The sequence below is a fragment of the Perognathus longimembris genome, chromosome 20, assembly GCF_023159225.1.
Source record: "Perognathus longimembris pacificus isolate PPM17 chromosome 20, ASM2315922v1, whole genome shotgun sequence".
Taxonomy (NCBI): domain Eukaryota; kingdom Metazoa; phylum Chordata; class Mammalia; order Rodentia; family Heteromyidae; genus Perognathus; species Perognathus longimembris.
In genome coordinates this window covers 20,409,271-20,668,748 of record NC_063180.1, presented here as the reverse complement: position 1 = coordinate 20,668,748, position 259,478 = coordinate 20,409,271, and the positions used below count along the sequence as shown (strand labels likewise).

Sequence of the window (259,478 nt, the reverse complement as noted above, 5' to 3'; positions counted from 1 at the left end):
TGGGTGTTGATTGGCTCTGAGATGATCAAACGACCAATCCAAGCCAATCAGAGCTTGCCTTGGAACTTTTTCTGGCCATCGGCCCTGAGGATCTGCTGGGCCATTCTGAGTAGCAGGATTTGAAATCAAGGATCCATGATCGCTAGACAGTTCCTTTACCACTTGGGCTAGCCCTACAGGATTATCTGTAATTGGAAAAAGGGTAAAACAAAAGGACTCCTTGGGCTGGGAATATGGCCTAGTGGCAAGAGTGCTTACCTTGTATACATTAAGCCTTGGGTTCAATTCCCCAGCACCACATATATAGAAAACGGACAGAAGTGGCACTATGGCTCAAGTGGCAGAGTGCTAACCTTGAGCAAAAAGCCAGGAACAGTGCTCAGGCTCTAAGTCCAAGCTCCAGGACTGGCCAAAAAAAAAAAAAAAAGGGACTCCAATTAAAGCTACAGTAATGGGTCAGGGGCTGGTGGCTCACGCCTGTATTCCTAACTACTCAGGAGGCTGAGATGTGAGAATTGAAGTTCAAAGCCAGCCTGGGCAGGAAAAATACATGAGACTCTGATTTCCAACTAACCACCAGAAAAGTGGAAGTGGCACTGTGGCTCAAGTAGTAGAGCACTAGCCTTGAGCTGAAGAGCTCAGGGACACCACCTAGGACCAGACAAGCCCCATGATTGACCCCCTGCCCCTCGCTCCTCCCAAAAAAGGAAATACAGTGACAGGTTGGGAACCTGGCTTAGCAGCAGAATGCTTGCCTAGCATGAAGCTCTGGATTTGATTCCTCAGTAGCACATGAACAGAAAAAGCTGGAAACGGCGCTGTGGCTCAAGTGGTAAGAGTGCTAGCCTTGAGCAAAAGAAGCTCAGGGACAATGCCCAGGCCCCAAGTTCAAGCCCCAGGACTGGCTAAATAAATAAATGAATCTAAAGTGACACAAGGGTGATGAGATAACTTGAGGCCTGGATCCAACCATGCCTGAAGACTTAGGCAACATTAACCAATTCATACCTCTTTGCTTAAGCAGTATAGGTGGATTGCTAGGACTAAGGTATTTATTGAGACAGAGTCTTGCCTAAACTGGCCTTGAACTCCCAATCCTCCTGTGTTAGCCTCCCAAGTATTGAGATTACAGACATGTGCTACCATACCCAGCCTCTAACATTGCTAACTACACACACAAAGACACACAGACATACACACACACACCCTCCACACACAGACATGCTGAAATCATTTCTCTGAAGTTATGCCATGCCCTTCTGTCAGGGCATACCCAAGGCCTAGACACCAGCATTTCTTTGTATTCTGGGGCTCCCCAGGTCGGAGGTCTCTGCCGACGGTCTCTCACAGACAAGGACTCCTGTGTCTCGCGTCCTGCTCTGGGCCTGACGTGGAGCCGGCACCAGTCAATGACTGTTTATTGAATACATGGAGTAGAGGCTTTGAGTCCAGTGTAACGCGGAGGGCGAGAGCGCGGGCACGAGTGGGGGGCCTCGCAGAGGAGGCCCATCTCAGCTCTATCCCCTTCCCCCCTCACCCCTCCCATCGCAGATGGAGATGAGGTTCAGCTCCCCCGTGGGAGGGCAGGGAAGGAAAACCCCAGGGCCTTGGGGGGACTCTCCTACGTTTATTGGGCGACAGGCTGCAGGTGAGGGGCTGACAGGAGAGGGGTTAATAACTTAAAAACCGAGGTGACAGCGGCAGCTCCCCGAGACCTCTGCAGAGGGAGGGGGTATTTACAGGGGTTTGTACAAAGTGCCCACGCCAGCCTGGGGCAGGAAGGGGGTTCGAGCATGAGGGCTGGGGAGGGGAGGGAATCTGCCTCTAGGACCCCTGCTCCCAGCCCCTCCCCCAAGTTCCCCAGTCCCTAAGTAGGCTCAGCAGCTTCCCCCCTGCCCAAGGCCTCATTTTTGAGTTGTTGGGAACAATGAAGTTTCCTCAATTTCCCTTCCTGCCACCCCCAAAGTCTCCTCAGTGCCCCATGGCTGGGCGAGGGAGGGACAGAGCTGGCTGGAGGCTCCAGGAGGGGGTGCCAGCTCCCCCACGAGCCCCTCATCCCTGTCTCGGGCCATGTGGCCCCCAGCAGAGCTCCCCAGTAGAATCCAGCAACACCGAGGTGATGACAAAGGGGGCGGTGCCCCCCTCCCACGGCCCCGGCCCCTCCTGGGGAAGGGAAGGGGGTGAAGGAGAGGCCAAGGAGGGGTGGCTCAGAGCTCGAGGTCGTTGGAGATGCGAGTGACGAGGGTGCGGAAGGCCAGGGCGGTGCCCGCCACCCGGCGGAAGAGAACGCCCCGCAGGCCCGGCCGGGGCAGCTGGCAGACCTCCACCTCGAAGTGGGACAGGGGCTCGGGCCCGCCCGCACCCCCGTGCAGGCAGGCCAGCAGGAAGGGCTGCGGCTGGCGGCAGCGGCAGCGGGCGGCTGCCGTGGCCTGGCGCAGAGCTGCCATCAGGGCCTCGGGCGGGCGCGAGCTGGTCAGCTTTACACTCCAGGGGAATCGGAGCAGCCGGGGGGCGGTTTCCGCTTGATCCCAAGGTAGATGGCAACTGGGGAGAGCGGGGGTGGGGGGGATGGGAGAGGTCAGGGGGACGTGTGAGGGGGCCGATGCCCAGCCGCCCAGCTTTGCCAGGCCAGGGCTCCGAGCCTACATTCTCCTCCTCCTCCTCCTTGGCCGTACTAAGAGACTGAAGCCAGGGTCCGGAGCCCATTCAAATTGAGTTTTCAGACAGGGTCTTGGGCTTTTGCCCTGGTCCACCTTGAACCTCGACCTGTCCATCTCTACCTCCCTAGTAGTTGGGGTTAGAGGCATGCACAGCCACGCCCGGCTCTTGTTCTACATTCTGGCATGCAGGCCCCAGTGAGGGGTACAACTCCCATCAAGGAGGCTGTAAGCTGTGTAGGCAAATGGCCGAGCGAGGGGTCCTGGGGTATCTCAGGAAGTGGTACGATCTGGGGGTGTCAGGGGCATCAGGGGAGGGGCTGAGGTGGCTGGGGCAGGGTCCCCACTCACCTTGTGACCTCAGGTCCCCCGATTCTCTCAGGTTCGTCTGTGACCCTAGGAAACGGGCAGGAGCAGCAGAGTGTGAACCTGGATGCAGGCTGCCCACTGCCCCGCCCACTGCCCCACCCACTGCCAGCAGGAACATCCAGCCAACCCCGTCCCAGCTCAGAGGCTCCCGTTGGCATGGCTGGGCTGGGAAGACGTGAGCCAGGACGGGTTTCCCTCCAGGCCCAGAAGTGGGGGCTCCCTCTGAAGTGGTTAGTGCAGGTAGGAGGAGAGATACTGAAGAAGAAAAGAGAAGCAGGGGAAGGGGCAGCAGAAGCAGCACCTCCAGCCAGGCCCTCTCCCTCCCACCAGGATCTGCTTGTCTTCTTTGTCTTCTCAGTTCCGAGTCTGGAACTCAGTACTCAAACTCAGTACCTGATGCTTTCGCTCACTGGCTGGTACTCTACCCACTGAGCCATGCCTCCAAACCCTCTGTGTGTCCTGCTAGTACTTGTCACTACCCGGTAGTCTAGAGACCTTCCTTGCTGTCTGGGTGCCTTTCTAGAAGCGTGGTTCTGCCAGAGCTGGAATTTTGCACATTTTCTGCTAGGCACACAGTAGGTGCTCAATCACATGTCTATGTACATTCACAAAGCATCCTCAGCCCTGAGGGCCCCCTCAGTCCCCACAAGCACCCTGGCAGGAAGAAAAGCCAGGCCCAAAGAGGTTGAGAGATTTCCTTGAGGTCACTCAGCACAGTTGATAAATGGGGACCCCCAAAGCAAGGTCTGGACGCCAGACTTGGAGCCATTCTCTCTCTTGTCTTTTAAAAATAAATATTTTTGCCAGCAAGGCCAGCACTGTACCACTTAAGCCACAGCGCCACTTCCAGCCTTTTCTGTTTATATGGTACTGAGGAATCGAACCCAGGGCTTCATGCATCTCTACCACTAAGCCACATTCCCAGCCCACCTCTCTTAAGTGGGTAATAAACACCAGCCCCCACATACACACCATGTACTCCTGCTCCCATCCCCAGAGCCCCTCCCGATGGCCATGCTCGCCGATGGACAGACATGCAGACAGGGAAGTAGGGCCAGCAAGGGCTGGACTTACTGATCTTGGATCCCTGGGGCAGAGAAGCGCCCGAGACACAGCGGTTAGAGTTCTGCCGTTTAGAGGGATCGAGTGTAACCCTGCAGTGTGAGGAGGTGGTGAGGGGTACCAGAGGAGGAGGAGGGGGAGGAGAAGGAAGAAGAGGAAGTGGAGGAGGAAGAGATGTGAGGGTGCAGAGCAGAGTGGAAGATAGGTTAGGCCCCCCTCCCCCCTCCCCCCTAGTTTCCAGGCAGCTCACCTTCGGGTCAGTTTGGAGGTCAGCTTGGTAAAGAGGTTGGTGGTGGGACGCGGTCGCCCAGAGGGCAGGGGTGAAGCCTCGTGGGCCAGCGTGGGGGAGGCAGGAGGACCGTTCTGCACACCCCCGCCACTCCCGCCCCCTGCCCGCCGGTCCCGGACCTGGCCGCCATGGAAGGTGCTACGGATGGTGGAGCCCCGTGCCAGGCGGCTCCGTTCCCCAGATGGAGGAGCCAGGCTGTGACTGGAGGGGGAGGCAGGGGGCACCCGTGGGGTGCCCGAGCTGTAGGCACAAAGGGACAAGTTAGGGTGGGGAGTCTGAGGCCAGCGCCTAGTCCCATTGCTTCTTCCCTGCCCTGCCCTGAGTCCTCAAACCCTAACAGCTTGGAGCTCAGAAGTACGGCTGCCTTGTCCAGGGGTCCAGGCTGTGCCCTACAGAATCCGGCCCTATGTCGCTGACTCTCGCTTTCTCAGTTGCTTCTCCAAGCTTTAACCCCTCCCTCTGTCGGAACTCTCCTCTCTCCACGCTGAACAGATTTCCATAAATTTTGAATGACTGTATCTGCCCAGCAAACTTCAAGAAACAGATTGATCTGGCAAAGATTTTGCTCTGTGAACTCTTGTCATTCAAACTCAGGCAAGGAGGAGATGAAATAATCAAAGGCCTCCAACTTCTACCTGCTTACCTTCCAGTACAGAATTCCAATTCCCATCTTCCTGGGACCCTCAGAACTAGCCTGCACCTCCACAGAAACTCTCACTGTGGTAGAGGCTGCAGCCTCTGTCCCAGAGCCCACCCTCCTTGTTCTATCATGTAAAAACCCCTAAGAAAAGGAGCCTGCATATATAGACTATATTTCCCAGCATTCATTGCGGCACATTGGTCATGTGACCACCCTGACCAATAGGATGTAAGCAGCAGTGGGTACCTCCCCTGGGGCCATGCCTTTCAAGAATGCTGTTCACTCTCTCTGCTCTATTCCCCACTTCTTTGCTAGTTGGGAAGCTGGCAGCTGGCATGGCTGCCTGAGACTCAGAACTGGAGCTAGCAAAATTGACCAGTATCCTCAGAAAGTCCTGAGCACTGTCTACTTTTTGATGGTTCCATCCCAGAAGGTTAAATCTCCATCTTTTCTTTTTATTGGTTGTGGGACTTGAACTCAGGGTCTAGGTGCTGTCGCTGAGCCTCTCTGTGCTCAAGGCTAGTGCTCTACCACTTGAGCCACAGCACCACTTTGGTGGTTTTTTTTTTTTGTTTTTTTGTTTTGGCCAGTCCTGGGGCTTGGACTCAGGGCCTGAGCACTGTCCCTGGCTTCTTTTTGCTCAAGGCTAGCACTCTACCACTTGAGCCACAGCGCCACCTCTGGCCGTTTTCTGTATATGTGGTGCTGGGGAATTGAACCCAGGGCCTCATGTAAAGGAAGCAAGCACTCTTGCCACTAGGCCATATCCCCAGCCCCCACTTTGGTTTTTGAGCGTTAATTGGCAATAAGTTTCATAGAAACTTTTCTGCCCAGGCTGGCTTTGAACCATGATCCTCATCTCAGACTCCCAAGTAGCTAAGATTACAGGTGTGAGCCACCGGTGCCTGGCTACATCTTCTTCTTTTATTTTTTTTTAAGCCACTGTTCCTACTTCACGACAATCCAGTTATAATCTAACTGATCTACTGTCTTGACCAGAACTGGAAGGCCATATATTATGGTTGTCAGAATACAGATCCTGGAGTCAGTCTGAAATCTTGTGCTCCTCAAACTACCTACCAGCTGTGGGTATCCTTGGACAAGTTACTTAACCTCCCTGTGCCTCATTTTCTCAGATGCAAAATGGAGACTGTAGGACCTACACAATGTGGTCAAAAGCATCAGGTCAGCTACTAGACAGAGCCTGGTGACACTCAGCTGCAGCTTGAAGAGTATTAACAGTTATTATTAATTTTTGCCAGTCCTGGGGCTTGAACTCAGGGTGGGAACACTGTCCCTGGCTTCTTTTTGCTCAAGGATAGCACTCTACTACTTGAGCCACAGCGCCACTTCCATTTTTTTCTGTATATCTGGTGCTAAGGAATGGAACCCAGGGCTTCATGCAAGCACTCCACCACTAGGCCACATTCCCAGCCTAACAGTTATTATTTTTACTTGGGTCACTAAATAAAAAAATAAATGATGGGGGCTGGGAATGTGGCTTAGTGGTAGAGTGCTCGCCTAGCATGCATGAAGACCTGGGTTCCATTCCTCAGTACCCCACACACAGAAAAAGCCAGAAGTAACACTCTGGCTCAAGTGGCAAGCCAGGAACAGTGCTCCCACCCTGAGTTCAAGCCCCAGGACTGGCAATTAAAAAAAAAAAAAAGATGGATCAGATCTTGACCTCTTTGGAGCTTAGGGACTAAAGTTAGCATTTGGCAGAGGAAAAAGCAGGCTCAGAGATCTCTCCAAGTCACCTCACTAACAGTGCAGAGGCAAGGCTCAAAGAGTCCTATCTGTCACCCGCCCGTCACCCCGACACCCACTGGCATGCACCCCTAAGGACAGTTACCAGCCTTGTCCCTGGGCACCCTGCGTGGGCAGGAGTGTGGCTGCACTGGATGCCACCTCCTTCCCAGCAGAGCTGAGAGCCCACCCCAGAGCCAGGCCTCCAGCCAGCACCCAGTGGCCAGATGAGGCTCGGGAGCTGGAACAAATCTGGGCTCCTCTTGAGTTCTAAAAATGGATCATTCAAAAACTCGCTGGGTTCCCAGGCTGGTGGGCGGACTGCTTCCCTGGTTCATTGAGTGTGTGCATCTGCAGGCAGCGGACGGAGGAAGGGCCGCCCTCCTCCCCGCCCCGTCCCCAGGATGCCCCTCACCCGTACCTGTTTTCCTTGCCATTTGGCAACAGGGACGGGCGCTCAGCCCCAGGGCGCTCAGTGCACACGTAGGTGTTCCTGCGGGTCATCATGCTGGGGGGGAGGTTGTTCTGCGGGAGAGGGGCCAAGCAGGGACACTGAAGAGCCAGGGAAGGCGGGCGTCGGCTCTCCCCCAGAGCCTGCTCTCCCCCTTCTGCTCCCAGAATCCATACCCCTGAAAGTGGCCCGCGCTTGGCCTCCCAGCAGCCTAAGGGCAGGTCACGTGACCCAACCCTGGCCAATCAGAGGAAACATGGAGTCTGAAGCTCCAGGACAACTCCTCTGCTCAGGGCACCCCCTCTGCCTCACGTCCCCACTCTCTCCTACCCTGCCAGGCTCCCACAGAGCTGGAATCCCCATGAAACCACTGAGTTCTTTCTGCTGAGGCCACAGGGCGCACTCCTGCGTCTCCCATGCAGCATGCTGGCACGCTGGCATCCAGCACGTGACTAGGCAAACACCAGGTACTCAATAGATGCACTAATGGCTCTCAGAGTGTCTGGGTGACCGGTGGACTGGAACGGTGCGGGGTCAGAGCACCGTGCCCTGGCTGTGGGGCTGTGCCCCACCCTGGCCACTCACAGGGGTGCTCGTGCTGTCCTTCCGCCGCTCAGGGATCTCGGCCTTGTTGGGGTTGTGGGCACTGCTGACCATGGGGCTGGAGGGGGGCAGCCCTCGGCTCCCACTGCCTGCCGCACTGCAGCTGGCCTTCCGGCCGGGCAGCCGTTCCTCCTTCAGCTCTGCCTCCCCTGTGCTGGTCGGGCTGCGCTTAGGGTGCAGGGGGGCAGGGGATGGGCCGCCTGGTGGGGAGAAGGGGTGCCATTAGAGTTGGGGTCACCTGAGAAGCTGTAGCACTGCTGATGGCATATAATCTCTGCACAAGAGCACTGAGGGCATCTTACAATGCCACCATTGGCTGCCCCTCGTGATGGCGCAAGGAGAGCCTGGACTATAAAAGTGAGGTGTAAATGAGCTGAGAGATCAAGAAGGGACCAGGAAAGGGGCGCTGGTGGCTCACACTTGCAATTTTAGTTACTCAGAAGGCTGAGATCTGAGGATTGCGGCTGAAAGCCAGCCCTGCAGGAAAGACTCTTAGCTCCAATAACCACCAGAAAACCAGAAGTGGTGCTGTGGATCAAGTGACAGAGTGCTAGCCTTGAGCAAAAAAGCTTGGGGACAGTGCCCAGGCCCTGAGTTCAAGCCCTAGGACCAACCAAAAAAAAAAAAAAAAAAAAAAGGGATCAGGAGAGAAATACAAGGAAATCATCAGAGTCCGCATCTGATCTGGGCCTGGTTGCTTTTGCAGGCTTATGCTCTTGCAGTACATGCTTCTGCATTGCAGGCAGAGTGCCACGGGGACCCCCCCTAGCAGTGGCGGGCTCCGGCCCGGTGGACACTCACAAAAGTCGCTGTGCCTGCGCTGGCGGTGGTAAGTGGATGAGGAGCTCCGCTGCCCCTTGCTGTGGCTGCTGCTTTTGCTGGAGCTGGTTCCATTGGTGGTATCGCTGGGCGCCCGCACCCGTGCCAGGGCCAGCCCAGGGGCACCCCGGTCCCCACCCTCCTGCAAGAACATGACAGAGGAGGGGGCCTTAGCCCACCTCTGCTCCCTCCTCCCCACACAGCCAGCCCCCTGCCCCCCAGCACTGCACCCTCTGACCTCAGTCTTCCTGCCCAGCAGGAGGTAGGTGGCGGTCACTTCATTGTACTTCTGGCTGGTCAAGGCCTCTTTGATTTCTTCCCGGGTGTAGCCCATGCCCACCATCACCTCTGGGGGAGGGCAGAGAAGGTCAGTCCCCAGCCCTGCCCTCCCTAGTATCTGCTCTTTGTTCTGTTTAGTATGTATTCATTCTCTCTTCTGCTATCAGTACTGATTGGGAAAAACATTTCTGCCCACTGGGGCCACCTAGCTCCCCCCTGTCCAGCTTCTATACCTTAGGAGCAGGCAAATGATGCGGGCCTGGCCAATCAGCCCATTCCATCTCCAAAGCCACACAGATTGGCTCAGAACAGACACAGGGCAACTCAGAGTGCTTGACCACGCCCCCCCATGGCACACTAATGGGTTTAAGGAGAGCCAATGGCAACCAGCCTAGGGCATCATAGGGACACTAAGGGGCTTCTCTTCCAGAATGTGTGGTCCAGGCTCCCTAGCACCCGCCTCCTATGGCTAGAGCCACCATGCAAAGTCCCAACTGTCAGGAATCCTGGATCAAGCTATACCTGAGGCTGATTATTCTGGCCTTGGTCAAAAAGTGAATGATTCGATTATCATTATTTGGTTAGATACAACTTGAAACTGCTGATAATGGCAATATTTGACCTGCACAATGGTGATCTCATGTGGCTCAGCCTACATTGTTATTATTATTATTAGTTTGGGTTTTCTGTTACTTGCCACCACAGAAGTCCTGACCAATGTGGCCAGGGGCCCATGGTAGCCTCAGTTTCCTCCACTGGACAATGGAGGGATCTTGGCTGGTTTCTTAGGGGTTCCTTCTGAGCTAACCCTTTGGGGCTCACAAATTTTAGGATTCCTAGCAGAGGGATCAAGTCAAAAGAACAAATAAGATAATCCAGGCACCAGTGGCTCATGTCTGTCATCCCAGCTACTCAGGAGGCTGAGATCTGAGGATCATGGTTCAAAACCAGCCCAAGCAGGAAAGTCTGTGAGACTCTTATCTCCAATAACCTACTCAAGAAAAGGCTGGATGTGGTACTGTAGCTCTAGTAGTAGAGCACTAGCCTTGAGCAAGAGAAGTTCAGGGACAGAGCCCAGACCCTGAGTTAAAGCTCCAAGATCCCTGCCCCCGCCCCCCCCCAAAAGATATGTATCAAGGGGAGGCAGATATCTGATGACCTGTGTTCAAATTCTCCTCAAGTTGATGTGCAATTTTCTTCTTCCTTTCTTTTTTATTATTAATGATCTCTTTTGGAGACAGGGTCTTGCTATATGGCTGGCTTCAAGCTCAAGAACCTCATACCTCAGGCTCCCTCAGACAGGGGTAACAGATTTGCACCACCATGCCCACCTCTTCCTAGCCTAACCCTCCTAGCAGGCTCTGGAGGTGCTGGCTTGTATGTGCTTACGTAGATCAACTCGCTCCATCTGCAGGACGGCCATATGGGCAGGTTTTACAATGAGGACCTCGGAGCCCAGCGAGGGAAACCACTGGCCCAGGGTAACACTGCCCGATAACACAGCTGCAGCACAGGAACCAGACAGGATTCCTAGCTGCCCAGTGCCTGACCACCGGGACTAGGGCCTGATGGCTCCTGTCCTGGCTTTGAACCTCACCAATCCGTTTGGTGTCCCCAAAGTCCTCCTCGGGCTCCGTGTATGGCTTCAGCTCCTCGCCCTCGTAGCCAATGTTCATCCATTTGTCTTTCATGATTTGCTGTGCAGATTGGGGGTGGGGGACAGGCGTCAGAGGGAACCAGAAACAGCCCAGCCCCTCCCCCCACCTCCAAGGCCTTAACCAGCACTCCCAAATCAAATGGAGGGCCTGCTGAGCGCTTTGCATGCTGTGCCCACAGCCCGTGGGAGCTTCCTGATGCCGCATCTGGGCCCCTGGCACCCTGTGATAACTCTAGGCGCTCATTAGCTAATTACTTAGCGTGGCGGAGAGTGGGTGAGGCTGGCAGGGGTGGCGTTGAGACGGCCTGGGAGCCACTTCCGGGGGCCACCCGTCAGCCCTGGTGGTGGCTGTGTGGGGAGGGAACCCAGAGTCTGGGGGAGCTAGGGCATGGGAGGGGCAGGCGAGGGGATGGGGCTCACCTCAAGGGTGCAGCGTTTAGCAGGGTTCAGCACCAAGAACCTCCGCAGGATGCTCTCACAGTCTGTGGACATGTAGAAGGGGACGCGGTACTTGCCTCTGAGCACGCGCTCCCGAAGCTCCTGCGGGAGACAAAGACAGCACCGCCCCGCCCCGTGAGGCTGGGCCCCCCCACCCCCGACCTCAGCCCCTCAATTCCAAAGCTGGCCACATTATGGAGGCTCTCTTGGCTTTTAAAGACAGGCTCTCCTTCACCAAGCTGCCCTTAAACTCTTACACCTGCTTCTATCTCCCACAGACTGGGATTGCTCCTAGCATCCCCATCTTATCTTACAGGTGTGTGTGTGGGGGTGCAGGTTCAGAAAGGGACTTGTCCAAGGTCATCTGGAGGCTGGAGGGGAACCAGGATGGCACATGATCGGGGTCTGGGGCAGGCATGGCCCTAGCCTGACCCTGAAGAGATCTCTTCGTGTCACACTTAGTGCTCAGAAAAACTAGTCCATGGCAGGCTTCTTCCCCGGCTCCAGGTGTTCAGAGAGAACCTCCAATTGTAGCTACAAATATTTGTGTGTGTGTGTGTGTGTGTGTGTGCGCGCGCGCACGCGCGCAATAATCTTGGGGCTTGAATTCAGGGCCTGGGTGCTGTCCTTGAGCGTTTTAAATTTTATTACTTATTTTTTGCTTGAGGCTAATGCTCTACCACTTAGTTTATAGCTCCACTTCCAGCTTTTTGGTGGATCACTGGAGTCTCACAGACTTTTCTGCCAGGGCTGGCTGCAAACTGATTCTCAGATCTCAGCCTTGTGAGTAGTTAGGAGGATGGGCGTGAGCCACCAGCGCCCGGCAAGATGGGGATCTTCACGGTCCTTGCTGACCAGGACCAAGACGGAAGCTCAGAGGGCTCAGCTGCCTGGCCCAGGCCTTGTGAAGAAGGGGTCCCTCCCCCTCCTATCTTTCAGATCTTCTTGGGCCACTGGTTCTGATTTCAAACTTCCTGGGTACACTGAGCAGAATGGAGCTCCCCGCTTTAGGATTCCCTCAAAGGGCCACCAGGATCTGCCCTGGAGGGGGCACCGGGCCACTGGGCCAAGGGACAATCTCCTCAGCAAAACAAGCAGGCCTATAGACGCCCGTGCCGGGATCTATTCTGGCATCTGGAAGCCAAGAGATTGCCGGCTGGGAAAAAAACAGCAACCAAGCGTATTCCTGAGGTGGCTGATGACATCAGTGGTAAGGACAGCAGGGTGACGGCCAGGACAGGACAGGGTCACACTTCCTGTGTGTGACTACCCACAGGAAGACGCCCCTACTCTGAAGAGGTGACCTGAGGTAGCCTTTAGGAACAAAGGGTCACAGTGTCTTGTGTCTGTCAATAACAATGATGAGGGCTGGGCATGGTAGCTCACACTTGTAATTTCAGCCACTCAGGAGATAAGATTGGGATGATGGAAGTTTGAAGCCAGTCAAGGCAAAATGTTATTAGCAAGACCCCCATCTTAACCAGTGAACTGAGCAACATGTCTCATCCTGTGATTCCAGGTATTCAGAGGCATTAAGTAGGAGAATTTCAGTTTAAAGGTAGCCTCGGTAAAAATGTGAGATCCTACCTGAAAAATAAGTAGAGCAAAAAACAGAAGCCTAGAGATGTGGCTCAAATGTTGTTAACCTGGACATTGGTGGCTCACACTTGTAATCTTAGCTACTCAGGTGGCTGAGATCTGAGGATCATGGTTTGAAACCAGAAGGGACAAGAGACTCTTATCTCCAGTTAACTACCACAAAAGCCAGAAGTGGAGCTGTGGCTCAAGTGGTAGAGCACCAGCCTTGAGCACAAAAGCTCAAGGACAGTGCCCAGGCCCTGAGTTCAAGTCCCAGGACTAGCAAAAAAAAAACCCACAAAAAACAGTGCAAGACCCTGAGTTTAAACCCCAATACCACCCCCCTTCTCCCAAAGACAAAATAACAGTGGTGAGGACCCATACTGCCACATGCACACAGTGATGAATCTAGCTGTATGGCCAGGTGCCAGCCACCATGAATTTCCTGAACGCTACCAGTGTTCTTTGCTGTGTTCTCACAAGTTCTCTGTAGGTTGGCAAAGGTTCAAAGGAAAAAAACAAAAGCAAACCAAGCAGATGACCCTCACCGGGCCCATCCCACCCTCCCAGTATCTGTTCCTTCCCCAGCCTCTCACTTCACCCGCACTCATTTCTGTTGTTTTCTGCCTGGCCTGCTATGGAATGTCACTGTGGCAGGAAGGAAAGCTTTCTGTCATACGTGAGCAATTCCTGGGCTCTTGCTAGAGACTCCCTGGACTGCAGGTCGCTGCCATGATCAACTTGAGAACATTTTTCATCGTGCCCAAAGCAGCTGTAACCCCAGCTCCCCTACCCCCACCCAGCCTCAGACAATCAGTAATCTGCTTTCCTCCTCCGTGGATTTGCCTATTCTGGACATTTCATTGAAATGAAATCACTCTGTCCTCCTGTCACTGTGCAGAGCACACCATAAGCCCAGGGATTTCTGTGCCCCTGCCCCCTCTATTGGTAGGATTGCTGATAAAAACCCAGGGCCTTACACAGACTAGGCAGGAGCTCTACCACTTGCGCCACATCCCCAGCTCATGTGTTGTTTTTGAGACAGGACCTTGTTAACTTTGCCTGGGCTGGCCTTGAACTCTCCAGACTCAAGCCTTCCCTTCCAGACTATCTGGGACTACAGGTGTCAAGCACCAAGCCCGGGTCTCATTCATTCCTGCAGCATTCGCGGTGCTTCACACAAAGATCCCAGAGATGGGCGAAGATAATTTCCTAAAGGAGAGGTGGGATGGGAACCCCTGCCTGTTGGCAGCCACGCCCACACAGGACCCAACCACGGCCACAGGCAACAAATCCATTAGAGGCCAGGCTCACAGACAACCACGCCCACACCAAACCCCTCAGTTGTGACCACGCCCACAATGTCCAAGCATGTCTCGGCCCCGCCCCCATCTAGGCCCCGCCCCTCACCTTGAGGTTGTGCCCGTCGAAGGGCAGGGAGCCGCTGACCAGGGTGTACAGGATGACGCCGAGGCTCCAGATGTCCACCTCGGGCCCGTCGTACTTCTTGCCCTGGAACAGCTCGGGGGCGGCGTACGGGGGGCTCCCGCAGAAGGTGTCCAGCTTCGAGCCCAGCGTGAACTCGTTGCTGAAGCCGAAGTCCGCGATCTTGATGTTGGCCTCGGCGTCCAGCAGGAGGTTCTCGGCCTGGGAGCGACGGAGGGGGTCTTTGTGGCCCGGGGTGGCCGGCGCCCTCTCCCGCCCCCCCCCCAGCCCTGCGCCGGCCCTCTGGGCGCTGCCCTCCCCTCCGAGCCACAGGGTGGGCATAGCAGTAGGCCCTGCTCCCCCAGCAGACTGAGAACTGAGCGAAGGATCTTGTGTTATCATCACGTTCCGCCTCTGGCGCCAAGCTCTTTAGGCATAGTTCTGCCTCACCCTGAGCCTCAGTTTACCCAGCAGAAAAAGTAAAATAAGAGCTGGACGCATGACTCGGTGGTAGAATAACCTAGCATTTGTGAAGCAGCGAGTCCTATCTCCAGCACCACAAATTACAAAAACAAAAGAAAATGGCAGATTCCTTAAGACTGTAATAATGAAAAGAATCACTTTATTTGCCACACATCTATTATGTGCGGTACTCTGTGCATTATATGTAAGAAAATTGCTAATTGTGGGGTTAAGAGTTTTATAATGAGGCTTGCATTTTTTTCACCTTTTCTCATTGAATATTTCCTACCATTAATTCTTTTAGGGGCCATCAGTCATGAGGCTTAAACTCAGGACTGTCTCTGAACTCTTTTTGCTCAAGGCTAGCTCTCTACGACCATGAGCCATAGCTTCGTTTTCAGTTTTCTGGTGGTTATTTGGAGATAAGAATCACATGGACTTTCCTGCTTGGGCCAGCTTTGAAATGTGATCCTCAGATCTCATCCTCCTATGCAGCTAGGATTGTAGGTGTGAGCCATTGGAGTCTGGCTTTGAATTTAACTTACAAAATTATCTGTACACGTAGAATTTTTTTTTTTTTTTGCCAGTTCTGGGGCTTGAACTCAGGGCCTGAGCACTGTCAGTGGCTTCTTTTGCTCAAGGCTAGCACTCTACCTCTTGAGCCACAGCGCCACTTCCGGCTTTTTCTATGTAAGTGGTACTGAGGAATTGAACCCAGGGCTTCATGTATGCGAGGCAAGCACTCTACCACTAGGCCACATTCCCAGCCCCAGAGAAAAATTTTAATATTTCTTTCTCCAGTACCAGGACTTGAACTCTGGGCCTCCTACTTGTATGCTTGCTCAGCAGGTGCTCAACTACTTGAACCATTTTTTGTTTGCTTTTTTTTTTCCCAGACAAGGTCCTGTTATGTAGCCTAAACAGATCCTGAACGCCTGGGTTTAAGTGATCTTCTGGCCTGTGTTTGGAAATAGACCAAGCTGGCTTTGAACTCATTACCTTCCTGCCTCAGCCTCCCTAGTGCAGGAATTACAGGTATATTCTACTATGCTGAACTTTCCAAAGGTCCTCTGAACAGCCAAGACCCGGCTGTGCCGCCCCCTTCCTCATATCCCAGTGTCCTTGCCCTGCGCCTGGCCACTGGGGCTGGCCCAGGACCCTGCCTCTCCCCTCTGTCTGCAACCCCATCCAAGGCCAAGTTTGGGGAAAACCCCTGGGAGGAGCTGAGAGATCTGGTGTTCCTGAGGAAGCCCAGTCAGTCCAGGCCGTGGGGGGTATGTGTGAGGGGACTTTACCTTCAGATCCCTGTGTACAATGTTTTTCTGGTGACAGTAGTGCACAGCCGATACAATCTGTGGAAGAAGTGAATTGTTTGTAGGCGCCATGCCTTGGCTCTCCAGTGGCCCATGAAGGTCACTCATAGCCTGGCCCTTAACTCAGCCCAAGACTCTGACCTGTCGGAATTTAGCTCGAGCTTCCTTCTCCTTCATGCGGCCATGGGACACGAGGTAGTCAAACACTTCACCTGTGGGCGGAGGCCAGATGCAGTCAGATAGGGCATGGGGTGCAGGGGTGAGGTGTGGAGAGGAGGGGCGTGGCACGGGGGTGGGGGGTGAGGTGTGGAGAGGTGGGGTGTGGCACGAGGGTACAAAGGTGAGGTGTGGAAGGGCGGGGCATGGGGATGGGTGGAGTGAGGTGTGGAGGGGCGTGACACGGGGTGAGGTGTGGAGAGGAGGGGCGTGGCACGGGGGTGGGGGTGAGGTGTGGAGAGGAGGGGTGTGGCACAAGGGTACAGGGGTGAAATGTGGAGGGGCGGGGCATGGGGTGCAGGGATGAGGTGTGGGGAGGAGGGAAGGGGCATGGGGGTGCAGCAGTGAGGTGTGGGAAGGAGGGGCGGGGCATGGGGGTGCAGAGGTGAGGTGTGGGGAGGAGGGGCGGGGCATGGGGGTGCAGAGGTGAGGTGTGGGGAGGAGGGGCGGTGCACGGGGGTGCAGGGGTGAAGTGTGGAGAGGTGTGGCATGGGGTACAGAGGTGAAGTGTGGAGGGGCGGGGCATGAGGATGCGGGGGTGCGGTGGAGAGGAGGGGCAGGGCATGGGGTGCAGAGATGGGACATGAAACAGAGGGGTGGTGCACGGAGAACAGAGGTAGGGCATGGGGGAGCAGGGAAGGAGCACTGGGCAGAGGGTGGGGCATGGACAGAGGTCCAGGATGAGGAATTCGGGATGGGGGGAAGGCGTGGCAAGGGCAGAATATAAGGAATACAGGCTGGGCATGAAAATGGGCGTGGCATGGGGCATGTGCTCGGGGTATGAGGAATGGGGGGGGCATGAAGAGGGGCGGGGCGTGAGGACCAGGGCCTCACCGGCACTTGCGTACTCCATCACCAGGTAGAGCGTCTTCTCCGTCTCGATCACCTCGAAGAGCTTCACTGCAGGTCCGGGAGGGGAGGGCGTGGGATCAGGTGGGCAGACACCCCCCAAGCTCCTCCCAAGCCCGGGCCCCCCACTCAGGAGCCCTCCGCGGCTCTCTAGTGGTGGCAATCTCAGCTGTGCAGCAACCATCCATCCACCGGGAAGACATGAAGGGCAGGGGAGCGGCCTCTACCCTCAGGCCTCATCAGGAAAGACCTCAAGCAAGCACCCCGCACCCCTCTGCCTAGACAGTGACATCCACGCTCCTGTACTGGCAGTCGGACCAGACCCCAAAGTTCAGCCCTGAACCAAGTGCTTTTTGTTCAGAGCAGGAAGCAAGGGCTCGGAGAGGTCGCACAGCAGTGGCAATGCCCGTCTCCCTGTCCCCTGCCTCTGACTTCCCATGAGCCCCGGCTGGTGGCCTGCCTGGGAGCCTCACCCTCCCCTGCTCACCAATGTTGGGATGGTTTAGGCCCTTCATGATTCGGACTTCTCGGAACAGCTAGGTGAGGCCAGAAAGAAAGAAAGACAAGAGTGAGGGTGAAAACTAAGTTTTACAGCAGGGGTCAGGGCAGTGGCTCACACCTGTAACCCCAGGTACTCAGGAGGTCAAGATAGGGGAGGGATCACAGTTTGAGGCCAGCCCAGACAAAATGTCAGGGAGACCCCATCTCAACCAATGAGCAAGGTATGGTGGTAGGTACCCGCCATCCCAGCTATGCAGGAAGAGCAAATGGGAGGACTGAGATCCAGTTACAATTCTTCACAACGCCGTTCAAAAGGCAGTGAAAGCAAAAAGGGGCAGGGGGTGCAGCTCAAGTGTCAGAACACCTGCCTAGCAAGCACAGGGCCCCAAACTCAACCTCAGAACTGCCAACAGAAATAGGGGAGGGATGGATGGTTTGGGGGATCCCCTTCCCTAGCAATGGCACCTTGCTCCCACTCTACTCCCCTTTCCTTAGGTCACACCTTCTGCAGGCTGCTGGGGTTCAGCTGGGTTTTATCAATGATCTTGATAGCGACCTAGAGGGGAGGAAGAAGAAGGAAAAGGTCAGGGTTCTCCCTGAACAGGGCGAGCTCCCCAACTCGGCAATGTCCTTGCTTTGTCCCCACTCTGGGAAGAGCCTTCCCTCGGCACCATTGCTACTTGTTGGCCTCAGGGCCTTTGCACATTGTTCTCATCTCCAGTGCTGCCCCTTCCTTCTGCAGAGAAATATCTGCTCTTCTGAGGAAAGGCCTGGACAGAGCTGTTCCAGGGTCTGTGAGTGTGTGAAGGTCCCTGAGATCGGAGGGGTCCCTGCGTGAGGGCAGCGTGGGGCGCCAGTCCATCCGGCTCTCAACACTTGACACGTGAGGTAAAGGTAAGCTAGTGCTCACTGGTCCCTGTCAGCTATGGCTCTGGGCTTTGCAGGGGAGACAGCAGCCTATGGTACGAGAGCGGGCATTCCCCCATTTACAAAAGAGGACACGGAGGCCGGGCACTGGTGGCTCACACCTGCCATGCCAGCTACTCAGGAGGCTGAGATCTGAGGATCACAGTTCAAAGCCAGCTCAAGAAGGAAAGTTCGTGAGACTCTCATCTCCAATGAACCACCAGAAAACCAAAAGTGAAGCCGTGGCTCAAAGCGGTAGAGCGCTAGCCCCGGAGGAAAAGAGAACAGTGCCCAGGCCCTGAGTTCAAGCCCCATGACCAGCAAAAAAAGAAAAAAAAAGAGGAACCAGGGGCATGGCGTGTTTTCATCACTCAGGTTACAAGGTTATGCAAGCCTGAACACAAGACCTTTCGCTTTTGCTTGGCTTTTTCACTCAAGGCTGGCACTCTATTACTTGAGCCACAGCTCAACTTCTGTCTTTTTGCTGGTTCATTGAAGATAAGAGTCTTCCAGACTTTTCTGCCCGGGGCTGGCTCTGAACTGTGATTCCCCCAGATCTCAGCCTCCTGAGTAGCTAGGATGACGGGCGTCAGTCCCCTGGCTCCAAAACCCCTCCCGTGCACCAGATGAGAGGACCTTTCCCTGGGACGCCTATTCCCTTCTGCTCGGGGTTCATGGAAACCTCTGGAACTGTGTGCAATCGCATATGGCAAGCCCCACGCTCACTGTGTGGGGAAGGGCCCCTCGCTTCCTCACATCTCACCAATAGATCGCTTCAGTTTTGGCAAACACTGTGTGTGCCAGCACTGAGAATCATATGGTTCCTCTCCGGGAATCTGTGAACGTGGCATCAGGAGGGGATAAATCAACCTTCAGAGGGAAGAAGGTGGCAAGCCGCGCCTGGGAGGAGCCAGCTCGATCGCCCGCGCCCCATGGAAGCGTGACATTTGAATGTCCCGCAGAATCCACCTGCAAGCCCATCAGGCCGGTCCCTCAGTATAAGGGTACAGGGGGTCCTGAAGCTATGGGGGTGCTACCCACGTGTCTGTTCCCCATCGGTGGGAATGAGGGGCCCTGTGCAGCAGTTCTGGGCCCGGGCCATGCCTACCACAAAGGATGCTGGGAGAGAAAGGCTGTGGCGCGCCTACCTCCCCCACCAGCAAAGCTGCTGCGTCCTTAGGTTGGGGTGAGGGGGCCCTGGAGCGATCAGAGTCCATCTTTAAGATGGAGAGGGGAAGCTGGGCACCAGTGGCTCACACCTGTCATCCTAGCTACTCAGGAGGCTGAGATCTGAGGATGGCGGTTTGAAGCCAGCCCAGATAGAAAAGTCCCCGTGAGACTCTTTTATCTCCATTGAACCACCAGAAAACCAGTGGCTTTTTGGCTCAAGTGGTAGAGTGCTAGCCTTGAGCAAAAGAGCTCAGGGACAGCTCCCAGGTCCTGAGTTCCAGCCCCAGGACTGACAGAAGCAGTAGAGCACTGGCCCAGCATGCACAGGGCCCGGGGTTCCACCTCAGCACCAAAGGAAAAAAGAATGCAAGGTAGTGCGGATTTAGGCAGGAAGGCCGTGTGTCTCCTGAGGCATGCTACACACCACCGGCCGAGGCAGAGCACACCTGCCATCCCAGTGCTCACTCGGTGGAGACCAGAGGATCATGAGTTCCAGGCAGCCTGGGCTGCAGGGAGACCCTGTCTCAGAAAAACCCAACAACAATAGAGCTGGCCTGGGGGTCAGCTACTTAGAATGCAGGGGAAGAAAGGTCAGGGCAAACATGACACCCTATTTGTAAAATAACTAAAGCAAGGAGAGGCTGGGGACGTGGCTCAAGTGGTAAAGCACCCCCCCCCCCCGTCACACGGGTGAGGAAAGCAACATACCCATTCGGATGTGGTCCCCAGGGAGGCCTGGGTTCGTTTCTCCTCACGCTGGGCTTGTGGGGGGAATCTGAGCGCATAAAGCAATCCGAGGACCCCGACCCCCCCCACCTCCCGCCCTGAGCCCCGCTCACCTCCCGGCCGGTGAGGATGTGCCGGGCCAGCTTGACTTTGGCGAAGTTGCCTTTCCCGATGGTTCTCAGCAGGCGGTAGTTGCCCACATGGGGTTGCTCCTCGGGGCAGGAGGCGATGGAGTTCCGGCAGCGGGCGCCCAGGGATCGGCTGGACCACGACGGGCCTTTGTCTGAAGACCGTCCGCTGCCCAAGGTGCCATGCTGGACGGAGGAGACAAGGGTAAACTGCCTGTGCCAACCTCCGACGCCGCCGGCCCCAGGAGGCCAGGACGATGGTTCCACCTAACCCCGGCCACCCCAAAGGACCACCCTCTGTGGCCCTTTTCAAACAAGAACTGCAGAGAACCTAAAAAAAAAAAAAAAAAAAGATCAAGACCTCATCTCAACAACCAAGTCTGGTGTGGCGGGACATGCCTGTGATCCCAGTTCCTCAGGAGGCAGAAGGAGAAGCCTCACACCGAAAGGTAAAAAATAACTCAAGCAAACACGGCTGGGGGGCGTGGCTTATGTGGTAGAGCACCTGCTCAGGAAGTCAAGAAGGCCCTGAGTTCAAACTCCCGAGATCACCAAGAGAAAACAAGAAACAGTTCAGTTCCAATTCTACTTAGAACCCTGCACCCCGCTGGCTCCTCACTCTTCCCCTCCCCCAACTACTGGTGCAGAGACAGCACCTGGAGCTGGGAACCACTCTCACCATAGCCACCCAAGAGGCTGAGACCTGCGGATGGAGGTTCAAAGCCAGCCTGGGCAGGAAAGTGCTTGAGACTCTTTATCTCCAGTCAACCCCCAGAAAACCAGAAGTGGAGCTGTGGCTCAGTGTGGTAGAGCGCTATAGCCTTGAGAGCAAAAACTCAGGAACAATGACCAGGCCCTGAGTTCAGGCCCTACAACCAACAACAACAACAAAGACAGCACCTGGAAAATTCCACACAGAATTTGAGGGTCTCTCTGATCACAGTATCTCACTGGGAGATTTCTGCTTTATGATGGTTGCCAACCTCTGATAGAACCCAGTGTACAAATTCAGCTTTATCACAAGTATATGACCAAAAAGAGAACACGCTAACTCTGGCATACACACAGCTCCAGGTAGCATCTAGGGTGGGAGGATTCTGGAACATTCCACTACTACCACTGTGACCCCCAGATCTTCTACATGGACTAGAACAAAGTCTCCCAGCCTAGGCCTGGGTAACAATTGCCATCTTCCAGAAGAAACACTGTATCAGCCCCGCCACCCCTAGTCCTGCCCGGGTCTCCCCTGCGCTGCCCCAGTGCTCTGTCCTGGCCGCTCCCTCAGGCCTCTCTCCCCCGCAGGTCACCGCCTGCTCCTCGCTGCCCTGTCCTCATTGTGAGCCCCGGGGACTGAGTGTCCCTTTCAAGGCTGGGGCCCAGGGCACCAGGGGCACAGCCAAATCGGCTCGGCTCAGCAGGTGGCCCCGTGCCCTCCTCAGGGCTGGGGGTTGGCGGCGGAGGAGGACAAAGGGCCCAGAGGAGAGGTGGCCAGGTGGCCAGGGACCTGGGGGGGGGTGCTTCAGAGTGGTGATAATCAAGCTAGTATGCCCCCATGCCACATACCGGGCCAGCAACCCCACAGGCAGACGGGGAGACTGAGGCCCAGAGCTGGGGGATGGGCACGTGGCCAGTTTAGCAGGCTGACCTTCCCCACAGCCACCAGCCTGGACCCAGCCACCGTCTCAGGCTGAATCCTGAGGTGGGGGGAGGGGGAGGGGGAGCACGCCCCCTGAATTTGGTTCCTACTGGACCCCATGAGTGCAGAGGTGAAACAGGCTTGGAGGAGGATGCCTGGCCAAGGTCACCTGGCTCACTCATGAGAAGGCACAGCACCCCCCCCGGGGGACTGGACATCACTGGAGTGTCCTCACCACACTCGGGTCCAGCTGCAGTGCACACTGAACCCCAAAGGTCCCCAAAGCTCAGCCAGGTGGAGAATCTTGTCCAGGGCTACAGGGCAGATGAGCACCGGGGATTCGAACCTGGCACCGGCTCTCCAGTGTAGAGTCCTTTCCCAGGCCCCCAGGCGGCCCAGAGTCCAGCCTCCGGGGGGGGGGGCGTGTAGATGCTGCCACCAGGCCCCCAAGAGATAAGGGCTGGGAGAATTCCCATCAGAGGGCACTAGAGGACTCCATTCTGGAGGCAGGATGGCACCCCATGACAGCCAGCCTGCCTGTGTGTCCCTCTACAAAGGGTGCAGGGCAGTCCCCAAGGGGCTAGGGACAGGAGCTAAAATTGGCCAGCATAATCAATTGGCCTGGAGCCCTCTGCCAGGCTGGCACCCCAACCCTAGACCCGTTGCTAGGGAACCTCTGAGGTGGGGGAGCCTAGGTCTCGAGGTGGGAGGGTGTCACCTCCCATGGCTATCACCATGGTAACCAGGTAGCAGGGAAGGGGTTCAAGCACCAGATTCCAGGGGGAGACAGGTGATTCCCAGCCAGGAGAGACAAGCAGGCCCTGCTGATGGCGTTAGAGGGGAGGGTGGCCTCTGCCATCGTCCCCCCCATCCCCACTCAGGAGTTCCAGGACACGGAAACTGGGGCTCAGAGAGGTGCATTCACTGGCCTGAGGTCACACAGCTCAAGAGGAACAGAAAGTTGACTTGAACTCCAGTGTATCAAGGAAATTCACAGTCACCATAGAAAAGAAACGTCTTTGGCAGGGAGAGGCCGCCACCAGCTCATCTAGAGAAACTGAGGCCGGCTCCACCAAACTCCTGCCACACTTATGACAACACTGGTTGGGCAAGCTCAGCCTTCTCAGTCCTACCCACAGCTCTGCCACCAGCCAGGAGCGCTTCCCAGGTGCCAGGCTGCACCCACAGGGTCTTGGGTAATGCTCAGGAACTCGTCATCATCACCTCACAGGAAACTGAGGCACAGAGAGGGGAGAACCACGTGTCCAGGGACATGATGTGAGCTGACACAGGAGCAGCATTTGAACCCAAGGCCATGGGCTGGACACCTCCCTGTCCCAATGGGAAGGAGGGGGGGCCCTTGTGGAAGACCAGTGGCAGTAATGGGGACATCTTGGTGGGAGAGGGTCCTGAAAGATGGGGTGTGGACTAGGATGAGGGAGGGTGGGGAAAAGAGCCAGCTGTAAAGGACTGGGGCCTCTGGGGCCTCTGAAGGTAACCAGACCCCTGGGGGACCGTCAAAGAGGGGGAGTCTCTCTGAGCTGCACAGTAGAAGTCTGGGGAGGGGCTGTTGAGCTGAGTGACCCCTCCTCCCCCTGGAAGAGGACTTAGAGCCAGGGTTGGTCCAGAAGATTTCTAGATGCCAGTTCTGCAAGCAGAGGGGAACTTCTTGGAAGGCTAGACCCCCCAAGCAAGGAAAATAGGAGTCCCTGGGCCAGGAGGAAAGGATGGGCCTGGAAATTGAGGGGAAGGGGACTGAGGCCAGCAGGAGAGAGCCCTAACCTGGATCCAGGATGGGGTGAGAAGGCTGGGGAGCTTGGGGAGGGGCCAAGTAGCAGCCACAGGAGGCCCAGGCCTGGACTCACACTGGCTCAGGACCTAGACACCGGGCCTGGATAGGGGCCTGGAGGTAGGAGGCCAAGGTTTCCTGCCAGAGGAAGAGCAGGCAGGAGGTCTGGGTGGCATCAGTGAAAGACCAGGGGGGCCGAGAATCCAAGGACAGGACGGCTTGGCAGAAGACCAGGCCTGGGAGTGGAGAGACCTTGAGGAAGCTAGGCAGGGCCCTGGGCCCAGGAAAGGTAACACGGGCTTTAAGGTGGCACCGGCTTCCTGGACGGGGTGAGGTGGGGGCTTGCAGGGGCAAAGGGCTGCGGGGGGGGGGGGTGCTGGAGAGGGATGGGAAGGAACCAGCCAGGGAGGAAGCCTGGATCCAGAGGCAGGGCCGGGCCGGGCCTTGCTGGGAGAGGGCCAGGGCCGGGCCTAGGTGGTGGGGGAGGGGGTCAGGGGCCCCCCAATCCAACAAGGAGTGAGTGGTGGTTGCGGACGGCCAGGAGGGGCAGCGCTGCTGGCTCTAAGACCCGGGGAGGGAGGGAGGGGCGGCTGGCCAGCCAAGGCCGGGGCTTCCTAGAGGAAGAGACCCAGGCGGAAGCGATGGACGGAGGGGCAAGAGAGGGGTCCCGGGAGAGGGGCGCCCCCGAGGGCCGGGGCTGGGCAGGGGTGGGGGAGGACAGGGCCCCGAGGCCTGGAAATCCGGGAGGGCTCGGGGACCGGCGAGGCAGGTACGAGCCAGGGAATGGGAGTGAGGGGTCCTGGGGTGGGGCGGTGGGGTCGGGGGGCACGCGGGGAGGAGGAGGGGGGTTCGGCGGCTGCGCCCCGCCAGGGCGCCCCAGGCCTCCCCACTCACCGTGTCCGAGTTCCGATCGTTGCCCGGGGCCAGCGCCGTCCGCGAAGACATCTTCCCGCGGAGCGCGGCGTCGGGGCGGCCGGGTGGGGGGGGGCGGGGGTCTCGGGCCCCGCACGTCCCCTCCCCCCCCGCCGGCCTGGGGGCGCGGGCTCCGGGGCTGGGGCGCCGCGGACGCGAGTCCCCGCCGCAGGCGAAGGGGGCCGGGCGGGGCGGGGACGCCGGGAGCCGGTCCTCAGTGACACCGCGCCGGCGCGAGCCGGGGGTCCATGGGGGGCGGCCGCGCGGGCGGGCACCGGGGCTGGGGGCGCGGAGCCGGCCGGGGCGGCGGCGGAGGGCGGCGGCGGCCGGCGGCGGCGGGGCCCGGGAGGAAGGGACGTCAGGGGGCGGGGTCGGGGGCGGGCCCGCGAGAGGCCACGCCCCCCGCCGCCGGCTCTTAAAGGCGCAGGCCCCCCCCTTCCTCCCCCGGCTGGGGGTGGGGTTAGGGGTCCGGGGGCGGAGGCAGGTCGAGACGCGCCGACGCCCGACAAGTTCTCACAGGAACGCGGAGACTCCTCGGGACCGCACGGGGCTGGGGCCAGGGGAGGGGGCGAGGGAGGGGGAGGGTGGGGGAGAGGGGAGGGCGGGCGAGGGGGGGTGGGGGTGGGAGAGGCCCAGGCAAAGCGCCAGAGACGCGGAGAAAGATGTTCAAGAGATGGAGAGATAGACCCAGAGACGTGGAGAGACACAAAGAAACCCGCAGGGGGGGGGGGGGGAGGAACAGAACATAGAGACAGACAGACAGACAGACAGACAGACCGCCGGGCTGACAGAAAGGACGAAACTCAACAGAAGGATAAAGAGAGACAGAGCCTCGGAGAGAGGGAAAGGCAGCGAGACCCCACACCCAGGGACAGGACAGACACAAAGAGAGAGAGAGAGAGAGAGAGAGAGACACACACACACACACCCCCAGGGACAACGGGCACAAAGAAACCCCCGGCAGGCTCCAGGCCCGGGCCCTGCCCCCATACTCCTCAGGCCTCTGTCCCCACCCCATTCCCCGGTCGTGAAGGTAGACGACCTGGGCGGTGGAAGGGGGTGCAGGGTGCAGCCACAGCAGGGCACTAACTTCTCCCACGAGGGAGAAAGTTCCAGGCTCTCAAAGTTTGGGGGCGCGGTGGCTGGGACGTCCTCCCTGGAAGTAATCTCCCTGAGATTTCTTTTTCTTGTTTCCTTTTTTGGTCCATCATGGGACTTGAACTCAGGGCCTGGGCTCTGTCCTTGAGCTTTTTTTTTTCCCCCCCCTCAAAGCTGGTGTCTCTACCACTGGAACCACAGCTGTGCTCCACTTTTGGCTTTTGGGTGATTAATTGATGACAAGAGTATCACGGACTTTCCTGCCCGGCCTGGCTTTGAACCACAGTCCTCAGATCTCAGCCTGCTGAGTAGCTAGGCACCCGGCTCACCTGCGGTTTCTAAGCCCCACTCTCTGTGTCTGCTGTGATCTCCCTGGCAGGGCAGATGCAGGTGCTGCCTGCCCAGCAGCGTGGCTGAGCTCTGGCTGGGCAATTAGACCAGAGTGGGAAGAGCTCTACAGAAGGCACAGGGCATTGTGGAAGAGGAGCCGCCCAGGGAGTGAGGTGTGGTCAGGGCCTCAGAACTCCACCACCTTGGGTCTAAAGCCTACCCTGCTGGTCTGAAAGTCTGCTGCCTGCCTTCTTGAGCCTCAGTGTCCCGTTCTGAAAAATGGATATTGACAATAGCAGTGCATCGGAACCACTTGTAACAGTCCCAGGAATTTTGGAACTGCTTGTTAACCATTGCCATTATTAAAAAATTAAATTATGCAGAAAAAATTAAATTATGCAAACATGCAATTAAGTAAATTGTTTGAAAAGCAAAGGTAATATATACTCATCTCCTCCTAATTACTTTACTTCATTTCTCTATTAGGTAGGACTGTGAGGAACTCCCAACTATTACTATATCGACTCAGTGGAACTGCTGCAGGAAGGGGGCTACTCTATTTTTTTCTCAAAACTGTATGCAAGTGGCTCTCGTCTGCAACCTCAGCTACTCAGGAGGCTGAGGTCTGAGGATGGTAATTTGAGGCCGGGGGGGCAGGAAAGTTCATGAGACTCCTATCTTCAATGAACCAGCAAAAAAGCCAATAGTGGAGCTGTGGCTCAAGTGGTAGAGTGCCAACCGTGAGCAAAAAGGCTCAGGAATAGTGCCCAGGCCCTGGGTTCAAGCCCTAGGACTGGTGTGTGTATGTGTGTGCACACACGCATGTGCACACACGTCTATGATGTCACTTTGAAATTAGCCCAGGTGGGTATGTTTGCCTCATACATACTGCCAAATGCGGCCCACACAAGCTCTTACCCCACCCCACCCCCCAGAGAGCTAGTCGTTAAAATTTTATGGGCGGGTTTGGTGGCTCAAGCCAGTAATCCTAGCTACTTGGGAGTCAAAGATCAGAGGATAGTTAGTGGTCAGAGGCCAGCCTGGGCATAATAGTCCCCTAGACTCACTCTCGCTCAATGGCTGGGTGTCGTGGTGCATGCCTACCGCCGGCAGCAAGGGGAAGCACACATAGGAGGATCAAAGTCCAGGCATAAAAGGGAGACCCTATCCATAAACTCACATGAAGTGGGATACGTGGCTTCAGCTGCAGAGCAGGGTCTTGCTTCACAAACATGAGGTCCTGAGTTCTAAACCCAGCAAAAGATAAACAACATTTACACACATAACCCTGCCACATACTATCCCTGGATGTTTCTGTATGCCAGGGTTATCTTTTGATCTGTGCAGTGGAAGGAAATCAGACCAGACTGCCACCGGGAGCAATAGGGCTGCCATTTGAACCTGCTGCCCTCCAACTGAGTTCTTAACACATTTTCCTGCTCCGTGTGTGTGTGTGCACGCGCACACGCGCACACACGCGCGCACACACGCACCAATACTGGGGCTTGAAGTCAGGGTCTGGGCACTGTCTCTGAGCTTTTCTGTTAAAGGCTGGTGTTCTACCACTTGAGCCATAGCTCCACTTCCAGTGTCACGGTGGTAAATACGAGATTAGAGTCTCCCAGACCTTCCTGCCCCAGACTGGCTTCGAAATGTGATCCTCAGCTATCAGCCACCCGAATAGCTGGGACGACACACAAAAGCCATGCGCACCCATTGTTTTCCTGCCTTTGAATAATAACGTACTTAATAGAGAACAAATCGCCCAGAATAGGTCAGCCCAGCTCTTCACAGAGGTCAGTTAGAACCTCTGGATGGCTTAGCAGGTGAGGCCTGAGGATATGTTAAGGCTGGACAAGGAGAGGGAGGAGTTGGGGATGAGAATCTAGGAGCTTTGTGATACAAAGGCTCTGCAGGGCTCGTGGGGGCTCATGGGAGTGGGATGGAGGCCAAGCCTCCCGCTGCGCACCCCCCCCCCCCCCCCCGCCTGGCGCTGCAGCAGCAGTTCCCCATCTCACCACCAGGGGGCAGCACACCGCCTCCACGCACACTGAGGGGACATACACGGGTAGCTCTCTCGCTTCTCAACATGGGCTCCACCCCATTTCCCAGATGAGGGAGGATGAGGCTCATGGAGGAGATTCACAAAGTGGGTGAATCTGAAAAACTTGGAGTTTTTGTTTGTTTGTGACAGGACAAGGGCTTGAACCCGGGGCCTGGAGCTCTCCACTGGCTTTTTTACTCTCAAGGCTGGTGCTCTACTGTTGGAGCCACAGCTCTACTTCCAGGTGTTTTTTGTTTGTTTGTTTGGTGGTTCATTGGAAATACGAGAGCCCCGTGGACTTTCCTGCCCAGACTGCCCTTGAACCACAAACCTCAGATCTCAGCCTCCTGAGTAGTCAGGATGACAGGCCTGAACCACCAGTGCCCTGCTAAAGATTGACTTCTCTAGGACAGGGGTTTGTGGGGAGACACAAATGTTCTGGAATTCCATCCTTGATGATGCTTGCTGCATCCTTGGGAATATCCCCCAAAGCCTCGGAACCACGGGCTTTCAAAGGGTGCATTTCATGTGATGTGGATGTTCTCTCAATAAAACAAAATTCAGCTAGCCATCTGTGTCAGCTCATGCTTGCCATCCTAAACACTTGGGGGGGTGGCTGAGGTAGGGGACTCATGGTTCAAAGCCAGCCCCGGCAGAAAAGTCTGTTGAGATATCCTCTCCAATTAACTTAGCAAAATGCCAGACTGGAGGCATGGCCCAAGTGGTAGAGCACCAGATGGGAGCAAGAAAGCCTAGCCAAGAGCAAGAGGCCCTGAGTGCAAGCCCTAGTACAGGTTAAACAAATAAGGGGGAGGAGCTCACAGTGGTCATAGCCTATGACAGACCACTGGTGACCTCTGCCTGAGCAGCGAGGAGCCACGCTGGCTCAGCCCCCTCCCTGGGTGACCCAGCAGACCATTCCCCACAGCCTACTGTCCTGAACACTTAACCCAGAGGTGTCACAATCTGGCTTTCAAAGCACTCCATGCCTGGAGATAAGGCTCAGTGTGGAAGCTCGGGCCTGGCGAGTTCAAGACCCTGGGTTCCATCCTCAGCTCTGGGAAAAACAAAACAAAAACGGCACTAAGCCTGCAGTGGGGCATTTCCAGTCAGCAGATCTGAAAAGGAGACAGATGATCTGATTATTTCAGACCATGAAGGCACTGGGGAATCCAAGAGCATTCCAGGGAAGGGGGGGTGGTGGTGGGAGGGGCTGCAGAGGGGGTGATGGAGCTGGGGACCCGGAGGATAAAGAAGGCAGGGGCGGGGCTGGGAATGTGGCTTATTGGTAGAGTACTTGCCTAGCGTGCATGAAGCCCTGGGTTCGAGTCCTCAGCACCACATAAACAGAAAACCTTGGAAGTGTTGCTGCGGCTCAAGGGGTAGAGTTCTAGCCTTGAGCAAAAGCAGCTCAGGGACAGTGACCAGGCTCTGAGTTCAAGTCCCAGGACTGGCGGGTGTGTGTGTGTGTGTGGAGGGGAAAGTAAGGCAGGGGCAAGCTGAACATAGTGGCACCCACCTGTAATCTCAGCACTCCAGAGGCAGGGGCAGGAAGCTCACCATTCAAGACCAGCCTGTTTTACAAAAATGAAGAAGGTGAGGGTCTTTCAGGGACCCAGTCGGAGTCTTTTTGGCATAGAGAACTACAATTCCAAAGCCTGCCCAGTGCCACTCCCAGAGGGTCCCCCAACCCAGCCCCTGCGGCCCGCAGTGCTTTCCCTCCAAGTCCTCTGTAGCTGGGCCCCCGGGTAGGCAGATCCCACCCGATCCTCTCTCAAAGGCCTCCGCTTTGCCCGGCTGGAGAGAGGCTCTGGGCTCACTGCCAGCCCCAGGGCGTCTCCCTGGGGTGCCCAGGATGGAGTTGTCACCTTGGAAGGCGTGAAGAGGAGGCAGAGGGGTGTGGAGGGAGTTCCGGGCCAGGGCGCAGAGCTGGGGGGGGGGTGAGGGTGGGGACCAGGCTGCTGCCCTGGTCCGGCCCAGGCTCTTCTAACAGCACAGACAGATAATGAGCCCTTCCCGCCCCTGGCCCCAGAGAGGGAGGGGTTTCCTGACAGGAAATTGTCCTCCTCCAGGTCCCCCCCTCCCCAGATCCAAGCCCTCAGCAGTCCCGGCTGCAGCAGCCTGGGGACAGGACGGGAGAAGGGACGGAGGGACAGGCAAGGAGGACAGAGGTGAGTGGACTGGAGGCAGGGGACAGGCCCCCCATCCCTTCCAAAAAGAGGCACCGGGTCAGGACTCACAGGAACCTGTTGCTTGAACCCCAAAGGGGCTGGAGGCAAAAGGAGAAAGGGGAGCACTGGGAAGGGGGCAGAGAGACGGGAGTGGGAAGAAGGGTGCAGGAAACTTTGGGGGCCCTGGGGCACCCGGGAGGTAAGGAGAGAATCTGGACGACCTTGAGCTCATCAGAGGTCCAAGGCGAGTGACAGTGGTCCAAGGCACGCCGAGCCCTGTGGAGAGCTGGAAGCAGTGGTGGGGAGGGCGCCCCGGCTTCCTCCTGAAGATGGGGTTCTCTGAGGTGGGCAAGGGCAAGGCTGAGACTGGACAGGAGCTGGCAGATGTCAGGATGTGTCTTTGGGGGACAAGCACCTGTGGGTGGGAGTTGGGTTTGAGGGAAATGCAATGTGGAAAGCTGGTTCCCCAGGCAGGGTGGTAGCGCACGCCTGTAATCCCAGCACCCAGGAGGCAGAGGTTGGAGAATGGAGAGACCAAGGCCAGCAGGGACAAATAATAATAATAATGAGAAAAAGAAGACAAAACAAGTGTTCTGGAAGGCCAATTTGGGGTGTAGGAGGTGCTAAGTTGTGCACACGGCAGGGCCGGCTGCTGTGGAGGGTCTGGGGCTCGGGGGGGGGGGGGGGGAAGGCTGGCAGCAAGGAAGAGGAGGGGCCTGAGGGGGAAGCTCTGGGCGCTGGGACATCCTGAGAGAACCGGGGGGCTGGGGGCTTGAGGAGGCCTGGGAAGTGAGTCAGGGCCCGGGCACGGGGAGGCTGACGCGGGCCTAGGGGGGTGCCGAGGGGGGGGCAGGATGTCGGAGCCAGCCTGCCAAGGGGGTGTCAGATCCAGGAAGGGGAGCGAGGCCTGGGCCAGTTTAGGGGGGACGTTGGCAGTGCTTTGCGGGGGCACTGGGTGGGAGAATGTCAGATCAGCTTCAGACAACGTCAGCCTGGGATTTTTCTGGGGTGGGATGGGGAGACTTTGAGGTGGGAAGATGCTGGGACCTGTGGTGAGCTGACGATGGAGACATGTTGGGGTGAACGAGTCACAAGTGGAGGACCCTGCGTTGTCATGGTGACAGGGGACCACAGAGGCGGAGGGAAACAAGAGGATTGAGAAACAAGGGCTGAGATCCGGAGGCTGAAAGGTGTTATACACCCACGGCCCACGCCTGTCATCCTAGCTGCTCAGGAGGCTGAGATCTGAGGATTGTGGTTCAAAGCCATCCTAGGCAGGAAAGTCTGTGAGATTCTTATCTCCAATTAACCACCAGAAAACCAGAAGTGGAGCTGTGGCTCTAACGGTAGAGTGCTAGCTTTGAGCAAGAAGAGCTCAAGGACAGTGCCCAGGCCCTGAGTTCAAGCCACAGGACTGGACAAAAGAAAAATCAACACATAAAATAAATAGAGGCTGAAAGTCAGGGGAGGGGGAGGGAGGACACGTCACCTCAGAAAGTGGGCTCTCAAGCTCCTCCCAGGCTTCTTTTCCACCTACAAGCACCCCAGTGTTCTGCCCTGCCCCCCACCTTGACCTTGGTGACAAATAAACTATGGGTGCAGCCATAGAAGAACCCGCAACAAGCTGGTGAAATTCCATCCCAGAGGGAGAATGGAATACTATGCAACCATTAACATAACCTAGCTGGAGCCCAGGCCACAGCTAAATCTTCCAGGTTGAAGGTGAGAGCATGAAAGTGGACATTAGTTCTCAGGATACAGACTTGTGTGGCACCATTTTTTTCTAACGAGCTTGAAACGTGGAAGGTGACAAGACTCCATAAGCACAGGGTTCGAATGTGCGTGGGGCTGGGCCCTGGTGGCTCACACCTGTCATCCTAGCTACTCCACAGGCTGAGATCTGAGGATCATGGTTTGAAGCCAGCCTGGGCAGGAAAAGTTTGTGAGACTTTTATCACAATTAACTACCAAGAAGCTACAAGTGGAGGTGTGGCTTGAGTGAAAATAGCCAAGTGAGACCACAAAGTCCTGAGTTCAAGCCCCAGTACCAGCATTAAAAAGGAAAATGTGCCTGAACAGAGAGACAGCAGCATGTTTCTCATGCAAGTCTTCTTGATGACTTTGAAGCATCAGGCTCTGTACTGCAAGAAATGCAGGATTCTCCTGTCTCCCTCCTGAGTGCTGGGGCTGCTATACCCGGTCTTCTAATGCTGAAACCTCAGGAGGAAAGGAGAAAAAGAAAATCTAATACAGATGGCACCGAGGGTTGCAAGCATGGTTATTATTAACTTTGCTTTCTATATTTTTTTGAAAGTATTTGGAGTATTTCATTGTAGGGTTTTTTTTTTGTTTTATTTATTTATTTGTTTTTGTCAGTCTTGGGCTCAACCTCCAGGTCTGGGCACTGTCCCTGAGCTCTTGTGCTCTAGGCTAGCACTCTAACACCACAGCACCACTTCTGGTTTTCTGGTGGCTCATTGGAGATAAAAGTCTCATAGACTTTCCTGCCCTGACTGGTTTCCAGCTGCAATCCTCAGATCTCAGCCTCCTGAGTAGCTAGAATTGCAGGCGTGAGATGCTGCTGCCTGGCTTGTTTGCTTTTTGTTGTTGTTGTTTAATTATTATTTTTCAGTGCTGAGGGTAGAACCTGGGGGCCTTGTGCATGACAGGCAAGCATTCTCCCACTGAGCCACATTCCCAAAGTGCTTTTAATTTAATTTTGTTTTTGTTGTTGGAACTCAGGGCCTTGAGCTCTAACCCTGATCTTAACTCAAGATCTTTTTTGTTTTCCACTGTAGGGCTCAAACTCAGAGCCTGGGCATTGTCAGTAAGTTTTTGAGCCACAGCACCACTTCCGGTTTTCTGGTGGTTCATTGGAGATAAGAGGCTCACAGACTTTCCTCCCCAGGCCAGCTTTGAACCACAATCCTTAGATCTCTGCTTCCTGAGTCGCTAGGATTACAGATGGGAGCCACCAGGGCCTGGTATTGTTTGTGTTTTTGCGATTTGGTGTTATTTATTTATTTATTATTTTTTTATTTTTTTGGCCAGTCCTGGGCCTTGGACTCAGGGCCTGAGCACTGTCCCTGGCTTCTTCCCGCTCAAGGCTAGCACTCTGCCACTTGAGCCACAGCGCCGCTTCTGGCCGTTTTCTGTATATGTGGTGCTGGGGAATCGAACCTAGGGCCTCGTGTATCCGAGGCAGGCACTCTTGCCACTAGGCTATATCCCCAGCCCCGGTGTTATTTATTTTTGAAACAGCATCTCCTTATGTAGCCCCTAGCCCAGGCTGGCTTCAAACTCAAGATCCTCCTGCCTTAGCATCTCTAGTGCTGGGATTACAGGTGTGTGCCACAATGTCCTGTTGCACCCCGAAAGATTAGCTGCAAGGATGAATGAGGCAGAGAGGAGAGAGAACCAATTGGGCAGGGGCGGCATGGGGGAGGAGGAGGGGAGAAGGAGCCCGCTGAACTGTGCATGCTTCCCTATGGTGCTGCCCTAGGCTGGTGGTGCCACCTTAGAAAAGAGCTTCCTTCTCCTGAGCCCGTTTCTTCATAGAGTAGGAGGGCTATTTAGGATCAGGAATCTTGGGAATGTGGCGTAGTGGTAGAGCGCTTGCCTAGCATGCATGAAGCCCTGGGTTCAATTCCTCAGTATCTCATACACAGAAAAAGCCAGAGGTGGCACTGTAGCTAAAGTGGTAGAACGCTAGCCTTGAGCAAAAGAAGCTCAGGGTCAGTGCCCGGGCTCTGAGTTCAAGCCCCAGGACTGGACAAAAAAAAAAGAAAAAAAAATCTCCCAAGTATCTTGATCCTATTTGGGGAGGGAGGGTGTTTGTGTTTTTTGTTGGTACTGGGATTTGAACTCAGGAGCCTTATGTGTTTGTCAGGTCCCCCCCAAAGCCATGGACCAATCAGAGTCCTGCCCCAGGTTCTTAAACCACGCCCCACACCTTCTTTAGGTGATAAACCCCGCCCATCCATGTAAGCCCAACCAGCCTTTGAAGCCACGCCCATCGTTGGGACCAATAACCACGCCCACATCCTTTAAAGTATGCTCCAGCCTCTTAAGCCACACCCAGCCCCTCAAAGCCCCGCCCCCGGCCTTGGGCCACGCCCCTGCTCTGCTCCACTGTCAAAGGCCTAGCTGCAGAAGGCCAAGCTGCAGAAGGCCGGCTAGGCCCGTGGGCCGAAGCCAGGCCCTGAAGTCAGACACCTGTGGCTACAAACCCCAGCTTGGCTCCTGCAGCCCTCCCGGCCTTCAGCCCATGCCTCTGCCCTTCGGAGCCTCAGTTTCCTCCCCTCCCCTCGTGTGGAACTAGGAAGGGCAGGGCACAGGCTCCCCGCCCCCAGCACCACCCAGGCGAATGCTTGATCTTTCCCCAGGTGCCCGCCTGTCACGATGCCCATTCTGAAGAGTCTAGGGGTGGCAGACCCCAAGATGCCCCGGGCGGGGACTCTGCCCCTCCGATCCTCCCGCAACCCCTTCGAGGAAGTTCCAGGCCTGGAGGGAGAGGCCGGGGACCTGGGGACCCTGCCCAATGGGACATCGTGCCGCCGCCGTGCCACCCTGGAAAAGCTGGCGGGTCTGGCCCCGTTCCGCCTTGGCTGGTCCCCCGGCCGCCGGGCGGGCAGCCCCGGGGACGGGCAGCCCCGTTCTTTCTTGGGCCGGGTGCTGGCCCCGGGAATTCGAAGGAGCTCGGCAGACTTTGGCCTCCTGACTCGGCTTCAGGGAAACCGAGGCCATGGCGACGAGGAGGCCACCGGGGAGGCTGCTCGGAGACTCGCCTTCCTGCGCCTGGGGCGTGGGCCCAAACCCAGGAGAGCCTCCCTGGCCGAGAGGGTGGTCCCTGCCGGAGAGGCCGCTCCCGAACCCCCGCCCAAGATCCGGGAGCCCCCAAAGATGAAGGAACCCTTGTCAGGTAAGTGGGGAGACCTCATGCGGAGGCATGGCCCTGTGGTTCCCCTCTCCCTGCCTGGGCCTCCCTGCCTCCATTCTTTAACCTGTATAGGTACCCCTAAGAAGCTCACGCTCTGTCCCCTCCATCCTCCACCTCCCCAGCCTCCGTTGCCCCCAATCCATCCTCCCCACCATTTCCACGATCACCTCTATGATCAGAATCAATGAAGGCCCCATGAGCCAGGTGCCTGTGGCTCCCACCTGTAAATCCTAGCTACTCTGGAGGCAGAGATCTGGAGAATTAAAATTCCAGGCCGGCCCAGGCAAATAATAGTTCTCTAAGACTCCATCTCCACAGAAAAAGCTGGGCATGGTGATTCCTGTCTAGCATCTCAACTAGGATGAGAGGCAGAAGTTGGGGGAACCTGGTCCAGTCTTGCCTGGGGGTGGGGATGGGGGCAGGGAAGGACCAGTGTCAAAAATAGCTAGAGGAAAAAGGGCTGGAGGCATGGCTCAGCAGTACAGCACCTGTCTAGCAACACAAACCACAACTTTATCCCCTCCAACCTCAACCTCTTTTCGGCTGTCAGTGTCCAATGTCTTCCTCTTCAATGTCCTCTCTGTTTCCGTCCAATCCATTATTTTCTTTTCTGTGCCAGCCCTAGGGCTTGAAATCAGGGCCAGGGCTCTGTCTGCGGCTTTTTTCTTTCTCAAGGCTAGTTAGTGCTCTACCACTCAAGCCACAGCTCTACTTTTGGATTTTTGGTGGTTAGCTGAAGATAAGAGTCTCAGAGAGCTGGGTGCCAGCGGCTCACACCTTTAATCCTAGCTACTCAGGGGACTGAGATTTGAGGATTGCAATTCAAAGCCAGCCAGGGCAGGAAAGTCCCTGAGACTCCTTATCTCTAGTGAACCACCTGAAAATCAGAAGTAGAACTGTGCCTCAAAAGAAAGGTAGAGCACTAAACCTTGAACAGAAAAGCTCAGGACAAGCCCCATCTCTCTCTCTCTCTCTCTCTCTCTCTCACACACACACACACACACACACACACACACAGAGTCTCAACGACTTCTATGTTCCAGCTGGCTTCGGACCACAGATCTCAGCCTTCTAAGTAGCTAGGATGACAGGCGTGAGCCACCATAACTGATTATCAACACCATTCTTATCCTGGCCTTCTCTACTCTGTCCTTGAATCTCACTCCATCTCTGGACCCATATCTTCATCCCCAGCCCCCCCACACCTGAATTCGGGGTCCTCCCCAGCCCCTGTGTGCACCCCCCCTCTCGTCCTCCAGTGCCCTCTACATCCTGGCGATTTCAGCCCCAGCTCCCTGGGGATTGGGAGGGCACGGCAGGGAGGTGAGGAGGGGGTGACTGGAGCCCCCGCCTTCTGGAAACGGATGGGCAGAAATAGCCCTGGCCAGGAAATAGTTTCTCTGCCAGGGAGGAAGCAGAGGGGGGAGGTGTGGAGGGTAACTCTAGGCCGCTGGGCCAGGGGACCCTTCTGCCCCCCCTCTGCCTCCATTCCAGACTCTCAACCCCAGCCTCTGCTTGCTGGAGCAAGGGGGGGGGGCTTCCAGAGTGTGGAATAGCCATCCCCACTCCAAGCACCCCAACTCTGGCCTCCACGTCCTCCTCTTCTCCTGGCCTGTCACACCTGCCCCCTGCTCTGTCCCTACCTGGCTCTGACCTCCTGTAGCTCACATCACACACACACACACATATATACATATATACACACATACACATGCATATACCACATATATACACATACATATATACATACATATATACACATACATACACATGCATATACACACATACATATAAACACACATACATATGTATATGTATGTGGTTTTGCTTTTTACTGGTCCTTGGGGCTTGAACCCAGGGCCTGGGCGCAGTCCCTAAGCTTTTTCTCTCAAGGCTGGGACTCTACCACTTCAGCTGCACCTGCACTTCTGACTTTTTGGTAGTTATTAGAGACAAGAGTTTCTGAAGTTTTCCTTCCCCTGCTGACTTTGAACCACAATCCTCAGATCTCAGCCTCCTGAGTAGCTAGGATGACAGGCGTGAATCATTGGCACTGTATTTTGACTCTGAAGCAGGGTCACCCTAAATTTCATTGAAACTGGCCTTGAACTCGCGATCCTCCTTCCGCCCCCGGATTAGCTCTGGGATTACAGGTGGTCACCACCGCGCTGCGCGCACCAGCCCTAGTTTTTCACTCTTGTCTCTCGTCCCTGGCCTTCGCTCCTTGTCTCCCGCCCCTCTCCCGCTGCGCCCCCTACTCACCACCCCGTTCCCTCCCATGCTGGGGATCCTGAGCGGGAACCCCCGCCTGCGCGTTTGCCCCCACAGTGTTGGAGATCCTGAGTCTGATCCAGCGGCGCGAGCTGGCGCGGGCCGACGAGCACATCTTGGAGCTGGAGGCGGAGGAGCTGGCGTCGTCGGGGGGCGGCGCCCCGGGCCCACCCCAGGTCCCCGGCGCGTGCGGAGGCCGCCGGGCGCGGGACGTGGCGCTGTTGTACGAGGCCCTGCAGCGGGAGCTGTGGGCGCTGGTGCGGGAGACCCTGGCGGGGCCCGGGCCGGGCGCGGGCGTCGGGGCGGGCGCCGTGGCACAGCTGGGCCAGGTGCTGGTGCAGGAGGAGGCGGCCGATGGGCGCCGGGGGCCTGGCGCGGCCCGCAAGCTGCGCGCCCGCTGGGCAGAGGCGGTGGCCCGAGCCGCCCGCGAGCGCCTGGAGGCAGCGGCCCCCGGGGCCACCAGCGGAGGGCTGGCCGGGCAGCTGGAGGCGCTGCGGGCGCGACTGCTGGAGGACTTGGCCGTGGTGCGGGGCCGCCTGGCGCCCGCCTACCCCGCCGGCCTGGGCGCCTTCGCCGTCTACCTGCGCGGCTACCATGGCGCGCTGGCCGAGTGGCTGGGCAGCGCCGCGCGCAGGAGGCTGCCGCTGGCCGACCGCTACGCGCTCCTCCACTGGCACAACCAGGTGTACCCCAGGTGAGCCGGGGAGGGCACCCCAAGCCAGCCAGGACCCCCAGCCCAGCCCGAGACCAAGCAGCCCACCTTCGACCATCCTGACACCCCAATCATTCCCCGCCTCATACTGAGGTTCACACCCCGTTTAGCCCCTCAAATCTCAGGCTCCTAGAACCTTCCAGACTTTGGTTTCTCACCTACCTGTCCAGCTCCCGCCCCAGTCCTGGGGCTTGAACTTAGGACCTGGCCACTGTCCCTGAGCATCTTTTGCTCAAGGCTAGCACTCTACCACTTGAGCCACAGCACCACCTCTGGCTTTTTCTGTATATGTGGTGCTGAGGAATCGAACCTGGGGCTTCATGCATGCTAGGCGAGCACGCTACCACTAAGCCATCCTTCCAGCCCTGCCCTAGACTCTAAAGAGGCCCCACTCCAGTTCTCAACCCTCCGTACCCTGGACCCACACAAGTTCTAGGAGCTCAGTCAGTGAGGTTCACACCTGCAATCCCAGCCACCAGGATTCTAGTTTGAAGCTATGCCTGGGCAACAGTTAGCAAGATCATCCATCCCTCCACCCCCATGTCAATGAACAAGCCTGGGTTGGTGATGTGTGCATGACATCCCAGCCCTCAGAAGACTGAGGAAGGAGGGTTGTGAGTTCCAGGTCAGCTTGGGCTACAGAATAGGACGATGTCTTAAGAAAGAAAAAAGAGCCGGTTGCACGGGCTGGCTGGGATTAGATCTGTGAGCTCCCTTGCCTGGCTCGGAGATGAATGGAGGTCCTGAGCAAAAGGCTGGGAGGGTGGATGGTGGGGAATGGTGGGGGCCATTGATGCCCTGGCTCAACCTAGCCATGCAGGGCGTTGTGGGGGTCACGGATAGGGTCAGGGCCATGGAGACCTAGGACCTAGGAGAAGAAGTGGAAGGCAGCCAATGAGGGGCGAGGCCTTGCGTGTCAGGTCCTCAGGTCTCCACTTGACCTCCGTGTCTTGTCCGGACACCATCCATCAGGGAGCTGACTCAGAGCTGGAGACAGGCGAGACACAATCGCAGCCGTGTCCCTAGACGGACGGACGAGCACAGCCCGGGCCCCAAGAGAGGAAGGGAGAGGCCCGGGGTCACACAGGCGGAGATGGTGTAGGCTAGAACGGGGCCCATCACTCGGCCTCACCCCTCACGGATCACCCCACTTCTCCTCCCTCCTCCCCCCAGGGAGGTCCTAGGGCTGGTGGACATAGTCGCCCTGGAGAACGGGGAACTGGGGCCCCTCCTGTCCCCCGGCACCCTGCTGGGTTTGGAGGATGAGTGTGTCACCGATGTCAAGGTATCTAGACGCCACATTGGCCATTATGGGTTACTGTGGGTTTGGGGGTCTGGGGAGGCCTCTCCCCTCCTTGATTCACTGTGTCTGTCTCCCATTTTCCTTTGGGAATTTCTGAGCTCTGAAGTCCCAAGGCATGGGACTCCACAGTCACCCGGGCTGTCTGCCTTACTGGTTGCCTCCCCAGCCTGCTTGGGTGGGGGTGGGGGGGCAGGGACAGAGGTGCTCACAGAGAAGGTTGGGCCCAGTCAGGTCTTTGGAATCTTAGAGCAGGAGAAAACTGTCTGATGGCCCTTCAGTGCGCGGTGACCTCAGCCACAGAGGGGTGTCCTGGGGTGCCCTGTGAGGATGTTGGTCCCAGGCCAGTTCCAGGACCCTGAACCATGAGATTGTGGAGTGTGGTAGACCCACACTTGTCCATCTCCTGCATCTGGTGTGGTTGAGGGCAGCCATTAGGCCCACAATCCAGAGATGAGCAATCCTTTGGAATTCTTGAATCATAGAATCTTTAAAGTTTGGGTTGTTTTTTTTTTCTTTTCTGTGTGCCAATTCTGGGGCTTGAACTCAAGACCTGGGCACTGTCCCTTAGCTTTTCTCCTCAAGGCTGGTGCTCTACCTCTTGAATCACAGCACCACTCTTAGTTATTTTTTTGGTGGTTCACTGGAGATAAGAATGTCACAGACTTTCCTGCCCAGGCTGGCTTTGAACTGTAATCTTCAGATCTCAGCTTCCTGAGTAGCTAGGATGGCAGGCATGAACTAGGAGGGGCCAGCCCGAATCTGGGAATTTTAAACAGTTTGGTGAAATAAGAGCCAGTGAAATGAGGATCCTTAATTCCTTTGGCTGTTCAATGCCGTGAGCTCAATGCCACAGGCGGCTCTCAGGAGCATCCCTTAGGCAGGATGGAAGCAAGGGCTGGATGGCCCAGTGGCTCTCTCCAGCTTAGCCATGAACTTGGCGGCCTAGTAAGTGGGATCTAAAAGGACTCGAATGGCTCACACCTATCAGCCTAGCTACTGGGGAGGCTGGGATCTGAGCATGGCAGTTGAAAGCCAGACCAGGCAGGAAAGTCTGGGAGACTGGTATCTCCAGTGAACCACCAGAAAAGCACAAGTGGCACTGTGGCTCAAAGTGGTGGAGCACCAGCCTTGAGCTGAAGAGCTCGAGGACAGTGCCCAGGCCCAGAGTTCAAGCTCCATGACCGACAAAAAAATAAGATAAACAAATAATGTAAATCAATCAATAAATAAAAGGACTTGAAGCTACAGGATTGGGGGGAGGGTTATAGGGGGAGGGACGAGAAAGACTCTCATGCCAGACAGCCCCCAACTCCTCCCGGCAGGCTCAGACACGGGCATCCCTCCTCCGAGTGCTCCAGGAGGATGAGGAGCACTGGGGGTGCCTGGAGGACCAGCCCAGCAGCCTGGCACAGGATGTGTGTGAGGTAGGATTGACCCGGGGAGGACGGGGATCAGCTGGGCCCTGGGGGGGGGGGGAGGATGGCGACCTAATTTCAACTCTTTTCTATGGCTGGCGCAGCTGCTGGAAGAGCACACAGAAAGAGCACCCCGCATCAGCAAGGAATTCGGGGAGCGCATGGCGCACTGCTGTCTGGGGGGGCTGGCAGAGTTCCTGCAAAGGTTAGAGGGGCAAGGGCCAGGGCTGGGGGGATGGGATCAGACAGACAGAAGAAGATGACAGGCTGACGCTCTCCTCCCTGCTAGTTTCCAGCAGCGCGTGGAGCGCTTCCACGAGAACCCAGGAGTCCGAGAGCTACCCACGGATGTCTATATCAGCAGGACCATTACCCTGGTCAACTGTGGGCCCCCCCTGAGGTGAGACACCCCCCACTGCGTGTGGACACCCCAAAGGCGCTTTCAACAGAGTGCCCAGGTCCCAGGAGGAAAATCGCAGGGCTTACCCCTGGGACATCCATGAGGGTCCCAGAAATTCTAGAAACATACATGTGTATAATTTTCCCCCCTCAATACTGGAATTTGAGCTCAAGGCCTTGTGTTCTCTGGGCTTGCTTGCTCAGCTGGCGCTCTATCATTTGAGCTAGGCCTCCAATCTGGCTGGCATTTTGCTGGTTAACTGGAAATAAGAGTCCTACAGATTTGCCTTCCCCAGCTGGTTTCAAACTGTGATCCTCTAGATTTTATTTTTTGTTGTTGTTGTTGATTGTGGGGCTTGAACTCAGGGCCTGGGCACTGTCCCTAAGCTCTTATGTTCAAGGCTAGCGCTCTACCACTTTGAGCCACAGAGACGCTTCTGGCTTTTGAGTGGTTCGTTAGAGATAAGAGTCTCACAGGAGCTTTTCTGCCCAGGCTGGCTTCAAACCACCATCCTCAGATCTCAGCCTCCTGAGTAGCTAGGATACCAGGTGGGAGCCACCAGTATCTGGCTGATTCCTCTAGATCCTAAGTCTCCTGAATAGCTATGATTACAGGCATGAGCCACCAGTGCCTGGATGAATTATATATTTCTCTCTCAACTTTTTTTTTTATTAACTTGTTTTAAATTGCATTTAATCTTCTTTATTGTTGCTGGGGATGGAAACCAGCCTACCGGGCATGCTAAACACAGCCTCACTGAGTTACACTCCCCTTCCCTATTCCTTAAATTATATCTTAAACATTGACTGCTGGTTCCCTTGGCCCCTACAGGGCGCTGGCAGAGCGGCTGGCCAGGGTGGGGCCCCCTGAAAGCGAGCCTGCCCGAGAAGCTTCGGCCTGCGCCCTGGACCGCGTGACCCGGCTCTGCCACCGAGTCCTCATCGATCTGCTGTTCCAGGAGCTGCAGGTGAGGGGGCCTGGCAGGACAGGGGGCGTCCGGAAGCAGGTGGGGGCAGCCTTGCTGGGAGGGGAAAGGGAATCGGGAAGGGGGAAGGGGGAGGGCAGAATTCCTAGGATGAGGGGAGAGCTTGGGTGGGACTCCCTATACCCATGCCCAGCTCTCCTACATCCTCAACGTGGACAATTTGTGAATGACACATGGGGTTCAGCTGGCCATACACCACCACTCCCCTTCTCGGATCAAAATAACCCCAGGGCTCTTGACTCACCTGGTCCTGGTCCCCAGGCCCCTCCCTTCTCAGACCTCATCTCCAGATGCCCACTGAGTCATTTCCTCCCTCCCAGCCCTACCCTTCTGCTGCCCCATAACACAGGCAGGGCGGTCCCGCCTCAGGACCTTGGTACCTGCTGTTTCCTCTGCTTAGAATGCTCCCTGGCAGGCCTCATAGCTCCCGCTCCTCTTGTTGAGGTCCTGACTCAAAGCATCCGCCTCTTCATGAGGCTTTTCTCCTGTGATTCTGCAGCCCAGTGAGCCCACACACTGGCCCATAGCTTTCGTCTCAGCCCAGCCTCCTGAGCAGCCAGGAGACAGGTGTCAGCCGCCAGTAGCCAGCTCTTTGTTTTTAGTGTGTATTAATTGTACCAAAGGGTTTTACCGTAGTATTTTGCATGTTTATGTCTTACTTTTTTTGGTTACTTGTGGGGCTTGAACTCAGAGCTTGGACACTGTCCTTGAGCTCTTTTGCTCAAGGCTAGCGCTCTACCACTTAAACCACAGTATCACTTCTGGTTTTCTGGTGGTTCATTGGGGATGAGAGTCTCACAGGCTTTCCTGCTGGAGCTGACTTTGAACCTCGACCCTCAGATCTCAGCCTCCTGAGTAGCTAGGACGACAGGCGTGAGCCGCCAGCCCCTGGCCTTGTCTTATGTTTTAATCCAAATATTCCTGAATTATTTTTCCTTGAGGTGCTGGGGATGGAAACCCGACCTGGTATATTCTGGGTAGGGGCTCCACTGCGCAGCCATGCCCCCCCCATAGGCCACACCCCCCGTATGCCCTTACAACCAAGCCACGCCCCTAGCACACTGCAGTTCTTGGTGTGTTCTGTGGGCTTGAACTCAGGGCCTGGGCACTGTCCCTGAGCTTTTTTTTTTTTTTTTTTTTTTTAACTCAAGGCTGGCGCTCTACCACTTGAGCCACAGCTCCACTTCCAGCTTTTTTTTTTTTTTGGCCAGTCCTGGGCCTTGGACTCAGGGCCTGAGCACTGTCCCTGGCTTCTTCCCGCTCAAGGCTAGCACTCTGCCACTTGAGCCACAGCGCCGCTTCTGGCCGTTTTCTGTATATGTGGTGCTGGGGAATCGAACCTAGGGCCTCGTGTATCCGAGGCAGGCACTCTTGCCACTAGGCTATATCCCCAGCCCCACTTCCAGCTTTTTGGTGGTTAACTGGAGATAAGAGTCACAGACTTTCATGTCCAGTTAGTTTCAAACCACAATCCTCAGATCTCAGCTTCCGGAGGACCTAGGATAACAGCTGTAGTTCCAGCTGTAGTTTGTTTTTGTGACAGGGCCTTTACTGGCCCTGAAGCTCCATCCTCCTACCTCCATCTTGCTGTGTGGCTGGGATTACAGGTGTGCATCACTATACCTGGCTAAGATTCTTCCACCCACCTGGCTAAGAAGACTCACTAGTGTGTGGGGGGGGGGGCGGCTTTCCTCCAGGAAGCCCTCCTTGATTCTCCGCCCCACGTAGGCATCCTCTTTGGGCTTCCTGCACTCCTGGGCCTCTGCGCCCTGGGTGGCAGCTCCATCTGCCTCCTCCTCTGGGCTGAGGGCCTCAGGAGGACGCAGAAGGACAGGGTGGACCACGGGGCCGGTCCCTGCAGCCGCAGCCCTGGTTCGGCCCCCAAGCCGGGGGCGGGGAGCTCTGACTCCCCCGCGCTGTCCGCCCCCTCCAGCCTCACTTCAACAAGCTGATGCGCAGGAAGTGGCTGAGCAGCTCGGAGGCGCTGGATGGCATCGTGGGCACGCTGGGCGCCCAGGCGCTGGCCCTGCGCCGCATGCAGGACGAGCCTTACCAGGTGCGTGCCTGGGGGGCCCGGGAGGCCGGGAAGGCGGGAAACAGGGCGCAGAGGGCTTGGGGGTGAGGCGGAGAACTGGGGTGCATGCAGAGGGCTGGGGTCGAGGGTGGAAACAGGGCATAGAGGGCTGGGGGGGGTGAGGTGGGATATGGGGTGCAGAGGCGAGTGTGCGCCTGCTTGGTCTGCAGGGAGGACTGTCCGTGTGGGTCCGGTGCGCCCCCCGGACGCCCGGTCGGGGGGTAACCGCAGGCTGATTGGGGGTTCGGGCCGGGGAGGGACCTCATGGGAGCCAGGCGGGCACCAGAGGGCTCGCGGTCCCCGCCCGGAGCGGGTGCGGGCAAGTGGACAGCTGGCGTTCAGGGGTCCCCCGGGGGCGGGGGTCCGGGACGCTGCGGTGACGGCGCCCTCCCCCCCCCCCAGGCGCTCGTGGCGGAGCTGCACCGGCGGGCGCTGGTGGAGTACGTGCGGCCCCTGCTGCGGGGCCGCCTGCGCTGCCGTTCGGCTCGAACCCGCAGCCGCGTGGCGGCCAGGCTGCGCGAGGACGCGGCGCAGCTCCAGCGTCTCTTCCGGCGGCTGGTGAGTGAGGCCCGGGGGCGCCCAGGAAGCCCGGGCTGGAAAGCGGGGGCGGTGGAGGGCGGGGTCGATGGGGACAGGACTGGAGCAAAGACCCAACAAATTTGGGACACCTCCTCTTCCAACAACCCAAGGCCGGGGGCCGCGGTGCACGCCTCGCGTCCCGGTTACACGGGGAAGCTTAAACCAGGATGGAGACCCCAAGCCTGCCCGGGCAAGGAGCGAGCCCGACTGGAAAAGAAATTTATAAGAACAGTAAAGAGCTGGGGGGCTCCGTCGCTACAGTGATAGAGACCCCCTCCCACAATGGGGGCCCAGACTCCGCCTGCTGCAATTGGGCTTTACAGCTGGGCAATGGGAACAGATGGCTTTGCTACCCATTATTGGGGGACAAGGTCATTAATCCCTGGGCTGTAACCCTGCAGAGTCGACGCCCATAAACTGTAGCCATTCTTGCCAGAACAGATTGGAAAAAGAAAAGTTTTAAATAAATAAAAATTAAACTTAAAGCTAGGTGCCAGAGGAACCCAGAATCTCCAAACCCACAACTTCAAACCACCAGACCTTCCTTGTGTCCAGTTGTCAGCAGCGCCTCTCTCCCTCCCTCACTCCCTCCCTCCACTCTGCCAGTGCCTAGTCCTTGAAACTTTGCACACCCTCCCTTTCTCTGAGATTAGTCCCGGCTTTACAGAGTGGTGAGAAACCAACGCACAGGCTCTGGGCTCTATCTTGTTCTCCTCCCATGTAACATTTTGCAGACTTGCAAAAGGGCCGCTGCCCCCTCCACCTCCCCCACCCCTACTGCCAGGCAGGCCCTGGGCCCCAAGCCAGCCCTGACAGCCTTTGGAATATTCTCTTTCTGTGCCAGTCTAGGGCTTGACCTCGGGACCTGGTCACTGTCCTTCAGCTATGTTACTCAAGGCTAGCGCTCTACCACTTGAGCCACAGCTCCACTTCGAGCTTTTTGGTTGTTAATTGCCCTGGGCTGGTTTCCAACTGTGATCCTCAAATCTTAGCCTCCTGAGTTTGGAGGGCTATGGCCATGAGCCACCAGGGACCAGCTCTGTTTCTCTCTTTTTGTTGTTGTTCCTCATGGGGCCTGAGTGCTGTTCTTGAGCTTTACTTTTTCTTTTCAATCGGTTGTAAGGCTTGAACTTGGGCTGTCTCTGAGCCTCTTTGGGCTCAAGGCTAGTGTTCTACGGTTCATTGGAGACCAGAGTCTCATGGGGAATTTTCTGCCCAAGCTGCCTTTGAACTGCAATCCTCAGATCTCAGCCTCCTCAGTAGCTAGAATTACAGGTGTGAGCCACTGGCACCTGGCTTCCTGTACCACTTTGAGCCACAGCACCACTTCGTTTTCTGGTGGTTCATTGGAGATATTTCTTGCCTGGGCTGGCTTTGAACTGGGATCCTCAGATCTGAGCCTACTGAGCAGCTAGACTACAGGCCTGAGTCACCAGTGCCTGACATCTCTGTCTCTCTTTTGAGAAATGGTCTCACTGTGTAGCCCAGGCTGGCCGTAACTCTGCGTCCTCTTAGCTCAGTTTTCATGTGCAGGGAAAACAGGCATGCCCCATGACACTCGGCTCGGGATAGGTTTTGAAGACTGTTGCCTAGTGGAGAGATATATTATGGATTTTTCTTCACCCAGCCCCTGCCCACAGTCTGCCTCTGTCCGCTTTCACGGGTGGGGTGCGGGATGGGTCCCCTGAGCACAGTGTGAGCCGTGGGCTGTCCCTCCTTCCCCTCCACTACAGGAGTCCCAGGCCTCCTGGCTGGACGCGGTGGTGCCGCACTTGGCCGAGGTCCTGCAGCTGGAAGACACGCCCAGCATCCAGGTGGAGGTGGGGGTGCTGGTGCGGGATTACCCAGACATCAGGTGAGCCCCCTCTCGCCCTCCCCCAAGACTTGGCATCTGTCCCCCCATTTCCTGGCCCCCAGGCACGGGAGGAGGCATCGAGCGTGTCTGTGGCTGTTTCCTGCTGGAACCGGGCAATATTAAAACCATTTCCCTCCTCCCGCCGCCACCAACGCTGCTGCTGCCGCCGCCACCCGGCTCCCAAACAAACAGGCGGTCACAGGAAGCAGGGCAGGGGGGCGCGGGGCGCAGGGCAGAGCAGAGGAAGGGCTGGCCCAGCGGGCAGCGCGGGACAGCACGGGCGGGCATCAGGGAGCCCTCCACTTGCTTCTGCCCCCCCCCCCCAATACCAGGAGAAAAGCCAGGCGCTGGCCGCTCACGCCTGTCATCCTAGCTACTCAGGAGGCTGAGATCTGAGGGCTGTGGTTCAAAGCCAGCCAGGGCAGCAAAGTCTGTGAGGTTCCAGTCTCCAAATAATCAGCCAAAAGTAGGAAGTAGAGCTGTGGCTCAAGTGGTAGAGCTCCAGCCTTGAGTGAAAACAGGAAGTGACAGCGCCCCGGCGCAGAGGTCAAACCACCCCATCAGCGTCCAAATAGAACAAAACAAAACAGTGCAATGCTGGGCTGGACACGTGGCTGAAGGGGTAAAGTGCCAGCCAAGCAAGCAACCCACAATCTTGAGGCCCTGAGTTCAAACTATTACTGGAGAGAGAGAGAAAGAGAGAGAACCAAAGTAACTCCATGTGTAATATGTAAAAAATGTGCATTTCTGGAGTACTTTGGGTAGAAAGTGGTGGTGCTGGACTTGAACCCAGGGAGCAGACTGGCCCTCGGACCCACCCTGCCGTGGTTCAAGGCATGTGTTTGGCATGCAGGGGAGCTTCCTGCATTTTGGGGAGGGGACTGCAGAATAGGGCTGGGTGCTTTACAAAACAAAACACGTTTTTGGTGCTGACCCAGAATTTGAACTCAGAGCCCCTCTCACGCTTGCTAGGCTGGTGCACTACTCCTTGTGCCTCACCACCAGCCCCCAGGAGTCAGTTTTGAGAATGAGGTTTGGGGTGGGGTGAGGGGCTCCGGGATGACCTTTAACCTCCACTAGAATTTTGGGGGCCTCTGGTTCATCTTGGGGCCTGGGGGTATTCATCCCCGGGGGACTAGGGTTGGCTTGCGGGGAGGGCCCATCCGAAGCCGGGGACCCCCCCTACACACGGGCGCCCCAGAACTGGCCCTCCCTCTCCCCGCAGGCGCAAGCACGTGGCGGCCCTGCTGGACATCCGCGGGCTGCCCCACGCGGCCGGCCGCCAGGAGATCCTGGCCGTGGCCCGGGACCTGGAGCTGTCGGAGGGCGGCGCCTCGCCGCCCGCCCGCGCCCGTGCCTTCTTCTCGGACATTCCCGTGCCCCGCCCGTCTTTCTGCCTCAGTTTCCCTCTGCTCCTGGGTCGCCTCCCGGTGTCCAGGTTGGCGGGACCCCGTCTGGCGGGCCTCTCCGTGCGCCCTCGGCCTGGGGCGCCGGCCCGGGCTCGGGCCCATCGCTGAGGCCCCCGGCGCCCCCCGCCCCGGCGCCCCCCGCCGGGCTGCGTGCCCCCCATTGTCCTCCGAGCACCCCCCGGACGCCCTGCCTGGGACTCAGACGCAAAGTCCTTGAGCCTTTTCCCACTCCACTCCTCCCACCGGAGCGTGGCGGGGGCAGGTGGCATTCTGGAAGGTTCTACACACAGAAACATCCCGGGGCTCCCCCCCCTTCCCCTCCCCTCAAGGTCGGGCCCAAATCCAACGTATGAAGGAATGTCCAATACTTAGAATAAAGAGGTTTCTATTTAACGCGAGGAAGGGCTGAGTCCTGAGTGTTGGGGGGGAGGAAGAAGGGGGGCAGGGGTGCAGGGCCCCGGGCCAAGGGCTGGTTCCATGCCCAAGGCCAGGCTGGGGTCCGGCGCAGGGCGATCGGGCTCGGGGCTGCGGGGCTTCGGGGCGGGCCTGGGCCGCGCGGAGCCGGGGGACGGTCCTCTTGTCTGTGACAGGCCTGCCCTCCTCCTGCGGGTACCACCCTGGCATGGCTCCCCGTCCATCCTAGCGTCCATCCTTAGCGGGAAACGGTGTCCCCGCCGAGTCCGGAGAGGAAGGAGGTGGGGGGCAGGGCGGCGGCCAGGGCGCCCTCCTGGGTTGACACAGGAAGGTCTGGGGTGGGAAAGTTTCCAGCCTCTCACCCCCAGCCCCCGGACCACGGGGGCATCGCGCCGCTGACCCCTGCGCCTCCGCCCGGCGGGACAGCCCTGTGATGGATGCTTCCTGGCCTGGCCTGGCCTGCAGGTTTTTTGTTTTTTTCTTCCCTGAGAACTCCTAAGGTGGAGGAGGGAGCCAGGGGTCAGCCCTGGGGCTGGGGTTGGGACCTCACGTAGGTCGGAGCTGGGCAGGAAGCGGCCACCCCGCAGGCTGTGGGTCCTTGGCCTTCTCTTCCTCTACCTTCACCCTCTCCAGAAAACAAAAAAATAAATAAAGTGACCATTTGAAGCTGGGCACCAATGTGGCTCAGGCCTGCAGCCCTACTGGTTCAAAGCCTGCTCAGGCAAGGAAAGCCAGTGAGACTCTTATCTCCAATTAACCAGCAAAAAGCCAGAGGAGGGCCTGAGAATGTGGCTTCGTGGTAGGGTGCTCGCCTAGCATGCATGAAGCCCTGGGTTGGATTCCTCAGCACCACATACACAGAAAAAGTCAGAAGTGGCGCTGTGACTCAAGTGGTAGAGTGCTAGCCTTGAGCAAAAGAAGCTCAGGGACAGTGCCCAGGCCCTGAGTTCAAGGCCCAGGACGGGCAAAAAGGAAAAAGAAAAGCCAGAAGAGGAGGTGTGGTTCAAGTCATAGAGCTACGGTCTTAAGTGAAAATGCTAAGGGGCGGCACTCAAGCCCCAGGACTGGCGCCACACACACAACAGGAGGAAAATGGAATGCATACGCAGCTCACATTTGTATGCATTCGCCCCAGTGTGTACCTGGGTGTACTTTTCATGCTCAGCTGTGGTGGTGGAACACCAGCCTAGTGAGCTCTCATGCCTGAATGCAAACAAACTGCAAACAATGTAGCCATGACAGGGGTGGGGGGAACTGTTTCAGCCTTGCTGGCATCTCCTGTCTCGGTGTATGCAGTGTAGCAGGGAAAAGTAGCAGATAAAAGTTTGTAGGCTAGCTCTTGGCTTTCTGATCTGTTATGGGCTCCCCTTTCCCCAGTGAAAAGTGGGGTTCACCAGGGACATCTTCAGCTGTATTTGGACCAGAGGGAGAAGAAAAGTTCTGCGTTCGAATGCACAAATCATGTTGCTTAAAAACAAAACAAAGGAAAAAAACAACAACACAGTAACTTGGAGGTGGGGCGCACTGATGGCTCAGGCCTGTAATTCCAGCTACTCAGGAGGCTGAGATCTGAGGACTGCGGTTCAAAGCCAGCCTGGGCAGGAAAGTTCATGAGACCTGAAAACCGGGAGTGGTGCTGTGGCACAAGTAGTAGAGCCCTAGCCTTGAGCAAAAGAGCAGAGCAGAGAGGCAGAGAGAGAGAGAGAGAGAGAGAGACAGAGACAGAGACAGAGACAGAGACAGAGACAGAGACAGAGACAGAGACAGAGAGATCCTGTAGAAAGAAGGATACAGAGCAAGACCCACAAATCATGAGCACATGACTTCTGGGGTTCTCTCCTAGTGCCCAGCCAGGCGTGGTGGTAAGCATCTGTAATTCCAGCGTTCAAGGAGGCCAAGGCAGGAGGTGCTCAAGCTCAGGGCCAGTCTGGGCTACATAGTGACTTTGAGGCTAATCTAGAATAGAGTGAAAGGTACTCAGAAGGGTGAGAGCTGGAGGATCATGGTTCAAAGCCATCCTGGGAAGGAAAGTTCATGACACTATCTCCATTTAACTAGCAAAATGCTGGCCTGGAGGTATGGCTCAAGTGTCAAAGCACCAGCTGAGCAAGCCAGCCAAGCGAGTATGAGGTTCTGAGTTCAAACCTCAGTACATCCAAGACAATTTTAAACAGTACTAAAATTTGAGTAAAATCTACCTCATCAAGAATTAAAGGAGAAAATGCTTTGATTATCATAAAAGATGCAGACAGAGCATTTGGCAAAATTGTCAGGCTCAGCTGCAAGCAGGAATTTGCCGGTTTTCTGAGGCTTTCAATGATTGCCACATGCCTTGGATGCTTCATAAACAAGATATATAAATAAATACCCAGTGAGGTTCCTGAAAGGATGTCAGCATTCTTCAGCGTTGGAAAAATTCAAAGAGAACCACACAACGATGATTAAACAGGGAGAGCATCTTGTATTATTATTTATTTATTTGCCAGTCCTGGGGCTTGAACTCAGGGTCTGAGCAATGTCCCTGGCTTCTTTTTGCTCAAGGCTAGCACTCTGCCACTTGGGCCACAGTGCCACTCTCCGCTTTTCCTGTTTATGTGGTGCTGAGGAATCAAACCCAGGGCTTCATGCGTGCTAGGCAAGCACTCTACCCTAAGCCACATTCCCAGCCTGGAGCATCAAGTATTTGGACGGCAAAGAACATGACCTTCAGGGCTCAAACTACAAAGAAATGTAGATAGCTAGGGGAGTGGCTCGACGGGACCCCCCTTGTGGGCGTGGCTTGTGGTGGGCACTGTTCCTGGTGGGTGTGTCTCTGGGCGTGGCTAAAGTGTCCGCCCCCTCCCCCTCCCCAGCAGGAAGCCCCCAGTTCAATACTTAGTATCTGAACAAGGAGAATAATAACCCAAATGTAAACGTGCTAATCCCCCAGAGAATTGGTAAATAACTGCTGGTATGCTAACAAATTCCTGACTTGCACGAGACCATGCCCAAGCCTGGCTTTTTTTTGTTGTTGTTGGTTTTTTGTTTTTGTTTTTAATTGGCAGAGCTAGGGATGAGACTCACCGTTATCCAGCTCAAATTTTCTTTTTCTTTTTTTTTAATTTTAGTTTTATGCCATTTCTACTTCTCTTTTATTTCTTTTTTGACATCTGGGTTATTTACTTTGCAAATACTTGTGGGTTTTTGAGTTATCTTCCTGTTATTGATTTCCGTCCTGACAGAGAACATATTTTGTAATATCTTGCTTTTGTAAACAGCATGGAGCTGGGTCTTGCCCTATTTTTAAAGTTTGCTTTTTTTTCAGCTAGGGTCTTGGGAGGCTCAGCACCTCTGGCTTGATAAGTTTTGGTAGTTCATCTTGCACTCCATCATTTTAGGCACACCTCCAGCCCAGCTTTTTGGCTCCTTAATTGGAGATAAAGAGTCTGGAGGAGTTTCTATCCAGGCTACCCCTGAACATGGATCCTCCACATCTCAGCCTTCTGAGCAGCTAAGATTGCTGACAGCCTCCATATCCAACTTAAAAAAAATATATATGTATTTACTTTCTTTTCTTTCTCTTTCTCTCTCTCTCTTTCTTCTTTTCTTTTTTTTTTTCCGGTCACGGAGCTTGAACTCAGGTCCTGGGTGCTGTCCCTGAGCTTTTGTGCTCAAGGCTAGAGTTCTACCACTTTGAGCCACAGCTCCACTTCCCAACTACACCCTTTCTATTTAAACAAAAATAATTGTAATGCACTATGGATTTGTGACAGATGGAAGCCCCTGGGATAGGCCCATGTGGGGAGGAGGGCAGCTCCACTCCTGAGGTTTGCATGCCTGTGTGAATGAGTGCTGAGCCCCCGGAGGGCATCTGGAACCAGCCCCAGATGCTCCCCCACCATCCAAAGGAGCCGCTAGAACAACAAAACGAAGACACAGAACTAAAACACCTACCAAGGAAACAAAAGGGGATCATGAAAAATACCACGAATCCAAAATAATGTGAAAACAGGACAACAAAGACCAGATGGAAAAATAAATTTAAAAATATATAAAGACCAGATGGGAGAGAGACCCAAGAATAAAAAAAAAGAAGACAAGGAATCGATTTATACTAATCTGTACAGATTATCACATTGAACCTAAACTGTGTAAAGATCTAATTATGTGACAAAGATTGTCAGTCTGCATAAAGTCCAAACATATGCTGCCCCCAACAACTGTATGTTAGCCAGGCATGGTAATACAAGCTTGTAAATCCCAGCACTTGGGAGACGGAGGGAGAAAAGGACACTCTCAATAAACAGCCACAAAAACAAAAGAAATGTACTTTAAATTTTTTTTTTTTTTTTTTTTGCCAGTCCTGGGCATTGAACTTAGGGCCTGGGCACTGTCCCTGGCTTCTTTTTGTTCAAGGCTAGCACTCTGCCACTTGAGCCACAGCACCCACTTCTGGCCGTTTTCTATATATGTGGTGCTCAGGAATCGAACCCAGGGCTTCATGTGTACAAGGCAAGCACTCTTGCCACTAGGCCATATTCCCAACCCAGAAGTGTACTTTAAATATAAAGACTTCCGATACAACAGGTTACTCAAAATGGATTACAGCTCCAAACATAAAACCAACAACTCTAAAACTCCTAGAAGGGCCAGGCGTCATTGGCGCGTACATATCCTAGCTACTCAGGAGGCTGAGATCTAAGGATCAAGGTTCTAAGCCAGTGGGGACAAGAAGGTCCAGGAGACTTTTTATCCCTAGTGAACCACCAAAAAGCTAGAAGTAGAGCTGTGGCTCAAGTAGTAGCGCGCTGGCCTAGAGCAAATTAGAGAGAAAAAAAGAAAAAAGAAAAAAAAAAAAAAAAGCCCAGAAACAGCTCCCAGGTCCTGAGTTAAAATTTTAAAACCCCACAACGAAAGCTGTGAAATTACACGCACCGACCACACGGTGGCGTCATGGCGCCCTCCAGCACCAACCCTAGGAAACTGGAAACACCCACATAGGTGTGCGGTTCACCCGCAAGACACACGCGGGAAGGGCAAACAACCCAAATACTCACTTGCCAGTGGATAACCAAGTCACAGCGCACCCGTAAAGCCCCTCGATCTGCCGTGAGAAAGGACAAGCCTGAGCCACGCCCCTAACCCAAGAAAAACCAATTGGAATCGGGGGCGTGGCTTTGGGGCATGGCCCAGGGCAGGGCTCAAGTCAGAGTTCAGGCCTTAACAAGATCACAAGCCCTGAGTTCAAACCTCAGCACAGCTGAAATAAAAACGCGGGGGAGGGAAGGGGGAAGCCCTATTTCTGGAGGGGGGAATGTTTGTTTCCAGACAGATCATCTCACTCTGTAGCACAAGCTAACCTAGAAGTTCTGATCCTTCAACCTCTTCCTCCTGAGTACTGGGATTACAGGCATATGCTGCCACACCGAGCACTATTTCAGAATTCTAAATAATGTGTGGTGAAGTGGTGGCTTCCTGCTGTAATCTGTGTTGTTCTTGAATCTGAAGTTACAAGGTCAACATGAAGTCTGTTGGGCTTTTTCTCCCCTTAGGAGTCTCACGTTTGCGTGCCAGGCAGAACTCTCACATGTGGGCAACACATCTTGCCTGGCTTTTTCTGGTTAATTGGAGATAGAATCTCAAGGACTTTTCGGCCATCCTGGCCAAGAAAACTATTTTCACATGTTATTCTCTAACTAGGAACGCAAGAAAAAAAAAAGTCAACTTTTTATTCATGGAGTTTTATTCCTTTAATGCTGGAAAAACTTCAAGGAAAAGATGACACTGTGTGGCTTTTTCCCCGTGGAGTGGTTACATCTCCGAGGACTAATTCTGAGTTAGTGCAACAAATAGGAAAAGAAAACTACGTGAAGCAGGTCCTGGTGGTCACACTTGTAATGCCAGCTACTTGGGAGGCGAGAGTTCTAGAGAATCCAGGTCCAAAGCCAGCAGAGAAGTCTAGATGACTCTTATTTCCAATGAACCACATGAGGCTGGTTGGCAGAGCACCAGCTGTGAGCAAGAAAGCTTAGTGAGAGCGTGAGGCCCTGAGTTCAAACTCTGGTATCATATCAAATAGGCCAGAAGATGTGGCTCAGAGTTAGAAAAAAAATTTTAAACAATCTACAGTGCTACCGTGCCTTTAAAGTTAGCATGAAGGGAAACGTGGGCGGTCAGGGCCAGGCTCTGGCTGAACCTTTGTGCGGGTTGGGCCCGGGGAAGGCACCTCAAGGGAGCTGATGTCCAGACTTTGGTATGCAGCCATTCAGTTTTCCCACAGGGCTGCCGTGTTCCCCAGGACTTCCAACAGAGGGCGGTAGAGAGCCAGAGAGAAGGGCTGGCAGGCTAGCACAGTTTGGCTGTCAAGGCTTTTCCCTGGGCCTTAATGGTCCCCGAAGGGAGCTGGATGTACCGGTGCCAGCTCTGAGGGCAGCATGGAGCCCAGCAGACTTCAGATCCAGTGGTGGAGGAGCTCAGGGATGGTGGATGCCTTAGCAGCGCCTCCCTTCTCTCCCCGGCGATAGAAAATTCCAGTCATGCATTCCTGCCATTATGTACATACTCCTTCAACATGTGTCTACTGAGTCCCTGTTCCTTCTGCTCAAAGCCCCACCCTGGCCCACGCAGGAGGATGCCCCACCTGGGGACTCAGGGGCCTCAAATGGCCTCAGCCCAGTGCCGTGGGACCCAGAACTGATTCCATCAGGCTGGGCGTGGAAGCTCATCCCTGTATTCCCAGCACTCCAGAAGCTGAGGTAGGAAGATCACAAATTCAAGGCCAGCCTGACAGACTCCAAAAAATCAACAAAGAGGGGCTGGGAAGGTGACTTAGTGGTAGAGAGCTCGCCTAGCATGTGTGAAGCCCTGGGTTCGATTCCTCAGTTACCACATAAGCAGAAAAAGACAGAAGTGGTGCTGTGGATCAAGTTGTAGAGTGCTAGCCTTGAGCAAAAGGAACTCAGGGACAGAGCCCAGGCCCTGAGTTCAAGCCCCAGGAGTGGCAAAAGACAAAAAAATCAAGAAAGAAAAGCAACTGCAGGTCTTCAATGCACTGTGGTTTACACAGGGGCTTCTGTTTCTTCCCAAACAGCCCAGTCCAAGGCTGGCAGCTGCTCAAACCCAACGTCCTGGGTTTCCATATTGGCAAAACTGTCAACGGTCATTTCAAGTCAGCTCTGTCATTTGTGGCCGGTATGGATCCCATGTGCTCTTTGGTGCCTTGAAAAGGATAGGGACAGGCAGTGAAGGGGGAGGGAGTCTCTATGTGGAACCCAGGGCCTTCTAAGGCCAGCACTCTACCACCAAGCACCATCCTGAACCAGTACTTATGGGGATTTTTCAGAGACAGTCAAGTCATCAGCTACGGGTTGCTCAGTGAAGACTAAAGTTATTACCAGACTGAGAAGCAACCTACCTCCCTCTCACCTTGCTGGTGCTACATGCTTCTCCCTCTCCCCCCACCCCCCCCCAGCTCTCACCTCTGCAGGTAGAGCATGGAAGCTATTTCAGCAAGTGTTGTCAGTGGGATCTTGTTGAAACCAGGCATCCATGAGTTCGAGGCTGGTCCTCAACCTGTGGCACTATTGGGATGTGGTGGCACCTTTGGAGGAGGAGCCTAATGGAAGGAAGCTAGGTCATGGAGGGAGACACCCTAGAAGGAGATATTGGGACCCCAGCTCTTTGCTTCATCACCAGCTGCCCTGTGCACACCATGAGGAGGAGGCCCAAAGACAACACAGCCATGACCATGGACCACCAGCCAAAACCTTTCTGTGCTGTAGGTTGATTATCTCTGGCACTGTGGCTGACCCTGGGCCTTTGCATATACTATTCATGTTAGTTTTCTCCAGCTACGACCCCTCGCCTATTGATAAGGGCTCAGGGAAGTCATATGACCACCCCTGTCCCAGGCCAAGCCAGAGTCTGTCAAATCCCCTCCTTTATGACTACTCATAGTGCCAGAGGAAATACATCTAAGCCATAAATTAAGAGTCCCCAAACTATTTATAGATGTTCTATTAAGGTCTATTCCTTCCTCACTGGACTGTGAGCCCTGTGAAGGCAGAGACTGATTGTGGGATCCCCTGCACCCAAGCATTGGCCCGGGACCTCCAAAATGTGTGTTGAACTAATTTAATACAAATAAGTGAACAATCAGGGCAAAAATATGAGGGGCTTCACCTTCAACAAGTAAGGACTAGAGGTCTGAGGGAAATCGCCAGCTAACCTAACTCCTGGTTCATGAGGGAAGCAAAGAGGCACTGATCAGGAGGAGGAAAGGTCTAAGGTTTGATGTGTCCACCGGCCTCATCCTCACCTCTCCATCCTGAGGCGGAGAAGACGACCTTGGCAAGCCAGGTTGATGCTGGTGGCTCACACTTGTCATCCCAGCTACAGAGGAGGCTGAGCTCTGAGGATTGAAGTTTGAAGCCAGGACAGGAAGATCCATGAGACTCTTATCTCCATGTAACAACCAAAAAGCTGTAAGTAGAACTGTGGCTCAAGTGGTAGAGCACCAGACTTGGGGGGGGGGCCCAAGGGGGGGAAGCTCAAGGACAGCACACAGGCCCTGAGTTCAAGCCGCAGCACCAGTACAATCAAAGTGAAACAAAAGTCAGAGAGGGTAGGAGTGGTGGGACACGCTGAGGCCCAAGTAGAGAAACCAGAGCACTATCCATGGAGTTCGGGTTAGCCCTCGAGTCCCAGGACGACCAAGGGGTGGTGACAGGCAGCACAAGGAAAGAGCCAGGCCCTGGAAGCAGCAGTCAGGTGGTGGGGGCCGCACACTCACAAGGCCCGGCTAGGCCCGCGGCCCCGGGTCTTGCTCCGGTTCGGTTCCCGGCACACCGCGGATATCCGGCAGCAGGCGACAGCCAGCCACGATGTCCAGGCGCTCTGCCAGCGCGCTGAGGTCCCCGCGCGCCAGGCGCACGCTGTGGGCGGCCGCCAGCCCCGCGGCCTGGGCGGCCGCCAGCCTCCCAGCCAAGGCGGCCACATCGCGGCCCGCCCGGCGGTACACGCCACTCACGGCGGCCGCCACGTCGTGGTCCAGCCGCGCCTGGCTCTCGGCCAGCCGGAGCTGCAGCAGCGAGCGCACGGGCGCGGCGGCCGGGCTCTCCTCGGCCGCCCAGGCCTCGCCGGCCGCGGCCTCGGCCGCCGCGCCCCGCTGCACCACGAGCGGAGGCAGGTCCCGGGGCGCCGCCGCCGGCTCCGGCTCGGCCTCCGAGTCGGTCTCCGCCGCCTCCCCGGCTACGCGCAGCCCCGTGGGGCGGCCGCGCGTCGGCCCCGCGGGGCCCAGGTACAGCTCCTCCTCCGAGGACGACGCCGACAGCTCCGAGTCCGTCTCGGCCGCCTCCCCCGGCACCACTGTGCCCGGCCTCCGCCGACGGCCCCGGGACGCCATGGCGCGCGTCTGGAGAGGGGGCGAGAGAAGCGAGGGGTCGGCGGGAGCCCTGGGCGCCGAATTCCCAGACTGGGCCTCAGTTTCTCTCCGGTTGACGACAGAGGAGCAACGGTTGGGGAAACCGAGACGCGGACCCGCCCAGACTCCCGGGCTCTCCCGCCGAGCTCCTTCCGAATTTACCTCCCACCCCAGGCCACACCCTCCGCACCGCAGACCCGGAAGCACGCGGGCGACTCGGGAGCAGCCCCGGGGACCCGGGCCTGTTTCGGGAAGGACGGTCGCGCACGGAGGGGCGACGCACGGCCTGGGGTCAAGGGTCCACCGCAACCACCCCCACGCCCAGGCCCAGGCCGTACCAGGTCTCCTGAGCGCAGGCAACCTGCGAGACGCCGGGCTTGGCGGAAGTGAGGAGGCTTCACTGTGGGAGATGGGCGGGCTACACTGCTAGCCAATAGGAGAGCATTACGCCACGACAGCGTGGGAGACCAAGGCATGACGGACAGTTCACCTACCAATCACGGTGGCAAGTTCTCAGTAACCACCGTGAGGCGTGGAGGCAGCGTAGTCACGTGAATGCAAACGCGACCAATAGAGAAAGGGCTGTTCAGGTGCTTCCGTGTTGTGCTTCCAGGAACGTGCTGCAATGGACAAATAGGGTTCTTGTAAACCTGAGGACGTCACGTGTCAATCAGGATGGAGCCAATAGGAATGCTCGAAGATTCGGAAACAGAGAAGCAATCTACCTACGGGCGGAAGAAGTTACGATATTTGGCCAATGAAAACACAGCAAGTCTGAATTTTTGTCTCCCACGCTCACGCGTCTGCGGCGTGAGCCCACGGAGGGAGGGCGTGGCTACTTTGAAACACCAATAGGAGCCTGAGTGGGCGGTTCCCGGAGGCAGGGCTTTTGTAACCACACCAATAGGAGCAGGGGACTCTGGGCAGCCGTTCGGCAAGGTAGTCTGGCGCATGGCGGACACGGTGTTGTTCGAGTTTCTGCACACCGAGATGGTGGCGGAGCTATGGGCTCCGGACCTCAACCCCGGCCCGGGGGTGAGCGCCGGGTCCTGGGAGGGTGGAGTGCGGAGGTGGCGAGGATCGCGTCGTAAAGCCCGGGTGGAAGGCTCGGGGTGTGCGGGTCCGAGCCCTGGGCCCCGCCGCTGCCTCGCGGAGTTTGGGTCCGCGGCGGGGACTGGCTCGCCGGTTGTTGCCAGGGTTGAATGACGTGACTCGGGGTGAAGCCCTGGCGGTGGGTAATTATAGTAATTGGCGATTCTAGGGCGCGAGGAGGGCTCGCCCCCACCAAGCACCCAATGACTTAATCTTCGTGTTTTAATTTCCTCTGAAAACTTGGACGTCAGGGCAGCTCCGAACTCTCAAAGTTGGAGCCCCTGAGACTATCTTAGGGTGGTTTCTCCTCCCTTCGTTAAGTCATTCAACAAACGTTTGCAAAGACCTACAAGGCAGGCCAGTACTGGGGTTCAAGTGGAGGAGGATGGAGGACTGAGGCCAGACTGGGAAAAAGCGTGAGACCTTAAAGAAAAAAAAAACAAAAACTAATAAGCAAAAGACCTGGAGGTTCTGGAGGTGAAGCTCAGGTGGTAGAGCACCTTGCCCAGTAACCATGAAGCCCTAAGTCCAATCATCAGGGGAGAGGAGAGAGACAGACTGTTTATGATTGTTTAGGCAGGTGTTCTACCACCTAGTTGTTTTGCTCTTAGTTGGTTTTTCAGATAGGATCTCACACTTTTGCCTGGGTCAGCCTTCAACCAGGATCCTCTGCCTCTTAAGAAGTTGAGACACAAGTTGTATCAATATATTTGACTTGCTATAGAGATAAGGTCTAATTTTTTGGCCTTACCTGGCCTTTGATGCTCTGGCTCTCTGCCTGCCAAGTAGCTGGAATTACAGGCATGAATGAACAACTTGTCATTTCCTAAACAATACAGTATAACAACTATATACATATAATTTGCCTTGTAAATGTCTTAGTACTTGATGCTATGCAAATGCTATGGAATATGCAATCTCACCAGTTATTTGCATTATAATCATCTAGATCTGATTTACAGTTAATGGAAAGGCTAGGTGTTGGCTCTGTGTTAGAAGGTTTGCCTAGCAGGCGCAAAGGTCCTAGGTTCCAACTCCAACACTGCAAATGTCCAGTCTGTGGGAGATTCTGTAGTTTCTGTGCACACACTACTTCCTATAAAGGGCCTGAGCCTCCTTGGATTTTTATCCTGGGGGTGCTGAGGGAGATGGGTTTTATCTGAGTCCTTAAAACCAGCCTCCAAGGTAGGTATCACCATCCTGGAGTTTTGTTTTGTAACGGGATCTGACTATGTAACCCAGGCTTGTCTGGAACTCAGCAATCCTGCCACACCTCCTGAGGGCTGGGGTTACATGTGTGCACCATCACACCTAGCTTTTACGGAGGTGGGGCTGGAGCTGGGAAGAGGGTCTCTTCTGAAGCCACACAGGATTAACCAGTCAGAGGCAAAATGAGAACCCCAGTCGCCCAGGTGGCTGGGGAACTGCCCCTCACCCTCAGGCTGCATTGGCTAGACTGATCTTTGGTGGCTGCCATTGGTCCTCACCTGGATCCTGGCCTTGAGGAGGTCCCCTCCCCGATGTTATGTCCTTTCCTTTCCCTTGGGAAGCAGGTGTGGTGAGCCCCAGAAAAGCCTTTGACTCTAAGCCAGGCTCTAGCCTATTCATGGGAACGAGAGAGTTCCCTGCCTTATACTTTCTGGGAGCATGACAACCCCCCCAGTTCCTAAGAGCTTTGCAAGGACTTGTCAGAAAGTTCTAGTTTTCTTTCTGTGAGCTTCCAAGGGTAGGGAGGCAACTGAGGTGGAGGCAGGGAGGAGGCTCTCCCCTCTCTTCCTTCTGTCTCTGCCCCTCTCCATTACTCCTCTACCTCTCATACCCCAACAGCAGTGACAGCTCACTGCCATCACAGGGAGTGAGCCCCATTGCATGTGGGGAAACTGAGGCATGGAGCCACAAGATAAGCTGCCCCAGGATCCAAACCTAGGCAGTGTCAAGTTCATGGATCCTGCCGGCTCCTTCACCATGCCTGGTCTGGCTCACCTCTCTCAGCTCTGCCCTGTATTCTTAGCCACATTGTCAGTGGGCATTGTTGGGGCACCTGTTACCCCACTAAGGCCTGGCAGACAAGTCCTTGGAGGACACAGAAATGTGCTGGGTGAGGGAGGGAGTGCTGAGTTGTCTCTGGCATGCTGGTACAAAGAGGGGACAGGATGTATGGAAGCCTCACTGGAAGAGTGCCATGGGGTGCCACAGCCCCTGGCTCACCAACATCTGGACTGTGCTAGGCGGTGGGGTGCACAGCCCCCAAACTCAGCCCCCCCCCAGGGTTCTTAATCCCCTACTGGCTGCTGCTGGAGTGGTAGCCAGGGACCTCTGAGTCTCTCCCCCTGGCCTTGCAGGGACAGAAGACCAGCCTGTCGGTTCTGGAGGGCATCGGCTTCCGCGTGGGCCAGGCTTTGGGTGAGAGGTGAGCACCCTCCCCACCTCCCGCTGCCTCTGCCTCTAACCCACACTCCCAACATCAGTGAGGCCCACCTGCCCTCCCCCACCCTCCTTTTACCAGGCTGCCACGGGAGACCCTGGCCTTCAGGGAGGAGCTGGATGTGCTCAAGTTCCTGTGCAAGGACCTGTGGGTGGCCATATTCCAAAAGCAGATGGATGGGCTCCGCACCAACCACCAGGTTGGGGGCCGCTGGGAGGAGTGGGGAGGGGGACCACCCCCACATCTCCCACCCCCTGGGCTGGAGGCAGAACCCCTCCTTTCCAGGGACAGCTTCCCTTCATCCCCTGTGAGGGGCCAGGGTTGGTGTTTGCAGAGAGCATTACAGTGTGGCTGGGGTCTGGGGGCGTGGCCTTGGTGGGCGTGGCCAGGGCCCCTTGTCTCTGTACCCACTCTGGCCTGGTGGGCCAGCCTAGCCCAAGTCCACAGCCTTGGGCCTTCCTGCAGATCTGAAGAATGAGCCCAACACAGGGGTGCCAAGCAGGTGGGAATGTGGGTGATGGGACTCCCACAGCTGATTCTCTGCCTACAGGGGACCTATGTCCTGCAAGACAACAACTTCCCCCTCCTGGTGCCCATGGCCTCAGGCCTTCAGTACCTGGAGGAAGCACCCAAGGTATGGGGGTGGGAGCATGCCCTTCCTGTCCCCCTCCTGCCCACTCCCCCATGTTAGGCTCCTCCCAGGTTGGGGACCTGGGTGCTGGCCTTCCCCCTTCCCACAGTGGTCTGTGTTCCCCTCTCCCCCCCAGTTCCTGGCATTCACCTGTGGCCTTCTATGTGGCACGCTCCGGACCCTGGGCGTCCACAGCCTGGTCACTGCCTCCGTGACAACCCTGCCTGCCTGTGAGTCGTGGGGGGCTCCTTGTCCTGGGAGTGCTAGGGACTGGGGAGGTGGCTTGAAGAGCCCAGCTGCCAGGCCCCAAGGGACAGAGGCAGAAGATGGAGCTCAGACATCTTTTTTCAGCAGCGCAGGCTGGAAACGAATTGTGAGGCAATTTCCAACATTTCTTCCAGCACAGAACCTAGAGGCCAAAACACCTCCTGGTGTGGCTGGTTTCAGATGAGATGGGTGGGAACCTGCAGCCCCCTGGTGAATGTCCTACAGGCCCCCTAACTGACCAACCACCAGAGTCCCCTTCCTGCCAAGGATATCCTGTGAAAAGCTCCCTTCTGGACCCCACTTCCAGCCCCTGGTGGGCCTGGTGGGCCGGGCCTGCACGGTGCATGTGCAGAGGCCTGGCTGGCTCCTCCCGGCCTCCCACACAGCCCAGGTGCGGGCCAGGTAGGTGGGGGCAGCACCCCCCTTTGATCCACTCACCCATCCTATTGAGGTGTGGCCTGGGCCACCCAGGCTGCCATTGAAGGGCAGGAGTGAAGTCTGAGCTGGGCGGGTGCCCTCTGCCCCCCTCCCCCATCCTAAGCTCCAGGTAAAACAGCCTTTCTCCCTTCCAGGTAGGTTCCAGGTGGTGATCCTCAGGTCCTGACGGCGCCGGGCTGCCCAGCTCCCCACCTCAAGAGATGGGCATGTCTTGGCCCAGCACCCAACCCTGGCTGCTGGAATGTGGTCTTAGGGCTGGTGCTGTCGAGTTCTGGGAGTCCTGGGAGGCAGGTGGGCCCCCACAGTCGGGACTGGTATGGAGGGACCCGGGTGCATCACGCCAGGTGGCAGGAGCCCAATAAAGGTTCTTCATGTAGAGTCGAAGTAGAGCAGATGTCTGGGCCCTCTGTGGACCATCCAGTCTGAACCCCTGCTCCCCGCAGTCCTAGCCGCTCCCAGGAACTCTGCTTGTCACCCAGTCTGGAATGGCCCTTGGTGTGGTGAGAGGCAGTGGACTGTGCCCTGGCTCACTCCCCATCTTTCAAGAGCCCCCTCACCACCTCTGCCCACCCCCATGGCCTCAGCCCAAGCGAGGGCAGTGGTGGGTAGGAGTGGCAGTCCCAGGCCTGGACTTGCCACTCCTGCCTCCTGGGGGGCCCGGAGGACGGGGCTGCCCTGGCCAGTGCCTCAGAGGCCAGTGCTGCTGGGTCCCCTTGACCAGCAGACCACAGCACTTGGGGAGCCAGCCCCTGTGGGGAGATGACGCTGGAGGCAGTGAGACCCCTGGGGTGTCCAACTCCTCCCCCTCCATGGCAGGAGAGCTCTTGCCTTCAAGTTCCCACTCTATATGACTCAGGGCAAGGGGTATCCCTCCTCTGCCTCAGTTTCCTCATGTGTGAGGTGGGCAGGGCCGCAGCTGCAGTGTGGGGTGGGGGCACAGGTCACTGGGTAGCCAGGCCCTAGGCTGTTCCACGCGTGTGCTGTCGCCAGAGCGATATCTGAAGCATCTCAGACAGCACCCAGTAAGTGGGTCAGCAGCTGCCTGTGCTCAAGGCTGGGCCCTCCTGACAACCTGGAGAGGCAGCTGCTGCCTGGCCCACTCAGCAATGAGGAAGCCAAGGCCCAGGGGGTGAAGTCACTTCCCTAAGGTCACAAAGCCTTCAGACGTGCGTCCTCCTCACAGATGCTGCCTCCCCTGCACGGCCCCTTGGCCTCCAGATAAGGTGCCCAGACACCAGGGGCCGGCCCGGTGGCCAACTGCAAGGGGCCTAGCTGGTTCTGTCTCCATCCCTCTCTTGGGGTACAGCGTGCCCTGTTGGGGTGCCCAGTCCTAGAGAGCACCAGGCCAGGCAGCTGCCAAGTGGGGCGGGGACAGGCTGGCAAACCGGTCAGGCAGGAGGGCGGGCGGCGGGCGGGCACCTGTTGGGCCTGCGCTGACAGTTGTGGGGCTGGCCTGGCAGCTTAGGGCCACGGGCAGGGAGCTGGGGCCGCAAGGCCGCCACCAGGTACGTAGCACAACCTCGGGCCTTGGGAGGAGGGCCCAGGGTCTCCAACCTGACCCCCAACCTAAAGCAAGCCCCTTTCCCCCATCCCTGACCTTATCTGTTGCTAGAGGCCCACAGTCCTCCCCTCCTACCCCGGCAGTGCTTCCCATCCTCTTCTCTTCCACCCCATCTCCCCTGGTTTGCTGATCCGCCAACATTTTAGGGATCCCCCAGATTTTGCCCTCCCTCTGCCCTCTGGGTGTATGGGGCTCCCCCTCAACTGCTCCCTGGTGGTACCCAGCCCCCTGTGACTCCCCCCCCCCCATTTCCCCAGCTCACATCTGCTCTATACTCTTCCGTCCAAAGTTGCCCCAACACCCAAGCTGTTGCCTGTCCTCCCTTGGGTGCCAATTCCGTGCCCATCTTGGTGACCTAGAGCCTCAGGACTGTCCAGGGTCACACAGGGCCATCCTTGGGCAAGGCAGGGACTCAGACCTCAACCCTCCGCCTCCTACTCCCCGAGGGCCAGGCACTGAGCCTGCCCTGTGTGCCCCTGGCCCAGGTGCAGGCCCCTGACTTCGTGGCCCGCCATGCAGCAACACTACATGGCCCAGTTCACCAAGGGCGCCCAGGCCCCCTGTGAACGCTGCTTCTTGGATCCTGAGTTGGGGCATCAAAGAGGTAAGGGTTCATTTTTGGGGGGTAAAGGGTGGCAGACAGAGGGATGCCTAGGGGTGCTTAATAGGTGATAGGTAGAACCTTTGGCTCAAGGGTCAAAAGTCACCTGTAGAGGCTGTGTGTGTGCGTGTGTATGTGTGTGCGTGCGTGTGCATGCATGTGCATATGTGTGTGTGACAGTGTCTTGCTATGTAGTGCAGGCTGGCTTTGAACTTGTGATCCTCCTGACTCAGCCTCCTGAGTGCTGGAATTACAGATAGCAACCATCATACCCAGATTCTCATTGTGTGTGTGTGTGTGTGTGTGTGTGTGTGTGTGTGTGTGTGTGTGTGTGTGTGTGTGTCAGTCTGTGTTTCCCAAGTTGGGCTCAGACTCCCAAGAAGCTGGGCACATGGGAGCCTGCCTGCCAGGGTCTAGGACTTGGGTGGGTCTCAGGCAGGGACAGGGGGTGAAAGATGGGACCTGTTCTAGGAAAGGAAAGGAACAGGGAGGTGTTTTTTTTTTTTTTGTTTTTTTTTTTCCAAATCTCCAGGCTTGGAGGAACAGGGTCAGGAGAGGGAGAGGAGGACGAATGTGGCGGGGTCTCTGCCTAATGGGGTGAGGAGGGACAGTAGCCTGGTTCAGCCTCCCCAGAGCCCAGTGGCCCCTGACCATGAGGATCATCACCTCCCTGGGGCTCAGCCTGAACCTGGGAGCAAAGCCCACCCCTTCCCACTCCCTGGCCTCCAGGGAGAGCCCTGAGGAAGCAGGCCAGGACATAGGGATAGCAGGAGGTATGAGTCTCAGGTGGGTAACACCTGTGCTGGAAGGGAGTCCTTCTCCCCTTCCCTGCCCAGATCCCCCTTGGTGGTGACCCTGACTTCTTGGAGCCTCTGGTATCCCCCCACAAGCTCCAACACAGCCTCCACTTTGGAGACTCAGCCTGACTGGTGCCAGCGCCCCCCCCAGGGCACGGGTGCCCAGGCCCAGTCACCCCCCACTTCCTTCCTTCCAGGATGCTGTCACCAGTTACGTCAGGACCCTGCGGCGCCTCGAGCCCATGGGCCCTGTCGACCGTCCCCCCAGTCTCACTGGCAGCAGGCCTACCATGGCCACCGGGGGGGTGGCAGCTGGCGCCGGGGCCCCCAGCCCCCCATCCTGCAGCAGCGGCAGCGACAGCCCCTGCCCCCCAGCCCCCTACGGCAGCGGTTCTGCCCTGTGCACAGGTCCCCGAAGGGGACACTCACCGCCGCTCCCGTGAGATCTGCCAGCGCCCCCCAGCTGCCCCCCAAACCCACCACATCACCCAGTGCAACACCCAACATGGCCAGCAGCGGCCCAGCAGAGCCCTTGGCAACCGGCGCCCTCCTGGAGCCCAGCGAGCCCACAGAAGCCCGGCCCCTGCCGGCACCCGCAGCCTGCGGCTCCTTCACCTTCTACGGCGCCGGTGCTCAGCCAGGCTTTTGGGGGGCTCCTGCCTCGCTTTGCCTGGGCCTCTTGCTCCCTGGCTAGTGCCTGGTTAGGGCCTGTCCGCATTCCCGCACGCTGGTCCCTTTCAGGGGAGGGGATGCTCCTTGTGGCCCTGGGTCCTAGGTGGTCGCCTCTGCCTCCCCCATCGGGCTCATGGCTTCTGGGCCAGGCCCGTGCCTGTGTCCTGGCTGGGCAGCAGGGTCCCCTTCCTGTCCCTCTGCTCTGCTTTCTCTTTTCCCAGCCCTCCATGGCCCAGGAGGCCAGGGAGGACACGGGGCAGGGGGTGACAGGACCAGGGGCAGCTTGTTGGCCTGCTCAGGTGTGGGGGAGATAGGTCAAACATGGAGGTGCAGGAGGGGGTGCCGGGCCGGCTGGGAGTGAAGCGCGGGTCAGCGACGGGAGGAGCAGCTATTCACTTGTCTGGTCAGCGCATGCCAGGCAGGGAAGCTGCGTGTCTTCATGGAGCTTTGTTGGGGGTGGGGTGGAAACAAGGTCAATGACAGCTGTACAAGGGTGACACCAGGTGACCGTCACAGGGAGAGGAAGGGACCAAAGAGCTGCAGATGAGACTGGCCAGGGTGGCAGGAGCAGTCAACGCCCTGAGGTAGCTTCTTCCAGGGAAGCCCTTGGTCTTTTTGTCTCACATGAGGTAGGAACCCTAGATGGCTCCCAAGCCAAGGGGAGATGCGTGCTGAGTTGGGGTGTCCCCAGAGAAAGGGCCCAAGCAGGTGCCTGGCACGCCTCTAGGGGCTGAGTGGAGCAGGAGGTGCTGGCAGCCTGGGCAGGGTGGCGCACGCAGGTGGAGACAGTTGTTATAAGGTCTGGTTTGACGGTAGAGCAACATGATGGACGAGGACGCAGGTCTAGATTGGGCACGATTGTTCCCGGAGCCCCGAGGCCAGCATGTCCATTTCACGCAGGAAATTAGAGGCTGAGTAAGACCAGGTCACCCATTGATCAGGCACACCCATTGATTAGATCCACTCTGGCCACCTTGGCTGGCCTGTGTCTTCCTAGCAGCCCTCCAGGTCCCTCAGGAAGTGGGTGTTGCCCCCTCACCACGAAGCTGGCCTGGCCCCCGTGACTGAGCCCTAACTTTCCCACACCCCGATTTCACAGCCAAGGACTCATGCTTAGGGTCTCTGTAGAGGGAACATGGGCGGGCCTGACCCTCCGTCTGGCATGCTGTTTCCTCTTGGTCTCTCAGGTCTACTGCCCATATCCCCTCAGAGAAAGTTGGGGGTCTAAGATTGAAACTCAAGTCTGTACCGGTTACTGACAGGGCAGAAGCCGGGCTTGTGGGGGGGGGGGGTAGACAGGAAGGTGCACAGGAAATAGAGAGGAATCTGGATCAGGGGCCGGGCTAGCTGGGTGGCAGTTGGGAAGAGAGCACCAGTGGAAGCTTGTGGGGCAGGGGTGGCGGGGGGAGGGTCATGTCTTAGCATCTGAGGCCTCCACTCCCAGGCCCGCCGAGTCCCACAACCTCCAAGGCTGGAATGTCCAGCCTGCCTTCTCCACTCAGCCCTAGGCATCCAGGGTCAGCCTTCCAGGCCACACAGGGAGCAAGTGTGAGATAAGAATCCTCCATGGTGACCTGAGTCACCTCTACCCATCAGGGAGAGGATGCTGGGGCCAGGCGGGGCTGGAGGCGGGGCCAAGGGAGGGCAGGTGGGAGGAGGGAGGGTGGCACCCAGCCAGCCTCACTGACTCAGTTTCCCCACCCCACCCTGCAGACATCCTGACTGAGGATGATGTCTACTGCAGCTGCCTGGCCAAGACACTGTGCCATGTGCCAGTCCCCGTGACCGTGGGTTTCTATGCCCCCTTCGGCTGCCGCCTGCACATGATGTTAGACAAGATAACCAGTGAGCATTTCTGGGTGTTGAGGGCAGGTGGGGGACATGAAAAAAGAGCCTTGGGTCCCTGCCCAGCTCGAGGCTTCTCCAAGTCCCGTTCTCCCAAAGCCAGCCTGTCCCAGCCCAGGCAACTGTGACTCAGCAGCCACCAGGTCCTCCGCAGGCACACAGCCTCCGCCTGCTCCCCAGCTTGCTCAACATCCTGGCTTCCTGGCTGCCTCTGAGCCCCATCCTTTCTTTGCTGCCTCCATCCTCACTGCAAGGAATCTTCCTAACATGCTGACTATCCTGTCCCTCCTCTGCTTGCATACCACAATCCCATGATCCGCAGAGCCCTAAGGAGAAAGCCCAGGGCCATCATACTGGCACTGGCACAGCTCTGCACCTGTATGGTCACAGGGACACACAGGGGCCTAGAAGGAAAGGTTGGAAAGACCCTACTCTGGGCTTAGTGACATAAGAGGTGATAGTCCTGCTCTCTTATTCACTGGCCTCATAGATCCAGTCCTGGACTTCTTATGATCCAACCTTTAAAGGTTTTTTTTTTTTTTAAAGTAGGACTTGAACTCAGGACTTGGTGTTTTTGCTTACAAGATGGTGCCCTACCACTTGAGCCATGCCTCTAGTCCTTGATTATACTTTTAGACATTCCCGGCATCTCTTTGGTCAGTGGTGACCAAGGTTACCAGGGTCCTCCCTGTCCTAACCTGTCTCCTCTGATGCACCATGCCCCATCCTTTACATCACACCTTTCTGGAGTCCGGGCCCTCCAGCCACGCCCCTTTCAGACAAGCCACACCTCTCTTCAGTCCAAGCCTTCAAGTACTGCCCCTCTGCCAACCACGCCTCAGCCCAACAGGCCACGCCCCCTCCACGCCCCATCTTGAGTATCACTTCCTCTGGCCACGCCCCCGGCACATCAGCCACTCACAAGGCTTCCCGCGCCCTTAGCTCCCCCCCACCTTCTTCCCGCAGTGCTGATGCAGCAGGAGGCCACGCAGCGCGAAACCGAGGAACTGCAGCGCGTGCAGTGGCGACCCCGGCAGGTGCGGGGCTGGGGCGTCCCGCAGCTGCTGTGGTACCTGGTGTTCCTGCAGCCCATCATCACCGAGGTCCACCTGCGACGCAAAAACGTGGAGTTCCTCTTCATCCGCTTCAGCGCCTGGCAGTACGCGGGCACCGACAAGCTGTGGGCCGGGCTGGTGACCACGCTGTGCGAGGGCATCCGCCACCACTACGGCGCGCTGCCCTTCAGCGTGTACTCGGTGCTGGGGAACAAACCCGTCACGACGGCGAAGAGCTTCTGCCAGCGCGAGTGGCACTGCCGGACTCGCGTGTGCCTGGCGCTGCTGGCGCTGCTGGCGGCGCTGGGCCTGGGCGTGGGGCTGCTCTACCTGTCCCTGTGCAGCAGCCACACGGGGAGCCATGCCGGGGCGGCGGGCGGCCACCTGCTCAAGGTGTTCGGCGGTGCGGCCACCACGCTGTCGGGCTCCGGGCTGCTCATGGCCGTGTACTCGCTGGGCAAGCACCTGTTCGTGAGCCAGCGCAAGAAGATCGAGCGGCTGGTGTCTCGCGAGAAGTTCGGCAGCCAGCTGGGCTTCATGTGCGAGGTGAAGAAGGAAGTGGAACTGCTGACGGACTTCCTGAGTTTCCTGGAGATCTACCAGCGGCGCCGGCTGCGCGTGGTGCTCGAGGTCACCGGGCTGGACACGTGCTACCCGGAGCGCGTGGTGGGCGTGCTCAACGCCATCAACACGCTGCTCTCCGACAGCCACGCGCCCTTCATCTTCATCCTGGTGGTGGACCCCAGCATCCTGGCCGCCTGCCTGGAGAGCGCCGGGAACATGAAAGGCACGGCGGATAACGGCTACCTCTTCCTCAACCGCACCGTCACGCTGCCTTTCTCCGTGCCCATCATGGGCCGCCGCACCAAGCTCCAGTTCCTGCACGACGCCGTGCAGAGTCGCGACGACCTGTTGTATCGCGAGATTACGCGCAAGCTGCGGCTGCCCGTGGGTGAGGGCGCAGGCGTGGGCGGCGCCGGGGTCAGCGAGGGCACGCAGCTGCTGGAGGTGGAGACGCAGGGCGCGCACACGCAGGGCCACATCGATGAGGCGGCGGCACGCCGCATCCACGAGGCGCTCCTCTGCCTGCACGACGAGCGCGACTGTCTCTACGAGTATGTGCCGGACAACGTGGTGTCCATGCGGCGCATCGTCAACACCGTGCCCATCACCGTGCGCCTGCTGCAGCAGCAGCAGCAGGCCGACTGCGTGGGGCCCACGCCGCGCCAGGCCGTGGCTTGGGTGGTGCTTGCCAACCAGTGGCCTTGTCGCCTCAGCTGGGTGTTGCAATGCCTGGAGGACCGGCAGCAGGCAGGGGGCGCGCCCGATGGTCGGGCCCGCCTCTGGGACGTGTTCTGCGACAATAGTCGCGAGCTGCACACCATGACCAAGGCGCTGCAGAACGTGCTCGACCTGGATGGGGACCCCGAGCTCTTTGAGCGATTCCTGGGGGGCGATTTTCCCTTCACTGTGGCCGAGGCACAGAGCCTGCTCCGATGTACAGTTAACCTAGACCACTCCATCCGCCGTCGCATGGGTCTCATCCGAGCAGTCAGTGCCCTCAAGCCCCCCAGCCCACCCAGGTCCCCCGCCTCCTCGGATGCCCCCCATGCAGCCAACAGAGCCAGCAATGCAGCCCCAGCCAGCCGGATATCAAGGCAGGCCAATGAAGTCCATGCTCAGGACTGGGCCCAGGGAGGCAAGTCAAAGCAGGTGGATTGAGTTCCCAAAGGGTGGGCCTGGAATGGGGGCCTCCTGTCTGGATGACAGTGGCAGGGATGGGCCTGGGCCTCAGGCCCTACATGGAGAAGGCCATTGGTGGCCACACACCCCTAGACTGGCTCTGGGAGCAGGAGTGGGAGGCAGGCTATGTCCTCCAGGAGTGGACCTGTACCACTGAGAGCCCAGGGAAGGACCAGTGAAGAACAAGGAGTTCAAGTGCAATAAAGGATATGGAAATCTGGGTTGTTCTTCATGGCCTGGATTTCCTGGCTCCATGAGGCCCAGAACCAGGCCTGCCTCGCCCTGCCCAGCCCACTTCCTCCCCAGTTTGCCAGGCCTGAACTGCCCTAGCTGACATCCTCGGTGGCAAGAGGGTTGCGGAGGCGATGGGTGAGGCTGTGGGGGCAGATGAAGGTGGACACCAGGCTGACTCAAGCAAAGGGAGCGCCCAGCCCTGATCCCCCACACCCCAGCCTGGCCTCTGTGGGCAAAGCAGGCAGGAACTGGCATTTACCAATGGGGTGCCCCAGGGGGTCTGGAAGGCCGCCTCACCTCACCATGTGGGTTGCTCAGTAGGATAGGGGCCTGGTCCTCTGTGGCGTGCACAGGGGACAGTGAGGACCAAGAGGGTATGACTGCTGAGCCAGCACCCCAAGGAGTGAGGACAGTCCTGGAAAGACCCCTGAACAATTTGAGGGCACTTTCAGGTCATGTGACCCAGGGCTGGGAACTGACCACATGCTCCTCAGCTCCCAGGTCAGTGGCTGCTACGGATGGACAGGTCAGCCCCAGCGACCTTCAAGGAGCTGAGGGTGCTGGTGCTGCAGGCTGGAATAAGCCAGGACACTTGGGACCTCACGACCCCAGCGGGCCAGCATCTCCCTTTACCTCCTCTAGTCCAGTTGGGGCTGGGGCTGTTTCTTCTAAATAGAGGCTGGACAAGCGGGTCCCAGTGCTGGGGAGTCAGGTGTGTGCTGGTCCAGTGCAGCCCAGCTGTCAAAGCTGCCTGTGTGGCCAGACTGTGGCCATGTATGTGCCAAAAATGTGGCTTTGAGTGACTTGGTAACAAAACCAAAGCAGGATTTCAGAGACCTGTGTGTAGGGGTGGGTGACTGCCACCAGGACCCTGTACACCTTCCACTCTGCTGTGACTGGCTATGGTGAGGCCAAGGGGTACCCTCTGCCTCCAGCTCCCAACTCAGAACCCCCAGAGAGCAGTTAGCTCCTTCCCTGGATGTAACAACAAAGTCCCACAGGCAAGGCGGTTTAGAACTGCAGACATTTATTGCTGCACAGGGCTGCAGGATCCAAGTTCAAGGCAAAAGGGGTGTTCTTCCTGCTCCTCCTGGCTTCTGGCTCCTAGCTGGTGACCTTGGCCTTCCCAGTTTGTGGATGCGGCCCCAATCCTGCCTCCACAGACCAGGCCTCTCGTTTTCCTGAGTCTTTTCTAGGTTGGCCAGGCTGGTCCTGATCCCAGCCTTCTATAGTGGGGACTACAAGTGAACACCTAAGGTCTCTTTTTGTTGGTTGTGGGGTTTGTCCCTGAGCTCTTTTGCTCAAGACTAGAGCTCTACCACTTTGAGCCACTTCCAGTTTTCTGGTGTTTGTAATCAGAGTTTCATGGGACTTCCCTGCCTGGACTGGCTTTGAACCAAAATCCTTCCATCTCAGCCTCCTGAGCAGGTAGGATTACAAGCATGAATCACTGGTGCCTGTCCTGGGTTGTCTTTTGACTGGTTAGGGATGGAACCCAGGGCTGGGGCACGCTCAACCATTGTGCTAGGCCCCCAGCCCAAAGCTACTCCACCTTTTTGGAGCTACTGAGGTTTGAAGTCAAGGCCTGGAGCTTGTTGGACAGGCACCCTCACGTTGAGCCATGCCCTCAGCCCTCTATTCTCAACTAGGGGCCTGCATTGAGCCCAGGACATCGTTAGACCCTGATCTTTCTCCAGCATAACTGAAGGACAGGCCCACACACCACCACACTCACTGACCAAAACAGGGTCTCACTCTGTCTGGGTGGCTTCACATTGGGGTCCTCCCTAATTGGGCACCAAGGCAAGGCTATCTTCAACTTCATCCAGAAGGGGTTGGAACCAGGGCAGCATGGAGGGAGCTCTTCCTAGCCCCCTCCAACATGGCCACAGTAGTGAGGGCAGGGGAGCCAGGGCTCAGAATGGTTCCTGACATCGCATTTGAGGGGCAAGGTGGGGCAGACAGATGGCATGGCTGCCAGGACAACACCTGTGGCTACCTGTCACAATGTCCATGGGAGACCAGCACAGAGATCAAGGACATTGCTGGTCCTCACCAGGCCCTTCTCTACACAGGACAGCAGCAGTGGGCGCCAAGGCCTTTCCTACCAGTGACCTCAAGTTTTATGGGGGGAATACTGCCCAGCAGTGCTAAGCCATGGTAAGGCACTTGTGACAGAGCCGTGGCCTGTGGGCTTCTGGGGAGACAAATGGGTGGGGCTATGCTTGACCCCTGTAACAGAGGTAAAGAGTGGGCAGAAGTGGAGAGCCATGGCTGGGGCCATGCGGGGATCAGGAACAGTGGCGGCTCTGCCTGGCCCCTGGCGGGAGCACTGGAGTAAACAGAAAGCAGAGGGGCAAGTAGTGAACCCAGCCCGGTTTATTAGAAAAGGTGTGGACAGAGCTGCACGGACAGGAGTGCCCCCCCAGCCTTGGCCCTGCCCACCCCCACCTGCACCCCACCGCCCCCCAACCCCACTGTAGTGCCTTCCGGGGCACAGCCTCAGAACCCCATGGCTGTGAGTCCCGGCTCCCTGATAGATTTTATTGCACGTAAGAAAGGGAAAGCTCCGGCCCTCAGCAGCCCCGCCAGCCACCGGCTACCAGGGCTGCACCAGCCCCGCCTCCAGCCTGCGCAGGGCAGGCCTGCTGTGGCGGGCGCTCAGGAACAGCGGCGGCCTGTAGCCTGTGTCCATGGAGCCCCTCTTTCCACCCAGCCCAAGTCCGCGTCAGCACAGACACATCCACACGAGGGCGGAGTCCGTGGGAGCTGCCCGTCCCTCAGCTCTCGTGGGCTCTGCCCTGGCACCCCGGGCCCCGGGAGGCTGGAGGAGGGGGAGCAGGTTCTCATGGCTCTGGCCTCAGCTTGTCCAAGACTGACCGGAAAAAAAAAAAAAGAGGAACTGGGGGCAGAGACAAAGAGGGGCGTCAGAGCAAAGGCTCCCACACCCTCCTCGCCCCCGGGGGTCTGCACCCACCTAAAGTGTCACAGTGTGTCCTGTGCCGCCTCCTGGCTGGCGTCCCGCAACAGCTCCTCCAGCTCCCGCTCATCCTGGGGGCAGCGCAGCTCTGTGCGGGCGGCTCCCACAGTGAGAGGCTGGCTCGGGCCAGTGACAGCCCCCCTCCCCAGGGAGAGCTCCGACAGGCCCCCCTCTCGGTCCCCAAGGGCCTCACCGTGCTCCAGGCTGCAGCTGCCCCCCTTGGCCTCTGGCCCCGGAGGTGGCTCTGGGGGCAGCGCCAGGGCAAACTCAGGCTTCAGGCCATTGGGCAGCGCCGGTCCTGACTGAGGCGGCTCCGGTGGGGACTCCAGCGGCCCCGAGTCCTGGGTGCCAATGGGCTGAGCCAGTGGCAGGAGAGGGGGGGAGGGCAGGGAGAGGGGAAGCTGGGAGGCACAGGTGGGGGGTGAAGGGGGCTCTGCCCTCTCTGGTGGACTCTCCACCCGGGTCACCACAAACACTTTGTGGCCACGGCCCGGGCTGGACACAGAAATACGCTGTTCAGTGGGCGAGGAGGGGCTGCCCGGGGGCTTTGTCTCCTGGGGGCTCAGGGAGTCCGTGGGGGGAATCAGGGCAGGGCAGGGGGCTGGAGGGTCACAGCTGGCCTCTTCCCTCTGCCCATCCTCTTCCTCCTCCTCGTCTCCGTCCTCCTCCTCTTCCTCCTCCACCTCCGAGTCTGAGTCCGAGTCTGAGTCGGGTAGGGGCCCAGAGCTGGCAGCCCCATTGTGCGCCCCGGTGGCAGCTGGGTCCCCGGGCTCCTCGAGTGGCTGGGGCTGGGTGACGGTGATCTCGGGCATGGAGGCAGAGAGCTGCAGCTGCTGCTCCTTCTCCTCCCGCTCACGCGCCAGCACGAAATTGCGCTTGCAGCCATTCTGGATCTCGGTGAGCAAGGCCTTCTGTGTCTCGATGAAGCTCTTGACCTGTGGGCAGTGTGGCCTGGCTAGGGCGCTCGGCCACAGGGCTCCGCCACCTGCCTGGGACCCCGCACCAGACCCGGAAGAGCCCCACTTACCGCCTCCTTCTTGGGCTCTCGGTCGAGGTCCAGGCGCAGCAGCGAGTGGTTCACCTTGAGGGCCAAGGACAGTGCCATGAGCCCGCCCGTCTTGATCTCGTTCTCCCGCAGGTCCAGTCTCAGGAGGCGGGGGCACTCGGCGATGAACTCGGCCACCGCCACCGCGCCTGGGAGGGGGACCGCAGGGCTGGCCATGGGACCCAAGCTGGCTGGCCGCCCCGCCCCACCTGGCTGCCCCACCACGCCTTGTGCTGCCCCGCCCCACCGTGCCTTGTGCCGCACCCTGGCCCCCACCTCGGCCCTCACCCTACCCTCGCACGTGAGCTTGGTGGAGGCCAGGCCCAGGCGCACCACGCTGCGGTTGCCAATCAGTCCATTCTTGAGGTTGCGCACGCCCTCGTTCCCGATAGGGTTGTGGCCCAGGTTCAGCGTCTCCAGACTCTGTGTGTGTGGCTGGAGAGATGGGGCCCATGGGGGGACACAGGGTCCCCCGAAAGACACATCAGGAAAAAGGCCGGAGCAGTAGTCATGAACCACTCCTCGCCTTGTCTCAGTGCAGGCCCTGTCCACATGATCCCTGGGTGCCCAGGGGCCCCCGCCCAATGGCCAGCCTGTGCTAAGGACTTAGCTGGGGCTCTGTCCTGCCAGCACTGCACCTGCACAGCTTGCTTTACATGAGATACAATGGGAGAACCAAGCCCTCACCAAACGCTTCCAGAACTATCTTTACACAAACGTGCAGGGCCATATTGCCATCTGGCCTACAACGGCAATGGCAGAAATGGCACAGAGAAAACTCAGAGCCAGGTGGGTGCGAGGTGGGTAACCCTGAGCTGCAGGGCAAGTGGGCCCACAGCCTGGCAGGCTCGGGGACTCACCAGCGTCATGCCCAGGAAGGCCATGCCCGTGTGTGTGAGCTGGTTGTTCCACAGCACCAGGGTTGCCAGCCCCTTCCTCTGTTCCTTGAGACCCTCGCAGATGTAGGCCAGACCTGGGGGAGGTCAGGGCCTTGCCTGTGGTTCCGGCGTGGCTGTCTCCAGGGGACTTTTCTGCTTGTCCTCCCTGGCCTGCCCGGCCTCCTGGCTCTGGCCCACGGTCCCCCAAGCCCCAGGCTTGAACTGCTCTTGACCCTGGGCCCCCAGGATGGCCAACACCATCCAGGGCCAGCTTGTCTCACCATCTGGCAGATGGCATTCCTCACTGCTCATCTCTGCCTCCTCCAGGCTGAGCCCCAATGTGGGTGTTCAGCAGCACCCTCTCTGCCCCACATCTCTTAGATAGCCAGGGGTTCTGCTCAACAAAGATGCAGGGCGAACCCAGAACTCTTCTCCCTCATGCTTGCTGAGTGCTGAGGCTCTCCCTGCATGGAGCATCCAAGCCAGTTTCCACCCAAGGCCTTTAGGCCTGCTGCCCCAGGGCCTCGTTCCCTGCATGCGCCCCTCAGCACCGCACCGCCGCTCTCACAACACTCCTCCCTTCAGGCTTTGCAGAGTGGAGCCGCTACAACTTTTCGTCCAACAGCTACTTTCCACCCCAGGGATCCTCATGCCCAAAGCCCGGCCAGGCACACCTCAGTTCACTCAGCCCAAATGGAGACCTGCTGCAAGCCTTGGGACAGCATGGGGCCTGGTGGGGGCACACCTGGGGCCCAGCGCCACGACACAGGGCAGGGCTCACCTGAGTCCAGCACATGGTTGTTGCGGAGGTCCAGGATCTGCAGGGAGCAGTTGAACTTGAGCAGGTTGCCCAGGTGGGCCGAGTCCTGCAGGCCATTGAGCTTGTTGTCAGCCAGGTAGAGCTCCCGCAGGTTCAGGTTCATCTTCAGGGCTGTGGCTGCAGGACGGGGGTGGGTGTGTGGCTGGCAGCCCAGCGGCCGCTCACAGGGGCCCAGGGGTGCCAGGGTGGGAGGCGGGGCTCACCAAGCAGCACGAGGGGCCGCCCCGACAGGCTGGCGTTCTCCAGGTGCAGCACCGCTAGGCTGCTGCGGATGCGCAGGGCGCGCGCCACAAAGGGCGCCGAGTGGTCCAGCAGGGGGGTGCTGCGGGCGTCCAGGTACTGCAGGCAGCTTGTCTGATGGAGATGGGGTGGGGTTAGGCCTGGCCCCAGCCCTGCCTGGCCACCTCTAAGGCATGAGGCACACAGGAGGGCTGTACCTTGCGCATCATGTGGGCAGCGGCCTGCCAGCCCCGGGTGCCAATGTGCTTGTTGAAGGAGATGTTGAGGTGTGTAGCAGACTCATAATACTCGATCATGTCGAAGAGGGCCGAGGCACCCTGGGCATAGAGACAGTGGTTTAGCCTCAGCCTAGGTGGCCATGCCAGTCTGTGCCATCTGTAGTCCTGGCTGGTGTACCAGGTGACCAGGACAACCTTGGCCCCACTTTCCAGAATGCTCCCTGGGGCCTCCCATGTCTCTTGGCAATGGCTGTCTGGGGCTCTAGGGAGATGAGGATAGACACCTGGGCCTAAGGGGGGGGGGTCTTCCACATGACTTCTGCACCCCCACCTATCTAGGTCACCGTCCCCCCTCATTTCTGCTCACATCTTCATCCAGGCTGGTCTGCTCCAGGTCCACCACCTTGAACTGCAGCCGCTTGAAGACCTCCTCCAGGGCCTCACAGGCCTTGTAGTCCAGCTTCTCCCCTGGGAGGAGGAGGCAGGGATGGTGGATGTGTCCAAGATGGCTTGTGGGTGCTGGGGAGTGGGGAGCCCCCCACAGGCCCTGCCCTCAGCCCTGCACGGGCCCCCAGCCCTGCCCTGCTCCCGCCTGGGGCTCATATCTCTGTGCTCATCCCACCTTTCAGGTCCAGGCAGTCAATGCGGTGCTCGAGGTCCGTGAACTCCTAGAAAAGCAGGGGGGTCTGGGCTCAGGGCAGGAAGACACCCCAGATGCCAGACTGCTCAACAGCAGGCAGGCAGTGCTCAGAACCTGGGATGGGCCCTCCAGGAGCCAGGCAGGCCTGCTGGACCAAGTGAGGGCCCAGGCTACTGGGGCACCTCTGAAGGACATCCAGGCAGAAGCACAGCCTGTGTGAAGGCTCAGCCTTGTATGGAGCGCCCCCTGCTGGAGTCCTATGGAACCTTGAGTCTCTGCGTAGAGAGGGAGGCAGAGAGGGCAGCTGGCTAGAGGAGGGCATAGCTGGCTAAGGCAGGGCGCTGAGGCACCGTCAGTAAACTGACAACAGCCCTTGGAAGCGGTAACCTCCCCACTACAGCTGCCCTCCCCTCCTAGGGGACGGGGACTCCAAAAGTTGAAGTAGATTTGCTTTCATGTCTGTATTTTAACCTCTTTTTTTTTTTGGGGGGGGGGCATATACTGAGGTCTGAACTCAAGGACTTTTGCTTGCCAGGCCAGTGGCTCCACCACTTGAGCCTCTTTCCTTTATCTTCTGGAAAGGCTCTCATGCCTTTTGCCTGGATCTCCAGACTTCTGGGGATTGCATGCATGGCTTTCTACTGCAGAACAGTTTCTTCTGTTTTTCTTGTGCTGGTCATGGGGGGCTTGAACTCAGGGCATGGGTGCTGTCCTAGAGCTACTTTTGCTTAAGGCTAGCACTCTACCATTTGAGCCATAGCGCTACGTCTGGCTTTTTGGTGGTTCATTGGAAATAAAGTCTCAAGGACTTTCCTACCCGGGCTGGCTTCGATCCATGATCCTCAGATTTCGGTCTCCTGAGTAGCCAAGATTATAGGCGTGAGCCTAAAACTGTGGAACACAGATTTCGCCCCTCCCCCCCACCTCTTACCTGCAGCTGCCGGAGGAGCTTAGGGATCTGCCTGCAGTTCAGCTTCTGGCAGGCCTGTCTGTAGGCGCTGATCACCTCATCTACGGTCACATTCTGGGCTGTGAGAAGAAGAGAGGCACAGGCTGTGAGGCTTTTTTCCCTAGGACCTGGGGTCCAATTCAGGGCCTTGTACTCACTAGGCAGGCACTCACGCCACGCTCTGGTCTTAATCATCCAGTTTCATCAAACTGTGGGGAGGGAGGGGGAAATAAGCTCTTTATTTTCCTTAAGTGAAACCTAGCATTTCCTTCTAATTAACATAGCCAGATAAGGAGGAAAGAAAATAACTACTTAGCAGATCCTCTAGTGATGTTATAACAACAATAAAAATAAGACAGCCAGGCTATCATCCCAGGACCTGAGAGGAAAAGGCAGGAGGATTGACAGTTCAAGGCCAGCTTGGGCTATATTATATAGCAAGACCCAGCCTCAAAACATGGGGGCTGCCAGATGCTGGTGGCTCATGCCTCTAATCCTAGCTACTCAGGAGGCTGAGATCTGAGGACTGCAGTTCAAAGCCAGCCTGGGGCAGAAAAGTCCCCATGAGACTCCAATTAACCACTTAGAAACCAGGAGTGGCACTGTGGCTCAAGTGGTAGAGTGCTGGGCTTGAATATGAAGAGGCTCAGGGACAGTGCCCAGGCCCTGAGTTCAAGCCCTACAATTGACAAAACAAAACAAAACCCCACAAGGGCTGGGGATGTGGCTCAGAGTGGAGTGCTTATCTAGCACATGCAAGGCCTAGGGCCCAACCACAGCACCCCTGGAAGGGAAAGGAAACTTGATTTTGCACCCTCGTAGATGTGAACGCTTCCAGGCACTGATGAGAATGGTCAGGACAGTTAGTTCATAAAGCCATCAGGAAGCCATACACCAGCTTCAAGTCTAAAAGGTGGATCTCGTGTGTGTGTGTGTGTGTGTGTGTGTGTGTGTGTGTGTGTGTGTGTGTGTGTGTTGGGGCTTGAATTCAGAGACTGCTTAAGCGCTTTGCTTGGCTTTTCTGCTCATGGCTGGCACTACAACTTGAGGCACACTTTCACTTTTTGCTGGGTACCTGGAGAAAGAATGTCTTAGATTTGTCTATCCCTGCTGGCTTCAAATCAGAATCCTCAGATCTCAGCTTCCTGAGTAGCTAGGATTACAGGTGTGATCAGCCGGCCCTTGGCTTGTGTGTCTTCAAAAGCAAGCTTTAAGATCTACAGTCCCGGCTGGGAATATGGCCTAGTGGCAAGAGTGCTTGCCCCGTATACCTGAGGCCCTAGGTTCGATTCCCCAGTACCACATATATAGAAAACGGCCAGAGGTGGCGCTGTGGCTCAAGTGGCAGAGTGCTAGCCTTGAGCAAAAAGAAGCCAGGGACAGTGCTCAGGCCCTGAGTCCAAGGCCCAGGACTGGCCAAAAAAAAAAAAAAGATCTACAGCCCCATTCCCTGTCCTGCCACAGCTATGACAATGATTGTCACAGAGATCCTTTTCCCTCTCTGAAAGCAACATCCATAGTCTCAGGCAACAGGAACACGAGAACACCCAAGAAGTAGCTGGCCTGGTGCTGGTGCTCAGTCAGCAAGAGACGGCAGAGAAAGGAAGCTGATAGCAGTGGGGTATACTCTGCAAGGCCCCAGGCCCAGGGAACCCACAGCGTAAGGCAGGACATAGAGTATTTTCCTCGAATGATTTCATTCGGCCAGCTCTGTGATCCCATGAGACTGGCACAATTCCATCTCCATTTCATAAAGGGAAGCAAGCCAGAGAGCAAGGCATCACCCGAGCTGGCGGGCCAGGAAGCAGCAGGCCTGGCCTCTTTGAACCCAGAGCCTGACTCTCACAAAGGGGCAGGAAGAAACCTTGACGCTGGCATCAGGTGACAGGCGGGGAGCTGTGGGAAGCACGTGTGCCCACAGGTGCAAAGCCGGGACGGGCACTAGGGGGCGGCAGTGACTCAGGCAGCCTCCCCAGCTGGGAGCTAGTGGGGAGAGGCCAGTCATCCCAGGGGAGTCAATGCCAGAAGCCATCCTGTGGGGAGGCGAGGAGAGGGCCCCAATGGAGCAGCAGAACCGCCTTCCTGTGCCCATTTTCACCAAGGGAGGGAAGGCTGAGGTCCAGGTGTTGGGGGGCTCCCTACTCAGGATACCCACACATGGCATGTTCATGTGCCCAGGCTGCCCCAGGCACATCCCATCCCATGACTAGGAACCCCAGTCCAAGACCAAGAAGAGGTGGCGTCCTGGAGTGACCACACTCTCCAGGGACCTGCCTCCATCTTTACTGGGCTCCCAAGCCTTCAGGGTTGGCCTCCTAACTGGGACCCCAAAGCTAATTTGTGGGTACTGGCCAGCCAGGTGCCCTCTGATGCCTGGCCTGGCTGCAGGAGACGATGGCACACTCTGACACTCTCCACGGTGCCTGGATGTCCTAAAGCTTCCCCAGAATGGCCTGGCCGCTGAGTGCCAGTCACCATGACTCAATGTCAATGCCACCAGCAAGCAATGGCTTTTACAGAGCCTCACACCCACCAGGGACCCATGCCCAGGCTGGGGTCCATCTGCAGTTCTGATTTACAGGCATGCTGAGGCGGGTACCCCAAGGCCTGGACAGGCAGGGACACTGCAGGTGGCCACTCCATGCAGCAAGCCCCCTCCTCCAGCCATTCCTGGGCTCACACACTGGCACGTCAGGCTCTGCCCTGGACCTGCCTTGTGCCATCTGTCCCCACCAAGGCCTGGCTCTGGGAGGCAAAGGGCCTACTGCCCTGACTTTCTGACTGACAACAGCTTCCCCCACCCTGGCCCTCCTGGGAGGGAAGCACACCATCAAGGGACCCCTGTCCACAGGACACCAAGGGGATTCTGGTCCTGAGCATGCACAGCCTTGGCACTGCAGGCACTGCCTCTCATGGCTACTGACCTGGAAAGTGGAGCCAGACACACACACTGACTACTAGAGACGGCCAGTGAGATCACTCAGAAACACAACAGGCTGGTGCTTTGTCAACAGGCAGTGCTGTCAGGGCCTGACACCTAGGTGACAACGTGCCACAAGGTCCTAGATGAGCTGAGCAAACAAAACCAGGCTCAGCAGCTGTACCCAAACCAAACCAGGGCCAGCTGTCTGGGAGGCAATGTGCTCCCAACCTCCCCCCACTGTCCTCCCTTAGGCAAATATTTACCCAAGGCTGGGGTCCCCCTCTGCTGGGGAGTAGAGTGAGGAGACAGGAGAAAGGAGAAGGGCTGCATGGGTCCTGGTCTTGGCTGCTCAAGTACTTTGTCTGTAAAGCCAGAGGCCAAGCAGCTCTGTTGCCATCACACAGGGCAAGACAGGGCAGGGCAGGGCAGGGCAGGGCTTGGTGTTTGCTCTAAGGAGGAGGACCTGTGGCATATGGGTGTGACACGCACTGGCACACACAGTGGGTGCTCTGCTGCTAGTGATCTGCCAGCCCACCGCAGCCCTCATGCAACCCTGAGGCCCCTCCAGGACTCCATGCAATGATATCCTAGCCCCAGCACTAGGGAGGCAGAGGTGGGAAGACTGCAAGTTGGAGGCCAGCTCAAAAGCCCAAACAAAACTCAAGACCACTCACAACAGCCCTGTAGCTCCCACAAGGCATGAGGCCACATGGTCCCCGGCTACAGCCCCAATCTGCGCTGCTCACTGCAGAGGGCATGCCTCTGGGCACCAGCCACTGTCTTTATGCTGTGCGGGCAGGGCCATGTCAGCTGGCTCTGCCACTGGGTCCAGGACAGACAAAGGTATCTCAGGGTCCATGCACTTGGGGAAGGGCTGAGTTTGGGGCACTGGACCCACATCCATCTCAACAGAAAACCTGGTGTGGCACCTCACTAGGTCCCTGTTAGGCGATGTTTGGGACAGAATCCAAGGCAAGCCCTGTCTCTGTCCGCCAGGGCTCCTAGATCAGGAGGAAAAGGACAACTCCCCAACAGGGATGGACCACGCTGGGCTGTGCTGGGCACCAGGCATGGGGACATTTATAACCTGGGGACTTCCCAGAGGAGGGGTCACCAAACACCAAAGGCCACTAGAAGGCACGTGTTTGTAAGTACCTACTGAAAGGAAGACAGGTAGAAGGGAGGTGTTGGCCAGGTAAAAGGTCAGCCGAGCATAGCCACCAACTGCAGGCAGCAATTACCCTCCACCTGGGGACCCCACAGACTCCTGCCCACTGAAAACTGCTCAGTGGCCAGTCAAGGAAACTGCAAAGAGCCACAATGACAACAGAGGGCAAAGCCTGCAACAGAGTGGGAAGAAACACAAGACCCAGGACTCCACTCACACCGCTTTCTTAAGTCAAAACCAAGACAAACATCGCCTCGCTTTTCAGCACATGGGGGTGGAAGGACAACATCCCAACTCCAGGGCTGATGTCCTGGAGCAGAAGCTGATGTGAGCAGGCAGTCCTCATCTAAGGGGACTCGGGGCTTGCATGTGGGTCTTCAGGATAGAGGTAATGGCAGGAGAGGGGCAGCGGTGATTTCAGCAGATGCAATGTGGTGTGATATGGCACGATGTGGAGCAGTGGGGTGCGGTGCAGCATGTGCCCAGGTGCAGATACACAGCTAGCTGCCCCTCAGGGAACTGAAGGTCATGCAGTGTCAGCGCGAGAGTTCTACACAGATCTGGGAGCACGCAGGTGCTTGGAGGCTGGCAAGTCACTTGTGATTAGATGTTCCCCAGCACTGGTGCTTATGCCCATCTTGGAGAAGGGGGTCCCTGGGCAACTGGATGCCCACCAGTTATGGGGCCAGCGCTGCCATAATGGGCTGATGGCCAGCTGCACTGCCGGGCTATGGGTGCTTTCTTTGTAACCTGAGAATCAAGGAATGTGACTGTTGGCTGCCCAGAGTTGCTTACTGCCCTGTCTCTCTCTGCATCTAGAAAAAGCCCTAACACTGGGAGCTAAAGGGCCTGTGCATTCATTCATTCATTCACACACTCATTTATCCATTCACCACCTCTAGCGCCCCATGGGACCCTGGCCCTCAAGGCTCACAGGTCAGAAGCCCTAGTGAAGTTGGGGCTTCAAAGCTCTTCTCCTTTGACCTGGCAAAGTCTCCATCTGAGAAAGGTACTGGTGATGAGCAGAAAGACTGCGGGACAAGGATGGAGACACTGTCTTGTTCATATGACCTCACCCTGGAAGGACCTAAGTGCCCACTCAGTAGACATGGCCAGGACCAATCACAGCTAAGTCTCACTGTTTAAAGAGAGGAGATGCAGGGAGCACACACAGCCCAACCCCACCAGGACCCTGTTGGCAGTGGTGGCGCCCAGCCAGAGAGGAGATGAGAAGGCACCCCAGCTGTGCCTTCACAGTGAAAACATCCCAGGGGTACCAACCACCAAGGCAGCAAGGCCACGTCTCTGAGATGGATCAGGAACTCCATAAAAAAAAAGACAACACAGCTTAAAAATGCGCAAAAGCAGGCTGGGAATATGGCCTAGTGGTAGAGTGTTTGCCTCCTATACATGAAGCCCTGGGTTCGATTCCTCCCCACCATATATACAGAAAAAGCCAGAAATGGCACTGTGGCGCAAGTGGTAGAGTGCTAAGCCTTGAGCAAAAAGAAGCCAGGGACAGTGCTCAGACCCTGAGTTCAAGTCCCAGGACTAGCAAAAAAAAAAAAAAAAAAAAGACCTGAAAACATTTCTCCAGAGAAGACATTGAAGTGTCCAATAAGCACATGAAAGCCATCAAGGAAATTCAAGCCATACTCACAATGAGTGCCCCTGCCAGCTTCCTGAGGGAGCCACAAAAAAAGGACAATTGGAAGTGTTGGCACAAAGGGGCCGTGAAACCTCATCTGCTCTGGAGGCAATGTCACATGGACACTTGCTGTGGAAAGCAGCTGGCAGTTCCTCAGTCACACAGCCACCCATCTGCCCACCAATGGGAGAGGGAGAAAAAAGCATACCGTAGGACAGTGTGTATGTCAATGGACAGTGGGTGAACTGGCGGGCACATGGGTATGCCTGCACTGAAAAGTACCATCTGGCCATAAAACTGAAGTTCTGGCCTCTACTATCTGGTGAACCGTGAACATCCCACCAATTGCAAGTAGATTCTCTTGAAGGGCCCCATACCTGACCATTAATATGGAAGTGTCTGGTAGCAACTCAGGGTGTCTTTCTGGGACAGTGCCCAGGCCCCGAGTTCAAGTCCCAGAACCGGCAGAAAGAAACAAAGAAAAAAACTGTTCAGTGCTTGATTACGAGGATGGATGCACCACTGTGAAACACTGAAAACCACTGCACTTTAAATGTGTGAATTTTATGGTATGTGAAATACATCTCAATAAAGCTATTTTTAAAAACTCCCAGATGGCAAGATGAACAAGTGATTCTCTTTTTTTCCCTGAACTTACCAGCTTTTCCATTTTTCTTTTGGGATGAGGCCAGAACCAATGCATGCTGTACCAACACAGCAAGGTCCCAACGGCCTTCCACAGTGCTGATCATGAACTCCACTTCCCAAGCACTATCTACCAGGGCTGGAGGTGAAGCAGGGGTGAGGACAGGGCAAGCTGGGACAGGGTAGGGATGGAGCCCAACCCCACACCTGCACCCCCACACCAGTACTGAGGGACATAGGAAGACAGTGGCTGCATGGAGAGACCCTGCTTCAAAAACAAACAAATAAATGACATGGTGGCTCTGCACCATTCAATGTTGTCACCATCCATGGCTGGTCCGGGTACCTCATCCTGGTCCCTAGGGCTCCAAGGGGCAGCCCTGTGCCTAGGCACTTCTGAGCAGATGAGGGGTGTGGGTGCCTAAGGGCCCAGATGCCATCCCTGAGCTTCTGAGCCAGTGAGGGGAAACAAACCCAAACATATAACAACAAAGCACAGAGGAGCCTAGGGAACTCAGCAGGAACTCACAGGGACAGAGCCTGCGGTTCAGCCTGGGGATTAAGGGAGAAAGGAGGAGGAGTTTGGGGCAGCCAGGCTGAGCTGGAGCTGAGGCCAGAAAGGCAGAGGGTGTTGGGAGCCCACTAGGTGGGGTGGGTGCTGGGCAGTCACATGGGAGGTCTCATCAAGCTGGGGCATGGACTGGGCTGGGAGGTCTTTTGCTAAGCTTCATCCTAGGGAGCCTGTGCCTCTCTCTCCAGGCAGTGGGGTGGGCCTGCTTTCCCTTTCCCACTAGATGACAGAGTCACACAGCTCCAGAAAGGAAGCCCTGGGGAGCCAGCCCCATTGCCACTTGGCCATTGGGAAACATGAACCTGCATGAGGTCACTACCCGCTCCGCTTTCACCTCTGCCAGCCTGGTCCTAAGGTGCCCAGAACAGGCGTGCTGGAGGAAGGGCTGCTGCTAGGTGGAGGGCCACCCCACCCAAGCAGGGGCCATCTCCAGCCGGACTCTGCAGCTCCAGCCCAAGCAGGGAAGGGATGCGCTGGGCAAATCACATGAGCACTGCAGGCAGACATGGCAAACCTCCACCCACCACCCCCACACAGCTCCTCGGCTGTCTGGAGGAGAAGGAAGGGAAGGGGGCCAGCCTGTGACCACCTTTCAGGCTCCCCACTCCCAAGAAGGGGCCTGGTCTTAGGGAATCCCACCCCTCTTGCAATGAGGGGTGCCTTCCGCCCACCCATGCTGAACTTGAACACAAGCCTCCAGCCTCCTGCCAGCTGCAGCTCATGGAGAAGGCGGAAAACCCACCCAGCTCTGTGTCACAGGATGCCTGGAAAGGGGGGGGGGGGCTCCCACGGGCTCTCTGCTAGCCTTGGACAGACTCCATCTGCAAAGGCAGGCGGGTGGGAGACCCTGCCCCAGACCACCAGTGACAGTATGGAGGGCTGATGTTTCCAAGGCCAGCAGGCTTCTCCCACAGGAAAAGGAAGGCTGCCGGCCACGATGCCCCCTGCCCGGGCTGCAGATTAACTTCATCCCTTACTTCCTCACAAATGGGCCACATCTGAGACACACTTGGGGTTCCATACTGCCTCTATGGTGATTTTCTAGCTCCAGGGTTATTTTCTGTCCCTCACCCTGGGCTAGGCCTGCTCTAGAACTGGGATGTTCTGGATTTGGTGAGTGATGGGGAACCCATATGATGTTGGACCCCAGTGCCTTGTCTGGTGACCTGAGAGGATAAAGTGGTGCCCCTCAGAGCTGTTCAGAAGCCACTGGCTTTGGCCACCCAGGTGGGCCTGTTGGCACCCTTTTCCAGCCTCCCCTGTGGCCTCCAGGCCTCCCCTGCAGGAAGCCTGCTTCTTCCTGCTCCTTGAACATGGCACTCTGTCCTCTGCCACCTAGCTCCCCCACTGCTCGGCACCTGGCTGACTCCTGTGGGTTCTTATCAGATGTCCCTGCCCTGCCTGTGCCCTGCCCTGGCTCAGGTACACACAGGCCTGGTTCTGGCAGGGGGAGTGTTTGCCTCTGGCTCCTGTACTCCATGGTGACAGGGATGGGCCTATCTTCTCCCCAGCCTTAACACTCACCTAGCCAGGCAGAATAGGTGACTGGTCACAAGTCACCAAGCCACTCAGGTGGCAAAGATCGGTAGCAAGCGCACACTGTCACCACCTATGACTGGGAGAGCGCGTTCAGGAGAGCATGTCCCAAGGGCCAAGGGTCAGAGAAAGCTGGGGGGAGAGGGGCAGGAGGGAGGCCCAGATGTCCTGGGACCCCTCTGGAGTGCCCTTTACCTCACCCTAGAGGGTCGGTGCTGTCACCCGCACTACATAGGCCCCTGCAGCCAGTCAGTGCACTGGGTCCTGCACCCTGTTTCTTACTGGGTGCCTCATTTCTTCCACCAGGCCAGGCTGCCCCCCACCCCCAGTTTCTAGGGCTCCCTGGGTCAGACAGTTCAGGGTTTGCCTGACCTTAGTCTCCAAAGTAAGGCTGAGGTCAGCCCCCAGGCAGTCAGGCCTGCCAGGCAGCTCAGGGTTCTGGGCTCAGGGCTGAACAAAAGGACACACTCAGCCAAGCAGGTGCTCCCCAGTACCCCCTTTCTTAGGCCTTTGGAGCTGACACTAGCATCGCTGTGACCCAGTGGCCAATCACCATGTAGCAGCTTTGCGTGTTTTTTCTGGGGCTCGGGAGGGCATCAGGGCCTGCCTGTCATAGTAATGGAAGAACCCATCCTGTCACACACCTGCTTAACCACCCCTAAGCGCGCCTGTGAACCAGGTGATTTGTGCACAGCCTCTGCCCCTGAAGGCACACACCAAGAGCCTGGGGTGCAGGGGAAGGCACCAGGCCCAAGGGTTGGGGGACAGGCGCCCACAAGGCAGTGTGGACCCATCCATGGGGCAAGCCAAGGGCTCAGGGGGAGGCCTCAGCGGCTTCAGGAGGGGCTGAGGTGCTCATCTCATAGGCATAGTGCTCCTAATGGCTCTCTGAGCAACGCCCCCACCTCATCCCCCACAGCACTTCACAGATAGAAAACAAGGCCCAGAGAAGCCTGGCCAGACCCCCTTTGCCCTCTCCCCTCCCCATTCCCTCTCCTTGCCTTGGCAGGTGGCTTCTACCTGCCAAACCAGTTTCTAGAAGGAAAGTGTAGCTTGTGCCAGAGAAAACTACCAGCCTTAAGACTCCTGGGAGCTCAGTCACCACCCTCACTGCCCCCAAAATAAGGTGGATGGAAACATGCATTTGGATGTCCTTCACCCACTCCCCATTCGATGCTCCAGGTGGGTATGCTCTCCAGGACTCTGGGGAGAGCCAGCTATGAGTCACTGCAGGAGGAGGGAAGGAGAGAGGGAGGGGAGGGAGGGGGCTGTGCCGCTGTCATGTGCTTAGATCACAAGTTCCCAAGTTCCTCTTGCAAACCCCACAGAGCTCAGCTGTGCTGGGGAGAACAGCAGCTTTGGCTGCGACCACAGATCTGCCCCGAGCCGTTGGCTAGCCCCCACCCTGGCACCCACAGGCCCAACCTGGAAGCACTGAAGCCTCCCTTTGCTCTCCATTTCCACTCAGGTCCCCCCAAAGCCTTACTTCCCAACTACCTGCACACCTGCTCTGGTTATCTGACCCCCCCCAGCCCTTGCAGCACCCACCGAAGGGAAGACTAAATAGAGGGTACCCACAGAGGCTCCCAGCCTCTACCTCTGCCAAGCAGCTTGGGGAGAGCCCTGCCTCTCGATTCACACCCCTCAATCACCCAGGACCTTGGCTGGAGTCATGCTGCCCAGCAGGTCCCCAGGTAGACTCTCCCATCATCCATCCTCCAGGGCCCACAGCTTAGATGCCACCCCTGAACCATCAGGGGCTCACAGAGTGACTCCCAAGTCTCTTATTCTCCCTGCAGCCCCCAACCCTCCTAGTCTCTCAGCTGGGTCCTGACCAGTCTGCAGTGAAAGCAAGCATTCTTCACCCTAGGGCTGACCTGTGCTGTAGTCTGAAGTTTGGGACTTGCCTGGGCTCCCAATAAATACCCAGAGTCTACATTCACCACCATGTTTTTGACAGCCATTAGCCAGATGTGCCATTTGTGGTGAACCATGTTTCATCTCTCCCATTAAAGCTACAATCCTCCAATGCCCACAGAGGGCCCTGCGCCTCCCTAGGGCCAGGAGACCAACTCCAGTGGAAGCCCACAGGCCTGCTCCACACTGAGGCAGGCCAGCTGCACACAGTGTGGTCATCCTCCCTTCCCTGAGTCTCTTCGCCTCCTCAGCCCTGTGGGTCCCAGGCACCCTGCAACAGCCCTCCCCATTCCAACCTGGCCCAAGCTCTCCAGAGGACCTCAAACCCGCACACTGCTTCCCTCCCAATTCCCAGACACCACCAGGGGCCAATATGTCCCCCTTCTACTAAGCAACTCTGATGCCAGGCTCCTGTCCTTCCCAGGGAATAAATAATCCTTGCATGGCCACCTGCCAAAGACCCTGCATGCCCCCCGCCCCTTTTGGGGAGGAGGGAGAGGAAGCACTATTGCTCCCAGCAGCTTTGTTGTTCTTTCCTTTCCGGTACTGTGGATGAGACTTAGAGCCTCTTATATAGTTAAGGTTCTACCACCTGAGCCACATCCCCAGTCCTTTTGTTGTTTATAAGACAGAAGGTCCTTAACTTTACCTGGACTGGCCTCTAACTAGTAATCCTGTCTCTGGCTTCCTGGACAGCTGGGATTACAGGTGGGCACCACCACCTCTGGCCACAATGGCTTTTCTTCTTAATTCCAAGCCCTGACAATGCCCTGGGACCATTTCTGCTTCTTTCCCTGGAAGTTGACTTTGACTTCCTTTTCCTCCCCCGCACACCCTCGACCCCCAGGGTTCACTAATTTATTTACAGACAAAGGCAAGGGTTTACTCCTCTTCTCCTCCTTCCAGGCGGGGAAGCGATCCCGTGATCGGCAAAGCCACCCCAGCCCCGAGCTTTGCAGAGCACCCACTTAGTCTCGTGCTATCCCCATGGGCGCCTCCAACTACTGCTTTTTCCGACTAGTGCTGACCCATTCTTACCCCCTGGGCTGCTCTTGTCCATCTTTACCGGATTGGGGGGGGGGGGCTGGGGAAGGTATTGGGGATTCAAAGGCTGGCTGCCATCCTATCAGTCTTACTAGATGTCTAGCTTTCATTTCCCAGCGTTTTCAAATCCAGAAGCGCTCGCGGCCGGCGTCACGGGGTTGAGAGGAAAAGGAGGGAGGTAGAAACCCAATACTTTTTCCACCTTCCCAAGGCTAAAGCCCTCGGAGCTCCAGCTCTCAGCCATCCCCCGGCTCCCTCCGTCAATCAGCATCAGACGAGTACAAGTTACAGGCGCGCCGTCGCCGGGGTCCGACCCGGCCCGTTCCCCTCCCCGAGCCCCCCCCCCCCAGGCTGCCCCCGTCGTAGCTACCGTGTCTCCAGGGGTCTTTGGGCTCCACCGCTCCGGACACAATATCCTCGTCCGATGGGAACGTGACGCGTTTGGACACGGCCTTCAGACGGCCGTCGGCGGGGGGCGACGCGGGACTAGAGGACTCGGCCTCGGCGGAGGCCTCCTCGGCGTCGGCGTCCGCGTCGCCATCGGCGTCGGCGCCCGGCCCGGGCGGCGCCTCCTGCGGCGGGATCTCCATAGCCGCCGCCGCCGCCGCCTCCTCACGGGGGCCCCGGGGACATGCCCCGGGCCCCGGACTCGTTTCTCCGGGTCCGCCCGCCGTCCCGGGGCATGGGCTCCGCAGCTGCCTCAGGCGCCGCCTCCGTCCGTTCTCCTCCTCGTCGCCGGGAGCCCCAGCGCGCCACCGCCGAATCCCGTGCGCACCTGCTCATCCACAGTCGCACTTTCGCGGAAAAGCTGAAGAACCCGCCGCGTCAGAGGAAAGTAGGAAGTGAATTTCGGTTATTTTCAAAAAGGATTGTCTCGCGGGATACGCGAAGAAGCGGAGAGCAGACGAGAAGAAAAAGCCACGACATAAAGAAACGTGAGGAGCGAATCTGCGGCGCCGGAACTGCAGAGCAAGAGGGGCGGGCGGGGGGGGGGGGGGAAACGCCGTCTCCCGGGACAGCGCGCACGCGCGAACCTGAGCCTCTCCGCACCGTCTAGGTAGCTGCGCTCGGCTCCCGCACTTTCGTCACGACAATTGATAGCGATCAAAAGGACTGCTGTGAGTTGGCTGAACCAGAGCAACCGAGGAGAATGGAGTAAAGGGTTGCAGGATGTGGAAGGGAAAGGTGACCAGCGCCGCTGTGATGTGTGAGTACGCACAGCTGACGGATTTTCTGTCTGGAAACGGAGCCTCTGTCCCATTGGCAGACGGAAATTTCGTCATTAGCTGTCAGGAATGTGGCTGTGTTGTTTGAAACACAATATTACAATATTGAGACAAAGAGGAGCCTGACATCGTGGTGCACGTTGCAACTCCAGCTATTCGAGAAGTTGAGGCCAGAGGATCGCAAGTTCCAGGCATGCCTATGTTACCTGTAGCTGGTTCAAGGGTAAACAGCCACGGCAACCTAATGAAACACTGCCTCAAAAGAAAACAAGAAGCGCTGTGGGTGTAGCTCAATGGCAGCGCGTTTTCCCCGGTATTTGCAAGAAACTGGCTCGATACCTAATGCAGCAAGAAAAAATGAGCTCGGTGAAGTGTGTCATATACCTAATTAGAAAAATTTTAAAAACAAAAACAACAACAACAAAAAACCCTGGGAGAAGTCCCAAAGGCGAGCAGTGAATTTACCGACCCGAACACCAGGTGGCGAAGGAGGATCATCAAGCCCCACTGGAGTCGATGTGTTCACTAGCCCAGGATTCGCTTCGGCACTTTCGTCACGTAACCCCCCCCGCCCCCCCCCCCCGCCAACGTGCCTGCGCATTAGCGGGGGGAGCTGAAACGTCAAACCAGCGCTAGGGTAGGGCAGGCTCGGCTGTTGCCTTGGTAACGCAAACAGGGCGGGGCGAGCCACGCTATTAACCGGGCAACCCAGCAGCTGGGCGGGGCCTCGCCGGAGAGGAGATGTGAATGGACGGGCAGCAGGGGGGGGGGGGCAGAGGTCTGAAGGTCCCATTCCCCGTAGTAATGGGGGGCTTCGTGTGCACTCTGAACTTGAAGGGACTAAGAAGGGGACAGGAACTATCTGGACTTCTTGTGGCTGGAGGCTAAGTGAAGCGAGTGACACGGACGTGGATCGCCCAGGTACAAATGGAAGAAGCAGCTTCCCATGAACTGCTGATCTGAGGCTTTTGCTCCTTGATCGCCTCCGTATCCTGTGCATCACTTTTAGGCTGGGCAGTAGGACACAAGCGTGTGATCTTTTTTTTTTTTTTTAATTTTTTTTGCCAGTCCTGGGAACTTAACTCCTGGCCTGAGCACTGTCCCTGGCTTCTTTTTGCTAGCAGTCTACCACTTAAGCCATAGCGCCACTTCCGGCGGTGCCGAGGAACCCCGGGTTTCATGTATACCAGGCAAGCACTCTACCCCTAGGCCATATTCCCAGCCCCAAGCCCAGATAGAATCCCTCATTTAGGGAGGTGCTGGACATTGCCTTACCCCAGCCCCCTAAGGGGTACACTTAAACATGAGAGCCAGGTACAATGGTTCAGGCCTGTAATCCCAGAGGATGACAAGGCCAGCCTCGGCTATATAGTGAGACCCTGTACCAAATAAATACACAGTTACACATAAATATATGAAAAACAGAAGTCGGAGTTTCTGTGGAAAATAACTTCTTTGGCAGGGGAGCACTGGATGGGAATCTTCAGGGTGGGTGACCTTTTCAACCTATTCAATAAACAGCTCCCCTATGTGGCTTGCTTCCTTCAGTGCCTCCCTCCCCCTAGCCCCGGTCTTCAGGAACTGGCACCAGGCCCATTTCTGCAGGCCCCAGTTCTGAGGCAGAATACCTTTCAGGTCCCCTTCCTTGGGACCTAAAACTCATTGACTCCTGGAGGTGAGGGGAGCTTGAGTTTGGCTCCAAACTCAAGGAAGCGGAGACTTCCATGGAGTAAGGTCCTGACCTGGGTCCTTTCAAGGCCTGGAATGGTGAGCTAGGCCAGACAGCAGAAGTGCAGGGCTGGGGGAAGGTCCTTCTTCAGAGCCTGAAGGTGTAAGAAATAATGTCACTGCAACGAAGCAACGCTTCGGCTTGCACGCCTATAGGAGTCTGAAGCTTCGACACATAGAAGTTGGCCACATCCAGGTCAGTGGCTCCAAAATGGGCAGCCACGAGCACTCCCTGGTGCAGGGTGAAGCTCACGGGGCGGCCCACCATGGCCAGCAGGCTGCGAAGGTAGCGCTCCCGGAGGGTGGCTCGTGCCCGCTGCTCCTGGGTTTCTGGAGAGTCTTCACCTATGGGACCCTCTTGGAGTTCAGGTACATCAGGCTTTGGGGGGACCCTGCGTCCCTCAGGGGCAAATCCACGGCTGAAGCCATCAGGACCCCGAGGAAGCCGGAGCACAGGCACAGGCACAGGGATGGCAGGCGGCGACTGCATTGTCCCAGCTGCTGAGTGAAGAACAGGGAAGGCATTAAGGAGGGACCTGGCCAGGGCCTCCCCCAAGAGCCTTGCCTGCTGCCCCTAGTGGAGTGTGAGGGACTCTGCAGAAGCCCAGATGAGAGGGGGGGTCAGATTAGGTGGCTGTAGATTAAGAAAAACCAATCAATATTGACCTCAAGTTTTTTTTTATTTGTTTTTGTTTTTGTTGCCAGTCCTGGGGCATGGACTCAGGGCCTGAGTACTGTCCCTGGCTTCTTTTTGCTCAAGGCTAGCACTCTACCTCTTGAGCCACAGCACCACTTCTGGCTTTTTTCTATATATGTGGTGCTGAGGAATCGAACCCAGGGCTTCATGTATACGAGGCAAGCACTCTTACCACTAGGCCATATTCCCAGCCTTGACCTCAAGTTTTTTTGTTGGGTGGCCTAGACCACAAAACCACAGTAGACAGGATTAAGGGCTATTTACATTAAAAAACAAACAAACAAACAAAAAAAACCTCTCCAGCTTAGTCAGGGGTTCTGTGTCCCCAGAGCCTCGCTCCAGCCTAGATTCATCCTGGAATACTGGAAGCAAACTGCCCAGGTCTCTAAGATTAGGTGAGAATTAAGCCAGTGGTCAAAATTGTCCTGGGTCTCTGACTTGAACAAAAGAAGGGGAAGCCAGTGGAGACCCTTTCTCCACTTAGGAAAAGAAGGGAAGATTTCATCCTGTGTGAACAATCTTCACTATCCCAAAGCAGAAATGAAGCTGGGAGATGGCTAATCTATCCACTGAGCACTGTTTGGGGAGTTGGCCCTAGGAAGGAAAAGTAGACATTTTCCAGCGGCACAAGTGAACACTGGAAGGTTTTAGAGTGAAGATATGACCTGATCTTAAAAAATAACAGTTTAAGAAAGGTCACACAGGATGTGTACAAGCAGACTTGGGCGGGTTCCTATTATCGAGGCTTTCAGGAGACCAGGCCCCAGAGGCCTTAATCCATTCAGGCTCCCAACCAGGGATCCAAACCCATTGTCCACCAGGTGAAAAACCAAACTGTTACATAAGAGTGCCCCGCCCCCACACACCTTAGGTCAATGGTATAGGAACAAGTTTCATAACTCACTTAAGATAATAAGGAACCTCAAAGTAGAGACTGAAAGATTCTCTGTTGGAGGCCAGCCTAGGCAAAAAGCTATTAAGACCTCTGTCTCAACAAAGCTGGGCATGGATGGTACATTGCTGTCACCTTAGCAACTAGGAGGAATAGATTAGGGGTCAACTATTTGAAAAGTTAAGAAGAGTCTGAGGGGTCTGGGGATATGGCCTAGTGGCAAGAGTGCTTGCCTCCTATACATGTAGCCTTGGGTTCGATTCCCCAGCACCACATATACAGAAAACGGCCAGAAGTGGCGCTGTGGCTCAAGTGGCAGAGTGCTAGCCTTGAGCAAAAAGAAGCCAGGGACAGTGCTCAGGCCCTGAGTTCAAGGCCCAGGACTGGTAAAAAAAAAAAAAAAAAAAAGAGTCTGAGATCTCAGGATGGAGGTTCAAAGCCAGCTTGGGCAGGAAAGTTCATGAACTCTTATCTTCAGTTAACCACTAGAAAACCAGAAGTGGTGCTGTGGCTCAAGTGGCAGAGCACTAGCCTTGAGCAAAAAAGCTCAAAAAGCTCAGGGACAGCACCCAGGCCCTGAGTTCAAACATCAAGAACAACCAAAAAGAAAAAAGCTTGGGGATGTAACTCAAGCACTAGATAAGAGCTTGCTAGGTCATCTTTAGCACCGCCAAATTTAAAAAAAAAAGGGGGGGGGGGAGTGTGACAATGATAATCTTAGCTACTCCAGAGGTGGAGATCTGAGAATCATATAGTCATGAAAGTCGCTCTAGGAGCCTCTTATTCTGCAATGAACTACAGAAATGCTTGAAGTGGAGTTGTGGTCAAGGGCTAGGTAGCCCCAGAGCAATAAAGAGAAAGGAGAGAGAGAGCTCAGGAGCACTACCCACGCCCTGAGTTCAAGCCCTAATACTGGCACAGAAAAGGGGGGGGGGGAGGAATAAAAAAAAAAAGACGCATGGAAAACCCCTTTGTACACGGGCGAATAAAATGAGAATCGAGGGGCTGCAACTCAGCAGTAGAAGGCTCGCTGGCCTAGCACGCAAGGCCTCGAGTTGGATCCCCAGCAACCCAAGGCTAAAAATAAAAAATGTAAAAAGCTAAGGCCTGAGCTCGTGCAGAGTGCAGAGAAGCGGGCCTGTCTGCAGAGGCCAGAGGGTGAGTAGGGAGAGCGGCCCCCGCCCCGGGGCTGCTCCCAGCCCTCAGAGGGGCCCAGGCCCCCCCCCCCCATCGCCCTCCTTTTCTCATACAAATGGCGCCTACCGCGCCTCTTCCCACCAACCACCCCCCCAGCTCCCGGGGTCGCAGGCGGCCATTCCGCCCCGGGTCAACTATGGCCTGGTCACTTCCCGGAGGACGAGCGTCTGCCAGGCCCTCCTCCCGCGGCCCGCTCCACCTCCTGCGGCGCCCCGCGGCCGCTTCCCGCCATCTCGGGCCCTGAGGCCCCGCGCGAGCCCGCGCCCCGCCCCGCACGGCCGGCCGGCACTCACCGCGCTCCCGCGGCGGCCCACGGCGACCCCACTTCCGGCGGCGCCACCGCGATCGACGCCCGGGTCCCCCGCCAGCCCCCGAGCCCGCGTTCCGCCACCTCACGTGCTCGCCGGGCCGCCCTCGGGGCTGCGCGCTCCGCACCCGCCGCTCAGCCCCCGGGGCGGGGATCGGGCCGTCCCGGATGCCCCTGTGAGGGAGCTCAGCGAGGGAAAGGCTTTTCTCCTGCTGGATTCAGGGCTGAGCACAACTGGGACACACACCCGCCCCGCTTCCACACGGTCCCAAGCCTGCCCTCCACTTCCAGCCCACTCCTCGACCATGCTCGCACGTTCAAAAATCATGAAAGAGGCCTTAAAGTTCAACAGCTCACGATGGACCATGGGCGGTCATTTTTTTCTCCGGGCCTCGCTACACCTTGGTTTTGTGTGTGTGTGTGTGTGTGTGTGTGTGTGTGTGTGTGTGTGTGTGTGTGTGCCAGTCGTGGGGCTTGAACTCAGGGCCTGAGCACTGTCCCTGGCTTCTTTTTGCTCAAGGCTAGCACTCTGCCACTTGATCCACAGCGCCACTTCTGGCTTTTTCTATATATGTGGTGCTGAAGAATCAAACCCAGGGCTACCTGGATGCTAGGCAAGCACTCTACCGCTAAGCCACACTCCCAACCCCCACTTTGTTTTTTAAGGAAGGAGAAAACTGAAGCCCTGCCTGGGGAATGAGAGCCTTGCTGCTCTAAGGCCTAAACAGAATTCATTTTCTCCTCCATGGAGACAGATCCTGAAGACCCCCTTCCTTTCTACCTAGTGACAGGCACTAAGATGTTCTGCAAGAAAGAATGCCCAGCACATAGTAGGAGTTCAATCAATATTTTTACACTTAATCATGAAAGACCGAGGAGCCCAGGGTGCCAGCTGGACCCAGCTATTTGAGAGGCTGAGGTAGGAAAATTGCTGGGAGCCAAGAGTTCCAGACCAGCCTGGGTGGATTAGTGAGATCCCATAGAAAGAAAGGAAAGCGGAAAGAAGAAATGAAGAAAGAGATAAAGGAAGGCAGGCAGACAGGAAGAAACTACATTCTAGCAGGGCTACGAAGAACAGGGTTGGTCTAGATAAGCCAATATATAAAGAAGATTTTTCAAGACTTCATAAAATTAATGTAAAAAAAAATAAAGAAGGATGATGGCAGGGCTAGGGTGGGAAGCTGCAAAACCAGGTTGTTGTCAATGTCCCCTGATTCTTCAGAGGAACTGCAAGTGAGGATGGAGAGGGAGAAAAAAGTGGAGACAGATGGAGGTCAATCTGCTTAATTTACAAAACCTTCAGCAGGGTGGGGCTACTTTAGATAGGCTGGCCAGGGAGGCCTTGGGCTGCAAGGAGGACAATGGGGCTAAGACTTGAATAACAATATGCAGAACTCCAGGAGATCAGCCTTGGAATTCCCACAGCTGGGCTGGGGACACCTGGGGGAGGACAGGTCCAGGCCCTAACCTCAGGGAGCTTGTGCTGAGTGAGGGGGGGGGGGGGACAGGACAGTCAACAAACAGTTGAGGTGGTCTATGCCAGGAAGTGGAAAAGGATTTAGGGTGGGGCAGGGTTGTCCAGATGCCATTTCGAACTGTGAGCAGACTAGACCAGACCAAATAGCCAGAGGGAGGGAAGTTCCAGGGGCCAGGCAGTAGGACCTCTGGCTATTCAGCTTTAGTGGGCAGCCCAGGCCTAGGGGGAAAAGGAAAGCAGATTTTTTTTTTTTAATGATTTGCAAATAGCCCAGAGACAAGGCTTTGGTCTCCAAGTGACCTTCAAGTGTCCAAAAGACCCTCCTCTCTCCCCCCACCTTAGACTCCAGATCCACTTTTTAAAAACTCCTTAATGCACTGCCCCCCCTCCCCTCCCCACTGGTCTCAGCTACTGCTCACCCAGCCTTTTGAGGAGAAAACTGAAACCTCACGAAATTCACTCTGTCCGCCTTTCCCTCGCCTTATTTCCACCAGACTACCAGTCACCACCAAAGGGCTTCCCTATGCAGGCTACTCCATCCATTACCTTGCCTACGGGGTCTGTTAGGGCAGCACTCAGCACACACAGCCCAAGTACCCACCCTAGTAAGATGCTCAACAAATAGATGCCCATCGCTTTTTAAATTTATTTTTTTGTGTCTTGGCACACAGTGAATGGAGCGGGCCAGATTACCAGGCGCTGTGAATAAATTCGCCATTCCTTTTCTTGGCAAGGTAAGGATTAAAGGGAGGGATTTTCGGTTCGGTCATTAAAGGCAAATGAGATAGGAGCCCGGGCGTCCCGCAGGGGCCTCTGCGAGACCCGCCCGGTCCACTCCCTCGGGACCACGCCCCGCTGGCGGTATGCCACGCCCACAATGGGCGTGGTCAGGGCCTGGCCAGCACGTGTAATAAAGTTCGCCGCGGGTCTCCGCAGCCACTCACCTGAGCTCCCGGCTGCCTGGGCGCAGGTCCGCTGCCTCTTGCTCGGCCTCGGCACCCGCGGCCTCCATCCAGCCTCCGCCGCCCCAGCCCCTTCCTCCCGCTGCCAGCCCACCTCGCCGGCCGGACGGCGCACCAACCCATGTCCCGCCGCAAGGCCGGCAGCGCGCCCCGCCGAGTAGACCTCGAGCCCGCCGCCGCCGCCGCCGCCGCCGCCGCCGCCGCAGCCCGCCCGGACGACGAGATGGAGATCTCCGAGCTCATCATCGACGTGAAGCCCGAGCCTGACCCAAAGCCCTTCCTGCGGGCCCTGGGGCTCGGGCCCCATGTCCACCGAGGGTTGTCCACGCCGGAGAGGAGGTTCGAGAGTGAGCCCCAGCAGCGGTCCCCGGGATTCCAGCCTTCCTACCAAGCCCGGAGCGCCAGGAACTACTGGACCGTGCCGATGCCCGAGGCCGGTGAGTCCCCCTGCCCCTGCCCGGCCCGGCCCCGGCCGCTGCCTCCCCTCCACACCCGACTCCGGAGATCCTGGCCGGGAAAGGCTCTCTGTCCAGGTCGTCTGCCTCTCTTTTTCCTCTGTCTTCTCCCTGTCTCTCTCTCTTGCCCCGTGCTGGCCCCCCAACAGCCCTCCCCCCCCACAGTTCTTTCAGGTTCCCCCTCTCGCTCACCTCTCTCTCCCCCACCCCAAGTCCGGCTCCACCCACGCTCACCCCCGCTTCCTCCCGCCCGCAGTGCGCCGGACCTACCCCCGCTCCGATCTGCTGACCTGCGGCCACTGCCTGCAGACCTTCCCGCTGGACGCCATCACAGCCTTCATGGACCACAAGAAGCGGGGGTGCCAGCCGCTGAGCGGTCCCAGCCCTGGGCAGGTGTCAGGTGAGCGACCCTGGGCAAGTTCCCCCCCCCCCCACACTTCCTGCAGGAGATGGGCCGAGGTGGACAGGCCAGCCAGGCACAGGCAGCGAGCTGAGCTCTACTTCCCCTTTCTCATTCTCTCCCCCCCCCCAAGAGCCTAGGCGGGGCCAGGGCTTGCTTGCCGTCCTCTCCCCACACACACACCCGGGGGGGACTAGAGGTGAGGCTGAGGCTGGACGGAGGGGGCCCACCCACAGGGTGTGGCTGGCCCCAGATAGAAGTGGCCTGGGGATTTGTGGACACCCCCCCACCTTCCCCATGTGGTTTCACTTCTCCTTCTCTTTGGACAGAAATAACTAGCTGGCCAGGTGGCTGGACCTGTGGGGAGGGGGTGGAGGCCAGCTGGAACAGGGCTGGGCCCTGCCTTCGGGACTGGAGCAGGGGCTTCTGGCTCCTCACCCTGGGGGAAATCTCTCAGCTGAGTGTCCCGGAAAAGCCCCAGCTCTGCGCTGGGACTGCCAGGACCTCAGTCCCGGGCTCATGGGGGCCTTTTTACCCCAAGGAAGGAATTAAGTGTCTGGCCCTTAGTGAGCTTTCTTGCTGGACCTACCCCAACAGGGTGGGTCCTCAGCCCCCAGGGCATGCCGTACTGGGCCTTGGGAAATGAGATTATATTTAGGGCTGGGCCCGGGAGGATCCCAAAGGGAGGGGGAGGGACTGTGATGGAATTAGGATGCGTTGCTGGTGGGCCTGAAACTTGGGGGCACTTTGCTGTGCTGATTTTGTGTAGATCTGGGCGCTGCTATTTCCTGCTCAGGATCACAGAGTAGTGGAGGGGACTGAGCACTCAGCACCCACTGCAGGGAGAAGCTGTCTTTTCCAGAGGGCTCCTGAGGCATTTGAAGTCTCATTGTAGTCCTGGCCCCCTGTACCCCAGCCTTTCCCGGGTGTCCCGTTGACCCTGGCCTGTGTCTGTTCTGCCACTGGTGCTGATCAATGCCCCTTGCTTCCTTCAGAACGCTTGGATCTGAGGACCCTGAGCTGTCTCCACTGTGGCCGGCAGTTCACGGAGGCCTGGAAGCTGCTGCGCCACGCACAGTGGGACCACGGGCTGTCCATCTACCAGACAGAGCTGGAGTCCCCAGAGGCCCCTCTGCTGGGGCTGGCTGAGGTGGCCACAGCCATGTCGGTGAGGATGGAAGCCCCAGCGGAGACCAAGTCTTCTGGCCCCAGTGGTGCTGCCCGGAGGACCCCCACCTGCCCAGTGTGCAAGAAGACCCTCAGCTCCGCCAGCAACCTCAAGGTGCACATGCGCTCACACACCGGTGAGCGGCCCTACGCCTGTGACCAGTGTCCCTATGCCTGCGCACAGAGCAGCAAGCTCAACCGCCACAAGAAGACACACCGACCCCTGCCTATTGTAGGCCTGGAGCAGGCCTCCACTGCCCCACCGGAGCCTGCGGCCCATGCTGCTGCCCCAGCCAGTGCCCTCCCGAGCCCTGGTGCCCAGGGCGCAGGGGCTGCAGCCACGGCAGGCATGCAGGAGCCTGGAGCACCTGGCGGCGGGGCACAGGCAGGCCCTGGTGGTGATGGATGGGAGCCTGCCCCTCAAGGACAGAGCACTGACCCTGTCAAGAGTGGGAGTGCACTGCCCAAGAAGACGCTTAAGGCAGAAGGCAAAGGCAAGAAGCACAGGCCAGGAGGCAGCTGTGAGTTCTGTGGGCGCCACTTCAGCAGCAGCAGCAACCTCACGGTGCACCGGCGATCACACACAGGTGAGCGGCCGTACGCCTGCAGCCAGTGCCCCTACACATGTGCACAGAGCAGCAAGCTCAACCGCCACCGCCGCACGCACGGCCCCGGGCCCGACTGCACCCGCTACGAGTGCCCGCTCTGCTCCGTGCCCTTCGGCCTGCGTGCCACGCTGGACAGGCACCTGAGGCAGAAGCACCCCAGGGTGGCCTGACCCCATGGCGCTGTCCATGCTCATCCCTGCTTTGCCTTCCTGCCAATAAAAGTCCTCCCCTGTCTCCCACGTGCCTGGCCTCTGGCTCTCTTGGGGTGGAAGGCGTCCCCTCTGTGGGGTGGACGGCTGGACAGACCGGTTTGGAGGGGGGGCTGAGGGGGAGGCTGGTCCCCAGTGCCTGGGGCACACCAGGACTGGCACAGAAAGCCGCGCGCCCAGTTCTCAGGGTGGGTGAGGCCAGGGCAGGGGCCGGGCGAGGGTGGGGAGCGGCCCAGACCTGTCCCCAGAGGCCCTGGGCAGCAGGTCTGCGCAATCCCTGCATCAGGCGCCCTGCTCACCAGGGCACCCGGGCTCCGAGGCCCCCAACATGACAGGAGGCCCAGGAGGACATTAAATACATGTTTATTTCACTAGAGAGAAGAGGCAGTACGGCAGCCCGGGACGCCCAGCCCCGGCTCTTCTGCCTAGTGGCGGTAGTGAGGGCTGCGGGAGCGAGAGCGGGAGCGCCTGCAGAGAGAAGGGCAGGCCCGTGAGGGTGCGCGCGCCCCAGCATGCCTGGGCCACGCTCTGGTGGCAGCAGGGAAGACCAGCTTTGCCAACTACAGGGATGCAAGGGGAGGGAGGAGTGGGGCTAGGATCTCCAGCAGGGTGATTGGGGTGGGGGTCCTCACCTCCGGGAAGAGCTGTACTCTCGACCTGCAAAGCAAAGGGGAAAGGAGGGCAGGCAACAAGACAACTACCAGAGTGGGGTCCCAAAGGCCAATGTCCCCACCAAAGCCCACCTATGACTGAAAAGCGGCACTTGCCACACCTGCACCACTCACACAACCAGCACGGCTAAGGAAAGGTCCACCATTTTGGTGACCCTACATTAACGAGGTGGGGGGGGGGGTCTCCCAAACCCCTGGGGACAGATGATCTGTTTTAACATTGGATGACAGGCATATGCCATCCCCAGCTTTGTTTTTGTTTTGTTCTGATCCTGGGGCTTGAACTCAGGGCCTGGGCGCTGTCCCTGAGCTTCTTTTGCACAAGGCCAGCACTCCACCTCTTGAGCCACAGCACCACTTCTGGATTTTTTGGGTAGTTTATTGTACAGAAGAATCTCGCAGACTCCTGCGCAGGCCGGCTTCAAACTGTGATCCTCAGATCTCGGCCTCCTGAGTTACTAGGATGACAGGCGTGAGCCACCAGCACCCAGCTACACAGCTTTTTTTTATTTTTAAATTGGTTCTCTTTGTTTGAGACAGGATTTCACTACTATATCTAGCTAAAGCAGGCCTTGAGCTGGTTCTTTTCTGAGGCACTGGGATTTGAACTCAGAGCCTCAAGCTTCCTCAGCTTGCTTGCTAACTGGAGCTCCAGCACTTAAAGAGCTGCATCTCCAGCAGGGCTATCAGTTGATTCTGGAGACAGTCTAAGTCTTTTCTGCTCAGGCTGGCCTTGAACCTGAGAGTCCTGCCTCAGCCTTCCTTATTTTTCTCAAGGCTTTGACAGCTGGGGGGTATGGGGGAGGTGAACACTCACTGTAACGGGGTGAGGGCGAGCGGCTCTGGCGGCTGTACTGGCGTTCCCACTCTTCCCTCTCCTTCTCTCGACGTTCCCGTTCCCTGCGTGGGGAAAGGGGAGGCAACCAGGGGGCAGGGTGAGCACCTGTGGGCTTTGGGGAACCTGAGGACTGCCCTCAAGGCTGGCACAGAGAGGGTGAGCTATTCCAGCCTCTTCCATCACAGCCAGCACTGGCACCCCAACAGCTGCAGACTGGGCGTCTCATCTGCCTGGCCCCCCAAACCCCCCAGGCCTGTGAATGAGCAGGCCAGCAAACCGAGGCTCAGAGGGGCGACCCCCCCGCGACCGACCCCCCCCCCCCCAAGTGTCTGGCCACTCGACGCTCTTCCTCCACTTGTTTTAGATAAGGTTTCAATATGTAACTGAGGGGGGCTGTGAGCTGACTGTCCTTGTCCTGCCTCGGCCTCCGGAGTACCGAGGTTACAGGTGTGCTCCACACTGCTCAAGCCCTCTGTACTATCCCAGGCCGGCGCACAGCACCAGGCAGCACCCCAGCAATGGCATGCAGTAGGCAGTCATGACTGTGGGCAGAGGCTTCCCTGCAGCCCAGTGCCGCTCCGGGAGCCATGACCCTTACCTCACAGCAGGCAAGTGGGGGCTGCCCCTGGGGAGGTGAGGGCTGGGGAGACATGGAAAGAGGCCATGGGGGGACACAGGGACGGGGAGGGAGCCTTACTTCATGCGGATCTTGCGGGCCATGGCGCGCAGCTCATCCTCCCGCTCCTGCAGCAGAGACTGTGGTCAGGCCAGGTCAGGCCAGGCCGGCCAGGGCCACCACACCCTCCCACACCCCCAGGCTGACCTGGCGCTCGTGCTCCTGCTGAATCATCTTCTCCTGCGCTGCCTTCTTATCCGCCTTGACTGTGGAGAACATGGGGCTGAGGGACTTCCAGGGCCCTGCTGGCCCTCCACCCTGGACACAGCCCCACTCCCCGAGGTGCCGCCACGCCACCCCCCCCCCGCCCCGCCCCGGCTCGGGGCTCCCCAGGGCCAGGGTGGGACCTACACTGCCGGTTCAGCGCCTTCTGCATCCTCAGCTTCAGCTTCTCCTGTGGCGTCAGCTTGGGCTGGGGGGGAGGGAAAGAGGCAGAGAGGGGTGAGTCCAGGAGCCCCCCGAAAGCCACCTCACCAAGAGCCTGGGACTTCAGGGAAGGGGGAGATGGGACTGTGGCCACAAGGCTTGGAGAGGCTCCGGGACAGCTGTGGCTGGTGTGCAGAGGTGGGGGCCACGGGTGTGGAGCAGGCCTCCCTCTCCTCCCTTCCTCACCCCAGGGCGGCTCTCCCAGCTCCCCGGCCCCCCCACAGGCCCATCGGGCCCAGCTCAGGCACTGCTGCTGGCGGGACTTAGACGGGCGAGTTCCAAATTCTTACTGACTTTGGCAGCTCCTGTCTCTTTACCAGCGGCAGGTTCGGTCCTGGGTGGAGAAGGAAACGCGTGCCACCTGACCCGTGGCCCCGGCTGTCCTCATGCCACGGCACCAAGGCAAAGCCAGGGCCTCTACGTCCCCACCAGCCCCTGATGCCCTCAACAAGCCCCCAGTGGGTAGCTCCACACAAGCTGATGTGCCCTATGCTTACTTTTTCAGCTTCTCGCCCACAGCAGGGGACGCTGCTGGCCGGGTCAGCTTCTCCCTTGGGGGCGATGGCGAGGGGCTGCGGCTGCGGCTGCGGCTCTGGCTGTGGGTCTGGCTGGGGCTGGGGCTGGGGGTCAGGCTGCGGCTGCGGGATGGACTGAGGGACCAGCTGCTGCGGCTGCGGCTACTGCTGTGGTGCCGGGGACCCCGGGCCCCCCGCCGGTAGCGGTCTCCAGAGCGGGAGCGACTTCTGAGGTGCACAGGGTAAGGTGAGGAGATTCCAGGGTCCACGGGCCCTGAGCCTCTGCCTCCTCCCACATAGAGCTGTCTGCCATGCCTGGGTGCCCCTGCAGTGACTGAGACAGTGAATGCTGCCACTGACTGCCCTGCAGGGTGCGCAGGCCCAGGCTGCCCGGGGCCGCCCCAGCCTCTCCCAGGACCCATTCTGGGCCCTTCTGGACCTGTGGACCCATGTCGCCGGGCTGGGCTGCCCACCTGCTTCTGCGACGGGGTGCGTAGCCGCCCCGCCGCGCGGGAGAGCGGGAGTAGCGGTGTCCATCGCGGGAGCCCCCGCCCGAGTGGCGGCGGCCACGGCTGCGGGAACGTGAGTAGCGTCGGGAGCGCGAGCGGGAGCGGGACCAGGAACGGGAGCGGGAGCGTGCATGGCGGCCCGTGCGGTAGTGGGCCCCACCACGGCGGGAGCGGGAGCTGGAGCGGGAACTGGAGCGGGAGCTGGAGGTCCTTGAGGCTGAGGAGGACGAGGAGGAGGAGGAGCGGCGGCTGCGGGGCATGGAGGGCATGGAGGGGAGGCCATCAGCCGCCGCCCACGACCCCACGCCCGCGCCCCCTCCCCGGGCGGCCGGCCTAGGGGCGGCGGGCGCAAGTTACCGACCGGGCGCCCGCATTGCGTCCCGGCGCGCCGGGCTGGGGGGGCGCAGGGGGCTTTCCGGGGGTGGCCCCCGACGCGGCGGCTGCGGCTGCGGCCGCGGCGGCCTCCTCATCACTGCCCCCGAAGCTGGTGATGAAGGTGATCTTCTCCTCCCGCCCCGGGCTCGGCGAGCGGGAGCGTGAGCGGGATTCAGAGCTGGATTCCGAGGGCGACCTGGGGGGGGGGGGCAGCTGTCAGCACCAGCTGCTGCCTGGTGGGGTACGGGGCGGGGTGGGGCGCCAGGGGGCTGACCTCCCCAGACAGAAGGACACTGCCATGCCTGGGCACCGGCCCCCCACAGCAGACTGAACCCTCATTCTCCAAAGTGGTGTCGGGAGGAGATAGAGAAGCCGGGACTGGGTGGGGGGCGCCCCCCTGCTGGTGGGGCCCACTGCACCCAGGCCATGCACTGATCACCAACTAAAAATTCTGAACACAGTCTAAGTGACCCTTGTTGCCACACTCGACCGATGACACCAAAAGGTGCATCACACTTAAGCTGGAGTAAGAAAACACCAACCACCTCCAAGCCCACAGACCCCTCCCGCCATCAGTGTCGTGGGTGCCCGCTCACCGCTTATAGGGGTCATAGGTGGGGCTGTCTCGGCGGGCATAGCTAGAAAGAAAGCAGGGAGGGAGGACAGGTAAGGGTGTGCCCCATCCCTCTACCGCCTCTCAGACCCCCATCTACCCACACCTGCCTGCCCTCCCCATCTGCCCCTTACCTGCCCTCCCCATCTGCCCTTTGCCTGCCCTCCCCATATACCCTACACCTGCCCTCCCCATCTGCCCTTCACCTGCCCTCCCCATATACCCTACACCTGTCCTCCCCATCTGCCCTTCGCCTGCTCTCCCCATCTGCCCCTCGCCTGCTCTACACCTGCCCTCCCCATCGCCCTTCGCCTGCCCTCCCATCCACCTTACACCTGCCCTCCCCATCCGCCCCACACCTGCCCTGCCATCCACCCTACACCTGCCCTCCCATCCACCTTACACCTGCCCTCCCCATCTGCCCCACACCTGCCCTCCCATTCACCTTACACTTGCCCTCCCCATCTACCCTACACCTGCCCTCCCATCCTCCTTACACCTGCCCTCCCCATCTGCCCCATACCTGCCCTCCCCATCTACCCTATACCTGCTCTCCCCATCCACCTTACACCTGCCCTCCCTATGTACCTTACACCTGGTCTCCCCATCTACCCAACATCTGCCCACCTGTCTACCACACACCTGCCCACCCAGCTTACTGAGGACAACATGGGACCACACTGTGTGCAACCAAGTGCTTTCTAGTGGCTTTTCTCTACTTTAATGAGAGCCAGGACCAGAGAGACAAAATTCACTCACTGGGCTGCTGAATGAAGGAGCCATTATCCAAACCCAGACTGCATGGCATGGTTTTTTTCCACACCCAACCTGAGCCCCGAGCCCACAGCACAACTCTCCTTTAGCACAGGTGGCAAAAGATGCGTGGGTCTGCCTTGGGCCACAGCCCTAGCCCTGGTGCTCTGCCCAGATCCCCACTGACACCATGGGGGGGGAGTGGCCCAGTCCCCATCCTGGCAGGTGACAGTGCCCAGTCTGAGAACCACCTCTCCAAATGCTGCCAGGGCCAGTGCTGGGCCACACATCTCCTCCCTCCCACTCCACCTTAAGGTCAGCAGGACACGAAGAGCAGGGGGCCAGGGGAGTGTCTGCCACACCTCAAAACCATCACCTCAGGCCAGCTGATGCTCTGGAGGACGCTCCTCAGTGCAAAGCTTCTGTTTAAGCAGCCTCGAAAGTGCCTTCTGGCACCACACCCACCACCCGCTCCCCAGAGCCTCAGTGACACCAGGGGAGCCGCAGGGAGAGGCCTACCTGGGTGGGCTGATCTTACGCCCCCTCAGCCGCTTCTCCCGGAACTCTCTCCGCTGGCGCCGGGAGCGACGGCCCTGAGCAGGAAGGCTAAGCTCATTAGGGGTATGCCCTCTGTGAGCCCCACCTCTGCCCATCACCTTCCCCAGACCTCACCGAATACATGGCTTTCTCCTCTTCCAGGGCCTTGGCGTGCTTGATGGCCTCTGCCTCCTCCTTATCTTTCCGAAGCATCCTGCAGAGGGGAAAAATTACTGGAGAGAGCACAGGGCACGACAGCGGGGCTCTGCCAGTTACCAGAGAGGACCCAGGCCACATTTCATACCATTTTTGGACACTTCATGTGTATAGGTACTAGTTTAGGTGTTAAGAATTCAGCACTGGGTTGGGGCTGGGGATATGGCCTAGTGGCAAGAGTGCTTGCCTTGTATACATGAGGCCCTGGGTTCAATTCCCCAGCACCACATATACAGAAAACGGCCAGAAGTGGCGCTGTGGCTCAAGTGGCAGAGTGCTAGCCTTGAGCAAAAAGAAGCCAGGGACAGTGCTCAGGCCCTGAGTCCAAGCCCCAGGACTGGCAAAAAAAAAAAAGAATTCAGCACTGGGGCTGGGAATATGGCCTAGTGGCAAGAGTGCTTGCCTCATATTCACAAAGCCCTGGGTTCGATTCCCCAGCACCACATATATAGAAAATGGCCAGAAGTGGCGCTGTGGCTCAAGTGGTAGAGTGCTAGCCTTGAGCAAAAAGAAGCCAGGGACAGAGCTCAGGCCCTGAATTCAAGGCCCAGGACTGGCAAAAAAAAAAAGGGGGGGCTGGGGATATGGCCTAGTAGCAAGAGAGCTTGCCTCATATACATGAGGCCCTGGGTTCAATTCCCCAGCACCACATATGCAGAAAACAGCCAGAAGTGGCGTTGTGGCTCAAGTGGCAGAGTGCTAGCATTGAGCAAAAAGAAGCCAGGGACAGTGCTCAGGCCCTGAGTTCAAGCCCCGGACTGGCTAAAAAAAAAAAAAAAAAGAATTCAGCACTAGCCAGGGGCTGGTGGCTCACACCTATAATCCTAGCTCCTTAGGAAGCTGAGATCCAGAGGATCGCAGTTTGTTTTTTTTTAATTTTATTGTCAAAATGATGTACAGAGGGGTTACAGTTACATAATAAGGTAGTGAGAACATTTCTTGTCATATTTGTTACACTCTCTTTCATTTTTCTTTCCCTTCCCTAGCTCAGATAAACATATATACAATGTCCAGTGTACCAAAATCATATACAGTGACCACAGTATGCCATAGGAAATTCACCTAGTACTTTAAATGTAACTACAACAATGAAATCCTGTTTCCACTCCTTGGAGTTCATTTTACTTAGCCTTTTCTTGTATAATCATATGTACATAGCTGTTGAGCTACTGTGATCAGAGGATCGCAGTTTGAAGCCAGACCTGGCAGGAAAGTCTACAAGACTCCATCTCCAAATAACTTGGGCAGCAATGGCCTAAGGAAGGACCTAGTGATGGAGTCCTCCAATAGAGGGCGCTGGAGCTGCGGGAGTCTACTTGCCCTAGGTCATGCTGAACAGGGGCGGGTAGGCAATTCACTATACAGCCTTGACTTCCTCACAAAGTAGTTACAAATATCCATCGCCCAGCAATAAGACGCATTGGTAAGAAAGAAAGAAGCCAGGGTAAGTTCACAGGGCGGATCTCACCTGACGAAGTCGCCATCGGCCATGCCATAGGTGGTGGCCTGTTTGTTGAGATCTGCTACCTGCTCCTGGTTCAGCTCATCCACGTCCACCTCCACATCTGCACCAACAGAAAAGCTGTCAGAGGCCAAGGCCATGGGAAGCTGGGAAGGAGCAGTGCCCCGAAGGCAGGGTGGACAGCCGCCAGCCCAAGCCGTGTTCAGGGAAGGTCTGGGGCAGCTCTAGATAGTAGATAGTATACCACAGTAGATAGTATACCACAGTGGGTGTGCTGTGGGGGGGAGGGGGAACGGGATGGCGACAGGGTGGACAGTTGGTGGATGGAGGAGGACCATGAACATGTGGGTGGGGAAAACAGATGGAAATGCGTGGTTCTGCCAAAGAGATGCCTTGGATGGGGTGCATGCTGCGAGAATGGAGGTGGGAGATGGGAGGCATCTGCACAATGGGCACAGGGTGTGAGGGGAATGCAGCAGTCCTGGGACAGGTCAACACATGTGTAAGGGACAGGGGCCCTGAGAAAGGGGCTTGTTTCCCAGTGGGCAGAGAAGAACAGGAAGGAGAGGCAGAGGCGACACCCACGTGGGACCAAGAACCAGACAGCGCCCTGGAAATGGGGGAGATGGCGACAGAGACATGGCGGAAATAGAAGAAGGGGATGAGGCAAGGAGGAAGCAGGAGGCCAAGGCCTAGGCCATGGGAGAGGGGGAGGAACAGGGCTCATAAGTGTGGGGTGCCCCACAGAAGTTGAGGGTAGAGACACAAGAACGATGCCCAGGGACTGTGGGTGGGAAGGGCAGAGAGGGGACCCCACCGATATCAGGGATGACCTCATCTTCATCCGAGTTGCTCTCCTCCTCAGCTGGTGACTCCTCCTCCTCTGGCTTCTCAGCCGCCTTCTCCACCTCTGCCACCGTGCTGTCCTCATAAGTGTAACCGATGGAAGCCTTCTTCTCTGCCAGCCTGGGATGGGAGTGGGCCAGGGGGGGTGGGAGTGCCCGATGGAGGAAGGACCCTTCTGCCCACCCACCAATGCCGCTCTGTGCTGTCCTGGACTCCGCCCTGCCCACAATGGGCACTGCTGCCAGGAATCAGGTTGGTCTGCTTCAGCCATATCCCACGAATACAGGGCCCCAAGTTACAGGGGGCAAAGATGTGGCACAGCTCTGCTCCTAGGAGCTTCATGGAGGCCTTGCTGAATTCAATCGTCAGCAGTTGCTGCCCAGCCCCCTGGGAGCATAACCCAGTGCCCAGCAGAGCAGACAGGCAGGAGTGCACCAGGCTGATACCCAGGTCACCATGGCTTTGAGAAGCCCCTTTCTACAGTGCCCTGGCCACAGTGCACTGCAGGTCCACTGCGCGCAGGGCCCGGCAGGGCATGCCCCAAGGACAGCGCACAGTCCTGACAGCCATCTTCCCAGGGGCCTCCTGCAGGCTCAGACCACCCCGTCCTGGCTGCTGCTCAGCACAGGGACAGGACCTCCGGCTCCACAAGCCACGAGATGAAACGCAGGCAGCTGAGCCCTCCCTCTGCTGCTGTATCAGAAGGGTACAGCCATTGACTCGTTCTGATCAGGCCTGCGGGCCTCCTCCCCCTCCTCCCAACAGGCCACCACAGCCAGCCCCAACTCACTTCTTCTTCTCGTCCTCGCTTGGCCTCTGCAGGCCACCATACAGCTCATCAATATAGATCTGGTACAGGCACTGCTCCTCTGAGACTGCAGCAAGCAGGGACAAGGGGCTAGTGGGTGGGGTGATGCTGGGACACAGGGAATTTGGGGACTGGAGAACAGTAGAGCTGGGGGTCTGGGGCTAAGTCACTGCTTCCTGACGATCACCCCTTGTGCTGGGGCACAAGCAACTACAGCATAGCCTCAGCTCCATCACTCACTTGCCCTACAACCTTGGCTTCAGTGATAAGGCCCTGTGCCTCAGTTTCTTTTTGTGTAAGATGGGATCCCTGGTATAATGAGTGCTTGGGGATGTAGGCACTGCCATGGGACCACAGTCTCAGAGAGCTCCTGCTTGTCAGGTCTTCCAGCCTCTGGGGTCCCCCTCCCCTGATGGTGAAACCTCGGAAGTCTCAGGGTTCCCCCCCACCCTACCCCCACCATACTCACTGCCTGCGAAGTCGTTCTGCACCAGGCCTCGGTAACGCTCGTAGTTGCACTTCCGCTCATCCGACTCCTGCTCTGGGGAGCTTGGGGAATTCAAGAGCTCTGGGTCAGAGCCGGCAGGCAGGGGCATAGGGCAGCCTGGACTCAGGGCCTGGAGGGGACAGGCTGAGTGGGCCCCTGGGGAGGCACTTACATGGTGGTGAGCAGTGGGGGGGTATAGTCAGGGATGTGGTCCAGGTGGGCTCGGACATCAAAGCGGTCAATCATGTTATTGGTGTCGCCCTGCCAGGGCATCCTGAAGGGAAAGGTGGAGACAGAGTCTCGGGGTGTGTTTTGCCTAGAACACACAGCCACCTGTACTCCGCTGCCGGGAGCTGGGCCTCCAGCCATGATACCCTCAATGGCTTCAGACACCCACCCCAGCCAGCTCACAGACCCTCCTGCTGCAAACATCCTACATCTATAGCTGGGCCTAAAGCAGACCACTTGTACTGCCTCAGGAAAAAGAGCCCACTTCTCTTGGGGTAAGTGATGGCTGGGCACTTAACTCAGGTAGGAAGAGCTCATCTCCTGGGCCTGGGCCTCAGCCCCGCCCCGCCCCACCCCTCTATGTTGGCCTGCAGATTCCATATAGCCTCTGCAACTGTCACCTTCACCAATGCCTCCGACTGCCAGTGTCCAAAGGTCTGTTCCACCCTAGTTCCTCTGCTGCACTCACCACCTGTCCCTTCTGGGCCCCCCACCCCCCACCTCAACTGCAGATACTGCCGCCCTGCCATCTTACATGTTCACAGGGCTCTCGGCAGCCAGGGCCACGGCAGAATCCAGGTGCACCTTGCAGGCTCGGCCATGCACCTGCAGGAACTGAGCTGGGTCCTTCTTCTGCAGGCGTGGACAGGATGGAGGTCACCACACAGCTGAGCTCCAACCCCCTCCAAGCCCCACAAGCAGACTGAACAGCCAGCTAACCTAGGTGGCACAGGCTCCACCTCACAGGTGAGTCAACCTGTGTGTAGCCAGGACTGCTCAACTAGCCCAAGACAAGGACCATTTCTTCCCTGGAGATGGCCAGTGACTCTGAGCTCTGCCACCATCTTCTGCCTAAAATATCATCCTCATTCCATCCAACCATCATCCATCCATCCAGAGCAACTACAGCACTGGGCCTGGAACAGTCTCCAGGACAGCAAGACACAGGGGAAGAGAGCCAACTGCCACTGTCACCAGGAAAACCACAAGAGCCAACTCTCACCCATGAGGCTAGCAAAAACTGAATGGACAAAACTGGGCGCCAGGGCTGGAGATATAGCCTAGTGGCAAGAGTGCCTGCCTCGGATACACGAGGCCCTAGGTTCGATTCCCCAGCACCACATATACAGAAAAAACGGCCAGAAGCGGCGCTGTGGCTCAAGAGGCAGAGTGCTAGCCTCGAGCGGGAAGAAGCCAGGGACAGTGCTCAGGCCCTGAGTCCAAGGCCCAGGACTGGCCAAAAAAAAAAAAAAAAAACAAAACTGGGCGCCAATGGCTCATTTCTGTAATCCTAGGTACTCGAGAGGCTGAGATCTGAGGATCGTGGTTCAAAGCCAGTATGGGTGGGAAAGTCCATGAGAGTCTTATCTCCAATGGAGTAGCAAAAAGCCAAAAATGGAGATGTGGCTCAAGTGGTAGAAAACAAATGCTCAAGGACTGTGCTCAGGCCTTGAGTTCAAGCTTCTGGACCAGGACATGCATGCAGGCACATATACACACATAAAACAAAAAAACAGAAAACAAGTATAAATGAAAACGTGAAGAAATTCAGTCCTCCAAAATGTTGATAGGCATTTTTTGTTTTGGTGTCAGTACTGGGCACCAGTGGCTCAACCTTGCTGAGATCTGGGGGGTTCAGGAGAGGACCATCACATTCACCCTCAAGTTTCTAAAATGACTGTGATGATGATGCACAGCCTACACAGAAGGGCACTGGAGAATACTCGTCCTTCATTCTTGTGTTTGCTTCCCTATTCATCTTACTTGGTACTACTAGGGTTTGAACTCAAGACCTCATGCTATCAGGTGGGCAAAAGACCAGGAGCAAAAGCGCATACTTTAAACGTGTGGCCTGTGTGGGATGAAAAGTGTTATCTCAGTAAAGCTGCCCGAGCTCTGGTTTACAGATGCCACGTCCATGTCTTCACATCACATAAAGGACACAAGCTCCCACTGCTAGGCTGCTCAAGGGCCAGATCCTGGCTGAAGCCACAAGCCATGGGAAGGGCTCTGTGGCACCCATCAAATCAGGCACCAGTTCCCAGTGAAAGACACAGCCCATCTCAGCCAGCACATGCCAGTACCAGGCTACAGCCAGTGGAGACTGGGTCCTTTTTTGTTGTTGTTGTTGGTCATGGGGCTTGAACTCAGGGCCTAGGCGCTGTCCCTGAGCTCTTTTGCTCAAGGCTAGCACTCTACCACTTGAGCCACAGGGCCACTTCCGGTTTCTGGTGGCTAATTGGAGATAAGAGTCTCAAAGACTTTCCTCTCCCAGGCTGGCTTAGAACCATGATCCTCAGGTCTTATAATCCTACTCCTTAGGATTACAGGAATGATCTACTGGCACCTGGCAACTATTTCTTTATCTAAACAATGCATTACCCTGGGGCTGGGAATATGGCCTAGTGGTAGAGTGCTTGCCTTGTATATAGGAAGCCCTGGTTCGATTCCTCAGCACCAAATAAACAGAAAAAGCCAGAAGTGGTGCTGTGGCTCAAGTGGTAGAGTGCTAGCCTTGAACAAAAAGGAAAGCCAGGGACGGTGCTCAGGCCCTGAGTTCAAGCCCCAGGACTGGCAAAAAAAGAAAAGAAAAGAAAATGGTAAATAATGCATTACCCAAGGTAGCTGACAAGCATGGGAGCAGTGACAGAGCTGGGTCAGCTAACAACCGAAGGTGGGGACACCCACAGGCACCAAGGCCGAGTCAGGAACAGAGAAAATGGCCACTCACAGGTGTCACACTTGCCCAGCCCATCCATGTCCACTGGGTCTAGCACCGTAGCCTCTCTGCTAGGCCCCAGAGCAAGAAGACAGCCACCACCGGCTGCCAGCTCCCACAGCTTGGCACATCACATTTGAATGCCCATCCTGTTCCCAGCCAGGGACACTGGCTGCTTGTTTGGGCCATGCCACAAAGCACCCATAGACACTTGTGCAGCCCTTCCCGTCCTGTCACCAGCAAGGTGCTGGCACCACCACTGCCTAGAGGAGAAAGCAAGCTCGGGAGGCTCCCTGCTGCGGAGGGTAGTCGGGATGAACATGAAATCCTGGGCCTTCCCAGGGTCTCAACTCCAGTCTTCTTCCTTCATGGTCCCCTCCATTCAAACACACACACACACACATACACACACACACTGAACTGAAGCCAGATTGTGCACACTTAAACAGTAGTAAGGGCAGTAAGAAGATCTAACAGCACCTGGGCAATTTCAGGCAGAGACACTCAACTGTGTGCATAACCAACTCTCTACCAAGCCTTCCCAGAGCTGGTCTTGCCCTCTGTGACTGACCACCAACCACTGTGGACTCACTTGGGCTCGGTAGTTAGCTTGAGCAATTCCTCACTAACTGAGCCACACCAATACAAAAGGCACTCCAAACTAGGATAGAAAGCACAAGGGAATAAGATGGGTGAGGGGATTGCAAGGGCCCCAGGAGTAAACCTAGGCACGGGGTACACTCTTTTCTCCAAAAGCAACTAAAGAACCAGCAAGGAAAGTGGCATGGCCAGATGACACTTAATCCCGCTGCTGTGTGCCAAGCCAAGCCTTAGGAGTAGATATGCTCTTCTGAGCACTAGGCACCCAGCAGTGGGCAACACAGTGTTCTAGAAGCAGTTAGTTTTACATGTGCACTGCACAGATACAAGTCTTTCCTCCATTTAACTTCAGACCTGCTCTCTGGGGCCTTGTCAAAAACAGACAGAAGGGGCTGGGGATATGGCCTAGTGGCTAGAGTGCCTGTCTCATATTCATGAGGCCCTGGGTTCAATTCCCCAGCACCACATACACAGAAAATGGCCAGAAGTGGCGCTGTGGCTCAAGTGGCAGAGTGTTAGCCTTGAGCAAAAAAGAAGCCAGGGACAGTGCTCAGGCCCTGAGTCCAAGCCCCAGGACTGGCCAAAAACAAACAAACAAAAAAAAAACAGACAGAAGAACCAACAACCAACAGAGCCCCTCAGGCCCTTATCCACCATGGGGCTCCACACAACAAATGACCACTGTCCCAAGGGAAGAGTGCCTGTTATGCATCCAACTACCCAACTGCTTTTCTTTCTTTGTGTGTGTGCACACGTGTGCCAGTCCTGGGGCTTGAACTCTAGGCCTGGGCACCGCTGTCGTTGAGTTTTTTTGCTCAAAGCTAGGCGCGCTACCACTTGGGCCACAACTCTACTTCTGGCTTTTTGGTGGTTGATTGGAGATATAAGTCTCAAGGAATTTCCTGCTCCTGCTGACTTTTAACTGCGGTCCTCACTCAGGCCTCAACCTCTTGAGTAGCTAGGACTACAAATGTGAGCCACTTGGTGCCCAGCTCATTTTTTATTTTTTTATCCCTATTTTGCAATACTGGGGGATGGACCCCAGGGCCTTGAACTTGTCTGGCAAATGTTCTAGTCTTTGGGCCATTTCCCTGGCTTTTTCCTTTTAGTTTGTTTTGAAGATAAGCCCTTGGACTTAACTTTACCTGGGCTGTCCTTCCTGCCCTCCTATTGTCAAGATCCTCCTGTCTTCACTTCCCTAGTAGGGATTATAGGTTTGTGCCCATGTGGCCTCCAAACACCAGTTCTAGCTGATGATGGCTTTCTAGAAAACAGCCCCTCTCAACCCACACAAAAGTACAGATCACTCACAATTTTCTCATAGTATTCCCGACGCCGCTCAGCCCTCTTCTTGTAGTCCACCATCATACCACGTAGCTTGCGCTCATGCTTGCGAGCCTCGTGCCACATGGTGGTGGTGGTGAGGCCAAGCGGTGCTTTAACCTGAGGGATGAGGGGAGCGGTGGTGACAGATGGACTGCTAAAACCATAGGAGGTGCAGGCCTGGGTCAACTAAACAAGCTTGGTGACAGAGCCTCTCCGCTGAAGGAAGAAAGCCCTTTGCAGAAGCAAAGGATCCAATTCATGAGTAACCCAGACAATTAACTGTACTCTTCACAGGAGGCTTGGGCATTCCGGGATGCGAGCATCCCTGGGAAAGGGGTGCCCCGGATTGCAGGCGCTGGAGTCCCAATCAATCTCTTCTGGGAAGGGAGGAGGGAGGCACACCCAAGGCAGCTCGGGGCCCAAGCACGCCCAAAGGGAAAAGCGGAAAAGGCTTCCGCACCCGGGGTCACCCGTGGGGGTGGAGGGACCAATTCTGGGTGTGGGTGGCAGAAGGGAAAGGTAGGTGGGGGAAGGGGTCTCTTGGGACCCCCATGGCCATAGAGAGGTGGGGTCGAGGGCAGGTAAAGGGCGTGGATGGAAGCAGGAGGGGGGACTTGGGGGCACACTTGAAGTATACATGGCCCAGCAGCAAGGAAGGCACCCAGAGAACAGTGGGGTACCGCGCGGAGGCGCAGTGTGGTATGGGGAGGAGTGAGTCCAGTGGGCAGAGGGGAAGCTGAGGGTCTGGCAGGGATGGAGCACCTGGTCAGGGCCGAGGCCGGCGGCGCGAATCGGGCCCTCCGCGGGGCAGAGGCGCGGCCCGAGGCCTGTGGGGACGAGGCTGGTGCAGGCGGGCCGGCTTCGGGACCAGGGCCCCGCAGACAGCCCAAAACGGAGGAACCCAAAACCTGGGCCTAGAGGTTCTAACGCAGCCCAACCACCGGGAGGCCTGGGCCCGACGCCTGCACTCACCGGCTGGCTGGTCGCCGCCGCCTCCTACTGCTGCGCTCGCTCCCTAGCGCTCACGCGCGCGCGCGCTCCCCCACTCGGCCCACACCGGAAGCGGAAGTAGGAGGACGCGCGGGGGGAGGGGCATCGCGGCACGCGCTTCTGTCGGCGCGAGGGCGTGGCCTAAAGGACAGCGGTGACGTCGCCGGGGCCTGCTGGGTGAGCGGGCGTGGTCCCCGCCGGAAGGGGCGGGGGCGGAGACGTCCTGCTGAGCCCAGGCCTTGTTTTTCCCCCTTGCAAGCAAAGGAGACCCCCCCGGGTTCAAAAACTCCTCTTTATTGAGAAGGCTCTGCACAAACAACCTCCTCTCACCTGCAGGGGTGTCAAGGATTTTCCCTCTCCTCCCTTAAGAACAGCCTCTCACATTCCGGCCCCCCCCAAAGGTGGCCACGTGTGTGGAGTTCGGGCGGCGGGGGCGGGGAGGGAGGGGATCCATGACCCCCCATCGCCCACTCCCTCCCAACTCGATGTCTCTTCTACAAATTGGGGGCCCGAGGAGAGCTCCCGAGGCTGTCGCCAGCGCTGCAGATGTCTATCCGACTGACCGGAGGGGGGCCCAGGTCCGACCCCCTCAACCCTCCCGGCGCCTCCAGGGCTACGTGGCCTCGGGCCCCGGGGACAGGAGGCCACCCCCGAAGGCAGCCTCACGGTACTGGTTGGGAAACATGTTGCTGCCCACAAGGCTAGCGGTGCCTCCGTCCCCGAGGCCCGGGGCCGGGTAGGAGTCCAGGGTCAGTGGCTCGGGATCCGGGGACTCGGCCACCGTGGGCCCGGCACCCGCGCTGCTCGACACGGCGTTGACCAGGGGCGGCGCCGGGGGCAGCAGGTCCAGCATGGTGAAGAGCGTGGGGGCTGTGGCGTCATAGGTGAAGTCGTCCTGGAGGTCGGGACCCGCGGAGGGCTCCAGGCCTGGCAAGGACACCGCGCTGGGGAAGAAGTCACCGTCCAGCTGCAGGGCAGACGGAGGGAGGAACAGACCTGCGGGGAGGAGGGCGGGGAGAAAAAGGTAGCTCTAGTTTTCGGAGCCACTTCCTGCCCGCCTCTAACTGGATGGTCACCTCACTCCGCAGGCTAAAAGTTCCAGCCCAGGAGAAGCACTCTCGTGTCACCATTCCTAGTCGGTAAGTGGGAGGAACCAGGATGGAAACGTGTGTGGGCCTTGAATTCAAAAGACTTTCTGCCCTAGCTGTTTGTGAACTTCTTTCATTCCAGATCTCAGACTCCTAAGTAGCTAGGATGATTACAGGCATGAGCCACCAGAACCAGACAAGAAAGACATTTTTTGATGGCTTACAGTAGTTATATAGAAGGGAGGATTTCATTTATTAAAAAATGTTTTTGGAAGGCTGGGAATATGGCCTAGTGGTAGAGTGCTTGCCTTCTTACATGAAGCCCTGGGTTCGATTCCCCAGCACCACATATACAGAAAATGGCCAGAAGTGGCACTGTGGCTCAAGAGGTACTAGCCTTGAGCCAAAAAAAAAAAAAAAAAAAAAAACACGCCAGGAACAGTGCTCAGGCCGAGGTCAAGCCCCGGGACTAGCAAAAAAAAAAAAAAATGGTTTTGGAGGTTGGCGCTGGTAGCTCGAGCCTGTGATCCTAGCTGCTCAGGAGGATGAGATCTGAGGACCACAGTTCTAAAGTCTACGAGACGTATATCTCCAATTAAATACAGAAAAAGCCAGAAGTGGTGCTGTGGCTCAAGTGGTAGAGGGCTATCTTTGAGCAAAAAAAGGAGCTCAGGGACAGCTCCCAAGCCCAGAGTTCAAGCCCCACAACAAGCAAAAAATAAATAAAATTTTCTGAGCGGAGTGCTCACACCTATAATTCTAACTACACAGGACACTGAGGTCTGAAAATCACTGTTGAGAGCCAATCTGGGCAGGAAAGTCCATAAAACTCTTACATAAGGCCCAGAGTTCAAACCCTAGGATTAGGAAAAAAAAAAAAAAAGTTTGGAACCAGGTATCAGTAACTCATGCCTGTGATCCCAGATTCTCAGGAGACTGAGATCTGAGGATTGCAGTTTGGACTCAGCCTGGGCAGGAAAGTCCATCAGACTCATCTCCAGTTAACCATACACACACATCTACACACACACACACACACACACACCCTGAAAGTAGAGCTGTGGCTCAAGTGGTAGAGCACTAGCCTTGAGCAAAAAAGCTCAGGGACAGTGCCCAGGCCCTGTGTTCAATCCCCTAGACCAGTAACAGAAAAGAATTTAAGCCTAGTGCAGCGATACACTCAGTAAAGTAGAGGCAGGAGATTCATGAGTTCTAGGCCAGCTCAAGCAAAGGTAGTGCAATCCTGACAAACACAAAAAAATCCATGCCTGCCTACCGAGCCTAAGGACCTGAGTTCAATGCCCCAGTACTTGAGAGAAAGAGGGAGAGAGAAAGAAAGAAAAGAAAAGGCTGGAAGTATGACTCAAGTTGTAGAGCAGAAAAAAAAAAAAAAACCCTAAGCATAGAGCACCCAGCATTCCTGAGCAGTCAGTCCTCCATTCATGTACTAGCCAGGTGTGACCCTGCTTAGTTCCTGAAATCAGGTAAGGTGAGGAACGTCGGATGGCATTGGCATGGGCATTGACTAGATTCAACTGTAAAAAGCCCAGGACACGGGCTGGGAGTATGGCCTAGTGGTAAAGTGCTCGCCTTGTATACATGAAGCCCTGGGTTCGATTCCTTAGCATATATATATAAAAAAAAAGCCGGAAGTGGCGCTGTGGCTCAAGTGGCAGAGTGCTAGCCTTGTGCAAAAAGAAGCCAGGGGGCTGGGGATATGGCTTAGTGGCAAGAGAGCTTGCCTCGTATACATGAGGCCCTGGGTTCGATTCCCCAGCACCACATATACAGAAAACGGCCAGAAGTGGCGCTGTGGCTCAAGTGGCAGAGTGCTAGCCTTGAGCAAAAGGAAGCCAGGGACAGTGCTCAGACCCTGAGTCCAAGGCCCAGGACTGGCCAAAAAAAAAATAAAAAAAAGCCAGGGACAGTGTTCAGGCCCTGAGTTCAAGCCCCAGGACTGGCAACAAAAAACAAAACCATACAAAAAAGCCCAGGACACATGTATACACTGGGATTTCCCTGAGGTGTCCCTGACGCTCAGAGGTGGACCAAGTTAAAGGTCACACCGCAGGTGGGCATCCCAGCAGAGATCACAAAGACATCCTCCTACTCCTTGGGGCTGGCTCTTCAGTACATGGCTCATCTTTGGGTCACTCTTAGACATTGTAAAGAGGCCAGCAGAGCAGAGCTGCCACTTAGTCTCAGCCCACAGCAGAGGACTGAGACTTCCAGGAACTGAGATCTACCTGAGCTATGGCCAGGCAGGAAGTGGTCCAGGAAGGCTGGTTTCTTCTTCCTCCGTTTGCTCTCAATGCCATGGGGATCTGAGGGCGGCAAAGAAGATGGTCCCTTCACTCCCAGAGCTCCCCATCCCCAAACTGGGATTAAGGGCGGGGGGGGGGGGTCCCCCACGCACACTCCCAGGGACTTGAGTCTGGAAAGGAGTTGAGGGGACAGACCAGAACTACTCAGCTCCCCAAGAACGTCGGGCATCCCTCGTTTCCGCTTCTTGTCTACACCGTAGCTGTCTGTTGGGAAGATATCAGAAGCATATAAAAAAGTAATTCATCATCCAGGGACCTGTGGCTCATGACTATAATCTTAGCTACTCAGGGGGCTGAGATCTGAGGACCGTGGTTCAAAGACAGCCTGGGCAGGAAAGTCTGGGAGATTCTTATCTCCAATGAGCCCCCAGAAAAGTGGTCCTGTGGGGGCTGGGAATATAGCCTAGTGGCAAGAGTGCTTGCCTCGATACATGAGGTCCTGAGTTTGATTCCTCAGCACCATATATATAGAAAGCGGCCAGAAGTGGCGCTGTGGTTCAAATGGCAGAGTGCTAGCCTTGAGCAAAAAGAAGCCAGGGACAGTGCTCAGGCCTGACTTCAAGCCACAAGACTGACTTGCAAAAAAAAGAAAAGAAAAGTAGTCTTGTGGCTCAAAGTGGTAGAGTGCTAGCCTTGAACTAAATTGCTCAGGGACAGCACCCAGGCCCTAAATTCAAGCCCCAAACAAAATAATAATAATTCACTAATTACCATTTATCATAGTCCATAATTGGTGGTTAAACATAGAGGCCATCTAGAAAGTGGTTGAGCTGCTTTTTGTTTTGCCAGTTCTGGGGCTTGAACTCAGGGCCTGGGCACTGCCCCTGAGTATCTTTTGCTCAAGGCTAGCATGCTACCACTTGAGCCACAGCGCCACTTCCAGTTTTTTCTGTTTATGTGGTGCTGAGGAATCGAACCCAGGCCTTCATGCATGCTAGGCAAGTGCTCTACTGCTAAGCCACATTCCCAGCCCAGCTGCTTTTTTTTTTTTTTTTCCAGTTCCTGGGGCTTGAACTCAGGGCCTGAGCACTGTCCCGGGCTTTTTTTTTTTCCTCAAGGCTGGCATTCTACCACTTGAGCCACAGTGACACCTCTGGCTTTTTCTGTACATGTGGTGCTGAGGAATCGAACCCAGGGCTTCATGTATACGAGGCAAGCACTCTTGCCACTAGGCCATATTCCCAGCCCTTGCTTCTTTCTTTCCTTTTTTTTTTTTTTTTTAGGCAAAATTTTGCTATGTAGCCAAGCTGGCCTTGGAACCAAAGACTTTCCCTCCTTCCACAACTTCCTAAGTGCTGGAATTACATACAGGTGGGTTCCACTATACCCCAACTGAGCAGGTACCTAACCAACCAATGCAAATAAACAGATGCTGATATTCCAAATCAGATAAAACCCCAATTCACGTCCAGACGTACCTGAGCACAGTGCTACCTCAGGACATTTGTGCTTGCTTTTCAAGCTACTTAAAACACTCTCCTTCAACTCTCACGACCTCTCTGACTTTCTCCTGTCTTGAGCCCAGCTGTCCCTTCTACCCGTGGCCTCCCTGATTTGACACCAGGACCAGATAACTCAAGTTGAATTTCTTCAATGAGCCTGAAGACCTGGTCCTGGGCTGGTGGGCCGCCCTGGTTGTCATGGTTACCGTGGTCCCGGGGCAGGTAGGTGAAGGGCAGTGGCTCACTGCAGACGCCGTCTGTCAGCCGCTGTAGGAAGACGTTGACTGTGACAGGCTCTGAGATCTCCAGGTCCTCATATGGTGGGGTCTTGAACACAATGGCGATCTGCCGGTGCACATCAGCCTGCGAGAAGTCGGCCCGGCCCTCCCAGGACACTGTGCTGAACACCACAGAGATGTCCTCTGTGGGAGGACAGGGGAAGCAGCTGAGGGGGGACTGCAGCTAGCGGAACCCCATGCAGCTTCCTCCAAGTGGACCCCACTGTTCCTGAGAAGAAAACTACACTCTTGCCAGGTGCTGGCGGCTCATACCTGTTGTCCTAGTTACTTGGGAGGCTGAGATCTGAGGATCACGGTTCAGAGCCGGCCCAGGCAGGAAAGTCCATGAGACTCTTATCTCCAATGAACCACCAGAAAACCGGAAGTGGTGCTGTGGCTCAAAGTGGTAGAGTGCTAGCCTTGAGCAAAAAGAGCTCAGGGACAGCGCCCAGGCCCTGAGTTCAAGCCCCATGACCAGAAAACACACACACAATAAACCTACCCTCTTCATACCTTATCATACACTGATCACTCAATGTCATGTATATTTGTCTTTTTCTTTTTTTGTCTTTGTACCAGGACTTGAACTGAGATCTTCATACTAGCTCAATCACAGCTGCTGCTCTACAACTTGAACCACACCTCCAGCACAGCTTTTTGCTGTTTAATGGGACACAATAGTCTCATGGACTTTTCTGCTGAGGCTTGGCTTCGAACCACGTTCCCCCAGATCTCAGCCTCCTGAGTAGTTAGAGCTTACTGGCATAAACTACTGGCACCTGGCTGGAGGTTTTTCTGTTTAGAGGGGAGTTGTTTCTGTTTCAGTTTTGAAACCTATGTGAGGACATGTAGACAGATAGATGCAAAGCAGCTGAAGGCATTTGTCCTGTGCCCTTTGCATCCTCTCTACCTCTCTCATCACCAGTCAGAATCTTTGCGTGTGTGTGTGTGTGTGTGTGTGTGTGTGTGTGTGTGTGTGTGTGTGTGTTTGCCAGTCCTGGGGCTTGAACTCAGGGCCTGGGCACTGAGCTTTTTTCACTCAAGGCAAGCACTGTACCACTAAGCCACATTCTCAGCCTCCTGTCCAAATCGTTCTTATTTTTGTTTGTGTGTATGCCAGTCCTGGGGCTTAAATTCAGGGCCCGGGCACTGTCCCTGAGCTTTTTTACTCAAAGCTGATGCTCTATCACTTGAGCCAAAGCTCTACTTGTGACTTTTTGGAGGATAACTAGAGATAAGCGTCTCACAGACTGCCCAGGCTGGCTTCAAACTGTGATCCAGTGCCCCTCCCCCCTTTTAAAATATTTTCCTCATAATGAGGACAGAACACAGGGCCCCAGCTGCACACCAGCCCCTCATAAAGCATCTATGTACTTGTGCCTGGCATGGAAGTGTGTAAAAAGGAGGATATACAGCCCTATCTTCACCTTTATGCAGGTACAGGCAGGTGTGTGAACCAATTGTTTGTGTCTGTCTGACCAAAGTCAGGGTTCTCGGTTCTCCTGCACCCCACCCAGCCTGTGGCACCCCTCACCTTTCTGCACCTTGTCACACAGCAGGTAGAGCTCCTCCCCACCCGTGCACGGCCCGCTCTCCTTGTTAATCCTACAAATCCGTAGCTCTGACGTGTTTGTGGACTCTGGGAAGGAAAACGAGAATTCAGTCATCAAACCTTGGGGGGGGGGGGATGTCTATGGACACGTGGAAGATGGAGAAAGACCCAGCCTGACCTCACAGTCCTGGTGGAGCCGAGAAGACAATCAAGTCTTCCATGCCTAGGTCTGCAGAGTGTGTGTCCAAAAGATGTGTGTCAGACTCAGGAAGAGTGGTGGGACCAGGGGTCAGAGGAGGCCCAGAGTCAGGGCGGCAGGGATGGGGGTGGGGGCGGTAATGGCTAAACTCTAATGCACACTTCTTTTTTGTTTGCCAGTCTTGGGGCTTGAACTCAGGGCCTGAGCACTGTCGCTGGCTTCTTTTTGCTCAAGGTTAGCACTCTACCAATTGAGCCACAGTGACACTTATGGCTTTTTCTACATATGTGTTGCTGAGGAATCGAACCCAGGGCTTCATGTATGCTAGGCAAGCACTTTACCACTAGGCCATATTCCCAGCCCCTGGACACTTCTTTCACCAGCCCTAACCAATTTCTTTTAAATTTTGCCACTCCTGTGCTTGAACTCAGGGCCTGGGAACTGTTCCTGAGTTTATTTTGCTGGAGGCTAGCACTGTACTACTTGAGTCACAGCACCACTTCTGGTCTTTTCTGTTTATGAAGTAGTGAGGAATTGAACCCAGGGTTTCATGCATGCTAGACGAGCACTCTACCACTAAGCCACATTCCCAGCCCTATCCATTCTTCTGTGAACAGCCCCCAGTTTTCTTTTAAGAGACCTACACTTACATCAATCATGGGGATTGGGCAGCTGAAACCATTCTCTAACTCAGGGGTGACCCCCATTTGGCCAATCAGAGCATCACCTCCCTCTAGTCAAAGCTGATTGGTCAGAGACCAAAGCAAATGACTGAAGTTGGGCCAATGAGAGAGACCTTTCAGACTTAGGGCAAAAAGAGTGGGTGACTGCTTGGAGCTGTACCTCAGAGGTAAGAGCAGATGCCTGCAAACAGCCACTAACAGGAGGCACCAGTATCACGGTTCAAAGCCAGCTCAGGCAGGGAAAAAAAAATCTGTGAGACTCATCTCCAATTAACTACCAAAAAGCCAAAAGTGGAGCTGTGCCTTTAGTGGTCAGAGCCTTGAGTGGAAAAAGCTCAGGGACAGGGCCCAGGCCACAAGTTCCAGCCCCAGTAGTAGCATAAAAAATAAAAATAAATGACTTCCTGTTTGTAAGTGGGAGGCCCAGGAGGGTCCTAGTAAACCCTGCCCCCCAACACACACACATACTCACTCTTGTCATAGACAGGCTCAGAGAGCACAGGGTCCAGGCAATGCATCTGTCCTTGCTGGTCCCGGTAGGACGCCTGAAAACAGATCCTCACCACGTTCATGTCCACTTCCTGATGGTTTTTCAAGGAGCCAGCTGTTTGGAGACATGACTGTTGAGGGAGAGGGCAGGAAGGGAAGGGAACAGTGGGCCAACAGGAGATGCGTTGGATGGATGCATCGGACAGGGCAAAGTACTCACCATTGTAGGGGTCAATGCCCAGCTGAATCTTGCGCTCAATGGCGGCTTCAATCTCCTTCTTCCTGACGCACTGGATGCCCAAGTTGTTAAAGCTGAGTGAGGACAGAGAGAGTGGCTTCTGAGGGCAGCAGGATGGCTCAGACATCCCCCCCCCCCACCCAGGCGGATAGCTCAGACCCCCCCCCCCCAGGATCCCCGCTTCCAGAAAGGGCCAGGGGCTTAAACAACTCTGAGTGTGATCATCAGGAATCTTTCCCTCCCCCCCTTTTTGGTTGGTGCGGGGCTTGAACTCAGAGCCTGGGTGCTGTCCCTGAACTTTGTTGCTCAAAGCTAGTGCTCTACCATTTTGAGACACATAGAACCACTTCCAGTTTTCTGGTGGTTATTTGAAAATTGACATCTCAAGGACTTTCCTTCCCAGGCTGGCTTTGAACTGTGATCCTCCAATGTCAGCCTCCTGAATAGCTAGGTTATAGCCATGAGCCACCAGCACCTGGTATCGAATCTGAAGGAGACTTAGCAAAACTACTTCAGGTTTTTTTTGGTGTTGGTTTTTGTTTTTGTTTTTTTTGGGGGGGGGCAGTCCTGGGCCGTGAACTCAGGGCCTGAGCACTGTCCCTGGCTTCTTTTTTTGCTCAAGGCTAGCACTCTGCCACTTGAGCCTCAGCACCACTTCTGGCCATTTTCTGTATATGTGGTGTTGAGGAATCGAACCCAGGGCCTCATGTATACAAGGCAAGCACTCTTGCCACTAGGCCATATTCCCAGCCCCCTGTTTTTGTTTTTTTGCCTGTCCTGGGCCTTGGACTCAGGGCCTGAGCACTGTCCCTGGCTTCTTTTTGCTCAAGGCTAGCACTCTACCACTTGAGCCACAGCGCCACTTTTGGCTGTTTTCTATATATGTGGTGCTGGGGAATTGAACCCAGGGCTTCATGTATACGAGGCAAGCACTCTTGCCACTAGGCCATATTCCCAGGCCCCACTTCAGGTTTGCCATGTGAAAAGACTAAGCAGTGTTGCTAATAATCAGAAAACTGCACATGAGCCCTGAAATCCCAGCACTTTGAAGGCTGAGGCAGGAGGATGGAGAGTTCAAGCCAGACTAAGTGAGCTGTGTGGGGGGATACTGTTTCAGGCCCAGAGTTTAAGCCCCAGGGGGAAAAAAAGACCAGTTCTTGCAGTAAAGTCTGGTCTAGAACCCAGGCACCAGTGGCTCACACCTGTCATCCTAGTTACTCAAGAGAATGAGATCTGAGAATCCTGGTTCAAAGCTAGCCTAGGCAGGAGTCCATGAGACTCTTATCTCTAATAAACTAACAAGCCTGAAGAGGAGCTGTGGCTCAAGTGATAGAATGCTAGCTTTAAGCACAAGAAGCTCAGTGACCACCACCTTGGGTTCAAGCTCTAGGACCGGCACCAAAAACAACAACAAAACAAAGGTCTGGTCTGGAGTCAAAGCCCAGCGCCAATGTGACCCTTCTGTATCTCCCCTCCCTCTGTGCCTCAGTCTTCCCACAGAAACACGATGGGTATAAATATGATGCAAGAGAATGTGGGACACGGGGCCCTCTGCCACCTGGACCTCAGTTTCCCCACCCAAAAGATGCTGTATGGAGGGTTTGGCCAAGTTGCCCCTTCCCTGGGTGGCCCTGGGTCAATCTTCACCTTCACAGTCTCCATGACAAAAAGTGAGGGGTTGGGGTCACGGGTAAGAGGTTGGGGTCAAATACCTGTGTCGGGGACTGACTTGAGGCCGTAGCCGCACCCTGCACACGCCGTCAGTGCAGTCTTTCCCCACAAGGCTATGTGGGTGAACTCGGTGCGGCCAGTCTTTCCACACCAGGCATGCAGTCACCTCCACCTCCCGCAGCCCGCCACAGTCCCTGAGCTGCAGAAAGAGAAACGTGCTCTTTTAGGGGGCTGTCCTGTCACAGACTGCATCAAACTCCCAGGGACTCCCTGATAGCACCCCCGGGCTTCTCCATCAAGATGATGGAAAGAGCCAGGTGCCAGTGATTCACGCCTGTCATCCTAGCTACTCAGGAGGCTGAAATCTGAGGATCACAGTTCAAAGCCAATCCTGGCAGGAAAATCCATGATACTCTCATCTCCAATGAACCACCAGAAAACCGAAAGTGGTGCTGTGGCTCAAGTGGTAGAGTGCTAGCCTAGAGCTGGAGAGCTGAGGGACAGCACTCAGGCCCAGAGTTCAAGCCCCATGAACAGCAACAACAACAACAACAACAAAAAATAGATGATGGTAAGGTATCTGGTTGAGGCCCCTCTCCTGGCCAGGTATGGTAGCATATGCCTAGAATCCCAGCACTCAGGCGGCTAAGGCAGGAGAATGGAGAGCTCAAGGCCAGCCTGTGCTACACAGTGAGATCCTGTCTCAAAAGGCAAATGTAAGACTGAAGAGATATAACCAAATAAAACAAATGACCCTGGAAGTAGAGAGATGTGTGGCTCACAGGATAGTGCTAGCCTTGAGTAGAAACAAAGTCAAGTGACAGTACAAAGCTCTGAGTTCAAGCACTAGTACTGACACAAACCTTATGATCTTTATCAGCTGTTGACTTAAAGGAGAAGGGGGAAAAAAGTGAGGGCTTGTGAACACAGTACTGCTCAAAATACATACATACATATGTAAATAAATATTTTTCTAAAGAAGCTGGGAAAATTTAGAGCCCGCAAATTAAAATTATTTGACAATATATTATTCCAGATTTCCAGATGGGCAGCTCAAGGGTTCAAGGCCAGCTTGGGCAGTGCTGAACTAGAGCAGGGTTTATGAGGCAATTCACCGAGTCTTGGTGATACAGTGCTGCCCTCTAGGGCCTGGAGAGGGTACCGTGGGTGGTGTTGGGTCATAAGGGTCTTGGGGACAGGTTGTAGCCAGGACCACAGCTACCATTTCCTAATATTAGGGGCAGTCCCAGACAACCAGCCGGTGTCGCCCAAAACTTCTAAATGTGCTGTAAAGGGTTCAATTCCTCAGTACCACATCAACAGAAAGGGCCAGAAGTGCTGTGGCCCAAGTGGTAGAGTGCCATCCTTGAGCAAAAGGAAGCCAGAGACAATGCTCAGGTCCTGAGTTCAAGCCCCAGGACTGGGGAAAAAAAAAGAGATCAGCATCAGCTGGGTGCCTGTAAGACTAGTTACTCAGGAGACTGAGATGTGAGGATCGTGGTTTGAAGCCAGCCTGGGAAGGAAAGTCCCTGAGACTCTTATCTCCAATGAACCACTAGAGAACTGGAAGTGGTGCTGTGGCTCAAAGCACTCAAGCACTAGCCTTGAGAAGAAAATCTCAGGTATAGCACCCAGGCCCTGAATTCAAGCCCCACATCAACTAAAAAACAAAAACAAAGATCAGGGAAGCTGGGTGCTCAGGAATCTCACAATCATGGTTCAAAACACACACATGCACACATGCATGCATGCAAAACAAAGAACCTTTAACATAGGAGCTGGGAGTATAGCTCAGTGCTAGACCACTTTGCCTAGCATATGCTAGGCCTTTTCCAGCTGCAAAAGAACAATATAATATTTGTGCAGGGATCTGAAGTTCAATAGGGGAAATTTTATTCTGACATTCTGGGATTTGAACTCAGGAACTCATGTTTGCTAAGCTGAAGATCTTACCACTTAAGCTACACCTCCAGCTCTGGAGGTACTTATTAGCAAAGTAATTATTTTTCTTCTTTCTCAGACAGGGTCTTACTATGTAGTCCAGGTTGGCTTAAAACTCTAGCTTCTTCTGTCTCTGTTTCCTGGAAGCAGGGATGACAGGCATGTACACATCTTCCCATCAATACCTAGGGCACATCTCCATTTCTGAACATTGGGTCTGAACATTTCTGCATATGTTTGGTTCTATGCGCACACACTCTTGGATCTGCTCTTTCTGGGCAGTGCTGTGCCATGCAGATGTAGTATACTTCACTAGCTTTCCAGTGTTTAACCAGGGAGCACCTCTCTCTCTCTGCTGCCCTGGTTAACAGGGATGCAGTGGACAGCCCCAGCCCTCCACCTTCACCCAGCCCTAGGCACAACTCTACATCTTATCAACATGAAGTTAAGAATGTCAGCACTCATCTCCACTGAGCTAGTAACTAACCAACCATTCAATCCATCTGACCACTCGGCATAGTTGTTAAATAACAGAAGTTGGATCCCAATCTAGACTCTGTGATCCTTAGGTCGGGTCTATGGACCAGGAGGAGTTGACATGGCCTTTACTGGCAGGTATGACTTCACTAAGGCCAGGGAGGAGGCCCATTCCTGGGAATGAGCTTTTGTGCCATTTGTTTGTGGTTTTTGTTGTTGTTATTGTTGGTCGTGGGGCTTGAACTCTGGGCCTGGGTACTGTCCCTGAGCTCTTCAGATCAAGGCTAGCGTTGCTCTACCACTTGAGCCACAAAGCCACTTCTGGTTTTCTGGTGGCTAATTGGAGATAAGAGTCTCACAGCTGGGCGCCAGTGGCTCAGGCCTGTAATCCTAGCTACTGAGGAAGCTGAGATCAGAGGATCTCAGGCTGGTTCAAAGCCAGCACAGGGAGAAAAGTTAATGAGACTCTTTATCTCCAATAAACCTCTCCAAAACCGGAAGTGGTGCTGTGGCTGAAGTGGTAGAGTGCTAGCCTTGAGCTGAAGAGCTCAGGGGCAGCACCCAGGCCCGGAGTTCAAGCCCCACAACCACCACCACTACCAACAAAAACGTTTCACAGACTTTCCTGAACTTTCTTTGTATCTCGGGCTAGCCTTGAACTTGCTAAGTAGCCCAGGCTGGCCTTGAAATCTATTCCTCCAGCCTCCTCCTCCTCTTATACTCTAAGATTACACAAGTGCACTACCTTGCCGATCCCTTTACTTTTTGGGTTTGGCTATAGGCTGTACTGTGTTCTGACTCCTGGACAGCAAGGAGAAAGCTCCAGCCCGAAAAGTCCTGGCTCGAAACCCCGCCCACAGCAAGCAACGCCCACCTCTCTGAGGCTGTCCACTCCCAAGCCCACATCCCCGCCCATCACCCGTAGTCCCGCCTCCGCTACGCCCACTGCATCGATGGCCCCTCCCCACAGTCCACTGCCCCATCAACTACGCCCCCCTCCCCTATAGTCCCGCCCCCTCCCCGCCCACCACACCTAAGGTTTCCCCGCCCATCGCCCGCCCATCATTAGCACCACGCCCCCATCTCCCACGCCACCGCCCTCCCATAATGTTCCACGGGGCGCCTACAGCCCCGCCCCGCTTCCCACGCCCCGCCCACCTCGATGGCCGGCAGCGTCTTGCTGGCCTCCGTGCTGCTCTCGCCCAGGATGCTGCCGGCCGAGCGGCCCTCGCACTCGTAGCGGAAGCGCATCCCGCGCTGCTTCGGCTGCTCGGTGATGACCAGGTGCGGCCGCGGGCCGGGCCCGGGCGCGGGCGGGACCAGGCGGCTGAGGGCGCAGCCCCAGGGCGGTGGCGTGGCCGGGTTGGGCGGCGGGGCGGGGCCCAGGGTCACGGTGCTCAGCGCCGCAGCCCCGCGGGGCACCAGCTGCGCCTCGTCCAGGCCGAAGCCGTTCTCCTTGATGTACTCGTCGATGATCGCTGCGGGAGAAGCCGACGCGGGCGGCGGGGACGCGGGCTGAAACCCCAGGCTGGGTTACCGGCTCCCGGCCTCGCCGGCCTGCCGTGCTTCCTGTGTGCGGGGCCGCAGTTCCCCACCCCCTGACCACAGCCTGAAACCCGGGGTCGCCAATTCCTTTCCTCCACCACCCCTCTCATCGCTGCCCTCCGCTCCCTAGCGCTCCTGAACTCGCCAGGGCCCGCCACACCTGGACGCAGGAAGGGCCCAGACCCCAAGGCTGCTCTACAGGGTGGCCGGCAGCTCAGCTCAGCCCAGCGTCCCAACTGGAAGGCTCTGCTTGGTCTGGACCCCTATAAATAGGGTACCTGCGGGTCCCTGTGTCCACCTGGAAAGGCTGGCTCCATTGATTCATGACCCTATCGTTGCCCGATTCAGTCTACGAAGTCATTTCTGGTTTTTTTTTGTGTGTGTGTGGGGGGGTGGTTGTTGTTTGCTTGTTTTTGGTTGTTGCTTTTGCAGTACTGAGATTTGAACTCAGAGCCTCTTGCTGGCTAGGCAAATGCATATTAACCTGAGACACAACCCCTCCCCCAAAGCTCTTTTGCTTTTAGTTGTTTTTTTCCGATAGAGTGTGGTATTTGGTTTTTTATTTTCTCTTTTTCTTCTTTCAACTGCTTACCTCTGTCTCCCTCTTAGCTGGGATTCTAGGACAGGAAACATATTTGGCTTGTTTTTGTGAGGTCTTGCTAACTGTGGCCTGGGCTGGCCTTGAACTTTGATTCTCCTACCTCTGCCTCCCCAGTCCCCAGTAGCTGCAATCAGATCACAGGCATGTACCACCCTACCATGCTCAGCCTACTTTTTTTGAGGCAATTCTTTTGCCCAAGTAGTCTTGAACCCAAGGTCCTCCTGTGTCAGCCCCACAAGTGCTGAGATTATAGGCTTGCACCACCACACCGGGCCTCTTAGTTGTTTTTGTTTTCTTTTCCTTCTCAAGCCTTTGCATAACTTTACCCTGCTCATTCATTCCTTGGCCTTTCAGTGTTTGCAGTCCCAGGGCTTCTACTCAAGAGCCCCCTGCTCCAGGAGGGCTGGATCCCTAGTACTCCAAAAATAGTGCCTGGGGCTCAACGATGTCAACCAAGTGGCTGAATCGCCCATCACAGTGACCCTGTCTCTGACAGCCTGGCAGCCACTGAATGGACAAGTCCTGAACAAGTACTGTGATCCTACCCTCACCAGACCAAGAAACTCTGGACTCCCCTCTGTCAGTACCCCCTCAGCTTCCCATCCACCTGCCTCTAGATACTCACCCAATTCATCTGTGGAAAGAATAGAGAGAGGGAGAGACAGACAGGGGGAGAGAGAGAGAGGTGAGTTCGGAGTGGCCATCACCAGTCATCTTCCAAGGAAGTTCCCCACTCTATCTCGGTCCCATAACCCCTCCTGCTTCCTCCATCCCGGGAAACCTAAGGGCCACTCACTGGGTGCCGTCCACTCCCCATTTCCTCTTCTGGGCCAACCTCCCTTACATCCAGAAGGCTGCCTGCACTGCACCCCAGTCTATTTTCACATCCTGGATTCACCCTTGTTTCCAGCAAGGCAGAGAGTCACCGCAATGTCGGAGGGGGGTCAGGAAGCCCTAACCCTGAAAGGGGCTGTGAGAAATCAAAACCAACCTCCCATCATTCCACAGTCACGACCACGAGCCCAGAGGGAACCAGCAGGTATTAGAGTCACAGCACAGCAGGCCGCTTGGGCCTGGGCCCCACCTAGGCTGGCTTTGAAGGCCACGGGCTGGGGACTGATCTGGAAGGACCTGTTGGCTGAACTTGGCTGGATCTGTCCTCCTCCTGCCTCGGGGAGTGGCTTCAAGCAGCCTGAACTTTGCCCCCTGGAAGGCAGCTTTCCTTACACCCCTTATCTCATGGATCTGGGAAGTGAGAGGGTGCCAAGGTTCCCACCTGGCAGAGGAGATACTGAGGCTGGGAGAGAATGCCTGGAGGGTGTTGGCAGGGACATCAAGTGACTTCAGCTTGGAAACCCCTTTTCTCTTTTTCCTCAATTGCCAGTTGTGGAGCTTGAACTCTGGGCCTGGGCCCTGTCCTGGGCTTCTTTTGCTTAAGGCTATCACTTGAGCCACAGGGCCACTAGGAGCATTTCCTGTTTATGTGGTACTAAGCACTCTACCACTAAGCCACATTCCCACCCCACCCCACCCCCTTTAAAGACAGGAACTATTGGTCAGGGCTGTGTTGTCCAGGCTGGCCTGGATCTTTTTACCTCAGACTCCTGAGTGAAGGGACTACATACAGGTGTGTGCACCACCACACCTGGCCTGAATACTGTCCTTGAACATCTGTACTAGACAAACCAAGGGACTCAAGGGCATAGCTTTTTTTTGGGGGGGGGGGTACTCAAGAGGCTCCCAGACCATAGAGGAAGCTAAGTCATGGGCAGCAGTGGCTACCGCTCAGAATGTACACCTCAGTTCCAATCTTGTCTGTGCTTACTTGTGTGGCTTACTTGTATGGTTTCAGCCATTACCTATATTTTTTAAATTTTTTTTTGTGGTTCTAAGGCTTGAGCTCTGGGCCTGGGGGCTGTGCCTGATCTCTCCAGGATAGTATTCTACCACTTTGATGATTTTTTTTTTTGGGGGGGGGCTGGTCCTTGGGCTTGAACTCAGGGCTTGAGCACTGTCCCTGAGCCTCTTTGTGCTCAAGGCTAGCACTCTGCCACTTGAGCCACAGCACCACTTCCGGCTTTTAAAAAGCACTTTATTAAAAAAAAAAGTACTTTATTGAAGATAAGAGTCTCTCAGACTTTCCTGCCTAGGCTGGCTTTGAACTGGGATCCTCAGATCTCAGCCTCTGGAGTAGCTAGGATTAAAGTCGTGAGCCACCAGCGTCCACCTGTTTTTCCACTTTGAACCACAGTACCATTTCCAGTTTTCCGGAGGTTAATTGGAGATAAGAGTCTCATGGACTTTCCTGCTCGGGCTGGCCCTGAATCTCAATCCCCAGATCTTTTTTTTTTTTTTGCCAGTCCTGGGCCTTGAATTCAGGGCCTGAGCACTGTCCCTGGCTTCTTTTTGCTCAAGGCTAGCACTCTGCCACTTGAGCCACAGCACCACTTCTGGCCGTTTTCTATATATGTGGTGCTGAGGAATGGAACCCAGGGCTTCATGTATATAAGGCAAGCATTCTTGCCTGTAGGCCATATTCCCAGCCCCTCGATCCTCAGATCTCAATCTCCTGAGTAGCTAGGATTACAGACAGGAGCCACTGACACCTGTCTTTTAATTTTTGGAGGTGGGATGGCAGACAGTTCTGGAGGCTGAACTCAGGGTCTTGTACTTGCTAGGCAAGTGACCTACCACTTGAGGCACACCACATTCTGTTAACTTTTAGCTTCAGATAGGATCCCAGCTGGCCTGAGACAGTAATTCTTACATGTCTTCCTGTGTAGCTGCAATTACAGGTATGGACTAGCATGCATGACTCACATTATTTTTTTTTCTTCTTTTTCTTTTTTGGTACCAGTACTAGGACTTGACCTCAAGCCCTCCAAATCCTGCTGGGCTTTGAGCCACATCTCCAGTCCAGCATTTTGCTGGCTAATTGGAGATAACAGTCCTGTGGATTGGCCTGCCTGGACTGGTTTTGAATCTCAATTCTCAGATCCAGCCTCCAGAGTAGCTAAGAGTATATGCATGTAGTTCTTGAGAACTTCCTCAAAATGCAAACTCTCAGGGTCCATGGCAAACCTACAGAACCAGAAACTCTAGATATAGTGCCTACTTATCTGTCTGAGCCCTCTGAGTGATTCCAATGCATATAGCTTAATTAATGAAGCTGATGCATATGTTATATTCGCTGTAATAATTATTATCATTACCATTTTTTCTGGTAGTACTTGGGTTTGAAAGACCCTTTATGCTTACTAGACAAGTGTTTTTACTAGTTGAGCCACACCCCCCGTCAGTCCTTTTGCATTTAGTTTTTCAGGTAGGGCTCCTAAAGCTTTGGGCAGTGATCTTCCTATTTCTGCCTCCTCTGTTTGCTTATATTAGCTTACTGAAAATCTACACACACACACCCCAGCAAAAGGAAGGAACTGATATCATGGCAATAATAAAGACAAGACAACTGAGGGATGGGAAAGCAACTTGCAGACATTGTTGGATGAGGCATTGTAGCACTGGCATATAAACTTCTGCTCCAACACCCAAGGTGGCGGTTGTCTGCTATATACTGAGGTGAATTTCTAAATAAATTTTCCTCTTAGAGTATAAATAGTTAAAGCTCCTAACTTCCAGAAAGTAGGGTAACGAGGCCAGCTCAACAGGGCATATTGGGTCACAGCCCATGGAGGGAAAGCTGAACTTGGGCGAATTCCCCAGAGGTGTGCCCAACCCATCTCCACAAGGTGATTCCCCCCCCAGCTCCATCTCCCACAAACACGTGGGCAGGGACTGCTCACCTGTGGTCCTAGAAATGCCCAGGGAGAGCGAGGAAAGGTCACTACTGGGCCCTGCAAGAAGGAGGCAGGTATCAGGGAAGGAAAGGGGGTCGGAAGTCCCGAGAATCTCCAAAGGCCGACTTCCTTCTTCCATTGGCCCCGTCCCCTTGGGTCAGGTTCCTCCCCTGCCCGTGAATTTCAGAATTCAATTTTTTCGGCCATAGGTCTCATCCTTCTGGCCAGATCTGCTCTGTCTCCCTTTAAGGCTTGGGCCTGAGGGACTCCCTAACAAACTTTGTCCCTGGCAGACCGGCTTCTTCTCAGCATCAGGCCCCACCCTCCGTCTTTTCAGAACGCTCCAGCCATCGTCTCCAAGCCCGCTGGCCACGCCCCTCGTCCCTCAGGGCCAGGCCCCGCCCCTCGGCCCTAGGACAGTCCCGCTATCTACTTTGCGCTAGGCCCGCCCCTTCTCAGGCAGGCCCCGCCCCCACTCACTCGCCCAGTCTGGCCCCTCCCCATTCGCCTTGGGAACAACGCATGCTCCTCCCCCCCGAGCAACAGGCCCCGCCCCCTCCGCGGCCTCTGGGGCAGGCCCCGCCCCCTCCCCACTTCCCCGCGGGACGTCTCGGCGGTCCCTGGGCCGGACGCTTCGCCCGTACCGGTTCCCTTCCAGCATGGTGTTCCCGTAACCCTCACACTCCCCGCGCCAAGCCCCTTGGGGCACCTCTATAACCCCTCGCCTTGCTTCTGGACCCCTCCGGAACTCCCACATCTCCGGCCCCGCCCCAGGCTTCTCCGGGGAGCCTCAGCTCGGCTTACCCAAGGCCCCCATCTCGGGCGCAGCGGGCGGTCTGACGACGCGGCGGCTCGGCATGGCTCGCCCGGTGGGGACCGACTGCTCGGAGAGGAGCCCAAAGCAAAGCTCGCACGCGGGAGAGCCGGACGGCACAGCCCGCGGGGGAACGACGGGTCACGCGAGCCGTGCAGGGACTGGGAACCGCGGGCCGGGCTGGACGCACGGCGCCCCGGGCTGCGGGGGGCGCCGGGCCGGGCCGGGCGGGCGGCGGGCGGGGGCGGGGCGGCGGAATTCCCCGGCGCCGCCAGCCTGCGTGATCATTGGCTCACACCCCTCCGTGACATCACGGCAGGGAAACGGGAAAACCCCCGCGCGTCACGTGATCGAGGGGCGGGGCCGGCCGGGAAGGGAAGGCTGGGCCCTGTTGGAGGGGCTGGGCGCCTGCTGCCCATCGCGCTGGCCGAGACCACTGAAGCCTAGGGCCACTGACGCCCTGTCCACTGGCAGAGTCGCAGGCCACGCCTGTGCCACTGAGCTGCACTCCTTGGGTCTTTTTTTTTTTTTTAATTCATGTCTAAAGAGGTTAGCAGAAGTCACTCATCTTACACAGTGTAGAGGCTGGGGACCTACTAAGGATCTCAGGGACAAAAGCTTTTGCCATTAAGTAGAAATCCAAGTGAAAACCAGGAAAAATATGTACAGTGTACCCTGAGTTGGCAGTGCAGGTTGTGTGAGGAAGGCTGGGGAAGAGGGGCCATTTGGGGAGGGGGCCACACTCAGGCACAGGGAATGCAAAGGCCTCGAGGAAGAAACCAGAAGTGTGTATCATATGCAACTTGATTGCTTGTTTCCGGAGTTTCCATCTATGTAGCCCAGGCTAGCCTGGGTTATAGGCATACAGTGCCATCCCCACATCAAGCATCACATGTCAGAGGAACAGAGAATGAGCTGGGGCAGACTGACAGGGAAGAGGTAAAGATAAAGCCAGAGATTCGGGCCTTTAAGGTGATAGGGACATTGAGTCACATGAAGTTTAAAGGTCTGAACAAACCACATGTAGTGCTTTCCCCTGCCTAGGGGACATTTGTTGACTGGATGTCAGTCTGTCTGCAAGTGGACCTCAGATGGGAGGAACAGAGGAGCTGAGCATCTGCGTGGCTCAGCAGGGAACAGCATGGCCTGACAGAAGCCCCCAGCTTCTCATCCCTTAGGAGCCTGGGCACTTCTGACTTAGCCCGAGTTCAACAGGGCTAAGCTTATGCTTTATAGAAGGGGAGTCCTGGGAGGCAGAGGGGAGAAGAGCTATACAGGAAGCTGGGCTGGGTTCCCAGAAAGTGAAAAGGAGCCTGCTCCAAAAGAAGACTTGAGTGATTGTGAGGGCGGCAAGGGCTTTGGGTAAGGCTGGTTGAGGGTGGGGTGGCGGGATCCCACTGTCCCTCAAGGGTTTCCGACTGTACACACCCCATTTCTTCGAGCCCGGCAGAGGTGTGGTGGGCAGGGCAGGGCTGGAACAGATGGATGGGAGGTGACAGGTGGGGTGTCCATGGAGACCTCCAGCTTCTGTACACAGTAGGTGGTGGGAGGAGCCTGGAAGCCCCTGGCATGGTCCTGGCTCAGGGTCTCCCCTCTCCTCTCTGCCAAGTGCAGGAAGTCCCCTGGCTTGAGACTCGCTTGGGACGGCAGCAGGACCCACTTTCTTGGGTGCCCTAGGCCTTAGGAGGGGCCTGCTACAGCACAGCATGTGCAGCTGTGCCCGTGCCCGATGCCAGCCCAGGGGGCATGAGGGGGGCATAGGACCCTACATGGGGTACCCACCAGTCCTTTCTCCAGGGCCAGGAGAGCATTCACCACCACCACCACACCAACTGCTGTGCAGGCAGCAGGAAAGAGGAGGAGGGCAGAGGGCAAGTTTTAAGTTAAACACCCATATGAATTTATTAAATCCAGACTGTTAAGGGGCGGCGGTCTGGGAGGAGGGGTGGTGGGGACAAGGGACAAGACGATGGATGACCGCAGGTGGCCCACAGCCGGCCCGGCCCCTCCCCGACTGGCCCACCCTCAGCAGCGCCGTGTCAGCTTCCCCATGATTCCTGATGGTACTGGGCTGGCAGGGCGATGGCTGAAAACACACAGGACAGACAAACAGACGGCACCTCCACACACAGCAAGCCCTGGCCTCCCTGGCCCCACCTCACGTGCTAGGCCCTGGCCTGAGGGGCCTCCCTTTGGCCCGGCCTGATCTGTCCAGGGAGAGGGCGGTAGGGAGGAAAGGCGAGGGGCCGGGAGGCGGGTGGTGTCACCAGGAGCTGGAGCGGACGAGGACAGAGTGGCTAATCCTTTTTCTTGTCCTCTGCTGGCTTTGGAGGGGAGTCCTGGGGCTCGCTGGCGGAGCCAGCCCCTGGAGTGGGCTTGGCGGGCGGGGCTGTGGCCTCCTCCCTGGCGCTGGCCGTGCTGGGGGCAGGGGTGAGGGCACCTGCTGCTGTGGAGGCCTGGGCCACGTCCTCTCCACTCATGCCGAATTCGTTCACACGGGTGGGGTCAACGCGGTAGATCCACCGTTGGTAGAGGTAGATGAAGAAGACCACGTCTGCAGGAGGCATGCGCAGTGTGAGCCCACATGCCCCTCACCCACTGGAGCCCGAGTCTGCCCATCCTCCCCACCCAGGACGTAGGAGCCTCACCGTCCCGCAGGCAACCAATCCGGTACATGACGGGCATCTTGATGACAAAGGCGAACAGGTCATCGATGAAGGTGTTGAGGGCTTTATAGGTGAGCATGCGCCATGGCAAGTGGGCCACAGATTTGAGCTTGTAGTTGATGAAGAGCTGGGGTGTCATGGTGATAAAGCCTGCCAAGATGGAAGACACAAGGGAGAATCCCTGAGTCCCGAGCTTCGCTCCACTGGCCCACACCTTGCCTACCTCAGGGCCTTTGCATCTGCTCTGCCCTCTGATGCTGAGCCTCAGCTGGAAGGTCTTCTCTCAGGGGACGCCTCCCAGCCCCTCACATCCCCCCCCCCCCCCACTGCGTGGCCCCTCACCGCACTCCTCCCTCGCTCTGACCACATGGCTATGTTGGCTGGCTCCCCCACAGGCACACTGCTCGTCCTGGGGTAGGAACGTGTCTCGCTCCTCCAGGAAGCCCTTCCTAACCCCCACTGGGGCCAGGCACCCCTCCTGGCCTCCCGGTCCCCACGGCTGCAGGGCGCACCGAAGGTCAGCAGGAAGCCGTAGAGCATGCTGAGCACCCACGAGTACCAGCCCTTGTGCTCCAGGTACAGCAGGCTGTAGACGGCATAGCAGCCCAGCAGCGGGAAGAGGATCCACGACAGGTACCGGAACGCCATCTGTGGGGTGGCAGGGCAGGCTGGGACCGGCTCCACGGGCCAACTCTGCACCCCCGCACCCCGCTCCCGCCTTCGCCTGCCACACCTGGCACACCAGGGCAGGGGAATTTCCCAGTGGCCCTGGGAACTCTGGACTCGGCCAGAAAGTAGACATGGCAAGTGGGGGACACAGGGTGTGACACGGGCCCTGAAGTGGAGGCCCAGGGGGTGATGGGGGACATGGGGACACTCACATCGTCGTACACTTTGGTGGAGGACTCGATGTAGGTGGACTTGTCCTTGAAGGTGGGACAGGGGAAGATCCCAGCCACCCGGTGCTCCCGGTCCAGCTGCGAAAGGGGCAGAGGTCAGCTGGGGGGTGGGGGCAGCTCCTGCTCACACCCGTGCCAGCCCCCGCCCCTCTCCACTCTTCCCAGTTCCCCGCCCTAATATGACCCAAAAAAATCCCCGGGTGTGAAATCCCCTAGGGCTTAGGGCAAGGCGAATGCTGGGAAACCCCGGGGCGCAGCTGGCCTGCCGACCCTTCCCCACCTCCCCAGCACCCCCAACCTCCCAGAGCACTCACCCGCACGTCCATGACCTTGGTGATCTTCCAGAGGTCGATGAGGACCCCAATGAAGACGCTGACCTGGACCACGAAGTTGGTCTCGTTGTCCAGGATGTAGAGGAGAACCACGAAGGACTGAAACACGCCAAAGAAGACGGAGCGCACTGACAGCCCCTCCAGGGACTGCCGGCTGTTCCAGAACTGGATGTCTGCAGAGGGGCCGGGTGTCAGCCATGCAGGGCACCCAGCACCCTACACCTGGAGATGAGCCTGGCAGCCCACGGACAGTGCCCATCATGTGCCGGCTGCCAGGGCTTGCCACAGAAGTGGCCCCCATGGCCACGGAGCCCAGCCTGGCAGAACCCACAGCATGGGGGGCCCCCTCCCAGCCACTCCTGACACTGAATCAACTGGCCTGTGGACACCCGTGGAACACAGACGAACCCTGTGCTCTGATTCCACTCAGCCTGGGCGACAGACCCAAGGCCACATCCACTTGATCAGCTGGCTGCCACGGGGCCTGCCATGAAGTCCACACACCAGGCCCAGTCTCCAGAGGCTGAAGCCAGGCAGGGACACCCATATGACACCCAGTGAGCACCGCTAAGCCCAGAGCTCAACATACCCCCCTTTGCCAGGCCTGATCAGGAAAAAAGGACTGAGATGGAGCTCTGGGCAGTGGAGGGTCCCCAGATGTCTGCTCCCTGCTGTGTGACCCTAGCCCAGTGGCTCCTGGCGGCCCCTCTCTCATCAGGACAGAGAACAGGCTTCAGAGGGCTTCAGCGACCCCTGGGTCTGCATGGCATATGCTCAGCGACGCTTGTGACTCTGCTCCAACAGGACACTGCCTCGCGGGGTGTGCCTGTGGGCATGCAGCCTTCCTCTCTGACCTCTGCCTCCTTGTCTGGAGTCCTTGGGCTGGGGCCGAGGCCCGGCAGGCACCCACTGAAGGTCCCTGGCACGGGCCACTCCTGTAGAGCTGTCAGCATGGCGGGCCTTCGGGGGACAGGGCTGGCCTTGCAGTCCTTCCTGGCAGGCTGTCAGCCAGGCAGGGTACAGAAGCCACTTGGGGCTTCCCTGTTCTTGGCCCTGGAGTTCCCCGGCGCAGGTTCCTGGTGGTGCCACCCGGACCGCGGCCCCAGCTGCAGGCCCAGCCCTTCTCAGCTCCACGCCTGGTGCTGGGCAGTGCTGGGTTGAAAATCTGGGAACCACTGTCTCCCCCTGCTTGCAGGGCCTCCAGGGTGTGGGTGGGCATGTGGGTGATGCCAGGCCTCTCCCCCGCCACAGGCCTCCACACCCATGCCTACCATTCTTGAAGGCCAGGAACTCGAAAACGCTGTGCACGATGGACACGATGATGGTGAGTGCCAGCAGGTAGGGATTGGTCTCCAGGAGGGCAACCTGGAGGAGGGGCGCATCAGGCACTGTCAGCAAGCTCGGCGCCCCTGCCAGGGGAGGGAGGCCAGAGGGGCAGCCAGGGACAAGAAGCAGGCATGTGCGGAGAGTGTGCACAGATGGGGGAGTCCCGCATGTGTATGCACATGGGATAGGAATGGGGAGTCTCGTGTGTATAGGTGTGAGTGCGCATGTGTGTGCATACACGACAGGGACGGGGGAGTCTCTTGTGCATGTGTGTGCACATGCATGTGTACACATAGGACTGAGGAGTCTCATGTGCGTATATGTGTGTACACACAGGGTGGAGGAGTCTCATGTGCATGTGTACACGTGTGTATGTATATACAGGATGGGGATGGAATCTTGTATGCGTGTGCGCGCATGCCTATGTGTACACAGGACAGGGACAGAGGAGTCTTGTGTGCACCTGTGTGGGTATACGTGTGTTTACGCACAGGACAGGGACAGAAGAGTCTTGTATGCACGTGTGTGTGTGTTTGCACGCACACGCGGGGTGGGGGGCACCAAGCTCATGGTGTGGCAGGCCGCATGCGCACCTTCACTGAGTCCTGCTCCTCGTCCGACTGCTCATACAGCTCATCACCTAGGAAGTTCCAGGGTGACTTGGTGCTCTGGGCGGCGTACAGCTGCCAGCGCCACAGCGAGAGCGGGCAGAAGGACACGCGCAGTGGCAGGCTGGCCAGGCTCTCGTTGATGGGGTAGTAGTCCTTCTGCAGGTTCCAGTAGTCATTGAAGTAGATGATGGGGTAGTAGTCACCGCTCACCGCGTCAAACTTCACATCTGTGGGGCAGCAGGTAGGGCACCAGTAAGCCCACTTGGCACTGGGCTGCGTTGTGGGGCGCAGAAGTGCAGGAGCTCAGCACAGGGGACCAGGGGGCTGCAGAAGGCCACAGTGGCTCAGCCTCCTCAGAGGCCACTAGTGACCTGGAGCCCAGTGACTCCTGCCTGAACACCAATGGTGGCACAGGGCCCATCCATCCTGGGTCACCCGAGAAGAGAAGGGGCAGAGAGGGTAGGGGTGAAGGAAGGTGGAGACCTCGCAAGGTCTCTCAGGGAGAGATGGGGTCTCCAGAAGCTGCAGAGGGCTGGGCTTACACTGGTCCAGTGGTGGGGGCACGCTGCCCTTCACCCAGGGTGTGTGGTCATCCACGATGTTGATGGTAATGTTGGGGTGCCAGTGGGAGATGACCTCCACGGGCCCATAGTCCTCGGCCCTCTGTGGGGAGACAGGGCAGACCATGGGCCTCAGGGGCAGCTGTGCCCTTGGCCGTCCTGCCCCCCTGAGGTGCTCAGGACACCATGGGCAGGGCTCACCCCTGCACCCAGCACCTGGCTGGCCCGATGCCAGTCTTCACTCCACCAGCCAATGTTCTCCATGTGGAGCAGGCCGGAAAGGACCTTTGAGGGCAAGGAAGGCCAGGCCTGGTGCCCCACATAGAGACACCAAGAAGGAAGGGGCCTCAAGTCTCTGTAACACCCACCAGGAACCCAACTGGAGCATGGGCTGGCTGCCTGTGCATGGGCCCGCCCCACCATGTCCTGCCTAGGGGACATCTGAAAATGGGATGGGGAGAGAGCCAGAGCCTTTCCGGACCTCTCCCACAGCTTCCTCACTTGACCAGGCCCACTGTGGGCTTCGTGGCGGCTAAGCCTCTTCAGACCCCACCAGCCCAGGGTCCCTGCCCCCCACAGCAGCTCACCTTGATCATTTCCGGGTCAGCCTCAGTCTCTCCTGTGAGCAAGTTCTTGGTCTTCTGAAACCGCCGGCGCTTGTATTTGTTGATCACTAAGGCAGGGTGGGAGGTGTGAGGCCCACTTGGACGCCAGAGGTCTCGCCACCCACCCCCACCCCAGCTTTCTGCCTGCGAAGCCTCTCCACGCCCCCAAACTGGACAGCCATTCCCTGTCTCTGCTGGATGTGACACCCAGAGGGTCCATCTCAGCAACCCAAAGGAGGATACCTACCTCTCCCACTCCAACATGTCCTGATGATGGTGGCCGCCTCCTTGCTGGCCTCCCACCACCCACTCTTCCCCCCGCCCCCGACCAGATCTGGCTATGCAGATTGCCTGGAACTCCTGATCGGCCTCAGCCTCCTGAGTGCTGGGATTACAGGTGTATACTGCCACACGCAGCCCCAAAGATTCTTTTTACTTGAAACATCTGCTACTAACCAAGTCCCACCCATCCCCACCCTCCTCTTCCCTCATCGCTGACCCTGGCCTCCAGGTAAGTGACCCTGACACATGTCCCCTGCCATCACCACTGGCCTTCAGGCCCCCAGTTAGCTGCCTAGCCCTCCTGCTCACCAGCTCTTAAGTCCTGCCACCTTGGCACTGCCCACTGGCCACTCAGGCGTGGTCCCTGCGGCCAGTGGCAGGGTGGGGCCCATCTCAGCACGGAGCACCACACAGCAGCACAGGGTCCACACATTGCCCATCCAACACAACCACGGCGGAGCTCTGGACAGGCTTGGAGCTACCCCCACGAGAAACCCCCAACCACACAGGCGGCTCACTTCCTCTGGGAAAGGCCAGGGCCCCACACTTGTCACAGTTCCTGATGCAGGAAGGAAAACTGCTTGGCAGGACACGGGGGGGGGGGGGGGGAGGCAGGGAGGCGGGGGGAGGAGGGTTGACAAAGAGCTGGCCAAGAGCAGGGCTTAGGTCCTGATGGGTCTCCCACAATTAAGGGGCAGTGGTGACATCATGCCCTGCATCTACTGTCCCCTTGGGGGCAATACCACCACCCTGCTGTTTTTTGGGTCAGTCCTGGGGCTTGAACTTGGGACCTGGGCACTATCCCTGAGCTTTTTCACTCAAGGCTAGTATTCTAACACTTTGAGCCATATCACCACTTGAGGTTTTCTGGTAGTTAATTGGAGAGAAGAGTCTCACTGACTTTAATGTCCTGGCTGACTTCAAATCACGATCTTCAGATCTCAGCCTCCTGGGAAGCTAGGATGACAGGCGTGAGCCACCAGCACCTGGCTCCACTGTTTCTCTTACTATGTGCACCCCCCCATCCAGAGAGAAGTAAGCCCCCTTGAGTGGACATCTTTGAGAATCAACACCAGGGACCTGCTCTAGGGAGGCTTGGCTGATGAGACAGGCCTGGCTCTTTTGCAGGCCAGAGCTCCCTCTCCTTCTTTATTCACTTTCTTATTTAACTCACTAATTCAGACAGCACTGGGGCTTGAACTCGGGACCTTGCACTCACTAGGCAGTGCTCTACCACTGAGCCCCATCCCCAGCCCCACTAAAAACGTGGCTGGTACAAGTGGAAGTGTGCAGGACTGGCACACACATCCAACTCTGAAACTTGGGCCAAAGAGAAAGGGGGAAGGGGAAAGAGGACTAGCACTCTCACCTGCTGGGGGCCCACGTGGAGTGGAAGCACAGCTGAGCTCGGCCCACTCCACAGCTGTCCCTGCACAACTACCCCGCCTCCCCTCCCAAGGATGGCACTGCCCTCAGAGGCCTCTCTCCACCCCTGTGAGCGGGCTCCTCACTGCCTGACTGCTTGCAGGGAGGGGGCGGATCACTCTCACTGTGCCCCCTTGCACTGGGGGCCTCAGAGCCCTGCTCTGAGGCTGTGTCTGCAGGCCCAACCTTCTTATAGACTGCACACACCTGTCACCTGGAGCAGGCCCACAATCCCACTACACGGCGACCCATACGACAAGCACAGGAAAGCGGGGCCCCCAGGTGACCACCTCTAACTCCTACCAATACATGCCTGTCCCTGCCACATCCATTCTCCATAAAAACAAGGCTTGTGGAGCACCCAACCCCTGCTGGGAACATGGGGTGATCTGGGGGGAGGGGGATAGCTGCCACAGCTGCTGGAACCTTCTGCAGCAGCCAACCAAGGTACCAGGAGGGACTCAAAGAAATGTCACAAAAGGCCAGGCAAGTACAGAGATGACAATGAACCTTAGGAAAACAGGGAAGTTAGACTGAAAATTCCCAATGAGACTCATCTCCAATTAACCAGAACAGCCCCTGGGCCCGGAGTTCAAGGACCACTACCAACAAACAGTAACAAAGCTAGGTACAGTGCTTATCTGTAATCCTAGAACTCAAGAGGCTAAGAAAGAGGATCTTGAGTTCTAGGCCAGCCTAGTCTACACAGTGAGAAGCTCAATAAATAAACAAAGCATTTAAGCACTGTTTTTGTTTTTTGTCAGTCTTGGGACTTGAATTCAGGGCCTGGACACTGTCCCTGATCTTTTGCTCAAGGCTAGCACTTGACCACTTGAGTGCTAGCTCCACTTTGGCTTTTTTGTGTATGTGCTACTGAGGAATTGAACCCAGGGCTTCATGCATGCTAGGCAAGCACTCTAACATTGTGGCACTAAGCCACATTGATAGACCCATTTGTTTTGAATTTTTAGGCCAGTATGGATTTGAATTCAAGGCCTTGTGCTTGCTAGAAAGGTGCTTTACCACTGAGCCACATGTGACAAGCCTTTTTCTGTTTTTGTTATTTATCAGATAGGGTCTTGAGTTTTTGCCTAGTGCTGACCTCAGCCTACAAGCCTCTTGTACCTTAAGCATAACAGGGACCACCGACACACACTACAATGTGCAGCCTGTTAGTTGAGATGGGATCTCGCTAGGTTTTTATTTGGGTTGGTCTCGAACTTTGTCCTCCCAATCTGTACCTGTTCAGTAGCTAGGATTACAGACATGAGCACCACACCTGGCCTAAATACAAGAGTTAAAATAATTAGTTAAACTAATTTCTGGGTATTAGAAAAGTCAGGTGTTTGCACTATAAACCACCACATGAAATACAAGATTTACAAGACACTCAAGCAGACGTGGTGGAGAAAGCCTCATCCAGTGTGTTGTCTCTCTGGCCATCCCAACTTTGACCTGTCCCTTCCTCGGCCCGGCCCCCCATGAGAATGACTTACTCCGGGACATGTGGACTGTGGCGAGCCGGCGGTACAGGGCCTTCTGCCTGGGGTCTGGGTGGAAGCCGCTCTTGGTGAAGTAGACGTGGATGTAGATGGAGCCATTCTGCTGGACGCTCTGCAAGGACAGGCGGTGGTGGGAGGGAGGAAGCATGGGAGCTGGCCATTGCGGGCATGGGTCAGCTTCAAGGCCACCCCACTGTGGCCAGGACCATCCAGAGCCCCAAGTGTGGTCCCTGTAGTCCCCTGTTGTCCAGCAGAACAGGTAAGGTGGATGCTCTGGGCTCTAGGAGCAGCCTCCCCGCCCCCAATGCGCTATGGTTGCAGAAAGCATGCCTCATCTGGCAAGAGGGTCGGATGGAACCCCATTTTGCCAATGAGGCACTGGGCTCTCTCCTGACCCTCTAGGCTCTGCCATGCTCTACCCACCTTGCACTCCAGCCTTCCCAGGCAGCTCATCAGCTCGGCCTGCCTCCAGGAGGGCCACGCTCACGGACATGGACGGAGGTGCTACGCTCTCTCTGTGGCATACGTGGAAGGCACAGGAGGACCCAAACCTTCCTGGTGCAATCTGCTGGCAGTGCTGCCATGCTCAGACCCTGTCTGCGACATCCATGCAGCCCCCCAGCTCTGAGTAGCCCTTCCCAGTCCCAGGAAGCAGCTCTAGCTGTGGCTTGGCCTGATACATCCCCTGTCCCCTCTACTGCCATCGAGACAGAAGGGAGTGGCGGCCTCATCCCCAGCAGGCTAAGGGCAAAGCCTGCTGGGGAGGAAGGGATGGGGACTCAACCCAGGGGAGCCCCCAGAAAATGCCCCTCTCCCTTGTCAACTGATATCTGTCAGACCCCTGCCGGGCAGCAGTGAAAACTATGCAACCCAGCGTCAGGCTCTCCTGAGGACAAGATCACCATGGGACACAGGAGACCCAGTGTGGATGGAGAACTCCAACCACTGTGAGGACCCAGAAAGGGCACTCAGGCAAGCCACGCATGGAGGGCTTCCTGGGAGAGACAGGGATTAAAGCTAGAGCTACCAGGTCCGCAGCTAGAGAACTGAGTGTGAGGCCTTCCCAGCCGAGTGACCTTGGGAAAGGTGGCCACAGTCCCCGTCTGCTTTTTCAGCCGGCTGGCAGCGCACAGGCAACTCAAATGAACATCCCTGGACCCCAGGGACTCCAGCCCAACTTTGTCCTTTCTAAGGGGGGGCCGCCTGAGGTCACAGAGCAGGCGCCCTGCCCCACCTGTGGGATGTCCAGCTCGGCAAAGTGCTCGTAGCAGCCGTCTGCGTTCTCGCCGCTCGTCCAGTCGCCGTACACCAAGTCGTGCTGCTCCCAGAACAGCGCCGATGTGGCATTGAAGTCTGTAAAGTGCTCGTGCTCCGAGATGTACACATGCAGGTTCTGGGGGGACAGGAGGCAGGGGCTCAGGGCTGCCTGGAAGAAGACACTGGCCTTCCTATACTCTTGCCTGCTATTAACCTTGCCATCAAGGAGTGAAGAAGGGACGGGGCGGGGTTCCAGGGCACAATGCCTGCCTAGCATGTGCTGGGGCCATAGGATCCATCCCCCAAAAAAGCACTGAGAAAAAAATATCGCTCAGGGGCTGGGAATGTGGCTTAGTGGTAGAGTGCTTGCCTACCATGCACGAAGCCCCAGGTTCAAATCCTCAGCACCACATAAACAGAAAAGGCCAGAAATGGTACTGTAGCACAAGTGGTAGAGTGCTAGCCTTGAGCAAAAAGAAGCCAGGGACAGTGCTCAGGCCCTGAGTTCAAGCCCTGGGACTGACAAAAAAAAAAAAAAAAAAAGAAAGTCTCTCAGAGTCAGACACCATGGCTCATGTCTGTCATCCTAGCTACTCAGAAGGCTGAGATCTGAAGATCAGGATCCCAGCTCAAGACCAGCCCAAGACAAATGCTCACAATTTAAGCTCCAATATCAGCATGAACAAAACCAAACTGGTTAGGATTAGGCTTGTAGTTCAAGCGTGAAGCGGAGTTCAAACCTGAGAACACCATCATCCTTCACTTTCCCTGCGCCCCCCCCCCCCCAAAAAAAAACCTGGAGTGGAGCAGTCTGCTAGGCAGAATGCAGGGTGGAAAGGAGCAAGATGCCCTGATGTGCCCTCCATTGCTCCAGCCCTGGGTACAGCCGAGGCCAATGGGGTGGGATCCCCTGCCTGCAAAGACCCAGCATGTTTTGCAAGCAAGCCCCCCTGAACCCCAGTTAACAGTTTTTAAGTATCAAGGCAAGGTTTTTGCACCACCATTACTCACACCCACAGAGGTCCCCATTTCCCCCTGGCATGTCTGCGGTTGTCACATTGTCACATACGATGACAACTGGGGTTCCTCATCAATCCCCAAGCTGGCAGTGGCCAGTGAGGGTGCTATCCTGATCACCCGTATCACCCCTGCCTTGCCCCGTGCAGCAGTACCATTAAAGTATCTTTGGGGAACAGGTTGCGGCTGGCGACACGTGGGGCTCCTCCGGGGCCCGTGTGGTCCTGAGGGGCCGGCCCTCGGCGGAACCAGCTGCTAATGGCCCAAATGATGAAGATCCTGAGAGGGAAAGAGCACAGTGGTCAGGTGCCCCCTCCTCTCCCCAGGCCTGATGTGGGGCCTCTAGGAGAGACCCCAATGTCACTAAGCCAGTGCAGGGCTCTGCACCAGGCTTCTCCCTGCATGGGGGCCCTGGCTTGAGCCCTTTTCCAGGGTTCCTAAGGCAGAGCTGATGCTGAATATGGGGTTGGCAGTTTTTAGATGTAGAACCTTAAAAAACATTTCAAGCCAGGAGTGGACGGCTCATGTCTGTAATCCTAGCTAATCAGGAGACTGAGATCTGAGGATTGTGGTTCAAAGCCAGCCAAGACAGCAAAGTCCATGAGACTCAGCTGAAAATGTGGCTTAGTGGTAGAATGCTTACATACACGAAGCCCTGGGTTTAGTTTCTCAGTACCACATAAATAGAAAAAGCTGAAAGTGGTACTGTGACTCAAGTGGCAGAGTGCTATGCTAGCCTTGAGCAAAAGAAGCTCAGGGACAGTGTCCAAGCCCTGAGTTCAAGCCCCAGAACTGCCAAAAGAAAAAAGTCCATGAGACTCTTATCTCCAATAAACTAGTCGGAAAAAGCTGGAATCTGTGCTGTGACTCAAGTGGTAGAATGCTAGCCTTGAGCAAAAAGAGGCTATGGGAATGTGGCCTAGAGGTAGAGTACTTGCTTTGTATACATGAAGCCCTGGGTTCGATGCCTCAGCACCACATAAACAGAAAAGCTGGAAGTGGCGCTGTGGCTCAAGTAGTAGAGTGCTAGCCTTGAGCAAAAAGAAGCTATGCGACAGTGCTCAGGCCCTGAGTCCAAGCCCCAGAACTGGCAATAAATAAATAAATACATAAAATGAAATAAAAAACCTCAAAGCTCAGCTGAAGCTGAGCGGTCTGGAGGACAGAAGTGAGTCACAATTGGCTGGGCTTGGGATTCTGGGTTTAGTGCCTTTTTTGTTGTTGTTGGTTATGGGGTTTGAACTCTAGGCCTGGGCACTGTCCCTGAGCTCTTGCACTCAAGGCTATACGCTACCACTTGAACTACAGCACCATTTCCAGTTTTCTGGTGGTTCATTGGAGATAAGAGTCTCATGGACCTCTTCCCCTCCCCCACTAGCTTTGAACATCGATCCTCAGATCTCAGCCTCCTTAGTAGTTATGATTAGAGGTGTGAGTCACAAGCATCCAGCAGTTTATTCTTTTTTGTCTGACACTGGGCTTTGAACTCAGGGCCCTGAGTTCAGTATATAGTTCAGGCTGGCCTCAACGCATGATGTTTCTGCTTTTGCCAGCAGTCCCCACCCCCGGGGATGTCTGTCAGCAGGAAATGTCCCCTTGCACACACAGGCCTTCACCTCTGAAAGGGGCATGCGTGGCACGTGCTTTACAAGTTTTAACCCCTGTTCTTATCTCACCACAGGCCCTGGGCATGGCTCCGTGGGAGAGTGCTTGCCTGGCATGCTCAGGGCCCAAGGTTTGATCCCTTAGCACTGCAGACAGAAATAAAAACAAAAATCCTCCGGGATGGAAAAGTACCAGGAGTGAATGCCCATGTGGGTAGGGGCTCCTGCCTGCGCCCAAGCTGCTCAGGGCAGAATGAGGCACAGGGACATGCCTCAGCCTGTTGAAGCCCTGGGGTCCGGGGTCTCAGGGGCCACAGCCCAGCTGAGCCATTTGCTGCTTCCCCACGGTGTTCCTGATGAGCATGGCTGGCAAAGGCCTGGAGCCAGCTGTGCCTGAGGAGCTCAGCATCCGCCTCTTTAGTAAAAAAATCCAAAGGAGAGCTGAGTGTGAGGCGTGGGGTGCCTACAGGGGGCGCTGTGCTGCGGAGCAACTTCCCTGACCAGGTGAAACCCAGTCTTCCAGGACCTCAGTGGGCCATTCCTGGAGAGGGCAGCTGTGCCAGTCACTGTTCAGGGCTCAGGGACACTCCCTTCCTGTGTGCCTGCAGGAGGGACAACCTTCCTAAAGTTTCCCAATTTCTTTACTTTTTTTCCTTTTTGTGCCAGTTGTGAGGCTCAAACTTGAGGGCTCAGCACTGCCCCTGGGCTTTTTCACTCAAGGCCAGTGTTCTACTACTTGAGCCACACTTTCAACTCAGGCTTTTTGCTGGTTAATAAGAGATAAAGAGTCTCAAGGACTTTCCTGACTGAGCTGGCTTCAAACCGCAATCCCCAGCCTCCTCAGTAGCTAGGATGACAGGTGTGAACCACCAGAGCCTGGTAGGTTTTGATTTCTTTGAGCCAACAAAGATACAAACACTCCTTCACACACTGCTGAGTGTGGTAGTGCACACCTGTCATCCCAGCACACAGGAGGCTGAAGCAGGAGGATCAGGAGTTCTGGGCCAGCTTGAGCTATGTAGCAAGTTTGAGGGCTACGCAGGGAGGCCATCTCCAACACACAAGACCTCCAGAGCCATGGGCAATAAGCATCCACCCTACCACCCACATAGTGGCCTGGGCCTGCAAGACAAGGTAAGGAAGAGTTGCTGGCACTGCAGAGACTCCCCAGCTGCACAGGAGTGACGAGAGGATAAGGGTAAGCATGCAGACTGCTTGGAAATGCAAAAAGCGAAGGTGATCCCACTATTCTGCAGCCTGTGGGCTCCATGGCTCAGAAGCTTGGGGCACACATGGCAAGAAGACACCCAGCTTCTGGGGCTGAACACAGAGGAAGCTTCTATGGATCCTGTATGACACTTGGAGGCCAAGGGACAGTAGGTATGGCCCACACCTAACCGTGACAGGGAGCTACATTTCCTGAGTAAATTCAGGAGAGCTAACTTGCAGTGGTCAGTCACAGAAAGCGTGAACAGGAGGTGGGGAGCAGGGGACAGGGTCTAAGGACTTATTGGTATAAGGGGTCAGTGTGGGAAGATGGGGACAAGGTCTGCAGACGGACAATGGGATGGCTGTGAAAGGATTTGATGTCACAGACATTTAAAATGCTTAACATGGGGCTGGGACTGTGGCTTAGTGGTAGAGTGCTTGCCTAGCATGCATGAAGCCCTGCATTTGGTTCCTAAGAACCACATACACAGGAAAAGCCAGAAGTGGAGCTATGGCTCAAGAGGTAGTGTTGGCCTGGAGCAAAAGAACTTCAAGGACACTACCCAGGCCCTGAGTTCAAGCCCCAGGACTGGCAATCAATCAGTTAATAATATTATAAAGTGCTTAACATGTGTTGTTTACAAGCAACTCCATCCCCAGCACCACACACATACAAAATCACATTTAAGCTCCATGTGGTAGTATTGTATGCTTATAATCCCAGAGTAGGGAGGCTGAGGCAGGAGGATCAAAAATTTGAGGCTAACCTCAAATGCAGTCATGTAAAACGACAACCAAAAAAGGCCGAGGTTAATTCATTATAGAACAGGTGAGTAGGCACTCCCCCTTTCCCCTTCTTCCTCCACTCACCTGAACAGCACGCCTTTGATGACCTGCCAGGCATTGGGTGCTGGCTGCGGTGGGGGATTCTGGGGTTGGGTCTCAGCCGGCGGGTCCCTCCCAATGCTGCCATTGCTGGTCACCTGGGGTGGGGGGAACGACAAGGGGCAGGGTGAGGAGGGCAAGAGGACCTGGGAGCTGCCCTAGTCGTTCCGTGTACCAAGGGCCTGCCAGGCAGGGCCCAGGCAGGACAAGATAAGAGGCTGAAGAGGAGGAATCTGGGTGCCTACGTCTTCCCTGGGGGGACGGAGATGGGGAGAGAGAAGCAGCTGTAGCACCTCTGCTGGGAACATGGAATGTCCACTCAGTCCTACGCCGCCCTTCTGGACAGACCCAAACTGGCAGGCCGGAGACAGGAGCCTGAGGGACTGCAGGCCAGCCTGGGTTCTGAATCACAGCTCACTAACGGGGGTACACACACAGCAGGTGGGCTGATGGTGGACCACTGCTCCCTAGAGCTGGGGCCTGGCGGAGGTGCCAAGTGGGGACAACCAAAAGTTCCCCTGCCCAGGGCCAGCCTGAGTGAGGCCTCCTGGGTGCCTGCCTGGGCCCCGCAGGGGACTGCTAGTCCAGCAGGTGGGACATACATAAAAAAACACAAGCAGAGTCACAGGGAAGCAATGTGGTAGAGAATGAGCTCCATTCACAGCTGGGCACAGGCAGCTCGGAGGGGCCAGGCACTGCCATAGCTCATGGCGCCTTGCTGCCTCCGAGGCTCTGCCCAGGACTCAGGTCACCACACCACTGCCCTGCTGTGCCTGGCAGCCACCCTGTCTCTACAACCAGAGAGCTCCACAGAGTTCTGTCCAACTACTTCCCAAAATGCAGGGTCACAAAGGTGAGAGAGAGGGCTCAAGTGGGTCAGACCTAACAGGCCCTGGTGGTACCTCCCTCCCACCTGGCCCAGGTGATAAAAATGCTGGCACTACCTGCGCACAGGAAACCTGCCCTTCACGCATCCAAAACCCACTTTCCTGCATACCTGCTGGGTGCAGGGTCTAGAGGGAAGCAACACAGCAGAAAACAGGGTCACTGAAGATGAGAAATGAAGGCAGGCACCAGTGGCTCATACCTGTAATCCTAGCTCCTCATGAGGCTGAGATCTAAGGAACATGATTTGAAAGAAGCCCGGGCAGGGCAGGAAAGTCTGTGAGACTCTTACCTCCAATAAACCACACAGAAAAGGCTAAAGGAGGGGCTGGGGATATAGCCTAGTGGCCAAGAGTGCTTGCCTTATACACATGAGGTCCTGGGTTCGATTCCCCAGCACCACATATCCAGAAGTGGCACTGTGGCTCAAGTGGCAGAGTGCTAGCCTTGAGCAAAAAGAAGCCAGGGACAGTGCTAAGGCCCTGAATTCAAGGCCCAGGACTGGCAAAAAAAAAAAAAAAAAAAGAAAAGAAAAAAAAGGCTAACGGACAGCTGTGGCTCAAGTGGTAGAGTGTAAACATTGAGGAAAAGAAATTCAGGGACAGTGTCCAGGCCCCGAGTTCAAGCAACAGGATTAGGAAGGAGGGAGGGAGGGAAGAGGAAGGAAAGAAGGAAGGAAAAGCAATGATCCAAGCAAGGGCGCTCACACCTGAAATCCTAGCTACTCAGAATGCTGATATCTGAGGACTGCGATTCGAAGTCAGCCTGGGCAGGAAAGTGCGTAAGATTTAATCTCCAACTAACTATCCAATGAAACAGAAGTAGAGATGTGAGTTAAAGTGGTAGTGTACTAGCCTTAAGTAAAAAGCTCAGAACAGCACCCAAACCCTGAGTTCAAGCCCCAGGACCACCCCCTACCCCCCAAAAAAATAGAGCAATGTACCTGGGCTCAGTGGTGCACATCTGTAGTCCCAGAACACAGGAGGTTCACAGGAGGACTTGGAGTTCCAGGCGAGCCTGGGCTATGCAGTGAGACCCATCTCAAAAAAAAAGGGGGGGAGAGGTAGGGAGTAACAGAGCCAGGCACTATGGCCCATGACATAGCAAGATCCCATGTTTAAAATGGGGGGGGAGGGCAGGCATGGGGCTGAGAATGTGGCTTAGTGGTACAGTGCTTCCCTAACATGCACAAAACCCTGGGTTTGATTCCTTAGCAACACATGAACAGAAAAAGCTGGAAGTGGCACTGTGGCTCAAGTGGTAGAGTGCTAGCCTTGAGCAAAAGAAGCCAGGGACAGTGCTCAGGGCCTGAGTTCACGCCCCAGAACTGGCAAAAACAAAACAAAAGGCAGGTTCTAGTGGCTAACACCTGTAATCCTAGCTACTAAGGAGGCTGATATCTGAGGATCACAGTTTGAAGTCAGCCCAGGCAGGAAAGTCAATGAGACGCTTATCTCCAAAGAATCACCAGAAAACTGGAAATGGTGCTGTGACTCAAGTGGTAGAGTGCTAGCCTTGAGCTGAAGAGCTCAGGGACAATGCCCAGGCCCAGAGTTCAAGCCCCACAACCAACCAAAAAAAAAAAAAAAAAAGTATTATGGAGCCAGGCTCTGGTGTCTCATGCCTGTCATCCTAGCTACTCAGGAGGTTGAGATCTGAGGATTGCAGTTCAAAGCTGGCCCAGGCAGTAAAGTCCATGAGACTTATCTCCAGTGAAGGACCAGAAAACCACAAGTGGCTATGGCTCAAAGTGGTGGAGTGCTAGCCTTGAGCAAAAGAGCTCAGGGACAGTGCCCAGGCCCTGAGTAAAAGCCTCACAACGACCCCCTCCCCCCCCCCAAAAAAATCTCACTGACTTTGCTGCTCAGGCTGGCTTTGAACTCCAATCCTCAGATCTCAGCTTCATGAGTAGCTAAGATTACAGATGTGAGCCACCAGCATCCAGCAGCAGTTACTTCTTCCTAAGTTAAACCTCACCTACCATACAAGCCAAAAGCCAGTCCCTCACAGCAAAACAGGTCTATAGTAAAGCTCTCGCACAAATGTTCACAGTGGTGACCAAAAGCTACAACTAGCCAATACCCTGCAGTGAACGGTGAATAAACCAATGTCCAAGGAAAACTCCTCAGCCACAGAAGGCAACAACAGGTCTAGATCTTCTGTCTAGACACAAAAAAGATCTGCATGTTATAAGAAAGTCTTAGAACCGGGCAATGGTGATCTTACTTGTAATCCCAGCTACTTGGAAAGTGGAGAGAGAAGAATCAAAAGTTCACGATAGCCAGTGTAGGTAGCAGACCCTGTCTCAAAAAGAAAATACAAAGGTGCCAGTGGCTCACGCCTGTAATCCTAGCTGCTCAGGAGGCTGAGATCTGAGGAGCACAGTTCAAAGCCAGCCCTGGAAGGAAAGTTGGTTAGACTCTTATGTTCAATAAACCACCAAAAAGCCAGAAGTGAAGTTCAAGTGGTAGAGTGCTAGACTTGAGAACAGAAGGTCAGGGATAGCACTCAGGCCTGGAGTTCAAGTCCTGGGACTGGCACCCAAACCAAACATGTAAAGCATTGCCTACCACAAAGCAGGCCCTGGCTCCCACTTAGCTCAAGAAATGAAAGGGCAGAGGGCTGATGGGGGTGGTAGAGAGTTTGCAGCATGTCCAGGGTCCTGAGTTCAGCCTCCAGGACCATTAAACACACACACAAAAGGACACTTGGAAGAAACAAAACTTGTAAAGGAGACAGTGACTGCAAAAGAAAACGAAGGGGAGGGATGGGCAGTGGCTGGGCCTGGGGGCCCTGCATCCCAGGACTCAAACTGATGTGTGGTGAACAGGTACAGCAGTGTGGCAGCCGCTGCCACCGTCATCCCAGGCCTTGATAGCCCAAGTCAGGGAACTGTGAATCTGGCAGGGACCAGAGCCCCCAAGGCTCCAGCCCTGAGGAGGGGAAGCCTTGGGAGCCCCTAGAGACTCCACTGAGGTTGGGTGGAAGTCTCAGATGGAACTGTGGTCTTTACTAGAGGACTAATGACATAAATAACCCCACACTAGGTGACCATGGAAGAAAGGTCAGCATCCTAAGGTATGCTGCAATAAAGATGCAACCTGTGGGAGCCGCCCTTCCCCTGAGAACAAGGCCAAGTCCTCACCAGAATAGCCATGCATGGCAGTGCACATCTGCAATACCAGCAATCAGGAGTCTGGATAGGAAGATGAAGAGTTTGATGAAGAGAGCTCAGGACAAGCCTGAATAGAGACAATATCCTCTCAGAAAATCAAAACCAGGGGCTTGCCAGCTGCCGGTGGCCCACATGTGTAATCTTAGTTATCCAGGGAGCTGACATCTGAGAACAGCAGTTCAAAGCCAGCTTAGGCAGAAAAGTCCTTATCTCCAATTAAACACCCAGAAAGCCAGAAGTGCAGTTGTGGTTCAACTGGTAAAGTGCTAGACTTGAGCACAAAAGCTCAGGGACACAGCCCAGACTGAATTCAACACCCAGAATCAGTGCGCAGGTGCACACACACAAGTGTGTGCGTGCGTGTGTGTGCTATAGGCATGGCTCACTGAGTTCAAAGCCCAAAGCTACCACCAACAAACAAAAACAAAAACAAGGGAGAGGCAGGCACCACTGGCTCTTGCCTATAATCCTAGCTACTCAGGAAGCTGAGATTTGAGGATCACAGACAGAAGCCAGACAGGGCAGAAAAGTCTGAAAGACTTTTCTCTCCAATAAACTACTCAGAAAAAAAGCCAGAAGTGGCTCAAGTGGTAGAGTGCTAGTCTTGAGCAAAAAGAAGCTCAGGAACCGGGCCCAGGCCCCAGAATTCAAGCCCCAGGACCAGTAAGAAAACAAAGGAGGCAGGCTCAGAGTGGCTGAGACTCCTTCACTCCACTGTTTCTTGTGCAAGGTGACTATGCCCCACAGGGCACACTTGGCAACTTCTGGAGAAGAGCTGTGTATGCTCACATGTAATGTGTAGAGGCCGGGGTTGCTACTAGACATCCTAGGGTGCACAGGACAGCTCTCCAACAAAGAGCCCAGCCAGTCCAAAATGTCAATAGTGTCAAGCTTGACAAATCCTCTCCAGTCTGTAGACAAGAGTCAGCTCATGCAAGACCTTGATCTGCTTGGGGGAAAAATTGTACTTTATCCTGAAGGCCAAAGGATGAGAAAGGAAAGGTTTCAAGTGCAGAGCTGGGACAAGGGATGATGGGATGTGTTCAGCCATTCAGGCCAATCCAAAGCCCTTCCTGCTCTCTCCAGCCACCCCCACCCCATAATCAACAGAAATTCAGAGAAGGAAAGATCTCCCTTCAGAGCAAATGTGAGGCCCCAGAGGACAAGGCCTACAAGGTGAGTTCATACCAGAACAAAATCAACAAACATTTCTACAGTCCGGACCACCCACCACTTCCACTGGGGTTCCTCACACAATTTCTACCTTTGTGTCCTTCAAAGATGATTCTATTTGCTCCTCCTTTAGGTTCCCAGAGGCCCTGGATCCAGACTTTTCTTCCAACTCCAGTACTCCAAGATTATAACTCTGCTTATAAGGCCATCTCCTTACCCACTCCCTTTTCCTTTCTGTCCAGGACATGCATGACTGGAGCCATCTTAGCGGCCCATTCATCACAAGGCTGGCTCTCCTGTGCAACTCTTCTGGGGGTGAGGGGAGGACCCCAGGGAGAAAAGGAACTTGCCCAAGGTCACACAAACACGGGAGTCACTTCATGCTCCTCTTCCCAGCCCGCACTCCTCTCCCTGAAGCAGACTCCCACATGTCAGTGACAGCTCAGTGGGCAGGTCCACAGCACCTTGCTGTCACCCCATCAATTCACCAGATGCCTGAATGGTGGCTAGGTACCTCAGCTGGTATGCTCTAGGGGAGGCAGGGGAAGGTGTCTCCCATTAATTTAGAGGAACAGAAGTCATTAATACCAAGACCAGTTTAGGCTAGAAATACCCACCCCACCCCTTTCCGATGCAGACCACCCAGGGAGTCAGCTCCAAACATGAAATGGATGCCAAACTCAGCGACCTTCTGCAAGGGCCTGGGGATGGCTTAGACTCAGATTCCGGTCTGTAAAATGGGTCTGTGGGTCTACCCCACGTTAATCTGATTTCTCCCCCTCCCCTACTCCCAAGAACTAGAAAAGTCTCCTCTCGTGGCTCGTGCCTCCCATTGCAGGGGCTGCGAACTACACCACCCGAGGGACCAGGCCACTCTACCCAATGGTCTGGGGGCGCCGAGCACCGCAGAGTCTACAACCCTGGACGCCAGGGGACGAGGCTACGTTCCCTCCGCGCCAGTCTCCCCGGCTCGAGCAAAGGTCCTGAGGCCACCAGGCGCGAGCGTCCGGGACCCCGAGCGCGCAACAGGGCTCCGTTCTGGCCACTGTCCGGCCTCCCCGGGCCCCACAGCCCCGCCTGGGCCCCACATTCAAGGTCCTCTCCTCCCGTCCCCGGGCAAGGGCTCCCCCAGACACAATGCGCCAGACCACGAGAAAAGGGGGGTCAGGACACGCCTCACACGAGGCCCCCCCGGGTGAGGAAGAGCCCCCTCAGTCCCCTCTCGGCCTCCGTACCTGACCGGAGCCGCCTCCCCCGGCTGCCACCACGGCGCTGCCGGCTCCGTCCGCCTCCTGCGCCGCCGCCATCTTCCCGCTCCGGGTCCCCGCCCCCGCCGCCAGTCCCGCCCCGTCCCCGACCGCGCCAGCGCGATCGCGCGAGATTTCACACTTAGCCTGTATCCGGCCGGAGAGATAGCGAGAGAAGGGGGAAAAAAAAAGAGGTTTAGCCACGCCTTTCGGAAAGGCCACTTCCGGTTGCGGTGCCCCCGCCCCCTCCGCCCGCAGGCCACCGTAGCGCGTTTGTAGAAGAAAACGCGTCTCCGAAATCCTGCCACTTTCCGTCTGGGGGGGGAGGCACTCCTCCACAAGCTGCTCCCCAGGAAAATTAAACCTCCTTCTTATGTCGGTGAGCTGTCTATACCATCGCTGAGCCTGTGCGGTTGGCCCCCCGGTTCTCTGAGTCCCTCCGTTGTTTTAGTTCCAGTTCTCCGATTCTTGAGCCTCCTCAGCCACCGTCGCGCCGCCAGCGCGCCCCGCCCAGGCCACGCCCTTCCCGCGCGCGGCGGACCTCGCCGGCCACCGTACGCGCGTGCGCAGAAGGGCCGGGTGCCTGTTTTTCTTCTTGTTGCTCTCTCTCTCCCTCCCCCCGAGGTCCCTCGCTTCGGCACACGTGAAGCTACAAAGTCTCTGCTTGAATTGTCACAGGACCCGCTACCTCGGAACGAGACCTTGTCAGCCACCTCCGCGAGCTTTTGCGCAGCCTGACTTAATACGCATGCGCGTCCCTCCCTCCTCCCTCCCCCCCCCCCCTTTTCTGACTCCCGTGCGAACCTCAACGTCCTGGACCCAGTCCGCTTCCTGAGAGAATTGCATACACTTTCACTAGCTAGTATGTATCTTCCCACAGCTGCCAGCCTGGGTTCCCGCGAGGGCACCAGGGAGGGAGGGATGGGGGGGGGGGGCGGCGGGCGTCTCATCCGGGTTCAAACCCGCCCAAGTGAACACAGCGCTTGGAGTGTCTGCCTCCCCGCCGAGTTAGGGATCATCACAGTGCCCGCCGCCCCTCCGCGGCCCCTGCCACGGAGAGGGAGCCAAACCCCGGGGTCAATGGCTCACGCCCATAATCCCAGCTGCTGGGGGCTGAGACCTGAGGATCGAAGCCAGCTGTGAATGTGGCTTAGTGGTAGGGTGCTCGCCTTGCATGCGTGAAGCCCTAGGTTCGATTCCTCAGTATCGCATACACAGAAAAAGCCAGAAATGGCGCTGTGGCTCAAGTGGTAGAGCGCTAGCCTTGAGTGAAAGGGGCTCAGGGACAGTGTCCAGGCCCTGAGTTCAAGCCCCAGGACTGGCAAACAAAATATACTTCAGGAGATGTATGTAGCTCAGTCAGTGGAAGAGCACTTGCCTCCTAGCTTGCACATGGTTCTGGATTCCATCCTCAGCACCAAAAATGACAGGGCTGGGGATATGGCCTAGTGGCAAGAGTGCCTGCTTCATATACATGAGGCCCTGTGTTCGATTCCCCAGCACCACATATACAGAAAATGGCCAGAAGTGGCGCTGTGGCTCATGTGGCAGAGTGCTAGCCTTGAGCAAAAAGAAGCCAGGGACAGTGCTCAGGCCCTGAGTCCAAGCCCCAGGACTGGCCAAAAAAAAAAATTACAACAAAAATATATTTGAGAATTTAGATAGAGGATGACAGAAAGCCCAGGCATGCAAGGCACTTGGAAAAAGAGTGTTCTCCAGCTTCAGCTTTACCTTGAGCTCCATATTCTCTCAGCTCGATTTGCAAAGTGCTTGAAATTCTCTCATCCTCCAAGGGCTTGGAGAAGGCCCCTCAGGCTTGTAAGTGACCATAAATAAATTCCATTCCCAACTAGGCACAGTGATTCACTCCTGTAATCCTACCTCCTCAGGAGGCTGAGATGTGAGAATCACTGCTCAAAGCCAGCCCAGGCAGGAAAGACCATGAGATTCTTTTTTTTTTTTTGGCCAGTCCTGGGCTTGGACTCAGGGCCTGAGCACTGTCCCTGGCTTTTTGCTCAAGGCTAGCACTCTGCCCCTTGAGCCACAGCGCCACTTCTGGCCGTTTTCTATATATGTGGTGCTGGGGAATCGAACCCAGGGCTTCATGTATATGAGGCAAGCACTCTTGCCACTAGGCCATATTCCCAGCCCGACCACTAGGCCATATTCCCAGCCCACCATGAGATTCTTCTTTCCAATGAACCATTGGGAAACTGGGAATTAAGCTGTGGCTCAAGTGGTAGAGCATAAAAGTTTAGACACAGCTCCCAGGCTCTTGAGTTCAAGCGCTAGTTCAAGCACCTAAAAATAAAAAATAAAAATAAACTTCATTCTCTTAAGTGAATGTTGGGACATTCTGCCCACTGTACCCTCCACTAGGGGGTGCCCCAACACCAACTCCATGGGGGGAAAAAGGAGTCTGGGGAGGATCTGATCCTTAAGGTCCTGAGAAAGAAAAGATTCTGGGTCATTTGCAAAGTCTGAGTTAACAGGGGTCCAGATTGCTGGGCTATTGGAAGAGTCTGGGGGCTTGGATGCTGGGGTCCTGAAGGGAGTTGGATGTGGGGTGAGAAAGGAGGGAGGAGCTTGGGAATGGCATCCTGATTGGTCAGAAGCAGAGCTGGCCTGGGCAGTGGTTTGGTTTGGCTTGAGTCCGTGGGAAACAAGTGGACAGAGCAAGGATTGTTCCCCCAGGCTGTCCCCCCACCCCCGTCCCCATCACCCACTGGGCTTGGCAGCTCAGTTTTTCCCAGGCCCTCCAGACTTGGGGGCATTGCCCATAGCCCTTGGCTGGGCCCCTGTTTTTCTGCTGGGCTCACAGCTGCCCAACCCCAGACCTGGGAAAGTTGCCCCAAAAAGAAATGTTGAAAGACTGGCTGGAGGGTGATGCCAAAGAAATTAGGACAAATGCAGGCTGTGGATCGGCAGAAACCAACAGCCTCATTCATGGTGCTTGGGAGAAGGGTGGGCACACCTCACCCTGGGGCACAGCCTGCTCACCGGCAAACCATGGAGCTTCTGCTCTTATTTGTCCTGTTTTTCCTTTTCCCCAGCTAACTCTCCACTGCTAGATACCCTGACCTATACACCAAGCCCCCATTTCCAGCCCTGGGGGCCCAATCATAGCCTCTTCACCCTCCCTCTGCTTCCCAGCCACAAAACCTTCGGCCATCCAGCCTGTGCCTTTAAGGGACAGTCCTGGGTCTTTGCCCCAACAATCTGCATCTCCAGAGAAACAACACTCAAGACTTAAGCCAAGTACTTGCTTGTGCCTCTGTGGTTGGTAATTTTGTTTTTGAGACACGGACTTCCTGACTCTGCCCCCTTCCCCCCCCCTCAGATGCCTCAAGCTCTTCTTCCACTTCCTGCATAGCTGAGATTACAAGCGTGCACTACCATTCCTGGATCACAATCCATGGGTCTTTTTGCTCTGTGAGGGCCTGGGATGTCTAAGGCTAATCTGGAGAGAAAGGAACACACATACACACGTGCACACACCAATGCAATAATCACTAAATCTGAACTTGCACCATCTCCTGACCAGGGAGAGGCCACATGAAGTCAGCACTAGCTGTCTTTTTGCACTGCTGTGTTGCATCCCTGAATCTTGGAAGTTCTCAGTAAATATGTGTCATGTGAAGGCATTGTTAAGGACCAGCCCAGGCTTTGGCCACTGGTCTTCTTGGCTCTCGGCCAACACAGGCATTGCATTGATTTCTTAAGCTGAGCGGTAACTTGTGAGCAAGCTTTTTTTCCTTGTGTCACAGGACTCTGAGCAATTCATTTCCAGACTGTATGCCAGTCACCAAGCAGAGGGCTGGCTGGATGAGTGGCTCAGCAGATGGATGTAGCCCTGGTGCCATCCATCAATCAATAAACAGTGCCATTCAAGCACCAGCCTGGAGCTGGTGGCTAGCTGGCAACTCATACCTATAATCCCAGCTACTCAGGAGGCTGATATCTTAGGATCACAGTTTGATACCAACCTAGGCAAGAAAGCCTGTGAGACTCTTAACTCTAATGAAGCACCAGAAAACCAGAAATGGAGCTGTTGCTCAAGGTGGTAGAGCACTAGGCTTGGGCATAAAAGCTCAGGGACAGCGCTTAGGCCCTGAGTTCAACCCCATGACCATAAAAAGTAAAACATGGATCAGACTGCTGCTGATGTCGGTTCAAGATGTGTCATTTTACATATGTCAGAGTAAGACTTTATGAAGGTGATTTTGTGTGTTATGATTATTTATTGGGTGAGGGTTTTTTATTTTTTATTTTTTATTTTTATTTATTTTATTTATTTTATTTTTTGGCCAGTCCTGGGGCTTGGACTCAGGGGCTGAGCACTGTCCCTGGCTTCTTTTTGCTCAAGGCTAGCACTCTGCCACTTGAGCCACAGCGCCACTTCTGGCCATTTTCTGTATATGTGGTGCTGGGGAATTGAACCCAGGGCCTCATGTATATGAGGCAGGCACTCTTGCCACTAGGCCATATCCCCAGCCCCTGGTTTTTTATTTTTTGTTTAAATTAATTTTTATTGACAAGGTATTGTGCAAAGGGGGAACAGTTACATAATAAGGCAGTGAATATATTTGTGATATCTTACACCCTCATTTTTCTTTCCCTTCCCTGGATCAGGTAGCCATTTATACAATATCTAGTGTACCAAAATCATATACAGTAACCACGTAGGGTACACCATAGGAAATTCACCTGGAACTTTAAAGATAATGTCAACAATAGAATGGTATTCTCTCTCTTTTTTAAATTTTTTTTTTATTTTTGCTAGTCCTGGGGTTTGTTGGTTTATTGCCAGTCCTGGGGCTTGAACTCAGGGCCTGAGCACTGTCTCTGAGCTTCTTTTGCTCAAGGCTAGCACTCTACTACTTGAGCCACAGCGCCACTTCTGGCTTTTTCTGTTTATGTGGTACTGAGGAATTGAACCCAGGGCTTCATGCATGCTAGGCAAGCACTCTACCGCTAAACCACATTCCCAGTGCAGTCCTGGGGTTTAAACTCTGTGCCTGGGCACTGTCCCTGGGCTCCTTTTTGCTCAAAGCGAGCAGTCTACCATTTGAACCACCATGCTACTTCTGGCTTTTTCTGTAATTCATTGGGGTTAAAAGTCTCATGGACTTTCTTACCCTGGCTGGCTTTGAACAATGATCCTCAGATATCAGCCTCCTGAGTAGCTAGGGTTACAGGTGTAAGCCAGGGGCACCCAGCAAGGACTTATTTTTCCCCCTGTGTTTCTCTAGGTTGGAGAGAGGGCCTCTCTCTTTTTTTTTGGGGGGGGGGGGGCCGGGTCAGTCCTGGGGCTTGAACTCAGGGCCTGAGCACTGTCCCTAAGCTTCTTTTTGCTCAAGGCTAGCACTGTACCACTTGAGCCACAGCATCTTTATGTGGTGTTGAGGAATTGAACCCAAGGCTTCATGCATGATAGGCAAGCATTATAACACTAAGCCACATTCCCAGCCTGAGACGGCCTCTCTATAGCTCAGATAAAGCCTCGGGAACCCACACGGTCCTCATTCCTCTCAAGTGCCAGGATCACAGGTGTGTATCTCTGAAGGATTGATCCCCACCCTATTTTCCCAGGTGCATTCAGACGTGCCTGACTCAGGCATGACAGTCCACCTAAGCCTGGCTGTAAACATTCCACTGTGGGCCCAACTGAAAAGCCTGTCACCTCTCTAGACCTAATGGCTTTTTCATTAACCTCTGCCTCCGTGCTCAGACATTCTAAAAACCCAACTCCTGTCTCACTTTTTTTTTTTTTTTTTTGGCCAGTCCTGGGCCTTGGACTCGGGCTGAGCACTGTCCCTTGCTTCTTTTTGCTCAAGGCTAGCACTCTGCCACTTGAGCCACAGCGCCGCCACTTCTGGCCGTTTTCTGTATATGTGGTGCTGGGGAATCGAACCCAGGGCCTCATGTATACGAGGCAAGCTCTCTTGCCACTAGGCCATATCCCCAGCCCTGTCTCACTTTTTTTTTAACCTGTCCTGGGGCTTGAACTCAGGGCCTGGTTGCTGTCCCTGAGCTGCTTTTGCTCAAGGCTAGCACTCTACCACTTGAACTACAGCTCTACTTCTGGCTTTTCTGTTTATGTGATCCTGAGGAACTGAACCCAGGGCTTCGTGCATGCTAGGCAAGCACTCTACCACTAAGCCATAGTCTCCAAGCCTGCAGGGACAGCCCTGGCCTGTGGAAGATCGAATCCAGCCTGCTTCCTCCCTTTCTCCTCCACTTCCCTAATAATCACCACGACTGGCTAGTAGCATTTATTCACTTTCTCATTTCCATGGACCACAGGTGAAGGCTACCACGGTGTTGGCTGAACTCAATCCACCCTTTGACTTGGCTCCTCGCCTCAGAAAGGCAGTCACATGAAAGAGTAAATGGTGTGTGTTTTTATTGTTTTCCTTCATCTGAAAGAATCCAGGCAAGTATGGGTGGGTGTGGCAGGGGACAACAAAATGAGAGCAGCTGGGATGGGGAGCTCAAGCCAGTCCCTGGAGGGGTTCAGAAGCGTGGTCCCCCTCTCCTGTGATGGGAATTATTCTCCCTTCAGCATGGTGAGGAGCTGGTCCGTGAAGATGCCAGCGTACGTGGTGATGGCTGCCGAGCTTTTGCTGTACATGTCCCTAGAGAGAAGACGGGGTCTGAGGGTGGAGGCCGGGCCTGCAGCCTTCGGGGTTGAGGGAGGAGGTTTCGGGTATGGACAAGGTAGATGTGGGGGGCAGGTACCTGAGCTTCTCATCCACACTGTTCAAGTAAGTTTTCTCGTACAGATCCTGTGCGGCGGCCCTGGCTGTGTCCCAGTATGTGGAAAGGGATTCTTGGACCTGGGCCAGCAGAGCTGGGCTGGCAGGCTGCTCCAGCCCATCCAGCAGGGACCCCTGGGCCTCTGTGGGGAGATTTGGGGGTGATAGTTAATTGAGGGGAGCCTCAGGCAGGAAGGACAGGTTTATGTTTGCCGCCTTCACCCTGGAACCTGATCCATGGGAATGAAAAGGTGAAGAAACACTAGGATCCTGGCACGGTGAAGCACGCCTGTAATCCCGGCATGGCACTGGCACTTGAGAGAGTGGAGGCTTGTCTGAGCGAGAGCGAGCCAGGGTGAGAGAGAGATCTGGAGTCTATGACCTGGCTGCCGTCCTGCCTGCCCCATGTCCCACCCCATCCCTACTCACCGTGTCCCAGTACTAGGAAGACAAGGAACAGAGCCAGCAGGAATCGGAGGCCCATGGTGTGACCGGACACCTGGAATGCTAAGGACAGGAAGGGTCACCTGCGGGGCCCCACCCCACTGAGGGAGGGGCTATGTCTTCAGGTTCCCCCCCTCTTGCCCAGCAGGGATTCCTAGGGTGCCCGCTCATGAGATGTGTCTTCCTTTCTCATACTTTAGGATTCCATTCCTCCTGATTTTTTATTTTGGGGGAGCAAGGTGGGTAAGGGTATTGAGGCTTGAACTCAGGGCCTAGGAACAAATCCTTTAGCTTTTTCTCTCAAGGCTGGCATTCTACCACTTAAGCCACAGCACCATGCCTGTCTACTCAGTAGTTAATTTGGTGATAAATGTCTCATGGACTTTCCTGTCTGGGCTGGCTTCGAACCACGATCCTCAGACCCTGACCCCACCCTGAGTATCTGGGATTATAGGCCTGAGCCGGGCTTCTGCTACAATTTGAAATTCTGTGATTTCTACCTGGGCTTCTCACTGAGTGAGGCTCACTCCCAACCCCCCCCCCCACTGCCTTCTCCTCGTGTACCCCCCTCCCCGCCCTCCTCCTCCCCTATGTACACACATGTGTGCATGAGCGCGCATGCACACACACATACACGTACGTCTTACCAGGCTGTGACTCTGGCAGGCTGGGGTGCTGTCCTCAGGAGATGAAGCAGCCAAGAGCCTTTATAGCTCTGGGGCCCCCTTCTCTCCAAAGCCGCCGCCTAGTCTGGACCAAAGTCCTGGCCAACAGCGCTGCTGCGGGTGGGGTGGGGGCAGGGGGCAGGCTGGCCGGTGGTGACGTGTCCATAGGCACCAGGTGACATCATGGGGAGCCCACATGGGGAGAATGCACCATGATACACATAGGGCGGGTTTGGGGACCCTGGAGGAGTTGAGAACCCCTGAATAGGGTAAGGGTCCACACAGGGGACAGAGCACCCAAACTGCTATCTGGGCACTCCCCATACTTACGCATCAGTCCCTTGAAGTCTTCTGCCCCCCCCTTCGTCCCTAGCCCCCCCACCCACCCAGGACCCCACCTCCAGAGCCAGGGTGGGAAAGCTCGGTGGCCGTACAGAGGGACAGTGACACGAGGCCTTGGACACGAAAGACCGGCTTTATTTGTTACATGAGGGCTAGGCGAATGCTTCAGCTAGGGCCCCCACACAGGAGCCGGGGGCACAGGCTGCGGGTTCTATCCAGCAGGCTGTCCTTGGAGCTGGCCAGCCAGGCCCGCGCACGGGGACCCACGTCCTGCAGGTGGTCTTCATAGTAGGTCTGCACAAAGCCCCGGAGAGTGCTTGGACCCCTGTGTCAGAGCGGGTGCCAGTGAGACCCCAGCTACTTAGAGTTCTGCCCAGAACTTCATTGGGGCCCCTCCGACAGCAGGATGCAGACGCCAGCCTCCGCCCTAAGACTTGGGCAGCCAGATCAAAGCCTCCTCCCTCAGACCCCGGGCATCCAGACCCCAGCCTCCTCCCTCAGACCCCGGGCATCCAGGCCCCAGCCTCCTTCCTCAGATCCCAGGCATCCAGATCCCAGCCTCCTCCCTCAGACCCCGGGCATCCAGACCCCAGCCTCCTCCCTCAGACCCCGGGCATCCAGACCCCAGCCTCCTCCCTCAGATCCCAGGCATCCAGATCCCAGCCTCCTCCCTCAGACCCTGGGCATCCAGACCCCAGTCTCCTCTCTCAGACTCTGGGATCCACTTCCCCTCTCCAGCCCTGCACAGCAGGGCCTCACCAAAACCACTGCCAACTGTCCTTGGTCCTGGTCACCAGTGGCTCCACCAGCTCCTTTACCCTGGTCTGCACCAGGCTCCAGCGCCCCCCTTCTGGCGCTGGTGTGGGGCTCGGGTTTGCTGAGGACAAACCAGCTAGGGGGGAGAGAGCAGCCTGAGAGCGGGACCCTGTCACTGCTCTCCTTCTCTCCTTTCCCCATGTGTCTCCATCTCCTCCCCCAGCCTCCACTTCCAGACACAGTTTGCTCCCTTCCACACTGCTCACACACCTGGGCAGAGCCTGCCCTCCGAGCCCAGCCATTAAACAGGCACACCTGTGCACAATTCCCAGCACCTCACTGCTCCAAGACTCAGTTTCCCCTCCTGTAGAATGAGGTAGGATTTCTACCTACTTCAGCATTGTGGTAGGAATTACAATGTATGCACATAATATGGGAGAAGTAGTATGGTGTGTATGTGTGTGCGCGTGTTCGCGAGTGTGTGCCAGTACAGGGGCTTCAACTCAAAGCTTTGTGTTCTCACTAGGCTTTTTGCTCAAGGTTAGAGCTCTACCAATTGAACCATAACTCCACTTGTGTCTTTTGTTGTTGTTGCCAGTTGTGGGGCCTGAACTCAAGGCCTGGGCACTGCCCCTGAGCTTTTTCTCTCAGAATCTAGCACTCTACACTATGAGCCATAGCACCATTTCTGTTTTTCTGGTGGTTCATTGGAGATAGGAGTTTCACAGATGTTACTGTCCAGGCTGGCTTTGAACTGCAGTCCTCAGATCTCAGCCTCCTGAGTCATTAGGATTACAGCTGTGAGCCACTGACACCAGGCTTATTATTTTCATTTTTAGATGCCAGTCCTGGGGCTTAGAGTCAGAGCCTAGGAACTGTCCCTGAGCTTTTGTGCTCAAGGCTGGTTGTTAGAATTCATTAGGCCTTGCCAGAAAACCACACAGATATCCAGGTACAAAGAACAAAGAAAAGGCTCATTGCCAGCAAAGGGACTGGCAAAGACCACTTCTCACAAGAGAGAAGTGTTGGCCACTGTCTCAGGTGACTTTATAGCCTGCGAGGTTTAAGGAGGCAGAGACCCTGATATGCACATGCAGACCAGAGGGGCTTCAGCTTGGCGGGCTAGAATTTATGGCCACTGCCCAAATAGTAGATAAGGGGTCTTGCAGCTGCCCAGACCTGAAGGTCACACTAAGGGGACCTCCCTGCCTTCTGTAGTTATAACTGCCCCAAAGGAATGCTCTCTCAAGGTAAAGGCGGGGGAGGGGGGAGGCTGATTATTCACTGCCTTTACTAATGGGACTAGGGTTGCCTAGAAAAGGAGTTAAGCTGTGAGAGAGGAGGCTGCTGGGCCAGCACTAGCGCTCTACACTTTGAGCTATAGCTTCATTTCCAGCTTTTGGTAGTTTATTAGAGATAAGAATCTCATAGACCTTACTGCAAGGGCTGGCTTTGAACCCTGATTCTCAGATCTCAGCCTCCCAAATGGCTAGGATTATAGTTGTGAGCCACCAGAAGCCAGCTACCACTTCTGGATTTTTTAGTGTTGAATTAAAGACAAGTCTCACAGCCAGGTGCTGGTAGCTCACACCTGTAATCCTAGCTACTCAGGAGACTGAGATTTAGGAACACAGTTTGAAGCCAGCCCGAGCAGGAAAGTCCATGAGACTCCTCTCCAATGAACCAGCAAAAAGCTGGAACTGGAGCTGTGGTTCAAGTGGCAAAACGCCACCCCTGAGCTAAAAAGCTCAAGACAGCAACTAGGCCCTGAGTTCAAGCCCCAGATTGCGGCGGGCGGGGGGGCGGGGAGTGAGCAGGGAGTCTCCTAGTTTCTGTGATCCTCAAATCTAAGCATCCAGAGTGGCTAGAATTACAGACATGAGAGCCACCAGCACAGGACCAGAATGTGGCTTTTATTTTGTGTTGCTTTGGGGGGCCACATCCTCCTAGGTAGCCCTCCTAAGTGCCAAGATTACAGACGTGCCCCACCACCCTTGGCTCATGAGATACCATTTTAGATTCACATTCAAAGTGAGCTACTACTCCAGAGGTCGAGATCCAGAGGATCACAATTGAAGAACAGACTGTGCAAAAAAATTTGGGTGATTCTGTCTCTAAAACAACGGGCATGAACCAGGGCTGGGGGAGGGGGCACAGCTCAGGTAGTAAAGTGCCAGCTGAGTAAGTGCAAGGCACTGAGTTCAAACCCAGAAGTCTTAAAAAAAAAAAAAAAAGATAACAGACACAGACACTTATTTGTCGACCCACTCAAAATGCGTGCATATATGCACTTTGTAGGAACCCATGTACAATAGAGACATCCTGCATACTTCACACACACACACACAAGTGCATAAAAGACCTCTATCTTTGGTGGCAGCCCCTCCCCGCCCTCCTCCCATTCATCCTCAGCATGACACACAGGACATATACTACACAGGTCCACATGAGACAACACAGCACAGAGTCAACTCCCCCCCCCCCCACTGGGGTCCCTGCTTCACCACCCCCTGCTTCTCACCCAAAACCAAAGCCAGGAGCAGAATGCTGCAGCCCAGGGTGGGCCCGGGCTGGAACCTGCGACTCAGAAGGGCCATTTCTGGATGCTGCGTCCCTCTGTCTCTCTGTGCTCAGTGTCCAGGCCGGCAGATCCCTCCCCTTGGCAGGACTTCAGAGAGAAGGGCCCAGGGGACAGAGGTGACCATTGGAGGCCATGCCTTCCCCTGCTGGCCTCCTCCCTCCGACCCTCTCCGCGGCAGGACGGCCTGATGGGAAGTCAAAGGCTCTTTGGTATCCTGAACTGAACTGGGTTTGAATCCTGACTCCAGGAGATATTCTCTTCTCCAGGCAGGACAACAGCCACACATGGGGTCCCTGAGAGAATAGGAAGCAGGGAGCGGGGGAAGCGGGCAGTATGCATGACCACAGATCAGGGCTGGGTGTGTGTGTGTGTGTGTGTGTTGGAAATCAAGGTCTTATTACATCATCTAAAGCTGGCCTCAGACTTTAGATCCTCCTGCATCAGCCTGCAGACGTCTAGGCTGGCAGGCAAACAAGAACCACCATACTCTTGCTGGGCACTGGTGACTCACACCTGTGATCCTAGCTACTCAGGAGGCTGAGATCTGAGGATCATGGTTCAAAGCCAGCCCTGGGAGAAAAGTCTCTGTGAGACTCTTATCTCCAATGAACCACTCAAAAACCAGAAGTGGTGCTGCAGTTCAAGTGGTAGAGCGCTAGCCTTGAGCACAGAGAGACTCAGGGACAGTGCCTAGGCTCTGAGTTCAAGCCCCACCACCACCACCACCAAAAGAACCACTATACACCCAATTGTTCCAATTATGTTTTTTATTTCTAAAATCCTTTGGCTACTGGGCTTGAGGACCGGCCATAGGGTAAAGCCTCCACAGGGCCAAAGGTGGATGCAAGAGGTGGTAACCTTGAGTTAGGTGACCAGCCTGGTTTCTACCCTGCCCCAGCCCATTTCTACCCCTGCTGAACTCTGGTACGCTGGTACGCGTGGGCTCTCTGTCCTTGGTTTTCTTTTTTTTTAATTTTTTTTTTATCTTGTCTTTATTTCCTTCCCCCCCTCCCCAATCCTGGGGCTCCAACTCTAGGCCTGGACTCTGTCCCTGAGCTCTTTTGCTCAAGGTTAGCACTCTATCACTTTGAGCCATGGCTCCACTTCTGGGGTTTTCGGGTGGTTAAGTGGAGATACGGGTCTCAGAGGACTTTTCTTCCCTGGGCTGGCTTCAAACTGCGATCCTTAGCTCTCAGCCTCCTGAGTAGTTAGGATTATAGGCCTGAGCCACAGCACCCAGACTTCTTCCCTTTTTTATCTTGTCATTTTTAACTTTTCCTTCCTTCCTTCCTTGCTTCTTTTTTTTTTTTTTTTTTGTGGTATGGGGGTTTGTTTGTACAGGTCTTGGGACTTGGACTCAGGGCCTGGGCATAGTCCTTGAGCTATTTTAGCTCAAGGCTAGTGCTCTACCATGTAAACCACAACCTCATTTCAAGCTTTTTGCTGGGTAATTGGAAGTAAGAGTCTCACAGGCTTCTTTCTCCATCTGACTTTGAACTAAGATCCTCAGATCTCAGTTTCCTGAGACACATATGAGCCACCCATTGCCCGGCCACATCTTCTTTTTACAAATAGGGAAACTGAGGGTGTGGGTGGGGACATTGAAACCAAGCCTCCTAGTGTGATGTGACTAAAAAGCCAGAACAGCTCTGTTCTCTGCCACTTATGCCCTAGGGTGAGCTGGGTGCCAGTGGCTCATGCCTGTCATCCTAGCTACTCAGGAGGCCGAAGATAGAAGAATCAGGGTTTGAAGCCAGTGTGAGACTTATCTTCAATTAGTGACCCCAAAATAGCCAGAAGTAGAGCTGTGTCAAGGGGTAGAACAGTAACCTTGAGCAAAATAAATTAATAAATAAGAATAAAAACGTGGACAGCACCCGGGCCCTGAGTTCAACCCCACAGCCAGCCAGCAAACAAAAAAGAAAGAACGAAAGAAAAAGGAAAGAGAGGGAGAGAGCAGGCAAGCAAGCCGGGGTGGGCTGAGCTGGAAGAGATCTCTGCCCTCTGTCCTCCCCCCCCAACCACCAAGGTCAGACCGCAGGGGGTACAGTGGGGTGCTGGGTGTTTGTAGTCTGCAATGTTTGCTGTCTCTGGGGCTAGTAACAGGCTGAAGGTCAAGCCAGGTGGACTGGGAGGGCGGGCAGGTAAACAGCTATGGGGGATGGGAGAGAGGCTAGGGGAGGGAGGTGGGGCAGGAACCTGGGACCAGAGAGTCTGTGTCTTGCAAGTCACCAGGCCCCCCTCCCCTCCTTTAAACCCAGGGCGCTTGTCCCCCATGCTGCCATCGACCCTGAGTCCCCACACCTGCCATCGCCCTGGCTCTGGTGTTCTGGCTGCTCAGAGCAGCAAAATGAGGGTGAAAAGGACTTTGAAATATATCCCCCCACTCTCCCCTTCTGCCCTCTCCCTGAGAGAGATGATGTCCTGAGATGCTCCCATTCTAGAACATTCACCCCTTTGGGGCGGGGATGTGGGCCGCGGTAGATCTATTGCCTAGCGTGCTATCAGGGCTATCAGTGCTGCAGATAAATAAATAAATAACAGAGGAAGGGTGAGATTTTTTTTTCCTTAGCGTGTTCTCTAGTTTGCACAACCACGTCCAAATTCCAGTACAATGTCACCATCTCCTGAAACAATCCACCGTCATGTTTGGTGCAGGGTGCTCAGCCTGGCTTCCTGCCAGGCGTGCGTGAACCTGCCCCCGCCCCACACATTGCTCACAAAGGGAATCTTACCTTGCCGGGTAAGGTGGCTCACCTGTCATCCTAGCTACTCGGGAGGCTGAGATCTGAGGATCATGGTTCAAAGCCAGCCCGGGCAAGAAAGCCCCTGTGAGACTCTAATCTCCAATGAACCCTCAAAAACCAATAGTGGTCGTGGGCTGGGGATATGGCCTAGTGGCAAGAGAGCTTGCCTCGTATACATGAGGCCCTGGGTTCAATTCCCCAGCACCATATATACAGAAAACGGCCAGAAGTGGCACTGTGGCTCAAGTGGCAGAGTGCTAGCCTTGAGCAAAAGGAAGCCAGGGACAGTGCCCAGGCCCTGAGTCCAAGGCCCAGGACTGGCCAAAAAAACCCCAAAAAACAGTAGTGGTACTGTGACTCAAAGTGGTAGAGCGCTAACCTTGAGCACAAAGAGCTCAGGGACAGCTCCCAGGCCCTGAGTTCAAGCCCCACAACTGTTGGGGGGGGGGTAGGAATCTATCAGCTTCCTTGGCTCATCTCTGCCCTTCATCTCTGAACTTCATTTATTTTATATTATTGTTGTTGTTATTATTATTATTGTTATTATTTTGAGTGTGTGTGCCAGTCCTGGGGCTTGAGTCCTCAGGGCCTGAGCACTGTCCCTAGCTTCTTTTTGCTCAAGGCTAGCACTCTACCACTTGAGCCACAGTGCTACTTCTGGCTAGGCCATATTCCCAGCCCTACTTCTAGCTTTTTATGGCTAATTGGAGACAAGAGTCTCTGGCATTTGTCTGTCCTGGCTTCTAATAGGGATCCTCCAATCTCAGCCTCCTGAGTAGCTGAGATTACAGGCATGAGCCATTAGGACCAGCTCTAGCTCAAAGAACTCCTTATGGGGACTTAGTGGTAGAGTGCTTGCCTAGAATTCATGAAGCCCTGGGTTCCATTCTTCAGAAAAAGCCAGAAGTGGCGCTGTGGCTCAAGTGGTAGAGTGCTAGCTTTGAGCAAAAAGAGGCTGAAGGACAGTGCCCAGGCCCAGAGTTCAAACCACCACCACCACCACCATCACCAAAGAAACAAACAAACAAAAGAAGTCCTTAAGAAGATGGAGATCAGGCTGGGAATATGGCCTAGTGGCAAGAGTGCTTGCCTCATATACATGAAGCCCTGTGTTCAATTCCCCAGCACCACATATGCAGAAAATGGCCAGAGGTGGCGCTGTGGCTAAAGTGGCAGAGCAAAAAGAAGCCAGGGACAGTGCTCAGGCCCTGAGTCCAAGCCCCAGGACTGGCAAAAAAAAAAAAAAAAAAAAAAAAAGCCTCAACGAAGTAAAAATAAACTACCCTTATGGAAGAAAAAAGATGGAGATCTTTGGGCTTCCTCTCTCCTGCTTCCCCCCCTCCCCCGCCCCCTCCCACAGGAAGAAACACTCAGGAAGTGTTCTCTGCAGGATTTTTATTCATGGGCAGAGGCTGCAGGTGGCTGGGGCATCCCAGGGCTCAGCAGTTAGGCCCAGCCCTCCTCTGTGCTCAGGAGAAGACTCCTTTGATCCTCTCCTTGGCTTTGCCCCATTTCTCTGAAATCCAGCTCCTGTGGAGAGAGATGAAGGGGTTCCGTTCTGTGGCCCACATCCCCCTCCCCCAAGACATCCGAATCCCAACCTCTTCCTGGATCTCCATGCTTGGCTTCTGGGTCTTCTAACTTTCACCTTGAAGTCTCAAGAGCTTCCTCCTAGACTCCTGTCTCCCTCAGTCTTTGGGCATTTACAATGTGTCCGGTGTGGTACCTGTCCAGGGCGTCTCCTTCCTTCCCTTCAGAGCCACTCACTTTAGAGGTGAGGAAACGGAGGCTCACAGTAATGCCTCTTTCTCACTACCACGTGGGAAAGGCTGGGCATGGTAGCCCCCACCTATAATTTCAGCACTTAGAAAATAAAGGTACAAGGATGGAGAGTTAGAGGCCAGCCTCCAGGCAAAACCAAGTAATACCCAATCCACCCAGAGGGACAAGGGGGCCCATGCCGCCTCTGGACTCCCATGCTAGGGCGCTATGGAGAGCTGTCTCTCACAGGAAGTAAAGACAGGAGTTAAGGAACCCGGGGAGGGTCCTGACCCTGTCTTGGTAAAAAATTCGCTGTTTTTGATGCGGTCGATGGTTGTCCGGGTCTTGTCTTCCAGAATAGTTCCAATCTCCTTCATTTTCTCCAAAGTGCTGGAAAAGTCTGGGGCTGCCTGGGCTGGGGCAGGGCCTGCTCAGAAGAGAAATGGGGAAGGAATGTAAAAAATAAAATAAAATAAAAGGGTGTTGGGGCTGGGAATATGGCCTAGTGGCAAGAGTGCTTGCCTTGTATACATGAAGCCCTGGGTTCCATTCCTCAGCACCATATATATAGAAAACAGCCAGAAGTGGCGCTGTGGCTCAAGAGCTAGAGTGCTAGCCTTGAGCAAAAAGAAGCCAGGGACAGTGCTCAGACCCTGAGTTCAAGCCCCAGGACTGGCAAAAAAAAAAAAAAAAGTGTTATTAGGGGCTGGAGGCTGAGTGGTGGAGTGACTGCCTAGCAAATGCAAGGTTCTAAGTTCAAATCTCAGTATTGCCAAAGGTGGGGGAAGCACTACAAGGAGCCCTTAGGATGGGATTCAAGGGAGTGATTCTGTCTCTCTCTCTCTCTCTCTCTCTCTCTCTCTCTCTCTCTCTCTCTCTCTCTCTCTCTCTCTCTCTCTTTCTCTCTCTCTCTGTCAGTCCTGGGGCTTGAACTCTGGGCCTGGGTGCTGGTCCTGAGCTTCTTTGGCTCAAGGCTAGTGCTCTACTACTTGAGCCACAGTGCCATTTCCAGCTTTTTCTGAGTAGTTTATTGGAGATAAGAGTCTCATAGACTTTCTTACCTGGGCTGGCTTTGAATCACAGTCCTCAGATCTCAGCCTCCAGAGTAGCTAGGATGACAGGCCTGAGCCAGCAATGCCTGGCTGATCAAGTCTTTCAGTGTGAGTCTTGCCCAGCACTGGTGGCTCAAACCTGTCATCCTAGCTGCACAGGATTTGGGGGTCTGAGGATTTGGATTCAAAGCTAATGAGGGAAGGAAAGTCTGTGAGACTTTTATCTCCAATTAAGCACACCCCCCCAACAAAAAAAAAGCTAGAAGTGGAGCTGTGGCTCAAGTGGTAGAACACTGGCCTTAAACACTCAGGGACAGTGCCCAGGCCCCTGAGTTCAAGCCCTATGACTGACAGAAAAAAAATAGATAGATAGATGTAAATAAGTAAATAAATACAGCCAGCACCAGTGGCTTACACTTGTAATCCTAGCTACTCAGGAGGCTGAGATCTGAGGATTGCAGTTCAAAGCCAACCAGGCAGAAAAGTCCATGACACTTTTGTCTCAATAAACTACTGAGACAAAGCTAGAAGTGGTGCTGGGGCTCAAGTGGTAGAGCAAACAAAGCCCAGGCTACAGAACTGGTGCGTATGCATGCGTGTGCGCACGCACATACACACACACACACTAGGATTCATGGGGGTCACAGTTTTAGAATGGGGGTAACTGGAATGAGATTCAATCCTGGTTACCCCCCCCCCAACCCCAGGCACCAGTCAAGGTTGTAAAAGCGGAACAGTCAATCCCAGAAAAGCATGCATTCTGCTTCATCTGTTGCTAGGGCTCTCTGGGCAGATTTACTGCGGGGCAGGAGGGGTGGGGAGGGGGGTGGGGGGTGGGACCCGAGGACCATAGGGGAACCCTTAGGACACAAAGGGCATCTCTGAACTCCCTAGACCCTTCTATAAGTGTGGACTCTGGGCTTGAACCCGCCCACCCCCTGCCAGCCATCCTTCCCACACCCAAGTTACCTTCCAGAGCCACACACAGGGCCACCAGCAGGACCGGGAGTGACAGGTAGAGCCTCATGGTGGCTGGAAGGGCTCCCTGGAGACAAGACAGGCAGAGGAAGTTGCTGGGACCTCACCCCACCCCACCTCTGTGCTCCCCCTCATTCTTCAATGCTTTGGGATGGGGGGATGGTGTCCACCAACCTCAATCTGCTGGTCAGCCAAGCAGGACAACTTTAGGACAGGTGGAATGGGAGGTCTGGGCCGCCCTAACCTTTTATCAGCCTGGGGAAGGGGGGCGGGGCAGCTAGATCTCTCTCTCTCTCTCTCTCTCTCTCTCTCTCTCTCTCTCTCTCCCTCCTCTTTCCAGGCGTGACCACCCACTCTCCTCCCTTCCACCTTCTGTCCCAGTACTCCCTGAGTTCCTTCACCTCCAAACTTCCTTAACCACAGACAAGGGGGCTGGGGGGCCTCAGCCTGCCTGCCACCCCATGTTCTTGGAGGACACAACATTTGCCCTGTCACTGTGGCACTCCCATTTTAGGGGAGGGTCTCAGGATCAACCCTTCCCCCCACCCCACCTCTGTCTCCAGGTTGTTCCTCCCCCTCATCTCTCCTGGGCTCCAATTCTACTCCTGGTGTGTGGTGGGCCTGACATTCACCCGGAATCCTTTCAGATCCTTCTTTCCCACTGGCCTTGGGCTGTCCAGACTCCCTTGATGTTCTGGGGGGCGAGGAGGTGAGGTAACAAAGGGCTCTTTGCTTTATACTCCCACCTTCCATTTTTGGGAAAAGGATCTCTTCAGTCCTCTAAAGGAGGGGAACTATGCCAGCCACTGCGAAGCCTCCCCCATCTCCAGGCCTGCCCCTCCCTGCCATCAGCACATCCTTGCCCGCCTCCCTGGCTCCGGTCCAAGGCCCCGCCCCCTTCCCCTGGGCTGCTTTGACCGCTAGTGATCCCCAGTAGCGGGCAGGGGGGTGGCAAGAGAATGGCAGGGGGCCCAGACTCCAGGTTGGCCAGCCTGGCTGGCGGGGCCACAACCACGTGTCAGCTCCAGGGGACAGGCATGTGGTTGTGCAAGGGGTCACACAGATGACTGCATGCGACCCTGACAGGATTTCAACATCGCAGCCCTTGCAGGGTTGGGGGGGAGGGGCTGAGCCCTCCTCCCTCCCTGCTTCTGTGGCTGAGCCCTGGGCCCTGATCTGCCCAGACATTCACACACACCCCATACATCCCCACAGAGGCAACCCCGTCACGTGCCTTTCCACAGTACTGGTGGGGAAACTGATGCCTGGGTCTGCCAGTGCTATGACTTCTGAAAGGGGAGAGCTTCAACTCGCTCCTCCACTTGGCTGGGTCTAGATTATCCCCACCATCATCCAGTCTCCCCCATCCCCTCTGCAGGACCCCTGGGTTTGAGTGGGGCTCGGGGCTTGAGTGTCCCACCCTGGCAGTTCACCATGAAACCCTGACTGGACATGGTGGTACCTGCCTACCATCTTGGCGGGAGGAATAACTTGGAGGTCAGTTTGGGCTGCCTAAGGAGACCCCTCAAAAACAAACAAAAAAGGCGACTCAGTTCTTTAGTGGTAGAGACTACTGATGCCTTGCCCCATTAACAGCTGGGGAAACTGAGGGTCCAAGAGTCAAGTCCCTGGGGTGACCCCCTTCCTCCCTCAGAGAGGCCCCCAGTGAGTCAAGTATGGGAGAGGTGCTGGCCTGGCCCCCAGATGGGCTTCTAGAGCAGTCAGTGCCAGGGAAAGTTCTGGACTCAGGGTGTGCCAAGCCATCAGGAGACATAGGAGACACAGCTCAAGCCCTGGCCTGCCTGCCTGCCAGTAGGAACCCCACTCTGCTTCCTGAGAACTGAGGGGGTGGCGAACAGTTCCCAGACCTTCCTCCTTGTTCTCGGCATCTGCCAGCCCCAACTGGCCCTGCAAGGGATAGGGGGTGCTTCCTCCTTGCCTCCCCAAGCCTGCACGCAGGCCGAGGTTTATATGGGGACCGGAAAGGGAGAATCTCTGGGCGGGGTGGGGGGGTGGGGTGGGGGGGCACAGCCAGAGAAGGCAGAGATAATAGATAATAGCTAGAGGAAGAAAATAAAAAATCAGATAAGATCTTGGGAGAGGGGGAGGGAGGGAGAGTGAAGATAAGAAAACCAGTCTCAGCCAGATGCCAGTGGCTCTCGGCCCCAGAACTCCAGCTACTCAGGAGGCTGAGATCTGAGGATTGTGGTTAAAAGCTAGCCTGGACCGGAAAGTCCTGTGAAATTCTTATCTCTGATTAACCCCCAGAAAACAAGAAGTGGCGTAGTGGCTCTAAGTGGTTGAGTGTGATCTTTGAGCAGAAAAGGCTCAAAGACAGAGCCCAGGCTCTGAGTTCAAGCCTCACAACTGACGAGAGAGAGAGAGAGAGAGAGAGAGAGAAAGAGAGAGAGAGAGAGAGAGAGGAAGAGAATTAGACTCAATGACCCCGGCTGAGCATTCTGGATCACAGCCACACTGAAGAGAGTGTTAAGATCAGCAGAAGGATGTGTGTGTGTATGTGTGTGCATGCACATGCGTGTGTGGAGTGCACACCTGTCAGGCCAGCAGAAGGGAGGCTGAGTCTGGAGGATGGAAAGTTGGAGGCTGGCCTGGGCTACTAGTGAGACTGTCAAAAAGAGGAGAACCAGGAGCCCAGGAAGTTTGGTTTTGCCTTGGGGTTAAGGGCTTTTGGTCCAAGGCCAAAATGGGTTCTGGGTGGCACCCACAGGGAGAAGGGCGATGGCGGCAAGATGAAAGGAAGCAGAGGCCAAAATGAAGTGGACAGAGAGGTTCCAGGAGGAGAGTTTTTTTTTTGTGTGTGTGTGTGTGTGTGCATGCCAGTACTGGGACTTGAACTTACAGACTTTGCTGCTGGGTCTGGCTTTGAACCATGATCCTCAGCTCTCAGCCTCCCGAGTGGCTAGGATTGCCCCAGGGCACAGGGCACTCTGTGTCAGTCTCTCTCTGTGTCTCTTTTTCTTTCATACACACTTACGGGACAGTTTGGGGAAGGGGAGAGAAACTGAGGCCAGTGGGTGCTATGTAGCTTGAATACTCTTTATTATGCCAGGCTGGGGCCAGGGGCCTCTTACAGACCCAGAGCAAAGAAGAGCCAGGGGAGGGGGACAGGGAGGTGCCCTCCATGGGGTGGTTTGCGGGGTGATGGGTGGATGGATGGAGGGCTGGATCAGTGGTTGTCTATGGCGGGCACTGGGACGGCGTTGGTGCCCAGAGCGGCCTGCATCTTCTCCACCAGCTCGGCCCACTGGCGCTGCATATCTTCCACAAGGGGCTCGAACCAGCTCTTGAGGCGGGACTGGAAGGCCTCGGCCTGCTGCTCCACCTTGGCGCGGACCTCCTCCATCTGCACGCGGACCTCTTCCAGGCGATCGCGGGCCTGGCTGCTCACCTCCTCCAGCCGGCCTCGCAGCCGGGTGCCCAGGGCCTGGGCTCGGTCGCGCAGCGGCTGAGCAGCACCGGCGTCCAGGCCGGCGGCTCGCACGCGGCCCTGCTCCACCAGCGGCCCCAGCCGCTCGCGGATGGCGCTGACCCCGCGTTCGGCGCCCTCGCGGGCCCCGGCCCCGTACACAGCCAAGCGCTTCTGCAGGTCCTCGGCGTCGCGGCTCAGCCGCTTGCGGAGCTTGCGCAGGTGCGAGGCCAGGCGTGCCCGCATCTCCTCCGTGCTCTGGCCCAGCATGGTCTGCACCTCGGTGCGGTACTGTGCCAGCCGCGTGCGCACGTCTTCCATGTCCGCCTCCAGCCGGGCCTGGGCCGCCTGCAGCTCCTTGTTCAGCCGGGCCTGGGTCTCCACCGCCATGGGGCTCAGCTGGCTTTCCACCTCGGATTTGTACGCCTTTACTTCCTTCATGGTCTCCTCCATCAGCGCCCTGGGCGGGTAAAGGCAGCGGAAGGTGGATGGCTACCATAACACAGAGCGAGGGAACCCCCAAAGTAGAGAAATCCACAGAGGCATAACAAAGAAGGACAGACACAGGGACTCATGAGAATGCAAGGCCAGGCACAGACATCCACGGCTATAATCCCAGCTGCGAAGGAGGAAGGGGTAGGAGGCTCTCCACCTGATGCCCATCACCCAAAAAGTGCCAAATTTCATCTGGAAAATAAATGGAAGCAAGGCAGGCTGTGGGGTGGGACTGACCCTGCCTGGCCTAGCATGCTCAAGGCCATGAGTTTGAAATGCAGCACGAAGGATTGGCAGAAAGAGAACAGAGGCAGGAGGAGCAATGGTAGGAGAGACAGAGCTAGCTGGGCATGGGAAGAAGAAAACAGGACAGATGTAGAGACCCCAACCCTAAGGAGAGGTAACAGGGAAAGCGAGAGCGAGGGACCTGGGGCCTGGTCAGAGGTCAGAGTGGGTAACTCACGTCAGTTCCTGGGTGACCTGGGAGCTGAGCAGTTCCTCCTGCACCTGGTCGGACAGAGTCTGCACCCAGCGCAGGTAATCCCAGAAGCGGCTGAGCGCCTGCTCCCAGGGCTGGCCCGCCTGCCATGGCGAGCGCTCAGGCACCTCCGGCTCCAGCTCTGGCTCCAGCTCTGCCTGGCATCCTGTGTGCAAGTTCACCATGTCATGAGGGTTTGGCACGAGGGAGCTGGTGCACAGGAGTGCTTGGAGCCAGCCCCTCCCTGGGCACTGAGGGGGTGCTGCCTGGCCAACATTTATAGTCTTGGTGTGCTGGTGATGGGCACATTACTATAGTTCCCTTTTTGTGTGTGTGCCAGTCCTGGGGCTTGAACTCAGGGCCTGGGCTCTGTCCCTGAACGTTTTTGCTCAAAGCTGATGCTTTACCACTTGAGCCACAGCTCTGCTTCTGGCTTTGGTGATCCGTTGGAAATAAGAGTCTCTTGGATTTTCCTGCCTGGGCTAGCTTTGTTTTTGTTTTTGTTTTTTGGCCAGTCCTGGGGCTTGGACTCAGGGCCTAAGCACTGTCCCTGGCTTCTTCTTGCTCAAGGCTAGCACTCTGCCACTTGAGCCACAGAGCCACTTCTGGCCATTTTCTGTATATGTGGTGCTGGGGAATCGAACCCAGGGCCTCATGTATACAAGGCAAGCACTCTTGCCACTAGGCCATATCCCCAGCCCCCTGCCTGGGCTAGCTTTGAACCACAGTCCTCAGATCTCAGCTTCCTGAGCAGCTAGGATTGTAAGTGTGAGTCACTAGTATGGGTACTAATTCTAGGGCTATAATTCCCATTTTCATGCATGGGAAACCCAAGGCTCATACAGTCTAAACACTGCTCAGGGTAAATGTCAGGAAAGCCCCAGACATGGGACTTGCTCTCAAAAAGAAGATAGTGTGTAGCTGGGTGCCAGTGATTCACACAGGCTATCCTGGCCACGCAGGAGGCTGATATCTAAGGATCATAGTTCAAAGTCAGACATGGCAGGAAAGTCTGTGAGACTTTTCTCTCCAATGAACCAAGCAAAACCAGAAAAAGTGGAGCTGCACCTCAAGCGGTAAAAAGCTAAGGGGCAGGGTCCCCAGCTCAAGCCCCAGTACCGGCACACACAAGAAGAATGAGGTGGAAGCTGGGCACTGGTGGCTCACACCGGTCATGCTAGCTACTCCTTAGGCTGAGATCTGAGAATCACAGTTCAAAGCCAACCTGGGCAGGAAAGTGCTAATCTCCAATTAGCCACCAGAAAACCAGAAGTGGGGCTGTGGCTGAAGTGGTAGAGTGCTAGCCTTGAGCAAAAAGAGCTCAGGGGCAGCGCCCAGGCCCTGAGTTCAAGCCCCACGACAAAAAAAAAAAAAAAAAGAGGTGGAATCTAGGGCTTTACTGTGCAGTGGGGGGAGAGGAGTAAGATGGGATGAGGGGTGAAAGGCAGGGCTAGGAACAAACCCCACCTCCATACCTGCCAGCAATGTGACCACCAACACAGCCCACAGAATCTTCATCTTTCCACCTGCTATTGGCCAGTCTGGGGAGGAGAAACTGTCAATAAACAACCAGATAGCTCCGCCCTCCCACCCTCAGCCCCGCCCCAGATGGTGGGGGGGACTAATCCTATCACAAACATCCCCCACCTCTGTCTTTTGTCCTGGCCAATCGCTCCATCCTCAGATCCTCTCAATTGCCAAAAATTCCACCTTGCTCTTCCAGGGTTCAAATTCCACTGCACCCCACCCCCAATCTCCAGCCGCAGCTGTGCTCCCTGGGGTCCAAACTAATGCTACATCTGAAGTCCTGCATTCCATGGTTGTGCTAATTTAACCCTCACTTTAAACTCCTGGTCTGGAGTAGTCTGCAAGTCATTCCAGTCTGTCATTCCAGTATAAGGGAGGCTGAGGTAGAAAGATCGCAGAGGTTGCAATGTAGTTGAGGTACCTCTGTGCTCCCCGCCCCCCCCCCCCCCCCCCCCCAGAATGAAAGCATGAGGACCGTTGGGAGCATTCAGTGTGCTCAATCAACGACAAGGGTTTCAATCCTGGGTCTTCGGCGCTCTTCCAACTGCCCCCTCCCTCCACTGGCTTGCTAGCGGTCCCGGGCTCCTGGGCTCTTCCTGACCGGAGCACAGACCAGTCACTGCTTTCTCCCCTCCTGTCCCCAAATGGCTTTTCCACGCTTCAGCCTTGCCTCCCTGCCCCCCCAACTTCTTCCTTGGAGGCCAGGGGGTCCCCAGGTCCCCTGTCCTATTCCCCACCGCCCCAGGGCATCCCTGTCCCAGACCCTGCCCTGAGATCCTCCGTCTCCTCACCAGTGGTCCAAGTTCCTCTCCTCCAGGGGCAGAACAGGGATCTCGGTTCCCAGACTGGCCCTATTATAGGGCTCCCCGCCCCGCCCCCTCCCCAGGGCTGGGCCAGGCCCCGACATGTCACGAGGGGAGGGAGGTGGGGCTTGGAGGTCTTGTGACCCCCCCCTCTCCCAGCCCTCAGAAAGGGAGGTAACCCCTTACCCAGTAATGCCCGTGTCCCCTTCTGTATTGGGGGGCTGATGACCCCCAGTACTCGCTCCCTCCTTATACTATGGGAAGAGGCTGGGGTCAGGACTGAAGTGGTGGGAAGGGAGGAGGGACTTGGATCCCGGAGCTCTGGGCTTTGGCCTCAACTCCTTTGGCTGTGATCATGGGTGAAGCACTTCTGGGAACTGCTGTCCCTAGCAGGAAAACGAGCCCTCCTGCGAGCCCAGGCCCCCCTGGCCCCCCACCTGGAAACTATGAATGCAGGGGCCGGGGCTCTAGAACCTGCTTGCCACTAACCCTGTTGTGGCCCTGGGCAGGTAACTGAGCCTCTAGTGGACAGTGCAGCCCCCGAGCCCCTCTGTCCCCTGCTGAAGTGTGAGCAGAGCAGGCAGAAGCTGGGGGCCAGGGTACCAGCTGGCCTTTGGGGCTGAGAGCAGGCCTGGGGTTGGGGCAGGGTGGACACCTGGCTGGTACCTTGAGGCCCAGGGGTCACCTCTGGGTGGGGGCAAGTGAGGCCTCAGTTCCTGTCTGGGAAGGGGCGGGCATGGTAGCAGGCTCCTGCAATCCCAGCCTTTGGGAGGCAGAGGCCAGAGGGCTGAACAGGCCATCCTAGGTCACCTGGCCACAAACACATGGCCCTGAGGTATGACCGGCTGGGGCTTCTGCCTGGCCCATCCCCAGGTGGCTTTGCCAAGCTCCAGGACACCCCACCTCCTCTGAATGGGGGGCCCGGAAAGGGCTCTGGGTGCGGGGCGAGCCCCGCCTGGCTTGTTTGCCGGACAAAGTCCTCGCTGCTGCCCTGGTGGCCGGCTGGGCCCTGACCTCCCCTCCCAGGAAGGCGGCGCCCGCCCAGGTCGAGGCCTCAGCCCGGCCCCGCCGCGCCCCCTGCCGGCCGCACCGGAGAAAACCACGGCCTCCACTGCAAGGTAGCTTTTTTTTTTTTCCACGTATATTTTGTTTTTTTTCTTTTTTCTTTTTTTTTCTGTAAAATGTCCCGGTTCTTCCATAACTTATAAACATGATTTATACGGAGGGGAGGGAGGTGGACGGGGCGGGAGCTCCTCTCGCTGCCCTGGGCCGGCTCGGCGGGCCGGGCCGCCAGGACACTCCGCCCTGAGGTCTTCCTGCGGCCTGGGCCGCCGTGTTCGCTGTGTTCGAAATATTCCAGAATCCCCTCCGGTACCCAGGCTCCCTGGCGCTGGGGGTCCTGACGGCCCAGGCGGGCGGCGGGGCAGACCCCCTTCCCACTGCCCCGCCCCGGGAGGGAGGGAGGGAAGGGGCGCGGGTGAGGATGAGGGCGAGGCCGGGCTCAGCCGATGGTGAGGCCGAAGCCGCACAGGAACTTGTTCTTGCGGTGGTTCAGGAAGGCGCCCAGGGCCAGTGTGAGGGGCAGCGGCGGCAGCTTCTTCTCCAGCGTGGCGCCCACGATCCAGTTGCTGTCTACAGAGCCTGCGGGCGGGCGGGCAGGGGTGGGGCTGAACGCTGGGCCCCCCCCACCCCCCCGCTTCCCGGTCCAGCCTGGATGGAGACATCACCCGGGGCATGGGCCCGGAGGTCGGTGAGGGGGAGAGGGAGTGACACGCTGGGCCAGGGCAGCCGCCGGAACGGAGGGGCCGGGCCTGACTATGGCCGGTGGCTCTCAGGGCCTCCGCGTCCGCTGCGGTCGCGGCCGGCGCGGGCACTCTGCGGGCTCACCCGGGGTTACCTTTGAAGAGGAGGTTGGCTTTGGGCAGATCCAACTGGTACCCAAAGGAGACGCTGGTGTCCTGCATCCTGGTGCTGGCCTCGAACTCCACGCCCACCTGCAGCTGGAGGGGCGGGGCCGCCGGGTGAGGAGAGGTGGCCCCGCCCCTCGCAACCCCCCCTCCCACGCATGCGCCCCAGGCCGCGCCTGCAGCTCACCTGGTCGCTGGCTTTGTGGTAGTACGTGGCGTGCATGCCCGCCTGGCCCAGCGTGACCGTGGCTAGCCAGTTGTTCACTGAGGAAGGTAGGATAGGGGTGAGGCGGCCCGTGGGGCCCCAGGACCCTCCTAGACCCGGGCCCCCCATCCCCACCGTTTCCCACACTCACATGTGTACTTCCCAGCTAGGGACATGACGGTGCCCTCCTCGCCCGGCCGCCGGTGGTAGACCAGCTCTCCACCCAGCGCCAGGCACGGTGTGACGCTTTGCAGGTAGTGGGCCACGAGGATGCCTGCGGGCACACGGGATGCCAGGCTGAGGCAGGCCCCGGCGGCTGGCACGCCTGCGCACGAGAGGCCTGCACTGGGCCTGCCACGAACATGCTAGGGCCCAACCCAGGCATCCCCCACCCACTCCGGGGCTAGGAGCCGACGAGGCTGCTAGGCAAAGGGCAGAGCCCAGGCCAGGGGCCACCGCTGAAGGGCTGGAATCCAGGGATCTCCGCGTGCCAGGCAAGCTCCCAGCTATTGTGTTTGTGACAGGGCCTCCTTAACTTTGCCCCAGCTGGCGTTGAACTCTGGGTCTGTGCCTCCACTGAAAGTGCAGCTCCTCCACCTCTGGCAGTGAAGTGCCTGGGCCACTGACTCCAGCAAGGGCCCAACACAGGCCTCCAGCACACCAGGCAAGTTCTCTACCCTGAGCACCCCACCCCTAGGCCAGGCTGGTCTGGAACTCTAGATCTTGCTGGGACTACAGGCCTGCACCACCACGCCCAGCAAGGTGGCTGCCACCACTTCTGCCTTTCACAAGAGTAACAGGGGTCAACATTTACAAGACCAGGGGGAGCATTTCACACACCAAGGAGCATGTGTAAAGTCTCTGGGGGTAAAGAACTATCTTGGTGGAGCTTTGTGGCTCAACTGTGGTAAGTGTGAGCAGAATGGATGGCACCACAGTCAGGCCAGCAGGACAGAGGAAATGTGTCCTCCAGCCTGGAGCCCCCAATTGCCCACCCTGAAGCCTCCCTTACCTGCAGGCCTCCCCACCTTCTCCCCTTGCTCCCTGCTGAGGATGCCCTGGCTCCAGCCTCCTGGGCATATAGGCCCTGTGCCCCTCCTGGCAACGCCACCTCAAACTTCCTTGTCCATGACACCGGTGGTAGGGCCTGCCCTCCTGCCCGCCAGTGCTCATGTCCACCATGGCCTCCTCCAACACACACACTCCCCTGGCAGCCAGTCCCATCACCCCACCTTCTCTACAGGAGACCCCCTGTAGTCTGCTTCCTAACCCTAAGCACAAGGCCAGATCTTGTCCCTCACCAGCTCAGCACTGGTAGCAACGTCCCAAGCTCAGAAGGAAGTCTGAGCTCTGTGAAACCTTATATGATGTGGCCACTATGGATCTTCTTTAGAGCATCCTACCTCAGGCCCTTTGCACTTACAATTCCCCGGAACCCAGAACCTAGTGCATGCCAGGCATGGGCTCCACCACAAAGCGGCACTCTACCCCTCCTCTGACACTGCCACATGCTCCAAGAATGGAAGCCCAGAGGGCTGACTTAGTTCAGTCATTCGTTCATCCCTTCTCCCCAGCGTCTAGAAGGCCATGTACAGAACATGCTCAAAACATACACACTGAAGCTGGGCGCCAGTGGCTCGCGCCTGTCATCCTAGCTACTCAGGAGGCTGAGATCTGAGGATCACAGTTCAAAGCTAGCTTAGGCAGAAAAAGTCCATGAGACTCACATCTCCAATAACCTACTCAGTAATGGCTGGAAGGAGAGCGGTGGATCAATTGGCAGAGTGCTTGCCTTGAGAAAAAGCTCAGAGACAGTACCACGAGTTCAACTTCCAGGACTGGCACAACAAAACAAAGACAAACACATTGAGCCTATGTGTTCATGCCTGTAATTCCAGCATACGGAGGTAGAGGCAGAAGAATAGTGAGTTTGAGGCTAGCCTGAGCTACAGAGCAAGATCTTGTCACTGTCACACACAAACACATGAAAAAAAAAAAAAAGCATGAATTGAGTGCAGGTATCTAGCTACTCTTAAAAACGAAGGAGGAACCACAAGGGAGAAACTGTAAGTCCAGCCAGTAGTCGAGCCTGTTCCCCTACCACCCTAGCAGGAGTCACTGCCCCTAGTGAGGCCTTCATCTCCCCAACTGCACATAACCTCGCAGCACCCTGGGACTGGCTCTGTTCTAGACCCAGCCAGAGCCCACGAGATCCGATCACATTCTATGGGGCAGTAAGCGCCAGAGCCGACTAAACTTTCTGCATGCATCAACATTTCCTCTAGCACCACTGGGGTTTGAACAAAGGACCTCTTATGCTAGGCAGGTGCACTACCACCTGAACCAGGCCTCCAGACCCAAGTTTCTCTAAATGCCGGCACCCCAAGGGGCAGTGGCCTTGCAGAGGAGCCCCAGGTACTGCCATGAGAAGCAAAGGCTCTCCTTTTGGGGTCAGTGGTTCCTTGACTTATAAGAGGGCAGGAGGGCTGGGAATGTGGCTTAGTGGTAGAGTGCTTGCCTAGCATGCATGAAGCCCTGGGGTCAATTCCTCAGCACCACATAAACAGGAAAAGCTGAAATGGCATTGTGGTTCAAGTGGTAGAGTGCTAGCGTTGAGTAAAAAGTAGCCATGGACAGTGCTCAGGCCCTGAATTCAAGCCCCAGGAATGACAAAAAAAAAAAAAAAAAAGAGGGACTGAAGACAAATTCCGGTTCCGAGGCCCACCCCTTACCTGACCCCACCAGGACATCGGGGTTCCCCAGGGTGACAGCTGCTGTGAAGTCAGAGCCCCGGTACTCTCCGTCCACCTGCCAGTTCACGAACTTGGACTGCTGGGTCTGTGGGGAGGGGGGGGGTTAAGGCAGCAGTGGGCTAGGCACACCTGTGGGGCAGGCGGCAGGCCCTACTATCCCCACGCTCACCTGGAAGGCCATCTTGGACCTAAGGCCGGGGCTTAGCTGGTGGATGACCTGAGCATTGAGGCTGCCGCTGTTGTCCATGTCTCCCACCAGCACAGGGAACGCCTGGGGGAGCGGCACAGGCAAAGGTCAGCAACGAGGCTCCCTCCCAGACCAGCTGGGCTAAGCCATGGATCCCTGGGGTTCCCACAGCCCTTCTAGCTCTCTGGGAACAGATCTGGGACACGTAGGCCTCTGTCCCACAGCTGCCCAGTCCCCGCTGTGTCCCACACAGACAGGTGGTAATGCAGCCCAGGGAGGGGAGCTGGAAGGTGCCGGCCTCCCATCTCAGCCTCCTGCCTCCCAGCTGCTTAAGGAACTCACTGAAAGAATTTAGGCAACAGGGCGCCAGTGGCTCATGCCTGTCATCCCAGCTACTCAGGAGGCTGAGATCTCAGGATTATGGTTCAAAGCCAGCGCAGCGAGACCTATCTCCAATGAACCACCAGAAAACCAAAAGTGGCACTGTGGCTCAAGTGGCAGAGTGCTAGTCTTGAACTGAAAAGCTCAAGGGCAGTGCCTAGGTCCAGAATTCAAAAAAAAAAAAAAAAAGAATTCAGGCAATATAGGCAGGAACCTAATACAGTTCTGCCTCCCACAGGCCTCAGTCCTGCACCCCTGCACCCCAGTGTCCAGTGCTCCCATGGCAGGCTAAGGAATGCCACTACAACATCAACTGACAGCCTTGGCTTTGCCCTGGGTCAGGCGTTCCATGGCTCGCCAGCGCCCCCTGCAGCCCGTCCCGGCAGCCTGCCCGGTCTGCACCAGGTGCACCAGGATCTCCAGGGATGCTGATGGATGCAGCTGCTCCCAGCACCCCAGGGCATTCTGGGGAGACCCAAACCTACTCCTTATATCCCAGCACCCATAGGGCTCCCCAGCCAGGCTGTCTGGTAATGTATTTGCCCAAATACATGGTGGAAGGAACCTCACCTCTGTGGGACTCAGCTGCTTTGTCCCCACATAGGTGACCCCAAAGTGGTAGTTGGACTCCCCGATTGTGCTGAGCGCCACCGTGTGGTTCACCTAGGAGAGGAGGGAAAGCTTGAGGCACTTGCTGGCCTGGCTTCGCCCCCCCCCCCCCCCCAGGGTAAAGACAAGATCTCTGCGCAGGGGAAGAAGACTGGGAGGCATGGCCTAGTGACAGGGCACTGCTTGCAGTAGTCAGGCCCTGGGTTTGATTCCCACAGGGGGGAGTAAGGATAGAGGTAGCGCCTGACTAGATTAGAGGCCATGCATCAGAAAAGGTGAGCTAGGGGTGTACTCCACACCTGGCCCTTCACTCTTGCCTGGATGTTGTGGGCTTGAGGCCTCTGGATTCTGAGTCCTGAAATTCTACCACTGGCCCCACTAAGTGGTGAGCCCTGCATTGTGTCTTTTTTTTTGGAGACATGTCTGACCTAGGCCCCCTGTGAGTGCCAGGATTATAGGTGTGTCACTGCACTCTTAAAAGTGTTTCCAAGTCCAGGGAGCCCAGCCCTTCAGGCACAGAGAGAGCTGTTTATGAAGACACAGGGGACAGTGTGAGAACCTGGGAGGGCAGGGCCCCAGGAAAACCCACCTGGAAACGGTTACTCAACCCTTTGTTGACTGTAAGCTTGACACCCTCCATCTGAACAGGAAACAGCTCTGGGGAAGAGAAATCCACACAAAACTCTTCTTGCCTTACAACTCCATCTTTCTCCCCAAAAACCCTACCAGCAGCGCCAACAGCTTCCAAGGCATCCCAACCAGAACAGTGAATGGCACCAGGATCTCATCACCTCGGGAGATCGGGAGCTTCACCATGCAGAATGCAGATGTGAAGGACTTAAGAGAATTACTAGCGAATTACCCTACCCCACACTAAACATTCCAACAGGGCTCTGTCAATCTCTCCCACCGTCACCACAATTACTCCAGGTTCCAGATTTGACGGTGAGTGAGGAGCACTGGGAGGGTTCCCACCAGTCCAGGGGGCCTTGGTGATACTGTGACCTTGGGTGTCGGCCCCCTACGAGATCACCCCAAGAGTTTGACTCTACTGTACCCCAAGGTTGCACCATCGGGTCCCATCGTCGCGGACCCCAAGTCTAACCTTGCACCACCGGACCGCCCCCAAAGCGTCCAGCGCCCCGCGGCAGGGTCCCGAGAGCGCGCGCTCAGCCCCCCCGGCGCCCCTCACCCTTGCACTTCCGGTGGCACTCCTCGAACGTGCCGGGGTTGGGCAGGCAGCCGCAGGCCCCATCGTCCACCGCCCCTCCGGCGCCCGCCGCGGAGGTCCCGAGACTCCGCTCCGACCCTCGGCCCGCGGTGGCCCCAGCGCCCAGGCCGCCCCCGAGAGGAGGCAGCGTGAAGCCAGGCGGCGCAGGCGGCGGCGGCAGCCCCACGAGGGGCGGCGCGGGCGGCGGCGGCGGCCCCGCGGGCGGCGAGCTAGCGGCCAACACGTTCCCCATGGTCGCCTGCGAGGGGAAAGGTCAGAGGGCGGAGGTCAGGACCCCCTCTCCCCTCCGCACCCCGCCCACGCTCGGCTCAGCTCGGCCTGGGCCCGACCCCTCCCCCAGCCCTGCTCCGGACCCTGGTTTCTCACTGGCGGCGACGCCTGCTCCCGGCCTGGGCTCCGCTCCCACCCCGTGCGCTACGCGCAACCGAACCCGCTGCCGCTGCTGCCGCCACCGTCGCCCCGCCCCGTCTACTTCATTGGTTCAGTCCGCCCCAAGATCCACCCACCGCTCTCAGGACCCGGACTTACTATTGGATTCGTGGTTGGAAGTCCCACCTACATACTTCAAACGTCCTATTCTATTGGTTATCACTCGAAGAGGGTCAGATAGACGCTGACCATTCCTATTGGCTGACGCTACCCGCGCCCATTGGTACGTGACGCCGCGGGTTCAGGGCTAACCGTGCCACTGGTTTGTAGTGCTTGTCATGAGACGCCTATCAATGCGTAACCCCGCCCCCTTCCCGGCTGGCGCCCCCGCCTGCACGCAAGACGAACGTCGTGATAATTGGTCAATTTTGGCTCTCGATGCATCTTGATTGGCTGTAGAGCATACGAGGGTGGGGCAAACCTAGTGACGTTTCATCTTGAGTTTCTCATTGGCTAACGTGCTGGGGTCGAAGGACACCGGTGAAGATTGGTTGAGCGGTAGACGCTGCTAGGCAGCAAGGTCAGGCCCCGCAACCCACCAGGCACCGCGGCGGGGTGGGAGGGAGGGGAAGGTATCTACTGAATGCCGGAAGTGCTGGCCCTTCCCACAGTGCTGCGGGATATGCCTAGCCTGTGCTGCGAACCCAGCCCCGGTCCTGGCTCACCCACAAGACCCGCATTCAGCTCTTAAAGCCACAGTTCCCCTAGGCCCACCCCTTCCGTTACCCATCATGCCGTCTGACCTGGCGTCACTGCGGCTTCTATCTTTCGTCCATTCATTCAGTTCCCATTACCCAGCATGCACCTCCTCATTCATTGCAGCTCTCATGGCTTCCACTGCCTGTGGCCCCTTTCTTCCTGGTCACCTCCAGGGGTCTTCCGGTCTTTTCTTTAATTGACCATCACGTGGTTGCTGGCTCCACTGACCCCGGCTCAGCACCCACCCTGCCCCTGTCTCCATTATCCATTACTTTGTCTCTGCCTCCATTCATTCAGGTAAATTATCCATCATGCCTTGGCGCCCGAGTAAAATATTAGTTTTGTCTTCAGCCTAACCTTACCTGCAATTTAGCCATTAAATCCAGACACCAGGGCTGGGGATATGGCCTAGTGGCAAGAGTGCTTGCCTCCTATACATGAGGCCCTGGGTTCAGTTCCCCAGCACCACATATCCAGAAAACGGCCAGAAGTGGCGCTGTGACTCAAGTGGCAGAGTGCTAGCCTTGAGCAAAAAGAAGCCAGGGACAGTGCTCAGGCCCTGAGTCCAAGGCCCAGGACTGGCAAAAAAAAAAAAAAAAAAAAAAAAAAAATCCAGACCCCCCCCCCCCACTTTTTTCTTGGCCAGGTCTGGGGGTTGGGATTAAGGGCCCAGGCACTGTCCCTGGCTTCTTTTTTGCTCAAGGCTAGTGCTCTCTTGAGCCACAGTGCCACTTCTGGCCTTTTCTGTGTATGTGGTGCTGAGGAATCGAACCCAGGGTTTCATGCATGTTAGACAAGCAGTCTACCACTAAGCCACACTCCCAGCCAATCTAGACCCTTCTTAGCTATCGACGGCTATGTTTATTCTGGTCTTTACTCATCAGATTGTGTTGCCTCCTTACACTATCATTCATTGGTCAGTTTGGTTGGTGGTTTGGCATATCTTTGAAGACTTGGTCATTTTTCCTTTTCTTGGTGGGTATCTTTGATTGTTTTTGTTTGCAAGCCATTCAAATTGTGTAGTCTCCCCCCCCCCTTTCCCTCTCCACTTCCCACAGAAAACACAACACCTGATCAAAGTATAAATTCTTTTGTAGGAAATACTAGCTTACAAAACAATATCATATCACCTAACCCAGGTGGCCCATGTTTGCCCTGCCAAAGAGGGATGTTTAGGTCTTATGCCACTAGGCAAAAGTAAAAGGCATCAGTAGTCAAGATTTCAGCAAGTTTCTCCCAAAGCTACGACTGCCAAAATACCAGCTCCACAAGGCTGACCCCTTCTAGCACTGGGAAGCACTGGTAATTGGGATGATAGGGGCTCAGGGCTCAGGGAAGGATCAGAGACTCCTTGCAGGAGGAGGGAGATGGGCATATAACTCCTTGGAATGGGGAAGTCTCCCTCCTACTTTGGGGAGCCAGGGTAAAGGAGGGCAGGTGGAGCTCTGCTGCCTGGAGGGCTCAAGTCTGAGCAGCAGGGAGCTCTTAATGCCCAGTGCTTGCCGACCCAGCGGCCATTACTGCCTGAGAAGGAATGAGAGGTCTGGAGTTGTGGGTGTAAGGGAGGTGAGTGGTATGGTGTAAGGGTCACACAATCAGGAATTCTTGGGGACAGAGATGGTGCTCAGACACAACCTTGCTACCCCCACCCCCGGCCACATGAGATAAAATCACCAGCTTTCCACTGCCATGTCCCAGCAGGTTTCTCTGGGGCAGAGGTCATAGTGGAACCCACTAAGTTGGAAGTGTGTTAAGTGACGTGGCTTGGCTGGAGGTTAAGGGCCACTAGACCCCTAACAGAAAGCTAAGAGATCAAAGATGAGAGGGGAGAGGGCAAAGCCATGCATGCAGCTCACACATACATGGCCCGGGACACAATGAAACCTTTGCCCTGGTAGGAATCAGAAGGGCTGGGGTAGGTCAGGGCATCATAGATGGGGTTGATCTTGTCCAAGTAGTCTTCGTCCTCCTCCTCATCATCCTCATCTTCTAGATCTAAGGAAACTCCATCTATAGCTGGTGGTGCTGGAGGTACCAGGATGGGGGGCGCCATGCTTGTGGCCCCTAATAGCATGTGCCCTGGCCGCTCTTCCAAGGTGGGCAGCTCATGATACCGAGGCATTTCCTGGAGAGGACAGGAAGTCTGCATCATCTCCTGAATATTATGGAATCCCAATCTGCCATTTGATCCCAAATCCTGAACTCTGCATGACAGTCACCCCTCTGCCTCTGAACTGACATTGTACAGGAACAATTATAAGTACATATCAATCTGTAACCCAAACCTAGAATATGGACCTCTGAAGGTCATTCCTGGATCTTACCTTGACCCTTGACCTATGACCTCCCAGTTATTTACCCTTGAATCATTGACCTTAAACTTGAATTCAGCTACTTAACCTTGAGTCCTAAGCTGCATTTGAACTTTGATTTGGTTCTCACCCTCCAAAACCTGATCCCTCTGACCTCCAGGGGAACACAGAGGGGAGTCACTGTTGTCTCCCAGCTCTAAGGACAGCATGTGCCTGTGTCACCAATCCACGGTGACAGAGTAACTGTCTAACCTCGTGTCCTTGGACTTTTCACCCCAGACCTCCCTCAAGGAATCCTCAAAGCTTCTCAAATGTCATCCATCAACTCAGATCCCAAAGCCACCCTTGTCCTCCCCTGACCAAATACCTGCTCAGGTCCTGAGCCACCTGCGTCGAAATAAGGGGTCTTGAGTGGGCTGTGCTCAGAGGCCCCCAGGGTGAAGAGCTGGGAGGGCTGTGGCAGGAGAGGAAGACCAGGTCAGGATGCCTCTCTCCAATGACTCTCTCCACCTGCCTGTCCCACCTATCCTAGCAGACCACGCCCACCAGGGCAACCCCACTTAGCCTGACAGGCCCCTCCCATCCAGTGGACAAGCCCCGCCCCCACAAGGAAAGGTAGGTTCAGCGTTGGGCCACAGAACTCACCATCTCAGCCTCCTCTAGCTTGGCCTTCGGGGTTGGAGGCTTGTAGGACGGAGGAGCTTCCAGGCTGTGAAATTAGGAGGCAGGTCAAGTAAGTGGATGTTCGGCTCTGAAAATGCCTCCTTTCCAGGGGGGATGTCTGCACAAATGCTCCCTAAGGCTGGGTCTCACCTTCCTGTACCAGGTCTGGCCATCATCCCCACTGCTCTCATGAGTCCCTCCTCTTCCAGGAGGCATCCCTGATTTCTTATGGATCAGAAAAGAAACTGCTAGTCACATCCTCAGGGAACTTGCTGAGCTTTTGTATTTTATTTTTTGTTTTTTTGTTGGTTGTGGGACTTGAACTTGGCCTGGGTACTTACTGTCTTTGAGCTTCTTTTTTTGGCCAGGCCTGGGCTTGGACTCAAGGCCTGAGCACCGTCCCTGGCTTCTTTTTGCTCAAGGCTAGCACTCTGCCTCTTGAGCCACAGTGCCACTTCTGGCCGTTTTCTATATATGTGGTGCTGGGGAATTGAACCCAGGGCTTCATGTATAGGAGGCAAGCACTCTTGCCACTAGGCCACATTCCCAGCCCATCTTTGAGCTTCTTCACTCCAGGCTAGTGCCCTACCACCTTGAGGCTCAGCACCACTTCTGTTTTTCTGGAGGTTTATTGGAGATAAGAGTCTCACGGACTTTCCAGCCTGGGCTGCCTTTTTTTTTTTTTTGGCCAGTCCTGGGGCTTGAACTCGGGGCCTGAACACTGTCCCTGGCTTCTTTCTGCTCAAGGCTAGCAATCTGGCCACTTGAGCCACAGCACCACTTCTGGCCACTTTCTATATATGTGGTGCTGAGGAATCAAACCCAGGGCTTCATGTATACAAGGCAAGGACTCTTGCCACTAGGCCATATTCCCAGCCCATGAACTGGCTTTGAACCATGATCCTCAGATCTCAGCCTGTGAGTAGCTTGGATGATGGGCATGAGCCACAAGCACCCCGCCTGAGCTTGATATTTATGTGTTACTTATTAGCCCAGCCTGGTGGCTCATGCCTGTTATCCTAACTACTCAGAAGGCTGATATCTGAGGATTATGGTTCGAAGCCAGCTCAGGTAGCAAAGAGCCTGAAACTCTTGATCTCCAATCTCCCTTCGTTTTCTTACTGAGATTAAACATGGGCCCATGGCCACTCAGAATAGGCTACATTTCCCAGGCTCCTTTGCAGCAGTGGGACCAACCATGTGACTTGGTTCTGGCCAATAGGAAATGAGAAGGGATATAGGGCTTGAACTCTGGGCCTGGGCTCTGTCCCTGAACTCTTCAGCTCATCTCTACCACTTGAGCCACAGCGCCACTTCTGGTTTTCTGGTGGTTCATTGGAGATAAGGGTCTCACAGACCTTCGTGCCAGGGCTGGCTTTGAACCATGATCCTCAGATCCCAGCTTCCTGAGTAGCTAAGATGACAGGCGTGAGCCACTGGCTCCTCGCTTTGGGCTGTACTTTACAGGGTCGTCACATCCTCTCTGTTCTGGTTATCTTTAAGACCTTGATGGGAGAGTGGACCGCCATATTTGAGTGTGAATGAAGGAGCCATAGGAATTACAAAAATCCGGACACTGATGACTACTCAGAGCAAGCAGAGCTCCTTGGCAGTCCCAGTGACATTTCTCCTGTGTCTCTCCCACCTTCCCTGCCTCTGCCCAGTGTTCCATCCTTCCGGCCTGTCCCCAGCACCCAGCACTCACTCCTCCTCCTCTTCTGTCCCCTGCAGCCTCTGCTCCTTCCGCTGCTGCCTGCAGATGAGGATGCCGGTGACTGCCACTGCGGTCGCAATGATGGCTGCAATCATCCCTCCGATGATGCCCCCCGTGGCCCCTGCACCTGCCGTGTTGGGTGTCTCTGCAAGGAGAAGGACAAAGTGAGGGTCTCCAGCCTCAAGTCACCACCCCCCTGCCTTGTGCCAGCTGGTCCTCGCTGAGTGCCAGTAAGCACAGTTGTTGGTGTATTTGGGGGTTGGGGAAATGATCGACAGTGGGGAGCCAAATATGTTCAGTGTTCACCTCCCTGGAACAGAAGTTCATTTGCCAACAGCATATAAAGAGTGGATTAGGTATGGTGGCACGTGCTTGTAATCCCAGCACTTGGGAGGCTGAGACAGGAGGTTTAGAAAGTCAGGGCCAGCCTCGGCTACCTGTCTTAATGACCGAACATAGAGATCAGTAGTAGAGGGTTTAAGCAGGCTCTAATAGCTCACACCTCTAATCCTAGCTAACTCAAATATGAGGATCAAGGCTCAAGGCAAGCCTGGGCAGGAAAGTCCATGAGACTCTTACCTCTAATTAACCACCAAAAAGCCAGAAGTGGAGGTGTGGCTCAAATAGTAAAGTGTCAGCCTTGAGCCAAAGAAATAAAAAACAACAAGGGACAGCACCTGGGTTATAGCACTGGCGTTTCTCTCTCTCTCTCTCTCTCTCTCTCTCTCTCTCTCTCTCTCTCTCTCTCTCTCACACACACACACACACACAAAATCCAGAGTGGCTAAGGTAAGAGGAAGAAGTGTTTTGAGTGGATCCCCAACAGTAGTCAGACAGAGCTTTAATGTAAGGACACATACATATGTACAAAGAGTTGAAGGAGAAGCAAGCGCAAGCCAGGAGAGTGTCACAGGCAATGGGAATAGCCAGGGCAAAGGTCCTGGGGCATCCTCTGGTGTTTTGAAAGAGCAGGAAGGACACCTCAGGGCTGGGCCAGAATGAAGGGAGAGAGGATCACAATAAAGGAAGGGACAAGCCAGAGGGTCACCTAAAAGGTCACAGAATTGGATGACATTGTGCAGTGGCAGGCAGCGGAGCCCCTCATTCATGACAGGGTCTGTCATAGATGAACAGAAGGGGTGAAGGGTGCCTGGCTTCCCAGGGCCTCTCCTTTGTCACAACTCTTTTCATTTCCATTTCTCACTTCTGTCTCTCCACATGGGAGTAGTTACTACCATCACTCCCTAATCACCTGTGTCATTTCTCCTAGTCTGGGGAGTCTAAGTCACCAATTGCCTGGGGAACCGGGTGTGCAAGCAGTGGAGACTCACGGGGTCACCCTGATGGCACCCCCACTGTGGCACCCCCAGGTGAAGATGAGGCTCCTGGCACAGGCTGGATCCAGTGTGGGGCTTGCGTTCTCCAGAGCTCCAGTATGAGGGGCAGCGGGGTCCCGGCAGGCACTCAGGCCACGCCCCCGTCATCCTGAACATGCTCTTCCTGTGGGCATCTGTGGCTGGTGCCCTGGGAAGGCAGGGGCTAGCCGCCCAGCCAGGCCACTGCTGGGTCCTAGGTGGCAGGCGTGGACTCAGCCTTGTCCAGAGAAGGTTGGCACCGAGTGAAGTCATCCTTGGGTCCGGGCTGGTCCATGTAGGGACAACACCTGCCTCTTCTTCTCCCTGTCTCTGGCTTTCTAGGTTTTTTCTTTTTCTTTTTGGTGGGTGAACCATTCCCAGTGCCACAAGAGTAGGGGGAGGCAGGGATGAGATTCTCCCAGCATCCCCAGTACCCACACTTGCCCCCCCCCCGCCCATCTTGATGCTCCAAGAAAGGGTGAGGGCAACCTTTGCCTTCTCCAGATCTTCAGCAATGGAGGGGGGCCAGGGGCTGGGGTCACAGCCCGATCCCCTCTACATGCCCTCCTGGCCCTTGCCATCCCCCTTAGAGAATCCCAGAGGTCCAGGTACTCAGCCTTGCTTTCCCAGGGAGCTCAGATCTCCATCCTGGCTGCACCCTCACCTGTACTGGAACACAGAGACCCAACTGTCCCAGACTTTGAGCCCCAATTCCAAGTCCCATTAGCCTAATGGGGGGGCACCATGGCATAATGCCCCCCAGCTCCCGGGAGTCCCTAAGTCCCAGAACTAAGCTGTCCCTGCCCCACATGCTCTTCCCAAAGAGGGAGGGACGTATTACGAGACACCCCCAAGAATGGAATGCCATTCACCTCCAAGTTCACCCCCAAGGCATTTATTAACTCCTGAGTGGCAAGAGACCAAGGGGCGGGCTGGGGCCGAAGCCGTGTCTCTGAGAGGGGGTCCTTGTGGGGGAGGGGTTGCACCATGCAGCTCCTGGGGTCTCCCATTCCCCCATGTGTTCCCCAGAGCCCAAAGGAGCCTGGTGTGTCTTCCCACTGTCCCCTCTGTCCTCCAGATTCAACAGCAGGATGAACTGGTCCGACCACTGTGGAGCCTGTGGCCAGCCAGGGGGCCAAGGCAGGAGCGTGTCTGTCTGTCCATCCATGTGTCCTTGTGTCACACATAGACCGCCCGGCGAGAGATGAGGGAACCATCCAGATGGGATTCCATGTCATCCTTGAGCACCATGGACGGAGGCAACATGAGGCCTTCCTCAGCCTTCTTCTCCTCTTCCTCCTCATCCTCATCCTCCTCCTCCCTGCCATCCGGCCTCCTGGGACTAGGGATGTCCGGTGTCCAGAAGACGGGGCCCCCATTCCCAAACACCTGAGTCTTAGGATCGTAGGATCCCCGGTAGCCGCCACTGCCCCCGCCGCCTCCTCCTCCTGCAACTCCGGGGCTCTTCCTCCTCTTCTTCCTCCTCAGCAAGACAAAAGCCAAGGCCCCCCCCAGAAGGAGAAGCACCAGCAACGTTCCCCCCACAGCCCCCCACACCAGCGGACCCACGTCACGGGAGGAGGCCTGGGGAGTGTCTGAGAAGAGAGAGAAACAGAGACAGATAAAAGTCAAGAGGGTGCATCTGGGGGGAGGAGTGGGGGGACTCAGGACACAAGGGTTAGTGACAGGAATCGGTGGTGACTGGCTGGGAGAAGGAGGCGGAAAGGAAGTGGAGAGGGCATGCACAATCTCTCATTTGGGGGAGGCCTTCGTACAGGTATTGGGGGGGCGGCCAGGTGGTGATCCCCAAGATACAATCTCCTTTAAAAAAGTAAAGCTGCACCAGCCTGGTGGTCCATGCCTGTAATCTTCATCACTAGGGAGACTGAGGTAAGAGAATCCTAAGTTTGTGGTCAGTCTTGGTAAAGTTTTGGATACCTTGTCCCCCAAAATGAAATGTAACAGGCCCCAAGTTCAAGCCCTTCACCTCCAAAAAATAAAATAAAAAAATAAAAAAATGGGTGGTAGCGTGTGGGAGGTGCCCAGCACTGCAAAAGAAAATTAAAGGCTGAGTGCAGGTGGCTCATGCCTGTGATCCTAGCCCAGTTAGGAGGCCCAGATTGGAGGAGAGGGATTTGAAGTTGTGCAAATGGTAGCGCACTAGCCTGGAATGGCAAGAAGCCCAGATCCTAGGGGCTGGGAATGTGGTTTAGTGGCAAGAGTGCTTGCCTAGGCCTGGGTTCAATTCCTCAGTACACATAAACAAACAAAGCTCAGGCCCTGAGTTCTAGCCCCGGTACGTAATTAGACAGGCAGACAGGAGAGGTATCACAAGCAGAAATGAGTACCCCTCCCTTCCAGTCTTTATGTAAAATAGCTTGATATTTGCATAAAATCTGTATATATATATATATATCCCCATAACCTTGAAAACACCAGGGGATTGCTTATAATACCAAACATAGTGAGTAGATGCAGCCAAGGTAGCTGGCACACCAAACTGTCTAGGGGAAAATGTGGGGGTACATACTGAAGAAAGAGGGAGCCGCAGTCTATGGCTGGGGAATAGGACTTGGAGGAGGACTTTCTTCTAGTATTTTCTTCCTTTTTGGGGGTTGGTTATGGGGCTCTTTTGCTCAAGCTAGTCCTCTACCACTTGAACCACAGAGCCACTTGTGGTTTTCTGGTGGTTAACTGTTTTTTTTGGCCAGTCCTGGGCCTTGGACTCAGGGCCTGAGCACTGTCCCTGGCTTCCTTTTGCTCAAGGCTAGCACTCTGCCACTTGAGCCACAGCGCCACTTCTGGCCGTTTTCTGTATATGTGGTGCTGGGGAATCGAACCCAGGGCCTCATGTATACGAGGGCAAGCTCTCTTGCCACTAGACCATATCCCCAGCCCCTCTGGTGGTTAATTGGAAATAAGGGTCTCACAGACTTTCCTGCTCTGGGGGCTGGCTTTGAACTGTGATCCTCAGATGTCAGCTTCCTAAGTAGCTAGGATTACAGGCGTGAGCCACCAGTGTCCAGCTACTTTTTCTCCCCCCCACCCCCACCTTTATCACTCAAGACTGGTGCTCTACCACTTGAACCACAGGTACACTTCCAGCTTTTTTGCTGGTTAACTGGAGATAAACAAGTCTCACAGACTTTCTTGCCCTGGCTAGTTCTGAGCCTCAATCTATAGGATCTCATCCTCCCGAGTAGCTGGGATTACAGGCATGACCACCACCAAGGGGCTAATCCTGCCACCCTTTGCCATGCTGGGAATGGCACCAAGGCCTCTCTGTGCAAGGCAGGCACTCTATGGTGGAGCCACATCCCAGCCCCCCATTTCTCTCTGGCTGTGCATCTTGGGCTGATCTGTCAGTCGTGGGGCTTGAACTCAGGACCTGGGTGCTGTCCCTGCCCAAGGCTAGCACTCTACCACTTTGAACGAGAGCACCACTTCCAGTTTCCTGGTGGTTCATTGGAGAAAAGTCTCAGGGACTTTCTTTCCCTGAGAGTAGCTTTGAACAGCAAGTGACCAGCTCTGATCTATTTCTAAGTTGGGGCTCAGGAAACTAGGGTGTTGTGGCTCTGGGTTGCTTGGTGCAAATTTTGGGGTGTATCTTGCCCCAGCTGTAGCCTGGCTGGCATTCCATCCTGCCCCCCCGTAGCGTCCCTGTTACCCCCTGTCCAGAGTGAGGTGGGTCTGAGGCCCTCCCTTCCCAGATGGCAGCTCTGAACACAGCACAGCCCTGAACTTCAAAGTGAGAGACATCAAGGAGTCCACTGGGGGAGACCGCACGCAACTTACCTCTGAGCACGATGAGCTGCTCGGCCCGCCCAGTGCCTACAGCGTTGGTGACGGTGCAGATGAAGGTGGTGTTGACCTCTCGGTCCACCGAGTGCACGAGCAGCCGGGGGCCCTGGACCACGGCAGAGGTGGGGAACACGCCCGAGACCCTGGGGGCCGGTGAGGGCGGGGAGAGAGCCTCAGGGGCCTCCTCATCCATGGAGGCCCCCCGAAGCCAGCCCGCCTTCTCCCTCAGAACCTAGGGTCCAGGCCACAGCCCTGCTCCTTCAGATTTAGAGGCGCCAACTCAGCCTCCTTCCTCGGATTAGGGCTGCATGCCCAGCATTCTCCCTTAGATCCAGGAGCCCAGACCTCAACCTCCTCCCTCAGACCAGGGGGTTCAGGCCCCAGCCTTCTTCCCATGGACCCAGGGGTCCCGGCCTGGCCTCCTCCCTCAGCCCTGGGGGCCTCCAGGACTCACGTGCTCCAGTCGTAGCCCGTGGGCTCGGGGTTGCTGCGAGCGCTGCACGTCAGGGTGGCCTCGGTGCGGCCCAAGTACCAGTTGTCGTCATACCCGGAGATGGAAACCTCAGGGGGGTCTGGAGAGAGGGGGCTGCTCAGGGGCGGGGATGACACCAGGGGGACAGGGCGGCCGTGGGCGGGGTGTCACTGCTGACACAGTGGCTGGGAAGGAGGAAGGCGCGGCGGTGACCTGGTGACCCAGCAGGGGTGGTGGTGGCCCCGGGCCAAGGCTTTGAGGATAGGGTGACCTGGAGCAGTGCTGGCTGACCGGGGAGAACTTGCCAGGATCTGGGTGAAGGAGCTGGGAGGCCGCCCTGGGAGCTGAGGCTGGGGTCCTGGCTCAAGCGGTACAGCAGCAGGGCAGAGTGAAAAGGAAATGAAGGGACAGCCAGGTACCGGCGGCTCACGCCTGCCATCCTGGCTACTGAGGAGGCCGAGATGTGAGGATCACAGTTCAAAGCCAGCCTGGGCAGAAAAGTCCTTGTGCCGTTTATCTCCAATGAGCCACCAGAAAACCAGAAGTGGAGCTCGAGCGGTAGAATGCACTTTGCCTTGAGCAGAAAAGCTCAGGTACAGCATCCAGGCCCTGAGTTCAAGCCCCACATGGCCAAAAGAAAAAAAAAGCAAAAGGACAAAGCCCAGGACTGGTGCACACTGTGCACACACACACACACACACACACACACACACACACGCACGCACACTTACAGGTTACAGCCTGAGGTTGGCGATGGCTCTGGCAAAGGGGACCCTAGTGGCTGACAGGTCATGGTTATGGGGGACTGGAGGGAACGGGGTCTGCACCCCACACTCACAGCGTACAGCCAGTGTGACAGGCAGCAGGACCGGCTTGTCATAGCATTCGTGCTCCACTCTGCATGTGATCTTCGCACCATCCGTCTGCCCCGAGGGCACCAGGGTGTAGCGGCTGGTGACGGTGACGGTGCCCAGGTATGGCCCCGGCGCCTGGCTCTCTTTGGCCTCTCCACCTTCCAGGGTGGAGATCCAGCTGATCTGGGCAGGTGGGCGGCCGCCCGTGGACACACAGCGGGCCACAGGCATAGGCTCCAGGCTGAGGGTGACCTCTTGGGCTTCGGCGTGATTCTTGGGCAGAGCTGGGAGCAGGAGAGAAGGGGGCACGTCATTCCTGCCTCAGCACCCTGCACGGGCCCCCACTGCCTGTATGCAGGAACACTCCGAGTTTTTTTTTTTTTTTTTAAATTGGTCATTCATGGTACTTGAACTCAGGGCCTGGCCACTGCCCCTGAGCTTTTTCCATTCAAAGCTAGGACTCTACCACTTTGAATCACAGTGCCACTTCTGGTTTCTTTGTAGTGATTCATTAGAGATAAGAGTCTCATGGGCTTTCCTGCCCAGGATGTCTACTGAGTAGTTAAGATGATAGGCGGGAGTCACCAGCCCCTCCCCCAGCTCCCCAAATCATGCTGCAACTCTGTTTCCTCTGTGATGGATACATGAAGAAATAAAGTATCAGCCCTGGGGACTGTTATATGATCAAAGAAAGTAAAGAAATCCACAAGGGTGTCCCTCACACACTGTGCCCTCTTGAGTTTTACCATGTTGCCTGTTCTGCTGTTTGATGACAGATGGAGGGCTTGGAGCTTCCCTCCTATAATCCCAGCCTCTCAGGAGGCAGAGGTGGACGGATCACTAAGTCACGGCCAACCAGGAGAGAGCAGAACCCTATGAAACCAGATACTAAACTAAGGGGGCTGCAGGCTCTTCAAGTGGCAGAAGGAGCCTAGCAGATGGGGGTGGCCCTGGGGTGAATCCTCAAAACTACTGGACAAACAAACAGAGCTCGACAGGAAGTACAGCTAAAAGAGCCACTTTGCTGCTTTCATGTGGCTACAATCAACATGTTCCCAGATTGAGATAAAAGGAAAGGAGGTAGGCGGGTACCAGGGACTCATACTCATCCCAACTACTCAGGGAGGCTGAGGTCTGAGGATCTTGGCTTGAAGCCAGGTTTGGCAGGTTAAGTCCATGAGACTCTTTTATCTTCAATTTACCACCAAAAAAGCCACAAGTGGAGCTGTGGCTCAAATGATAGCGCATTAGCCTTGAGTAAAAAAGCTCAAGGACAACATCCAGGCCCTGAGTTCAAGCCCTAGGAACAAAAACAACCAGCCAATAGAAGCTGTAATCCTAGCTGCTCAAGTGGCTGAGAGCTGAGGATTACACTTCAAGACCAACCAGCAAAAAAGCAGAAATGGAACTGTAGCACAACTGGTAAAGTGCCACCCTTGAGAAAAAAAGAAAAGAAAAGCTCAAGGACAACTGCCCAAGTCCTGAGTTCAAGCCTGACGACCAACAAAAACAATAAAGACAAACAACCCCCTCCCCCCAAAAAAGCAAAAGGGCTGAGGAGGCCCACAGTAGGTGCTGTTTGAAGATTTCCCCAGTGCTGAAATCCATATTGGCACACACAAGAGGAGCTTTTCTGAATATTTCCCCCAAACATTGTAAACCAGGAGGCACATAGTAGGCACTTTGTTTAATTCCCCCCCTCCCCCCAAGTCCTGGGACTTGAACTCCGGGGCCAGGGCCCTATCCCTGAGCCTCTATGTGCTCAAGGCTAGCACCCTACTACTTGAACCACAGACACCTCCCCGGCTTTTTCTGAGTAGCTTATTGGAGATAAAGAGTCTCATGGACTTTCCTGCCCAGGCTGGCTTTGAACTGCGATCCTCAGATCTCAGCTTCCTGAGTAGCACAGTGGGTATTCTGACAACGATTTCCCAAATAATGGTTCCCAAAGCCCCTTGCAATCAAGAGACGCAACAGGGTCAGGAGGACGCCCTGGAGCACCCTGCTCCCCGGCCTGCTCACCTAGGACCCGGAGCCAGGTGACACCCCGGCGAGTGCCATTGGGGAAGGTGGCGAACTCGCAGGTGTAGTTGCCCTCGTCCTCCACCTTCAGTCCCTGGATGACCAGCGTGGCATCGCGCAGGTCCGATTGCGCGTCATCCCCGGCTCTGACGAAGGACAGGCGGTCCTTGGTGGACTGCGGGTTGGGGAAGTGGACGCCATAGGAGGGGTGGAAGGCAGCCACCGCGGAGTTGAGGAGCTGCCAGGTGACCTGGGTGATGCGGACGCCGGGGCTGTGTGATAGAAGGTGGCAGGGCAGCTCCACTGTGCCGCCCAGGAGAGCGCGCACCTCGGGCAGCACCTGCACCTGGACATCCTGGGCACCTGGGGGACAGAGGAGGTGAGGTCAGCTGTGGCCTCCAGAGCAGCATCCTACCACACGGTGGGCAAACGGGGGTGGGGGGTGGGTCCTGGATCTGACCTAGAGAACTAGGGAGACACGCGCTCCTGCGCAGCCTTAAAGATGGGGTCTCTCAGGATGTAGTGTAGGTGGCGATCTTTCTTCCTGTTGGAGGGCTGGGATTACAGGTATGTGTCACTATACTTGTCCTCCTTTTCAAGTTCATGTACTGGGGCTTCAACTCAGGACCTCACTGCGCTCATTAACTGAAGACATAGATTTTCAGACTTCTGCTTGTAGTCTATGAATATTCTTGTCCCTTTTAAAACTCTGTGTGTGTGTGTGTGTGTGTGTGTGTGTGTCTGTGTGTCTGTCTGTGTATCTGTCATCTGTCCTGGGGGTTGAACTCAGGGCCTGGGCACTGTCCCTGAGCTTTTTTGCTCAAGGCTAGCACTCTATCACTTGAGCCACAGCTCTATATCTGGCTTTTGTTCTTCTGGTGGTTAATATGTTGTTTTTAACCACAGTGGGGATTGAACTCGGGGCTTCAGACATGCTAGATAGGTGCTGTAAGCACTTGGACCACACCCCAGTCTGGTGTTTTTTGTTTTGTTTTGGTCAGTCATAGGGCTTGAACTCAGGGCCTGGATGCTGTCGCTGAGCTTTTTCACTCTAGGCTAGCACTCTACCATTTTGAGCCACAGTCCCACTCCTGGTTTTCTAGTTAATTGGAGATAAGAGTCTCATGGAGTTTCCTTCCCCAGGCTGGCAACCTCCTGAGTAGTTAGGATTACAGGCCTGAGCCCCCAACACCTGGCCCAGTTTAGTTGGTAAGAGTCTCCTGATTTTGCCCAGACATCAATTCTCCTACCTCTGCCCCCTGAGGAACTGGGATTGAAGATGTGTGCCATGTTCAACTGGTGTTTGAGAGAGGATCTCAAGAAGTTTTGCTTGGGCTGGCCTCATTGTGACATCCTTCTACTCGATCTCCCAAATAGCTGGGATTCCAGGCATGAGCCACTATGCCTGGATATGAATGTTTGTGTGAACGGAATGCATTCATATCTCAGCCTGTCATTTATCTTCTCTGGGTTTTTGTTTGTTTTGTGTTTGCCAGTCCTGGGCCTGAGCACTGTCCCTGGCTTCTTTTTGCTCAAGGCTAGCACTCTGCCACTTGAGCCACAGTGCCACTCCTGGCCATTTTCTTTCTTTTTTTTTTTTTTGGCCAGTCCTGGGCCTTAGACTCAGGGCCTGAGCACTGTCCCTGGCTTCCTTTTGCTCAAGGCTAGCACTCTGCCACTTGAGCCACAGCGCCACTTCTGGCCGTTTTCTGTATATGTGGTGCTGGGGAATCAAACCCAGGGCCTCATGTATACGAGGCAAGCTCTCTTGCCACTAGGCCATATCCCCAGCCCCTCCTGGCCATTTTCTATATATGTGGGAGTCGAACCCAGGGCTTCATGTATACAAGGCAAGCACTCTTGTCACTTGCCATATTCAGCCTGTTTTAAACAGCCCCCTGCTTTTTTGTTTTGTTTTTGGGCTCTGTGTGTGTGTGTGTGTGTGTGTGTGTGTGTGTGTGTGTGTGTGTGTGTGTGTGTGTGTGATGTTTTTTTCAGTGCTGAGGCCAGAACCCAGGGACCTTGGGCATGCTAGGTAAGCACTCTATCACAAAAGCCTGGCTTTCTCCCTTTTAGTGCAATGCAAGGATTCAGAATATGTATGTTCAAATCCTCACCCTATCTGAGCAGGTGACTTAACATTTTGGTGCCTCAGTTTCTCAGCTGTAAATGACAATGATAGTGTTTGCCTCTCTGGTGTGTGTTAAGGACTGAATGGCATGTAGGCTGCTGGAGACTCAAGGTGAGAGCTCGTTATGAACACACCTGGAGGTTGGGGTGATGGTGGTACTTCAGCCCAGGTTAGTGTGGGGACGAGGGTTATTGTCCCATCTTACGGGACAGGACATACCTCCAGCCACACACAGAATCCCTTTGGAGCTGCAGCTGGGGGACTGCAGGCAGGGGAGACCCCAGCCCAGCATCCCAGAAAAGAGGATGTCCTGTTAGCAAAACAAGCAAGCCCCAAATGCCAAATACCCTAGGCTTTGGTTCTTCTGAGGAAGCTAGACTTAAAAGACAGACATGTGGCTGGATGCCAGCGCTCACACCTGTAATCCTGGGGACTCAGGAGGCCACGATCTGAGGATCTTGGTTCAAAGCCAGCCTAGGCAGGAACATCTGTGAGATTTTTATCTCCAATAAACCACTCAAGAACCAGAAGTGGAGCCATGGATCAAAGTGGTAAAGTGCTAGCCTTGAGCATAAGAGCTCAAGGACAACGCCCAGGCCATGAGTTCAAGCCCCAAGACTGGTGCACACACACACACACACACACACACACACACACACACACACACTCAAACACGGGCATACAAAGACACACATGAACATATGCAAATTTACCCATGTACACACATAAGTGTTTGTATGTGTGTGTATGTACTATGGAGAAAGAGAGAGAACATGTCTTCCTATGGAACTATGATATAAGGGGAGAAGCTGGCTGGGAATATAGCCTAGTGGTAGATTGCTTGCCTCATAAGGGGCAAAGGGAAGCGGTGCTGGTAGCTGACGCCCGTAATCCTAGCTACCCAGGAGGCTGAGATCAGATGACTGAGGTTTGAGACCAGCCTAGGTGCGTAGTCTGTGAGACTCTTATCTTCAATTAACTGGCAAAAATACAGGAACTGGAGGAGTGGCTCAAGTGGTACAACACCAGCCTTGAGTGGAAAAGCTAAGGGACGATGCCCAGGCCCTGAGTTCAGCCACAGTGCTGAACACAGATGGACACATGGAGACACACACACACACACACACACTCACACTCACACAAGGCCTATGAGACCCAAGGTGGTCCACATGCCAGCCCAAATCAATCCACCCCCTGCATTCCCACCATTTACCTGGAGGAGTTTAGTCCCTCACACAGCCAAAGGCATTGTTGCCTGGCCTTTGCTTGCTTGTTCTCCCTTCTCCTCACATCCCCTAGGGCCTTTTGGCCACATTCCTTGACCAACCAGTCAATAAGGACATTCTGAACCTGGCTTTCTTTTCCCTAATTAAGCACCAGGTCATGACTGGGAAAATCCTGTCTGTCTTCCCCACTTGACAGGTGCCCCAAGGGGCAAGAGTTCTTTGTCCCTTCCACTTGGGGCTGTATCCTCAGAGCCCCACAGACTCCCCGCCCATCCACGTGCTTAATGAACGAATGAGATCAAGATTGAGAGTCAAAATTGCATTAGATCACACAGGCTCAGGCTGGGAGCCATGGCATTATAACCTCAGGGAGGAACAGGGCGAAGCTGGGGCTCTAGAAAGCTGCCTGATAAGCCGGGGGCTGGGGCCCAGTGGCTCACTCCTGTCATCCCAGCTACTCAGGAGGCTAAGATCTGAGGATCAAGGCTCAAAGTCAGCCCAGGAAGGAAAATCTGCAAACCTCTTATCTCCATTGAGCCACCAAAAAGCCAGAAGTGGAGCTGTGGCTCAAGTGGTAGAGCACCAGCCTAGAGCAAAAGAAGCCTAGGGACAGTGTCAGGCCCTGGGTTCAAGCCCTAGGACTGGAAAAAAGGAAGGCAAGAAGGCAGGAAGGCAAGAAGGAAGGAAGGAAGGAAGGAAGGAAGGAAAGAAGGAAGGAAGGAAGGAAGGAAGGAGCAAAGGAACAAAGAAAAGCAAGGTGCCTGAGGATGGACGGCATTGGGGTCCTGGACTGGAACCTTCTAGAATGGGAGTGTGAGATTGGGTATGGGGAGGAGGGGAGAGGGGAGAGAGGGGTTGACAGGCTATGGAGGGAGGTGGTCTGGCCAAGGGCCTGATGGCCTGCAGGTCAGATGGAGGCAGGGAAAGAACAGAAGATGGCGGACCTGGAAGCTGGACCCTGTTGTCTAGCACCGGGTGGCCAGGCGGTGGCTGTGGCCATGACCTTGGTGGGGATGTGTGCAATCCCGCAGCCGGGGGAGCATGGCTGTGGGGTGCTGTGTGTGCCTGCTCAGATTGCCGGTGACAGCTTTATGTGGGGGATAGGTCGGGTCCCTGAACACACTTCCTCTGTCCCTGTAGACTAGCCGTCCGGCTTCCTGTAGGGCCCAGGGTCCACGGAGGCCCAGGGAGGACTTCAGTGAACTGGGATAGGGAGTCCTGGACTGTAGGATGCAGGACTGGTGACCAAGACAGACAGGAGGCTCAGGGAGACCACCTGGGCCCTGGAGGAGGAGGTGGGGGCCAGGAGTCCTGCCTGGGTCTGCTGGGTCTGCAGGCAGAGGTTGGAATTAGGATTCCTAAATCTGAGGGAGGAGGCTGGGGCCTAGATCCTTGGGTCTGAGGGAGGAGGCTATGAGCCAGTGGGCTGGCTCCTCAGGACAACTATAAAAACCTGGTGACCCCCTTCTCCACGCAGGGTGGGGCAGGTCTGGAGGTTTTGAAAGGCGGAAGTGCTTTGAGCTCAATCCCCAGCTGCTCTCTCAACCACCAGGTTAATTAATTAATTACATTAATCATGGTGCCCACCTCCACAGCGGAAACCCAGAGGCGGTCTGGGGGGTGGTGAGTGCAAGCAGGGCCAGGACCCAGGGCTGGGTATGCATTTCTGGGCTGTCTGGCCAGGAGCCTTCAAGTCCTTTATGGGGGGGGGGGAGGGGGGGAGGGGGCAGTCCTCCCCATCCACTGCAGTGGCCTGAGGCAGGCCTCTCCCTCCCACACTCCCACATCCGTCTGGGAATTCACACCTCAGTGTGATCTCCAAAACTCCTTTTCTAGAAACATCTCTCTGCTTTAGGTTCAAATCTGTCATTCTTGGGGGCCTGCGGCTCCTCCCTCCCCTTCCTGCTCCAGTTCATGTATTTATTTGCTTATTCATTTATTCCCTTTTCTGCCAGTCCCAGAGCTTGAGCTCAGTTTCTCATGCTCTTAACTTCACTCTTTTTTGCGGCTTGGACTCAGGGCCTGAGCACTGTCCCTTAGCTTCTTTTGCTCAAGGCTAGCACTCTACCTCTTGAGTTAGCTCTTGAGTGAGCTGGCTTTTTCTGCATATGTGGTGCTGAGGAATTGAACCCAGGGCTTCATGCATGCGAGGCAAGCACTCTACCACTAAGCCACATTCCCAGTCCACCCTTTTTAAAAAAAATTTTTTTATTGAGTTTAAGTTACTACATATATTTCACAGTACACATTTTAACCTTCACAACAATGAAACTTATCATTCTACTCTATATAGCTTATATACTGTATGAACTTTAACAATAAAACCATTTCTTCCATTTCAGGTGATACGTATATTACTTTCCTTTGGTTTAGTAACATCAGTTCCCTCTTTCTCCCTCTTTCTCATCCCTGTCCATGATTAACTTCACTCTTAGCTGGAGCTCTACCACTTGAGCCACAGCTCCACTTCCAGCTTTTTAGTGATTCATGGGAGAGAAGAGTCTCATGGACTTTCTTGCCCCCGGCTGGCCTTGAACTGTGCTCGTCGGATCTCAGCCTCCTGAGTGGCTAGGAAGACAGGTGGGAGCCACCAGTGCCTGACTCATTTAAAACATGAAGTTTAGCGTCTTTCAGTTCATTCAGAATTGTGCTCTGTCCGCACAATTTTAGGACACTCTTGGTAGCCACAAAGATGGCCACATCCCTGACTCTTTTCTCTCTCCTTTTCTTTGCAGTACTCAGTCTTGCACTTGCGTAGGCAGGTGCTCTACTGCTTAAGTCACAGCTCTAGTCCTTTTCTTTTCCTCTTTGTCTTTGAGACAGGGTCTCACTAACTTTGCCTGGGCTGGTCTTAAACTCTAGATTCTCCAGCCTGAGCCTCCTAAATTAGCTGGGATTACATGTAGATGCTACTATACCCAGCTTTGGAATCCTTCTTGCCCTCTTTTAACTATGAATCTGAAGCTCCAGGGTGTGGGGGCCTCCCAGTGTCTTCAATCTTCTCTGTGGCCAGATTCCTGGGGCGGGGGGGGGGGGGTGTCTGATCACCCAAGATGTTTGGCAATGAAAATCTTTTTTATATCTGAAACACTTTCTCCACTCAGCCATCTCAGGTCCCCTCTCTTCCTCCCCGCTCTGCTCCATTTCTCAACAGCGCTGAGACATTAAAAATGTAACAAGAGTCCCAGGCAGGGGCGGGGGAGCTGGGCCTCCTGTGAAACTCTCTGTCCCTCCCCACGGCCCCACAGGCTGCTGGGCCTCCTCCAGGCTGGCTGGGGCCCTGAACCGTGGGTCACAGCACCCGCACTCTCCCTCAATTGGGGTCCGTGGGGACCCTCTACTGCAAGCCTCTCAGTTACTTCTCCTTTGCCAGTCCCTTGCCTTCACTCTGGTGCCCCTGTCTCACTCCCCTCCCCCACTCTGTTCCTCCCTGTCCTCATCCCCAGGGGACTGTTTCCCACTCCTCCATCTCTCTTCTCTGTCTTCCACCCCATACCTGGGTCAGATATCCCCTCGCCCCCCACTGGCTTCTAGCCCCATTCCTGTATTTTTATTCTGTCTGTGTATCCCTCCCTCCCTGTCTCCCTGAATGCCCCCCCCCCTTCTGCTCAGTCCCCCTTCCCTAACAAGAAGAGACAGCCAGGCCTGGAGTCCCCTTGGCTCCCCTCCCCCACTGCTGCCTGCCTGGCTGACAGGGAGGAGAGCACAGAAAAAGCTAGGGAGGAAAAGAGGAAGGGGGGGGAGCAGGCCCAGGCAGAGGTCCAGGTGGTGCACCCCCATTCCAGGAGGAGGGCATGTAAGGGGAAGGCAGAGAGACATGGAGGCAGAGAAAGACAGAGGGAGGAGGCAGAGCAAGACAGACAGACAGCAGAGGCTGAAGATGGAAGGTTAGGAAAGAGAAAGCCCCTTCTCATCTTTCTCAAGACATCAAGGGCCATCCATCCCACAGGGACAGGATTTAATGGTCCCCTTGTTCCCACAGGGAAGGGTCTGTCCTGGGTTTTACAAAAGAAGAAATAAGTGTGACGAGCACCTGCTCAGCCAACAGCCCAGAAGTGCTGACTGAGCGCTCTCTGTGCTGGCTTAGCAGGCCGTGAGCCCTGGCAAAAGTGGCCAGTCCTTTCTAAGTGCCTGTTTCCTCATCTGCACAAACCAAGACTTGCTTCCTGAAGGGGAGAGGGGGATCTGGAACCTTCTATGAACACCCACTCTAAGTAAAGGCTTTCCTCCAGTCCAAGACTTGTCAGCCCAGGGGTGAATTTTGATCCCCTCTCCCTACCGGGCCTCCCTAGGAGGAAGAGGCCCAGGGGTAGAAGAGGCAGGTCATAGGTCAGATCCCCGACATCAAAGAACAAATAATGAGACTAGTGGAGAGACAGCAGTGGCCCCCTCCCAGAGCCTCCGGAGCCCCGTTTTCAGTCCCAGCCATTGGGCGACACCAGTATCCCGGAGTTTCGAGCTGGGAGCACACACGGCCAGGCCACCTGCGAGGGGCGGGCCGCGCAGCTACACCTGTTTCCTCCCCGCCCCTCCCTCCCCCACCCCGGGGCCCCTCCCTCCCCAGTGGGGGTGGAGAGGGGACGCTGGGATTAGCCAGGCAGGGTTCCAAACCCGCCCCCCCCCAAGAGGCTGGGAGGACAAAGGCGGGCCAAAGATAAGGCCACCGAAACCGACCCGGAGTGTGGAACCCGCAGCCCCGAGCGGCCACCGCGCCCTCCCCGCGCCGCTCTCCCTCCCCTCCCGGGCTGGGCGAAAGCGATACCCGGAAAACTTCCCCAGGGAAGTCTTCCCGGAGAGGGGGGCTCCCCACTAGGCACAGCCGATCAACACCTTGTTCCCAGCTCCAGTCAGAGCGGGCCTGGGGGCGGGAGGGTCCTCACTTCTATCAGCAGGCCGCAGGACGGGGTCGCCATGGCCACCTGAGGATCTGAGTCTCAAGACCTTCCCTGCTCACCGTCCAGTCGGAGCCTCCCAACCCCATCTCTACCTTTAGGACCCCAGAGCAGACAGAGAACCCTGCTCACAATTAAACCGACACCCCACAAACATGAGCCCCCCCACCCCAATTCTACTCAGGCCACCCCCCAGAGCCTGGGGTAGGAGCTCGCCTTAGGACGGTCCTCCCCACCGCTCAGGGCCCCAAAGTCCGAGCTTCCCGCCCCTTCTCCGCGGGAACCCCAGTCACTGCCCCCCCAATCTTACCGGGGCCTCAGACGCCCCAAGAAGGAAAAATTAAGGGGGATGGGGGACCACATTCCCCACATTCCTGAGGGGGGGCGGCGGAGACGGAAACCCAGATTCCCGGTCGGCGCAGGGTGGGGAGGGGGTGCGCGGCCTCCGACGGACCTCGGATTTAACCCCTTCGGCACGGGGATCGGAGGAAGCTGGGGTAGGAGGGGTGGGTGGGGCTAGGAAGGGGGTGAGAGGAGGGATCGGGGAGCTCGGATAGAGAAGGGGGTAGAGGGACGTGAGTGGGTGGGGCTGGCCTGGAAGTGGGCGCGAGGAGCATGGGGGAAGGTGCCCAGGCTTCCGCCCCCTCGGAAGGGAAGGGAAGGGCATCCGCGGCCTCGCACCTGTTTCCCGGAGCAGCAGCAGCAGCAGCAGCAATGACCTCAACAGCAGTGTTGGCGACAGTCTGGACGGTGGGAGGACTGCGGCCCGGGCCATGGAGGGCCCGGGAGGGGTCTGGGCCCGGGCGGGGGCCTGCGTGCCACTATGTGTGCACCGATCGGCAGGGAGGGCCAGCAGGTGTCTGCAGAATTCGTCTCCAGCCCGGTTCCCGCCCCGCACGGTCCACGCAGATGGGTTCTCCCGGCTCCAGCTTCGCGCGCCCCGCTCTGGATCCGCGCCCCCAGCCCCGGGGTTAGTTGTGGCGATCCGTACTCGCTGACGTCACAGGACACGCCCCCTCTCCCGGTGTCCCTCCCCGCGGCGCCGAGCTAGGGCTCCGGCCGTGCCCGTTTCGGATCCCCTGGCCACGCCCCTTGGCATTTTCAAGCCCCGCCCACTGCGTTATGGACACGCCCCCCGCCCTGAGCTCTTCCAGCCCTCTCGATTGGCCGGGGCACGCAGGTTCTGACCACGCCTCCCGAGACTTCCGGCCGTCACCGCCCTCTTGAGGCCACGCCCCCAAAGCCACGCCCCCATCGGGGTATTTTGTCCCCTCTGTCCCATGGAGCCTCAGCCTCCGTTGCCGCCCATCACACCTGCGGGAGTCACGTGGGCTTCCGTGGGCCCGCCCCCCCGGTGTGCCCCGGGCTCCACGTCCGGGCTCGTGCCACGGGCAGCTTTCGGGGTACCCTTGTCTCTTTCTAATGATCTCTGTTACGGTCTGGGGGGGGGCGTGCCCCGTTCCTTTCTAGATTTCTGTTACTCTGGACGTCTCTGCCTTTCCTCGCTGTGGTCTCTATCTCTGGTCTCCGGGTTATGGTCTCGGGGTGTGCTTGTGTGTGTGGCGGGGGGGATGGTCCTTCAGGACTGACGCATCCGTGTCGCCGTGTTTCGGATCTTTCTTTGTCTCTCAGAGTTTCTGCGTCGCGCGTCCCTGGAGTCTCCGTCCATCCCTGAGCCTCGGGATCTCACTGACCCTGCATGTGACTGTCTCTGATCCTGTCCCGCTGTGAGTCCGTCTCCCTGGGTGTCTGTCTCTGCCTCTGTCCTCGTGTTCCTCCCCCGCCCCGCCCCGCCCCCGTGTCCCCCCAACCTCCACACTCGGGGAGGCCCCCTGCTGCCCCCGCCAGGGGGCAGCACAGGCCGGCCCGCGCGCAGGCAGGGATGGGCGGGACCAGCAACTAGGGGTGTGGCCATCATAGGGCCACGCCTCCAGACGACAGCCACGCCCTCCCTCCTAGTCCCGCTTACCCTGAATTGTGGGCCTCCTCCACTGGCCTTTGTGTCTCCTCAGCCACCTCACGCCTCCCCACCGCCACCCACCTCTTCACATTCCTGGGGCTGCAGTGGGGGGAGAGGTCGCGAGAGCTGGGGAAGCCCCAGCCGCCTGGTGGGGAGGGAAGGGGGAGGGGTGGAGGAAGGGGAGGCCCGTGGTGGGGCCCATTAGGCTAGGCTACTACACACCTGCTTTTCATCCCCAGGGAATGGAGGCTCTAACTGACCGGCATTCAAGTCTTGGTGATCCTACATTTCTTTAGGGGACTGGATAGCTAAGCAGATGGTCCCACACCTGAGCTAGGCCTCCAGGTCCTCTGCCCCCCCACACTTTCGATTGATTGATTGACTGTTGTGGGGCTTGAACTCATGGCCTAGGCACTGTCTCTGAGCCTCTTTGTGCTTAAGGCCAGCACTCTTACTACTTGAGCCACAGTGCCATTTCCAGGTGGTTTTTGTGTGTTTTTTTGCCAGGCCTGGGGCTTGGACTCAGGACCTGAGCACTGTCACTGGCTTCTTTTTGTTCAAGGCTAGCACTCTACTACTTGAGTCACAGAGCCACTTCCAGCTTTTTCTGTTTATTTGGTGCTGAGGATTCCAACCCAAGGCTTCGTGCATACTAGGCAAGCACTCTACCGCTAAGCCAATTCCCATTCCCCCACTTCCAGTTTTTGAGTAGTTAACTGGAGATAAGAATCTCACAGGGACTTTTCTACCCAGGCTGGCTTTGAACTGTGATGCTCAGATCTCAGACTCCTGAGTAGCTAGGATTGTAGGTCTGAGCCACCAGGGCTCAGTGTAATTTTTTTTTTTTTTGGTCCTGGGCTTGAATGCCACCTGCCACTTTTTCTGAATAGTTTTTTGGAGTAAAAGTCTCACAGACTTTCCTGTCCTGACTGGCTTCAAACTATGATGCTCAGATCTCAGCCTCCTGAGTAGCTAGAATTACAGGCGTAAGCCACCAGTACCTGGCTGTGACTTTTATTTTATTTAATTTTTGTCATTTGTGGAGTTTGAACTCTGGGCCGAGGCGCTGTCCCTGAGCTCTTCAGCTCAAGGCTGGTGCTCTATCACTTGAGCTACAGCACCACTTAGGTGATGTTCTGGTGGTTGATTGGAGATAAGAGTCTCAAGGGGGGCTGGGGATATGGCCTAGTGGCAAAAGTGCTTGTCTCATATACATGAAGCCCTGGGTTCCATTCCCCAGCACGACTTATATAGAAAATGGCCAGAAGTGGCGCTGTGGCTCAAGTGGCAGAGTGCTAGCCTTGAGCAAAAAGAAGCCAGGGACAGTGCTCAGGCCCTGAGTCCAAAGCCCAGGACTGGCAAAAAAACAAAAACAAGAGTCTCAAGGACTTTTCCTGCCAGGCTGGCTTTGAGCCATGATCTTCAGGTCTCAGCCTCTGAAACAGCTAGGATTACAGGCATGAGCCACTAGTGCCTGGCCTATGATTTATTTTCTTGAGACAGGGACTCTTTATGCAGCTCAGGCTCCAGTTTGCCATCATACTACTTCAGCCCCGGAGGGCTATGACTTACTATAGGTGTGTACTACCACAGGTCATCTGTAATCCTGTTAAAAAAAATGTACTACTTCTTACTGTACGGTGTCCAATTATCACAAATAACTTGCCCAGGGCCTTGTGGGATAAAGAAATTGAAGGTACAAAAGAAGCAGATTGGAAATTTTTATTTATTTTGCATGTCAGTACTGGGGCTTGACACTATGCCCTGGGTGCTGTCCCTTAGCCTTTTTAGCTCCAGGATGGTGCTCTGAAACCACATTTCCCCTTCCAGCTTTCTTGTGGTTAATTGGAGATAAGAGCCACACAGCTTCCTCTGCCCAGGGTGACTGTGAGCATAGATGCTCCGATCTCACCTTTCTGAGTAGCTAGGGTTACAGGTGTGAGCCACGGGCACCTGACAGCATGGAGAACCTATGCATGTCCCAGGTCTGGCTGGGAGAGCCAGCAGATTTGGGTTTTAGTCTGATAGTCTTGTTTTGTAAAACCATGCACCCTGCCAGACAGTGGTGGCTCACGCCAGTCATCCTAGCTACTCAGGAGGCTGAGATCTGAGGATCGCTGTTCAAAGCCAGCCCCGCAGGAAAGTCTGTGAAACATATCTCCAATTAACCATCAGAAAACCAGAAGTGGCGCTGTGGCTCCAGTGGTAGAGTGCTAGCCTTGAGCTGAAGAGCTCAGGCCCGGAGTTCAAGCCCCACAGCCAACAACGACAAAACAACCCTGCACCCTAAATCCCAGATTTCTCCCATGAACAAAAGAACCAACAAATGTGGTGGTGCATGCCTGCAATCGCTGTCTAAAAAAAAAAAAAGAACCAGGCAGTCTCCTGGGAAGGCTTCCTGGCTTTTTCCAGCCATTAAGTATGCCCTGCTGCCTCCTGGGCTGGTCTGGGTAGGCAGGCAAGACCAGGAAGGAAGCCCAAGGGTGGAATTTTGCTCCCCCCTCATTGCATGCCCGTGGAGGGGGTATACTTCAGGTTGAGCACTGCCTCTTCATGGCAGATGACTGGGTGGGTCCCGCGCCTGCAGAGCCAACTTCCTGTGTTGACAAGTTTTGGAGGTGGCACTTTACTCAAGAGCCAGAGCCGCCAAAGGTTTCCTGAGCCGCTTAGAGGGGAAGCTCTCCCAGGTATTTTACCTGCCTGGCCACCTGCAGCCACAGCAGCCCCACCCCTGCCCGCAGGCCTGGCCAATCAGAGCACTTGATCCCGCCAGCCACTGGCTTTGGTTCAGATATACCTGAAGGTCTGAAGGTCATCAGCCCTTGTATTTCAGTTAGTGGATCTAATAATTCTTCAATTTTCATCTACATCAATGTGTGTGTGTGTGTGTGTGTGTGTGTGTGTGTGCCCTCTTGGAGCTTGAACTTAGGGCCTGGGCACTGTTCTTGACCTCTTTTGCTCAAGGATGGCACTCTACCACTTGAACCACAGCTCCACTTCGGGGGTTTTGCTTGTTAATTGGAGATAAGTCTCATGGACTGCCTGGACTAGCTTAATGCCATGACCCTTAAAGCTCAGCCTCCGGAATAGCTATGATTACAGGTATGAACCACCAGCTCCCAGATTAGGCTTGCTTCTGGGGTGAGACCTCAATAATTTGAGGTCTTTTCTGCCGGGCTGGCCTGGCAATGTGGTCTCTCAGATCTCTGCCTCCTTAGTGGCTTGGATTGCAGGCAGGAGCCACTGAACCCAATTTGCCATTTCTTTCTTTTTTTTGTTGGTCATGGGACTCTTTTGACTTAAGGATCTCACTTTGGGCCACAGCTCCACTTCTGCTTTTTTGAGTGGCTCATTGGAGATAAGAGTCTCACAGACTTCCCAGTACCTGGGCTGGCTTCGAACTGTGATCCTCAGACCTCAGCCTCCTAAGTAGCTAGGATTGCAGGCGTGAGCCACAGGGATCTGGCTCCCCACATCTTTTTGCTTGTGTCTTTCTCCAGGGCTCTTTCTTGAAGCTTCCCCCCCACCCTCTACTCCTCTCCCTCACTGATACCCTGTGTCTCTCCATTCCTCTCCCAAATCCCCCAATCCCTCTTCCTGGGGGACTGGACCTCAGGAAGTCGGGTTGGGTGCCTCTTCGCTTGGCCCCAAGCTTTCGGCAGCATTCCTCCAGCCGGCCTGGCTTCCCCAGGGACTCCTGGCCTCGCAGCGCAGGCAGCGTCATGACCAGTGCAGTGACGAGTGCTCAGCGCCCCACTCCTGCCTCGGCTCCCCAGGTAGGGCACCCCCCCCCCACTAGAACTGCTGGGACTTCTCAAGGGGACTGCTCCCCCCTCATTCCCAGGTGAGCACTGGCCATTGGTCCCCAAGGCCTCAGATCCCTGGTAGCTCTCTCTCCCAGCCTTGGCTAGCTGAGTCACCTCTGGGTGTCTCTCCTCTCTCTCCACTCTCCTCTCATTTCTCCATGACATCATACTTCTCCAGGAACAGCTGCAGGGAGGGACAATCACCTGGGTGCCTTCCCTTCCCGCCCCCACCCTCCATCCCAGGCGACTCTGGTCATGTGACAGGTGGCATTTATTGGGGTCTCCAGTGTTCACATATAATGGGGGTGGGGGGAGGTCCAGTGTCAGACTATGCAGCAGGACAGAGATGGGGGTCAGGTTGGGGAGGACTGGAGAGAGAGGCAGAGGTAAAAATAGCCGGGCAGGCCCCGACCCTCGGGGCCTCGGGCCGGCCGAGCGCTGGCGGGTGCTGGGCTGGTGTCCAGCAGCTATTCTGGGCCTGGGAGACTCACACACACACCCTCCCCCTGGAGGAAGGCCCCCCCCAGCCTCACCGCCCGCCCCAGGCAGGGGCCATGGCGGCTGGGCTGGCCACTGGGCCATGGAGGAAGGAAGGGAGGGCCTGGCAGGCAGGAGAAGGAAGGGGGCGGAGGCCGCGGGCCGTGTCCCCCATGCCCAAGGCGTTAGGTCCAGTGATGGCTTCTGGTGGTGGTGGGGGTGTGTGGGCTCAGCACTGGGGAGAGAGAAGACAACTCAGCTCCCACCCCTGAGGCTGCCCCAGGGCCCAGCCTGCTCCCCATCATCCGGGCACTCGACTCCCAACTCACCTCATCTCCGAAGCCCCCACTGCCACTCCGCGTGCCCCCGGAGGCGCCTCCAATGAGGAGACCTGTGTGTTCTGGCCGCTCGGATCCTGAGTGGCTCAGCTCCGGCTCCCCGGGGGGCCTAGGGAAGGGGGGGGGAATGGGGACATCCTCACCCCTAAGAAGGATCTGGGAGAGCTGGGGATATGGCCTAGTGGCAAGAGTGCTCGCCTCCTATACATGAAGCCCCAATTCCCCAGCACCACATATATAGAAAAGCCCAGAAGTGGCGCTGTGGCTCACTAGGTAGAGTGCTAGTCTTGAGCAAAAAGATGCCAGGGACAGTGCAGTGCTCAGGCCCTGAGTTCAAGCCCCAGGACTGGCCAAAAAAAAAAGGATCTGGGAGGCTGGTGAAGGCTCAGATAAGATCAAGCCAGAGGCTGTAGCACATGCCTGTAAGTCCGGGTACTCAGGAGGCAGTGATAAAGGATGGAGAATTCTAATGGACTGGGGCACAGTTAGGGAGACCCCCCCGCCCCCCACGTCTAAAACAGAAGTGCTAGGGCTGTGGCTTAAGTAGAAGCATGCTGCCTTGTCAGCACAAGGCCCTGCGCACCACCCCAGCTCCCCCCCAAACACAAACTCCTGGAAAGGAGAGAGGTGGGGGCAGACCTGAGGGTTCCAGTGCTAGGTGGGTGGGCAGAGGGTGGGGTGGGGGGGAGTCAAGGTGGGTGGGTTTAAAGGGGAGGGTATGGAGTAGGGGGCTAGGGGTGGTCGGGGAGAGGCGGGCAGAGAGGTGGAGATGAGGCTGAAGGGAGAGGGTATGTGGCTGGGCTGGGGGCTGAGAGGAGTTAGGAGGAGGTTGGGGTGACCCGGGGTCTGCAGCCACTCACGGTGCCCCCTTCTCCGCCCGCCGGCAGCAGCCGGGACGACCTTTGCGTCTCATGCAGTAGAAAGCAGCCACGACCAGGAGCAAGAGGCCCACGCTGACTGCCACGGCCATCACTGCCACACCGGCCTGGGCCATCTGGGGGGCCACTGCGAACACAGGACAGGGGGTGGGCTCAGCCTGCCAGTCCCGGCATGCCAGCACCCCACCCCCGACTCCCCAGAAGGGGGTGACTCACCCGTCCCAAAGTGGAAGATGTGGCTGGCTTTGCCGTGGACATTGGAAGCCTCACAGGTGACGCCCTCGCGGCCTAGGGTGCCGGTCACCTTCAGGGTCAGGATGCTGCTCACCCAGCCCGTGTCCCCGATGGGCTCTGCCGGCTGCGGAGACCTGGGTGAGGCCTAGCCCTTGTGCGGCAGGGCAGGGGCCCAGGGGGCAGGGGACAGGCCACAGGAGGGCTGGTGCCCCGAGAGTGTGGGGAGACACAGTGCTGGGATGGGCGAGGGGCCGCATGCAGGGGGTGTCTGGGGGGGGTCCCTTACGGTGCCTCCCTGCTGGCTCCAGGTGAGTGTAGGCTCCGGGTAGCCGCGGGCGGAGCAGGCCAGCCGCACCTCATCCCCTTCCGTCCAGCCATCTTTGGGCTTCGGCTCCATCTCCAGGGGTTTTAACTCAGGTGACCCTGTGCAAAGAAGGGGATCCCAGAAAAAGTGAGCAGGAGGCCCACTGGCTAGAGAAGAGGGAGGGGAAGGAAGAAGCCAGGCACTGGTGGCTCACGCCTGTCATCCTAGCTACTCAGGAGGCTGAGATCTGAGGGTCGAAGTTCAAAGCCTGCCTGGGCAGGAAAGTTCATGAGACTCTTATCTCCAATGAATCACCAGAAAACCAGAAGTGGTGCTGTCACTCAAGTGGCAGAGTGCTACCTAGCCTTGAGCCAAAATAGCTCAGGGATAGGGATAGAGTCCAGGCCCTGAGTTCAAGTCCCAGGACACCTAGCTCCCTCCTACCCACCCCCCCCCACCCAAAGAGAGAGAAGAGAGAGAGGGCAGTGCCATTGTCCCCAGCCAAGCCGTCCCGGGTCCCACACCTTGGACGAGCAGCCTGAAGCTCCGCGTGCGGCTGAGGAGGGGGACGGTTGGGGTGGAGGCCTCACACAGGTAGGTGCCCGCGGAGTCGAAGGTGACATCGCTGAGCAAGAGTGTGGGGCCATCCGCCAGGGGAACAGAATCCTGCAGAGGGGAGAGGAGACAGGCGGGGCTGTGAGGGGGTGAAGGGGGCCAGGCAGAGGGCCAGAGACGTGGGGTTCCGTGGCCCTCCTTACCTTGGTCCAGCGGAGGGTGGGTTCGGGCAGGCCATGAGCAGAGCAATGGATGGGAGTGAGGCTGCTGTTGAGAAACACAGGGAGCTGCTCCTCCACACTCAGCTCCAGGGGGTCCAGGTCTGTAGGGGGTTTGGGAGGGGGAGGAGGAAATGACAGCATGTCACCTTTCCGGGAAAGCCCCCACCCCAGCCAGGGACTCTACAGGATAGTCTGGGAACTTCCTCCTCCTCCATTCACCACAGCCTGAAGCTCTCAAGTCTAGGAATCAAAGCCCAAGTCCACTTCCCACTCAGGCTGCCGGCAGGGCCCCAGGCTTCATTGTGCCGGCTGGGGATGGTTCCCACGGCCTCCCCTAGGCTAAAAGCAAGTGATCCCCTTGGAAGCCTCCGCACCAGGCCTCCACCAAATTCTTGTTCAAGCTCAAACTTTTGCCTCCTTCCCATTAACCCACATCACTGTATTAAGACTTTAAAACTAGGCATCAGTGGCTCATGCCTGTCACCCTAGCTACTCAAGAGGCTGAGATCTGAGGATCACGGTTCAAAGCCAGCCTGGGCAGGAAAGTCACGAGACTTTCACCTCCAATGAAACACTCAAAAGCCAGAAGTGGAGCTGTGGCTCAAAGTGGTGGAGCGCTAGCCTTGAGCAAAAAAGCTCCGGAACAGGGCCCGGGTGAGTTCAAGCCCCAAGATTGACCCCACCCCCCAAAAATTATGAAGGATGACATTGTCCAAAAAGAAATGTACTCTTTCCCTGACTCATGTAAGTGTGACCCCTCTGTAAATCACCTTTATAACAACAACAACAACAACAAACTTTATGAAGCTGGGACCAGACCACGGGCAGTGGTAGCTCCCACCTATATTCCCAGCTGTGTGAGAGAGAGAAGTAAGAGAGGATCACAGTCTGAGACCAGCCCTGAGCAAAAGATGGAAACCCTATATGAAGCAAACAGGGCAGGAAGTGTGACTCTACAAGGTAGAAAGACTGCTGACCAAACACAAAGCTGAATTCAAACCCCACAAGTGCCAGCAAAATCTTCACCTGCTCTACCCACACATGCCAGGCTCAGGCCTGTCATCCCAGCTACTCAGGAGGCTGAGATCTGAGGATCGTGGTTCAAAGCCAGCACGGGCAGGAAAGTCCATGAGACTCTTATCTCCAATGAACCACCAGAAAACCAGAAGTGGCGCTGCGGCTCAAGTGGTAGTGGGCTAGCCTTGAGCTGAAGAACTCAGGGACAGCACCTAGGCTGAATTCAAGCCCCATGACCGACAAAAACAAAACAAAACAACAACAAAAGGAGCCTCCTTCCTTTCCCTCCATCTCTGATCTGACCTCCTCCTCACTCCTGACCCTGCTCCCTACCTGAGGATTGAACTCAGGGCTTCTTGCTTGATATGCACCTGCAAAGCCAGGTGGGGCCACGTCCACACAGAGCCATGCCCACTTTGTGGTCACATTCCCTCCCCCCATCCCTACTCCTTGATTCTCCCTCTCTCCATCTTCCAATGAAGAGTCTTCTCAAAGCAAATGCCCATCTGCCTAAAATCTTCCCATGGCTCCCCAGTAATTCTTGATACCACAGCCAAATTCCCTGCCTGACACAGCCTATAAGATGCTGCCTGCCTGGCCTCTTCTGACCACCATCTTCTGCTCCTTTTCTCACTTGGCTTCACAGAAGGGCTCTTGCTAGTTTTAAATTTCTTCAGTGTACCAAGCCCTGATCTGCCTCAGGTCCTTGTAACATGCTTTATCCTCCAATAGAGCCATACCTCCAACCCCAAAAGGATTTCTTATTGCTTCCTTCTTTCTTTCCTTCTCTTTCTTTGTCTATCTTATTTCCTTCCCTCCCTCCCTTCCCTCCTTCCTCTACATTCTATCCCTAGAAGAATGATGAGATTAGAGATATGGCAATGGACTCTCACTGAGAAAAAAGTTTTGAGCAAAAATGCAATACATTTTCCAATTACCTTGATCTATAGGAACCAAGACCTTGAAAGATCCAGAGCAGTTTTGTTGGTGTAAGATTTTGTACTATGAAACTGACTCCTTGTGAATTTAGTTGTTTTTTTAGTAAACTGTTAACAGAATTGAGTTGTTTTTTTCTTAAATGCATTGCTTACACTGCTGTGTTTAGCTCGGCATTTCTGTTTTTTTCATTTTTATTTTTTGGTGGTTTGTTTTGTCAGTTGTGGGACTTGAACTCAGGGCCTGGGCACTGTCCCTGAGCGCTTTTGCTCAAGGCTAGGGCTCTAGCACTTGAAGCCACAACTCCATTTCCAATTTTCTGGTGGTTAACAGGAGATAAGAGTCTCACAGACTTTCCTGCCTGGGCTGACTTCAAACTGTGGTCCTCAGATTTCAGCCTCCTGAGTAGCTAAGATGACAGGCATTAGTCACTGGTACCTTTGGCTAGGTACTGTTTTGTTTCTTGTTTTTTTTTTTTTGCCAGTCCTGGGCTTGGACTCAGGGTCTGAGCACTGTCCCTGGCTTCTTTTTGCTCAAGGCTAGCACTCTGCCACTTGAGCCACAGCGCCACTTCTGTCATTTTCCAAATATGTGGTGCTGGGGAATTGAAGCTAGGGCTTCATGTAGATGAGCAAGCACTCTTGCCACTAGGCCATATCCCCAGCCCTGGTACTGGAGTTTGAACTCAGGGTTTGCTAGGCAAGCCCTTTTCCACTTGAGCCACGCCTCCAGCCTTTGGGTTTTCACCCCGTTTCTGACTCTTTTCTTGCGGCCTCCCTGCCCCGCCCACCCCCATACCGCTGAAGGACAGATTCCCCAGCTGTTGCACAGGCTGACAGCTGGCAGATGCAGCTGTCCGGCCTCTTTGGGAATGGCCTCAGCTGCGGGGAGCCCATCACCCTGTCAGCACACAGCCTCCTCCCTTGTCCCAACTGGGGACAATGGTGAAAGGCCAGCCTCGTGTCCCAGTGCCCTGGTGGCCGACCCAGGCCTTCTTCAGACCAGGCACATCTCCGCCCTGCCCACTCTCATCTCCCAACAGACATGGAGCCCACGTGATGCCCTGCAGACTCTGCCACTAGTCCCTTAGCCAGGGAGGAGACCGCCTTACTGCTTGTCTTATCCCTGCCTGCTGGCCTGCCCCTCAATCTTATCAGAGACCCGAGTCTGCCAGCGTGTGCCTGCTGACTGCTTTACTGTGGCAGGGAGGCTGTACTGTCTGCTTCACAGGGGTGTCCCCACCATCAGCCCAGGGATTCTCCCCTCAAGAAAGGGAGGGGGGTGTCTAGTGAATACCAAAGAGCAACAGGGCCTCTTCGTGAACACTGCTTAGAAAGTGAGATCTAGCCTGAGCTTGGTGGCTCACCCCTGTAATCCCAGCTACTCAGGAAGCTAAGATCTAAAAATCTTAGGAGCCAGCCTGGGCAAAAAAAAAAAAAAAAAAGTTTGTGAGTCTGTCATCTCTAGTTAATCAGCAAAAAAGGCAGAAGCAGAACTGTGGTTCAGGTGCTAGAGCACCAGACTTGAGTGGAAAAAGCCAAGCAAGAGGAAGAGGCCCTGGGTTCAAATTCCAGAACCACCAAAAAATGAAAAAGAAAGGAAGGATGAATGGACAGACGGACTGGAATCCAACTGGCCTTATATACATGGTTGAGTCTGGGCATGGTGATGCACAAGTATAATCCCAGCTACTTGGGAAACAGAAGCAGGAAGATGAAGAGTTTAAGGCTAGCAGGTGCCATTGGCTCATGCCTGTAATCCTAGCTACTCAAGAGATGGAGATCAGGGGATTTCAGTTTGAGCCCAGGCAGGAAAGTCTGTGAGACTCTTATCTCCGATGAACCACCAAAAAGCTGAAAGTAGAACTGCAGCTCAAGTGGTACAGCACTAGCCTTAAGCAAAAAAAGCTCAGGGACAGTGCACAGGTCGTGAGAGCATGCCCCAGGCCCTGAGCACACGTACACACACACACACACACACACACACACACACACACACACACACACAGAGTTCAAGACTACTCTGAGCAAAGTTATCAAGACCCTGCTTCAAAAGCAAAATTGTTTAAATGACTAGTGCTGTGATTCTTGTCTAGCAAGCTGGAGGCCCTAGGTTCCATCCCCAGTACTGCAAAAAGAAACTAACAAATGAGGGCTGGGGATATGGCCTAGTGGCAAGAGCGCTTGCCTCATATACATGAAGCCCTGGGTTCAATTCCCCAGCACCACATATATATAGAAAATGGCCAGAAGTGGCGCTGTGGCTCAAGTGGCAGCGTGCTAGCCTTGAGCAAAAAGAAGCCAGGGACAGTGCTCAGGCCCTGAGTCCAAGCCCCAGGACTGGCAAAAAAAAAAAAAAAAGAAAAGAAAAGAAACTAACAAATGAAACAAAATAGAGAGTCCAGAAGATGAGAACTTAACCTAACAATCAGGGAAGGAGATGTGTGTGTGTGTGTGTGTGTGTGTGTGTGTGTGTATGTGTGTGTGTGAAAGAGAGAGGACACACAGCTTTTACTTCAGGAAGGGTCTTCACTAATGATGAAGCTGGGCAGATGGGCCTTGAAGGCTGAGGACAGGATTCTAGGTTTCTCCCTCCTTCACTTATGCTAGGGAGCCATAGCTGGGTTTATGCAGGTGACAGCATCATGAGATTGCTCTCTGGTGGTCTCTGTGTGTGTGTGTGTGTGTGTGTGTATGTGTGTATGTGTGTGAGAGAGAGACAGTCCTGGGGCTGGCACTCTACCACTTGAGCCACACCTCCATTTCTGTTTTGGTTCTTTATGTAGTTCATTGGCGATAAGTCCCTGTTTGGCTTCAAACCTTGATCCTCAGATCTCAGCCTCCTGAGTAGCTAGGATGACAGGCATGAGCAGCGGCGCCCGGCTGTCCGGTGTGTCTTGTGTGGCGGCATAGAGTGCGGGAGGCAGGAGTGGGATTGGGTGGGTGGGTGAGGGGACAGCCAGTGCCCAGGGCCCTGACCTCCCCTGGGTTCTCACATGCCACGCGCAGCTCCAAGGTCTTGGCTAACTGGACTTCGTCAGCAGCATCATAGTCTTCCACACGGCAGCCGTAAACCCCACTTTGGTCCCGACGCACCGCCTTCAGGGTCAAGTTCCCCTCCAGGCTGACATTGACATTATGCTCCTCATTGTTCTGTGTGACCAGAGACCAGAAACCAAGGCTCAGGAACTGGCCGCTAGGTCAGGGGACAGGGGCCAAAGCCCTGTCAGGCCTGGGGTCAGGGCTCATCCAAGCTGCATATATGCTTAGCCACAACTCTCCCCATCTGAGGGGAGGGAGGGTTAGAGGTCAGAGGTCCTTCTAGGTTAGGGGTGGTGGGGTTGGGGGTGGGGTAGCTCAAGTGGACGAGTGCTGAGTGCTTGCCTGGCATGCACCAGGCCCGGGGTTCCATCTCCACTACCGCAAAGTAAAATAGATAAATAAATCATAGGCTGGTGCAGGTTAGAATGTCATAGAATGTTAGGGGCCAGGGACTCTGAAGGTGGGGACCAAAGGGGTAGGTAGGGCTGGGGGGTTACCTGAATGCGGAAAAATGTGTACTCTGGGCTGGGGCTGCCATCCCCCTGGCAGAGCAGGTGGACAGAGTCGCCCTCGCGGACCCAGCCCTCGGTGGTGGATGGGCTGCCCAGCCAGAACTGCACGTGCTCCGTGGGGTCTGCAGAAAGGTCCAAAAATGGCAAGTGTCATCAGCGCATGCGCACAGATATGGGCCCACGTGCGCATGCGCAGCAGGTGGGTGCCAAGACTGAGCTCAGGAGCCAGGTCAAGCCCTGCCCCAAAGGGCACAGGTTTTAAGTCTCAGGTTCACTTTTTTTTTTTTTGCTTGCCAGTCCCTGGGCACTGCCCCTGAAATCCTTTTTCAGTACTAAATTTTTTTGCTTGTTCTCTTTGAGATAGAGTCTTGCTTTCTGACGAGGTCTGACCTGCCTATGTTAGGCTTCTAGGTAGCTAGGATGACAGGCATGAGCCACCATCTCTAGCTCTTTGAATTCGGGTCCCAGCTTCCCCAACTCCCAAATAGCTAGGATAACAGGGCTGGAGATACCTAGCTTTCCTATCTCCCCTCACCCCTGTCTTTCTCAGCTTCTGTCACTTGAGCTATACCTCCAGTCTGACATTTTGCTGTTTTTGCTTTTTTAAGGATGAAATCTCAAAGACTATTCTGCTCAGGCTGCCCTCTAAATTCAACCCTTTAGACCTCAGCCTCCTGAGTAGCTAGGATTACAAGGGTGAGCTACCACTCCTTGACTTGGCCAACCTTCCCTCCCTCCCTCCCTCCCTCCTCACCTCCTTCCTTTCCTTTCCTCCCTCTCTTCTTCTCTCCCATCTCTGTTTTTGAGACAGAGGATCTCAACTATGTAGTCCAGACTGGTGTGGAACTTGTGATCCTCCTGTGTCACCTTGGGCTCCCATTGGAGGTCAGAGGCCAGCAGGTAGCCACCAACATGATTTGAGCAAAGTGGGGTACAGGGACAGTAAAGAGTGTGAGGCCAAGGGTGGGTCTGGTGTGTGTGTATGTGTGTGTGTGTGTGTGTGTGTGAGAGAGAGAGAGAGAGAGAGAGAGAGAGGCACTCACAGTGCAAGGTGAGGTGGAAGGCAGGGCTGTCCAGGCGACCATGTTGGCCCGAAGGGAGGCTGTACTGAGCAGCACAGTGGAAGCTGGCATTACGGTCCTTCTTGTGCAGCCGTAGGTAGAGGGTGCTGGAGAGGGACAGCAGGCCAGAGGCTTCCCGGACTGTGCGGCTGGTCATATACCTATCTGCGAGAGAGGCACCAGGCGGTCACCAATCCCTGGTGCCGCCGCCTGCACAGGCCTGGCCTGGCGCCGTCCACGATCACTCACCCTGGTTCATCTCCATGGGCACTTTCAAGTGCTGCCCGTCCCGATACCACGAGATCTGAGGGGCTGGGTTGCCATTGCGGCTGGTGCAAGTAGCAATCTGGGGCAGACACAGGCATGGCCTTGAATTTGGGGCCGGGACTCTGAAGTCCGTTCCCCTCTTCCCTCAAGTCCAGGCATTTGGGTCAGATCTCCCAGGGCAGCACAGTGTCCTGGACTCAAGGTTAGCCCCCAAAGTCAACTTACCTCCTGGGCTGACTCATCCATCACTGACAACGTCCCTTTGTTGGGGGCCACCTCAGTGGCCTCTGGTTTTGCTGTGGGGAAGGGAGATGAAGTTCAATTCGGGGCTCTTTCCTTGGCCCATGGCTACCTGCCCGGGTGGTCCCAGGAGACTCACCAAACACACGGAGGCTTGCGGTGGCTTCTGCAGTGCCGGCCGCCCCCGCCTTCACCACACACCCATAGTCCCGCTCATCGCCCACCTTGACCTTAGCCAGCACCAGGCGCCCCTGAGAATCCAGCTGGTATGGGGGGCTGCGGCTCCCAGGATCATCTACAGAACCCTGGAGCTTGGAGTTCCGGTACTCGGCGGAGGCCAGGCGGCGGCGGGCCCCGGAGCGATCAGTCTGCAGATGGACACAGGGAGGCTCTGAATTCAGGGGCCCACCCCCCTCAGCCCCCACTTCCCTCGGCTGTGCCTTTCCTCTAGGTGCCCCACCCCTCTGGCTGTTCCTCCTGCTAGCTCGCCTCCCTGTCCCTGTCCCTGCCTGCCCCCAGCCCCTCCCAAGGTCCTACTCATTCTCCATTTCCTCCTCCCTCCTGGCCTCTCTGGCTTTCTGGGTCTCCTCTTCACAGTGCCCAGACATCTGGGGTCATGCAGCCTCCTAGCCCTTCACTGGGCTTCAACTGCCCAACTTCACTGCTGATTCTTGGGGTCCTGTGTACCGTGTGAATCTGGGCAGCCCCAATACACCCTGAACCCCCACTACCTACCTCCCTGCTGTCTCCCTCCCTCTCCCAAACCCAGCCTGAAGCACTTACAAGGAACCATTCCAGCACGTACTGGTTGGGATTCCCCAAGACCTCGCAGTCCAGGGTGACTGGCTCCCCCTGCATAGCCTCCACCAAAGAGGGCACAGACAGGTGCACCTCTGCCTGTACACCTGCGGAGCAGCGCGCCAGGTCAGTCCATGGCCACTCACCCTCCACCCCAGCTGCCTCACTCAGACCCCAGCCTCCTCCCTCAGACCCCAGAATCCAGATTCCAGCCTCCTCCCTCACACCCCAGGATCCAGACCCCAGACTCCTCCCTCACACCCCAGGATCCAGACCCAGCCTCCTCCCTCACACCCCAGAATCCAGACCCCAGCCTCCTCCCTCACACCCCAGGATCCAGACCCCAGACTCCTCCCTCACACCCCAGGATCCAGACCCAGCCTCCTCCCTCACACCCCAGAATCCAGACCCCAGCCTCCTCCCTCACACCCCAGAATCCAGACCCCAGCTTCCTCCCTCAAACCCCAGAATCCAGGCCCAGCTTCCTCCCTCAGACCCCAGAATCCAGACCCCTGCCTCTTCCCTCACACCCCAGGATCCAGACCCAGCCTCCTCCCTCACACCCCAGAATCCAGACCCCAGCCTCCTCCCTCACACCCCAGGATCCATACCCAGCCTCCTTCCTCACACCCCAGAATCCAGACCCAGCTTCCTCCCTCACACCTCAGCCTCCTCCCTCACACCCCAGAATCCAGACCCCAGCCTCCTCCCTCACACCCCAGAATCCAGACCCCAGCCTCCTCCCTTAGACCCCAGGATCCAGGCCCCAGCCTCCTTCCTCAGACCCTGGGATCCAGAACCCAGCCTCCTCCCTCAGGTTCAGCTCCTTGCTCTTTCCATCTCTCACCTCTGGTCTTTGGGCAGAGGGGGCTCCTCATCCCCGCACTCCCCTGTAAAGCTAAGGCTCTCCTGTGTCAGCACTCCTGGTGGCACAGGACCTTGGTGGTCTTTACTCAGTGCTTCGGAATAAAACTGTGTCTACTATCCTAGCTTTTCCCACTACAACAAACGCCCCCTAAGGGCAGGGCTAAGCCTGGCTCATCCATTGCCTCCAGCACCTGCGCAGGGCTGGCCCAGAGACTTTGGTCTCCGCAAGAGGGGGTCTCCCTGGCTCTCTCCAGCTCTGTGAAGATCCCTGAATCTCGGTGCTTCCCTTGATCTGCCCTGGGCTCCGAGGGTTTTTGTGTTCTCTCATGCATGGGGGGTTGGGGGGGGGGTCTGCGGCTGGGCCTGGAGGATGGGTGTGTGGGGGCGGTGAGGGGGGACAGGGCTGGGCAGGTTTCAGGAATGTGGGAGGGCCAGGCTGGCTGAGACCTGCCCAGCTTGGCGCCAGAGCCCCCTACCCGCCCCTTGGCTCTCCAACCATTTTAATGGAAGAGCAGAGAAGGTAAGGTGAGTCACCCCAGCATGGAATATGGGTGAGGTCAGAATCTTGGGCCCTGGGGGCATAGGAGGCTGAGTCTGGGACTGCTAGGAGGGTCCTGGCACACTGCGCACTTCTTGCTGGGAAAGCACCCTCCAGGCTGGCATCTTGGCAGGGCTTCCAGCTCTGAGAACTGCCCAGCCTGGCCCGGGCTTACCCCTGGGGACCCACTATTCACCGTGCTTGTTTAGGGGCCTGAATTCCCAAGCATGCTCACCTCTGGCCCCAGCCGGCCCCAAGGGAGCAGATGTGGGGCCAGGCTGGTTCCCCCTGGCTTAGTCTGAGCTGCAGGCAGCCAGGGCGGGCCGTCGGATGTCCCCAGGCAGCCCTTCAGGCCACCGCGCAGGTGTGTGGATTTAGCCCAGGGCCCATAGGAAAGTGGGGGTGGGGGGCGGTCACTTTTGTTCTAAGGACTCACAGCCAGGGTTGGAGCTCTGGGGCCTTTCTGGGCCGGGAGACTTCTTTCTGGGCAAGCCCTCAAACGACATGAATGGCTGATTTGGACACAGGGTCCCCCAAAGTTACTAGAGAGGGTGGGAGGGGACAGCCTTCTTCGGGGTTTGTTTTTCACTCCAGCAAGTGGAGGGTCACGACTCGAGTCCCATGGCCCAGATTTCAGGGACCCCAGAAAACAAGGGAGTGGGAGGCCTAGATTTCTGGGGAAGGAGTTGATCGCCGTGTCCTCGTGTCGCCGCCTTCTTCTCCCCGGGGGTCCCCCAGATTTTGTACCCCGGAGCGGTGGTGTTTAGTCCTTGTTTCCTTCCCCAGGGCTCCCCAGCCCCTCCCTGCTCTCACCCCGCGTCCCTACCTGGGTGCACCGCCAGCAGGAGCGCGAGCCACAGCAGCCGCGGGGCCCCGCGCGCCCCGATCCCCGCGTCCGGGGGCTCCATGTTCGCGGCTGCGGCGGCGGCAAGTGAGCCTGGGGTGAGGCTCGGTGGCGGCGGGGCCCGGCGGGGGAGGCCACGCCCTCCGACCACGCCCACCAATCACACCCCGCTTCTCAGCCCGGCCACGCCCACCATGTCCCGGGCCACGCCCACTCCGCCCTGCAGTCTGGGCACCCGGCCAGGACCTCCCACTGCCCCGAGCGGACCCCGCGCGCGCACGCGCCTCGGCTCTGCCCACCCTGCTGGGGGAGGGGGCCGGGGCCTTGCCCAACCCTCCTAGCTGGAGTCCTGAGCTTTTCCCCCCTCCCTTTGGGACCTGAGGCCTTAAAAGACCCTCCACCCCCTTACCCCTGTGACCAATTGTGTGTGTGCCAGTTTAGGGATTTGAACTCATGGCCTGGGTGCTGTCACCGAGCTTCTTTCTCTCTCATTCTCTCTCTCTCTCTCTCTCTCTCTCTCTCTGTCTCGTCTGGCACTCTACCACTTGAGTCACAGCTTTCACTTTTGGTGGTTCATTGGTGAGAAGAGTCTGGGCTGGACCTGAGTAGGTAGGATGACAGGTAGTGTACCTGGCTCTGTGAGGATTGGAACCACCTGACCTCAGGTAAGGTCAGAGGCCAGTGCCGTGCTGGCCTCTCCTACTGTGATTTGTCATCCCCAGCATTACCAATGTCTCCTCTGACCCCAAGCAGCTTCTTTCTCCTTGGCTGCACCTCCCTCACATCTGACCCTCAGTGGCCTGGAACGAAACCACTTCTTATCTGAAATTGTCTTCCATTCCCAGTTCCACCTATAGGCCTCTGCGATGATGGGTTGGGATGTGGGGTGCCCTCTCCTCTCTCTCTCTCTTTCTCTCTCTCTGAAAGGCCCTATCTCCACCCTTCCCACCCCCCCAGCCCAGGGAATCCCAGGAATGTCACCCTCACCCCTCCTTTCTCCTTTCTCCCCCCTTCATTCCTTTGGCAGGCCGAGGCAGGTGAGGGGAGGAGGGGGTGGAGGCCAGGGCCCCTGGGAAGGTGGTAGAAAGAAAAGGAGGAGCCTGGCCACGTGTGGCTAGGGGTCACAGGTCAGGCCATGGGGGAGTGGGGGTGTCACTAATCAGAAAGCTCAAGGCTTTGCACAAACCAGGTCAGAGTGTGTGTGGTGGGGTGGGTGGGAGGGGTGGCACTTGGTGTCTTGATCTAGGACATGTGTGGGGGGGGAACTGTTATACCTCTGACCAGCCAGGGGGGGGGCCTCCTATAGTATCCCAGAAAGCTTGGCAAAGCCACTTTGTTCATTGGTGGCACAGGACAGCAATCGGGTGTTAGCCATATTTATTTCCTCCTTCAAAACGGGCTCCTTCAGGTTCTCTCTGCCCCAGCCCCCTGGGCCCCCCATCCTGCACACTGTGGGGTGCCCATTGGAATGGCCCTGTCTTAGCCCCTGTAAGGGGGCTAGGGTGTCTTGTTTTGTTTCTTTTTGGTGCCTATGCTGGGGCTTGAACTCAGGACCTTGTCTCTATGTCTGAGCTTTTGTGTTCAAGGCTGGTGCTCTATCACCTGAGCCAGCGTCACTTCTGGCTTTTTGGTAGTTCATTGGAGAGAAGAGTCTCACAGACTTTCCTGCCTGGATTGGCTTTGAACCATGATCCTCAGATCTCAGCTTCCTGAGTAGCTGGGACTATAGGCGTGCACTACGGTTTTATATGATTTTTTTTGCTTGTTTTTTTTTTAGTAGTGCTCTTGCCTGGCTTTGCTTGGTGTAAGACAAGTAAATATTTGTGAACTGAACTAAATTATGTTCTAATTCTGACTTGGCTGTCTCCAGGGCTAAAGCTGAGCACACAGTCACCTGTCATTTATCAAGGGGTCACGTGATGTGGGGCCATCTTGTCACCGTGTGAATGCTGCAGGGCGAATGCTACACAAACCCCAACCCCAACCACGTCACTAAGTGACGTGACCATATGTGGTCACCTCAGTGGCCGGCAGTCATGGGATGAGCCCATCCATGAAAGGCTGTAGTGTTTGCGTAGAAAGTTTCTACATCCTGCCACCTTACATTTTTTGTGAGTGTGCACTGGCTTGAACTCAGGGCCTTGCACTTTTGCTCAGCCGGGGCCTCCACCACTTGATCTATGCCTCTAGCCCAGCTTTTTGCTGGCTAATTGGAGCTGTGAGTCTCAAGCACTTTCCTGCCTGGGGCTTGCTTGGCTTTGAACCTCAGTTCCTCAGATCTCAGCTTCCTGAGTAGTTAGGATGGCAGATGTGAGCCTCCAAGCTAACAAGAACGGATGTTTGCTTTCTTGCTTCTGTGGGAGTTGAGGTGATGTCAGCTTTGGTAGCAGAGCCAGGCTTGTGACAAACGCAGGGATGAATCCCACAGGAGGAGCTGGGTGTGGCCCGTCTCTCCAGCCCTGGCAGCTGGGCACCTCCTGCCTTCCAGGGGAGCCTGCCACCCCTTCCGTGTGCTCCTCGGAATCACGGCCTGACTTTCTCCCCACTTTCTCTCTGCAGCAGAGCACAGTGCAGTAGCTCACGCCTGTAATCCTGGCTACACGGGAGGCAGAGATTGGGGGGGGGGGGCGTGGATTGAAGTTTGAGGCCAGCCCAAGCAGAAAAATTAGCCAGACACCCCAGCCCCACTTGGATCAACAAGCCAGATTTCATATGTAGTTCATGCTAGCCATACAAGAGGCAGAGGGAGGAGGACCTCACTCTGAGTCTGCCCCCCAGGGGCAAAAAGGTGAGACTCTACCTAAAAAGGAACTACAGCAAAAAGGATTGGAATGTGGCTCAAATGATGGAGCACCCGCTTAAGCAAGAATACATCCGGGAGTTCAAACCTTAGTCCTGCAAGGCCGGGTGGGAGTCAGCTAGGTGCTGTGGCACACACCTGTAATCCCAGCTAGGTGGAGGCAGAGGAAAGAGGAGGATGGCAAGCCAAGGTCGCATCCAGGCAAAAGCCTGAGACCCTATCTGGGAAAAACAAACAAAAACATCACAGACGGCTGAGGCCACCAGGCTGGAGGCCGGGAGCCGCAGCCCTGCCCCTGACGGTGACTGACGGATGGCAAGGCCGGGTGGTCGCCAGCACCCGCCCCCCCCGCCCCCGCCCAGCCTCGCTGGACCGGTTCTGTGGGGCGGTGGTGGTTGGTGACCTGGTTGGCCAGCGGCCAGTCTCCTGGCTGGCTTTTCCAATCCCAGCTCTCCGACTGACTCCTGGCATTGTTGACTGACCCCAAATCCTTCCAACAAAGTCTCTCTTGTCCCCGAGGTGGCTTCGGTGGCCTGGAACTTTGAGCATCCAGGCCCTTCCCATGGGGCCACCTGTCCCCTCACCTGTGTGGCTCAGGCACGTCACCTCCTCCCGGATGTCCTCGGGGACTTCCCAGCGCAGGGCTCCGGCAGCCCCTCACCACCCAGATGTTGGGCCAGGAAGGGGACAGTGACCAGCATGCTGTTCCCAGGAGGGGCACTGAGAGGACCGCACAGGAGGGCACATTTAATCCCTTGGGGATGGGTGACAAGGGGGCGGCAGTCCCCCAGCCTGGTGGAGGCTTTGGTGAGAAGGAAGGAGGGGAGGGAGGGAGGGAGAACGAGGGAGGCTGCTATCCCTATGTGAGAGTCTGGGGGGAGGTGGGGGCTCTGGAGTTGTTGGGGGTGACTTCTGGCCTAGGCCTGGAGGACCCCATCCTTTCCCATAGCAAAACTGCCCCCCCCACGGTTGCTGCTTGTGGCTTCACAAACCCTGCCCACTCCTCCAGCTGGGGTCCACGCATGTCTGTCTGTCTGTCTGCTTGTACAGCTATGAGGCTGTGGAGCCCAGGGCAGCTCCACTCTGCCACCAGCCCAGGGAAATTGGAGAGAGGAGGCGGGGACTCACCTGACCTCCAGGCCTGGGGGCAGGCGGGTGGGTCACCCCCCTCCAGGGCCAGCTGGAAGGGTAACTCTCTCCCTCAGGAGCTTCTGCAAGGAGAACTGGGGAGCTGTGGATCTCCTGGGACTCAGTGTTACACACACACACACACACACACACACACACACACCTGACCCCTGACCCTCCCCAAGGCACCAGACCCTGGCCCGTCAGAAGCCCTCTAGGTACTTACTCCAAGGCCCCCTCCCTGGTCTGGGGGCTGGGGAAGAGGAGCCTGGAGTTTGGGAAGGACCAGAGGGGCCTGGAAGGGAGAGAGTGAAGACATGTCTCAGGGGAGCTGGGTGCAGTGGCTTGTACCGCCACCGCCACCCCTGCCACTGAGGAGGCAGAGACTGAGAGGATCGCAGAATGGGAGGCCAGCCTGGAAACAAAAGTTAGCTAGAGGGCTGGGGATATAGCCTAGCGGCAAGAGTGCCTGCCTCGGATACACGAGGCCCTAGGTTCGATTCCCCAGCACCACATATACAGAAAACGGCCAGAAGCGGCGCTGTGGCTCAAGTGGCAGAGTGCTAGCCTTGAGCGGGAAGAAGCCAGGGACAGTGCTCAGGCCCTGAGTCCAAGGCCCAGGACTGGCAAAAAAAAAAAAAAAAAAGTTAGCTAGACTGCCATCTCAACAAACAGGTCAAGCCTGGTGGTCGCCCACTATAATCTCTGCTATCGGAGATTATAGTTCTGGGCTGATTCAAGGGCAAAAAATATGAGATCTTATTCAAAGAGTATTGACAGGGGCCTGGGAATGTGGCCTAGTGGTAGAGTACTTGCCTCATATACATGAGGCCCTAGGTTCGATTCCTCAGCACCACATCTATAGAAAAAGCCGGAAATGGTGTTGTGGCTCAAGTGGTAGAGTGCTATGCCTTGAGCAAAAAGAAGCCAGGGACAGTGCTCAGGCCCTGAGTTCAATCCCCAGGACTGTCCACAATATATATACATACAGCAGGCAGGTACCCAGTGGCTCACGCCTATAACCCTAGCTACTTAAGAAGGCCCAGGCCTGGAGCACTGAGACTTGAAGCCCGCCTCAGCGGGAAAGTCCACAAGACCCCCATCTTCAATTAACCAGCAAAAAACAGGGACTGGAGGCTGGACATCACCATCTGGGTGGTGTGAGGCCCCATTCAAATGGAGGGGAGGGGAAGGAGGAGAGGGAGGAGGAGGGGGAAGAAGAAGAAAGAGGAGGGAGGAGGAGGAGGATAAGAAGTAAGTAATAATAACAATAATAATAGTAAATGTCCCAGAATGCTGCTGGCTGGCAACTGGGTGCTTGCGCGGCAGAGTCCTGCCCCATTCAGTGCTGTTTTTCCCCTCACTCCTCTGCCCGGAAAGGAACGAAGTTCTGACTGAACCCCTGTCTGTGCACCCCCATCGCTCTGTCCATCCACTGCTTCGTAAACTCTGGGCACACAGCCTCGACTGAGACAGAAGAACACTTCCATCGCGCCGAGCTGACGGTGCACCGAGCACGCGAGCGCTTGGCCCTGAGTCATCAGCTCAGACACAAGGAAATGTCTCAGCTGTTCTGAGTCCTCCGGAGTGATGGGGAAAGTCGGGGTGGCCAGGCACGGGGCGGCGGGGGGTGTGGTTGGAGATGGATGGATCCGGCACAATGGAGTGCAGAGGCTCTGGACAGAGGGCTTGCGATGACCTCTGTGACCGAGAGACGGAGCAAGCCAGCACAGAGGCGCAGGCCTGGGAGCCCAGCACTCGGGAGGCTGGGATCCCGAGGATCAGCCCTCAGGGCCAGGAAAGCCCATGGGACTTTTTTTTTTTTTTTCCCCTTGTTGGTTGTGGGGCTTGAACTCAGGGCCTGGATGCAGTCCCTAAGCTTCTTTTCCTCAAGGCTAGCGCCCTGCCACTTGAGCCACAGTGCTACTTCCGGCCTTTTCTGAGTAGTTTATTGGAGATAAGAATCTCTCGGACTTTTGTGCCCGGGCTGGCTTGAAACCCCCATCCTCAGATCTCAGCCTCCTAAGTAGCTAGGATGACAGGTGTGAATCACCATTGCCTGCGTGAGATTCTCATCTCCAGTTCACCAGTAAAAAAACAGAAGTGGAGGTGTGCCTCAAATGGTAGCGCACCAGCCTTGGGGAGAAAAACTAAGAGACAGCACCTAGATCCTGAGTTCAAGTCCCAGGACTGCTCTTACCCCCCCCCACACCCACCCCCCAGCAGTAAATAAATAGGGCAGGAAGGAGACCCCATCTGAAAAGGGAACTGGGCATGGCTGGCTGTGTACCTGCCTGCAGGACCCATGCCTGCTGCTCCACATTGACCATGCTGGCAGTGCCACGCCCAGGACGGGCTCTGAAGAATGACTTAGGAATAGACAGGGATTGGGGTCACCCCAGGTTTGGGGGGAGGCATGCCAGGCAGGGGGATCCAGGCCGGGAGCAGGTGTGTGCCGAGGCCGGGGTGCCAGGCAGCCTGGCTTTCTCCTGGCCACGGCCGGTCCTCAGGGAGCCCCTGAGTGTCTATAATGTTTCCATTTGCCTCTGGCCGCGATCCGGGGCTGTTTTTAGCTCCGTGCTGGCCCCCCCCCCCGCCCTCTTCCTGCTGGCTCTCTTGTTCCCACTGGTGGAGCAGCCTTCCCGGACTTCCTGAGCTGTTTGTCTCACGTCCTGGCAGTATTGATCTCCCTGTACAGCCAGGGACAGTGGGAGGGCTGACCTCCCTCCCCTCCCCTCCCTGCCCTTCCCCTCCTCATGCCAGCAGGCCAGGGGATGAGGGGGAGCGTGGGGGGCCCAAGGCCATGGTTCCACCCCCAGCTCTGCAGAATAGTATTAAGAGCAATAAAAAATAATAAAATAAAATAACCAGGGATTGCCAGGTGCAGGTGGCTCACACCTGTCATCCCAGCTACTCAAGAGGCTGAGCTCTAAGGATCAAGGTTCGAAGCCAACCCAGGCAGGAAGGGCCCTGAGACTTATCTCTAGTGAGGCACCAGAAAACCGAAGTGGAGCTGTGGTTCAGGTGGTAGAGCGCTAGCCCTGAACAAAAGAGCTCGAGGACAGTGCCCAGGCACCGAGCACAAGCAGTTCAAAGCCACCAGGAAACCATTAGTGGTGCTGTGGCTCAGAGCAGTAGAGCACTAGTCATGAGCACAAAAGCTCAGGGCCAATGCCCAGGCCCCGAGTTCAAGCTCCAGGACGGGCATACCCACACAGTAAGAAAGGACTGGGAAGGTGAGGCTCACGTGGTAGAACTCCTGCTTAGCAGCCTCAAACCCCAAGTTCTGAAATACCCCGAGGCTCCCTTATCTTCGGGGCTGCGTGGCGCTGGCAGGCACGGGCACCTCTCTGAGCTCTTCCCTTCTGGGAAATGGGAGAGGACATTTTTGTCTTTCTAGAGATGTTGACAGGATTCAGGTCGTGTGTGTGTGTGTGTGTGTGTGTGTGTGTGTGTGTGTGTGTGCCAGTCTTGGGACTTGAACTCAGAGCCTGGGCACTATGCGTGAGCTCTATTTGCTCAAGGCTGGCTCTCTACCACTTGAGCCACCGTGCCACTTCCATATTTTTGGGTGAGTCATCAGAGACAAGAGTCTCACAGACTTTCTAGCGCAGGTTGGCTTTGAACTGTGATCCTCAGGTCTCAGCCTTCTGCGTAGCTAGGATGACAGGTGTGAGCCACACACCCACCGGGCCTGGCTATAAAGTCTGCTTTTCATCTACTACTCCCCTCCCCCAGCCAGACCCACATGGGGGCTCATCTACCTGTCTGTTTGTCCAGGAGGAGAAAACACTGCAGAGGCTGCCTGGCCTTGGGGTGAATGTCTGTAATTCTGGCGCTCAGAGGAGGAAGAAAGAGGCAGGAGCCAGGCCAGAGCTGGAGCCCCGGAGCAGGCAAGGCTTCCCCCCCCCCACACTCCCCCCCCATCCCCCCCCCCCCCAGCTTCACCCCTGAACGTCACTCACCACCTCCAGCCAGCCCTCGCTTCTGGGTCTCCTGGGGGGCAGTGGGGAAGGAGAGGGGGACACCTGCCGGAGACAGGAGGGAGGGGCCAGGGTCAGCCATGTTCTTCTAACTACTTCCTGTCAAGACTGAATCTGGGGCTGTTCTCCATCCTGGTACGAGGTAAGCGGGAGATTCAGATAGCAAAGGCCCCAGACCCAGAGTCCTGGGCAGCAAACATCCTGGCTTCTAGCATCCAGCCTCCTCCCTCAGACCCAGGGGTCCAGGTCCAGCCTCCTCCCTCAGACTAAGGCATTCTTGTTAGGGAGGCTCTCACCTGCCCTTGCCCCTCCTCTTCCTCCTCTTCCTTGCCGTCCGGGGCTCCGGTCCCCCTGTGTGCCTCTTCCTGGGCACGGCAGATGTGGCCGTCCTCACTGGGGGAGGCGGCAGGGGCACTCAACCCAGGGCTGGGGACCCAGAGACAGAGCCACCTAAGAGGGCGTGACGGAGGGGGAGATATCGGTGGGAGACTGGACCAGAGTCCGGGGGCCCAGAGGGGACACACAGGGTCCCTCAGAGCCAGGCCTTCGTGTGTGAGGGGGGCCTGCAGGCCCCGACCCCCACGGCGGCCTCGGCGGGCGGGGGGGGGGGGGGCGGTCATGATTCTCTCTAGCACAGTCCTGCGCTCTAGAAGGGGTCAAGACCCAAACACTGAGAGCTCCTGACTCCCGCGGGCCTGGAGCAGCAGGAAGAAACCCCGCCCCAATGATGCCGCTGGGAGAGGAGTGGAGGTGAACTTGGGACACAGACAGTCAGGCCCCCCCCCCCCAAAGCGTCCCCGGCAGACACCTGCTCTCTCTGGGTCTCAGTTTCTCCGTCAGGGGCGTGGGGGGTACCCTGTGAGCTCTCCAGGGTGGGGTGGGGCCAGCCCTCACCTGCCAGGCGGCCAGGCAGCGGCCGCAGAGCATATGCCTGCATGGCTCCAGCCTCACGTCCTTGTCTCTCTCGGCACAGATCTTACAAAGCTCGACGTGGAGTCCATGGCCAGGTAGAGGCGCAGCTGCTCCTGGCAGGGGAGAGAAGGGCAGGGGTGGGGTGAAGTCTCTGTGCCAACCCCAGATTCTCCCCCCCAGACTGCCCCCAAGTCCCAAGTCCAAGGCCTCCTTTATATATTGCCTACTAGCCCGGAGGTTCCTTCTCTGAATTAGATTTAGAAAATTACAGATGTGGGCTGGGAATGTGGCCTAGTGGTAGAGTGTTCACCTTGCAAGCGTGAAGCCCTGGGTTTGATTCCTCTATTGAAAAAGCCAGAAGTGGGCGCTGTGGCTCAAGTGGCAGAGTGCTAGCCTTGAGCAAAAGGAAGCCAGGGACAGAGCCCAGGCCCTGAGTTCAAGCCCTAGGACTGGCAAAAAAGAAAAGAAATTTACAGATGTCCAATGCAGTTGGATTTCCAAGAGACGTCCAAGCATAAGTCTATCCCAAATGGGGCGTGGGACACACTGGTGATTTAAAAGAAAAAAAGTAATTTTGGGTTGGTACATGCCCATAATTTCACCATTCAAGAAGCTAGGGCAGGATGATAGTGAGCTCAAGACTAGCCTGAGCTACACAGTGAGACTTTGTCTCAGGGGGAAAAAAAATGTGACATAGAAGAGGAATTTTTCTCTTCTTTTTTTGTGCCCATCCTGGGGCTTGAACTCAGGGCCTGGGCGCTGTCTCTGAACATCTTTTGCTCAAGGCTAGCACTCTACCACTGGAGCCACAGTGTCACCTCCAGCTTCTTATTCTAATTACAGATAAGAGTCTCACAGACCTTTCTGCCGGGGCTGGCTTGGCACTTCAATCCTCACATCTTGGCTAGGATTACAGGCGTGAGCCGCCAGCGCCTGGCTTTTATGTTTTGTATTGGGGATTGAACTCAGGCCCGTGCCCTGGCAGAGAAGATGCGCTGTCACCAGAGCCACACCCCTCCAGACCTTTAGCTTTCAGTTGACTTTTCAAATAGGGCTGAGCTGATCTCTGATTGGGGTCCTCCTGTCTCCTCCTTCCAAGTAGCTGGGGTCACAGGCATCCACTAGCATACTGGGGCACCCTGTACCTGCAGCTTGTTCACTGGCTTAATTCCCAGGAAGCGGTGGGGGTGGGGAAGGCCTGTAGTTTCCAGTGGGTGACCTGAGTCTCCAGGGAGGCCATGCCTGGGAGTCAGAACCCCAGCTTCTGAAAAGCAAGGCAAAGTGGGCTGTGGTCCGGGCTCACCTCTGACAGGTGGATGTGCTCGTGGGGGTCTGCTCCATACAGCGCCATCAGGTCTGGGTTGTGATTCTTCCCATGGGGTACAGGTAGCTGAGGCCGGGTGAGAGAGGATCACGAAAGTCACCCAGCATCTCCAGCTTCTAGACTAGCAAGGACCATCACCGCCCTCGCATGTCCTCATCCTTTAGGAAAAGAATCGCCCTGAACTCCCCAACCAGTGGAGTTGTGGCTCAAGTAGGGGAGCATCAGCCTTGAATGAAAAAACTAGGAGAGAGAGCACGAGGCCCTGAGGTTAAGCCCTAGCACCAGCATTTAAAAAACATATTACCTGAATTGTGAAGTGATAATCCCTCTGTATAACACCTTAATAATAAAGTTATGTAAAAAGAAAAAAAAGGAAACAGGGTTGAGCACTCTTGACACACACTTGTGATCCTAGCTAGTCAGGAGGAGGCTGAAGTCTACAGGATCAGAGCTTGAGGTTAGCCTGGCCAGAAAATTTGACTCCATAACCAAAATAACCAGAAAAGGCCAAGTACTGTAACCCAGTACCCCAGTACTTCTCCTCCCTCCCCTCAAATAAGTAATTAAGAGAGGAAAGTGTTGGGAGAGAATGCAGACAAAAATTCTAGACAAAAGGTGTGATACTGTCCAAAAGTAAATGTATTCATTACCTGACTTATGTAACTGTAACTCTGTATACCACCTTTATAATAACAATAAAACATTCAATGTATATTGTAGATTTTTTTTGGTTGTTGTTGTTGTTTTGCCAGTCCCAGGGCTTGAACTCAAGGCCTGGGTGCTGTCCCTGAGCCTCTCTGTGCTAAAGGCTAGCATTCTACCACTTGAGCTACGGCACTACTTCTACATTTTTCTGAGTAGTTTATTGGATATAAGAGTCTCACATAGCTGGGCACTGGTGGCTCATTCTTATAATCCTAGCTACTCAGGAGGCTGAGATCTGAGGATCACAGTTCAAAGCCAGCCTGGGTAGGACAGTCTATGAGACTCTTTTTTTGGGGCCAGTCCTAGGCCGTGAACTTAGGGCCTGAGCACTGTACTTGGCTTCTTTTTTGCTCAAGGCTAGCACTCTGCTACTTGAGCCACAGCGCCACTTCTGGCCATTTTCTGTATATGTGGTGCTGAGGAATCGAACCCAGGGCCTCATGTATACGAGGCAAGCACTCTTGCCACTAGGCCATATTCCCAGCCCTGTGAGACTCTTATCTTCAATTAACTACCAGAAAACTGGAAGTGGAGCTGTGGCTCAAGTGGTAGACCGCTAGCCTTGAGCTGAAGAGCTCAGGGACAGCACCAAGGTCCAGAGTTCAAGCCCCATGACCAACAGAGAAAAAAAAAAAGTCTTCCAGGTTTTCCTGCCCAGGTTGGCTTTGAACAAAGATCCTCAGATCTCAGTCTTTTGAGTAGCTAAGTATGAGCCACTGGTGCCTGGCAAAATTCAATGTATATTCTACCAAATTTAAGAAAGGTGAGGCTGGGAATGTGGCCTAGTGGTAGAGTGCTTGTCTCGTATACATGAAGCCCTGGGTTTGATTCCCTAGAACCACATATATAGAAAAAGTCAGAAGTGGCGCTGTGGCTCAAGTGGTAGAGTGCTAACCTTGAGCAAAAAGAAGCCAGGGACAGTGCTCAGGCCCTGAGTTCAAGCCCCTAGGACTGGCAAAAAAAAAAAGTGAGGGAAAGGGTGGGAGGGACTGTCCAAGAAGCATTGTAGTCATAGACTGCTTTGTTGAAAAGCAGCTCCTTTGTACAACTACTAAAGATCTATCTATCTATCTATCTATATTAAGTCAGGGTCTAATACCCTTTCCTCTATGTGACTTCAGAGAACACAGCGTCGACAAACACTGATAATCCAGTTTATCTGTCCACCTGTCTGTCCATCTGTCCATCTGACTTCACACCCAACCGTGTATGGAGCTCGTTGACACGCCAGATGCTTGACTGCCACCTGCTGTCCAGTGTCGGTACTGCAGCCAGAGGCCATCCTGGGCCCCGTTGATTTGGACAGCCCCTTACCAAGTGGATTTTATAGCCGCCCTCTACCTCCCTGATGGGGACTCACAGGCCATCCTTCTGTCCTTCCAGGAGCACCTGGAGCAGGGGTCTGTTGGAGGGGATGTCCTGCAGGATGCCGCCATCCGAGCTCATGTAGCCCATGGCCCATTGTCCCAGGCGCGTGCAGCTAGGCCTGAAGATGTAGCTGGAGGGGCCAGGGAGGGGTGAGGTGATGTACCAGGGGGGGCCAGCCCCCTCCCTGCCCCGCCCACCTCTGGCCAGTCCTCCCCCCACAACGCATCTACCTGCCTGGCTTGTCCCTGCAGGACTGTAAGCGGGTCTGGACCTGTCTTAGGTAAGGAAGGCCTGCAGCCAGGGTGGTTGACAGCTAGGAGTTGCCAGTTCTTCAGCAGCGTGGGCCATGGCTGTGAAGGGCGGGGCCTGGTCACAGGGGGCGGAGCAAGGAAGCTGTCACACCCCTAGGGCTAGCCTTCAGCCCTAGCCTACACCCGTGGTGGGCAGGCTCCGCAATAAACCTTCCACAGGAAAGACCCATGACCCTGACTTTCCCAGACCTAGGGGGCCAGGTCCCAACTTCTGCCCTTAGACCCAGAGATCCAGACCCCAGTCCTCCTCCTTCAGACCCAGCCTCTTGCCTCAGACCCCCCTAGGGGTCCAGGACCAAGATCTCCTCCCTCAGAAATCCAGACCCCAGATCCCATGTCCCTGACCTGGAAGAGCCTGGTGAAGATGTCGAACTCAAAGATGGACACGTGGCTGCTGAACGTGAGGTCCATGGTGGAGCGCAAGGCCTGGGCGGCGGGCCCGGGCTCCACAGGGTGGCAGGTGTCCAGGAGCGACACCATGCACCTGGGCGGGGGAGGGCAGTGGGCTGAGCATGGGCTGCCTGAAGGAGGAAGCCTCCAGGCCCTGCTCCTTCCGGCTCAGGGGTCCCTGGACAGGACAGGGCGGGTTGGAGGTGATCAATCACGGGGCTCCACAGTGGCCTCTCCAGAAGGTGTGTGCGGGGGGCCTTGTTCAGCTGGTGCAGGTGCCCACAGTATTTCCCCCCCACTCGGTGAAGAGTGCGCCCAGCCCCGGGCGCATATGGCTGAGATGAGGGCCAGCTTGGCCAGCTGCTGCCTGCAGGGATGAGCTCTGAGGACCCAGCTGGCCCTTGGTGCTCCCTGTGATATCTCTACCTAGGAATCCCTACAAGGATAACCTCCCCCCCCCCCCGACTCCTGTTTAATATATCAACGAATAGTAAGAGTCCATTCCTAAAGCCAGGTGTCGTGATGCATACCTGTAATCTCAGCACTCAGGAGGCTGGAGGATCTGGAGTTCCAGGCTAGCCTCAACTACACAGAGAGACCCTGTCCCAAAAACAAACAATGGAAGAAAAAAAAAAGAGTCCATCTCAACACCACACCAGTCCTGAGGTGTCTCCACTCTGGCCCTCAGTTTTCCTATCTGTGAAGGAAGTTAGCTTTCTATATAAACATTTCTTTGATCACTGCTTTATTTTTATTTTATTTTATTTTATTTTTTGCCAGTCCTGGGCCTTGGACTCAGGGCCTGAGCACTGTCCCTGGCTTCTTTTTGCTCAAGGCTAGCACTCTGCCACTTGAGCCACAGCGCCACTTCTGCCATTTTCTGTATATGTGGTGCTGGGGAATCGAACCCAGGGCCTCATGTATATGAGGCAGGCACTCTTGCCACTAGGCCATATCCCCAGCCCCGTTCTGGCCATTTTCTATATATGTGGTGCTGAGGAATTGAACCCAGGGCTTCATGTATATGAGGCAAGCACACTTGCCACTAGCCATATTCCCAGCCCGATCACTGCTTTATAATATAGCCAGTACAGTGACTTAAAAATGATAGGCAGGGTAGGCGCTGGTGGCTCACACCTGTAATCCTAGGTATTAGGAGGCTGAGATCTGAGGATCATGGTTCAAAGCCAGCCCAGTCAGGAAAGTCCGAGAGACTATTATCTCCAATTAACTAGGACTGGAAGTGGAGCTGTGGCTCAAAGGGGTAGAACCCTAGCCTTGAGAAAACGAGTTCAACGACAGCACCCAGGTCCCCGAGTTCAAGCTTCACGACGGAACAACAACAAAAAATGACAGGCAGACCCGTGTCCTGGTCTCAGAATGTTCTAAGTGGCTGCTGTTGAGGAAGGGGCGTGGCTCCTGCCTGCAGACTGGGGTGCAGTCCCGCTCTTGGCAGTGGGTGCCCCTGTCTTACGATCCCCTTACCCACGTTTCAGACTTGTACGGTGGCAGGCAAGTCCAAAGTCCTCGGGTCAGCCCTGCTGGTCCCTGACCCCTGTCCAACCGGAGCCCAGGGCTGGGCTGCCCTTCCAGCCCGAAGCCCGGGGTCCCCTCATTCCCAGGATGGTGTATCTAAGGGAGAGTGGGCATCTGGACCCCCACTGTGAAATGACCGCCCCAAAAGGGGCAGGGAGACACTGAGGGTGTGGAGCTCAAAGAAGGAAACAAATAAACAAAAACCTAGCTAGCTCAGGTCTCCCGGCTCCCAGGAAGGAGGCTGGGGGGGTGTGGAAGGTCCAAGGGAGGAGGCCGTGGGTCCCCGGGCGGAGGCCGCGGGGCGCCGGCGCTCACCTGGGCCGCGCGCCCTCCCGGAAGAGCGGGTCTTCGGCCCCGGCCCGCGCCGGCAGCAGCGCCGCCACCTGCCGGCTCTTGGCCTCCAGAATGGCTCCCCCAGCGCCCTCGGGGACGCCGCCCGCCCCGCCGCGCCCCGCTAGGGGAGGAGCTGCGCGACGCGGGGCAGCAGGTCCCGCAGCGAGGGGGGCCCGGAGCCCAGCCGGGGGTCCCCGCATCGCTCTTCCAGACGCTGCAGCAGCCGCATGGCCCGGCCGAGCGCGCGGGACCGCCCGCGCCGCCACCCCCGCGGATCTGCGGCCATGGCCCTCGGGTGTCGGGGACAGAGGACGGCGGGGAAGGGCGTGGGCGCCGTGAGGGCGTGGCCGCGCGGGGGCGTGGCACCACGGCGGGCGTGTCCAATCAGAGGCGGACCTGCGGGCGGGGGCGTGGCAATCTGGACGGGCGAGGCCTCTAGCGAGGGGAGGGCTACTCATTGGTGGGCGTGGCATCATGTGTGGGCGTGGCCGTATGGGCAGGACCACATGGGTGGGCGTGGTCTTCAGAGGGCAAGGGGCTCTCTCGGCAGTGGGTGGGGCGTCAGAGGCGGAGCCTGCGGGAGAAGGGCGGGGCTTGGAGCTGGGGACCAGGGCTCTTCTATAGGTGGGGCTGGGTCTCTGGCTTCCCAGAGGGGTCAGGAAGGGAGGCTTTGTGGGGGGCTTCGGGGCGTCCCCTGGTTGGGTGGTTAGGACTCTGCACACCTGGCGGGAGGGGTCCCTGCTCCTGACCTCCTTTGCTCCCGGAAGCGGGGTTCACGGCACAGAACGACCAATGCATCCCCCTGGCGGGGGACCAGCGGGCAATTGGGCTCGAGGTTTCTGCTTATGTTCTTGTGGTTTTTGTTTTATAGGGTTTGAACTCAGAGCCTTGACCAGCTAGGCAGGTGCTTTGCCACTTGACCACTGCGCCCCGCCTTAAGGAAAAAAAACTTCCCCAAAGACTCCAGGTTTTGTCCCTGGCGGGCTTGAGACCTCGATTCTGATCCTCATTACAATGCCTCCAGCATAGCTGGGATTACAGGTATGCAGCGCCACGCCCGCATAGGCGGGAATCTGGGCACTCAGATTTCCTAAGCAGCCGACCCTTGGGTCCCAAAGGGGTGCAGTGGGAAACCTGGGGCGAGCAGCGGAAACTGAGTTCAAGAACGAGCAGAGCTGGGCAGGGCGAGGCTTCCACTCCAAGTTGCTTAACCAGTAACAGCCACTAGGTCCCGGGCTGTGCACCTGGCTGCTGGCCTCAAGAAACCTCGCCCAGGGGCTGGGAATATGGCCTAGTGGCTAGAGTGCTTGCCTCGTATACATGAGGCCCTAGGTTCGATTCCCCAGCACCACATATACAGAAAATGGCCAGAAGTGGCGCTGTGGCTCAAGTGGCAGAGTGCTAGCCTTGAGCAAAAAGAAGCCAGGGACAGTGCTCAGGCCCTGAGTCCAAGCCACAGGACTGGCCAAAAAAAAAAAAAAAAAAAAAAGAAAGAAACCTCGCCCAGGCCCTGCCCAGGCCGACCATGCCCCGCCCACTCGCGATTTGGCCACACCCCATAGAGCCCCGCCCACATCCGGCCACGCCCCTGGTTCTGATCCCAAATATATGCACATACCTAGAGAGTTGTGAGTCAGACAATGATAGTTTATCTACTCATTTGTACTTGGAGCAGCTGTTGGAACCAGTCACAAATTTGAGCTTGTGCCAGTAAGAGCTATTAATGTTAGGTCCTGTGTGTCATTTTCTATGCACATTTGTTCACTTCATTCATTTATTGTCAGTCCTGGGGCTTGAACTCAGGGCCTGGACACTGTCCCTGGCTTCTTTGTGTTCAAGGCTAGCACTCTACTACTTGAGCCACAGCACCACTTTTGGTTTTTCTGTGTATGTGGTGCTGGGGAATTGAACCTAAGGCTTCATTTGTGCTAAGCCACATTCCCAGCCCTTGGTTTTATTTTTATTCTTATTTATTTATTTATTTATTTATTTATTTATTTTTGCCAGTCCTGGGGCTGTGGTGCTGGGGAACTAAACCCAGGGCCTCATGTACACGAGGCAAGCACTCTTGCCACTAGGCCATATCCCCAGCCCTTATTCTTATTTATTCTTTATTTTTGTGTCCATACTGGGGCTTGAACTCAGGAGCTAGCCGATGTCCTTTAGCTTTATTTATTTTTTTCTCAATGCTAGCCCCCCCTACCACTTGAGCTACACTTCCACTTTCTACTCGCTATTTTCCTGGTTAACTGGAGTAAGAAGTTTCACAGACTTTTCTGCCTGGGTTGGTTTTGTACCACAATACTCAGATCTCAGTTTACTAAACTAAAATGTCTGTCTCAGGGCATTAATACTAGTATAAACTTTTTTTTTTTCCATTTGAGACATGATCTGGTAGGTAGCTCAGGCTAGCCTTGAATTTTCAATTCTCCTAAGTCAGTCCCTCAAATGCTGGGATTACCAGCATGTGCATTACCGTGCCCATTCCCCTGGTAGAGACACTTGAAACAGAAACTTTACAACTTAGCCATTATCCCTGCTCCAAGTGTACACATTAATACCTTTTGCCCAGTTCAGGTTTCATTAATGAATGAATTGTGTGCAACCCCCCAAATGGACCTCAAAACCCATTAATGGGTCACGTTTGGCATCGGAAGAGGCCACCTGAAGAGGCATAATGGGAATATTCCTTTCAGTCTTGTTGGGAATGGAGAGCAGGAAGGAAGTAGGTTTGTCCACCAGATGATGGAATGCATGAATTGTGGTCTTCCCACAGGGCCTCAGGGCAGCAGTGGCGATGAATAGTAAAAGCATGAGTCATAAAGTGTGTTGATGAGTGGGACTGGCCTTGCCTCCCACTTCCACTTACAAATAGGGATTTTGAGGATGTGATTCATTAAGCTTGATAGCTAACGGTGTCCGGACAGAAAATGAACATTTGGCCTGGGCGTGGTGACACACACCTGTAATCCAGCCACTCAGGAGGCAGAGGGCAGGAGGACGGTGAGTTGGAGGCCATCTTGGGCTACAGAGGTACCATACTCACACATATATCTGGAAGGCAGGGCGTCTGGCAGCCATTCAAGGCTAGGACTGGGCAGGAAAAGTTCTTTCCTGCAGCCTCGGGTGAGCTGAGGCCATGATTTAAGGTCTTCAGCCTCCAGCACTGCAGCCAATAAATGTGTGTTGTTTGCAGCTGTCTGGATTGTGGAAATTTGTTCTATCGGACAATACTGATAATGTAGCCATTTGGGCTGTTTGGTATTAGAAACCAAGATATAAGCAGCTTTCATTTATTATCAATGAACTGTCAAAAAGCTGGACGTGGAGTTGTGGTTCAAGTGGTAGAGCACCAGCTTTGAGGAAAAAAGCTCAGGGATAGAGCCCAGGCCTTGATTTCAAGCTCTATGACAGGCGCATTCACTCACTCACACACACACACACACACACACACACACACACACTGATTCTGGTGATGATTGCATAATTCTGGAAACATATGAAGAGGTGAGTTGTACACTTCAGGTAAAACGTGTAGTGTTTGCATTCCATCTCAACCTGTTGTTTTTTTTTTTGTTGTTGTTTGTTTGTTTTTTAATGGAAGCCACAGGCTGGGAATATGGCCTGGTGGTAGAATGCTTGCCTCCTATATGCAAAGCTTTGGGTTTGATTCCTCATCACTGCATATATCGGAAAAGCCAGAAGTGACACTGTGGCTCAAGTGGCAGAGTGCTAGCCTTGAGCAAAGAAAGCCGGGGACAGTGCTCAGGTCCTGAGTTCAAGCACCAGGACTGGCAAAAAGAAAAAAAAAAAAAAAAAAAAAGAAGCCACACTTAAAAAAGAAAAAAGTTCGCCTCCTCAGTTAACCACAAGAGGGCGAGCGGAGCACAGATTTCCGTCCGCGCTTGGGCACTGAGTCTCTAGGCGGACCACGCCCACAGACAAGGCCACGCCTCCACGTCCTGGCCACACCCCAAGGCTCTGGCCACACCCCGTAAATCTTCATTCCACTGAGTTCCAGAAGCAATCCCAGCTCCAACCAGGAATGTATGCAGATTTAGAAACTTAATAAATACAGAGACTTAAAAAATCATCTGGGGGGCTGGGGATATGGCCTAGTGGCAAGAGAGCTTGCCTCGTATACATGAGGCCCTGGGTTCGATTCCCCAGCACCACATATACAGAAAACGGCCAGAAGTGGCGCTGTGGCTCAAGTGGCAGAGTGCTAGCCTTGAGCAAAAAGAAGCCAGGGACAGTGCTCAGGCCCTGAGTCCAAGGCCCAGGGCTGGCCAAAACAAAAAAACATCTGGGGTTGTGTGTTGCTTTTTATTATTATTCACTTAGTTGCTTATTTATTATTTTTAGTCGGTTGTGAACTCAGGGCCTAGTCTCTATCCTTGATCTTCTTTGTGCTCAAGGCTAGTGCTCTACCACATGAGCCACAGCGCCACTTCTGGTTTTTGAGTGGTTAATTGGAGGTAAGAGTCTCACGGGACTTTTCTGACCTGGCTGGCTTTGAACCCCGATCCTCAGATCTCAGCCTCCTGGGTAGCTGGGATTACAGGTGTGAGCCACTGGCACCTGACATTGCTTTGTATTGTGTGTGTGGGGGGGGGGCGTGTGTGTGTGTGTGTGTGTGTGTGTGTGTGTGCCAGTACTTGAACTCAGGGCCTGGGTGTTGTCCCTTAGATTTTCCCGCTCAAGGCTGGTTCTCTACCATGTGAACTGCAGCTCTACTTCTGGCTTTTTGGTGCTACATTGGAGATAAGTGTCTCAGGAACTTTCTTGCCCAAGCTGGCTTTGAACCACGATTCTCAGATCTCAGCCTCCTTAATAGCTAGGATCACGTCTCAGGCTCTTTGTGCGTGTCATGAACTTGACGGTTTTGGAGGTTACAGATTCATTCTTTTTTAGATGTCTCCCTTGATTTGGGTTTGTCTCCTGTTTCCTTATGATTAGATTGTGATGTCAGGAATGTTCTAGAAGGGATGCTATATGCTCCCTCTGCATGGTGACAGGAAGTACCTGATGTGATGAATTTGATTAGTTTGGTTATGGGGAAATCATGAAATCCAGGATCTATAGATTCACCAAGTTCAGTTTCTTCCTGCTTTAGGCCTCAGTTTCCCTTCCTGTCAAACAGGCTGGGCTTACATGAGAGTCTGTAATGTGTTCTGTGCAGGGCTTGTGTTCTTAAAAACACCTATTGGAATGTTGGCCTAATATTTTGTGTGTGTGTGTGCTTGTACCAGGACTTGTACTTGGGCCTCACACTTTTGGTTTTCCTGTTCACAGCTGGTGATCCAATACTTGGGTTATACTTCTAATCTGGCTTTTCTTGGTTAACTAGAGATAGAGTCCCATGAGCTTTCCTTCCTGGGCTGGCTTTGAACTGCAATCCTCTAGTTCTCAACTCCTAAGTAGCCAGGATTACAAGTGTGAGCCATTGGTGTCCACTGTGAGATGCTATCTTAAAAAAAAAATGGTGGCTCATACCACAGGCAGGAGGTTCATGATTTCTACACTAGCTATACTTTAAAAAATAAAACACAGGAGCTGGGAATGTGGCTTAGTGGTAGAGTGCTTGCCTAGCATGGATGAAGCCCTAGGTTCAAGTCCTCAGCACCACATGTATAGAAAAAGCCAGAAGTGGTGCTGTGGCTCAAGTGGTAGAGTGCTAGCCTTGAGCAAAATGAAGCCAGGGGCCATGCTCAGGCCCTGAGGTCAAGTCCCAGGACTGGTAAAAAGAAATAATAATAAAATACAACCTTGTAATTCAACTAATGGGGAGGCAGAATTAGGAGGATGGAGGTCTGAGGCCAGTTGGGACAGAAAACCATGAGGTTGGCAGATTGTACATGGCGTCTCGAAGGGCTGCCCTCTGCCCACTGAGTTTTCCAGGGTGGAATAAGCCAGGGCCACCTTGCAACGGGGGGGGGGGAGGACCCTGAAGGTGTGGCAGCCAGGCGGTTCCAAGGTCCTGAAGTCTGGAGCCCAAGAGGGGATTTCCACGTGGAGAGGACATGGTCCTCTCAAGCAAGCGGAAGGTCAGGGCTGAGCTCAGCCTCAAACCCCAGTTTCTCACACACAGAGGCCCAGCTCCCACAGCCTGCACCACCGCCCAGCCCCCCAGCTCTCCACACCACACAAGGACCGGGGCTGTGTGCAACACCGGCATTCATAGCTTGGGGACTCTTGCCTTTGTGCAAAAGAGGAAACTGAGACACAGGGTAGTGAAGTCACTTTAGTAGGGGTTCTCTGGGGACAGACCCCAGAGCTCTCCTCTTCCTTTTTTTTTTTTTAACCAGTCCTGGGGCTTGAACTCAGGGCCTGAGCACTGTCCCTGGCTTCTTTTTGCTCCAGGCTAGCACTCTACCACGTGAGCCACAGCGCCACTTCTGGCCTTTTCTATATATGTGGTGCTGAGGAGTCAAACCTAGGGCTTCGTGTATACAAGGCTAACAACACTCTTGGCCCTCCTCTTCCTTTTGAAACAGAAATATACTTCATCTGGGTACCAGCTTCCCAGGACAAACTACATTTCCCAGCATGGTTTGTAGCAGGCACCACCACGTGACCCCCAGGTGGGCGGGGCAAACACACCCTAGGCACCACAGACGTGTTTTTTTTTTTTTTTTTTGGCCAGTCCTGGGCCTTGGACTCAGGGCCTGAGCACTGTCCCTGGCTTCTTCCTGCTCAAGGCTAGCACTCTGCCACTTGAGCCACAGCGCCGCTTCTGGCCGTTTTCTGCATATGTGGTGCTGGGGAATCGAACCTAGGGCCTCGTGTATCCGAGGCAGGCACTCTTGCCACTAGGCTATATCCCCAGCCCCACAGACGTGTTTTTATTTCTTCAAGTGCCTGTCCTGGGACTTGAACTGAGGGCTTATGCCCTGTATCTGAGCAGCTTCTTCTTCTTCTTCTTCTTCTTCTTCTTCTTCTTCTTCTTCTTCTTCTTCTTCTTCTTCTTCTTCTTCTTCCTCTTCTTCTCCTTATTCTCTTATTCTGCTCTCTACCATTTTAACCACAGCTCCACTTCTGGCTATTTTGTGGTTCATTGGAGATAAGAGTCTCAGGGACTTTCCTGCCTAGTCTGGCTTTGAACCATGATCCCCAGCTTTCTGAATAGCTGGGATTACAGGCACAAGCTACAGGCACCCAGTTCTTCCGCACCTTCTTTACGAGAGGCCTGACTGAGCCTGGTGTATGGTACAAAAATAGTTTAATACAAAAGAAATCTAACCAAAATGCCTAATAATTTACATTGTCCTCTGCCTGCCACAGGCCACCCTCTCCCTCCTTGGACCTGGGAGAGGATGAGGGGAGGCCTCATTCCCCGGTTCCCCCTGCTCTAGGAGGGGGCATGATGGGCGCCAGACAGGTGGCGCAGATGTCTGAGAATGAGGGGGTGAGTTCGTTGGGGTGGGGATGAGATGGGGGTGATAGCGTCACAGGAGATGGGGTTCAGGGTAGGTGATATATGTGCACTGGTGCAAATCTTGTTCCCAAAAATGGGGGATGAAGTAAGATCTTCACAGTTTACAGAAGTGTTTGCCACTTTGGGGGGGGGGCTCCTCACAAGTCCGGATCTGCCCCCCCATCCCTCTCAGCTGCCTCCTGGGGCTGGCGAGGGGGGCACGGGCCGGCCAGGGCCTCGGAGGACCCCAGGGAAGGACAAGAAGGCAGGTGGGGATGGAGGAGGACAGAAGAAGCTGGGGGGCGCCAGAGAGAATCCAGGGATGTCCTTGGGGGGAGACTGGGAGGGCGAGGAGGACGGTGATGTGGAAGGCAGTCCTGTGGAGGGAGAGAGAGGTGAGGGAGGCTGAGGGCCAGGGGGGGGTCACCTCTGGGTTGGGGGGCTGCGGGTGAGGAGGAGACAGGCCCTTACCATTGGAGCTGAGGCGGCTGCTGCTCTCAGGGGACGTGGTGGCGCTGCGCTCTGGGGAGGGCTCCGGCTGGGGCCCCGAGGCGGCCCGGGTGGCCTTCCCCCTGAGGATATCGATGACCTGGGGGAAGATGGTGGGTCAGCTGACAGGGCATCCAGGTGAGGGCCACTCCTCAGCAGGTGAAGGTAACAGGCTGCGTGTGTGCGTGTGCATATGCGTGTGTGTGTGTGTTGGCACTGGGGCTTGAATTCAGGATTCTTGCTTTGCTTTTCAAACTCAGAGTTGGTGCTCTGTCCTTTGGCTCTATCTCTTTCTGTTTTGTTTCATTTTTCCTGTGCCAATCCTGGGGCTTGAACTCAAGGCCCCAGGTGCTGTCCCTGGGCTTTGTGCTGTGTTTTGGGCTAGCTCTACCACTTGAGCCACAACTCCATGTTTGGCTTGTTTTGCTTTGTGTTTTGGTGGTTAATGGAGAGGAAAGTCTCAGGGACTTTCTTGCTGGCTTCCAACCACAATCTCAGATCTCAGCCTCCTGAGTACCTGGGGTGTCAGGCGTGAGCCACCGGCAATTGATTATATTATACTATTTTTCACCATGCGTATAAATGTACTTTGATCATATTCATCTCCCCATCCCTCTCTCATCTTTCTCATTGCCTCAGTTTCCCCATCTCTAGGTCTCACATCCTTCCCCTTCTGCCCCCCCCCCCCCATGCTCCCTTGCTGGGTCACACTACAGCTTGCACACACACACACGCACACTCACTCTGCCCCCGCAGTCCAGGTCCCCAGCGTGCCCCCACCCCAGGGCGCCCTGGCTCACCCGGCGGCTGCGGGCCACCATGAGTGGTGTGTCGTTGTGACAGTTCTTGAGGCCGCTGTCGGCTCCGCTGCGGACCAGTGTGCGCACCAGTGGCAAGAGCCCGCGGCCAGACGCCGAGTGCAGGGCCGAGCTGCCGGAGTACATCTGAGCATTCACGTTGGCACCATGCTGCAGGGCGAGATGGGGTCAGAGTGAGGGGCAAGGGAAGAGCTATGGGGCTGGGACCCCCATCACATCAGCGGCCAGACTTGAAGTGGGACCAGATCAGGACTAGGTGTGTGTGTGTGTGTGTGTGTGTGTGTGTGTGTGTGTCTTGGGAAGGTAGAAGCAATGCCTAGTAGTAGCACATGCCTGTAATCCTAGCTGACTACAATTGAGGTAGGAGAATCATCAAGATCCTGTCTCAAATAAAGGTACCAGAGCTGGTGGCTCAGGTCTGTCATCCTAGCTACTCAGGAGGCTGAGATCTGTGAATCAAACTTCAAAGCCAGCCCCAGGTGAGAAAAGTCTGAGACTTTTTTTGTCGGTTGTGGGGCTTGAACTCTGGACCTTGGTGCTGTCCCTGAGCTTTTTCCATTCAAGGCTAGTGTTCTATCACTTGAACCACTTCTGGTTTTCCGGTGGTTAATTGGAGATAAGAGTCTCACGGACTTTCCTGCCTGGGCTGACTTTGAACCATGATCCTCATATCTCAGTCTCCTGAGTAGCTAGGATGACAGGCGTGAGCCACCTGCCCTGGGCTCTGCGCGATTCTTAGAGCCCAGACAGACAGACACACAGACAGACACACAGACAGACACACACACGGACTAGAACTAGACACAGTGGCTTGACTGATGTAGATAAGGGGGGGCATCCGAAGGGATGGACAGAGTCAGGGCAGAAGGCCGGCGCGGGGACATCGCAGGGTGGGGCACGGCTTGGGAAGGGACAGGGGAGGAACGGGAGACGCTCCTGGCCGAGTTGGCAGCAGGGAGAAAATGAAATCAGACTCCGAGCATGAGAGGCCAAGCTGGACGTGGAGCCAGAGCCAGACATGGAAAAAGAGGACGCGTTCGGTGCCGGTGCCAGGGCCCGGGTGACAGCTGGTGGGCGTCCGAGGAGAGGTCGGGGAGAAGCCAGGGTGGGGGCCGCACCCACCTGCAGCAGCAGCTGCACCATGCTCAGCGTGTTGTTCTCCACCGCATGGATGAGCGGGGAGCGGCCGCTCTTAATGTCCTGCAGCGGGAGGAGAGGTCTTTGGAACCCCGCGCGCTTCCAAAGGCTGGGGCCAAGCGCAATCCCATTGGACACTAAACCTCGCCCGTGGGTGGGCGTGTCGCTGCAAGACCACGCCCAGTACCACCCCTCATCACTAGCCACACCTCAGCCCAGCCTGGATACCATTGGCCACTCCAAGCTCCACCCACTGGGCGTGCTTCCGCACAGGCCACGCCCCCTAGGGAATCCCACGCGTCTACTCCCACATTTGTCCAGCTGGGATACCATTGGATACTCCAAGCTCCGTCCCCCAGGGCGGTGTTCACCAGCCCTGCCTCTGGCCTGGATCCCATTGGATACTCTAAGCCCCGCCTCCAGCCACGCCCCATCACAAGGCTGGGATCCCATTTGATCATCCTTAGCCCCGCCCATGGGCGTACCTCTCTGGAGACCGCGCCCACATCTGCCCCGCCCCCGCACGCTGGCCCCAGTCCCCTCACCGCTCCAGGCTGACTCACCACCGCATCAATGTCGGCACCTCGCTCCAGCAGAAGCAGCACTGTGTCTGGGCAACCGGTGTTCACGGCCACGTGCAGGGCGGTGAGCCCTGGGGGAGGAGGAGCCGCCGTCAAGCCCGGGGGCCCGCAGTGTCAGGATCGACGGCCCCACCCCAGGCTGCAAGTGCGGGACTCACCGTCGTAATTGCGGGCCTCCAGGTCCACCGTGCCGGGCGCCGCGCTGTCCAGCAGGGCCCGCAGGCACGTCGCGCTGCGGTGCTCGCACGCCAGGTGGGCTGCCGTCTGTCCATGGCGATCCAGCGCCATGGGGCTGGCCCCCGCGGTCACCAGGAGCTGGACGACGGTCGGTAAGGTGGTGATGACAGCCAGGTGGAGTGGTGTCTGCGGGAGGGGACTGTGAGGGGCCGATGTCCTGCACCCCAACCCTAACCCTGCCTGGGGGCCAGGGGTGGCGGCCGCCTCCTCACAACCAGGGCCCAATGCAGTGGCTCATGTCTGTGATCCCTGCTACTCTGGGGGCTCCAAGCCTGGTCAGGGAAGCCTGCAGATGCGTGGGCCAAATGACAGAGCACCAGCTGTGAATCAGCAGCCCCCCACCCCGTGAGAGGGCAAGACCCTAGGAAAGTCAGTCCGTTGGCTTTTGTTTTTTTTTGTTTTAAACTAGGGGAATGAGTCCTTGAACTCATGGCCTCCAGCTCCGGCTTGGCATTTTATGCTCAAGGCTGGAGCTCTGCCACTTGATCCACAATCTCCCTTTCTAAAGGCAGAGTCTGAGGTACCACCCACTAGGCCCCCAAGTGCAGCCTCTCCAGGCCCCCCTCCTCACCTGCCGAAGGTGGTTGTAGACGTCCAGCTCGCGCCTTCCAAGATGGAAAAGGCTGATCAGGCGGTACACAGCTGGTGTATTGCCCTGGGCCACAGCGATGTGGAGGGGCCTGAAGGACAGGAGCAGCCACAGACATTAGGGCCCGCCCCCTTACCCCCCCATGGCGGCAGAGTTAAGGCTGATGAGGCCTGGGATGCCTACCTCTGCCAGCCTCGGCTCTGGTACAACCACCCCTGATGCCTTCTAGAACATTCCAATCTCCCCTTCCTTGGCCCTCCTTACCTATACCCTTTGCTGCCAGCTGGGGGCAGGAATAACAGCTAAAGGGACCCTTTCTGGTCTTGTCTCCCTCACCTCAACTTCAAGTCCTATTTGATTGTTATCCCGGGGCTTGAACTCAGGGCCTGGGCACTGTCCTTGAGCTTCTATGTTTGTAGTGCTGAGGAATCGACCCAGGGCTTCATGTATGTGAGGCAAGCACTCTACAATTAAGCCACATTCCCAGCACCACCACCCCTTTTAAAAAAACCAAACACCTAGAATCTTCTTATATTGCCTAGGCTGGCCT

At 56.0% G+C, this 259,478-nt stretch overlaps 21 protein-coding genes and 1 long non-coding RNA gene across 36 annotated transcripts in view; 4 read left to right on the top strand and 18 right to left on the bottom strand.

The window, feature by feature from the left end:
* Positions 1-1,607: 1,607 nt before the first annotated feature.
* On the bottom strand, positions 1,608-24,748 carry Mark4 (microtubule affinity regulating kinase 4). Of its 3 annotated transcripts, XM_048369215.1 has the most exons (18): positions 24,607-24,748; positions 20,273-20,473; positions 17,860-17,913; positions 17,344-17,392; positions 16,842-16,907; positions 15,933-16,003; positions 15,774-15,830; positions 14,002-14,238; positions 10,996-11,115; positions 10,516-10,615; positions 8,878-8,987; positions 8,622-8,781; positions 7,803-8,020; positions 7,188-7,291; positions 4,339-4,617; positions 4,101-4,180; positions 3,009-3,053; positions 2,202-2,544 (listed from the first exon to the last, which is right to left on the bottom strand). In XM_048369215.1, exons 1-18 carry the CDS (start codon positions 24,655-24,657, stop codon positions 2,480-2,482), a joined length of 2,067 nt encoding a protein of 688 aa, XP_048225172.1. In that variant the 5' UTR covers positions 24,658-24,748; the 3' UTR covers positions 2,202-2,479. The 3 variants fall into 3 exon arrangements, with proteins under 3 accessions (XP_048225171.1, XP_048225173.1, XP_048225172.1); XM_048369214.1 differs by lacking the exon at positions 4,101-4,180 and having other exon boundaries at positions 1,608-2,544; positions 24,607-24,747; XM_048369216.1 differs by lacking the exons at positions 4,101-4,180; positions 24,607-24,748 and adding an exon at positions 20,649-20,665 and having other exon boundaries at positions 1,608-2,544.
* Positions 24,749-33,554: 8,806 nt separating this feature from the next.
* Exoc3l2 (exocyst complex component 3 like 2) lies at positions 33,555-48,605 on the top strand. Its single transcript, XM_048330228.1, has 12 exons — positions 33,555-33,611; positions 34,653-35,188; positions 37,535-38,171; positions 39,363-39,474; positions 40,815-40,916; positions 41,012-41,112; positions 41,197-41,307; positions 42,139-42,274; positions 44,226-44,348; positions 44,769-44,924; positions 46,679-46,800; positions 48,026-48,605. Exons 2-12 carry the CDS (start codon positions 34,669-34,671, stop codon positions 48,315-48,317), a joined length of 2,412 nt encoding a protein of 803 aa, XP_048186185.1. The 5' UTR covers positions 33,555-33,611; positions 34,653-34,668; the 3' UTR covers positions 48,318-48,605.
* Positions 48,606-57,153: 8,548 nt separating this feature from the next.
* Positions 57,154-58,752, bottom strand: Bloc1s3 (biogenesis of lysosomal organelles complex 1 subunit 3). The gene is made up of 2 exons (XM_048330234.1): positions 58,362-58,752; positions 57,154-58,014 (listed from the first exon to the last, which is right to left on the bottom strand). The coding sequence occupies exons 1-2, from the start codon at positions 58,497-58,499 to the stop codon at positions 57,403-57,405; spliced, it is 750 nt and encodes a 249-aa protein (XP_048186191.1). The 5' UTR covers positions 58,500-58,752; the 3' UTR covers positions 57,154-57,402.
* A 189-nt stretch (positions 58,753-58,941) lies between these two features.
* On the top strand, positions 58,942-63,254 carry Trappc6a (trafficking protein particle complex subunit 6A). Its single transcript, XM_048330235.1, has 6 exons — positions 58,942-59,058; positions 61,458-61,525; positions 61,622-61,739; positions 62,091-62,174; positions 62,308-62,401; positions 63,011-63,254. The coding sequence occupies exons 1-6, from the start codon at positions 58,975-58,977 to the stop codon at positions 63,040-63,042; spliced, it is 480 nt and encodes a 159-aa protein (XP_048186192.1). The 5' UTR covers positions 58,942-58,974; the 3' UTR covers positions 63,043-63,254.
* Positions 63,255-64,613: 1,359 nt separating this feature from the next.
* Nkpd1 (NTPase KAP family P-loop domain containing 1) lies at positions 64,614-71,460 on the top strand. The gene is made up of 4 exons (XM_048330227.1): positions 64,614-65,041; positions 66,033-66,464; positions 68,221-68,352; positions 69,319-71,460. The coding sequence occupies exons 1-4, from the start codon at positions 64,951-64,953 to the stop codon at positions 71,127-71,129; spliced, it is 2,466 nt and encodes an 821-aa protein (XP_048186184.1). The 5' UTR covers positions 64,614-64,950; the 3' UTR covers positions 71,130-71,460.
* A 1,994-nt stretch (positions 71,461-73,454) lies between these two features.
* Positions 73,455-91,563, bottom strand: Ppp1r37 (protein phosphatase 1 regulatory subunit 37). 5 transcript variants are annotated; one of them, XM_048330231.1, is made up of 13 exons: positions 90,977-91,562; positions 79,137-79,234; positions 78,188-78,233; positions 77,933-78,033; positions 77,545-77,664; positions 77,311-77,461; positions 77,069-77,224; positions 76,270-76,382; positions 75,703-75,844; positions 75,392-75,558; positions 74,558-75,299; positions 74,362-74,452; positions 73,455-73,581 (listed from the first exon to the last, which is right to left on the bottom strand). In XM_048330231.1, the coding sequence occupies exons 1-12, from the start codon at positions 91,194-91,196 to the stop codon at positions 74,370-74,372; spliced, it is 2,139 nt and encodes a 712-aa protein (XP_048186188.1). In that variant the 5' UTR covers positions 91,197-91,562; the 3' UTR covers positions 73,455-73,581; positions 74,362-74,369. The 5 variants fall into 5 exon arrangements, 4 of the variants coding, with proteins under 4 accessions (XP_048186188.1, XP_048186189.1, XP_048186186.1 ...); XR_007208400.1 differs by lacking the exon at positions 73,455-73,581 and adding an exon at positions 73,839-74,286 and having other exon boundaries at positions 74,362-74,435; positions 90,977-91,563; XM_048330229.1 differs by lacking the exon at positions 73,455-73,581 and adding an exon at positions 73,840-74,286.
* Positions 91,564-93,193: 1,630 nt separating this feature from the next.
* Positions 93,194-99,952, bottom strand: Gemin7 (gem nuclear organelle associated protein 7). 3 transcript variants are annotated; one of them, XM_048369126.1, is made up of 2 exons: positions 99,838-99,952; positions 93,194-94,058 (listed from the first exon to the last, which is right to left on the bottom strand). In XM_048369126.1, exon 2 carries the CDS (start codon positions 94,048-94,050, stop codon positions 93,649-93,651), a length of 402 nt encoding a protein of 133 aa, XP_048225083.1. In that variant the 5' UTR covers positions 94,051-94,058; positions 99,838-99,952; the 3' UTR covers positions 93,194-93,648. The 3 variants fall into 3 exon arrangements, with proteins under 3 accessions (XP_048225083.1, XP_048225082.1, XP_048225084.1); XM_048369125.1 differs by lacking the exon at positions 99,838-99,952 and adding an exon at positions 96,640-96,740; XM_048369127.1 differs by lacking the exon at positions 99,838-99,952 and adding an exon at positions 96,500-96,565.
* Positions 99,036-101,924, top strand: Znf296 (zinc finger protein 296). Its single transcript, XM_048369124.1, has 3 exons — positions 99,036-99,529; positions 99,804-99,947; positions 100,943-101,924. Exons 1-3 carry the CDS (start codon positions 99,214-99,216, stop codon positions 101,890-101,892), a joined length of 1,410 nt encoding a protein of 469 aa, XP_048225081.1. The 5' UTR covers positions 99,036-99,213; the 3' UTR covers positions 101,893-101,924.
* A 297-nt stretch (positions 101,925-102,221) lies between these two features.
* LOC125368263 (CLK4 associating serine/arginine rich protein) lies at positions 102,222-117,594 on the bottom strand. Of its 5 annotated transcripts, none has more exons than XM_048369119.1 (21): positions 117,509-117,594; positions 116,522-116,653; positions 112,427-112,524; positions 111,836-111,937; positions 111,646-111,725; positions 111,159-111,243; positions 110,340-110,488; positions 109,529-109,625; positions 107,980-108,058; positions 107,827-107,900; positions 106,538-106,579; positions 105,928-106,137; positions 105,531-105,815; positions 105,040-105,285; positions 104,837-104,876; positions 104,468-104,528; positions 104,264-104,322; positions 104,138-104,184; positions 103,420-103,526; positions 102,564-102,588; positions 102,222-102,399 (listed from the first exon to the last, which is right to left on the bottom strand). In XM_048369119.1, the coding sequence occupies exons 2-21, from the start codon at positions 116,618-116,620 to the stop codon at positions 102,357-102,359; spliced, it is 2,028 nt and encodes a 675-aa protein (XP_048225076.1). In that variant the 5' UTR covers positions 116,621-116,653; positions 117,509-117,594; the 3' UTR covers positions 102,222-102,356. The 5 variants fall into 5 exon arrangements, 3 of the variants coding, with proteins under 3 accessions (XP_048225076.1, XP_048225075.1, XP_048225077.1); XM_048369118.1 differs by lacking the exon at positions 117,509-117,594 and adding an exon at positions 117,299-117,485; XM_048369120.1 differs by lacking the exon at positions 117,509-117,594 and adding an exon at positions 117,299-117,483 and having other exon boundaries at positions 103,420-103,502.
* Positions 117,595-117,802: 208 nt separating this feature from the next.
* On the bottom strand, positions 117,803-136,873 carry Relb (RELB proto-oncogene, NF-kB subunit). Its single transcript, XM_048369121.1, has 12 exons — positions 136,650-136,873; positions 135,852-135,902; positions 132,680-132,688; positions 131,067-131,386; positions 127,532-127,689; positions 125,802-125,893; positions 125,565-125,696; positions 124,193-124,297; positions 122,587-122,802; positions 121,074-121,142; positions 120,861-120,938; positions 117,803-118,522 (listed from the first exon to the last, which is right to left on the bottom strand). Exons 1-12 carry the CDS (start codon positions 136,702-136,704, stop codon positions 118,140-118,142), a joined length of 1,668 nt encoding a protein of 555 aa, XP_048225078.1. The 5' UTR covers positions 136,705-136,873; the 3' UTR covers positions 117,803-118,139.
* A 1,662-nt stretch (positions 136,874-138,535) lies between these two features.
* Positions 138,536-159,437, bottom strand: Clptm1 (CLPTM1 regulator of GABA type A receptor forward trafficking). Its single transcript, XM_048369305.1, has 14 exons — positions 159,308-159,437; positions 152,825-152,937; positions 149,297-149,420; positions 148,102-148,260; positions 146,862-146,979; positions 143,641-143,726; positions 143,036-143,156; positions 142,476-142,720; positions 141,828-141,921; positions 140,539-140,729; positions 140,207-140,302; positions 139,838-139,973; positions 139,308-139,475; positions 138,536-139,213 (listed from the first exon to the last, which is right to left on the bottom strand). The coding sequence occupies exons 1-14, from the start codon at positions 159,377-159,379 to the stop codon at positions 138,957-138,959; spliced, it is 1,980 nt and encodes a 659-aa protein (XP_048225262.1). The 5' UTR covers positions 159,380-159,437; the 3' UTR covers positions 138,536-138,956.
* A 6,263-nt stretch (positions 159,438-165,700) lies between these two features.
* Positions 165,701-167,333, bottom strand: Apoc2 (apolipoprotein C2). Its single transcript, XM_048329576.1, has 4 exons — positions 167,169-167,333; positions 166,507-166,584; positions 166,061-166,220; positions 165,701-165,957 (listed from the first exon to the last, which is right to left on the bottom strand). The coding sequence occupies exons 2-4, from the start codon at positions 166,559-166,561 to the stop codon at positions 165,870-165,872; spliced, it is 303 nt and encodes a 100-aa protein (XP_048185533.1). The 5' UTR covers positions 166,562-166,584; positions 167,169-167,333; the 3' UTR covers positions 165,701-165,869.
* Positions 167,334-167,648: 315 nt separating this feature from the next.
* Positions 167,649-170,928, bottom strand: Apoc4 (apolipoprotein C4). The gene is made up of 3 exons (XM_048329841.1): positions 170,806-170,928; positions 168,288-168,420; positions 167,649-167,853 (listed from the first exon to the last, which is right to left on the bottom strand). Exons 1-3 carry the CDS (start codon positions 170,879-170,881, stop codon positions 167,694-167,696), a joined length of 369 nt encoding a protein of 122 aa, XP_048185798.1. The 5' UTR covers positions 170,882-170,928; the 3' UTR covers positions 167,649-167,693.
* A 4,064-nt stretch (positions 170,929-174,992) lies between these two features.
* Apoc1 (apolipoprotein C1) lies at positions 174,993-177,611 on the bottom strand. The gene is made up of 4 exons (XM_048369454.1): positions 177,578-177,611; positions 177,395-177,470; positions 175,665-175,800; positions 174,993-175,142 (listed from the first exon to the last, which is right to left on the bottom strand). Exons 2-4 carry the CDS (start codon positions 177,450-177,452, stop codon positions 175,082-175,084), a joined length of 255 nt encoding a protein of 84 aa, XP_048225411.1. The 5' UTR covers positions 177,453-177,470; positions 177,578-177,611; the 3' UTR covers positions 174,993-175,081.
* Positions 177,612-180,441: 2,830 nt separating this feature from the next.
* On the bottom strand, positions 180,442-184,232 carry Apoe (apolipoprotein E). Its single transcript, XM_048369453.1, has 4 exons — positions 184,122-184,232; positions 183,279-183,344; positions 181,789-181,969; positions 180,442-181,290 (listed from the first exon to the last, which is right to left on the bottom strand). The coding sequence occupies exons 2-4, from the start codon at positions 183,319-183,321 to the stop codon at positions 180,591-180,593; spliced, it is 924 nt and encodes a 307-aa protein (XP_048225410.1). The 5' UTR covers positions 183,322-183,344; positions 184,122-184,232; the 3' UTR covers positions 180,442-180,590.
* A 1,007-nt stretch (positions 184,233-185,239) lies between these two features.
* Tomm40 (translocase of outer mitochondrial membrane 40) lies at positions 185,240-191,870 on the bottom strand. 2 transcript variants are annotated; one of them, XM_048368930.1, is made up of 10 exons: positions 191,760-191,870; positions 191,368-191,644; positions 190,765-190,832; positions 190,137-190,229; positions 189,168-189,269; positions 188,978-189,083; positions 186,397-186,519; positions 186,228-186,304; positions 186,031-186,133; positions 185,240-185,774 (listed from the first exon to the last, which is right to left on the bottom strand). In XM_048368930.1, the coding sequence occupies exons 2-10, from the start codon at positions 191,636-191,638 to the stop codon at positions 185,635-185,637; spliced, it is 1,083 nt and encodes a 360-aa protein (XP_048224887.1). In that variant the 5' UTR covers positions 191,639-191,644; positions 191,760-191,870; the 3' UTR covers positions 185,240-185,634. The 2 variants fall into 2 exon arrangements, with proteins under 2 accessions (XP_048224887.1, XP_048224886.1); XM_048368929.1 differs by having other exon boundaries at positions 191,773-191,867.
* A 1,711-nt stretch (positions 191,871-193,581) lies between these two features.
* Positions 193,582-214,969, bottom strand: Nectin2 (nectin cell adhesion molecule 2). Of its 2 annotated transcripts, XM_048368927.1 has the most exons (9): positions 214,658-214,969; positions 205,728-206,090; positions 203,690-203,989; positions 202,834-202,951; positions 202,374-202,522; positions 197,215-197,368; positions 195,492-195,555; positions 195,214-195,300; positions 193,582-194,659 (listed from the first exon to the last, which is right to left on the bottom strand). In XM_048368927.1, exons 1-9 carry the CDS (start codon positions 214,749-214,751, stop codon positions 194,387-194,389), a joined length of 1,602 nt encoding a protein of 533 aa, XP_048224884.1. In that variant the 5' UTR covers positions 214,752-214,969; the 3' UTR covers positions 193,582-194,386. The 2 variants fall into 2 exon arrangements, with proteins under 2 accessions (XP_048224884.1, XP_048224885.1); XM_048368928.1 differs by lacking the exons at positions 193,582-194,659; positions 195,214-195,300; positions 195,492-195,555; positions 197,215-197,368 and adding an exon at positions 199,363-200,173.
* Positions 214,970-219,290: 4,321 nt separating this feature from the next.
* LOC125368076 lies at positions 219,291-220,324 on the bottom strand. Its single transcript, XM_048368931.1, has 2 exons — positions 219,490-220,324; positions 219,291-219,438 (listed from the first exon to the last, which is right to left on the bottom strand). Exons 1-2 carry the CDS (start codon positions 220,322-220,324, stop codon positions 219,362-219,364), a joined length of 912 nt encoding a protein of 303 aa, XP_048224888.1. The 3' UTR covers positions 219,291-219,361.
* Positions 219,996-232,999, bottom strand: Bcam (basal cell adhesion molecule (Lutheran blood group)). The gene is made up of 15 exons (XM_048368926.1): positions 232,853-232,999; positions 230,607-230,728; positions 229,963-230,191; positions 229,809-229,879; positions 229,566-229,662; positions 229,299-229,481; positions 228,241-228,377; positions 227,698-227,854; positions 222,732-222,850; positions 222,498-222,639; positions 221,956-222,092; positions 221,652-221,793; positions 221,418-221,562; positions 220,549-220,666; positions 219,996-220,454 (listed from the first exon to the last, which is right to left on the bottom strand). Exons 1-15 carry the CDS (start codon positions 232,932-232,934, stop codon positions 220,449-220,451), a joined length of 1,887 nt encoding a protein of 628 aa, XP_048224883.1. The 5' UTR covers positions 232,935-232,999; the 3' UTR covers positions 219,996-220,448.
* A 4,055-nt stretch (positions 233,000-237,054) lies between these two features.
* On the bottom strand, positions 237,055-241,120 carry LOC125339035. Its single transcript, XR_007208383.1, has 3 exons — positions 241,078-241,120; positions 240,764-240,826; positions 237,055-237,093 (listed from the first exon to the last, which is right to left on the bottom strand). It is a non-coding gene; the product is annotated as an uncharacterized LOC125339035 (long non-coding RNA).
* A 51-nt stretch (positions 241,121-241,171) lies between these two features.
* Cblc (Cbl proto-oncogene C) lies at positions 241,172-248,458 on the bottom strand. Its single transcript, XM_048329988.1, is given in 17 exon segments — positions 241,172-241,231; positions 241,676-241,770; positions 241,773-241,806; positions 242,997-243,070; positions 243,073-243,083; positions 245,083-245,220; positions 245,321-245,386; positions 245,388-245,440; positions 245,747-245,885; positions 246,007-246,044; positions 246,046-246,090; positions 246,093-246,130; positions 246,133-246,158; positions 247,643-247,787; positions 247,790-248,078; positions 248,164-248,234; positions 248,383-248,458. Coding segments are annotated over 17 exon segments (1,398 nt in total).
* Positions 248,459-254,865: 6,407 nt separating this feature from the next.
* Positions 254,866-259,478, bottom strand: part of Bcl3 (BCL3 transcription coactivator) — an 11,484-nt gene continuing 6,871 nt past the window's right edge. Inside the window, exons 3-9 of the mRNA XM_048329616.1 lie at positions 258,911-259,019; positions 258,261-258,465; positions 258,085-258,173; positions 257,507-257,584; positions 256,367-256,534; positions 255,549-255,666; positions 254,866-255,454 (exon numbers count right to left, since the gene is read on the bottom strand). Of these exons, the coding sequence (XP_048185573.1) occupies positions 255,267-255,454; positions 255,549-255,666; positions 256,367-256,534; positions 257,507-257,584; positions 258,085-258,173; positions 258,261-258,465; positions 258,911-259,019 (955 nt within the window). The 3' untranslated portion in view covers positions 254,866-255,266. The remainder of the gene's footprint in view (positions 255,455-255,548; positions 255,667-256,366; positions 256,535-257,506; positions 257,585-258,084; positions 258,174-258,260; positions 258,466-258,910; positions 259,020-259,478) is intronic.

Coding starts and splice junctions, on each gene's coding strand:
- LOC125368076 (XM_048368931.1), bottom strand. CDS start 220,324: ATGGCCCAGTGGCCAGCCCAGCCGCCATGGCCCCTGCCTGGGGCGGGC. Junction 219,439..219,489: donor GAGGAATGGAGAGACACAGG/GTATCAGTGAGG, acceptor TTCAAGAAAGAG/CCCTGGAGAAAGACACAAGC.
- Apoe (XM_048369453.1), bottom strand. CDS start 183,321: ATGAAGATTCTGTGGGCTGTGTTGGTGGTCACATTGCTGGCAG. Junction 181,970..183,278: donor GGTGGTCACATTGCTGGCAG/GTATGGAGGTGG, acceptor ACTTGCACACAG/GATGCCAGGCAGAGCTGGAG. Junction 181,291..181,788: donor CAGGTCACCCAGGAACTGAC/GTGAGTTACCCA, acceptor TTACCCGCCCAG/GGCGCTGATGGAGGAGACCA.
- Exoc3l2 (XM_048330228.1), top strand. CDS start 34,669: ATGCCCATTCTGAAGAGTCTAGGGGTGGCAGACCCCAAGATGCCCCGG. Junction 35,189..37,534: donor GATGAAGGAACCCTTGTCAG/GTAAGTGGGGAG, acceptor TTGCCCCCACAG/TGTTGGAGATCCTGAGTCTG. Junction 44,349..44,768: donor TGCAGGACGAGCCTTACCAG/GTGCGTGCCTGG, acceptor CCCCCCCCCCAG/GCGCTCGTGGCGGAGCTGCA.
- Znf296 (XM_048369124.1), top strand. CDS start 99,214: ATGTCCCGCCGCAAGGCCGGCAGCGCGCCCCGCCGAGTAGACCTCGAG. Junction 99,530..99,803: donor CGTGCCGATGCCCGAGGCCG/GTGAGTCCCCCT, acceptor TCCCGCCCGCAG/TGCGCCGGACCTACCCCCGC. Junction 99,948..100,942: donor CAGCCCTGGGCAGGTGTCAG/GTGAGCGACCCT, acceptor TGCTTCCTTCAG/AACGCTTGGATCTGAGGACC.
- Gemin7 (XM_048369126.1), bottom strand. CDS start 94,050: ATGCAGTCGCCGCCTGCCATCCCTGTGCCTGTGCCTGTGCTCCGGCTT.
- Nectin2 (XM_048368927.1), bottom strand. CDS start 214,751: ATGGCCCGGGCCGCAGTCCTCCCACCGTCCAGACTGTCGCCAACACTG. Junction 195,556..197,214: donor GGGACAGAAGAGGAGGAGGA/GTGAGTGCTGGG, acceptor CTAATTTCACAG/CCTGGAAGCTCCTCCGTCCT. Junction 195,301..195,491: donor AGCTAGAGGAGGCTGAGATG/GTGAGTTCTGTG, acceptor CTCCTGCCACAG/CCCTCCCAGCTCTTCACCCT.
- Tomm40 (XM_048368930.1), bottom strand. CDS start 191,638: ATGGGGAACGTGTTGGCCGCTAGCTCGCCGCCCGCGGGGCCGCCGCCG. Junction 189,270..190,136: donor AGCAGCTGAGTCCCACAGAG/GTGAGGTTCCTT, acceptor CCGCTCCCCCAG/GCGTTCCCTGTGCTGGTGGG. Junction 185,775..186,030: donor AGCCAACCTCCTCTTCAAAG/GTAACCCCGGGT, acceptor GCCCGCCCGCAG/GCTCTGTAGACAGCAACTGG.
- Apoc1 (XM_048369454.1), bottom strand. CDS start 177,452: ATGAGGCTCTACCTGTCACTCCCGGTCCTGCTGGTGGCCCTGTGTGTG. Junction 175,801..177,394: donor CCTGTGTGTGGCTCTGGAAG/GTAACTTGGGTG, acceptor TCTTCTGAGCAG/GCCCTGCCCCAGCCCAGGCA. Junction 175,143..175,664: donor GAATTTTTTACCAAGACAGG/GTCAGGACCCTC, acceptor CTCTCTCCACAG/GAGCTGGATTTCAGAGAAAT.
- Bloc1s3 (XM_048330234.1), bottom strand. CDS start 58,499: ATGCCTTGGTCTCCCACGCTGTCGTGGCGTAATGCTCTCCTATTGGCT. Junction 58,015..58,361: donor GCCTGCGCTCAGGAGACCTG/GTACGGCCTGGG, acceptor CCCCCTCTCCAG/ACGCGCGCCATGGCGTCCCG.
- Relb (XM_048369121.1), bottom strand. CDS start 136,704: ATGCCGAGCCGCCGCGTCGTCAGACCGCCCGCTGCGCCCGAGATGGGG. Junction 124,298..125,564: donor TGAGCCTGTCTATGACAAGA/GTGAGTATGTGT, acceptor TTTCCTTCCCAG/AGTCCACAAACACGTCAGAG. Junction 118,523..120,860: donor CCTGCCTGGCCATAGCTCAG/GTAGATCTCAGT, acceptor TCCTCCCCGCAG/GTCTGTTCCTCCCTCCGTCT.
- Bcam (XM_048368926.1), bottom strand. CDS start 232,934: ATGGAGCCCCCGGACGCGGGGATCGGGGCGCGCGGGGCCCCGCGGCTG. Junction 221,794..221,955: donor GGAGCCAGCAGGGAGGCACC/GTAAGGGACCCC, acceptor AGGTCTCCGCAG/CCGGCAGAGCCCATCGGGGA. Junction 221,563..221,651: donor CATCTTCCACTTTGGGACGG/GTGAGTCACCCC, acceptor CTGTGTTCGCAG/TGGCCCCCCAGATGGCCCAG.
- Ppp1r37 (XM_048330231.1), bottom strand. CDS start 91,196: ATGGAGATCCCGCCGCAGGAGGCGCCGCCCGGGCCGGGCGCCGACGCC. Junction 78,234..79,136: donor AGCTCCTCCGGCAGCTGCAG/GTAAGAGGTGGG, acceptor CTGCTTTTCTAG/GAGTTCACGGACCTCGAGCA. Junction 77,225..77,310: donor GCGGCCCCTCGTGCTGCTTG/GTGAGCCCCGCC, acceptor CCCGTCCTGCAG/CCACAGCCCTGAAGATGAAC.
- Nkpd1 (XM_048330227.1), top strand. CDS start 64,951: ATGCAGCAACACTACATGGCCCAGTTCACCAAGGGCGCCCAGGCCCCC. Junction 65,042..66,032: donor TGAGTTGGGGCATCAAAGAG/GTAAGGGTTCAT, acceptor CCTTCCTTCCAG/GATGCTGTCACCAGTTACGT. Junction 68,353..69,318: donor GATGTTAGACAAGATAACCA/GTGAGCATTTCT, acceptor TTCTTCCCGCAG/TGCTGATGCAGCAGGAGGCC.
- Apoc4 (XM_048329841.1), bottom strand. CDS start 170,881: ATGGCCCTTCTGAGTCGCAGGTTCCAGCCCGGGCCCACCCTGGGCTGC. Junction 168,421..170,805: donor GCTCCTGGCTTTGGTTTTGG/GTGAGAAGCAGG, acceptor TCTCCCCCCTAG/CTGGTTTGTCCTCAGCAAAC. Junction 167,854..168,287: donor GACAGTTGGCAGTGGTTTTG/GTGAGGCCCTGC, acceptor GCTCTGACACAG/GGGTCCAAGCACTCTCCGGG.
- Trappc6a (XM_048330235.1), top strand. CDS start 58,975: ATGGCGGACACGGTGTTGTTCGAGTTTCTGCACACCGAGATGGTGGCG. Junction 61,526..61,621: donor GGCCAGGCTTTGGGTGAGAG/GTGAGCACCCTC, acceptor TCCTTTTACCAG/GCTGCCACGGGAGACCCTGG. Junction 62,402..63,010: donor CGTGACAACCCTGCCTGCCT/GTGAGTCGTGGG, acceptor TCTCCCTTCCAG/GTAGGTTCCAGGTGGTGATC.
- Mark4 (XM_048369214.1), bottom strand. CDS start 24,657: ATGTCTTCGCGGACGGCGCTGGCCCCGGGCAACGATCGGAACTCGGAC. Junction 17,914..20,272: donor ACATCCTCACCGGCCGGGAG/GTGAGCGGGGCT, acceptor CCTCCCCTCTAG/GTCGCTATCAAGATCATTGA. Junction 3,054..4,338: donor ACCTCCAAACTGACCCGAAG/GTGAGCTGCCTG, acceptor CCCGTTTCCTAG/GGTCACAGACGAACCTGAGA.
- Apoc2 (XM_048329576.1), bottom strand. CDS start 166,561: ATGGGCCTCCGATTCCTGCTGGCTCTGTTCCTTGTCTTCCTAGTACTG. Junction 166,221..166,506: donor CTTCCTAGTACTGGGACACG/GTGAGTAGGGAT, acceptor ATCTCCCCACAG/AGGCCCAGGGGTCCCTGCTG. Junction 165,958..166,060: donor AGTGTGGATGAGAAGCTCAG/GTACCTGCCCCC, acceptor TCTTCTCTCTAG/GGACATGTACAGCAAAAGCT.
- Clptm1 (XM_048369305.1), bottom strand. CDS start 159,379: ATGGCGGCGGCGCAGGAGGCGGACGGAGCCGGCAGCGCCGTGGTGGCA. Junction 149,421..152,824: donor ATCAAAGGCGTGCTGTTCAG/GTGAGTGGAGGA, acceptor TTTCCCTCTCAG/GATCTTCATCATTTGGGCCA. Junction 139,974..140,206: donor CCACCAAAGTGTACGACGAT/GTGAGTGTCCCC, acceptor GCCACCCCACAG/ATGGCGTTCCGGTACCTGTC.
- LOC125368263 (XM_048369119.1), bottom strand. CDS start 116,620: ATGTGGCACGAGGCTCGCAAGCATGAGCGCAAGCTACGTGGTATGATG. Junction 112,525..116,521: donor GGGAATACTATGAGAAAATT/GTGAGTGATCTG, acceptor CCACGCCTGCAG/AAGAAGGACCCAGCTCAGTT. Junction 104,877..105,039: donor GTGGGCGAGAAGCTGAAAAA/GTAAGCATAGGG, acceptor TTCTCCACCCAG/GACCGAACCTGCCGCTGGTA.